The sequence below is a fragment of the Monodon monoceros genome, unplaced genomic scaffold, assembly GCF_005190385.1.
Source record: "Monodon monoceros isolate NGI ecotype Baffin Bay Population unplaced genomic scaffold, NGI_Narwhal_1 Super_Scaffold_21, whole genome shotgun sequence".
NCBI classification, from domain to species: Eukaryota; Metazoa; Chordata; class Mammalia; order Artiodactyla; family Monodontidae; genus Monodon; species Monodon monoceros.
Window position 1 is genome coordinate 75,338,501 of NW_021703778.1, and position 264,439 is coordinate 75,602,939.

A 264,439-nucleotide genomic window follows, 5' to 3' on the forward strand; every position below is an offset into this window, starting at 1 on the left:
CACACACACACACACACACACACACACACACACACACACACACACACACCAAACTATACAGCAGAGGTCACCTGCTCTACAGCTGCCCGGAATTGCCAGGATGCTATGTTCCCTCTGGCTAGCGGCCTAACCTCTCTGAGCTTCACTCAGCTGACAAGACTATTGGGGAAAATTGTGGAGGGGACCAGCAATTGGAGAACTTCTCCACCTGGGCTTATAAGAAACAAAAGAGGCTCAAACACAGCTCTCCCCACTTAGGAGAATGAAGCCAAAATGGAATATTGCTGTGGAGTAGCAGGTGAGCACAAGCTCAGGGGAAATTAGGTAGGAGAGCTCACCTGCTCCTGCGGGAAGGGCGTGCTCCTGTGAAGGAGGAAACGGGGTGCATTTGGGGCAAAACTCCCTACGGCCAAGCAGCACTGGTGCCGCACAGAGCTAATGAGGACACCAGGGGAGGGCTGTCCCATAGAAGGTGGCTAAATATTAACTCTGGGAGGGTCTCTACGTGGCCCTCTTGTTAGACTGTGGGTCTCCTGGGAGTGCCTGGGCTCTGGGGACATGAGGTGGACAGGACTCCACCTTCCCTCCAGGAAAACACAGGCTGACAAGGACATTAAGCAAGGGGCATGTTCCCTGGGGTCCCTCCAGCCCCAGAGTTTTATGGTCCTCTTTGCTAACAACCTGCGAGAAAGAAAAGGGAACGACTCCCTGGGGAGGGGCCCATCATGCATGGCTTGGATGTATTTCACTCCCAGGCTCTGGGCAGCACTGAAGGGCTATGATGAATGCAGTGCAGTCAGAGAACCGCAGACTGTTAGCGCAGAAGGGGCCCTACGGGTGCCAGCTCATTGGCTCCTAAAGTGACAGAAGCAGAAACACCCGGGTGCTCCCCAAACTTATACCCACCCGGGGCCTCACCCACGGAGACCCAGGCATCCATAATTGCATAAAGCTCCCAGGTGACTCTACAGCCACCAATTTCGGATTTGGGGTCGTGCTAAAACCCAATCTCTGGTCCCATTTTCAGATGAGGAAAGCAAGGCCAGGGTGGTGAGGGCTCAGCTCAGCCCACAGAGCTGGATGGGGCAGAACCAAGTCTTCAACTGGCCTCTTACTCACAGCCAGCTCCCTCAGCTCTGTCAGCAGAAGCTTCAGCGCAACATGGCAGGAGGATGACTCCCCAGAGCCTCTGGGACAGGATGGACAGCTTGCCACATTTCCTAACCCTGCCAATTCCAAAGGTGATGGTCCTGCTGGTCTTCCCCTTGGACTCTTCCAACCATAGTTGTCCAGTGTGACCTGTGGTCTCCACAGATCCTCACATCTGAACTCTTCCAAGGCCAGGTTGGAGCTTCCAGGAGGGGACAGTGGCCCCCTACAAGAGGTGGCTGGGAGGAGGGAGTGGGTGCAGGCCTTTGCCCAGGCAACAAAGAAAAGAAAGCCTGATCTCCACTCCCACAGGGGTTAATGGGTTACAGCATAAGTATACAACATGCTAGGGACCCCCCCGCCCTGAGCCCCAAGACAGGGGCTGGCAGAAACCCTGCAGAAAGAGGCCAGTAGGTAAGGAATCCCCCACCCACTCTGGGAGCACAGGGGCCCCGTAAATCCAAGATCACGGCTGGATGGGTCTCGGCAGAGTCTCAGGAATGAGGGAGGGAGATTCTCATCAGCTCTACTTGTCAGCGGTGCTGTCCCTGCCCTGCTGGCTCAATGTGTACTAATGGGGTCAGGATTACGGGTTCAATACCTATTTGGCCAACTAGCTTTGCTCCCTTCTCAGCCTCAGACTGAGCCCTGACGCTGGACACTGAGAGAGGAAAGGACTTTGCTGAGGTCACACTGCAGAACAGGATGAGGGTCAGGAGGGTAAACTCAGCGTGGGAGGGGTGGACAGTTACAAGCTGGGAACGCTGGGATGAGAGGCCCAGGGCTCCAGGCTGGGCCAGCCCCGATGTTGCATGAGGACAGGCCACAGCTGCAGAGTCTCCCCCGCTGGACCAAGTTTCTCCTAAAAGTTGCCAGTGGCATTGATGAGACCTGAGGGTGAGGGTCTTTTCCTGTCCCTGGGGAAGGGGATAAGTGCCCCGTATCATATCTGACAATTTGTAGGTGGGAGAAGCCCACGGCTGGGTTTGGCATCAAGTGGTCAGGGACTCGGGTTAATCATTGACAGGGGCTGCTCCAGCCTGCGATGGGGAACCACAGGGTAATTACTTCTGGGCTCCAGGCCACACACTCAGTGACATTACTGCAGTGGTAACACCTGCCTTCTGGGCCTAGGATGGCAGAAGAAGGAAGTCTTCTCAGAGGTTGTACAGCTGGGGCCAGGGCTTGGGAGAGCTCCCCTGGGCTTCAAGGACCCAGGGTGAGAGGCCAGAGAGAGATGCATACAAACACATGCAAACACACACACACACACACACACACACACACACACACACACGTACTCAGGCAGCATCACGGGGTCAGCGTCCTCAAGGGCAAAGCTTAAGGAGTGCAGGTCCAAAACGGCAGGTTCTGAGCAATCTGAGTAATCCCCAGTGTCTGCCAACACCCACCCAAGCCAGGCGGCTCAAGCTCCCAGACACTCGCCTCCAAGAAAGTGTGCAGAATGGTTCTCTCCTTCAGATCTAGCTCAGCTCTGCTTCCTCCAGAAGCCTTCCCTGACCATCAGTCCAAACTGGTCTACCTCCTGTCTGCCCTCCCCCTAATCAGACTGGGGGACCCTAAGAGGAGCTGAAGTCCTACTCTCCTCTTTGCCAGGTGGGGAGTGACCCCCATCATAATGGGTGAAAACAGTCTTGGAATGCAGTGTCTGGCCTCCCAGAGGGCACGACCTCCCTTAGCTTGCCCCTCCCCAAGCCCAGAAGATACTGTATTAGCCAGCCCCATATTATGTATTAATTTCTGAAATCCTCGTTCGTGCAGACATTAACACATCCACCCACACGGGTAAATGCTTAGACAGACACAAAGTCATCAGCAGCCAATCAGGCCCCCACAGCTGCGGTGAGCAGACTGGAGGCCCCACTGCTTGCTCTGCAATTTGTGGGAGCCCAGAGCTGGGGGAGCAATGGGGAGTAGAGAGTCCCTCTACCAAGCCAGCACACCTCTCTGCCCAGCCCAGAGTGCCGCTCTGCAGGAGCCAGGAGCTGGCCGCCTGGCTGGAAAGACAGACACAGCCCCAAACAATAAGAGACCAGAGCAGGGCAGGAGTGGTCACGTGTGAGATTTGGTGGCTCTGGCGTTGGTAGCGGTGGCACTGCTGTGTATTTACAATTTGTACTTTACCTCCCCAAGAAGACCAAAGGCAGCTGGCTGGGATGCTAAGAGGTGTAGGAGCTCAGGGAGCTTAAAGGAAGGGAGGGCTTCCTGGGTGGGGGGCATAGGATGGAGTGGGCAACATGCCCACCCTGCCTCCAGCCCTGGTGCCTCAGGGAGGCACTGGGCTTGGCTCAAAGCTTTTGTTCAAGGGCTCCAGTTCCTGACCTCAGACCAAGGCCTTACCTTGGTCCCAGGCTGAACCCTGATCCTGAGCATAGACTGAGTCTCGGCCCTGGACACACACTGAGCCCTAAATCAGAGACTGACTCCACTTCCTTACTTCTCTGATAGATGTAATGAACAGACCACATGACCACCTACTTCTCTGGTGGAGAGAACACAGATACCACTGACTATTTGTTCCCTTCCCCTTTAAACCCCAAACACTCCTATCGAGGAACAGGTGTGTCAGTGGCATCTGGATGTGGCTCCAAAATCCCAAAGCTCTCCATGCAGCCAGGACACGCCGCGGTGTCGGGGGAGCAGGTGGACAAGTATCCTGATCCGGATCCCCAGGAGCAGCAGCCCCAGAGTTGGGGGTTAGGACAGGCATGTCTCAGCCTCCAGATGCTGCATTTTCAGGTATGGAAAGATTCCCTTCTCATTGATGAGCTTAAATTAAGACGGGACCCTGAAAATACCTAACACTTCAAAATTCAGGCATGGGGCTGGGGAGACAAGAAAAAGCTCCAGGGATGAGACCATTCAGGAGAAGCCTTCTCTGTCATCTAGACACCTAGATGTCTGGACCCCTCTGGCTGGGGGTGGAGTAGACTGTGGAGCCTTGAGACCTTTGAGCCATATGTTACATGACCCTCTTGGGTTCTGGTTTCATCTCTGACTTGGACTTACTCTCCGCCCTTAGGCCAGTCACCTTCCCTCTCTGGTGCTCTGCTTCCCATGTATAAAATAAAGGCTTTAGGCCAGGAGCTTTGCCAAGCCCTGTCCAGATCTGGTATTCTGAGACCTGTTAAATTTCCCGTGCCCGCTGACCCCCTCCACACAGATGATATGTGTCCAGAATTATCTGCAATGCTTTCATTCTCAGGAGAATGTTTTCTTGAACTACTTTGGTAATTTAGCTTTTAAAAGCTAACACACACACACGCGCACACACGCGCGCACACGCACACACACACAAGAAAGAAAGAAAAGAAAGAAGAGAAAGGACAAGTATGAGTTTTGAGTCCTAGAGAACAGGTTCAAATTCCAGTTCTGGTGCTTCATAGCTGTGGGATTTCGGGCAAATCTTTTTGTTTGTTTTTTTCCATCAGAGCCTCAGTTTCCTTATCTGTAAACTGGGGATAATAGAACCTATTTTTCGAGCCACTATGAAGCATAAACAAAACATAAGAAAAGAAGCTCCTAGAACAGTCTGGCACATGGTAAGGGTTCATAAATGGTGGTTATTGATCTGTGAGTCCACCTGGCTTTAGTCTCTATTGCTTTGAGCCACTGTTCGGTTTCATCACTTAGAAGCCTAAGGGGTCAGGCAGCTAAATGTGCAGGTGTGGCATGGCCAGAGACCACAGGGACAGGTGGGGACTGTGGGCAACTGGAGAGCAAGAGCCAGTTTAAAGCCTCTAGTGTGCTCCAGCTCCCTGCTGCGGGTGGCACTGTGGGGCCAGAGTTTCCAATTTTTCAAGAGAAGCTAGAAAGCCAAATTTCTGTCTTACACCTTTCCGTTTTAAACATTGCCTCAGACTTGTCATGACACACTATGCTGGCCAAACAGAACGCATCTGGGCACTGTATTTGGTCCACAGGATGCTGCTTAGCAACCTCTGGTGTAAGTACTGCTGTCCCATCTTGAGCGCCCTCAGTGACGGGGAGATCACCACCTCTCTGTGCCGCCTCCCACCCCTCCTCTGGGCAGGTGCTGATGATAGAGTGTCTCTGAGTGGCCTCCTAGGCTCTGGGATCGCAGATTTCCAGGGCCCTGGCAATGCTTTCTCAGTAAAGCCTGGCTGGCAGAGAACATCCTCTCTGAAGCCAAGGCAGTGCCCCTGCCCTCCCCACAGCCCGCTCTGGCTGGGAAATGTGGATTCTTCAACATCCCCTGGGCCCAAGCAGGACCGCCTGGCTGGCCTCTGTAGCCCTTCTATTAATGAGCAACTGGAAACAGCAGCTTTTTGAGAGCCCTTGAGCCAAGAGGTGTGTGTGTGCTGGAGCTGGCTGCCTCCTCAGTTACATGACAAGTCCCCCCGGGGACTGGGGCTGGACCTTCTGCTCTGGGTGAACTGCCCCGCGGTGGCCAGTGTTGTGGCAGGCACAAGGGCCACTCAGGCTGCTTTGACACTTGTCAGCCCTGTCATCTGTATGTAGACTGGTGCCTTCCAGGCTGGGCAGGGGCAGAGAGAAGTGACAGGCAAGCCCAGCCCACAGGGGGGCTGCTAGGCATAGTCTGGGCTGGGGGAGGGGGCATTAAGATTCAGACACCTCCCCCTCCCCACCACAACCTCAAAGTGCTAAGGTGGCTGCTCCCACTGGATGCCTCTGTCCTCCTCCCAGCCAGCCACTGTCAGAGCCCCCTCACACCAGCTCGCCTGCCCGGCCCCTCTGGACTCTCTCACTGACAACATCTGTTCCTTCCCAGAAATCTCAGCGCAGCACAGCAGTCACTGCACTCCCTGCCACTTCTCCAGCCGGCCGCCCCTCTGGCCCTTTGAATGGAGAGAAGCTGCGAAAGCAGTGGGACAGGATGGATTGAGGGCCCTCTGGCCCCCTGGCCTCTTCCTGCTCACCCCACCACAACAGCCAGCATCCAGGACCGGCAGGGACCAAGCAGCATAGCGGGAAGGGAGGAAGGCCGAGTCCCCCAAGTTTGCGCCGACCTCTGTGGCTGAGAGCCGCTCACCCCAGGTCACAGGACTCACTCTGTCGAGTTTTTGCTAGAGGCCGAGAGGAGAAGGCAGAGTCTCTGGCCTCCAGGAATTCAGTCAGGGAGCCCAGGCTAAGCGTGGAACACATGGTCTGAACCTCAGTACTCCAAGCATGGTTCTGGGCTGGGCACCAGCAGCATCACCTGGGCGCTTATAGGAATGCAGAATCTCAGACCCCACCCCAGACCTAATGAGTCAGAATCTGTATTTTAACAGATCCCCAGGGGAGCTGGATGACATGATACTGTGAGAAACACTGCATTGTAACAAACACAGAGCTCCATCCTAATGCCATGCAATGGGCAGGGATGGAGAGATGGACTATGGTGGCTGCAGTGGCCTGAGAGGGCATCCCAGAAGACCCGGGGGCCCTAAAGCATGGGAGAGGAGGATACATGGAAGGCAGACAGCCCAGCACTGTGTAAGACAGGCCACTTGACAGCCCAAAGCCTCATGGCTTACAGCAGCTAGGGGAACAAATGGAGCAGGGCTGGGCAGGGGAGAGGCCCCGCAGCCTCATCATGCAGTGTCCAGACCAGGAACTGAAGCCTTGCAACGGGGAGAACGTGGAGCCCAGGCCTTTCCACCCAGGCAATATAAGGGTCCTGGCCCTCTGGCCCCATCGGGTTTCTGTGCACCTGGCATCCCAGGAACACCTCGACCCCAAGCCGGATGCCGGCCTCCGCAGCACATCCTTCACCTGCTCCAGTCTTAGCAGGTTGAGCACATCCTCATCACTGGAGAATCCCGCTGCCCACTGTGCCAGCTGACAGCACCGCCCAGGCAGCTCACCTTGGAATTCCTCTCTGCACCAAGGCGCCCTTCCCCCTCCACTAGCACCACAGGGGCTTGCAGCACCTTTTTGGCCTGGCTTTTCACACTGATAGCAGAAACGCATTCCTGGGCAACGCCCCCAGGAAGGCCCCAGAACCCCCCAGACCCAGAGCCGGCTGCTGCCTTCTTCCTCCTCACCACCTACCTGAACAGCCCCTCCCATGGTTGAAAGGGAAAGAGATGGGCGTGGCACTGAGGAAACAGAAAAGTGACTAGTCCCCCAGCAGAGCACCTTTCCTTCTCCAAGCATCTAACTCTGCCCCCGTTTTCATTTCCATCCTGCAGGCAATGGGAAGCCCAAGCCTCAGACTACAGGGCCCCAGGGAAGGCTCTGGGAGGCTAGCACCTGCCCCTCCCAGGCCAGGACTCTCTTCTGGGATAGCCCAGAGTGGGGTTCACAACCTAGATGGCTTTCAACTTAGCAGTTCCACAGATGCCAGAAGTTGAGTGTCATATTAAGTGTGTCTGGATACGTGTATCTTTCTGGATAGAGACTCTATAGTTTCCAGCAGGTTCTCAGTTAGTTTTCTGACGCAGATTCAGAACCACTGGCCTGAGCCAAGGTCGGAAGCGCATCTGGTCTGCTCAGAACTAAGGGAAGGGAGCAGTGAGGGCAGGGCAGTGTGGCTCACGACTGCATCACTGGTCTCTGACAGTGCACCTCACCTCCACCAGGTGACCACAGTTGGACAACTTGTGTCTGACATGGCCATAGGCAACAGGATTCCCATTTTTCTAGATGGGAAAACTGAGGCTCAGAGAAGGCTCATAACCCAAGCGGGGCCCCATAGCAGACAAAGCTGGGAAGTGATGGGAGGTGGGCAATGGCAGTGCCTGGGGCCATGGGCCAGCACAGGAAGTTAGTTTTAGGCCAACCCTGGGACCTACCAAGCCACTGGCCCAGTTTCCATGATTTCGGAGCCCAGCTGTTTCTGTCCCCAAGTAAAGGACCCTCTAGGGCCCTCTGTTTCCTTCCCTTTCTCACAGCTTCAGAAGGCTCAGGCTAGGAAAGGGAAGGGGGAGAGGGATAAGCAGGGTCAAGCTTCTGCCTGCTTCCACTCTCAAGGCCAAGCTAGAGTCTGGGGCACAGGAGTAGCCCCTGAGATGACATCCCACAGAGGGACTTCCCTGCCAGCCCCCATGTCCACCCCACAGCCCCAAGATACCTGCTCAGACACCTAGATGTCACATACCCAGGACAAACCCCTGAGCCTGATGCTTGAAAGCCTGACCAGCTTCTGGGAACAAAACCTGATACATCTTCACTGGGGGTCCCCACTCCTTCTCTCTCCTCTTGGAAAATCAAGATCATACAGTTACTATTTTTTATTTGTTCCAGGTTCCCATCACCAAGCTCGGCTTCTAGGACATGCCTCAGGTGGAATGAAGGACCCACCCAGGACCAAAGAGCCCAACCAGCCTTGGGCAGGAGCCTGGGGACCAATATCCTGAGGGGCTGCACGTTCTGGCCTCTTCCCTTACCAAACCCTAAATACAGGTTCAAAAGGCAAATGTGGAGTGGATGGGGAGGGGAGGCCAGACATGCTCGTGAGCCTGGAGGAGCCATGGGGGTAGCCAGGGCATGGCGTGTGTGCATCAAGGGGGTGGTGAGGAGAAACAGAGGCAGCCAAGAAAAGTCTATTACATACGTGGCCCAAGTTACATGGGTCCCTCAGAGTGTAGCCCAGTCCAGCACTTGGGAAAGGCACCCAACCTTCCCCTCCCCAAGAACAGGAGGTGCCAGAAGCAACCCATGACAGCAAGCCCTGAACTCCAAACAGCAAACTCAATCATTTTGTTTGCTGGCGATTCTTTTTTTTTTTCTTTTGCGGTACGCGGGCCTCTCACTGTTGTGGCCTCTCCCGTTGCAGAGCGCAGGCTCCGGACGCGCAGGCTCAGCGGCCACGGCTCACGGGCCCAGCCGCTCCGCGGCATGTGGGATCCTCCCGGATCGGGGCACGAACCCGTGTCCCCTGCATCGGCAGGCGGACTCTCAACCACTGCGCCACCAGGGAAGCCCACTGGCGATTCTTTATTAAACCAGTTCTGTTGGATCAATGCTTCCTGCCCATGAAAATGATGAATAAATCCTCAACTAGCCTGAGCAATGCTTGCAGAAGCTTTCGCGAAGCCCGAGCTGGACGGTGGGGATTGGCTCCACGTAGAGGCCAAAGGCTAGTGGCTGAAACTTGAGGGACTGAGCCTTAGGGTGCTGGGTTGGCTGGGGGGAGGGGGAGGCGGGGAGGTGAGGCTGGGTTGAGTTGGTGGGTTTTCTAAGCTTAGGAGACTTGGCCGAGTCCTTGCCTCTTTGACCTTGTGAAGATGAGACCAGCTGTTTTGGCCTAGAGGCATGACCACAACCCCTCCACACCACACACAGACAGTCTTTCTTGGATTTCTTCTCTTACACCTCACCCGGCATCAGGCTGCACACAGAAGGTGTATGCTTCCAGCTACCAGTTCCTGTTGCTTGTTGCACAAACCCAGATTCAAAGCCCAGCCTGACCCTTTTTCTGTTGCCCGTTTATCTATCCTGCTGCAGCCACACCTCCCTATCCCTATCACCCTCCCCTCTGCCATGTCCCGGGTGGCCTGCAGTTAGCAGGAGGTTCTGCAGCAAGGGGACTACAGATACACAGGCCAAGATAGGCAGAGTAAGATCAGGAAGGCGGGAGAGGTTCCCATAGATGCAATCAGCCGGGCCCCAGACCTTCACCATCCAGGGTAAGGGGCAACAGGGAGGGCAAGGGCCAGTTCCCAGAAGGTGCTTGATCAATGCCTGTTGTCCACGGAAGCTAGGCATGCCTGGGATTGGCCTCTTGCAGGCTCCCACCCCAGGCAATGAGGTTGGTGGTGAGAACCCTGAACAGAGGCTTTCAGACAACAAAGCCAGAGGGGAGCTGAGTGAAGGAAGGGAGGTTGATATTGACATGGCCTACCTGCCATCACAACCAGGGAGTTCAGAGAGAGGAGGAGCCCAGGGCACCCCCAGGGGGTGCAGGAGACAACAGCACCTGCCCACTCCTCCCTAGCTCAGGCTGGGATCCTCAGGTCCTAGTACTGACCAGAGGGGAGGTCACACTTTCGGAACTTGGCAACAGGAACCAGCCACAGTTCCTCATGAGAGGGTCTCACATCGGCTCACACAACTTTAGGACTGTGGCTGTCTGTTTAGTCTGTCCTCTGGCCCCCCCTATGCCCTCTGGGAATGGGAACCCTGGATATTAGGGTTAGGCAGAGCAATCTGTCAAAAAAGGAAAAGGTAGGGGCCCTCTGTTCACCACCTATTTTAAGCCCTTGAGTGTTGCCTGACTGGTCATTCCCAGCACCAGAAATCTCTCTCATTGGATGGAAAACGGCTATGCTCTCATTACAAACCTAGCTTCCCTGAAGTTTGCAAAGAGGGCTCTGGGTTGGCAAAATGCTCATTTATATTGGCAGGTAAGCAGGGTAGGCAGGGAAGAGAGCTAAATAGGGGGCAGGGCCCAGAGGGAGAGAGAGGATCAATCAAACCCAGCTCAAAAGCGTAAACGTTTTTCAGACCCTCACTTCGATCCTGTGTATCAGGAAAGCCCAGAGAGGCACTGAGGGACCCCAAGATCTTGATTAGGGTAGAGGCATCCCTGATCCCAACTTCAGAGGCAATCACCAATATCTCTTTTTGCACAAATACGCCCACAGGCCCGAGTAGTATCTGCTCTTCAGTGGCATCTGACTCAGGTGATGAGGAGGGGGTGGGGTCCCTCTCCCTGACTGGTAGTCACACCATTTGTTTGGGGACCCACCACTGACCCATGAAAGACCTAGCAGCTGCTGGAGCTTGGGCTGCTGGGGTGAGGATGGGGCACAGGACGGGCTTAGGGTCACAGGGCGACTGCTCATCAGTCAGGACACCAGGCATCTTCACTGACCACTCCAAGCAAGGTCATGCTCTCCTGCTAGTCTAGATGCCAGCTGACCGGGGTGCCTGCTCCTGGCCCACCACTTGGCCTGAGGGGCTGTGCCCAGGGTTAAGGTGGGTGCAGAAGGCTTTTATCCTGGACTTCAATCCTCCAGGAGCTCAGCTCTCCCTCCCCAGCTGCAGCTTCCCAGGACACCAGAAGGCAGATATTAACGCCTGGGGTCGGCGCCCAAGGAGCTGACCCAGCTGCCGAAAGGTCTGTTTCTCTTCAGCGCCCTGCTCTGCAGGCTTAAAGACCTGGAGCAGCCTTTAGAATGTCCACCCTGACTCTGCAGCCCAGAAGAGGGAGGTGGAATGTGGGGCTTAAGGTGGTAAAGCCTCATCTTGGCTGCGGGCAGGGCTAGGCCAGGCTCAGAACACCTTTTCAGCTTGCCTCTAATGCGGCCCAGCCCCGGACAGGACGAGGTTGGGAGGCCTGAACACAGAGGAAAGTTCTCAGAGCGGTACAAGAAGAAGTCTGGGGGTGTCTCAGAGCCGAGAGGCGCCCCAAGCTCCCAGCGCGAGGAAGGAAAGTTAACTCCAGCTGAGAGGCAGGGACGAGAGAGAGGAAGCATGCCTGCAACCGCTCAGGCAACCCACAGGATCATCGCCAGGCCCCCTTACCTGAAGTCGCTGTAGGGGTGGATAATCCAAAACCCGGCCGACTTAACCCTCTCCTGCTCGCGCTCCACCGCCTTCTGGCTGCCGAACATCCTCAGGGAGAATTTGTTGACCCCGGGCTGGAGCATGGCCCCGAACTGGCGCTGCATGAAACCGGCCTGGCCCAGGCGCACCTCGGCCTCAGGGAGGATCTGGTCGCCGGCGGCCGCACCTCCCTCCACTTTGATCGCGGTGTCCACCGAGGGCTGCTCGCAGGAGGCGGGGACCGGCTGCGGCGGCTGCTGGGGCGGCGGCGGCGAGGCTGCGGGCTGTGCCGAGGCGCCAGAGCGCTCGGTCTCGGCCGCCAGGCCCGGGGGCGTCCTGTCCTCACCGGGGGACGCGTCGCCCTCGGCGATGAGTCGCCGCTCCTCCGCGGAGTCATGCAGGTGCCCGTGACTGCTGCCGCCCCCCCGCTCCGGCGCCGCCGCCGCCCCGGCTGCCCAGCGATGCCAGGCTCCCGCGGAAGCGCCTGCAGTCGCCGTTAGTGCTAGACTTGCCCGCGCCGCGGGTCGACCCCTCGCTGTCTGCCGCCCCGAGGGCCGCACCCCGGGGCTCCGTGCCGCCCGCGGCCGCCGAGGGCGAGGGCGAAGGCAGCGGCCGCAGCCGGATGCTCCTGCGGCTGGGGTCCTGGCGGCCCCCAGCCCCCTCTTCCTCGGCGTCCTCTTCTTCGTCCATGATCCACGCCTTGGCCCCCACCTGCTGCGGAAGGCTGTAGAGTCTCTTGCGCATGGACGGCGGCAGCTTGTCCATGGCTCCAGGGGCCGGGGGCAGGGGCGCGGGTGCGGCGCCGCGGACCCGCTGCAGGTCCGCCCGCCGGTCAGTCAGCCCGCGGGGACGTGTCCTTCGCCGCCGGCGCCGAGCCGCCTCAGGCGCCCATGCTGGGCAGGTTGCGTGCGGCTGGGAGGCTCCCAGTCCGGCTCCGGGTCCCGGGGCTCGCCGCGCTGCGCCTCCTCCCGGGCCGGGCTGGGCGCGGGGACCCCGCTCTCTCTCGCTCCCTCCCTCCCTCCCGCGGTCAGGGGCGCGGCGCGCGGCCCGGCTCCAGGCGCCCCGCCCCCGCGGGGAACAATGGGCGCGGGTTGAAGCAGCACTGCGGCCGCGGCGCTCGGAAAACCGCTCCGGAGCGCAGAGCGCACGACCAGCACTCCTCTGGGGCGTATGTCCCGCGGGCAGGCGGGCTGTCCGTCTGTCCCGCCGCCCGGGCTTTGTGGCCAGTCACTCGCGAGCTCGCCTTGCTTCCTCTGGCCGAGCCCGGCCGGCCCGTCCCGGGGCTCCCGCTGCAGCCGAGCGGAGCCCAGCGGCCCGCCGGGCTTACATCAGCGGCCGCCTCCCCCGGAGCGCCCTCCGGCAGCGCCCGGCTCCCGCGCCCCGGAATATTCATGAAGCCGCCGCAGCTCGCGGGTTGCCATAGGAGCGGCTCCCGCAGCCGGGCCGGCCTACCTGGGCTTCTTAAAGGGGCAGTGGCGCGCGGGCCGGGGACCGGGGGCCGGGAGTGGGAGGGGGGAAGGCGGGCCCGGCGGGGGGCGCAGGGTGGACCCTCGCCGGAACTTAGGGGTTGAGGCGAGAGGAGTCCTTAATCCTCAACCCTCGAGTGTCTTTCCTTGGCCAAAGGCTGGGAGTGCATCCCAAGCCTAGGGTTCCGACAGGGGTGTGGGGCGGGATTTCCCGATATCTCCTTCTCCGAGCTCGGGGCCCGCCTCTCCCCGGCGGTTATGCTTTTCAGCTGGGTCTCCGACCCTCCTCCGGGGAGGCGGGTCGTCTGCATGCGGAGCCCCGGGCCTTCCCGCAACGCGCCTGGAGAGGGGGGTTTCCGGGAAAGGCACTGCGTCGGGGCTGCTCCTGGGGTTTTCCTGTGACACAGGAGGGGGCAAATCCCCCGCTGGTCTTTCCCCTGCGGAGCCTCGCAGCGACCCGGCCAGGAGGGCTTGGGGAACTCCGGGAGGCACAGGGCACGCGGGTGAGACCCAAGCCGTTCGAGGTAAGACTTCGAGGAAATGAGCCTGCAGCAGCCACGGATGCGGGGTCCGATCCCGCACGCACCTCTCCCGGGGTGGTTCCGATGCGGGTTTCGGAGACTAGCCGGCTGCAGCAGGAGCCAGCAGGCGGGCTCTTCCGGGCGACCTGGCACTCTGGGGCTAGCTGTGGACCTCCTTCTCCCTGGGTTCTCATTCCAAATTGTGACACCCAACGCTAGGGGAGTTCCTGCTCCACCCAGGCCCCCTACCCCCAAGCAGCTGCACAGCTCCCACTCCCTTTGAGTCCGCTCCTCACCCCCACCCCCCAGGCCAAACAGCGATTCCGGCTGTGGTCCTCTCTGTGTGCAGTCTCGGGTTTATGGACAAATCCCACCAGCACTGCCCCTCTCCAGCGCTCTAGGACAGCCTGACCGCCCAACCCCCATCCACACAGGCTGGGCTGCCAGACCCCCTCTCCCAGGCCTGGGGGCTGCCAAGATGAAGCAGGGGTTACTCAGATCCCGTCAGGGCCAACATGCCAGATTAGCTCAGAAGTGGGGATGGGTCATTAGAGGAGAGGGGTTGACTGGGGAAGGTTGGAGTCTGGGTTAATGTTGAGGTGGATTTTCAGCAAAGTCTGACTGGAGGGAGGCAAAAAGGTCCCCTAGCCCTGCCATGTCTCTGAGGAATAGCATGAAGTTTTTATTCAAAGAATTTTTTATTCTCAGCCCACTTGTGACCATCTCTCCCACCCCATTCAGAGCAGAAATTTTGGAAGCAAGACTGGGGGTTGGGGGCAGCCTGGCAGGAGCTTTTCTGCTCTCTACCCACTGGACCACAGGACCTCCCATGCGGAGAGGGAATGACTAGGGTGATGACATCACTGCTTGCTGGCCTTTCTACTTTTGAGCAGCTCTGAGCTGACAGTTCTCTGCACAGATGCTGGGAGGCCTAATCCCTGAATGTCCTTGGGTTTCCTTGAGAAAGAGTGTTCTTAACCAGCGGTGAGCCCTGCCTGCCCTGGTGTGCCAGCCACAGGAGGAAGACCTCCATTTAACTCACTTCTTTGGGCTTCTGTGTCAGCCAGAGCTAGGCTGCCCTACCCCAGCGTCAGGAAGTCAACTCAGGCAAGCTTCCCAATGACCCATGGTAGGGACATCTCCTCCTCTAGAAACCTCTTCCTGGCCACCCAAATCTTGGCCATGTCCCCCCTTTGTGGTCCCATGGCCCAGGATCTCCCATCAACCTGAGCACTGATTGCACAGTGCAGTCTGTGTCCCCTTCAGGACTGAGCTCCCTGAGGGGAGGATAGGTCTGATTCATCTCAGGGACCTCCACACCAACTCAGGGGGGACAGAGAGAAAATCCATAAATGTCAACTCAACACATGAATGAGGGACCCCGGGAGTTAGTTAATGCCACTGAAGGGGCTCCTTGAAGTAGAAGGTGGATACAACCAGGGTTCGGCTTCCTGGGACACTGGTACCACAGGCTGGCCAGGGGTCAGGGTCCCTTAATTCCGCCCCCTCTAGCACCTCCTTCCTCTCAATTTAATTAACACCAGCCATGCAGGACGCTCTAGGACCACCCTTGGGTGAAGAAATGACCGTTTGATAAAGCTGGCACATGGGAACCCCTCGTGAGGCCTGGTCTCTCCTGTCTCCTCTCGGTGAAAACCATAATGGAGGATAGCTGTGGCATGCTAGCAATCTGGGGGAAAGAGGAGGAGGAGACCCAGATCTTGCCCTTGATGTGATCCAAGTTGTGGGGAATCTACACTCATGTTCAGGAAAGAGGAGAAAACTCAAGAGGAGAAAACTCAAGACAGAAAAGAAGTGTGTACTAAATCATGCCTCAACCAGTGAGATTTGAGGAGGGGGAACTCACTGAGGCTTGTGGATAGCTAGGGAGGACTTCCTGGAGGAGGGGTCAGATTTGATGAGAGACATGTATCCAGCACTTTACAGTTCACACTTCATTTGTTAAACCACGTGAAATTTTCGTGGACCAAATATGGTCAAAATTTTCCAGTTTCACATAGCTCAACCTAACATTCTTTTTTTTATTTTTTTTATTTTATTTTTTTGCGGTACGCGGGCCTCTCACTGTCGTGTCCTGTCCCGTTGCGGAGCACAGGCTCCGGACACGCAGGCTCAGCGGCCATGGCTCACGGGCCCAGCCGCTCCGCGGCATGTGGGATCTTCCCGGACCAGGGCACGAACCCGTGTCCCCTGCATCGGCAGGCGGACTCTCAACCACTGCGCCACCAGGGAAGCCCACATTCTTTTTTTTTAATATAAATTTATTTTTTTATTTATTTTTGGCTGCGTTGGGTCTTGGTTGCTGCACATGGGCTTTCTCTAGTTGTGGCAAGCGGGGGCTGCTCTTTGTTGAGGTGTGCGGGCTTCTCATTGCGGTGGCTTCTCTTGTTGCGGAGCACGGGCTCTAGGTGCGTGGGCTTCAGTAGTTGTGGCTCACGGGCTCTAGAGCACGAGCTCAGTAGTTGTGGCACACAGGCTTAGTTGCTCCGCGGCATGTGGGATATTCCCAGACCAGGGCTCGAACCTGTGTCACCTGCATTGGCAGGAGGATTCTTAACCACTGCACCACCAGGGAAGTCCCTAAACCTAACATTCTTACTCCCGTTTGCAAGCAGGAGAACTAAAGCACAGAGAGGTTAAGTGACTTGCTAAATGTCCCACAGCAAGAAAATGGTGGAGCTGGAGCTCCATCCAAGAGCTCCACAGGTCAGGCTCTTCTCTGACTCACACAGATGAAGTGGGAACAGGCCCACGTACCAGAGGGAGAGGCAGTTCTGAGTCTGGCATGGCTAAAGCAGAGAGGAAGTAAAGAACGGAGCGCCCCCATTCCATGCTCTCCCCATTGTTCCACTCAGGTCTCACACCCTCTCCTTTCCAGCACTGCCTAGAAAGCCTGAGGTCTGCTGTGGTTGGTCTTGTAACACAATACACAGGACCTGGGGGCCCTAGCAAGGGAAAGGCCCTCCCTTTAGACTGAGATAGGGAGAAGATCTGTGGCTATCAGCTGCAATGGGGAACTGAGTACCTCTGGGAGACAGATGTGCTTCCTGCTGGGCTGCAGGGGGCCTGGTTATTCCTGGAATGCAAACCCAGAAAAGAGCTGGGTCTAAGAGAGAAGGGGCTGGGAAAGATGGGCTTTCCCATTCAGGGACGCTGAATGTCAGTGAGATTCAGACGACCTGCTGGGGGTGGGGTGGGGATGTAGCTGATTATTATATATCATCCTCAGATCTTACTTGGTGGCAACCTGGATGGGCAGATGGGGGTGGGAAATTCTGGAAGTTTATTTGCTCATGGTCTGAGGGCATTTTTCTTGCTTAAAGAGGCAGCTCTGGGATAGGGCAGTGGCTCCCACACAGTGTAATGCCAAGGTTTTGGCCAGTTCTGCTTGAAATTTAACCAAAAAAGAGAGAACAATGTAGAATATTTTAGGGTAAGATTGCCAACTGTCCTTTCTTAGAAGGCTGTCTTTATTCTACCATTATATCCTTGTCGCATTTTCTGTGTTAAAATGTCCTTTTATGAAATCATACTGCTGGGAGAGGGTATTTTTTATGTCCTTGGCTAAATAAAAAGTTGACATAGGGTCCTGTGTTTGTTCCCAAAAGTCATTTTTGAAATGTTATTGGTCTGTGTATTCCAAAAGTCTGGGATCCCCTGCTACAACTGATAGAGCATGAAACTGGAAAACAAAAGTTCTAGAATGAAATATGTCTGTCATTTACTGCCTGTGTATGCCTCAATCTTCCTCGTGTGTAAGATGGGTTTAATGATATGTATCTCCTAAGTTATCGTAAAGACTACATGAGAAAACGAATGTGGTGAGCATGGCTTCTCACGTGTGGTTGGTTCTCCATAAACCCTGAACAACGGAATATTGAATGAAACCACTGTTAGCCAACAGAGGGGGAGACACTTGGCCTTTGGAATCTGATTTGAGGTCATGTTCATCTTAATTGTTGTTGGGATGGAAGGGTTGTCTTGCTATACAGGGTTGCTTTTTTTGAATTCTCCATCCTCTATATGCCCTGGCCAGGTGTCCAGAAGACAGACTTTCTTCTCTCTGGGATGGGCATTTGCCTAAGTGGGATCAGAGGGAACTGACTCAGAGGTCACACCCTTGACCCTGTGCTCGAGACCCCCACCAGACACAGGTGCAACTTCATCTTTCTGTTTAGCATAGATATATCATCCTCCCAGTGCACCTTCTGCTCTGCTCTGAGGCAGGTCTGCTCTGTGGGCTGGATCAGGGATATATCAACTTCCTGCTGGGAGTCCTGACCTGGGGACTAGGCCCCCGAGAATTCACTACATTCCCTCGGGTTTCCTGTCTTGAGGCTTCCTGATGAAGAAACTGGAAGGGGGAAGGGGCACACAGGGAGCTGGCCCAGTTGGATGTAGATGTATGAAAAGAACAAGTCAACCACCCAGTCTCGGCCTCCGTCCCTGAGCACAGCCACACATGGATGGAGGCCGAGAAGGCAGAACATGGGCAGTTCCCAGTCTGGTCGAAGCAGCAAAAGGCTATCTCAGAGGTTTGTAGTCAAAGGTCAGAGTAAGTGGTTCAGAAGCTCAGAGCAATTGTCCTCCTGAGTATGTATGGTCAAGGTGGGCTTCCTGGAGGAGGTGGAAAGTGGACTGGGTTTTCTAGTAGGGTTTTCTACTGGTGTGTGTGTGTGTGTGTGTGTGTGTGTGTGTGTGTGTGTGTGTGTGTGTGTTACAGGGGAAACCGTGAGTGGAACAGCCTGGTAGGGGTGAGGCCTGCTGCATTCTCTCAGTGGGGTAAGTGAGGCATCGCCAGAGGGCAGGGCTAGGGTAAAGGTCCACCTTAAGGGACCACTAAGCTGTTGCCCTAAGCCGGCCCTAGGAGAAAGTCTGCTGTCCTCATAGAAGGAGGGTATTGGGTCCTTCTGATCCCCTCCTTCCCAACATCCTCCCCTCCAGACTCTGGCTGCAAAAGTGCCCTGGGAGCCCACATGCCCACCCTTCCCCAGTGACATTAGGGCACTAGTGAAAGAAAGCTCCCCAGGTTCAATTTCCCTTTGGGCTTACTGTCTGCTTTCTTCTCAGCTCTGCCTGGTTTCTTTCGGATCTGCGAGTGTGAACTATTATATTGTTCTATTCTCCACCCCCTGCCTCTGTGCAGGACCCCACCTGGGAGTGCCCGGAGCCCAACAGAGCCCAAAGGGCTTTCATCTCCAGGCCAGCCCTGGCTCCACTGCCCTTGATCTCTCCAGTCTCCCCATCCTGCACTCCCAGCTGTTCCCCCAGCGCTCTGCCAGGACCCTGGCCGGGACACCATGCCCCTCTCCTCCCAGGGAGGCAGAAGAAAGATGTGCTGACAGCTCAGCCAGTCCTGGACTGTGTCTCTGTGTCCTGCTGGGGCTCCAGGACATCTGGGCCACCTGGACTCGGAGCCAGGTTGGAGAGTGAGGCACTTGGGGTAGGAGGAGGCCCCCGAGGTGCTGGCTGAGCTGAGCTGCCAAGAAGTAAGGACCAGACTCTCCTCTGCCGCATGTCTGGAATTCAGCATCTATCAGGGCTGAAGTGAGTTTAGACAGGGGCCCCGGGGGGTGGTTTCAACAGCCTGGGCTGGAGGTGTTAGGGAGGGAAGGAAGAGACAGGATGGCCTGGGAGAGGGGGAAGAGGGAAGCGGCTTGGCAAATGGGGCAAGATGGAGGGTGGAAGGAGGGGGAGTGAGGAGACCTGGGAAGATGGGGCTCACTCGGGAACCCTGAGGTGGCCCAGGGAGTGGGCTCACAGCCCCCCATGAGCACTGGGCTCCTCCCCTCCCGCCAAGCCCTGCCCATGCTGTCCTCCCTGACACGCCCTCCGTCCTCTTCCCCACCCCTCTACATTTTCTCCTTCCGCCAGTTTCACATCACTCCTTTTATTTATTCAATCATTCACCCGTTTATTTATCTAGCTCACTTGTGGAGTACCTTCTATATGATGCTATAAGGTCCAGCCCCTAAGTTCCAGGCACCTCAGGCTGTGGCTGGAATAACACAGGTACAGAAACTCCCATCTGGAAGGCAGAGGTGAGGGTCCTGTGATGTGGACAAGTGGCTGGAGAGCAGAGGATGGAGGGGGAAGGGCATAGAGGAGGGGAGCAGGGGAGACGGTCATGTTTGAATTGGTCTCTGAAGAAGGCACATGTGGTTTGGAAGAGTGGAGGCAGAGGGGTGGGAGCGCCAGGCACTGGGGACCCCGTGCACTGGATGGTCTGGGAGACCACAGCCCTGGTGGTCCAGAGCAGTGAGCACAAGGACCCTTGGTGGCTTCGTTCTGGAGGCAAAGGGAAGTGACTGGAACCAACTCAAGACAAGCCAGGACTTTGGGCATGACCATCGGGTTGTGCCCTGGGAGCCCAGCCCTATTCTCAGCTCGGCAGTGAGGGAGTGAGAAAAGAATAAGACGCAGCCCTTGCTCTTGCAGGCTCACAGTGGGGTCACACGAAACCATTTAGTCATCCTCCCAGAGTCAGAAACCTGAACCCCTGACCCCGGGGGGCAGGGAGTGAGCCACAGCCAGGGCCTGGCGGCTGCTGGGGAGATCTGCTCTCCAGCTCCCTGCATAGCACATCTTTTGTATGAGCCCCATGGCCCAGCCTCCCTCCACAAGCCCTGCACATCAGGATAACCTGCTATTACATGAGGCTTCGGCTGGACGCCTTCCAGGGAGACACGGTACCGCTGTGTAATGGAGGCTGAGCCCCACAGGCCACCTTGCAGGGTCCAGACCAGAGTCAAGAGTCAGGGAGAGGCTGTGACAGACTGACAGGGGCTGGGACAGAGACTCTGACAGAGACTGTGGCAGAGAATGTGACGGAGCTGTGATAGGGGCTGTGACAGAGACTGTGACAGAGACTGACAGGGGCTGTGATAGGGGCTGGGACAGAGACTGTGACAGAGACTGTGGCAGAGAATGTCACGGGGCTGTGATAGGGGCTGTGACAGAGTCTGTGACAGAGACTGTGGCAGAGAATGTGACGGGGCTGTGATAGGGGCTGTGACAGAGACTGTGACAGAGACTGACAGGGCTGTGATAGGGGCTGGGACAGAGACTCTGACAGAGACTGTGGCAGAGAATGTGATGGGGCTGTGATAGGGGCTGTGACAGGGGCTGTGACAAAGTCTGTGACAGAGACTGTGGCAGAGAATGTGATGGGACTGTGATGGGGGCTGTGGGAGAGACTGTGGCAGAGAACGTGATGGGGCTGTGATGGGGCTATGACAGGGGCTGTGACAGAGATTGTGACAGGAACTGTGGCAGAGAATGTGATGGGGCTATGACCGGGGCTGTGACAGAGACTGTGACAGAGACTGTGGCAGAGAATGTGACGGGACTGTGATAGGGACTGTGACAGAGACTGTGACAGAGACTGTGGCAGAGAATGTGACGGGACTGTGATAGGGACTGTGACAGAGACTCTGACAGAGACTGTGATGGAGACTGTGGCAGAGAATGTGATGGGGCTGTGACAGAGACTGTGCCAGAGACTGTGGCAGAGAATCTGACGGGGCCGTGACAGGGCTGTTACAGACACTGTGACAGAGACTGTGGCAGAGAATGTGACAGGGCTGTGATAGGGGCTGTGACAGAGACTCTGACAGAGACTGTGATGGAGACTGTGGCAGAGAATGTGATGGGGCTGTGATAGGGGCTGTGACAGAGACTGTGGCAGAGAATGTGACGGGGCTGTGATAGGGGCTGTGACAGAGAATGTGACAGAGAATGTGACGCACCTGTGATAGGGGCTGTGACAGAGACTGTGACAGAGACTGTGGCAGAGAATGTGACGAGGCTATGATAGGGGCTGTGACAGAGACTGTGGCAGAGAATGTGACGGGGCTGTGATAGGTGCTGTGACAGAGACTCTGACAGGAACTGTGACAGAGACTGTGGCAGAGAATGTGACGGGGCTATGATAGGGGCTGTGACAGAGACTCTGACAGAGACTGTGACAGGGACTGTGGCAGAGACTGTGATGGGGCTGTGACAGAGACTGTGGCAGAGAATGTGATGGGGCTGTGATGGGGCTATGACAGGGGCTGTGACAGAGAATGTGACAGGAACTGTGGCAGAGAATGTGATGGGGCTATGACAGGGGCTGTGACAGAGACTGTGACACAGACTGTGGCAGAGAATGTGATGGGGCTATGACGGGCTGTGACAGAGACTGTGACAGAGAATCTGGCAGTGAATGTGACGGGGCTGTGATAGGGGCTGTTACAGACACTGTGACAGAGACTGTGGCAGAGAGTCTGATGGGGCTGTGACAGGGGCTGTTACAGACACTGTGACAGGGACTGTGGCAGGGAATGTGATGGGGCTGTGATAGGGGCTGTGACAGAGACTGTGACAGAGAATGTGACACGGCTGTGACAGAGACTGGGACAGAGACTGTGACAGAGACTGTGGCAGAGTATGTGACGGGGCTGTGACAGAGACTCTGACAGAGACAGCGACAGGGACTGTGGCAGAGAATGTGACGGGTCTGTGACAGAGACTGTGACAGAGACTGTGACAGGGCTGTGATAGGGGCTGTGACCGAGACTGTGACAGAGAATGTGACGGGGCTATGACAGGGGCTGTGACAGAGACTGTGGCAGAGAATGTGACGGGGCTATGACAGGGGCTGTGACAGAGACTGTGACAGAAACTGTGGCAGAGAATGTGACGGGGCTGTGATGGGGCTATGACAGGGGCTGTGACAGAGATTGTGACAGAAACTGTGGCAGAGAATGTGATGGGGCTATGACCGGGGCTGTGACAGAGACTGTGGCAGAGACTGTGGCAGAGAATGTGACGGGGCTGTGATACGGGCTGTGACAGAGACTGTGACAGGACTGTGGCAGAGAATGTGACGGGGTTGCGATAAGGGCTGTGACAGGGGCTGTGACAAAGACTATGACAGAGACTGTGGCAGAGACTGTGACAGAGACTTGTGCAGTGAATGTGACGGGACTGTGACAGGGGCTGTGAAAGAGACTGTGACGGGGGCTGTGACACTCACTGTGACAGGTGTTGTGACAGGGACTGGGTAGGGACTGAGAAGGAAATGTGACTAAGTCTGGTACCACAACCAGAGTTGGGACAACAGTTCCTGGAGCCCAGGCCCACACTCCCACGGCCAACAGCGCAGTTGGCAGTGATAGCAGCAACACTGCAAACACATAGGCCCAGCCAGTCCCAGCGTTTGTGGAAACGCCAACAGGCTGAAGCTGCCACAGGAAGAAAACAAGAGAGGTGAGTGAGGCCGGTTCCCCCCCGAGCTCTGCTGTGCACTCCTGCCCGTCTGTCCAGGGGCAAGTTTCTAGGCCTCAGTTTCCTCGATAATGCCTGCCCTGGGGAGAGATCAGATCTCAGAGTGAGATAGGGGCTAACATGGACTGACCGAGGGGCCCTGTGAGGCTCCAAGTTATTGCAAGGGGTCCCTGAATCTCCGCAGTCTCCCCAAGCACAGCCTGCTGACTAAGAAATGCGCCCTCCATGTATATGAGCAACCGTTTACCTCATGTGTGGGTGCTAGTGTGATGAGTAAAAACACACATTTGTTTTAAAGCATAATTGAATTCATAGTCATGATAACTAACATTTAAGGAGAGCTAGCTCTGTGCCAGACACCATGCCAAGTACTTAGTATGGATTAGCTCATGTAATCCTTGCTAGAGGCCTGTCAGGTAAGTGGTATTATCCCCATTTTACAGATGATTAAATTGAGGCTAAAGGGGTTGACTAACTTGTCCAGACTCCCACGGTTAGAGGAAGAGCCAGGGTTTGCAGGCAGTTGTGTCCTGACCCAGACCCTCATCCACCACTAGCAATGTTCTCAATCACAACTGTTCCCATGTCAGATGTGTTTTGAAGTTTCAAAGTCAAGTGGGTTTTTTTTAGTGAAAAAGAGGTCCCTGTACTCCAATTGGCTGGGACTTACTGGGAAGAATTCCTTCAGTCCATGGGCATTCGGGGAACTCATCTCCTCTCTGCACGCCACCTCCCAAGGCACTAGGAATTGGGGATGAGCAGGACACCATTTTCTGCCGAAGGAGAGCACAGAAGAGCTATAACGATTCCAAGGGCTATGGTTGTCATTGCAGCGTTCAGTCAGGCTCTCACTGACCAACGTGGGTCGTAAACAGTTCTGGCCAAGGAGTCATTGTCGTCTCTTGCTGTGCTAACTCTGTAGGCTATTCTGATGGCCCCTTGTCTCACACCCTTCTTGAGTCATGCTCAGAAAGGAAACTCTCTGCCAGGCCCCTTGAGAGGACGGGCCCCTCAGCCTCTTCACAGAGACCCCCTCCTCTGCTGTCCTTGAGGGATGGCTCCTCATTCTCCCAGACCACCCCTGCCCCGTGGTCAGGAAGTGACATGGTTACTCCCGACGGCTTCTCTCAGACCACTGGGACCTCTACCACCCATAAAACTCCTCCACCCACCTGCTCCTCTGAGGCTCCCACACCCGTCACCCTCATGGCTGTCACCCAGGGATCATTGCCACCTGGCTTCCTCCCCACCGAAGTCCTGGAGAGGACTGCGCTTGAACCTTGGCCCTGACTCTGGGTTTTCAGAGCCCTTCTTCTCAATTTCAGCTACCCACTCCATGGCCAACACCTAGCGCTACTCCACCTTCTACAATCTGAAATTCAGGCTCCCCAGTCCGACCTCAGCCTCGTCTCCTTCCACCCTCTCTGGGTCTCCCCTTTACACCTGCTCTTTGAGGGTAGAGCAAGCTCTGTCCACCAGCCTCCTGCCTCAGCCCCTTCCTTCCCCAGCTTAGACTCCAAGATCCATCACCTCAACCTTCACCTCCAGTGTCCTCTGCTCCCTTGTTCCAGCCCCACGATCCTTTTTGTTTATCAACCTGGAAATTCCAGCCCTGGATCAATGCAACCACCAACCCTCTCTGAGGTTCATGGGCTATAGTAGCCCTGCTGAGGCAATCAGGGAAAAATCACAGAGCCACCCAGATTTGCTCTTCCTCAAGTTCATCATCTAGTGTGCCTCAGCACTGCCTGCCCGGCAACCCCATTGTATTTTCCTATCTGCCTTGTCTTCATCCTGTCCATCAGTTACCACTTCTCCCCAGTGTCCAACCTCTTCCTGCAGGATCCTTCCCATCCACATTTCAACCTGATCAAATCTCTTCTCTCCAAAAAAGGTCCTCCTTGAACCCCACTGTCCCTTTCTGTCCTTCCCATCACATCTAATCTTCTTAAAAGGGTGGGCTTCACATGCTTTCCTTTCTCAACTGCCACTCATTCTTTAGCACACGGAAACCAGGCTTTGCTACCCATTGTGTCTTCAGCAAGACCAAATCCACCTTGCATTCCTGTCCCTACGTGGCCCCTGAGCGTCATGTGATGCTACTGACCACCTCCCCTCCCCTCATTCTCCTCCCTTGACTTCAGGAATACATACTCTTCTGATTTTCTTTCTATATCCCTGGCCAGTCCTCAGTTTCCCTTATGTGAGGAGGAAGGTTTCCTCTGCTGGCTCTTCACCTGTTGGCATTATTCCTGACACTGTTGCGAGCCCTTTCTTTTCTCATGTGATCTCTCTCCGTGGACACTCTCACCAAGGCCCTTGGCTTCACTTCCCATCCTTGCCTTCAGCCCAGACCGCTCCCCTGGACTCCAGACCTGTTTGATCAACGGCCTCTTGGATGTCTTACAAGCACCTCCCCCTCCACATGCTCTCCTCCAAAGACCCCCTGTTCTTCCCACTCAGTGAATGATGCCAACATCCCTCTGGTGGCTAAAGCCAGAAACCTGGGCATCATTCCTGACATCTTCCACCCCCTCACCTCCCACATCCAATTAATTCAAAAGTCTTGCTATTTCTCCTTCATAAATATCTCTCAAATATGTCTACTTCTTACCATGCCCACTGACACAACTCTAAATTATTTCTTGCCTAGGCTATGACAGCAGCATCCTAACTGACCTACCTGCCTCGAGCCTTGTGTAGCTAGAATCCATTATCCGTGATGTTACCAGAGTGGTTTTCCAAAATGTAAAACTGGCCATGTCTGCTGAAGACTCTTCAATGACTTCCACTGGACTTAGAATAGAACCCAAACTCTCTAACCTGGCAAGTAAGCTGCTTTTCAGCCTGGCTGACAGTAATTCCCCAGCCTTCCCTCCCATCAGTACCCTCCTTACCCTGGCACTCTACACCCCTGTACTTTCATAGGCTTTCTGCTTATGGTGATGGGGACACTCTTGTGCTGGTGATTATGGAGATGTCAGTTGTTGACAATTATGGTGATGACTTTAAAACACTGCCCACCACATTTCAAAGGCAGTCCTTGGAGGCAGACCCCATCCCACAGTGCTCCCTTACTCCTGTCTCCTGTTTGTTTATGTGTGCCCATCTCAGAACCATCTCCCTTAGGGTTGTTTTAGGACTCTCTGGTCAGGCCCAGGCTATCATCCTATGTTGATTCTTGGATATCAGCCTGAACCTACATCCAATGTCCATCTTTTTCTAGCCTTGAGTTGGGCCCAGCATGTTGGTGAAGGAGCAACAATGGCAAGGAAGGTAGAGGAACAAGGGGATAAACGTAAAGATGCTGCTACCATCAGCACTTGGTGGGGAGACCGACAAGGTCAGCCACGGGACTGTAGAAAAGGGGCTCCAGTCAGTTGGTGCCCCAAGCCCTCTCTTTGCTGTGACTCTGTCTGTGATCAGCCGGTGGGGTGCTTTGTCCTTCTCAGAGGCTTCACTCTGTAGCACTGACCTGCCACCCACTGTCCATGTACGTGCAGGACTGACCCCCATCATCGGGCACTTACTTGGTTTGCCAGGCTGGGGATCTGATACTGCTTGTATGGACAACACCCCCCAATATTAGCATTTATTTGCGTCTATAAATATGCATGGAGGCTATTTTCCTAAAATGGGGAAGGTGGTTGGGGGCTAGGAAGAAAAGAGATGAGCAGTCTGGAGGATGATGAAAAGGCACCTGCCCCTGTGGCGATCTGAGTGATAGTACCCAAAGATAATCACGTCCTAATCCCTGGAACCCCTGAATGTTACCTATGTGACAAAAGACACTTGGCAGATGTGATTGTTTTGGATTGTCTGCGTAGGCCCTCAAGGCAATCATTAGTGTCCTTATAAGAGGGAGGCAGAGGGGGATCTGACACACAACAAAAAGACAGCGTGACCCCTGAAGCATGATGCTACGTTGCTGGCTTTGAAGATGGAGAAAGGGGCCAAGGGCCAAGAAACACAGTGCAACACGAGAAGGTGGAAAAGGCAGGGATTCTCCCCTAGAGCCTCTGGAGGGAGTGCAGCCTGCCAGCATCTTGATTTCAGCCCAGTGAAACTGATTTCAGACTTCTGGCCACCAGAGCTGTGAGAGAATAAAAGTGTAATTGTTTTAAGCCAGCAGGTTTGTGGTCATTTGTTACAGCAGCAATAGGAAACTCATGCTGTCCTTTTTCCTCTTCCCTCTCTGTCCCTGTCCCCCCTTCCCCACCCCACTTCCTCTTGAGTTGGATTAATCCCCTTGGTGTTAGCAGGGAGGCCGGATAGAGGGTGGTAGAGGAGGCATCCTCCTCACCTCTACCTGGGGCTCAGTGCCCTCTGGTTCCAGGGAATGGTGGCTTTGGGAACATTAGAAGGGAGGTGCCTACTCAGAGCAGTAGTCACACGCAGGTCATGGTTGGAATGGCTTTGCTGGCAGCCGGCACTGAATTAGGACAGGAGAGGAAGAATTCCGGAGAAGCCATATGGGGATTGTGGCTGACGGGGTGATACCTCAGCATATGTGGGCTCCCTTTTTGGAGCTCCCAGAAATACTTGTGGCAGAGGAGGAGGAGGGCAGAGGTCCTGTAGGTGCTGGAAGAGAAACAGCAGGAACTTTGGGTGATGGATGTTAATGGAACTTTATTTATAGTCCCAGACTGGGAGGGTTTGATAACATTTGTGCTCTGTCGCTCTTCCAGCTGACTACACCCTCCCTGCCTTTATACAAGGTGGCTGATTAAGCAGATAATGACTTACAAACCCTTTTCATCCCCTTTCCCCCTTTCCATTTAGTTTTCATCTTCTCTTTTTTTTTCTTAATTTATTTATTTATTATTTTTGGCTGCATTGGGTCTTCATTGCTGTGTGCGGGCTTTCTCTAGCTGCGGTGAGCGGGCTTCTCATTGTGGTGGCCTCTCCCGCTGCGGAGCACGGGCACCAGGTGCACGGGCTTCAGTAGTTGTGGCGCACAGGCTTAGCCGCCCCACGGCATGTGGGATCTTCCCGGACCAGGGCTTGAACCTGTGTCCCCTGCATTGGCAGGCGGACTCCCAACCACTGCACCACCTGGGAAGCCCAGTTTTCATCTTTTCTTTATAGAGTTGAAGGAGCACTTTCTATATTGGGGAGAATATTCCCTTTTCTATCATTTATTGCTACAAATATTTATTCCCCCTCACCTCATTTATTATTTAACTTCTGTTATGGAGTGTTTGCCATGCAGAAATTTTTCAGTTTTGTATATTGAAGCATATCAGACTTTGCTTTTATGATCTCTGACCTAGATAACATACTTAAAGAGCTCTTCCCCACCTCAAGAAATATTCACTCACATTTTCTTGTCCATAAATACATTTTCATATACATATATAAACCATCTTTCCTCATTAATTAGCAATGTCTCATTTCTCATTTACTACATTTCTATATACATTTCTGAATTCTATATCTGTTCCATGATTTCCTTTCCTTTTGCCATTCCAGTATCACTCCTTGCCCCACCCCCCTCAAATTACTGCAATGTACTATCTTTTTTTTTTTTTTCTGTTATATTTTTTAAAAACAGATAAAGGAGTCTCTCTCCTCTACTGCTCATCCCTTTTAGAATTCTCTTAGCTATTTCTTTTACCAGATTAACTATAAAATTATTTGATCATGTTACAAATCATGCTGGTACTTTGATTAGGATTGTGCTGAATTTATAAATTAATTTAGGGGAATATATATCTTTATATCAGGGCAAGAGGAAGGTTTGTCTCTATTTAAATCTTAGTTTGTGTCTGAGGAGAATCTTGCCACGGTTTCAGCCCTCATTTTTGTTTCTCTTTGTTCATTTCTGTCAAGTTGGGAGAGGCTCGTTTTGTAAACCTGCATTTATGCCACCGTGATTCTCAGAAGTCTTTAGATTTGCGCTGAATTGAGGGCTAAGGCAGGGATGGTGAGCTAAAGCTGTGGGTGTGACTGAAATTCGGAAGGAGAGTAAATGCTAAATGAGAGGAACAGAAGCTTGCAAAGCTCCAGCATTTATGGGGAAGGTGAACGCAGTGGATATGGATGAGGGCAAGCACAACAGAAAGGAGGAGTGAGAAACCAGTGGAGAGGTGTCAAGTAAGCCAGAGGAGGAGGAAAGTTCAAGAATGGCATGGTCAATAGAGGCCAGTAGTGCTGGTAGTTTATGGAGAATGGCTGTGATGGAGCCGTGGGCTGTGTTGGTTGTAGCTGGTTACTGGTAAGGTGACCATATCACTTAGTTTTTAAACTGCGACACTTGGAGAAGACTCTGGGACAACAGGGATAAACCAGGATTATTCCTGGTAAACTGGGATACATGGTGACCCTGATTAGTGTTGACCCCTGAGAAAGTGATCCCAGTGGATGATGGCTGAGGTGCCCAGGTTGTGTGGGTTTGAAGAGTCAAGACAGTAACAGTAGATTCTCACTTCTTCTCTTTAGAAGTTTGGGTAAAAACCTATATGGGAAAAGAATCTGAAAAAGAATGAATATATGTATACCTATAACTGAATCACTTTGCTGTACACCTGAGACTAACACAACATTGTAAATCAACGATACTCCAATAAAATAAAAGAAAATAATTTGGCCAGAAAAGTAAGGAGAGCGTTGGGTCATAGCTGCAGGGAAATTAAGGTTGGAGAAGGGTTTATTTGCTTGTCGGTTTTGCAGTCTTGGGGAATTTGTCTGTTTGGGGAGGAAAAGAACTTAGTAAAGAGGGAGAGATTGAAGATGTATGATACAGACAGGATAAATCATAAAGAGAGGACGTATAGGAGGGGAAGGAAGCAGTATCAACAGCCTATGCAAGACATGAGTTTAGTTTGGAAGAGAAGGAAGGATAGTTCTGTTATGAGAGGCAAATAAACGAATGCATGACAAACCGGCAAAAAGTTGAGGTGCAGAGAGGAAACTTGAGGAAACTCATTTAACTTCTCAAGCATGGTTGCTGAGAAGGAGGTGGGCAAATCCATATAGGGCAAAAAGCCTCCAAAAGGAAAGGATTGGAAACACTTCACCCCTTCCCTTGGGGATCAACATGGTCAGACCCTCTCTGATATATAAGGATGGTTCTGAATGAGGTCCACTGGTGGCAGGAACTGACAGATTGTCCAAGCTCAGTGCCAGGAGCTAAGTTGGCAGGTTTCTGGCTGGTGTGTATATGGGGCTGGAAGCTCCTTCCATCCTAGGCACTTTGGAACATTGGGAGTCTTCCTCCGTTGGAGAATTACCTTAGAAATCTGAACCAGTGAGAACATCACTGCGTTGGTGGACAAAGACACTGAGACTATACAGGACCAGATTCTACAGGGACATGTTGTGGGTAGCAAGAGAAGACACAGCTAATTAGAGGCTCCAGCGCTCTTGTCACCTGGCCTTGGATAAACTGCCCTTTTGAGGAAGTCCTTGATGTGCTTGAGCAATTCAGTGTGGAGGACGAACTCAAGAGAGAGATACCGTATTTCTTGTTACTTCAGATGGTCTTAAGTGGTTAATTAAAAATACTTATGATGGGGAAAGGACTCTGCACTTCCACTGCAGGGGGCACAGGTTCAATGCCTGGTCGGGGAACTAAGATCCTGCAAGCCCCATGGTGCAGCTAAAAGAAAAAAAATACTTATGAAATATTTATCTAATTTATACCCCAACTTGATAAAGCAGGTTCATGTAATAGAATGGTATACAGCCATTCAAAATGATATTGGAAAATAAAATTAATTTGATGAAATGAAAAAGTATTTGGGATGCATTAATTGAAAAACTAGTATAAACCCAACAATCTGATTTTTGAAAAGAGTATGTAATATGTCTATATAAGGACAGATATAGTATTGTAGGAACATCTACCAGTTAACAGTGGCTGTTTCTGGGTGGTACAATGTGGAATCAAGGGTGATTTTTCTTTTTACTTACCTTTATTTTCTAAATTTTCTATGATGTGTTTGTATTGCTTTTTTTTTTTTTTTTTGGTAAGTTGAATAACACTTGTTTTGTAAAAGGATTGCCAAGCAGCCATAGGACCCCAACCTGAGCCTGAGGGAGGAATCTGTTGAGGGGCTAGTGGATGCGGTTGGGTGTACTCTCTCCAGCTGCCCTCAGCAGCTTCTCTTTCCAAAGGGGAAACAACCTGGCCACATTTAACAATGTACCTAGCCCAGTGCTGCTAGGTGTCGCCCATGGGACACGTTGGGAGGAGCTGCCCTACATTCCCCATCTGGGACTCCACAGACAACCTGCCACCCTTGAGCCATCATCTTCAATCCGGATGACATAAATGAAAGTTTCCCCTCCTCTTCACCCTGCAGACAAACTATTCTGAGCCCATTTGTACCTAAGACCAAAGGGAGAGAGGAGGTTTTAGGAAGGCTGAAATATCCAAGGGATTCTTGGAAGGAATAGACTGCTGTTTGCTGTGGCTGTGACTCTGGTTACGTGAATGCTGTGTTTGCCACATTGTACGAAGCTATGGTTGTACCAACAGACTGTGGACAGAAGAGCGAGGACACTGTCAGATAGTTTCCATGGCTATGTGGGGGAAGGACACACTGCCAGACCAGAACCCAGCACTCAGAGGGAAGACCCTTTTAGTTCTAGCCAGAGTCCTTGGTGAGTCCTATTTAGCATTCAGCCTTGAGTTGGATGGTGAACACGCTCATCCTGCCTTAGGTTGTTGGTCCATCCTCCATGCATCAGTGAGTTTGACTCAGGAAAATCCTTTGGGCAGTTCCTGGGCTCAGAGGCTTTGCTCTGGATCAGCCCCATTGGAGAGGAACCTAATGATGCTTCCTACCTACATCTGGCTGGTATGTGTAGTTGATGGATATGAGTGGTTCTCCATTGGGCCATGTGGAAAGGTCTGGAGGTTACCTGGCCCTCTGCTCTTTCCAGACTTCTGAACTTTTAATCCCTGAATCAGATGTCACCACCTGCCCCATGGGAAGCCTGTGAGGCAGCCAGACCTCTGCTCAGTGCCACAGGGCCATCTCTCCCAAGAAGAGCACCTTTGCTCAACAACAGAAGGAGTGAAATGGGCAGGTGATGAGGGAGGGCCCTCCCCTGACTCACCTCCATGCCCATGTGAAATTCTATGCCATCTTTGGTACCTACTAGCTCTCTCTGAGCTTCCCACAGAGACAGTGAAGGAAATACACAATTCATCCCTGACTCATGACAGGCATTCCATAAATATTTGTTGAATGAAATGAGAGTGGGAGTGAATTAATCAATTACCTAATTTTGTGGGCACAGAGGCCTTACATGGACGGTTGAGGAGATGGACTCTTTTTAGAATGGAAGGTAGATAAAAATACCTATGGTTCTTGGCCATGAGTAAAAAGAAAGGCTAACATGCCAAGGTTTATGACTGTGATTCAAAACTTTCATGTATTAATCATCTCTATGTATTAATCATGATACTTTACAAAATCTTTCTTCGGCACAAGAACCGTAGACTTTCAAGTCCAATCAAGTCCAAGCCTCAGATAAGAAAACTGAGGTCCAGAAAGAGAAGGGAGTGTCCAAAGCCACCAGGCTGATGGAGTGAAAGCGTGATTCAGGTCTCTTGGCTCCCGCCCTGCAGGGCTCTTCCCACCCTCCATGCCTGTGTGATTGGGGTCTTCTGCTCTGGGCAGGGAGGGGAAAGGCAGCTTCTCTTATAAATAAATATTGGTTGGGCATGTACTAGATGCTGCATACCTACTATGTGTCAAGCAAGTTGCTAGATGCTGGTGAGATGATGGTAATTAGATAGTGCCATGACAAGAGAAGAGACGGGCAATTATGATGAGGAAGGTGCACCTGGCTAGGGAAGCACAGATTTGGGGTGATGGGTTGGGTGGGGGGAGCTTGGGGGGGAGCAGACACCCTGTTAGACAGAGTCTCTTTAGGGGCATACCCCCAGCATTCCTGTGCTTCTCTGTCTCCTGCTTTTCTGAGAATGCCTGGCTCCAGGGGCCCAGACATCCGGATAAGAGTCACAGCTCAGAGTCTAAGGGGACAGATAAGCAGGGCAGTCTGCTCAGATAGAGGGGGCTCAGGCAGGGGTGTCAGGCTCCAGAGGGAGGCCCTGGGAAGGAAAGGATCCATTGTCCTGTTTGAGGGGATGTGGTGTGGGAGGTGTGGACCCCACAGCAGAGGCCTGAGCTCCAGGACGCTCTCAGCAGGCCCTCCCACCCCCAGGCAGTCAAACTGGGTTCTGCTCTTCAACCTCAAATCTGTCTTGTTTTTTTTTTGTTTGTTTGTTTTTTTGCGGTACGCGGGCCTCTCACTGTTGTGGCCTCTGCCGTTGCGGAGCACAGGCTCCGGGCGCGCAGGCTCAGCGGCCATGGCTCACAGGCCTAGCCGCTCCGCGGCATGTGGGATCTTCCCGGACTGCGGCACGAACCCGTGTCCCCTGCATCGGCAGGTGGACTCCCAACCACTGCGCCACCAGGGAAGCCCGAATCCGTCTTCTTTTGAAGCCAAAGCTTCTCTAGGAGGTCCTAGATGTCTCCTCATCTCCCTTCTCTCCTTTTTCACCTCCATCCTCTCATTGCTGCCTCTCCATCTCACTAACAACTCACCCCTCCTGCCCCATCAGCTCACCCTGAGCCGTTCCTTCCACACTTCATCGGGATACCTCCTGAAACTCAGTCTCTTCTGGGAAACGAAAGTTTGGAGGCATAGGCAGAGATGGAGAAGGAGGAACATCCATGGTCCTCCTCCTCCCCTTCCTAGCCCTAGCAGGAGGGCTAACCAAGACAGGGGCCTCTGTGTCAGTCAGGGGCCCCACAGGACAGAGAAGACGCATTCACACTAGGTCATGGAGGACAGGTTAATAAAGAGTATTTATAGGGGACTTCCCTGGTGGTCCAGTGGTAAAGAATCCGCCTTCCAATGCAGGGGAAGTGGGTTCTATCCTAGTCAGGAAACTAGGTTCCCACATGCCACGGGGCAGCTAAGCCCACACACCACAACTACTGAGCTCGCACGCCTCAACTAGAGAGCCCGCGTGCCCTGGAGCCTGTGTGCCACAACTAGAGAAGAGAAAAAACCCTCACTCCACAACTAGAGAGGAGCCTGTGTGCTGCAAGGAAAGATCCTACATGCCTCGACGAAGATCCCACATGCCACAACTAAGACCCGATGCAGCTAAAAAATAATAAATAAAAGAATAAAATAAAAATTTAGAAAGAGTATTTATAAAGGGAAACCAACAGGGACAGTGCAGTAGCCCACTGAGAAACAGCAGGAAATGGCTTCCACCATGGGCCTGAAGGGACAAATGGAAGGAACAGTTACTGGAACCTGGAGTGAGGACCTCTCCAAAGAGGGCCACCTGACAGAAGCTGTGGCCTCTCATAGAGGGACAGAGCCCACCCACAGTGGCCTGGCAGGGAGGGTGCCATGGAACAAATACCCCAACCTGCCCTCTGGTCTTCTATGGTGTCTTCCAATGACCAAATCCAACCAGAGGCCAGAGGGCAAGGAAATCCACTGATGCAGTCCAAAAGGTCAGCTTCTCAGGCACTCCATAGTAGGGTGGAAAAGTGCAGAGAGTGGGTCTGGAGGGGCACACTGAAGCTATCCAGTTCATCTGACTATGTGCGGGGCACCGTGCTAAACTGTCATGTGGGTCATCTCATTTAATGCCCATGACAACCCTATGAGGCATGCATTATTATTATCCCCATTTTAGAGAGAAGGAATCTGAAGATCAAAGAAGTTAGGGAGCTAACCCTGATCCTCAGCTAGTAAATGGTAGAGTACAGATTTGAACCAAGGCAGCCTGACTCCTGGATTATGGTTCTGTCTATGTCTTTGTTCAGAATCTGTTTGTCTAAACCAGTGCTGTCTGATAGAATTTTCTGCAGTGATGGGAATATTCTATATCCATACTATCCAGTACAGTAGCCACTAGCCATACATGGCTATTGAGCATGTGAGATGTGGCCTGTGTGACTGAGTGAGAACCTGAGTTTTAAATTTCATTTAACTTTAATTCATTTTAATTTAAATGACCACATGTGGCTACCCTGTTGGACCACACAGGTCTAGACCTTACTCTGTGGATCTTTGGCTGTTGGATTCTGGAGGGAAGAAATGCTGCCCATGTCACTCTGCTTCTCGCAAAACTTTGGGGAGAATGGATCGATTGTCAAAGTCATGGCACTGTAGGTTGGGGTAGACATGGACTGAGAAAACATGCGGGGGTGTTCAGCTGCCCTCCCCCAGCTCAGGCTGAAGAAGCTCATCAGATACATCCCTCCACCTTCCCCTGGGCAGGAACAGTCTTGGAGGTAGGAGAACTGTGGGTCAGTAAGATACTGGGGGGCAGGGTCCTAAGGGAAATGGGACAAAGACATGTGGTCACCTTCCCTAGTTAGACTTGCTGGCTAAAATAATCACCTGTGGTAGGTCCGCTACTCTGAGATTTTATTGCTACTGCCACTTGGCCTGGGGCAGGCCCCTGAGCACTTTGCATGCTTCTTGATCAGGAGTTCTTAACTGGGCTACTGGGGTTCCATTGCTCCAGGGGAGTCTCCAAAGCCCCTGAAATTGTGTGCAAAACATCACATACTTGCACATGTATCTTTGTTCCCTGCATCTGTGATACATAAAAAGGTGCAGAGCCCCTCATCCAGGTCTTTGGAGGAAGAATTGCCTCCTGCTGGCCTGCCCCCTTTCTTGAGGCCCTCCCCCACCTCCTCTGGGTTTCTTCCACTCCCGTGGTTCTGCCAGCAGCCTGTCCCCAGAGCCAGCTGGGGCCATGTGCCTCTCTGCTCACCTGGACACAGCACTGTGCCTCTATCGACTGTCCTATTTAGGAGCTGCTGAACTGACTGCAGAAACCGGGTCCGCATCTGCCCCCTCCAGAGGTGGCCAGGCTTTGAGGTGGGGTGTGGGCAATAGTCCTCTGAATCTCTGGGCTTGCAGGAAGAAGCATGAGTCCTAAAGTCAAGAAAGACTTGCTCTTCACCCTGGATCTGTGCTGCCTTGACAAGTTGATGAACCTCCCTGAATCTCTGTTTCCTCATCTATAAAATGGGGGGAAGAATGCCTCCCTATAGGGGTGTTGTGAGGATTAGCTGAGGTAATGGTTATAAAGTACCAGGCACTCGATAAATGTTAGCTCTTATCTGGCACAACTGGATCCAGAAATTTTCTCTACAGTGTCCCTGGCAGGAGGTTGTCCTGCTCTGCCTGGAGAGCTGCCATGTCCTGAGGCAGCCCAGCCCCCATTTGCACAGTTCTGACTGTGAGAAAATCCTTACATCAGTCAGGAACACTTTGAGTTGAAGTGACAGAAATTCAACTCAAATGGCTCACCAAAAAAGGGAATTATCGGCCCAAGAAATTGGGAAGGGCAGGAATGGAGGTGACCTCAAGGGCTCTAGAGATCCAAACAATGTTATCAGGACTTTCCTTCTCTCCCTCTGTAGCTCTTGGCTCTGTTTTTCCATGTGACTGGGGAAAGGGCAATCAACAACCCTCAGCATATATCATCACATCTTAGTGAACCAGAAGAGAGCTTCTTTCTCCCAGTGACCACATATAAATTCCCAGGGGAGGATTAAGACAGGGCAGCCTTGGGTCACATGCCCATCCTGAGCCAATCACTGGGGGCAGGGCCATGGACAATCATGATTGGCCAGGCTTTGTCACATGACCAGAGGATGGGAGACAGTGTACTTTGAAGGTAGCCATGTTGGAACCATGCGGAGTGTGGGAGGGTAGGATCTGCAAAGGGAGGAATGCTGTTTCTAGAAGCCTGTGGAAAACCAGTGGATGTTCACTACTCTTCTTCCTTACATTGGGCCTGATTCTTTGTCCCTCTGACAGCCCTGAGTCCAGTGCCAGCCTTAGCTCTGTCCTCCTGGCCTGCACAAGACAAGGCTGTTCACTCTGCTGAGCCAGCCCCTCACAGATATGTAGGGACATTATGGCCTCCCCAATCTTCTTTTCTGCAAGCAAAGTTGTTCTAGCTCCTCCATCTCTCTGAGTACAATGGATTTCCAACCCTCCTCCTCCTCCTGGGCAGAAGGCAGCAATCTGGTAGAGGTCGGATGGGGGCCAGACTTGAGAAGTAGCTTTTGGAATGCTGATGAAAATAACAGGGACTTTAGTATCCCGTTGTGCCGGTCACTAACTTGATGTCTCCCTTAGCCACACAAGGGGAGTTGACTGGGGAGGAAGGACAAGGAAGGGGGAGAATGTGGGTGAGCAGAGGGAGAAGGGTGAAGAGGAGGAAGGAGAGGAGAGGGAAGAGTGGGAGGAGGAAGGGAAGCAGAGGAAGTAGAAGGAAAGGAGATGAGGAGGAGAATGGGGAGGAAGCTTCGGCTCTCTGGAAGCTCTCAGGCTGGGAAACACAATCAACTGCTTTAAAAGGCACCCAGGGGCTTCCCTGGTGGCGCAGTGGTTGAGAGTCCGCCTGCCGATGCGGGGGACACGGGTTCATGCCCCAGTCCTGGAAGATTCCACATGCCGCGGAGCGGCTGGGCCCGTGAGCCATGGCCACTGAGCCTTCGCGTCCGGAGCCTGTGCTCCGCAACGGCAGAGGCCACAACAGTGAGAGGCCCGCGTACAGCAAAAAAAAAAAAAAAAAAAAAAAGGCACCCATCTTATATGGCACAGGCTGTAAGTGCAGAAGGAGCTCAAGTCTGGGTAGCTATCCCCCTGGCTAGTCAGGGGAGGCTTCCTGGAAGAGGGGGCCTTGAAGGAAGCAAGATTGCAAAGCTGAGCCTGGCCCTGGGAGCTTGCTGCAGGAAGTGCAGAACCATCTCTGATTGCCCAACTGGGGAGAAGGGGGCAGGGGAAGGGGCTTCTGCTCTCATTCCCCCCTTCCCTGCCACTTGTTGTTCTCCCATTCCCAAATGGGCCGCTCTGCAGAGGTCACCCCTAGGCTAATGAGAAATCTTCCTGAAGTTTAAAACCAATTAAGCAACAAACGGCTTCTGATTAGTTATTTCTCTTGATGTGAATTTTAATGAACAGTCTCCTCTCCCCTCCCTACCTCCCAAGCACCGTGGGGCTTAACCAGCTTTTGGTGTGCCTTGAAGAGACCTCAGGGGTGTATGGGAAGGCTAGAGAGGAAGGGGAGAGGAGCTAGGATGGGGCCCAAACAGCTTTTCACAGCACAGCATGCTCCACCAGTCAGCCTGCATTTCCCCTAATATTTCAGAGTTCCACTGTGTCCTCAGGCAGGGGCTGCACTTGGAGGGGAAGGGGTGAGGGGTGGGAGCACAGAAAAACAGTGGAACAGAGAGATGGTGAAACACAGCCTCGAACCTCTGCCAGCGCACTCTAGTCAAAGAGACTGAGCATAACGCGTAAAAAGTTAGCCCATGACAAAAGCTAGAAATGCTCGGTGAAAGATGTGTGACTAGGTCGGGAATGCCAAGTTGCGGGACCGCAGAGAGGTGGGGACAGGGCTGCAGGAGAGGGCAGAATTGTGCAGTGGGCAGAACTCTGTTCTCTGGGGATGTGCTGAGCAGCTCTGAACAAGGGAGCCTCCCATTTTTGGCTACTTATCCTTCCAGAAATGGAGAGATGCTGGCTATTGCTTGGCCTTCCTCTGGGGACTCTTGTGACCTTCCCATGAGAAAACACAACAGAAAGTTTAGTGTAAAAAGGAGACTGGGGTAGGGTAGTGAGTATGCAGGAGATGGCAAGGCACTTCTTTACTGCCCTGAACCCTCAACAGGAGAACCACTAGGACAACAGCGGTTGGACCCTATTCACACCACCCCTATTTCACAGGCAGCAAACTGAGGCCAAAATATTCAGCTCTGTCTCCAGTATGGACAGGAGGGCCAGCTGCAGAGTCTCAGGGTCCACCTCTCTCCACCCTAAGATGGGCATCCTCTAGGACCTTCCCCTAAGACCTAAAGCCCCTGGGGGTAGCTGAGACCCAGAGGGGTACTCAGGAGCCTTGCTGAGCCTTGCTGTTCAGCCCTACACTCCTGACCACTCCTTCTAGCTGAGCAGAAAAGCTCTTTCTTAAAAGGCAATAAAGTCCATGGTGTCTGCTGGAGGAAGGAAAGGGGTAAGCACCTCTTGGGAACTGCTGATAAAAGAAATAAAGATGGATTTTTCTGCAGATTCCTCTTCCTTGTCTCTCTTCTCTTCTCCCTACTCAGAGTACCTCTTTCCCCTCTTCCTCTCCTCTCTGCCTTTCTCCCTCCCATCCTTTCTTTGCTTCCCAACCATGTTGGCTCTGAGGGACTTCTGGCTGAGGAGTTCCTGAGGGATCTGTCCAGGCCCTGGACTCCCAGGGAAAGCCCAGAGCACTTCACAGTGATTCCCTGAAATTCAGCCCTGCTGCCCAGGTCAGAGGAAAAGCATCATTTCTGGCTCAGGCATCTGAGTGATGACAAATTTAAAGAGGCCACCTCTAAGCCCAGCCCCTTTGGCTTCCATTTTGGGTACCAGGAGCCAGCCTGGCCCAGAAGATTGGCTTCTGACCAGGGCTCTGCAGCCCAGAACTAGGGCCAGCTGTTCCAGGCCTGAGATTCTCCTGCACTTGGCCCTATCTCACCATCAAGCACCTGGGCCCCTCTGGTTGGCTTCATTGCCCCAGCTTTCTGGGACATGCTGGCTGTGTCTTCCTCAAGCAGTGGTGATGGATGAGGGGATAGATTGATCAGGTCTTTTGGTGGCAAGGGACAGAACCCAGTTCATACTAACTTGTGGACAAAAAGGGACTTTGCTGGTATATGTGATGGTGCCAGATTGTCCCTTATGAGAAGCTGGCTGGGGTCAGCTTTGCCAATGGGATATTGGCAAACACATCCCAACCAAAAGAAGTGTTGAACAGTCAATCTAGGGGGAGCAGGAATACCACTGGGCCTCAGGAACATTTGAACTCAAGTCTCGAATGCGGCTAGGAATCTGTCTTCCACATTACACCTCTATCCCTGTCTCTGCCTCGATCTGACTACAGGTCAGCTTCCCACACCTCCTGAGCTTCACCCCTAACAACTGTAGCTCCTGGAGAGAGATGGGCTCTTTATCTCAGTACCAGTTCAAAAAATCCCAGCAAAGATGTCTGATTGGCTCAGCTTGGGTACTCCTGTCCCTGGTGCTCTCACCTATGGCCAGTGGACCAAATAACGAAATGGCAGCTCCCATGGGAACCCTACAGTGGACAGGGGGAAGGAGCAATTTACTAGGAGAAGGGGGGCCCTCCCCAGAAACTGAGAGGAGGGATGGAGAGTAGGTATCTACTTCACCTGCTCTCTCACCAGGAGGACTATGGGATATATTTGCAGGTCCTATTACAGAAGCTGTGTGAATGTTACTCTCACCAGCTCTGGTTTGCTAGGGCCACAGACAAGCTGGATGTATTTCCTTCCCTCCTTCGCACCTCCTAACTTGTCATCCTGACCCATGGGCTGCTCCTAACTGTCACCCCACACCTACCATCTTACCCTGGCCTCCTCTCATCTCGGTCAGCTTTACTTAGCAGCTGCAATAAAGTCCAAAGACAGAAGCCTGGGATTTGAAGCTTGAATTAAGGGTCACCATTTACAACCTATTGGATATTTTTTTTTTTTGGCTGTGCCGTGCGGCTTGTGGAATCCTTGCTCCCCAACCAGGGATCAAATCCAGGCCCCCTGCAGTGGAAGCACAGAGTCCTAACCACTGGACTGCCAGGGAATTCCCTATCTATTTGATCTTAAACAGTTTCTATGAGGTCCTGACTCCTCACCTGTAAAATGAAGATGATAATAGTACCTAATCAACGGGGTTATGGTGCAGGTTATAAGAGGTAGGAGATGTAAGCTCTGGGCACCCAGTAAGCACTCAATAAGTGGTAGCCTGAAAAAAAGCCATGCCAAGGTGTAGAGTGTTCTCAGCTCCTTTTTCAAACAGCAAGACCACTGTATCTGAGCAGGAGCTATTTGTGGCAGGTGGAAAAATTGGTGGGGATTGTCTTCCAGTCCCAGGCTCCCAAATGCAGGCTGAGGGAGGGAACCTCAATGCCCCTCCCCAGCTAAGTCCACACATGTCCCTTCAGGCCAAATCTGGGGAGCTCTCTGTTTGCTGGGAGAATGCCAAAGACAAGGTGAAAGCCCTCAGGCCTGCCGTTGGCCTCAGCGAAAGGACTAATTCCCTAGAGTCTGTCCTGAGAGCAGAGTGGATTAGGGGAGAAGGACCCTGCATGGGACCCTGGCCACATCTGTCCAGAGCAAGCTCCAGTTTCCAAATGTTTCAGGCCACGGGGAAAACCCTAAACGCAGGGTCGCATGGGGCCACGGTCTGCATCTGTGTTCAAATCAGCCTTGTGTATAAGCACAGAGTGCCCCTTCTGAGGAGCTGGCCATGACCAGTTATGGGATATTGGCAAAACACATCCCAGTGCCTTGTTTGGGCCAGCATCCCTGAGCTCCCAGCTGGTAGGCATAGTAGTGATGGGTCGGGGGTGAGGTGCAACAAGGAAGATCAAAGACATGGGCACACACATGCATCCACACACTGCCAGCCCTGTGTGCAGAGGGAAACAGATGGCCAGGACCAGAAGCTCTACCTGAAGCCTCCCAGATGCCTTAATAATAGTAATTGAGCTGCATTTACAGAGCACTTAGCATGTGCCAGGCTCTGGGCTAACCTCTTTGCCTTCACGATTTCAGTGAATACTTTCCATGACCTCCAGATCTGGGCGTTAGTATCCCTGTTTTACAGATGAGGGAATCGAAGCTCAAGGGTTAAGGAACTTGCCCAAGGTCATACAGAATGTGACAGAGCCAGCATTCAATCCCAGATATGTCTGATTTCAAATCCCTGTTATCCTGCTGCCCACCTGGTACTTCAACAGACATAGTTTTCTGAAGGAGAGATCCAAAGGGGACGAAGGATTCTCCAGTCAAATGCACTGGTTCTTAGAGGGGAGCCTGGAGAGGACCAGCCTCAAAATCCCCCGGGGAAGTTGATGAAAATGCAAGTTCTTGGGTCCCATCACCTCCCTCCATGCATCCCTTCCTCCAGGTATTGATTCAATGGGGTTGGGGGCCTGGGAATATGCGTATTAGGAAGCTGCCTAACTCCCATGAAAATAACTTCCTTTCCCATTGTAAAATAATAATACTGCTCATTGTAAGATCTCTGAATCCATGTGGGGCTCAGGACTCTGCATTTTTAATACATTCTCCAGAAGAGACCTATATTCACTGAAGTTTGAAAACACTTGCTCAGGGGTTTGAACACGTGGCCTTCCTTAGGTCAGTCCCAGGGATCTACACAAAGGACCCTGGGGACTCCACAGTCTGACATTTGGGAGAAGGGTGCTCCTTAGGCTCCGGTAGGCTCTGTGGACCCAGCATTAGAGGGAGGGAGGAGAGGGCAGTGTGCTCTACTCAGAGAGGGAAGCTCTACTGGGCTTTTCTGTCCATGGGGGGGGGGATGCAGCAACAGCTTCTGCAAGAGCCCATCCTCCCTCTGCTTCCCTGTCCAGGACCCTCTCCCTGGGAAGCCTGGGGCCACTCCTTGGATCCCTACTGCTGAGCTCCTCCCACCCCATTCTGCTAGACTTACAAAGCATCTCTTCCAAGAATGTCCTCCCCTGGGTAATTGGACCCTCAGGCCATTGGCATTTAAAGAAATGTTCTTGACCTTTTCAGCAGTTCCATAAAATCACAAAATAGAACTCTAAATATTACTGCAGACTCCTACTTGCCCAGACCCTGGCAAAGACTCATTTTCCAGGCCAACTCAAAAATGAGAGAAAACAGCAAAATTGCTAGGACAAAAGGGACTCTTCTCAAAATCTCCCTTTTGGTTATCATCCCATTATGGACTGCTATTATCTGCATCAGAACTCTGTCCTCCACTACCACCGGCACCACCAACACATCCTCCCCACTATCACCACCCCTGACCACCCTTACTCTGTTCCCATCATCCCCTTAATTACATCATTCCATAAAATACGGAAGATTTATGCTCTTGAATCTCCACAGTGTGATAGGTCTGCTTGTGTTTTAGATATTTGATCCAGGACCTCTCCCCACGTCTCTTCTTCCTCCATTGGTATGGAATCAGATGAAACAATGGATAGGGAAGGACCAACTACCGGCTCTGGAGGGAGACACGAGATAGGACAGAACCTCAGGAGGAGAAAATGAATGTGTTAAAGACATTTTGAAAAAAATCAAGAAAATTTGAAAATAGATTAGATATTGGATCAGGAACATCCCTTACATTTACACAGCTTGGGTTAAGAGCAGAAATTTAAATTATTTTTCTCATGTTTCAAAAAAACGTTTTGTCATCTAAAAAGGAGTCAGCAGACTCCAGTCTGCAGGTCAAATTCAGCTCTTGGCCTGTTTTTGTATGGCTGTTGAGCTAAAAATGGTTTTTACATTTTTAAATAACAGCTCTGTTGAGATATTCACATACCATAAAGTTCACCTTCTTAGAGTGTACAATTCAGTGGTTTTCATTATATTAACAGAATTATACAACCATTACCACTATTTAATTCCAGACCATTTCATCATCCCCAGAAGAAATCTGTACCCTTTAGCAGTCACTTCCCATCGCCCATCCCCACAATCCCTGACAACCAGTAATCTACTTTCTGTCTCTATGAATTTACTTATTCTTGACATTTCATATAAATGGAATTGCACAATATGTGAGCTGTTCTACCTGAATTCTCTTACTTAGCATAATGTTTTTAAGGTTAATCCATGCTGTAGCATGTGTCATATATGTAGTGTGTATGAATAATATTCTATTGTATGGCTATAGATGTGGTGTTTTCTGATATCACTCCTGATACCAGATGTGTGGAGTTTTTCTGTGACACCAAGTACGTGTCATTTTCCCACACCAACCACAAACAATTCTCAGATACTAACTGCATGTCAACAGTTCAGTTCAATTCTGACACTGACTATCTGAGTTAGCACAGACCTCAGAATTTAAGGACTCAGTCCCAGAAGACTGCCCCCATTTCAGATGCCAGCCACAAACAGAGCGCCCAGGGTACTAACACTTCTCCCTGTCTGACTACAAATTCAGGAGCTGATACCGCTCAGTTTCAGTAATTCACCAGAACAACTCATGGAAGTCAGGAAAATGCTTTACTTATAACGACTGGCTTATTATAAAGGATACAAATGAACAGCCAATTGGAAAAGATGCATAGGGCAAGGTATAGGGGATCTGGAGTGAGGCATGGTGCTTTCATGCCCTCTCTAGGGGGCGCCATCTTCCCAGTATGTCAATGTATTCACCAACCCAGAAGCTCTCTGAATCTCCTTGTTCAAGAGTTTTCACACCCTCCCTGGAGGTCAGGGGATGGGGCTGAAAGTTTTCACCCTCTAATCATGTGTTTGGTCTTTTGGGTGACCAGCTCCCATCCTGAAGCCATCTAGAGACCCCCACCTTGAGTCATGTCATTAGCATAAAATCAGGTGTGGTCTAAAAGGGCTCTAAAGAACAACAGAAGACATTCCTATCACTCAGGATATTCCAAGAGTTTTAGGAGCTCTGTGCCAGGAAAGGGGGACAAAGACCAAATGTATTTTTTATCATACCATGGCATACCATGGTTCATCAGTAGATGAACATTTGGATTGTTTCCACTTTCTGGCTATCATGATACTGTTGTGAATATTCATGCACAAGTTTTTGTGTGAACATATGTTTTTAATTTTCTTAGGCCTACATCAAGGAGTAGAATTGCTGGGTCATGTTTCACTTTTTGAGGAACTACCAAATTGTTTTCCAAAGAGGTTGTACATTTTATATTCCCACCAGCAATGTGTGATGATTCCAATTTCTCCACATCCTTGTCGACACTTATTATTGTCTGTATGTATTATTTTAGCTATCTTAGTGGCTATGAAGTGGTATCTCATTGTGGTTGGCTTTTACATTTTTAAAGGGTTGTAAAAGCAAACAAACAAACAAACAAAAACAAAGAATATGGGACAGAGACTGTATGCTATATGTATCCTATTTAGTATCTGGATCTTTACAGAAAATGTCTGCAACCCTTGGTCTGAAATATTCTAAATTATCTACTGAACTAAAAGGAAAAAATACAAGTCATATATCAGGAGTTTAAATTCAAATTATTTAGCTAAAGCTGAAATTTTATTTTAAATTTTTTATTATATCAAGTATTTTTATTAAAAATATTCAGAATTTTATACAGCAGAAATTAAACACAACATTGTAAATCAACTATACTTCAATAAAATTAAAAAATATATATTCATGGGAATTCCCTGGTTGTCCAGTGGTTAGGACTTGGTGCTCTCAATGCCGGGGCCCAGCTTCGATCCCTGGTGGGGGAATTAAGATCCCGCAAGCCTTGTGGCACAGCAAAAAAATAATAATAATAATAACAATTTTAGCATGCATTGTCTTTCTACTTGCCAGAGTTAAGAATCAGCATTATACTTCAGGGATATCATATCTAGATCTAACATACAAATTTAAGAGTAACATGAATTCTTTAATTTTGCAAAATATTCCTCGGTCACCATATACAACTATTGCAAATACTGTAATTCATGAGTGACTCCAGAACCATGAACTAGAATATGAAGAGAAGCAAGAAAATGGTCTCTTGGCACTACTAGGAAGGATACTTCATTACACAAAATCTACTGCATTCATGCTCTCTAAGAGGAAGGATTTGACAAGTTAATTTGTCTTTTCTCTACTTAAGTGCTTCTGCTGCTAAAATCCTGCAGGCAGTGGACACATCTCCACCATTAAGAGCAGCATAGTTCAGACGCCTACTGAGTGTTTGAATGCAGACCTTTAACCTAGAGGCCCTGGGGCAAGAAGGGTGGATAAGCCATTCTCTGGGGCCTGAATTGGCTAGTTACAAGAGTGGATGTTAGGGCTCTGGGCCACTTGTGCCAGACCTCAGTGCTGTATCCAGAGTGGTAGAGGTGCCCTTGTGATCCTTAATAAATTTATGTTCTGTGTGTTTGAAATATGTGGGAACCTCTAAAGAACAGGGACTTGTTCAGATCTGAAAGTAATACTATATTAGAAGATTGAGGTATTATTATTAATTTGGTTAGGTGTGGTAAGGGTATTATGATAATTTTAAAAAGTCATCTGCTAACACAAGTATTTATGGATGAAATGATGTCTAGGATTTGCTTTATAACACTGCAGCAAAAAACAAAATCATGGAGATAGATGAAATAAGATTGGCAAAGTATTAATAGTTGTTGAAGCTGGGTGATGATATGAGGGTTCATTTCACCAGTCACTCTACTTTTTATATGTTTGAAATCTTTCCTAATACAAAGTTAAAAATAATAAAATGAAATGAAAAAGGATAGGAAGAGGGGGGCGAGGCAGAGACATGCCTGCCTCCTGGGAGGGTGGCCACATGCTTCTCCCGGAGAGTGCAGGAGGAAGGCAGCAAGAACACCCATGAAGGGCCCCAGACGCAAGTAACTTTCCTAACCAGCTCCATAAAATTTGGATAATAGCACTTGAACCTGAAATAAAGGACTGATTAATCCTTTCCAGGATTCCAACTGTGCATGCAACACATGGTATGGCTACTTTGATGTGGACTGTTCCAACCCTGCCTTCCACAAAGACGGTTCTATTTAAGGTCAGGTTACACCAGGAAGACTGGGGATTAGACGATCAAGCGTGACTGGGATGACAGATGACAGAAGAGTTACTGAGAATTTATGGCTTGACCTGCATGGTAGCTCTTTTCCATATAATTTTAAAAATTAGGAGATAAGTTCAGGAACCAAAAAAGTATATAAAATAGTTGAACAAACATCCATGTACCTACCACTCAGCTTGGCAAATATTAACATTTTGCCATCTTTGTTTCAGACCTTTTTAATAAACTGAAATAAAATATTATGGATACAGCTGAAGCCTTCATGAATGGTCTGCAATTCCCTTTCTCCTCAGAGGTAACCACTAGCTTCAATTTGGTGTTCATCATTCCTATGAACGTTTTAATATCTAAACTACAGAGGTACGTTATCTGTAAATGGTAATTAGTACTGGATTGCATATTTTTATTTTATTTCATTTATTTATTTTTTAACATCTTTGTTGGAGCATAATTGTGTTGTGTCAGTTTCTGCTGTATAACAAAGTGAATCAGCTGTATGTGTATATCCCCATATCCCCTCCCTCTTGCGCCTCCTTCCCACCCTCCCTATCCCACCTCTCTAGGTGGTCACAAAGCACTGAGCTGATCTCCCTGTGGATTGCATATTTTTTAACTTTATATAAATGGTATCACACCTAAGTATCCTTTGGCAATTTGCTTTCTTTCGCTCACTTTTGCAGGATTTATCTATGTTGATCCTGATTATATCACATTTATTCATTTATTCTTCTGTTGATGGACATTTATGTCGATTCCAACATTTCTCTAACACAAACTATGCTAAAATGAAAATTTTTTATGTTTTCTCATGCACATGTATATAGCTGGATTTCTATATAGCTGGTAATAAAATAATTGTTGATTTCTAGGGTGTACACATCTTATATTTAGTAGCTCCTCTCCAAAGCAGTTGTATAAGAGTCTGTGTTGCATCAGACTTCTTTTTTTAATACATCTTTATTAGAGTATAATTGCTTTACAATATTGTGTTAGTTTCTGCTGTATACATCAGACTTCTTAATTTTTACCCATCTGTTGAGTATGAACTGATACGCCATATTGTTTTAATTTTGCATTTCACTGACTATTTGTGAGGCCGTGCATCTTTTCCCTTGTATTGGCCACTGAAGCTTCCTTTTCACCTTTGCATTGTTGGTCCTTTTCTCATTGATTTGTAGAAGTTCTTTGTATATTCTATATACTGACCCTTTGTTGGTTTTATGTATTGCATAGCTCTTCCCCCAGTCAAAAACTTGATTTCTCAGTAGTTATCTTTTTTGTGCAAAAGTTTTTATTCTTAATGTAGTTAAATTTATCTGATTTTTATTATTGTTGATGCCTTTCTTCCCTAACTTAAGACATCCTTTTCTACTCCAAGGTCACATAGATATTCTTTTATATTTTCCTCTGAAAGTTCTACGGTTTTGCCTTTCACAATTAGATCATTTAATCCATCTGGAATTTATTTTTGTGTATGGTATGAACTACAGTTCTAATTTTTTACATGAGTATAACCAATGTTTTCAGCACCACTTACTTCTGATTCAAAATTCTACTCTATCATATAATACATGAAACATCCATACAGGCGCAGACATGTTGGTGGGCTCTCTATTATGTAGGGTTTTCAATTTGTCAATGTTTATTCCAATAACACACTCTCTTAGCTACCATAGCTTTAGACTAAATCTTGATATCTGGTCAGGGGAGTCTCTCCTTCAAATCTTTCTTGGCTGTTTTTTATCCTTCACTATTCCAGGTAAATGTTAGGATCAAATTGTTTTGTTTCACTAAAAACCTTATTGAGATTTTGCCTGAAAATATATTGATTATAGATCTTTATTTGGAGATAACTGCCATCTTTACAATTTTGGGTTTACTCAAATATAAATATTATATATATATATATAAACATATATATAAAACATATAACATAACATACACACATACACACACACACACACACACACACAAACACACACACACTTAGGTCTGTTTTAAAATCTTTCAATAGTGTTTTGTGATTTTCTCCATTAAATGCCCTGAATGTTTTGGTTAGGTTTATTCTTAATTATTAGTTTTGTTTTTGTTTTGCTGTTTTACTTGTATTTTTAAATTATATTTTATAAGTATTAATGCTACTGTATATGACTGAAATTGATATTTGAGCATTTTCATCTTCTATTCTTAGTTCTAATAATTTTACTGTGGATTGTCTTGGATTTTTCTATGCAAATAATTTTCTAACGCAAATTTCTCGGTAAATAATGTTGGTTTTGCTTCTTTATTTTTAATACATTTTGACAGCTCTGTCCTAATTGCTTTATGCTTTATTAGAGGTATGTTTTTTTCTTTCCAAGATCTTTTTTTTTCTTCTGCACTGGCTAGGAACTCACAGTACCTTATTGAAAAGAAATCATATTGGTGGCCATTCTTGTCTTATTCCTAACTCTCAAAGGAATGCTTCTAACACATTTGCTGTAACTTTTTGATTAGTATCCTTTATCAGGTCGAGGATGCTCCCTCCTAGTCTTATTGCACTAAGAGGTTTTTTGTTTTTAATCGTGAATGGGTATTGAATCAACTGCTTTCTCTGCATCTCTTAAGAAAGTCATATGAATTTTCTCCTTTAATGTGTTGATGGTTCTGAGTTTCAGCATGGGCTTGTATGCAGGCTAGATTCATCTAGAGAGGATGCAGAAGGATGGTGACCACCACTATTAAAACAGGGTGCATTTCCTCTTTATCCAGCTGCAGTTAGAATTCATGATGATATAGATCAGGCCCCACTGAGGCAGTGTCCTCAGGATTTACAGCTGCCTGTCTGACAAGCTATTTTTCCTCTCACTCAGAAAATGGGAGAGTTTCTCTGAGGAACGCTCACACAAGCAGAAGACCCACATCCAGGGGTCCTTCTGCAAGTGAAGGCCCCACTGTGTCATGGGTGGCATGTACCTTCGAGACGGTCAAACTGATTTGGAGGAAGGCTGGAATGGCACAAGACTGGTGGTCAGTAGGTAGATGGCTATAATGGGTGAGTCAATACTCCATCAAGAATAGCAGTGCAGGGACTTCCCTGGTGGCTCAGTGGTTAAGAATCCGTCTGCCAATGCAGGGGACACGGGTTTGAGCCCTGGCCCGGGAAGATCCCACATGCCACGGAGCAGCTAAGCCCGTGCGCCACAACTACTGAGCCTGCGCTCTAGAGCCCAAGAGCCACAACTACTGAAGCCCGCGTGCTCTGCAACAAGAGAGGCCACCGCAATGAGAAGCCTGCGCACCGCAACGAAGGGTAGCCCCCACTCGCCACAACTAGAGAAAGCCCGCGCGGCAACGAAGACCTAACACAGCCAAAAATAAATAAAAATAACTAATAATAATAAAAAAAAGAATAGCAGTGCAGGAGACGGGGGACAGGAAAAGATGCAGGAAGAACCATGTTAACCACATGGGGCTGAGGAGCGGGCTCCAGATAACCCTTGGGATCCAAGTACGGCCCAATAGTGAGGGAAAAGGAACCAAAGCACTGGGGTAGACATGGTGAGCAGTTCTTTATATGTTAAAGGGTTGAGGTGCTTCAGAGACTGATTTATTCTGGCCTGTGAAAATAAAGAAATGGGAAAATTCCCGCATCTGAGGACTTTCATTTATATCATGACTGACTCTCATTTCCATCTATCAAAAGGGCAGATATTCTTGTTTCTTTTGTTCATCTAGACCACAGCCTACTATACGAAAGGCATTCCACCTTTCCCATATTTGTTAAATGAATGTTTGTTGACAATTGAATGAAACCCATACACAAAGCAGTCAGCACAGGGCCTGGCACACAGTGTTGCAGAAGCCATAATGGCAACTCTGGGTGCTGGTTGGAGAGATGCTAGGTGAGTAGAGGCCCTCACAGAATTTCCAGAGAAGTCTCAGACAGGCAGTGTCTCCCTGACCAAGCCCAGGATGAGAGAGCATAGTAAAAGGGCAGCTCCAGCCTCTCTCCCCTCCCCTGGCTTCCCCTTGCAAACCCTCTAAAGGGCAGTGGAGCCAGACAAAAGAAAAGTGACAGGAGCATGTCAATTCACAGAGGCTGCTCTCCTCGGTATGGCTTCCCCCAGCTCATGCTTATTTGTTTCTGTTTCACTAAGAGAATGAGACACATATGAGCATGTGGTCTGCTTTACTCCTTTCCCAGGAACTGTCAGCTGGCCTGTCAGAAGTTATTCTTGCAAAACCATCAGTGATTAGAAAATACCATGGTTGGTCCCCTTTCCTTGGTGCCTCCAACAGAACTGCAGGAAAAGCACAGATCGCAGCTTTCCCTCCCTCCCCTCCTATTACCCCTCTCCTCTCCTCTCCTCGCCATGTCCCTGCTGGGGAAGATTGGCCTCTCAACTTCCATTCTACCTTCTAGTTAGATTGATGAAAAAGATAAAAGCTACGTTTCTTAGACTCCTTTGCAGATAAGCTCCTGGATTCAAAGTAGCTGTCGCCAATAAATGCTCTCAAATTATACTTGGAAATAAGAAGTGAGGGGGAGGCCATCTTACTGCTGCCAGTGGTAAGCAAGGTTGATAGGGTTTAAAGGCTATGGCAGCAGCTAGACTCAGGCTTCCACTGTCCAGTGCCCAGCTCTGTGGTCCAGTGGTGTCTGTAGAATTGGCAGCAGTAGTGCATTCCTGATAGCTTCAGTGGTGTGTTCATTTATTCAGCAGCCTGGTGGCAGAACCTGACTTCCACACCACAAATCTCTTCCCAAAACATACCTAATTCCTTGTGTTAAATCTCCTTCTGCACAAAATACTTAGAATGATTTATGTTTGTTGCACTGAACTGCTTGATGCATCCACCCTCTGCTAGATCCCCTAAGTACAGGCAGACCTCAGAGATTCTGTGGGTTTGGTTCCAGACCACTGCAATAAAGTAAATATCGCAATAAAGTGAGTCACACGAATTTTTGGTTCCCCAGTGCACATAAAAGTTATGTTGACACTATACTGTAGTCTACTAAGTGTGCAATAGCATTGTGTTTAAAAAAACAATGTGCATACCTTAATGAAACATACTTTATTGCTAAAAATGCTAACCATCACTTGAGCCTTCAGCAAGTAGCAATCTTTTTGCAAAATAACATCAAAGATCACTGATCACATCACAAATATAATAATAATGAAAAAGTTTGAAATATTGCGAGGATTACAAAAATGTGACACAGAAGACATGAAATGAGCAAATGCTCTTGGAAAAATGGTCCCAATAGACTTACTTGATGCAGGGTTGCCACAAACCTTCAATTTGTAAAAAACGCAATAAAGCAAAGCCCAAAACAGGTATATCTGTATGTAACATTTTGCCCAAGAGAGAGTTCATTTCAGTTCAGTTCAGTTCAGTCTGTATTTACGTCCACTGTGTGCCCAGTGCCTTTTCTTGGGCCTTGTCTTTGGGAAGTTTCTAGTCTGTTAAAACAGCAACAGGCTCACACGCAGGGGTCTGTATTAATAGTTGCAGAAGGTACTGTTGGGGCTTTCTATACACTGTCTTTGTTTCTCATCACAACCCTGTAATGTAGTATATTAAGAATGCTTTTCGCCATGAGCATTAGAAAACCCTTCCACTTAGACAAGTAAGGAGTTTATTTTCTTCCTGTATGAATATGTTCAGGTTAGAAAATTCAGGACTGTATGGCTGGTCAAGGTCATTCTGAAGAACTAGTTTTCTTCTCTCTACATGTTTTACCACCATTAGTGTGTTTTTCTTCCTTGAGTAAAATAGAATGGATGCTGAACCTCTAGACGTCCCATCCATGTTCCAGGCAGAAAAAAGGGGATTGAGGGTGGTGAAAAGTAAAGGGTATAATCAACAGCCTCCTCCTTATCAGGCATTGCCTTTTATTCTAGAAGGGAAGGCCTCCCTGGGGCCTTCTGCCTGCATCTCAGCAGCTAGAGCTGTGTCAGGTCATGGCCACCTCTATCTGAAAAAGAAACTAAAATTTAAGTATTTCACTTACCAGCCTCTGTGGTAGAGTGAGGCAGGAGATAATATGGTTGAAATGAATGCTGAACCAGCTGATCTACGGTATTTGCCAGGACAGGTGTTATCCCAATTTTACAGATGAGGAAACCAAAGCTAAAAGAAGTCACATGATGAGCCTGAGTTAACTAAGGGAATGTGGACCACATACAATATGTCAATCTGTCCTGTAGAGAATTTGTGCATTGCACAGAGAGAGGTGAAGGAGTACCTTCCATCAGTGTCTATGCCAGCCTCCTTGGCTTCAGTGCTTCTTGTAGGCATCCCCAGACCATGGACAGGAAATGTAGACTTGTAGAATTCTTGAGGCCACTGAGTATCTCTTGAGAAATTGACCTTTCTGATGCTGGAGCATTACCGTGGGGACGTATACGGCCAACGTATCAAGGCCACTCGCCAGCAACTTTGTGTGGCACCAGCAAGGAGCATCAGGGCTAACAGAGAACGTTGCTCATTGTTGAGTTGGTGTAGAGGTTGGTTACAGCATGTGGGATAGCTTAAAAGAGAAATGGTGAAGAGGTAAATGGCTTGGGAAGGTAGAGGTGAAGGAAGAGTCTTTATCCCTGTTGAATTGGCTTGGGCTTGAGTGGAAAGAGAGACCTGGGGTGAATGATGGTGCCAGAGAGGAGCACTGGGGTAGTTCTGAGGTCAGCAGTTGCTGTGGATGCTCCAGCACAAGACCTCAATGAAGGTAACTATAAATTTTTGAGAGATTTAAGGAAGGCCTGAATAAATAGGGGTATATGCCATGTTCGTGGACTGGAAGCCAATATTGTAAACATATAAATTCTCCCTAAATTGATCACTAGATTCAGTGCAATCCCAGTTAAAATCACAAGATGCTTTTATACAACATGACATGATGATTCTAAAATTTATGTGGAAATGTAGAAAGTGAAGATTATCCAAGACATTCTTATGAAAGAACAAGATAAGGGAACTTGTTCTAGCAGATATCAAGACTTATTATGAAGTTATGGCAATTAAGACAGTGTGGTCTTGTGCAAAGATAGAAAATTGAGCCAATGGAGTAGAATAGAGAACTCAGGAATAGCTTGTGCATAGATAGACACTTAACATATGAGAAAAATAATATTGCAGATTATTGGGGAAAAGATATGAGAAATGAGAGGTGATCATATAAATGGGTATCCATGTGGAAAAAAATCTGACCCTATTACCACATCATCTACAAAAATAAAGTTTTTTGGATGGATTGGAACATTCTGGATAGATTGGAGTCCTAAAAATTAAAGGTAGAATAATAAAGTCTCTAAAATATAATATGGGAGAATACCTTCATGACCTTAGGGTAGGAAAAATTTTCATAATACACACAAAAGTTACCACCCATAAAAGAGAAAATTATTCAACATTGAAAACTTTTGTTTATCAAAAACACTATTAAGGGCTTCCCTGGTGGCACAGTGGTTGAGAGTCCGCCTGCCGATGCAGGGGACACGGGTTCGTGCCCCGGTGCGGGAAGATCCCACATTCCGCGGAGCGGCTGGGCCCGTGAGCCATGGCTGCTGAGCCTGTGCATCTGGAGCCTGTGCTCCACAACGGGAGAGGCCACAACAGTGAGAGGCCCACGTATCACAAAACAAAAACAAAAACAAAACAAAAACACTATTAAGAGAGTGAGTAAACAAGACACAGAGTGGAGGGAGATATTTTCCACACTGACATTATATAAAGAACACCTACAAATCAGTAAGAAAAAGACAACATAATTTTAAAAATGGTAAAAAGTACTCAAACAGACGCATTGTAAAAAAAAAAGGAGGTCAAAATGGTGAATATACTTAAGGAAAGGGATTCAATCTTATTAGTCATCAAGGAAATGCAAATTAAAACCACAGTGAGATTCTATTACACATCCATGAGATGGGTTAAATAAAATTCTAAAGTCTGGCAGCACTAGGCATTGGCTAGGGTATAGGGCAAGGGGAACTTTCTTACACTGTTAATGAGAGTGTAATGTGGTAGAACCACTTTGGAAAACTGGCATTTTCAAATAAAGTCAAAGATTTGCTAACTCTGTGACTCAGAAGTTCCCAAATAAGAACGTACATGGGCAAGAAAGTTCATAGCAGCATTGCCAGCAAAAGCATCAAACTGGAAACCCCCATGTTCATCAACAGTAGAATGGATAAACTGTGGTATATACATACAATGGAATATTATACAGCAACAAAAATGAACCCAGCTATATTCAACAACAGATGAGTCTCACAAACACAATTTTGACCAAAAGAACCCAGAAACAAAGGAATAAACACTACATGATTCCATCCATATGATGTGTAAAAACCAGCAAAACTAAACTACCTCATCTAGGCTTGCATACTTAGGTAGGGTGAGATTACTGTACATATCAGGATAGCATACACACCTCTTGGGGAGAAAGGGGGTTGTGATTAGAAAGGGACACATAGAGGTGCATCAATGGTGCTAGAAATATTCTTTCTTGACCTGTTGATTATCTGGTGTTCACTACATGAGAATGATTAAAATCTACATTCATGTTTTATGTACTTACCTGGGTATTATATTTCAGAATTGTACTCGGAAAGGACTTTAAGAGACCTTCTGATTTAGGCCCATCCCCATTTTCAGATGAGGCAACTGAGTCTGAGAGCTTTAAATGACTCATCCAAGGCTCAATCATCAGCACCAGGAATAGAATCCAGACCTCCTACTTCCAGTGTAAAGACTCTTCTCAATCTACTTTACATTTGTCTCAGCCCACGCATCGATATTTCGAATCAGAAAGGATTAGCAGCACAGCTGAGAGAAGACCATTTCTGGGTGACCTCGGTCATCACTAGGGCAGGTAAAAAAAGCCTTCTCCTTCTCCTAGGGTTCCAGCCCCATGCTGATGGTCCAGGGAGTATTAGGAACTGAGACTGGAGACTTGACCCTGATTTCTTTAAGATTGATCTCCTCTTATTTCCCTGCTCTGCTCCACATTACCTGAATGGCCCTTTTGGACCTAAAAGTCCAGGCTGGTGTGACCAGCTCTTGTGATTGTACGTTTTATTTCCTCTCAGTCAAGAAGAGAATGACCTGAGAGACATAGAGTATAAGCTCTGAGAGGGCAAGAACCATGTAAGTCTTGTCCGCTAGGCACTATATTTTCAGTGTCCAGCACAGGGGCTGGCACAAAGAAAGAGCTCAAGCAATACTGACTGGTCATTTGTTAAATGAGGGTTGGGTGGTCATTAATTGAATGGCCAGCCTAGGAGGGCTGTTGAGCGAGAAGGAGCTGGGAGTGAGATGATGGGTGGAGCTGAATAAAGGTCCCATTCCTTACCCAAGGCAGTCCATGATCAGGATATGGACTATGTAAGCCACCAATGCTTGGGGAAGGGAGAGAGCAATTGTGGGCTATCTGGTCCAAGAAATCACATTGGAACTGAGTCTTGAAGGATAAACAGAAACTGATAAATGGAAAAAGAATGGAAGATATTACAGCATGGACAATGGCAGTGATGTGGGTAAACTCCAGCCAATTTGGGGGACAACGATGGGTTTGCCCTCAGAGAATCATTCAGGTTGGAGTGTATCAATTCAGTCAGTGTGTCTCTCTGCCCTTTCTGATTTGGCATTCAGGAGAGCTTTACCCCATGGCTCATCACAGCCAGGGCTTCTGCATGGTAAGGTCATGCTTCCTCTATGGGGCCCAGCCCAGAGATCTGCACTCGGTGGCTTTGCCGAATCCCCCTTTAATCATTGGGCTCTCTGTCAGCAGTGTTCTTCCCTGTGACCATCTGGGTTCCAGATGACGGTTCTCCCAGATGTCCTGGTTTGCATTTTTTCAAGTTGAAGTACACTATTCCATCCTGGCTATCCCAAAGGCCCCAATCCTTCTTCATTTTGTCCCCCTGGCCCCCCCCATATTTTCAGCAACAGTGTAATTAATGTGCTGTCTAATTTGTTTTCCTGGAACTGTGATTATGCTCAAGGTATCTCAAAGCTTTTTATAGTAATTACTGGGAAAAGTCTTGGAGACTATGAACTGTGCATGTGGAGTGAGCTGTTATCTGGCCCTTGGACACTTAGATATTAAAAATCTCTCCAACTGTGTCTGCCTTCATTTGCATTTCCAAATTTTTAGGTTAGAGGGCCTTTCAGTTGATTGAATAATGGGTTAATGGCATCTTCGCTCTAATTAAATCGAGATTGTCTCTTTGTGAAAGGGCACACTTGATAGTCTCTATCTGGATCATTCTAACTGCATTCTTAGAGCATGCCATGGGAGCTTTAAAGAAGTGACTGTCCTGTGTGAGGGTAGAAACTCTGTGCAAGAGGGAGAGGGGCAGGTCCAGGAACGCTCAGAGGCCATCTAGTGCTGTGTATTCGGTGTTGCTATAACATAAGACTCAGGAGAGCAGGGATCTGCTCTGTTTTGTTGAGTCCCATATATCCTGTGTCTGCCACTATTCTCAGTGCTGGTCCTTGGTGCTCGAAAACTAGTTCTTGAATGAATGAGTGAATCAATGAATGAATGATTTACTGCTGTGTTGTCATACTGACAACCCAGTGGGTAATCTGGGTGGTTGCTTGGATACAGTTTAAATCCCAAATTTCAAAATATGGTTTTAGGATCTAGAGCTTGAGAAGGTTCTGGACATAGGAGAAGCTAGGTTTGAGCAGTTTCCATGTCTCTCCAAATATATGCTCCCATAATGAGCATTCTGTTGTAATTGGAGAGGCCATCTCCTCAACAAACTCTTGCCTTGCTAATAGCCATCTCTTTTCTATGCCAGTTACTCCATATGTCAAAAACTTTTATGTGAAATCCTCTCCTGATACAAATTCTGGCTAATCTAAAACATACTGCTCCCTCTAGCCGCGCATCTCTATGCTTAACTCTAATCTTTCTTTTTCCTTAACCCGAATGATCCTTGACTGCAGAGAAAGACTCTGTGTTGTGGTGGGAAAAGTATTCTGGGGATGTCCACTACAAAGACTTAGACATAAAATATAACAACCATTATATATTTTTTAATGTGTGGTCAAGCTTACAAGCAAGAAAAGTGAGTCTTTCATTAGCCATCAGGGAAATTCAAATTAAAACCACAATGAGATACCATTTCCCACCCACTAGGGTGACTATTAAAAAAACAAACACAAAATAAAAAGTGTGATGTTCATTATGGTAATTACACCCACATTGTCTCTGAAGTTATGTGCTGCCTCCTGACTTCTCTATTCCAGAATTCTATCATCTCATTGATGCTAGGGCTGCCAGATCTGCAGCAGCATCTCGTACCATCAACCCTGGCCTACAGAAGGTAGACAACACTGACCCCCTCACTAGTATATTCCTCATTGCCTTAATGAAGTGTCTTCCGGGCCTTCCCAGGGAACACAGTCAACTGGAGTGCTCTCTGGTATTACATAATAAGCCCATTCTAATACTTACCTCTTTGAGGGTTTTGACCTCCTCCTTAACACTCTGCTAAGGCACCTCCACCTTATTTCCTATAGACCATCATTGGTTCCAATCTTCAAGGAGCCATTCCAACAGCTTCTTAGTGCCAGCTCCAGGCACCCTTGCCATGATATTAAAGACAAAGTAATGGAAGTGTCTCCATAGCATTAAATCTTCCATACCAGCCTTATATTCAAATCTTTTTGTCCAGTAATCTTGAGGTCCATCCCCATATATGTTTTTTCACACATTTGCTATGTTCTGCGGCTCTTTGGGGGAATAATCTCTTTTATTCCATAGGAAGGACAATATTTTCTCCCTGAGCCATGCTGAAACCTGACCCTAGTTATCAATCTAGGGGTGGCAATGGAAGGCTGCTCTCCTAGAAGTTGGTGGGGGGCACCCCTGCTGGCCCAGAGGATTCCAGGTTCTCAAAGGCATCTACCCAAATATCCCTATCCCATGTGTCAGGGTCCTGATCTCACCTTACCAGGGCCCTGAGTTTAGCATAGATTTGTTAGGGCTATGAATTCATTTTCCTTCACAATCAAACCTTGGCCTGATTTTTTAGCACAATCTGTTCTCTAGCTGAAGGAAATGAGGGTCACTTTAAATATTGCCATGCAGGCCCAACGGCCTTTACAACGTGTCTTGATTTGATAGTAGGCTGCTTTGAGCTTGCTTTTTTTTTTTTTTTCCTTTTAGATTTCTATGGCAGTTAACCAACAACTATGCTTTGAGTTGCAAGAAATAGAAAACCCAAATCGAACTGGATTGAAAAATACAGGGGATTTATGGGCTCACATAACTGAAAAGGACAGAGGTGAGGAGAGCTTCAGGGCCGATTTGGTTCAAAGGTTCAGCGATGCTGTTCCCCTTCAGAGACTGGTTTCCTTCCCTCTTTCTGCTCTGCCTTCCAAGGCTCCAGCTTTACCCCAAGGCTGGCTCCCTTCATGGTGCCAAAGTGGCTACAGAAGTTCTAAGCTTTGCTGATACTTACCATGATGTCCCAGGGAGAGAACCTCTCTCCTGGCAGCTCTTTCAAAAGAAGAGGAAAATTTTTTCTCATATGGCCCAGACAACTGACACTTGAGTCTCCTTGGTCATATTGTGTCACATCTCCATTTGTGAATCATTATCCTGATTATCTCGGGACAAGCAAGGCCCACCCAAAGCAGATGGGCTACCGTGGGGAGGGGTAGGTATCTGAAAAAAATCTTGGGTATTGCTAGAGTCCTGGCTAGGCAGCTAACAGATAAAAGTATTTAAGTGTATTCCAAATTTTTACTTACAATGAGCTAGTATTTCTTTGGGAATTTAGAAACCATAAATGTAAAAATGCTCTTTGATATTTATAATAATAGTGTTCTAAATGCAACAAAAAGTAGCAAACTCCTTTCACTAGACTTTTTCATAGTAATGTATAGAATGAGGCCAGCATTCTGAAATCAGCCTTAATTTAATAATACAATTAGAGGTGATGTTCAAAATATTTAATGAGGGCTTCCCTTGTGGCACAGTGGTTAAGAATCTGCCTGCCAATGCAGGGGACACGGGTTTGAGCCCTGGTCCGGGAAAATCCAACATGCCGCGGAGCAACTAAGCCCATGCGCCACAACTACTGAAGCCCGTGCACCTAGAACCCATGCTCCACAACAAGAGAAGCCACTGCAATGAGAAGCCCACACACTGCAACGAAAAGTAACCCCCACTCACCACAACTAGAGAAAGCCCGCGAGCCCCAACGAAGACCCAGTGCAGCCAAAAGTAAAATAAATAAAATTTTAAAATATTTAATGAGCAGTATGGCACAATTATTAATCAATCAGGGTGGTCACCCAATCAATCAGGTGGTCAGTGGCTCTTACACTGCAGCAGTGACCTCAGTCACAATTATAGTTATTATCATTTAGCAGACACCATCACATACAGCAGTCTGGTCTACCTTCGGTCACCGGTGCTGGGCACCCCATAGCCCAGGGATCCTCACTGACACCCAGCCTATCACTGTACATGGACAGGGGGATTCCCACCACCAGACACACAGCTTCAAGGGAGGTCAGGACTGTCACTGTCAAACACCAAGGGAACCATGGACTAAAGAGAACAAAAATAAAACTCAGCAAAAGCCTTCCTGGTCATCTGTTGCGATTAGTGAAGAGAGAGAGCATCGGAGTCAAGACAAGCCAGTGTCAAAATGAGCTTGATCATTTGTAGCTGTATAATGCTGGGCAAGCTACTCCACTTTGCCAAGCTTCAATGTTCGCATCTATAAAATAAGTAATACAAGAATTGCCCTGATAATTGGTTATGAACATTTAGAGGTAATGTAAATAAAGTGTTCAGCTCAGTGCTAGACACTTTAGTTAATCACTGAGTTAATCTAACATAAGTATCTGTTATTACCATCTTGAAGACACTGGTTAAAAAACTTCAGACAACCCAGGGGCTTACAAACATCCTTGTAGAAAGATTAGCTCTCTGATTTCTGAAGTAAGGAAACTCAGCCACAGACCTCTCCATCATTTCACCCCCATTTTGGGCTTGAACCATCCATTCATCCACGCTGCCCCTGTCTCTATAAATATAATGGGCTGACAGCCACTAGTGCTGGAAACAGCTCTTCCTGAACTGGAATTTCTGACAGCTAACTTCCACAAGCTGTTCATGAGTTATTTCAAGGGACATTTTGCTGTCAATCACTTACCCCTGAAGTGGACTGCACAGCCTGCTCTGCACCCAGGATCATGAGAGGGGTGGGAGCAACATTTGCTTCTTGGAAATTAGAACACTAGTTAGTGACCCAAAAAAGGAAGTTGAGAAAAGGACTGCAATGCTAAACAAGGAAAGGAAACTAGTCTTACCAAGAACTCCATACATGTGAAGCATTATGTTACCTTGCAGAATCCTTGTAAGAATCCTGGGAGGCAGGTAATAGATTCCTATCTTACAGGTAGAGAAACTGAGGCTCAAAAATCATAATTTGCCCTATCCAGTAAAGTGAGGCGATGAGTTTCAAACCTGGGGCTCTTGGACTACAAAGTTCTTCCAGTATTTCTCAGAGGTGGTGCTGTGGGTATTTGGGGTGAGACAGTTTTTTATCGCACAACGTTTAGCAACTCTGGTCCCTGGATATTAAAGGTCAGTAGGATGTCCAGGCCATTGCAACAACTAAAATTGCCTCCACATATTTTCAAACCTCCCCTCATGGAGGGGTGGGATGCCCCAGGCTGAGAACCACGCAGATAGATAGATCTATGACAAATCTATCTGTAATAGAACAGCAATTTCAGAACAGGATCCTGACAGAGAGTAAGAGGAGGAAGGGAGCTTTGCAGATTTCCACACCTAGTGTGGAAATGCATTTGTGAATCTGAGTGTGTGTCTTCCTACCTGGAGTTAATAATGCTCCTCTACGCATAGTGTGTGCATGCAAACCAATGTGCACATGTATGAGGTGTGCCCTTGAGTATGGAGTATCAAGTCCCAGGCTCCCAGACCCCCTACTTCCTTCCTTCACCTTCCATCAGTCTCTTCTGTCCTGTTGAGTCCCCCTCCTAAATACATCTCACACCCATTCCTGCTACCCTGCTCTACATCAGACCTGTTCACCTCTCATCTGGACCACTGCCATGGCCCTGCCTATGGTTGCAGATACCAACGATTCATTCTCCACACCGATGCCAGCTTGATCTTTCTAAAAGGCAGATCAAAAGACCACCTCACTCTCTAGCTCAAAATTCCTCTGTAACCGCCATTGCCTTCACAGTTTTAGAAGCAGACCCTATATCTAAAGGAAATCTTCAAACAGAAGTGCAATATGTAAAGCAGCTAAACGCAGGACGGCTCTGTTGAATTGTATAGACTCCTTAGCAAGGCATACAAGGTCTTTCATGATCTGTCCCCTGCCTACCTCTCCAGCAACATCTCTTAATGCTACAGAATGGGTGTGGCTTGGTGGCTAAGCCACCAAGGACTCTAGAACCAAACTGCCTGCCTTCAAATTCTTTGCTATCTGTGTACTTACTATCTGTGCAAACTTGGGGATTATTGTTTTACATCTCTATTGCTGGGTTTCCTTACTGGTAAAATGGGCTAATAGCACTTCATGGAGTTTTTTTAAGAATTAGGTTAGTTTATATTGTGAAGCACTTAAAACCGTCCTGGCATATAGTAAACACTCAGTAAATGTTAACTCTTATGACCTTTCTTAAATCTTACCTGGAGTTGCCCTAAACTACAGGTTCCCTGAAATGTTTTGCTACCCACTCCATTACTTTGCACACTGTATATGTGTGTGAGTAGTTGTGCAGGACTTGGCTGCAAGACCTGGAGGTATGAGACTACTTGAGAAAGGAAGGGACTTTATTGTAAGCACACATGTGGACAGGATCTAGCATCAAGAAGCTATCCAGTACTCAAGGGGACTCCAGGCACCAGAGGCTCTAACCAGGTCCCCTCTTCTCTCCGAGCACAGGCTTCATCATCCTTCTACTCTGACTGGACAGCCCACTCTGCATTCTCTAAATTCTTAAGGGGTTCAGTCTGATTGGCTAAATTCAGTTTCCAGTGCCTCTTAATTGGTTAAAGCACTTTGTGCCCAGTTACTTCACAAGACACTGTCTTCCTGTCAGGAGGCCACCTCTCATCCAATCAGTGGCCTCTGTACTTCAGAGGATGCTTTGCTTTTCTTTGAGTTATGTGCTGTGGATGAGGCAGTACAGCTGGAAGGGAGGTTATGATCAGTTTTCTCACATAAAATCTTGCGACCTCCACTGGAATGACCTCCTTCCTACCTCTCTGCCTGGCAAACTTTCTATTTACCTATCAAGTTTGAACTCATGGACCACATGCTTCCCTGATTTCTCTTCCCTGATTCTCCCAAACAGAATTGGGCGCTGTCTTTACACGTGCTGGACCTGGGTACAGCTCTTCACTGGAGGATCTATCTTATCAATGTGTGTATTCCTGACTGCCTATCTATTTTTAAAAATACAATTCATATATAACATTGTATTAGTTTTAGGTGTACAACATGACCATCTTTTCACAAGAATTTCTCTTGTGTCTCTAGCACCTGGCACACAATAGGTGCTTAACTGTAAACTTTATTAGTGAATGAAAGAAATCTAGATATTTATTCAAAAGAAGGTAAATTCCAGCCCATGTTTGTTCTCTTTGCTGACACTGTATCTTTTCTTCAGAACTAAGACAAGTTCAAATCAGAGAGGAAAAAAATAGAAAATTGGGAGAAATAGATGTTGTTGCTGTGACATTTTCAAACCCTCCCTCACTACCTGGAGGCAAAATTGCCTCTCATATCTGCTTTCTCTGCTCCCTCAAATTGGAACGTCTTCCAAAGGCTCCTCATGTCCTTCCCTTGTCGACCTAGTGCACAGCTGTTCACCTCTGAATAATCTCTCATGTGTTAGCTTCTCTAGGAACATGTCTTTGACCTCCTCCCCTTCCGGACCTAGATACATCATTCCTCTGTGCTCTGTGCTAAGTTTGTGTGGTGCCCTGTAGTTGCTTTTGTTACATTTATCACATAGGATGGAGATTTATTTCCTTACGTATTTGTCTTTTTGCCTAGAAAGGAGCTCACTGAGGTCAAGGAGGGGGATTTATTCATCTCTATAGCTCACATGCGCCCAGGATAGTCCCTGGAATGAAGTAGGTGCTCAATACATGTGTGTTAAAAAAAACAAACAAGGGCTTCCCTGGTGGCGCAGTGGTTGAGAGTCCGCTTGCCGATGCAGGGGACATGGGTTCGTGCCCCGGTCCGGGAGGATCCCACATGCCACAGAGCGGCTGGGCCCGTGAGCCATGGCCGCTGAGCCTGCGCGTCTGGAGCCTGTGCTCCACAATGGGAGAGGCCACAACAGTGAGAGGCCCGCATACCGCAAAAACAAACAAACAAAACATGTGGGATGAATGAATGAATGAATATAGGGTGTGTAGCTATTCCAAAATAGCAGAACATTCCCAAACCCTTTAGCTTAGTCCCTGAAAAGTGATCTTCTTGCTGCAGACCTCCTTTTTTCATTGTGTTTGGTTCAGAGTGAAACTACTTATTTTCTCTTCTCATAGTTTTCACAATCTCCCTGAACATATTTCAGCTGACTAGAGGGTGTAAGGGGCTGGAAAAATATTCACTAATGTTCCACTGAGACCCACTGTAAACATTTTCAAAGTAGTTTTTGTATGATTGCTTTGCCTAAACAAGGTCTCAGCACTCACATTTGGACGATATGTGAAATTCCTCTACTATCCCTAGTTTCTTCATGCTTCCCCCCTCCTTTGCTACCTTTCTGCCATTTCTAGGTCTGACAAACGTGCGTTGTGCAAAATGCCAAGATGTTTCTGCAAGAAGCATTATTTAAGGCAAAAAAAAAAAAAAAAGCTTCTTCTTGATGCTTATTAGCTCAAAAACACTGATTCCTCACACCATGCATGAAAATTAATTTCAGATGTATTAAAGACCTAAATGTGAAACCAAACTGTAAAACTGTGAGAAGGGAAAATAAGTAAATATCATTATGAGCTTCCAAGAAAAGAAGGATTTCTTAAATAAAACATAAAAATTACAAACAATAAAGGAAAAAATAGATTTGAGTCCATTAAAAATAAAAAACTAATTATCATAGGGAAAGTTAGAACATAAGTAAAACACTGGGAGAAAATATTCACAACATATCTAGCAGATAAAGGATGGGTATCTAGAATATATGAAGAACTGCTATAAATTAATAACAAAAAGACAAACTCAATAGAAAATTGAGTTTCAAAAGGATATGAATGAGGAATTCATATAAGAAGAAAACAAAATGGACAGTGAGCATATGAAGAGATGCTTAATTTCACTAGTGATCAAGGAAATGGATATCAAAACAATAATGACTGTTATTTGCAAGAATTAAAATCAGACCACACCAGTATTGAAGAAGATGTGGGAAAATGTGAATTTTCAACAGCATGGACAACAATGTAAATTAGTACAACCACATGAGAAAGAAACTTGGCAATTGCTAATAAAATTGGGAAAATGCATACATGTGACTGAGCAATTCTATTTTTAGGTTTACACCCTAGAGAATAAATTATACATGGTTACTTGGAAACACATAAAAGAATAAAGCTGGATTTTTTTTTGTAATCATGATAAATTTGGGAACATTTAATGTCATAGTGTAGATTCATCCCCAAAACAGAGACCAAGATAAAGTGTTGCATGTTTATTTTGGGAGGTGATTCCTGGAAATAGAGGTGGGGGAACTGGGAAGAATGAAAGAGGGAAGGAGAGAAAGCCAGTCCAAGAATAGGTATCTAACTGGTTACCATTGTAAGCAACTCTAGTGGGGCTCCATTCCACTATAGATTTCTTTGGGAACCACAGAGAAAGCACCATGAAAATGTATTCTCCAGGGATAGAAGATGAGCACATTTATCCATGGTCTTCCAGCTTCCATTTGTCCAGGATTGTCCATATGTCTCTTACTTTTCCAGGTTGTACACTTGTCAGAATGGCTGAGTAGGATCTACTGGAACTCCCAGATTGTTCTTATCTTTTCTTTCGCATGCTCTACCTCTTTGTCTTTTTGTCCTACTTTCTGAGAGAGTTCCTCAACTTTATTTTCCAACTCCTCTACTTTCTTTTATATCTGTTCAACATATCTTTTATTTTCTGAAAGCACTCTTTTCTCTAATTGCTTCTTTTTTCATAGCAACCTCTTCTTGTTTTACAGATGCAATAGATTTTCATGTCTCTCTGAAGATTTGAATTATTATTTTTCGTTTCTTCTCTATGTTATCTCTTTTCTCTGTGGTCATTTATCCTTTCTTGTAGTCTCTTTTTTATGGTGGATATTTTTCTCAAATATCTGATAATATTGTGGGTTTTTATTTAAGAGTGAGGCACTAAAAAACTGATTGCAGCTATAAAACGGGTTGGGCTGTAGAATTGGTGAACTTTGCTTTATGTTATCAGATAGGAAGTTCACTTTTACTCTGAATAGCCCCCAAATGACAGATAAATAGGAGTTATTTAATCTCTCCATGAAAGAACCTTCTGCTTGAGGAGACACCCTGTGGCTAGATACTTTACATTCAAGTAGTGAGAAGGTGTTCCATTCATAGACATTCCGTTAATCCATCTGTTTTCTGCCCCACATTTTACTCTGCCTTCTGGGGATACATGCCATCTCTGCCGGGCATGTTGGCTTTCTTCTAGGCTATATCATCCTTCTAAGTTTCTCCAGGCTGCAGTTTCCTTTGATCTACTCTATCAGTTACCCTTCCTCATGTAATTTTTTTCTCTTCAGAAACTTGTTGAAATGTGAACAAAGTTCATAAAGTTCTCCTCTACTTTACTTTGAGATCATAGTCTTTTTCTCCCAGGTGAGTTGATATCTACATTTATTAATATGAAAATACATTTGGTCTTTTATATTTCTGTTTTCAATACTTCTTTTTTGATATTTTGCTATACTGATATTTCACTTTATAATCTGTGATTACTTTTCTATGTGTGTACCTGTGTGTGTGGTGTTTTCATCTGATAATTTGAACATTTTATAGTCTAATGATCTTCTAGTTGATAATCTTATAATTCTAACTTTATATAATGTAATTAATTTTATCATATAGCTAAACTTGAAAAGTATGATTTGAAAATTTATGTTTTTAATAAGAGTATAATCTATTACATTTTTGTGAGTGTCTATATGTTTGAATTTTCAGTACCAGCTTACACATGATTTCTCTTTACCATTTTTCTTTATTTTTCCTTTTTGTTGATAGGTTTTTCTTTACCCCAACACTCTTGTTTTAGTCTACTCCTTTGGAACAAAGATTACACTTCTATTTTTTTAGTAGTTTCTCTAATTTGTTGAACATATACACACTAAACTAACTTTTCTAACAAAATTGATGTTATTAAATATTTTAATCCTACTTTCAGACATTGCCATAATTTAACTAGTTTTTGAACATCTCATCCTCCATCTTGTTGCACTTCTTTAGAATTTCCATTTTACATTTTTACACAAAAAGTATTTTTTACCAGTCAATTTCTCTGTGTTTTAAACAAATTTCTGTGTTATCATTAAATAAATCCTTTAATAATTATTTTAATGAGTGTCTGGAAGTATAAACTTTCTTAGTTTTTATTACATTGAAAATGTATTTATTGCTTAAATTGAACACTGAATTCACAAATATTGAACAATTGCTCCTAGGGGAAATGCAAGGCTAGGTTCCTGAGAGCCTCTGGTCACCACATTTCATCAACTGATCAATACATAACCTTGTTTTATGTGTGTTTCTGTTTAATGATACCTTATTTAATATATATTGTTGATTCATTAATATAGAACTCAAAGCCAACAGCACTATAACTCATGTCTGAAGGAGGCTTATCTAACACACATATTTTCTCCATGAGGCATGTCACAGCTTGAGCTTAGGAACACCAGCCAGCACTTCAGCATTATGCTTGGGAGCCATTTTAAACAGTGAAATCACCAATAAAAATGTGAAAAACATGGCAGTAGGTAGACTACAAAAAGGACCCTAGTTTATGGTATGACAGCTGAAACAAGAAGGCTGAGTGTTGCCTTGTTCCACCTTAGGTGGGACCACAAGTGTCTGATGACTCAGAATTTTCCCTTCAATGCATATGTCTATGAAGGACCACAAAGGTGCAGCACGTATTGATTGGGGCGGGGGGGGAGGGGTTACAAATAAATTTTAGTGAGTAGGCAAATTTGCAAACATGGAATCTGCAAATAAAGAGGATTGACTATATATGTAACACAATGACTTTTCACAAAATGAAGGCATCCATGTAACAAGCACCCAAGTTAAATAAAATATTTCTAGCATCCCTTTGGGCCCTCTTCCAAGGGTAACTACTGTCCTGACTTCTAACATCGTAGATTAGTTTGTCTGGATTTTTTTTTCACATTATGTCAATGTAAGCATTTGTTATGTATTCTTGTGTCCAGCTTCTTTTTTCAATATTATATTATCTGTATTGTTATATATGATATATAATATATTCCATGAATTATATTCACCCATGTTGTTGTAGGTCATAATAGTACTGATCATTTTAAAACATTTTTGTTAGTCTATTTTATACAATTCATTTTCTCAGAAGTGAGTTTGTATTGCTATTGTTGCTTTTGTTGTCTTTCCTAGAATTATATTTCCTCATGTGTTTTAGACTTTCGATTTTTTAAAGTCATTTTAAGTGGAAAGTTCTCTGCTTCTTCATCTTTCCTTTACTTTCTTTTCTTATTTTTTAATTAAAACAATTTTTTTTGGAGTATAGTTGATTTCCAATGTTGTGTTACTTTCTGCTGCACAGCAAAGTGAATCAGTTATACATATACATATATCCGCTTTTTCCTTTACTTTCTAGTAGTGGAAGGGATGTGTTGCTGCCTTCCTCTAACCTCCCAGGCCCCAGTTCAGAACCAAGTCTTATAGGGGTGTTTCAGCGCCCCTCTTCTGCTGCAACGTTGGGGCTATCCCGTCACAGAGGCTGCAGGAGACTTGGCTCAGTTCCTGCTTGTGAGGTTGTGTCTGTTCAGCTGCCTCCTTAGGTTCCTATTAACCTGGAAACAATGATACCAAGCATCAGGGTGGCAGCCTTGTTAGGCCCCCTTCAAAGGAGGGGCACTGACTCCCACTCCTGGCTTCGTGCAGGGAACCTGACTCTATTCTGTGCCTTGTGTGGAGCTGTTTGGCTCCTGTTTCTCTGTTGGAATGAGTCTCCTGGACTGTCTGGGTCCAGACTTGGAGCCCAGCATGACCCTGGCTTCATCCTTACTCACTGTGGCAAATTTCTGGCCCCAGAGATGCTTGCCTTGTCTTTGATCCCAGTTATCTCTTTTTGGTTGTCTCTTCTTATATCTGACCTGTCATTGCTATGTGTCTGGAGATGGAAGAAGCTGTGGAGTAGTAACTTAACTATATACTATGGTGCCTGGAAGTCTGTATTGCTTTGTTTTACAAGGATAGAAAAGTCATTTTAAAAAATTTATTTATTTATTTATTTATTTTTGGCTGCATTGGGTCTTCTTTGCTGTGCGCAGGCTTTCTCTAGTTGCAGCGAGCAGGGGCTACTCTTTGTTGCGGTGCACGGGCTTCTCATTGTGGTGGCTTCTCTTGTTGCGGAGCACAGGCTCTAGGTGCACAGGCTCAGTAGTTGTGGCTCATGGGCTCTAGAGCAGAGGCTCAGTAGTTGTGGTGCACGGGTTTGTTGCTACGTGGCATGCGGGATCTTCCTGGATCAGGGCTCGAACCCGTGTCCCCTGCATTGGCAGGCAGATTCTTATCCACTGCACCACCAGGGAAGTCCCATGCAAAACCATTTTTATTCAGATAAATAAAGCACTGTTCAAGAGTCCCCACCCAGGTGGAACCAAACCAAATGTCCATCAAATGATGAATGGTAAACAAAATGTGGTATATCTATATAATGGAGTATTAGTCAACCATTAAAAAGAATGAAGTACCGATGATACATGCTATTTACATGGATGAATCTTGTAAACATTATGCTAAGCAAAAGAAGCCAAACATGAAAGGCTGTCTATTGTATGATTCCATTTATATGAAATATCCAGAACAGGAAAATCCATAGAGATGGAAAACAGACTAATGGCTTCCAGAAACTGGGGGAGGAGAAAATGGGGAATGATTGCTCCTGGGTATGCTGTTGCCATTTGGAGTGATAAAAATGTTCCAGAACTAGATAGTGCTGATGGTTTCACACCATTGTAAATGTCCTAAATGCCACTGATTGTACACTAAAATGGTTAAAATCATGAATTTTATGTTATGTGAATTTTACCACAAGACAAAAAAGAGTCTCCACCCTTCTGCACACCTTCCCTACTGCTCCGTTTTGAATGTATCACTTCTACTTTGCACCAACAAAATACCTGGTCTGTACCTTTAGTGAGCATCTTCCACATTACACTGCAAATTAGTTGTTTTTGTGTCTGTCCCTCTACCAGACTATAAGCATTTTCAAGAGAAGAGCTGTGTCCTATTCAGATTTGTTTCTCTGTTACCTTGCTTAGTGTCTGGCACAGAGTAAGCCCAACAAATGCTAGCTGAATAAAGGACTGAACAGATTAGCTGAACTCACATGACCAGTAAAAAAAAAAAAATCACTCTTTCTCCCGGTCTCTCAATTTATTGTTAGAATGATCCCCTGGGGAAAGGATTTTCATTTGGAAACATATTGTGATGCACTCAGGGCTGCAGTCTTCGGCATGAGAAAACAGTACAAGCAGCCCTGACCATTCCTTGGGGTCCCCCTAAAATTTTGACCTCCCAGCTTCTGCCAGTCCTAACCTACCATCTGCTGGAGGTGCAGTTGCAATGGCTGCAGGCTCAAATATTCAAAATATTCTCGACAACTAAGCTAAAAACTGCTTCTGCTGAGTCACCCTCCGGCACAAAGCGTTTTCTTTACAATGCTCTCATCTGTCCTCTGAGGCGTAAATTGTAAATATTGCAGCCTCACTCTCCAGAGGTGGGTTAAATGACTTCTCCTGGGTCAGGCAACAAATGATGGAATAAGTGATGCGTCAAATTGGAAGAGACTTCAAGGGGGTCTTCCTGTCTATGCTCTGATATTTGACTATATATTTGTAGGCTTCAGGGTTGTAAATTTCCTGAATATACAGCTCTGAGATTAAGATTTTGAGATACAAAAATTTCTTCCTCAGCTTTAGCTTCAGTTCTTTATGATATGAAGATGTTTCTTCTTGTTCCAACTTGTGTGGAGATAAAGATAGGAAAGGATTATTAACCACCTCCCCGTGTCAGCCCTTTATACCCTCAAAATGATTTTTAAGTTATCCATTTCACTCTTCCATTTTAAAATTTGCTATCTTTTTGTTAAAAATAATTGAGGACCTACCATGTGCCAGGAACTCTGGATTCCAACATAAGTACAATATAAGCCTTCCCCTGAAGGTATGAGTGCATGGTCTTTGGCGTTTGCTTAAAGCTCCTATTTCTGACTCTAATCCACCTTGGTAAAATGTGCCCCCAAATCTACCAGAAGGCAAACATTTTACTAGCTGATTAGTATTCTCTGTGTGTTTAACAAGTGGAAAAAGTCTGTATTAATCTCTCTTCATGTTGTGCCAGTGATCAGCAGCCTGTGGACAGGTTGGAATTGTCTGTGCTCAGTCACGTGGAAATCCCTTCAATTACCTGAAATGGAGCAGTTAGTTTTTGCCTGCGAAAGAAACAGAGCAGAAACTTGAAAATAATTGCTTTCTAGAAGTGAGTGTAGAGTTCCATGGAAACATCCCTTTCTTACACAGCATCCCCAGGTCTGACATCATGGAGACACCTCACCTGGCTTGACTTATGCAAACAGGGCTTTTCTGGGAAACCCCACAGCCGCCAGCAATGCCCTGCAGCTTCCAATCACTGTGTGGTCCCCAGAGCTGTTGCTGAGGGACATGGCAGGCGAAGTAAGGGTGCATATTTCTCTATCATCTAGGAGACCCAAGGAGACTGAAGCGATCATTTCCTTTGCTGATTCAGCATCCTAGGGAGAGGGGTTGGATGGGGTCCCTGGCCTGCTTTGAAAGAGACGTGTGAGGATTCCAAAACCAGCCCTGCAGCCTGCCTCCAACGATTATGCTGACTACTCATGAAACCAGCATCTCTGTCATTTGTGCCACCTGCAAAATAGAGTTACACAGTAAAAGGATTTGGGATCAAAAAATGTTCAGTGAAATAAATGACTGTTTTTTTATACTTTGGGGCTAGGTTTTAAAAAGCTGGTAACAGTCTCCTAAGAGGGGGATGGAGTAGCTCATAGTCACCTGTTATTCATTAGTCCTGATCACAAATGCTGTTGTTCTACTGCTGCTGGTCAGCAAGGCATTGGAGGGTCTGCTTTGGATGTGAGAGTGACTTTTCCCTCCTCTTACTGCCTTTTGTGCCATCTTCTTGCATGTGACTATATTATAGCTAAATGTATGAAGGCAGGGAACTGTCTGCCTTGTTTGTCCCTGTCTTAGTTTGGGTTCCCCCAGAAGCAGACCCTGAGACAAAAATTCAAGTGCACGTAATTTATTTGAGAAGAGATCTCAGGCAACGCTGGTAGGGGAAGGAGACAGGGAAGAGAAGTTAGCCAAAAAAGAATCATCACCAAGCAAGTTACATCATGGGTAACTAGAGCCTGATCCCACGGGTGAACTCTGGGGAATGGGGTATTACACAAATCTCAGAGTTGTCCACTTGAGAAGTGAGGAAATTGGGGAATATATATGCCAGTTTCCATCAGCCATTGGTTGAGGGCTGTTCCTGTGTAATATTAATTTTATATCCATATAAGAAAATGAACCTTAATTTTTACTTCACTTTATACAAACAATTTAACGCAAGGAGGATCATATGTAAAAGACAGAACTATAAAGTTTCTAGAAGAAAGCATACGAGAATATGTGTACAACCTTAGAGTATGCAGGGATTTCTTAGGTAGGACAAAAAAAGCACTTAAAAAACCCCTGAAAAATTAATAAATTGGACTTCATTCAGAATTAAATACTTCTGCTCTTTGGAAAACATTAAGGAAATGAAAAGGCAATAGAATGGGAGGAATATTTTCAATACATATATCTGACAAAAAACTTGTATTTAGAATATGTAAAGAACTCCTACAAATCAGTAATGGCAAAAGTTTTGAATAGATGCTTCATGAAATAAAATACACAAATGGCCAGTAAGCCATTTGAGATGGGGCTCAACATTATTCATTATCAGAGAAATGCAAATTAAAACCACAATGAGATACCACTATATATCCACTAGAGTTGCTAAAACTGAAAGGACTGGACAATGCAAATGTCAGCAAGGACAACTGGAACTCTCATATTTTGCTGGTGGGAATACAAAATGGTACAACCACTATGGAGAACTCTCTGGCAGTTTTTATAGGGTTAAACATATCTAGCTCTAGAAACTAGCAATTTCACTCAATAGTTATTGAAGATAAATGACAGCACATCTCTACAAATAAGACTGGTACAGAAAAATGTTCCTAACAGCTTAAAAAGCCAAACAAACAGAAAACAACTCAAATGCCCATCAACAGGTGAGGAACAAATCGTGATATAACCACACAATAGAATGCTTATTCATCACTAAAAAGGAATGAACTACTGGTACATACAACAACATGGATGAAGCTAAAAGACAAAATAACACTGAACAAAAGAAGCAGATATAAAAGAGCATATTCTGTATGGTTTTATATATATATTAAATCCAGAAACAGGAAAGTTAATCTACAGTGATTAAAATCAGACAAATGGTTAACCTTGGGAGTTGGAGACTGACTGGAAGGAGGCAATCCTAAGGGAACTTGGGGCTTTTGGAAATGTTCTGTATCTTGTTTGGATGGTGGTTACATGAATGTATATAGGTGTCAAAACTTGCCTAATCGAACATATAAGATCTGTGCTTTCTATTGTATAAAATTACACCTTAATATTACAGATTTCTCTTTAACAAAGAAAACACAATGGCCATTAAAAACATGGAGTAATTTGCTCAATGTTCTGTCTACCTCCCCGTCTCGCCCCAAGACACTAGATCATATGCTTCAGGAGGGCAGTAGCCACACCTGTTTTGTCATCTACTATATCCCCGGCACCTAGTACAGTGTCTGGGACCTCTTGAAAGCTCAAGTCACATTTGTTAATATCATAGGTTTTTAAGAGCCTCTGTGCACTGAGCTGTGGCTTTAATCTCCCTTTGCAGACATGATCTGTTCTTGGCAGACGTTGGTGGCCCCAGAAGCTTGAGCACTGTCTAGGAAGGGAGCTTGCAGGTGGGAGCCCAGCAGGACCCTGGGTGTCCTTGGGCACTGACAGGGTCCCAACTGTGAGCACCATCTGCTCCTGTGAAGGGTTCTGACAGCATCCGCAGCCCTGGATCTGGAAGGTGAGCGCCTCTGAGACCGAACGTCAGGCTCCCATTCCCATCCTCCTGCCTATAGGGAGCCCACGGAAAGTCACTTTAACCCTGCAAATAGAAAGTACCCACAGTGTACCGCTTTGTAATTTACCAAGAAATTTCCCACATATGATCTTATTTTATCCTCCCTAGGACCCTGTAAGGTGGGTATTTGCTAACCCTGTTTCACAGAGAAGTTAAGTGACATCCCAAGGTCACACAGCTGGCAAGTGCTGGAATTGGGATTCAAACCAAGTTTCTAACCATTTACTACTATATTAAATACAGTACTACTGTGTCATTTAAGGACCTTCAGAAGCCATTTCTAACATCTGACCCCTTCAAGCTCTACTGGACTAATGGAAAGATCACTAAAATATATCCCTTGTCTTGAATGCAATTTATTCTACATGTCCCTCAAAGATTAGTCTGCCTGGACCACCATTATGATAGTGTCACTCCCCTATGCCAATTTTCCATGCTCCTCACCATCTACCAAGTAAAACTCACTCTCCTTAGCTGCTGTTCAGTGCTCTTCTGCCTAACCCACCTTTGTAGCCTCATCTTCCTTAAAATCCCTTGCATTCTGGCTGGTTATGTCACTATCCTCATCTCTGCAACTTTGCTCCTCAACTTGCCCTCCATTTGGAATACCAATTTCTTCCATCTTCCCTTGGGATGCTTTTTCTCACCTTTCAAGTTAGGACTGAAATGTCACTGCCATTCCTGTTTGCGGACTTTTACCCTATCTGAATCCTTAGAGCACCTTTCACTTGGCATTAACTGTCAGGTAACATAGGTACCTCTCTTTGTCTTTTTTATTAGATCCTGAGGTCCTAGAAGGATAGATGCTGCCTTACCCATTTCCATAACCCCTGTGGTGACTAACATAGTTATATACTGTAGATATTTAATGGTGCTTTGTTGAGTGAATAAATTACCACTTCTCCAACCATTGTCTATACATTTAGTACCCTTTGAAATGCATGGTTTTAAAAATTGTTTACATTTTAACTCTATTAGTTTGGTTAACATAGCTTCCATCTTCCATACACAATGCTTCTGATTTGACACAAACTGGACAGATACCCAAATTCTTTGCAAGTGGGGTGGACACATGGAGAGATTGCAGAGTCCACAGTTCTACTCTGGCTGTGTAACCTTATACGAGTTGCTTCTACTATCAGGACATTATTTTGCCTCCATCTATTCAACGGGGGTAAAAATCTCTGTTTTGCTTCTTTAATTTACCACAAGGTTATTGAGAGGAGAAATGAAATAACAGGTGTAGAAGTGCTTTGTTGATTATAAATCACTCAGGCCTGTCACTGAGTTGCACCTGCTTTTGATTGAGGTACACCTTTCACTGTCGGCAACATCCCACCCATTCTCTACCTTCTTTAAAAGAGAACTTGCCCGTCTGGGGGGAATATGTCTAGTGGGCTGCAGGATGATGAGGAAATAACCCTACTTCCTGAATGGTGGGTGGAACTGGGGCTGTGCTGCGGTGGGGTTCAGGTGAGCAGCGCCACTGTCATCTGAAAGTCTTCTGTGAGGAAGGAAAACACACTTGTCCAGACAGCCTCGAAGAGCCGGGCTAGCCCCAGCACGTAGAAGTTACAGGGAGTCGGCCAGTTTTCCCAAAGGTCTCAGAGCAGCCGGACAATGACCTGGGCTGCCTGAGGGAAGGGGAGGGCCCGAACGAAGCAAAGGCAAGACCAACTACCATTTATAAGCGTCACAGTCCCACTTCAGGATGGAAGTCACCATCATCACTTTGTCCAGCACGACGAGAAGACGCCCAAGGCCCACAGCTACGACTTTAACCCCAAGAGCACCGCCCCCAACCTCTACTCCCCTCCAACTCTCCCACCCCGCTCCTCCTCACCCCGCTCCCCGTTCGAGTCTCCGGGGCCTGTCCATTGGCTTCCACTCTTGGGGAGGGTGGGCCTTGGGTCATCTCGCTTCCTGATTGGTTAGTTGAGCCGATTGGCAGGCACCAGCGAGCTGCGGCTGCGCTAGCCAGGGGGCCGAACATGGCGGAGGCGGGAAAAGAGCACGCGGGTTTCGGGCTCCCGGGAGGAGGTGCGGCACAGTGGCCTCTGCAGCGGTATGCCCGCTTCATGCCCTCGGGCACTGGAGAGCCACCTGGGCCTGGCCAGGAAGCTGGCACAGCCTCTTCCCCAACATGGAAGGTGAGGCCTGAGGGCGGGAAGGGCCGGGAGGCTCTCACCCACCGTGGGGAGGGAGGGGAGGCGGTGGCCTGGTACCTGAGTGCCATGCCCAGAGCCACGGCGACTGAAGGAGAGGACTGATAGGGGCGGTTAGCCGACAGCTAACGTAGGAAATACGTATAATGATTGGAACCCAGTGCATTCTCAAAATAATTATGCAAGGGAGTGGTAAACATTCATATATTCGACAGATATTTACTGAGCGTCAGTTATGTGTTAGATTTTATTCATTGTGCTCGGGGATGTATATCAGTGAGCAAGGTATAAATGATCCCTACCCTCGTTTGTTTTTAGTCTAGTGGAGGACATAGTATTTATGCGGATACTGTATAATTATGTAAACTAGTTTCACATCCCTTATGTGGAAGGGAGGGTTGAATAGTCTTTAATCAAGTTGTCTTTCTTCAGGCAGCCAAGCGTCACACAGAAGAAGGACTAAATTTGAATCCTAGCTTTGCCACTGAATTTCTGTGACCTTTGGTTAAGCTACTTATTCTCTCTGTACCTTATTTACCTTATCTTAAAATAGGGATAATAATAGTATCTACTTGGTAAGATTGTTATGAGCACTGATTAAGTTAATATATATAAATCACCTGAAACAGTGCCTCATATAAAGTTATGTAAGGGTTTACTGATATCATCCTTTTTTTTTTTTTTTTTTCTGTCCTGGTGATATGTTTTAATGCCATAGGTTGCTGGTCATTCAGTTCCTTTTGGTCTGGCTTGACTATTGGATGTGGACCCTGGGGTTTTGGATTGTGCATGTGTGTATATGTTGGTGTGGTTTGGGCAGCAGCGGGTAGGAGAAAAGTAAAAGAAAGAGAACAATTATTCCAGGCAGAGGATGCAACGTGTGCAGAGGCCCTGCACCCGGAAAACCTCAGCATGTGTAATGTGCAGACAGAAAGAGTAAGGCTGGTACTTAGAGAACAAGGAGACTGATAACATGGAATGAGGTTGTCTGGAGAGGTAGGCAGATGCCTTGTGAACAGTGTCCTAAAACCAATAGGAAGACACTGAAGGATTTTAAGTTGGAGCATTTTCATCTTTGAAAGTTCACTCTGGTTGAAGTGTGGAGACAGAATTGGAGAGGAATATGAGTGGAGTCAGGAAGATCCCATAGAATGCTTTTGCAGTGTGGCAGGCACGAGATGGTAATGACTTAGACGGGAGGGCAGGGGTGGGAGGATGGCAGTAGAGATGGGGAGACCGGGCATGTTAAAGCTATATTTTGGAGGCCAAAATGACAGGACTTGGAGATTGATTGGGTATAAGTGGTGAGAGTAAACAACTTTTGGGTTTCTGGCAGGATCAACTGGGTTGGGAAACATTGGAAGAGGAACAGTGAAGGAAAGATCCAAGACTTCAGTTTCAGATGTATTGGGTTTCAATGTGTTTATGCAGCATCCAAGTGGGGATATTGAATGGGTAGTTGGATATGCTGGTCTAGACTCAGAAGAAACATCTGGGCTGGAGATGTAAATGTGTCATCAACACGAAGGTGACATTTATAGTCATGAGATGATACGAGATTCCAGGACCAAGCCCCAAGGTAGGTCAGGAGGGGACCGACTTCCTAAAGAAGATTGGCAAGGGACAGAGAGTTGGGAGGCACCCAGGAGAAAGCAGGTCCATCAAAGCTACAAAAAGTTACTTCAAGAGGGAGAGAACAATTAACTTTGTTGAATAATGCCGCAGAGTGAAGGATAATGATGACTAAGGGGTATCCATTGGATTTAGCAACATGAAGTTCCTTAATGGTCTTTACCAAGAGAAGTTTCAGTGGAGTGAAGGGGGTGGAAGCTAGATAGGGGTGGGCTGAAGAGTGACTAGTAGGTGAGGAAGTGTGGCCAATGTGCGTGGACACGTCTTCTGAGAGACTTGGCTGTGAATGTGAGTAGAGATGGGGCATAATGAATTGTTCACCAAATCTAGACTATTAGAGCTAAGACCATTAAAAAAGGCATTAAATACTTAGTTGTACTCTTGTGGAACATGGTAACCTGAGAAATTGTATAGGCTGCAGATGCAAAATGGGGTGAATAAAGAGTTAAATCGAAGAATGACTAATCTATAATAGGATCTTGTAAAACAAACTGGGAACGTTTGAGGACATAATTAATTTTTGAAACTGCCCAACAGGTTCCTTGATACCTTCCCTTTCACCTCAGGCATCTTTGTTAGATGCATGGCCTCAGATGCAACTGGGTAACTATTAGATTCCTATATTGCAACCTAGAGGCCAGGGACATTGACCATCCTAAGGAACTGTTATTACTTTTTTCCCCTTTTCTTTGCAAAGCTCTTCATAATTGCTTATAAGGAGCGGCACTTCTCAACAGTTTTCTGATGTTTGGCATAAAGCCACAGCTACAGTGACAAGGGATGAGGTTTGGCTTTTGCAGTGCTTTTGAAAACTGAACATTTGTACCTTCCTTTGAATCTGTGCCGAACCATCCTACCTGCTGTGATCAGTTTCAGCCCAGGTCTGTCATTTGGGGAGGGAAAAACGGAAGAGAAAACAAGATTTGTTCTATTTTATGAGTTCTGTGACTATTGTGCAATAGTAGTGATAAAAGATGAGCCATCTAAAGAGCTTCACTAAGTCCCATGTGAATTTCTCATTTCAAAAATATGTGGTACCTGCAGTAAAAAAATATGTGTTAGGTAAAGCATAAAAATATATTATTGTGGAGAATAGAGTCATTCTGGGCTTTTTTTTCTCTAGGGGACTTTTAAGTTCAACCTTGAAATCTATTTTGAGTTTTTTCATTTTTTCCTGAAATTGTGGGGAGAATCTGATTTCCTGGTACTGTTCTATATAGTTGTTTAATTACAGAGAAGACTTTCATCACAGTGGCTACATGCTAAGGCAAAAATGTTGACTTAAGAGAAAAAATGAATAGTACAACAAGTCTAGTACTTCTAAGACTTGAAGTCCTAGTTGAGAGGTAAGGTCAAGTCTAAGACATCTTATATATAGACTAGGGAATGTATATATTGATTTATTTGTCTGAGTTGAATTATTATGAAAAGTTACTATCTGTAGATAAGTTAACCACAATTTGGAAGCAAATACATTTTTTGTAATACTGTAAGAAAAAAAAAGTGTGAAAAAAAATCAACAGTTTAGAACTGTGCTACTCAGATGTCAATGTGCGTGGAGATCGCTTGGGGATATTTTTGAAAAATGCAAATTCTGACTTAGTAGGTCTGGTATGGGCAGTGAAACTCTGTAGTTCTAACCAGCTTCCAGGTGATGCTGCTGCTGTTGGTCCAAGGACCAAACTTTGCGAGGCAAGAGTGTAGAAGATCTTGAATGAAATGGGCAGCCCTATAGTAAAATTAATAAAATGAATTTGTGGAGTCATGAGGTAAGGCAATCAGATTCATAATGAATATACAAACATTTTATTAATAGGGTTAATATTTAAACCGTCTGTCATTTAAGTGGAATGAGCAAATGAAATACATCTTGAACTTGATTTTAATTCCTTATATCTGTTAGCCCAGCCTTTCTGAAAGGATTATCATAATAACAGATTGGTCCATTTTATGTATTTTATGGCTGAATGTAATTTAGTTTACTAATTTGAGAATAATTTTGAAAGGTGATGTTAATTGCAGGTTGCTTTTATTTTATTTATTTTAAAAACGTCTTTATTGGAGTATAATAGCTTTACAGTAGTGTGTTAGTTTCTGCTGTATAACAAAGTGAATCAGCCATATATACATATATCCCCATATCTCCTCCCTCTTGCGTCTCCCTCCCACCCTCCCTATCCCACCCCTCTAGGTGGACACAGAGCACCGAGCTGATCTCCCTGTGCTATGCGGCTGCTTCCCACTAGCTATCTATTTTATGTTTGGTAGTGTATATATGTCCATGCCACTCTCTCACTTTGTCCCAGCTTACCCTTCCCCATCCCCATCCCTGTGTTGTCAAGTCCATTCTCAACATCTGCGTCTTTATTCCGGTCCTGCCCCTGGGTTCTTCAGAACTTTTTTTTTATTTTTTATTTTCCATATATATGTGTTAGCATATGGTATTTGTTTTTCTCTTTCTGACTTATTTCACTCTGTATGACAGACTCTAGGTCCATCTACCTCACTACAAATAACTCAGTTTTGTTTCTTTTTATGGCTGAGTAATATTCCACTGTATATATGTACCACATCTTCTTTATCCATTCATCTGTCAGTGGACACTTAGATTGCTTCCATGTCCTGGCTATTGTAAATAGAGCTGCAATGAACATTGTGGTACATGACTCTTTTTGAATTATGGTTTTCTCAGGGTATATGCCCAGTAGTGGGGTTGCTGGGTCGTATGGTAGTTCTATTTTTAGTTTTTTAAGGAACCTCCGTACTGTTCTCCATAGTGGCTGTATCAGTTTACATTCCCACCAACAGTGCAAGAGGGTTCCCTTTTCTTCACACCCTCTCCAGCATTTATTGTTTGTAGATTTTTTGATGATGGCCATTCTGACTGGTGTGAGGTGAAATTGTAGTTTTGATTTGCATTTCTCTAATGATTAGTGATGTTGAGCATCCTTTCATGTGTTTGTTGGCAGTCTGTATATTTTCTTTGGAGAAATGTTTATTTAGGTCTTCGGCCCATTTTTGGATTGGGTTGTTTGTTTTTTTGATATTGAGCTGCATGAGATGCTTGTATATTTTGGAGATTAATCCTTTGTCAGTTGCTTAATTTGCAAATATTTTCTCCCATTCTGAGGGTTGTCTTTTCGTCTTGTTTATGGCTTCCTTTGCTGTGCAAAAGCTTTTAAGTTTCATTAGGTCCCACTTGTTTATTTTTGTTTTTATTTCCATTTCTCTAGGAGGTGGGTCAAAAAGGATCTTGCTGTGATTTATGCCATAGAGTGTTCTGCCTATGTTTTCCTCTAAGAGTTTGATAGTGTCTGGCCTTACATTTAGGTCTTTAATCCATTTTGAGTTTATTTTTGTGTATGGTGTTAGCAGGTGTTCTAATTTCATTCTTTTACATGTACCTGTCCAGTTTTCCCAGCACGACTTATTGAAGAGGCTGTCTTTTCTCCATTCTTGCCTGCTTTATCAAAGATAAGGTGAACGTTTTTTGTGCATGGGTTTATCTCTGGGCTTTCTATCCTGTTCCATTGATCTATATTTCTGTTTTTGTGCCAGTACCATATTGTCTTGATTACTGTAGCTTTGTATTATAGTCTGAAGTCAGGGAGCCTGATTCCTCCAGCTCTGTTTTTCTTCCTCAGGATTGCTTTGGCTATTCGGGATCTTTTGTGTTTCTAAACAAATTGTGAAATTTTTTGTTCTAGTTCTGTGAAAAATACCATTGGTGGTTTAATAGGGATTGCATTGAATCTGTAGATTGCTTTGGGTAGTATAGTCATTTTCACAGTGTTGATTCTTCCAATCCAAGAACATGGTATATCTCTCTATCTGTTTGTATCATCTTTAGTTTCTTTCATCAGTGTCTTATAGTTTTCTGCATACAGGTCTTCTGTCTCCTTAGGTAGGTTTATTCCTAGGTATTTTATTCTTTTTGTTGCAGTGGTAAATGGGAGTGTTTCCTTAATTTCTCTTTCAGATTTTTCATCATTAGGAAAAATGATATTTAAGAATGCAGGAGATTTCTGTCCATTGATTTTGTATCCTGCTACTTTACCAAATTCATTGATTAGCTCTAGTAGCTTTCTGGTAGCATCTTTAGGATTCTCTATGTATAGTATCATGTCATCTGCAAACAGTGACAGCTTTACTTCTTCTTTTCCGATTTGGATTCCTTTTATTTCTTTTTATTCTCTGATTGCTGTGGCTAAAACTTCCAAAACTATGTTGAATAATAGTGGCGAGAGTGGACGACCTTGTCTTCTTCCTGACCTTGGAGGAAATGGTTTCAGTTTTTCACCATTGAGAACGATATTGGCTGTGAGTTTGTCATATATGGCCTTTATTATGTTGAGGTAAGTTCCCTCTATGCCTACTTTCTGGAGAGTTTTTATCATAAAAGGGTGTTGAATTTTGTCGAAAGCTTTTGCTGCATCTATTAAGATGATCATGGCTTTTCTCCTTCAATTTGTTAATATGGTTTATCACATTGATTGATTTGCATATGTTGAAGAATCCTTGCATTCCCGGGATAAACCCCCACTGGGTTTTATCCCAGGATAATTGATCATGGAGTATGATCCTTGATCATGGTGTATGATCCTTTTAATGTGTTGTTGGATCCTGTTTGCTAGTATTTTGTTGAGGATTTTTGCATCTATGTTCATCAGTGATATTGGCTTGTAGTTTTCTTTTCTTGTGACATCTTTGTCTGGTTTTGGTATCAGGGTGATGGTGGCCTCCTAGAATGAGTTTGGGAGTATTCCTCCCTCCACTATATTTTGGAAGAGTTTGAGAAGGATAGGTGTTAGCTCTTCTGTAAATGTTTGATAGAATTTGCCCGTGAAGGCATCTGGTCCTGGGCTTTTGTTTGTTGGAAGATTTTTAATCACAGTCTTAATTTCAGTGCTTGTGATTGGTCTGTTTATATTTTCTGTTTCTTCCTGGTTCAGTCTCAGAAGGTTGTGCTTTTCTAAGAATTTGTCCATTTCTTCCAGGTTGTCCATTTTATTGGCATATAGTTGCTTGTAGTAATCTCTCATGATCCTTTGTGTTTCTGCAGTGTCAGTTGTTACTTCTCCTTTTTCACTTCTAATTCTGCTGATTTGAGTCTTCTCCCTTTTTTTCTTGATGAGTCTGGCTAATGGTTTATCAATTTTGTTTCTCTTCTGAAAGAACCAGCTTTTAGTTTTATTGATCTTTGCTGTTGTTTTCCTTCATTTCTTTTTCACTTATTTCTGATCTGATCTTTATGATTTCTTTCCTTCTGCTAACTTTGGGGTCTTTTTGTTCTTCTTTCTCTAATTGCTTTAGGTGTAAGGTTAGGTTGTTTATTTGAGATGTTTGTTTCTTGAGGTAGGATTGTATTGCTATCAACTTCCCTCTTAGAACTGCTTTTGCTGCACTGCATAGGTTCTGTGTTGTGTTTTCATTGTCATTTGTTTCCAAGTATTTTTTGATTTTCTCTTTGAGTTCTTCAGTGATCTCTTGGTTATTTAGTAGTGTATTGTTTAGCCTCCGTGTGTTTGTATTTTTTACAGACTTTTTCATGTAATTGATATCTAGTCTCACAGCATTGTGGTCAGAAAAGATACTTGATACGATTTCAGTTTTCTTAAATTTACCAAGGCTTGATTTGTGACCCAAGATATGATCTATCCTGGAGAATGTTCCATGAGCACTGAGAAGAAAGTATAATTTGCTGTTTTGGGATGGAATGTCCTATAAATATCAATTAAGTCCATCTTGTTTAATGTATCATTTAAAGCTTGTGTTTCCTTATTTATTTTCATTTTGGATGATCTGTCCATTGGTGAAAGTGGGGTGTTAAAGTCTCCTACTATTATTGTGTTACTGTCAGCTCCCCCTTTTATGGCATTTGCCTTATGTATTGAGGTGCTCCTTTGTTGGGTACATAAATATTTACAATTGTAATATCTTTTTCTTGGATTGATCCCTTGATCATTATGTAGTGTCCTCCTTTGTCTCTTGTAGTAGTGTTTAATTTAAAGTCTATTTTGTCTGACATGAGAATTGCTACTCCAGCTTTCTTTTGATTTCCATTTGCATGGAATATCTTTTTCCATCCTCTCCCTTTCAGTCTGTATGTGTCCCTAGGTCTGAAGTGGGTCTCTTGTAGACAGCATATATACGGGTCTTATTTTTGTATCCATTCAGCCAGTCTGTGTCTTTTGGTTGGAGCATTTAATCCATTTACATTTAAGGTAGTTATTGATATGTATGTTCCTATTACCATTTTCTTAATTGTTTTGGGTTTGTTATTGTAAGTCTTTTCCTTGTCTTGTGTTTCCTGCCTAGAGAAGTTCCTTTAGCATTTGTTGTAGAGCTGGTTTGGTGGTGCTGAATTCTCTTAGCTTTTGCTTGTCTGTAAAGGTTTTAATTTCTCCGTTGAATCTGAATGAGATCCTTGCTGGGTAGAATAATATTGGCTTGCAAAGTTTCTGCTGAAAGATCAGCTGTTAACCTTATGGGAATTCCCTTGTATGTTAATTGTTGCTTTTCCCTTGTTGCTTTTAATATTTTTTCTTTGTATTTAATTTTTGATAGTTTGATTAATTTGTGTCTTGATGTGTTTCTCCTTGGATTTATCCTGTATGGGACTCTGTGCGCTTCCTGGACGTGATTGACTATTTCCTTACCCATTTTAGGGAAGTTTTCAACTATAATCTCTTCAAATATTTTCTGAGTCCCTTTTTTTTCTCTTCTTCTGGGACCCCTATAATTGGAATGTTGGTGTGTTTAATGTTGTCCCAGAGGTCTCTGAGATTGTCCTCAATTCTTTTCATTCTTTTTTCTTTATTCTGCTCTATGGTAGTTATTTCCACTATTTTATCTTTCAGGTCACTTATCCGTTCTTCTGCCTCAGTTATTCTGCTACTGATTCCTTCTAGAGAATTTTTAATTTCATTTATTGTGTTGTTCATCATAGTTTGTTTGCTCTTTGGTTCTTCTAGGTCCTTGTTAAACGTTTCTTGTATTTTCTCCATTCTATTTCCAAGATTTTGGATCATCTTTACTATCATTACTCTGAATTCTTTTTCAGGTAGACTGCCTATTTACTCTTCATTTTTTTGGTCTGGTGGGTTTTTACGTTGCTCCTTCATCTGCTGTGTGTTTCTGTGTCTTCTCATTTTGCTTAACTTACTATGTTTGGGGTCTCCTTTTTGCAGGCGGAAGGTTTGTAGTTCCCGTTGTTTTTGTTGTCTGCTCCCAGTGTGTAAGGTTGGTTCAGTGGGTTGTGTAGGCTTCCTGGTGGAGGGGACTGGCGCCTGTGTTCTGGTGGATGAGTCTGGATCTTGCCTTTCTGGTGGAAAGGACCATGTCCGGTGGTGTGTTTTGGGGTGTCTGTGAACTTATTATGATTTTAGGCAGCCTCTCTGCTAATGGGTAGGTTTGTGTTCCTGTCTTGCTAGTTTTTTGACATAGGTTGTCCAGCACTGTAGCTTGCTGGTCATTGAGTGGAGCTGGGTCTTAGCATTGAGATGGAGATCTCTCGGAGAGCTTTCGCCGTTTGATATTACGTGGGGCTGGGAGGTCTCTGGTGGACCAATGTCCTGAACTCGGTTCTCCCACCTGAGAGGCTGAGGCCTGACACCTGGGCAGAGCACCAAGACCCTGACAGCCACATGGCTCAGAAGAAAAGGGAGAAAAAGAAAGAGAGAGAGAGAGAGAGAATAAAATAAAGTTATTAAAATAGAAAAAAATCATTAAAAATAGAAAAGTGATAAAAAGAAAGAGAAAGAAGAGAGCAACCAAACCAAAAAACAAATCCACGAATGATAAAAGTGCTAAAAACTATACTAAAACAAAAACAAAAGCAAAAAACGGACAGTAAGAACCCTAGGACAAATGGCAAAAGCAAAGCTATACAGACAAAATCACACAAAGAAGCATACACATACACACTCACAAAAAGAGAAAAAAGAAAAATATATATATATGTAAAAACAATTAAAAAAGGAAGAGAGAAACCAAATCAATAACAAATCTACCAATGATAATAAGCTCTAGATACTAAACTAACATAAAACCAGAAACAAGTTAGATGCAGAAAGCAAACCCCAAGTCTACAGTTGCTCCCAAAGTCCACCACCTCAATTTTGGGATGATTCGTTGTCTATTCAGGTATTCCACAGATGCAGGGTACATCAAGTTGATTGTGGAGAATTAATGCGCTGCTCCTGAGGCTGCTGGGAGAAATTTCCCTTTCTCTTCTTGTTCACAGAGCTCCTGGGGTTTAGCTTTGGATTTAGCCCCACCTCTGCATGTAGATCGCCTGACGGCATCTTTTGGGAAGTGTGAGGTCTTCTGCCAGTGTTCAGTAGGTGTTCTGTAGGAGTTGTTCCACATGTAGATGTATTTTTGATGTATTTGTGGGGAGGAAGGTGATCTCCCCGTCTTACTCCTCCGCCATCTTGAAGGCACCCCCGCAGATTGCTTTTCAATTAAAGTTTTACCACGTTTTCCAGATTCCATGGATTTCTCAGACATGCCCTAATTGGTTGAACCTGACAACTTCTTATTTTTTTCCTTTCAAAGGGAAAAGAATCCTTTAATTTTTATAGAAGGAACTTAAAATAATTGCCCTACTTAGAAATTAAGAAATACAAAATGAAGTTTGTACTTGAACTGTTAAATGCAGATTCAACAGAAGATATACTTTGGGTCCTCTTAACAGTGTCCTTTTTTTCTTTATATTCCTTGTGCCTACATATTACCTAGCATATGATAGGTGCTCAGTAAATGTCTGAGTGTGTGGTAACTTTTCTGAACTTTTCTTATGATAGTGTGCTAATTATGATGTGATAGCTACTATTTATTGTTTACTTCAGGATATTTCTTATAGCAGCCTTATGAAGTAAATATTATTATCCCCTTTTATAGATAAGGGAACTAAAACTCAGAGAGGTTCAGTGGCTTGCCCAGGAACACAGATAAGTTAAGAGAGAATTCAGACCCTGTTTTTCATGCCTCTAAAGCTTGTTCCTTTAACCACTATGCTGTTTGTCTTAGAAGTGTTAATATTTCATTTGGGGAATAGCAGTTCAGTTATGTAGATGAGGACTTTTGAGATTAACACACAGGGTGAAAATGATAAAAATGATTGTAGGGTTTTTTTTAAGGAAAATTTAAGATTCAGTAAAAGCCCAAGAAAATTATTTTTGAAAATAGTGAAGTAGTAGTTCTTCTTTGCATACCTGGTAATTTTTGATTGGATGCCTGATAAGAATTTTACCCTGTTGGGTGCAGGATATTTTTGGATTCCTATAAATATTCTTGAGCTTTTTGCTGGGATAAGTTATTTGGAAACAGTTTAATCCTTTCAGGTCTTGCTTGAGCTTTGTCAGGTGAGAGCAGAGCAGCATTTGATCTAGGGATCATTTTTTCCCACTCCTGAGGCAAAATTCTTCAGCATACGTACTCTACCCAGTGTCCTTAAATTATGAGGTTTCTCACTCTGGCTGATAAGAACAGACCTTATTCCCTGCCCCGTGTAAGCGCTCAGGATTGTTCCTTTAAGTCCTTTCAGGTGGTTTTTTGCCCAGCCTCTGGTCATTTGCTCACACATGTGTGTATGCTGAAGATTTGAGGAGGGATCTCTCTTGGTACAGCTCTCTCTTCTCCAGTATTCTGGCTTGCAAACTCTAGCCACTCTGACCTACCTGGACTTGGCATCTCTCTCCCCTCTACTCAGGGACCGCTCACCAGGTTCTGTGCTCCTTCTTCTTATACTTTGGCCTGGAAACTTTCCCCAAGAAGTAACTAGGGCAACAGTAAGGCTCATCTCCTTTGTTTCTTGTTATTTCTCAGGAATCATGTCCTTTATTACTTGATATCCAGTGTCTTGAAAATGTTGTTTCCTCTAATTTGTCCAATTTTTAGCTGTTTCAGGCAGGAAGGCAAGTTTGGTCCCTGTTACATTATGTTGGCCAGAAGTGGAAGTCCATAGTGGGTCATTTAATCCTGTCCCATTTTGTCATTTTCCAATTCAGTTCATCAATTCAACAAAAATTATTAAATTATCTATTTGGTACTTGGCATTTAGTTAGGCACTGGAGAAGCTATGGAACTGTTCTTGTGTTTCATCACAATCTTAAAATATTGGGGCACTTGAGCACAGGATTACAAAAATATGTAGGGTCTGATCACTAGAGTGGTGTTTCTCAAAGTGTAGTAGGCAGACTACTTTCCACAGTCCCTTGGGGGTGCTTGTTGAAGCTGCAGATTCATGGTTCTTGTGCTAGACCTAATGAATCAGAATCTCTGAGGGTAACTGTCTAGGTGATTCTTATGTACTGCAATCTGTCTTCATGCCCCAATTCTGAAGGAAAGGTGGGGAGAGGGAACAATTGACAAAGTAATACTGATACTATTTAATAATTTATGAAGTATTTTCATAAACCTCTTCACACTAATTCTCACATTTAATAGCTCTATTTAGATCTAATTACCATTTTATATACAAGAAGCTTCTGCCTGGCTAGGTTAAACAGCTTGCCAAAGGTTTACATAGGAGTGGAAGAACTGATTCTAAAAGTCTTGTCTTCCTCAGGCCATTCTGCTGTACACTGCTGCTACTGACAGTGGTATCTTCTCTTATGAAGATGTACAGGTGTCAAGAGTTACTATTCTTTCATGCAGCTTGCTTTTTTAAAGAGTTAACAGGTTATGTTGCTTTGTTGATTAGGATTAAGATTGGCTCTGAGTAATAGAAAATGCAAAATAACAGTGGATTAAATAAGATGCAAGTTTATTATTCACATAACAGTACAGGGCTGGTATGACACTCCACAGTGTCAGGAAATGAGGATCCTTCTATTTTGTTCCTCTGCCATGCATGGCCGTGGTCTCATAGTCCAAGATAGAATTGATATTCTAGACAGCCTGGTGGAGGAAAGGATGAAGAAGTAGACAAAAGATTCACACCTGCTGTCCCCTAAGGAAGTTTCTGGTAAGTTGCCACATGACACCTCCTCCTGTAGTCAGAACTTAGAGCTGTGGTCATCTTAACTGTGTGGACAGCTGGCATATGTAGGCTGAATTCCACGAGATCATGTGTCCAGCTAAAAATCAGGGGTTCTATTACCATATAAGAAAGAAAATGTTTATTGGAGAACAGGAGAACAAGTCTCTTCTGAATCTGGAGACTGCTAAGAAATGAAGGCTTATTCCTGGGGGCCCTGGTTGGAATTCAAAAGGCATTTCTAATAGCAACAAACAAAAAAACTTATTTAGTACATAATTACTATATGTCAGTACCTAGAATGGTGATTGGCAGATATCCCCCAAATATTTATTGAATGAATGAATCAAGGTCAGGTATTCTGGTTAAGTATCTGATTTTGCATTATGTCATTTAATCTTTCTGATGACCCCATAACATAGTTGTTACTATTTTTATTTTTAAGTATACTTCTAAGTTGCAAAACAAGGATTTGATCCTAAATCCATCTGATTCCAGATAATGTCTTTTTTAAAGTAGTAGTCGTTGGTGTTGTTCACCAGATATACTAAGATTGCATATCCCTGGCCTCTTTGAAGTTGTGTGTCATGTGACTGGTTTTGGCCAGTGAAATGTGAGCAGAAATGACCTATGTCATGGACAGGAGCTTTAGGAGCCAGTGTATGATTCATTGTCATCTTTCTCTTTGCTACAGTGTTGCAGGTATCTGCCGCTCTGTCAGCTTAGGTCCTATTGTGAGAAAGATGGGCAGTGTGAGGTAAGTGGGAAGACAGGTAGAAGGAGGATGCATAGGTAGTGTGAGTGAGAAATAAAACCTTTGCTTTGGGGGGTTGTTAATTTCTACAGCATAGTCTAGCCTACACCTGACTGATAATAGAAATAATTTTTATAATTGTTGTTATGTTTAATTGAATTATATGTCACATATAGTGACATATTGTAGATTGCTTAGGCTTTTGAGGAAGAACCTTCTAACAGATGTTCTAACATTTTTTTTCCTATGACAAAATTTTTTTTCCAAAGCACCAGATTATAAATACATATTTCCAACTCTTTTCTCCTTCAGTAAACAAAAGGTTCATTTTATTGTGTAACAGACATAGTTTTCATAGAGGCTATGCCTTGTTTGCATAACATGATTTAAGGTAGAATTTCTCTAGACAAATAATAGTGAAGTTTTTGTTTTCAGTTTAGTTGTTGAAGGAGTCTAAGAACTTATAGTTTAAAATGAGGCCTGAGAAAATTAAAATTCATTCATGTTTAAGATTGTTCCCTGCCTACCGTGTGCTGGACACCATTCAGGGCTCTGTTTAGAGATGATTAAGGCCTCACCATTGGAAGATCTAGCCAGTTAAACTCAAGTACCTGCTCATTTGGAATCTAGGGTGCTTTTCACCTAAAAAATGACAACGTGGCATCCAAGAAATAAATTAGAGTGTTTCTTGAACTCAGATTTAGAAATACAGTTTGGATATTGGAACTGTTATGGGTGTAAGTGAACCTTGTTTGTGAATAAATAGAAGAGAGTGACTGTGAAGGTAGCAAGGCAGGTGGCAGGTATAAGAGTTGCAGTGACCTAGGGTAGGTGTGCCAATGGGAGGTACCACTTTCTGGTATACTTGGTGATTTTCATAGGATTTATTAGTTTGGGAGATTTTTAAACATATTGGAGAAATGTCTTAGGACTGTGTTTTATAGAAAGAACAATAACCAGAGGGGCCTTGATTGGTAATCAGGGCATAAAGAACTTATTCCTTTGTTGTATGGGAGGTATTTTGAGTAAATATATTTTGCTTATGGCTACTAATCAAGGTGATCAAGTTAACTCCAATAGCTAGGTTTAAAAGGATTAGATAATTTCACGATTATTAATCTTATTTGGATATATGTGTTAAAAGAAGAGGAATCACATCTCATGCTCTGATGCATGAGATGATATTTTTAGATTCTAAAGAAAGAACAGATTCCCCAGGTATATATAATTACTTTTTTTTTTTCGCTTTGGGTGTTATGCTCTTATAATTGTGTTTATTATTATTGTTACTGTTAACACTTTGTATTTCTGTGAAACATCAAAAGCAAAATACTGAATTTTACAGTTTGGTAGTGGGTATGTAGCAGGGCCACTTATATTAGCATGATATGTCCTACAAGTTCGTTGAAATAATTTATGAAGCTCTTTAGCTACCAGGAGTAAGTGAGGAGGCAGCTAATAGCCTACTTGACAATTTTGCACATTTTTCATATTTTATGTTGAATAAGTCAGCAATTTGGGCCAATATATAGAGCGCTGACACTTTCTGAGGTGTCTTAAAAGCAGGAAAAAACTCAAGTACATAATTTGTCATATCTGACAAGTAACACTATTTTAGCCTTTCATGTAGGTATAAGTTACTTTAAGGTAAGTACATTTGAAATACTTTTCTATATTTTCATATATTTCTTTTAACCTTTTTCCTAATTAATTTTAGATTAGTCCTATAGTACATACAGTCTTGCACAAATACATGAATATAAAATAGTAGGCTCTCTGACCATTTAACCAGTGTATAAGCTGTGCCTGAAAAGCTGTGCCTGTATAAGCTTGTGATAGACAGGCTCTGTATCTCAGTTTGTGCTACTGTGTTGATGGCAAAATACTACAATAGCCAGAGCTCAGGTTGATGTAAATCTTTCCCCAGTTTTATTGAGGTATAATTGATATTTGACATTGTATAAGTTTAAAACGTACAACATAATGATTTGATAAATGTATATATTGCAAAATGCCACAATAAGTTTAGTTAACCATCCGTCACCTCACATAGTTACAAATTTTTTCCCCTTGTGATAACTTTTAAAATCTACTGTCAGCAACTTTCAAATATACAATACAATATTGTTAGCTGTAGTCATGATGTTGTACATTACATCTCCAGAACTTATTTATCATTATAACTGGAAGTTTGTACCACCTCCACCCATTTTGCCCACCCCCGCCTCTGTTTTCCACCAATCTGTCCTGTTGCTATGAATTTGTTTTTTCTTTAATTCCACATATGAGTGAGGTCATCCAGTATTTGTTTTTCTCTGACTTATTTCACTTAGTATAATGCCCTCAGGGTTCATTCATGTTGTCACAAATGGCAAGATTTCCTTGTTTTTTTTTTTAATGGCCCAATAATATTCCATTGTGTGTTTGTGTGTGTGTGTGTGTGTGTATACATACCATATTTTCTTTATCCATTCATCTGTTGATGGACACTTAGATTATTTCCCTGTCTTGGCTATTGTAAATAATGCTGCAGTGAACATGAGGGTACAGGTATCTCTTTGAAATAGTGATTTTATTTCCTTATGATGTATACCCAGAAGTGGAATTGCTGGGCCATATGGTAGTTCTACTTTTAACTCTTTTTTAGGAAACTCAATACGGTTTTCCGTAGTGGCTGTACCAGTTTACATTCCACCAGCAGTGCACAAGGGTTCCCTTTTCTTTACATCCTTACCAGCACTTGTTACCTCTTGTCTTTTTGATAATAGCCATGCTGACAAATGTGAGACAATATCTCATTGTGGTTTAGATTTGTATTTCTCTGATGATTAGTGATGTTGAGCACCATTTCATGTACCTGTTGGCCATTTGAACATGTTCTTTAGAAATATGTCTTTTTGGGCTTCCCTGATGGCGCGGTGGTTGGGAGTCCACCTGCTGATGCGGGGGACGAGGGTTCGTGCCCCGGTCCGGGAGGATCCCACGTGCCGTGGAGCGGCTGGGCCCGTGAGCCATGGCCGATGAGCCTGCGTGTCCGGAGCCTGTGCTCCGCAGCGGGAGAGGCCACAGCAGTGAGAGGCCCACGTACCGCAAAAAAAAAAAAAAAAAAAAAAAGAAGAAATATGTCTTTTTAGGTCCTTTGCCCATTTTTAAATTGGATTATTTGGTTTTTGCTGTTGATTTGTATGAGTTCCTTATATTTTTTGAATATTAACCCCATATAAGATAGGTGGTTTGCAAATATTTTTATCCATTCCATAGCTTTTCATTTTGTTGAACATTTCCTTTGATGTGCAGAAGCTTGTTGGTTTGATGTAGTCTGCTTGTTTATTTTTGCTTTTGTTGCTTGTGCTTTAGGTGTTATATACAAAAAAAAATCATTGCTGAGACCATTGTCAGGGAGCTTTTTCCCTTTGTTTTCTTCTAGAAGTTTTATGGTATCAGGTCTTACATTTAAGTCTTTAATTCATTTTGAGTTAAATTTGTGAGTGATGTAAGATAGGGATCTAGTTTCATTCTTTTGCATGTGAATATCCAATTTTCCCAGTACCATTTATTGAAGAGACTGTCTCTTCTCCATTGAATATTCTTGGCTCCCTTGTCAAATATTAGTTGATTTGTATATACATGGGTTTATTTCTGGGTTCTCTATTCTGTTCCATTGGTTTATGTGTCTATTCTTTTGCCAGTACCATAATACTGTTTTGATGACTTAAATCTTAAGCAACATTTAGGTTAGCAACTAGAAAGAAGATATGAACGTGGTATATGTTCTGACACCTTAAAATAATCTTTTTCTTTGAAGACTTTGTCGTTAAAAATAACTTTTTTGAGTTTTTTATATTGTGCTAATGTGAACATTCCAGTAAAATGCTAAATTATCACCCATTAAATATATTTCCCAAGAGCCAGAAATAAGTAATTTTTTTCTCAGCTTCTTGGATTATATTAGGCATTATGATGTTTGGAATTTCTCAGAAGAGTTAGGATATTTCATGTAGCATCCTTTGTAGTAAGCTGAATGCTTTTTTTACCCTTCTACTTAGTCAACAGAAAAGCCTTATGTAAAACTTTTTGATTGTGCTTGAATTTCTATATAATAAAGGTAGACGGAACATACGGTAAACCCACATATACATATCAGCAGCTTCAACAATTACCAACTCATGGCCAGTCTGGTTTCGTTGCTACCCTGTCCATGTCCATCATGTTATTTATGTATTTTTTTTTTTGCGGTACGCGGGCCTCTCACTGTTGTGGCCTTTCCCGTCGCGGAGCACAAGCTCTGGACGCGCAGGCTCAGCGGCCATGGCTCACAGGCTCAGCCGCTCCGCGGCATGTGGGATCTTCCTGGACCGTGGCATGAACCCGTGTCCCCTGCATCGGCAGGCGGACTCTCAACCACTGCGCCACCAGGGAAGCCCCTGTCATGTTATTTTGAAGCAAATCACAGCCATCATACCATTTCATCAGCTATTTCAGTTGGTATCTCTAAAAGATAAGAACTTAAAAAAACAATCGTAATATCATTTTCACCCTAAAAATATAATGGTTCCTTAATATCATTAAATAGTCAGTGCTCAAATTTCTAATAGTCTCATGAGTTTCATAATTCTTTTAAACAGGACCATACGTGGATGATTGATTAGTATTTCTTTTATTCTTTAAGGTTTCTTCTATGTGATCCACCTCTCTTCCTTCCTTGCAGTTTATTCGCTGAAGAAACCGGGTTCTGAAGAATTTCTTACAGTATGATTTTGCTGACGGCATCTCTGTGGTGCAGTTAACGTGATCCTTTGTCCTCTGTATTTCTTGTGAATTGATAACTGAATCTAGAGCCTTGATCAAGTTCAGGTTGAGTTTTTTGTTTTTGTTTTTGGGGTTTTTTGGCCAGACTGCTTAGTAGGTGGTTTAGTCTTCTTCCCATTGGAAGTGTGTAATGCCTACTTATCTCTCCGGGGAGTTGCCGCTATTGAAGCACAATGCCTAGAGCCGTTAATTAATTAGGAGTTGCAAAAATGTTGATATTCTAATTTTATCATTTTTCTTAATTTATTATCTGGAATATAAAATATTTTATATTCTTTACAAAAGTAAAGAAATATTTCCTCATATCCACTAGGGTTTACCTGGAGGTCAGTTTGTATAGGAGAGGTAAGATAAATGCTTGATTCTTTGCCTTCATTTACTAAAAAAAAAAATATGAGTTCTCCAGAATCTTCTTGTGTTGGAGAGTGACTTTTTTTAAAGACTTTTAAGATCTTTATTCTTTATTCTTTAAATTTAGAAATTTTATCAGGGTGTCTCTAGTTGTTGATTCCCCCCTCCCCCCATCAAAGCCTGGAACTCGAACCTTTCCATCTTCTGTCTCATATCTCTGCAGTTGTGGAATAGTTGTTCTGCTATCTGTTTAATCATTGCCTTTGCTCTGTTTCTCCCCTTCCACTTTAGCTCCTGTTAACATTTGTTCTCCTGGGGCTGAGTCTTTGCTCCACATTATCTTGTACACATGATTTCTACTTTGTAGTTATGCTCTGTGTTTCTGAATATTTCTCCTACGTGATCTTTCAGACCATTAATTTGGTCTCCAGTTCTTCAGTTAAGCTATTGAATTTTTATATGTTTTTAGCTCCAAGTCTCCTTAAGTGTTCTTAATAATAATTATTATTGGGACTTCCTTGGTGGTCCAGTGGTAAAGAATCTGCCTTCCAACACAGGGGACGCAGGTTCCATCCCTGGTTGGGGAACTAAGATCCCACATGCTGCGAGGCAACTAAGCCCACGTGCCACAACTGCTTAGCTCACGTGCCTCAACGAGAGAGCCCGCGTGCCACAAACTACAGAGCCCACATGTCCTGGAGCCTGTGCGCCACAACTAGAGAGAGAAAACTCGCATGCCACAACTGGAGAGAAGCTGACGCGCCGCAACTGGAGAGAAACACCTACAGACCACACCATAACGAGAAAGATCCCACGTGCCTCAACAGAGATCCCGCGTGCCGCAACTAGAGAGAAACACCTACAGACCACACCATAACGAGAAAGATCCCACGTGCCTCAACAGAGATCCCATGTGCCGCAACTAGAGAGAAACACCTACAGACCATACCATAACGAGAAAGATCCCACGTGCCTCAACAGAGATCCCGTGTGCTGCAACTAAGACCCGACGCAGCCAAAAAAAATAAGGAAAATAAATAAATATTTAAAAAGAACTAAAATAATAACAATTATTATTATTTTTTTTTGGCTCAAGCTGATGTTGATCTCCTCTGGCAGTTTTGTTCTGCTAGGAGCCACCTGTTCTGGGTTTCCTGTTTGTTCTTTATTGCTTTAGCCTATTTGGTATGTTGTCGTTTTCCTTTATCTAACTTATGCCTCTTCTTACTTTTGGGGCTCAAGTCCAACATACCTTAAGTGTTAAGTGTTGGGAGGTGCATGAGTCTCAGCCTTCTAGGTCTTCTGTAGAAGAGTAGAAAGGACTCAGCTAAGTAAGTTTCCCAGCTCCACTATGACTCCTTAGAGGCTGGGAGACCAGTAGGAATTTCAGAATACACAGGCTGGTCTTCTTGGGGCGGGGGGGATGACCAATTTCTACGGGTTAGGCTCTCTCCCAAGAACTGGGGCATTCCTGCCTTTGCCCTAGGGCTACTTGCTTAGGCTAGGGCCTCCATTCTCATCCAGGGGGAAAACTCAGCTCTTTTCATCTGGATCCTGAGACTCAACCCACCCTTCTGGCCCACTTGGATGCTGATTTTAATAACTGCTCAAGGAAAGGTAATTGGTATTTGGATTGGATTTAGGAAGGGAAGACTGCAGGGATGCAATCAAATTACATTTTTTCTTGAACCTCTTGGAAGTCTTAAATTAGACATTTTCAAACTGAGCATACCATAAAGATCTTTTAGATGAAATATCGCAACAAATATATGAAAAATAGTAACTGTGGAATTCCCAGATACCTGGTATCCTTCCCATGAGATACCTAGTAACCTTCCCATGCCATCAAGTCTTTGCTCAAGCCTCACCTCAGTGACGCCCATGCTGACCACCCTATTATATTTTAACATTCATGCCCTGTCTTTACACTCCCATTCCCCTTACCCTGCTTTGTTTTTTCCCTAGCTCCTAGCACTTTCTTATATACTAGATAATTTACTTATTATGTTCAGTGATGTGCCTAGAACATATGAAACCCAAAATGGATAATTTTTAACACTTTCCTCCCCTAAATGATGAAATTATTTTCATAAATTTTCATAAATGAAATTATTATGCAGTGAAATTTATTGAGATTCATTATTATAAGTATGGCAGTAAGATAAATAAGAAAAAGGAAATGCACGCTATAGTATAAGGCAGGAAAAAAAGCACAAATGTTTAGCCAGTTTTTTATATCTAGGTAAATGTCTGAACTTTGCTTCTTTGGTTAGAGGCTGATATTTTATGTAATTGATTTCTCTTTAATAAGTGATTTAAAAAAATAATACTGAAAATCTCCAAATATACAATCTAGGCAACTAATGATAAAATAGCTGATATGTTTTATTCTCTTTTTTGCTATTTAGTTTGGAAACATTTAACAGTTTAAAAGAATAATATTTTAATATTAAAGGTATTATTCAAATTTAGTAACATATTTTGAGTGTGAACTAAAATTTGCGTTTGCCAAACAAAAATGTTCCATCCCGTTGCTTGCACTTTCGTTGTTTTAAAATTTTAAGCACAAATATAAATGCCGAAAAGAAGGTCCCATAAAATGACAGCATTGTAATAACTCACATTCTGTTTCTTGGTATTTACAGTCCCTGTGCTATCATTGTTTATTTTGAATCTATGGTTTAAATGCAGAAGAGTGTCATACCACAGGGTTCAAGTGAAGTGCATCCTAAGAAAGGGTTTGAGACAACAACTTTGCATTAGGCAAGCTTGAAGTATGTCAAAGCCTTATGAGCTTCTCTTGAAACAGATGTATGTGGTTAAGTCTGCGTGTATGTGGGCCAGCTTTATAACTGGGAGTTTTCCAAATGAATGTCTATGTAGAAAACAACGTTTATTAAAGAATAAATAAAAATCTGATAATTTGAAACTTACATGTGTACTATTTAAACTCAGCAGTAACTGTAGCAATTGTTTAGAACTTAGATCAACAAAAGATTTTTTTCAGGGAGGGGTATTTCATCAGTGACATTGATTAGAGTTGCCAGCTCATGGTAGTAATAAAAAGCAGCTGCTTCTTAGTCAGTTTGACTATTGTTTATAAATTCTCAACAAGCATTCCCTTATTGCCTGTACCAGGGTTGACTGCTCCCACCATTTCACCCTTAGTGTGCCACTAATTATATTTATCGTTTACTGTTTTCTGTACCCTTGCCCTGCATCCCATCCCACATTAGCTCCATGAGAGCAGCTAATGTTTTGTTCAGTGATGTGTCCCATCTAAGAAAATGCTTGGCATCTGTTAGGTGCTCAGTAAATATTTGTGGAATGAGCAAATGAATCAATGAAGCTCATGGTTAGGGACATTCCCTTCTATGTTTTTTTTTTCTTTCCCTAACATTTAGAAGAGAGATCAGTACATAGTGAGTACTTTGTTAATGTTAAATGACTTAAATGCTCGGTATACAGTCTCTTTTCATGAATTTCCACATGAATTTTAGAATCAGCTTGTTAATTTCTACAAAAGAATTTAGAATTTTTGACTATTACTGCTGTAACAAATTGCCACAAACTTAGTGGTTTACAAAAACCCAAACTTAGTTTGTTTACGCTTTGCACACAGTTCTGGAGGTCAGAAGTCTAAAATAGGTCTTATGAGGCTAAAATGAAGGTGTCAGCAGGGCTGCTCCTGTCAGCAGGAGGCTTTAGGGGAGAATCCGTTTCTTGCCTGTTCCAGCTTCTAGAGGCTGCCTGAATTCCTTGCCTTGTACCACCCTTCCATCTTCAAAGCCAGCAGTCACATTTCCTTCTCTGACTGACTCTTCTGCCTCCTTCTTTCCCCTGTAGGGACCCTTCGGATTCCATTGGAACCATCTAGATAATCCAGCTCTCCTAGTCTCAAGATCCTTAATTTAATCACATCTGCAAAGTCCCCTTTGCCATGTAAGATAAGATATTCATACGTTCCAGGGATAAGGACAGGAACCTTTGGGTGGGGATTATTATTCTGCCTACCTCAGCATCTTAACAATATTAAATCTTCTATCCATGAACAAAGTATAACTCCATATATTTACTATGTATTAAATTTCTGTCAGTTTTCAGTGTGCAGATCTTTTACTTCTTTTGTCATATTTATCTCTAAATATTTCATATTTTTCATGCTATTATAAATTTTGATGTTTCTAAAATTCCAAATTCCAGTTGTTCTTTACTAGTTTGTATAAATTTAGTTTTCATTTATTGATCTTGTATCCTGCAATCTTTCTAAAATTCATTTATTAGTTCTAGGGAAATAAATTGGATTTTCTATATAAATGATCGTGTTGTCTGTGAATTAAGACAGTTTTTCTTCTACCTTTCCAGTCTGGAAAGGAAAGGCTTTTTACTTCTTTTTCTTGCCTAATTATAGTGTTTAGAACCTCCAGTACAGTGTGGAATAGAAGTGGTGATATTCTTGTCTTGATCCTTATCTTAGAAAGCTTTCAGTCTTTCACTATTAAATATGATGTTAACTATAGTTTTTTCATAGATGCCCTTCATCAGCTTGAAGTTCCTTCAATTCCTGGTTTGCTAATTTTTTTTTTTCACTCAGGAATGGATGTTGAATTTTGTCAAATGTCTTCTGTATATTCTTTCATCTAGTGAGGTGATCCTGTGATTTTTCTCTTTTAGTTTGTTGACATGGTGAATTACATTCAGTTCAAAATACTTCCTGATTTGTGTCTTAATTTCTTATTTACCCATGGGTTATTTAGAAGTACATGATTTAGTTTCAAAATGTTTGGAGACTTTTTCAGAGAGATTTCTCTTATTGATTTCTAATTTAATTTGTGCTCAGAGAACATACTTTAAAATTTACTGACACTTGTCTTATGGCCCAGAATTTGGTCTCTCTCAGTAAGTGCTCTGTGTACACTTGAGAAGGATATATTTCACTGATATTGAGTGGACTGTTGTATAAATGTCAGTCAGGTCATGTTGGTTGATAGTGTTGTTCACGTCTACTGTATGCTTGCTGATTTTCTATGTTTATCAATTATTGAGGGAGGGGTGTTGAAATCTGACTATAATTGTGGATTTGTCTATTTTTCCTTCCAGTGCTATCAATTATTGCTTCATGTATTTTTTATGGTTTTTACAAATATTTTGTTTATTTTAATGAAGCTGGTACTGACGATATCCATTTAAAACCTATATCCCAGGCCAAAAAGTACAAATAAAGTCAAAAGGAGCAGTGTTCTGTTGTATACACTTCTGCATGTATAACTTTAACTGCTAAGGAAAATTAGAACTTTTCTGGGATCTTCTGACAAGGTTTGTCCTTCATCTTAAAATGCTTTCTCTTCAGTGAAGCCATCTTTGGAGCTAGTCATTTATTCTCACCACCCTTGTCATCTTGACTCCAATCTGATATTCCTCTTCTTTTGGTCCAGACCCTCAGATTTTAAAAGTAGCTTCAAGTTAAGGAAAGGTCATTTTTCCACAGTTCAGTTCTCTGAAAAACTTCCATCTCCCACTGAAAGTCATAGTCCCAAGAGTGAAGCAGTCACATGCTAAAACTTCAAGGCCAGCTGGAAAGTCATTATGATTACTTGCATTAGTTGATCTTATCACAAGCCTGAAAGTGGACAGTCCTGGAAGGTGGCCTCTCTGTGCACATATGTAATTTTTAAAAAGGAGGCGGCAATATGAAGGGGGCTGAGGTTTGATCACCAAAACTCAGCACGGTGAAACAAACAATAATGAATAATAGACACTAGAATGCAAATTACCAGATGTTTTAAAGAGATGCCAGTTTTCAATTCTGTTTTGAACATCATGTTACAAAAGAACTATTTTTAAAAATAAAGGATTAGGGAAAATAAAAAAAAATAAAAAGAATATCTAAACTGTTGAATGACTCCTTGTTTGTTCCTGATAAACTTCAATCACATCTTTTCCCTCTATTCCCAGTTCTTTTTTTTTTAATTTTTTTTTTATTTTTTAACATCTTTATTGGGGTATAATTGCTTTACAATGGTGTGTTAGTTTCTGCCCCATAACCAGTTCTTTTGGAGTATGATTATCAGTAATTCTCTGAGAATTTCAAAGAGAAACCTGAGTGAATTCATGGGAACTTCGTGTCTTTGACAGTATGATTCTTTGAGTTTCTTGAGATGTGTTGTCGTTTTCACTTTGAAGTAAATCTCATTGCTCTCCTGTCCTGTGACTTTGAGTTTAATATATTCTCCTTCCTTCTTATCCCCCAGATCCTCAGTTGAAGGTTTTGCCTCCTGGTCAGACATGGTGACGGTGGCTTCCCCCGGGGTCTCTGCACAGCAGCGGCCTTGGGTAGGCAGAACCTTGCCTGCTTCATGTATTTTTCAGCTCTTATTGGGGGCGTGAATGTTTGGGATAATTACGTCTCTTGATTAACGCCTTGTCATTATGAAATGACCTTCTTTATACCTTTTGGTAGTCTTGCCTAAAATTAATAGCTATTCCAGCTTTCTTTGACTAGTATTAGCATGGTATATATTTTTCTCACCCTTTTATTTTCACCTCTTCATATTTTTATATTTATATATAGTTGTGCCTTGTCTTCTCATCCTGTTGTCAGATTGCCTTTCATTGGGATGTTTAAGCCATTTACATTTTTAAAAAATAAAATTAAAAAATTTATTTAAATAAAATAAATTTTTTAATAAAATAAATAAATTTATTTTTAAAAATCTCTTTAGAGGGCGAAAAAAAGAGTGGGAAGTGTGTAAAGAATAAATAAGGAAGGAGAAAAGGATTCTTAGTAATTTTTCATGTATTCTCACTGAAAAATAATGAAGAGAAAATGGGTAGCTGAGAAGCAAAATTAACCCTGATTAAGGTCATTTACATTTAATGTGATCATTGAAAGGGTTAGGTGTATGTCTGTAATCTTCCTATTTGTCTTGTGTTTGTCCCACCTGTTCTTCCCTTTATATTCTTATTCTTGCTTCCTTTGGATTCATTGAGTGTTGTTTTTAATCCCTTACATCAATCTTCTTTTAAAGAAGATACATAGACAGATAAACAAGTAAATATAAAGAAACAAAATTGGAAAAGGGAACAGGAACTATCTGGTTTGGTAATGGGGCAGGGAGCTGGTGGCAGTTTTCACTAGGATGGTCAGGAAAGGTGACATTTAAGCATATGACATTTAAGCAAAGACCTGAAAAAGATCAAGGAGTGAGTCACGTAGATCTAGGAGAAGACAATTCCAGATAGAGAAGCCCTGAGTTTTATAATCATGAATGTGCCTTGTAGGTTCAAAGAGCAGCAGAGGCCAGTGCGGCTGGAGCAGAGTGGCCAAAAGGGGCGATGAGAGCAGAGAGGCAATGGATTGTGGAACACCTTGCATGAGTCTCTGAATGAGATGGAAAGCTGCTCTAGGGCTTTGAACTGGAAATGACATGACGTGACTTAGGTTTTAAAAGGATCACTCTGGTTACTGTATTGAGAATAAAATTTGTTGGAAAAGGGGAGCAAGAACAGAAGCTAGAAAGCCGTTTAGGAGGTTATTATAATAATCCCACTAGAGATGATGCCAACTCAGACCAGACCTGGGAGAAGTGGTTAGATCCTGCATATTTTGAAGGATTTGCTGATGGGTATGTGTATGCAAAAGGTAGAGGATTCAAGAATGATTCCACAGTTTGGCCTAATGAAATGGAAAGATAGAATTATATTCTGAGATGGGAAAACTGTGGGAGTCAAAAGCCTACAACAGCCTGGTCCATGGTAGGTGCTTTGTGTTGTGAAAGACAATCTTGGGCATGAAGTCTTGCAATCCCCTCTCTCGGCTGTAAGAATGGACCTTGGGCCTGGAACACTTACTTAGCAAGAAATAGAGTCCTCACAGCCAGTGCTCCTGTGTTCTGCTTAAGCATCATATGGCACCTGGCCAGCCCCACTGTTGTATCTGTCCCCTGGGGGGAGAAGGAGGAGCCATTGTGCTGTAGCCATGAGGGCTGAGTGCAGGCCGGCTGCCCTGCATGGCTGCCTAGGTTCCCCCTGCTGGCCATGGGGGAACCAACCTCCAGTACTGATACTGATCTTGCTCTGTTTCTTCTGTGTGAGTCAAGTGCTGTTCCCTCCACTGCTTGACTGTGTTGTTTTCCATGGTGACTCCAGTACCAAGATGTAGTGAGCAGAAGTGTTTGGACTTCCTACACCTGGTGACAGGCCACAGATGCCACTTGCTCGACACTTTGTAAATATTCAATGAATGAATGAATGGGAAGGTTTGGACTTCAAGTTAGGGGCTGTTAATTTTGAGATGACTATTAGACCTTTAAGTAGAGATGTTGAGTGGTCAATTAGATGTAAAAGTTTGGGGACTTCCCTGGTGGTCCATTGGCTAAGACTCTGCACTTCCAACTGCTCGAGGAGCTAAGATCCCACATGCCGTGCGCACAGTGCGGCCAAAAAAAAAATGAGATGTAAAAGTTTGGAGGGCAGGGGAGAAAAAACAATAAAATTATTTGGAAAGAATTGGCATCTCCATAATGAGTGTTTCTACCCAACAAGAGACATAAATAAGAATGTTCATAACAGCATTATTTGCAGTAGATTTAAACTGGAAAACAAGATTCATCGACAAAAGAATGAAAAAATAAATTGTGGTATAATCATAGAATGGTATTCTACAGTAATGATAACGAATGAACTGAGGTATGTGCAACAACATTGATGAAGCCAGACATAAAAGAATTCTGTATGATTCCGTTCATATAAATAAAACTAAACTATGGTGTTAGAAGTCAGGATGGATATTAGAGGGAGGAGGGAGTGGATAGTGATTGGGAGATAGCACTAGGGTACCTTCTGGAAGGCTTCTGTTTTTTTATCTGAGTGGTGATTGTGTGTTTACTTTGTCATCACTCATTGAACTGTTCATTTGTTGGACACTTTTGGAGATATATGTTATATTTCTAAAAAAATATCGTTAAACTGTTATGTTAGAATATTGCCTCCCAAAGAATTTGCTTAACAGACTCCAGTTTCTATAGTTATGCTTCATTCCTAGCTATTCTTGAGGTTTTAAGTGGTCATGAAACATACACGGTAATCTATTTAAACTATAATGGGAAGAGTGTTGTACAAATAACTGAATTCCTAATATTGGGAAAGAGGATGAATAACAACTACTGAAAGAAATAATGCAGGGTTTATCATACCCACCTTGACATCTAAAATGTTATTCGATTTTTAAGTTTGGAATTTAAAGTGAATTAGAGAAAACTCAGTAGGAAATCTTGAGTTTAAATATAGCAGTGAAGCTTCAAACCCCGCATATGGAACTATAAGATAGAACATTATTTCTCAATAGAATGCAGTAACCTTATAACGGTATACTTGAGTTAGGTATGTGTCAATTATTTTGAGCTTTGAGCATTAAGGTAAATCTACAATTTCATCCTATTTGTACAAGGATGTTTACAGTGTTTATCAATGATATTAAAGACACCTATACAGTGTAGTCACTTAAGACCCAAATCCCACTCTTAAGTATCTATGAGTCATGACCTCCATGACATTTTGCTTTAATTGCCTCAACTCCCCACCACAACCGTAGACCAAATCTAACAAGGTAGAATACAATGGGGGTAAGTGCAAGGTCTTATGTTTAGGTTCAGATGCAGAAAGTAAAAGTATGATTTACCAACATAGGTGATGAAATTTCAGGGAACTTTATTGATGTAAGATCACTCTTCAATGGGACTACCCCCTCAAAAGATAAATGTAATTGTAGGCTTCATTACTGCAAGTAATGGAGATAATTAGATCACACCAAGAATATTATGGTCAGTTTGGGGCACCCTATTTTTAAGAGTGACATTACAAATTAAAGCTCATCCAAAGGAAACACCAAGTTTTGAGGGGTTGTGGAAAATGGATTATGTGGCAAAGAAACTGACTCTGTAGTCTGACAACAACCTGTAAAGCATTATCCCCATTTTACAGAAAGGAAACTGAGGCTCACAGATAATTCATGATTTATTAAAATGTAATTCAAAAGTGGTTGGCTCAGGCCCCATGTCTCTTGATTCTTCATTTACTATTGTTGTTTCAAAATATTGGTTTTAGTTATATTTTATAAAAGCCTGACTGTTAACCCTTATATGAGGAAAACTTGAAACTATAGGGGAATGATTACGGATTAAATGAGGGAAAGGGAACATTCAGAGTGGGAAGATCAGTGTGAGAAAATAGTTTGGTTATAAGTTTATTAGTATTACAGAAATGTCTTATACACATTTCTCTCTTTTTCAAGGTTTTTGACTCCAGTGAAGAATCTGGGCATCTTGTTCTCACCATAGTTATATCGGGTCATTTCTTCATTTCCCAAGGACAGACACTGTTGGTAGGTTTTATGTATATAGTTTAATATGTAGATATATTTATCTTTGTAGCTTTACATTAATTTTGTATCATCAAGGTTCTTCAGTCTCATTGAAATTCATCAGGTTCAACAAATTAAGCATTTATTGAATGTTCTATAACAGTGGGAAATAAAAAAACATAATGAATATTTCCTGCCCTAAAGGGGTTTAGGGTTTTGTTGGGAGTCAAAGTGGATTAAAGGATTGAGATTAATCGGTGTTATAAAGGATTCTTCATTGGGGAGATTGGGTTGAAGACAGGTTAGATTTATAGAGAGATAGGTGTGGGTTTTCCGGATAGAATAAAGAGCATGTGCAGAGGGATAGATTTGAGAAAATAGCTAAAAGAAAATTTGAAGCATGCTATTATCAATTGATAGAGTCCTCTATAAAACTCTAATTTTATTTTATTTTTTATTAAAGTATAGTTGATTTACAAGGTTGTGTTAGTTTCTGGTATACAGCAGAGTGATTCAGTTGCACATATATATACATATTCTTTTTCATATTCTTTTCCATTTTAGGTTATTATAAGATATTGAATATAATTCCCTGTGCTGTACAGTAAATCCTTATTGTTTATTTTATATACAGTAGTTTGTATCTGCTAATCCCAAACTCCTTATTTATCCCCTCACATTTCCTCTTTGGTAACCATGAGTTTGTTTTCTATGTCTGTGAGTGTGTTTCTGTTTTGTAAATACGTTCATTTGTATCATATTTTAGATTCCACGTATAAGTGATCATATGATATTTGTCTGATTTACTTCACTTAGTATGAAAATCTCTAGGTTCATCCATGTTGCTGCAAATGGCAAAATTTCATTCTTTTTTATGGCTGAGCAGTATTTTGTGTGTGTGTGTGTGTGTGTGTGTGTGTGTGTGTGTGTGTGTATACATCTTCTTTATCCATTCAGCTGTCGATGGACATTTAGGTTGTTTCCATGTCTTGGCTGTTGTGAGTAGTGCTGCTATGAACATAGGGGTACATGCATCTTTTTCAATTAGAGTTTTGTCCAGGTGTATGCCCAGGAGTGGGATTGCTGGATCATATGGTAGTTCTATTTTTAGTTTTCTGAGGAACCTCCATACTGTTTTCCATAGTGGCTGCACCAACTTACATTCCCACCAGCAGTGTAGGAGGGTTCCCTTTTGTCCACAGCCTCTCCAGCATTTTTCATTTGTAGACTTTTTAATGATGGCCATTCTGACCGGTGTGAGGTACCGCACTGTAGTTTTGATTTGCATTTCTCTAATAATTAGTGATGTTGAGCATCTTTTCATGTGTCTACTGGCCATCTGTATGTCTTCTTTGGAGAAATGTCTATCAAGGTGTTCTGCCCATTTTTCAACTGGGTTTGTTTTTTTTGTTGTTGAGTTATATTAGCTGTTTGTATATTTTGGAGATTAAGCCGTTGTCAGTCACGTCATTTGCAAGTATTTTCTCCCATTCCATAGATTGTCTTTTTGGGTTTTTTTTTTTATCGTTTCCTTTGCTGTGCAAAAGCTTATAAGTTTGATTAGGTCCCATTTGTTTATTTTTGTTTTTATTTCTATTGCCTTGGGAGACTGACCTAAGAAAATATTGCTACAATTTATGTCAGAGAATGTTTTGCCTATGCTCTCTTCTAGGAGTTTTATGGTATCATGTCTTATGTTTAAGTCGTTAAGCGGCCTTTGTTTTAAAGTCTGTTTTGTCTGATATGTGAGTATTGCTAACCTTGCTTTCTTGTCATTTCCATTTGCATGAAATATCTTTCTCCATCTCCTCACTTTCAATCTATGTGTTTCCTTCACCCTAAAGTGGGTCTCTTGTAGGCAGCACATTGTAGGCTCTTGTTTTATTATCCAACCTGCCACTCTATGTCTTTTGATTGGAACACTTAGTCCATTGACATTTAAGATAATTATTGGTAGATATGCATTTATTAACATTTTAAACCTTGTTTTCCAAAAGCTCTAATTTTATAAAAATGCATACATTCTTTATTCTGAATATACATAAACACACACATATTGTAGGAAACTTTTAGAATGAAGAAATATATAAAGGAGAAATGAGAATCTCCTTGCTTGAAAGTTCATTTTTTTAATTGAAGTGTAGTTGATTTACAGTATTGTGTTAATTTCAGGTGTATGGCAAAGTGATTCAGTTATATATATATAAATAAATATATAATAAATATATATATACACACACACATATTTTCAGATTATTTTCCATTATAGGTTATTACAAGATATTGAGTATAATTCCCTGTGCTATACAGTAAATCCTTATTGCTTATCTGTTTTAAATATGGTAGTGTGTTTATGTTAATCTCATACTCCTAATTTATCCTCCCCTCCCCCTTCACCTTTGGTAACCATAAGTTTGTTTCCTATGTCCGTTAGTCTGTTTCTGTTTTGTGAATAAATTCACTTGTATTATTTTTTTAGATTCCACATATAAGTGATATCATATAATATTTGTTTTTCTCTGTCTTATTTCACTTAGTATGATATTCTCTAGGTCTATTCATGTTGCTGCAAGTGGCAAAATTCATTCTTTTTATGGCCGAGTAATATTCCATTGTACATACCACCTCTTCTTTATCCATTCATCTGTCGATGGACATTTAGATTGCTTCCATGTCTTGGTTACTGTGAATAGTGCTGCTATGAACATTGGGGTGCAGGTATCTTTTCAAATTAGAATTTTTGTCTTTTCTGGATATATGCCCAGGAGTGGGATTGCTGGATAATAATGGTAACTCTATTTTTAGTTTTTTAAGGAAGCTCCACACTGTTTTCCGCAGTGGCTGCACCAGTTTATATTCTCACCAACAGTGTAGGAGGGTTCCCTTTTCTGCACATCTTCTATAGCATTTATATCTGTAGATTGAAAATTTATGTTTGAATTGGTATTTAGAAACAAAATGAATAAAGAAACAAGACAATTATTAGCTTCCAATCAGAGAAATTGTACAAGAAAGGAAATGTAAGAGAAGGTTATTACATCATTTACATTGACATAATGAATTTGTACAAATATTTACTGAATATCTACGTAGGCATAATTTATTCACTTAACAAATACTGTATGCTTGGCATTGTACTAGGTGCTAGGGATATAGCAGTGAACAGTAAAGACAAAAATCCCTGTCATCATGGAGTGTCGTCATTCTAGTGGGGAGAAACAGTAATAAACAAATAGGTCAAATATATTTAAAAGACATGAATTTTTGGTGAATCCCTTACACATTCTGTTATAATATGGCAGCATCCCACAGTTGTGTGTTGTGATGATTCATCTTTCCACTCTAGTGGAAGATAGCCTTATCTTTGAATGTGAGATGACCTGCAAAGTCATCTTTGCATTCCTTGTGACTTTTAAAATTTAGCACTACTTGTACAGTTGTGCTTTATCTGCCACTGTTAGGGCTTGTATCAGCTGCCAAGAGGTAAGATTTGTTGTTCAACTTCGAATGTAGAATCCCAGATGGTGGACTGACGGATGCCTAGCACATAGTTAATTCTGCTTGTCAGTATCATGGGTCTTTGCTGAATGGTGACATTAATGCAGTTTGGCTTCCTCAGACATAGGGGCCCACCCTGTTCCTTATCTCTGCTCCATTCTTTTGCACCAATGGTAGATGTTGTTACAAACTTGGTATCATACATGGAATGATTTTTTGCACTGCAGTAACAAAACCAAGTTTATTAAATTCCAAGACATCACTATTGAGAAATATTGTAGCTCTACAATTTGGTGCATGTTGCATATACATATATAACTTGAGTAATATTTTTAAAAATCTTCTTTAAATTCTTTTTATTTTTTATTATACCAAATGTTTATATAATTTCAATGTGAAAAAAGCTTACATACATTTGTTAAGGTCTCATTGTAATCTGTGAGATGGATCACAAAGAAAGAGGTGAATGTTATAAGCCATACTCCCCCAAAAATTCACTCCATGCATTTTGATTCCCACAGTGTACTTTTTGTGTAAATTTGTATCTTCAAGATGGTTTCTCAGATGTAATCATAAGCCCGTCTATCAAGGGAGTTTACATCAGCAGATTGGGCAAGCACATCACAAGGAAGTTATTTCCAAATCTAAAGCCCAGGATGGGCTGGGTCAGGCCCTAGGCACCTGCTTTCCGTTACCATCATCACAGACTTCCTGGGTATCTCACAATATTCAATGTGAAAATAAAAAACACCCTAAGTCTTAAAACAAAATATAGGCTCTTAGAAGTATGCTTTGGGCTTCCCTGGTGGCGCAGTGGTTGGGAGTCCGCCTGCCGATGCAGGGGACGCGGGTTCGTGCCCCGGTCCGGGAGGATCCCACGTGCCGCGGAGCGGCTGGGCCCATGAGCCATGGCCACTGGGCCTGCGCGTCCAGAGCCTGTGCTCCGCAACGGGAGAGGCCGCAGTGGTGAGAGGCCCGCGTACCGCAAAAACAAAAAAAGCAACAACAAAAAAAGAAGTATGCTTTTAGCTTTTTTTAAAAATAAGACATTTTGGGGGTGTGGGGGGGGAATTTGAGACATAAGTAAGTTAACACTTACTTTGGCAAGATAGCAATGAAAACCTGAAAAGCATAAGCTATGTGTCCAAATGCAAAAGTCATCAAAGAACCATAGTTTATCGGGGAAAAAGCCACACTGAACAAAAGATACAGTATGTCTAAATATTTTGAAATTGTAATTTGAATCAAGAGTAAATGCTGAAAAATTATGCTCAGTGTTTGCTAGAGATTAAGTGTACCTTTTCCTGCTTCCCCCAAATAAAATCGTAGAGCTTACTATTTAATCACTCCCCAGAGTTTCAGTTTTCTCTCAGTATAAAGCAAGAGCTACATACACATAATAAAATGCTTATATGTTAATGTAATAATTCCCCTGGCTCATCCAACGTGCAAGTGCACATAACTTCAAAGACTACAATTTGGGGCAAGTATAGAAGAAATGAAAAAAACACAATTCACATTTCAAAACCTGTTCTTAAAATTTTATTTATAGGACACTCCGGTCATTTTAACTTCTCAGTAAGGTAAAGGTATTGCACTGTCATTTGATTATCAGTCCACCTTGGCATGGGAAGAATGTACATTACCACATGCCAATCTGAGGAACTAGAAATAAGACTTGAAAGTACTACATTTCTTAATGACTGCGTAAGGTATTTATAAGTAAGTTTATGTTCACATTCTGCTGAGACCTCTTTATAGTCTCAGCACCTGCCAATATCTAACAGGCTCCAGTAATCCTATCAGGTTAAATAATGATGCAGCATTTTTTAAAGGAGCCAATTATTTCAGCCTACTTAAGTCATTCAGAGCCAAAAATCTGAAGAACGAGCAAAATGAAATCTTTACTTTTATAACTATATAAATGTGATCCAAATGTGTCCACCACTAATCTTTCAAAAAGAGACATGCTGTAAATAAGCACACCGCATCTGCTCACTGATATGTGTATGGATTCCCTAGATGTCTCTTTGGGTTTAAATACAGACCACTCACAGCAATACATTTTTAGTAGAAAGCGTAGCATGATGTTAAGCCACTTTAGCTTTTGCACGTACATGTTGCACTTCTGGCTGATGATGCAGAAAGATTCTCAGCATTAAACTGTTAAGCTGGGCTGCACCCACCCCTTTAAATGGCATCAATATCAATGTCATCGTCCTTGTTGTCAGACTTTACAGCTTCAACTTTCAGTACACTGGCAGTCTTTGAATACATCACCTCGATATTCTCATCTTCATCTTCACCAGCACAAGATTCTTCCTCTGCTTCCTTCAACCATTTTATAAAAGGTTCCGCTTTGACACGAATCTCTTTGGCAAGTTCTTTTGAGACATATTTCTTAGAGGCCTTTTCTGACCAGCTAATGATGACTTTTTCCTCCAAAAGGTCTACATAATACATCTCCTTCAAGATATGTGGAATCTTGGAGATGAGCTGAGCTTGGTGCATTGCTACCACACACTCCAAACAATGAAGAAGGTACCGTTGAGCTTTTTTGTTGTTGTGACAAAATCGTAAGAAATGGTGCCTGTATTTCTTAATTTGTTCTCTAATCTTCTTATTAAAAAGAACTAAAAGAAAAGAGCTTCAGTCAAAATAAGAGGGCCCATGGCTTTTACATTCAGTCTTTCTGCTTCAGCTACAATTTGTCAGATGGGTCAATACTACCGTCTTCTTTCTTTTTCTTAACAAAATCAAACAGGATATTGACACGCTCTTCAACAGTCCTTTCCAAATCATCACTGAGGGTTAAAACTTTTGCGTGGTCACTGATTTCATCCATTCTTCCCCTTTGAGCTTCCTCTGTTGTATCCTCCCCCCAGTCATCATCTTCCTCTTCTTCCACAGCATGTGGAGGAGGACAGATTTCATTGGGTGGTGGTGGAGGTGGTGTCTCACTGCTGGACACGGAGCCATTTTCCTTGTCTTTGCCCTTTCTAGTTTTCTTTTCCTTTTCTTTCTTTCCTGAACCATTGTCACTATTCTCAGGTGGCATTTTGAGAATGAACATGCAGAGTTTATGATGTGTGTCAAGCATGCCTTGATAGCCCCAGGCTTTACAAGAATTACCTATTGTTTGCTTCTTTGGATTGACATGCACATCCATTTCGGGATTCTCACACTCAGGACAGAGAACAAATTTTTTAATGAATCCATCCAACGTGCCTTGCAGCTTATTCGCCTCATGAGATCCACTGGCAATGTAACGGTCATTCTTAACATCAAACTGGGTCTGTGCTCTCAGTTCACAACCTAAATGTTTGGTGGGATACGTTGGACGCTGATTAAGCGCTTTGGCTATGTCAACCATGTTGACTATAACTGTCTTGATTCCATTTCCTTTGCCCTCAACTTTGGCAATCAGACGAGGCATCTTCTAGCGATAGAACTGGTCTGACATGCTGCGGTTGACGTTGACAGACATTTTGGCTCTAGTGGCTTTATCAATAAGATGAAGAGATCTTTGATTGCAGCTTTTTGGTATCCCCTGTCTGGAGAAGAAGGGATGACATAAACGACTGCAAGAGTTCTCGGTCTCTGACATGAAAAATTTTCCACCACTGAGGCTGTAAGCTTCTTGCTTGTATGCTGTGTTTCCCCAATACGGTACCAATGGCTGTGCAACAGATCATTTTCATCAAATAAAGACATAAACCCAACGTTGCTCTCCCGGGACTGGGATGAAGTGAGACACGCGCAAACCCGAGTCCGAGGAGCGCAACGGAGGCAGCACAGCGAGCAGCGGCCGGGCCAGGCGCCACCAAGCAGTGAGGACAGGCTGTCCCTGCGACGTCTGGGGTCCACACCCTTCACTGCCCGGGGACTGGTGACCTCTGGAATGTTCTCGCTGTCTGGAATATGGTTGTTTTCTTACTCCAGTTTCCCTAGAAAGGAAAACCTGAAAGCAAGCTTGCATGCTGATGCTTTATTAGGAAGAAGAATAACCCCAGGGCAGTAAGAGTGAGGGCAGGAGAAAAGAATGTAAAGAAGGAAGCTGTACTAGGTTGAATAGGGTCCCCCAAAACTCATGTCCATCTAGAACCTCCAAATGTGACATCATTTGGAAATGGGATCTTAATTAGGTAAGATGAGGTCACACTGGACCACTTAGGGTGGTCCTTACATCCAATGGCTGGTATTCTTATAAGAAGAGAGATAAGGAGATACACAGACACGCATGGGAGAAGGCATGTGAAGAGGGAGGCAGAAATCAGTGTGATGTGTCTACAAGCCATGGAAAGTCAAGTATTGCCAGCAACCACCAGAAGTTTGAAGAGACAAAGAGGGACTCTTTCCTAGAAACAGCAGGGGGAGCCTGGCCTTACGGACACTTTGATTTCAGACTTCTGACCTCCAGAACTGTGAGAGCATAAAGTTCTGTTGCTTTAGGCCACCCTGTTTGTGGTCCATAATTATGGCAGCCCTTTCACACCCATAGGACTGAACTGATGATGGATCAGGGCCAACCACAGTCACCTGGGAGAGGAGTGCTCGAAATCACTGCTGAGCAGGGCACGTCTTGGTCCAGCACTGTATGCTCAGAGCAGTGGTCCTCGGTCCTGGGTGCACCAGAGTCACCTGGAGAGTCTGCAGAAAATGCATGAGTTCTGGTCTCACCCCCAGGGATTCAAATTCAATATGTCTGGGGCAGGTCCTGGTCCTCAGACAGGTCCCTCCATGCTTGCAAGGTGGCTACTACAGCTCCAAGTGGTGAGAGGTGTTCTGTACAGTTCTTGGGGTCTCGGAACACTCTGGGCCATGTCCAGACGCAGGAAGCAAGAAGTCCCTTCTCGGCACAGTTTTTTACGAGCAAGGGATCCATTCCCAGAAGCCCCCACAGAGCCTCTGCTTTCTGTCTAGAACTGCATCACGGGGCCCCTTCTTGCCCACCACTGGCGGTGGACTTGAACAAAGCTCTCTTTACTCTTTGGGCCAGAGAGGGACCCACACCGCCCCTTAGAGCAGATGCTCCCACTTGGCTCTGCCAGCAAGGAGGGAGCAGAAGGGATGGGTACTGGATAGGCCACTGGTGGGTTGGCCCCTGGCCTCTGTGCTGCAATGTGGGAGAGCGTGCGACTGTCTAAACTCTTTTTTAAAAGATACCTTTATTGAGGTATAATTTACACAAAATAAAATTCACTAATTTTATGTGTTAGGTTTGATGGGCTTTGATAAATGTGTATAGTTGTATAACTGCCACACAGTCATGGTATGGAACATTTCAATTAACCCCAAAAGTTTCCTTGTGCTCTTTTGCAGTCCATCTTCTCTGTTCACCCTTGGCACCTAGCAAAACCACTGATCTGCTTTTTGCCACCATAGTTTTGCCTTTTCTAGAATTTCACATAAATAAAATCATACAAGATGTAGCCCGTTTGTGTCTTGCTTCTTCCACTTAGCATAATACTTTTGAGATTCATCCATATTGTTCATTTCTTTTCATTACTGAATAATATTCTGTTGTGTGGATAAACCTCATTTGCTTATACATTCAATTTTTTGATAGACATTGGGTTGTTTCCATTTTTTGGCTGTTATGAATGATGCTGGTATAAACATTTGTATACAGGCTTTTGTATGAACATATAGTTTCATTTTTCTCTGGTAAATTCCCAAGAGAGGAACTGTTACTGGGTCATATAGTACATCTATGTTTAATTTTATAAGAAACTGCAAAACTGTTTTCCAAAGTTGTATTCCTACAAGCAGTGTGTGAAGGTCCATTTGTTCCATGTACTCACCAACACTTGGCATTGTCAGTCTTTTTAAGTTTAACTATTCTTGTGCATATGTAGTGGTATCTCATGGTGGTTTTAATTCGAATTTTCTTAATGGCTAATGATATTGACCATCTTTTTGTGTGTTTATTTGCCATTTGTGTATCTTATTGAAGTGTCTGTTTATATCTTATAACCCTGTTTAATTGAGTTGTCTGTCTTTTTATATTTGAATTATGAGTTCTTTTTTTTTTGCATTAAAAAAATTTCATTTTATATTGGAGCATAGTTGATTAACAGTGTTGTGTTAGTTTCAGGTGTACAGCAAAGTGATTCAGTTATACATATACATGTATCTGTTCTTTTTCAAATTCTTTTCCCATTTAGTTTATTACAGAATATTGAGCAGCATTCCCTGTGCTATGTAGTAGGTCCCTGTTGGTTATCTATTCTAGATATAGCAGTGTGTACATGTCGATTCCAAATCCCAATCTGTCTCTTCCCCCTCCACCCTTCCCCCCTGGTAACCATAAGTTCATTCCCCAAGTCTGTTTCTGCTTCGTAAACAAGTTCACCTGTATCATTTTTTTTAGATTCCACATACAAGCGGTATCACATGATATTTGTCTTTCTCTGACTTACTTCACTTTAGTGTGATAATCTCCAGGTCCATCCATGTTGCTGCAAATGGCATTATTTCATTCCTTTTAATGGCTAATATTCCACTGTATATATGTATCACATCCTCTTCATCCATTCCTCTGTCAGTGGACGTTTAGGTTGCTTCCATGTCTTGGCTATTGTAAACAATGCTGCAGTGAACATTGAGGTGCATGTATCCTTTCAAACCATGTTTTTCTCCAGATATATGTCCAGGAGTGGGATTGCTGGATCATATGGTAGCTCTATTTTTAGTTTCCCAGGGAACCACCATACTGTTCTCCATAGTGGCTGTACCAGTTTACATTCCCACCGACAGTGTAGGAGGGTTCCCTTTTCTCCACACCCTCTCCAGCATTTATTGTTTGTAAATTTTTTGATGATGGCCATTCTGACTGGTGTGAGGTGATGCCTCATTGTTGTTTTGATTTGCATTTCTAAGAGTTCTTATTCTGATTACAGCTCTTTTATCAGAAATGGGTTCTGCAAATATTCCACTCAGTCTGTGGCTTACCTTTTCATTTTTTAGCACTGTCTTTTGAAGAGCCAAAGCCTAAAATTTTAATGAATTCCGTTTTTTTCTCTTTGTATGCTATTTAAGAAATTTTCATCTACTCTATGATTGTAATGATATTTTTCTGTGTTTTCTCCTGGAAATTGTATAATTTTAGCTCTTACATTTAGCCCTGTGGTTCATTATGAATTTTTAGTAGTATTTAATAACGTTAATGTTTATTATTATTTGGTATAGAATCCCTTCTTGTCTTCTACTAAGGCAGTGTGGTATTGAAAAGATTACTATGTTATGGACATAATCATGGACCTTAGAGAATCTACTTCTGGAACCACTGAATTAATTTTTCATATATAGTGAGGGTTAAGGGTCTGGGTTAATTTTTTTGCACATACATAACAATTTTTCCAGCATCATTTATTGAAAAGACTAACTTTTTGTCATTGAATTACTTTGGCACCTTTGTTAAAAGTCAGTTTGCTGGGCTTCCCTGGTGGGGCAGTGGTTGAGAGTCCGCCTGCCGACACAGGGGACACGGGTTCGTGCCCTGGTCCGGGAGGATCCCACATGCCGCGGAGCGGCTGCGCCCATGAGCCATGGCCACTGGGCCTGCACGTCCGGAGCCTGTGCTCCGCAACGGGAGAGGCCACAGCGGTGAGAGGCCTGCGTACTGCAAAAAAAAAAAAAACAAAAACAGTTTGCTGTGTATGTGTGTGTCTGTTTCTAGACTCACTTTTCTGTTCTGTTGACCTAAATGTCTATTCTTAATCCAGTAACTTACTGTCTTGATTACTTTAGCTTTGCTGTAACTTTTGAAATTGGTAGTGTAATTCCTCCATATTCTTTTTCTAAGTTGTTCTGTCATTTGCATTTTAGAGTCAGCTTTCCTGCAAAAACAAAAAAGAAAAAAAAACCTGCTGGGGTTTTGATTGGGATTCCTTTGAATCTATAAATCATCTTGGGGAGAATTGACATCTTATTAGAGTCTACTGACACATGAACATGTTATAACTCTCCATTTATTTATATCTTTTATTTATTCCATGTATTTATAAACTTTCAGCAGTATTTTGTAGTTCTCACAATAGGTCTTATACGTATTTAGCTAAACTTATCCACAAATACTTTATAGTTATTGTAAATAGAATTTTAGAAATCTCGATACCTAATAATTTATTGCTAAGGTATAGAAATACAATTGACTTCTTTTTCATGTTGACCTCGTGTCCTGTGATCTTGCTGAACTCATTTATTAGTTCTACAGCTTTTTTTAGATGTTTTGTAGTTTTTTCTACGCAGGTGATCTTTCGTCTGTGAATAGACAGTTTCACATTCCTCCTTTCATTCAGTCTGTATACTCTGTCCAGCTCCCTGCTCTTTTTTCCCCAGATTGCACCAGCTAATACATCCTTTAGTGAGAGTCAACATCCTTGCCTTGTTCCTGATCTTGGGGGAAAAGCATTCAGTCTTTTTACCAATAAGTATAGTGTTAGCTGTAGGGTTTTTGTCAATACCCTTTATGAGATTGAGGAAGTTACCTTCTATTCTAGTTTGCTGAGAGTTTTCAGTCATGAATAGGAGTTGAATTTTGTTGAATGCTGTTCCTGCATCTACTGAGATGGTTTTCCCTTTTTTTAGTACTGTTCATGTAATAAACTTTAAAAATATTTAGTTCTTATGAATCAATGTTTATTATACAAATATTTGGCTTTTTAAATTATGTGTATGTGTAAGTGTGATAAAAATACATATTTAAAAAACATTTTGCCCCCTGAATCAAGGAACAGTTCTGTCAGTTTATGCAATGTATTCACAGTATTTTCTGGGTTTCACAAGAACCAACACATAGAAGAGGAAACATATTTAGATTATAGCACATTTCAATTGCAATTTTCTGTTGGTATTACATTTACACACCCTCTCCCTTCATACTAATCTGGGTTGTGATATATTTTTAGAATTTTTCCCATAAAAGGGAGGGACAGGATAGCCATGGAAAGTTTTAGCTACTTCTGTTTTAGTATGAGAATATAATTATTGGCATGGATTAAAGTGTGCTGTATTTGTACTATCAAATTTTGTAGAAGCTGCACAACCAAAAAAAACAAAAGTACAGCGTCATTTCTTTCGGAGAAACTGATTGCTAGGGCCCAGTAACAGCTCCCTCTGTGATGTTTTTGTTGAAATCCGAACAAGCTTTGGACTCTCTGCTTGGACCCGGGCAGCTATTTAAACTTGATTTCCCTTAAACTTCATAATTCTCTGCCACCTCCTGTGAGGTCCATGGGAACTCAATGCTTCAGATTAAACTGGAGCTTGGTGTACAGTAGTACCATAGGTTTCCATTTTGCTTGTTAAATTAGCACCTGCATGGAGGTGAGGACATTAGTGTCGAAAGGCTCCATGCAAAACCACCACTAGGTCATTCTGTTGTTATTTCTTTCAAAGGGTTGGTATAGCCAAAGGGCCTGGAGACCTTGACTCCATCTTCAGTCTACCTTGGCCCAAGTTCATCTGGCTTCCCCTTTCCAGTCTTGGCATTTTGAACAGATTCTCTCTTACCTATGGTAGGCTTTTAATATTTGTTTTTAATTGTGGTAAAACACACATAACATAAAACTTAACATCTTCACCATTTTTAAGTGCACATTTCAGTGGTATTCAGTACATTTACATTGTTGTGCAGCCATCACCACTGTCCGTCTCCAGAATTCATTTCATCTTGAAAAACTGAAACTCTATACTCATTAAACAACAACTCCTTATTCCCCCTCTCCCAGCTCAGCCCCTGGCAACAATCAGTCTACTTTCTGTATCTATGACTGTGACTACTCTATTTACCTTGTGTAAGTAGAATCATACAGTATTTGTCTTTTTGTGTCTGGCTTATTTCACTGACCACAGTGTCTTCAAGATTCATCCGGTTACAGCCTGTGTCAGAGTTTCCTTCCTTTTTAAGGCTGAATAATATTCCATTGCATGTATATACCATGTTTTATTTGTTCTTCTGTCAGTGGACGCTAGGGTTGTTTCTACCTTTTGCCTATTGTGAATAATGCTGCTATGAACATGGGTATATAAACATCCCTTTGAGACCCTGCTTTCAGTTCTTTTGGGTATATACCCAGAAGGGTTTTTGGAATATATGGTAATTCTATTTTTAATTTTTTGAGGAACTACTATGCTTTTTTTCCACAGTGGCTGTCCCATTTTACACTCCCATCAACAGTGCACAAAGATTCCAGTATCTCCACATCCTCACTAATGGTTGTTATTTTCTTGTTTTTTAAATTGAGGTGTAATTGACATATAACATTATTAGTTTCAGGTATACAATGGTTCAATATTTGTGTACATTGCAAAATGATCACCACAATAAACTAGTTAACATCCATCACCTTACATAGTTACAAATTTTTTTTCTTGTGATGAGAACTTTTAAGATCTGTTCTCTTAGCATCTTTCAAATATGCAGTATAGTGCAGGTCTTCCTTAATATGGGATTATGTCTCGATAAACCCATCATAAATTGAAAATACTAAGTCAAAATTCATTTAATACACCTAACCTACTGAATATTATAGCTTAGCCTAGCCTACCTGAAATGTGCTCAGAACATTTACATTAGCCTACAGCTGGGCAAAATCATCTAACACAAAGTGTATTTTATAAAGTGTTGAATATCTCATGTAATTTATTGAATAGTGCACTGAAAATGAAAAACAGAATAGTTTTAAGTGTATTGGTTGTTAATCCTCATGATCCACTCAGTAGCTGGGGGAGCTGCAGCTCACTGCCACTGCCAGGCATGACCAGAGAGTACTTTACAGCATATTGATAGCCCAGGGGAAAAGATCAAAATTCAAAGTATACTTCTACTGAATTTTATCGCTTTTGTACCATCAGAAAGATGAAAAATTGTAAAGTTGAACCATCATAAGTTGGCAACTGTATGTATTATTAACTATGGTCACCATGGTGTACATTACATCCCCATGACTTATTTATTTTATAACTGGAAATTTGTGTCTTTTGACCCCTTTCACCATTTCTCCCAGCCCCCACCCCTACCCTGTCAACTGCTAATCTGGTCTCTATATCTATAAGCTTGTTCTTTTGTTTTTGTTTTTAGATTCCACATGTAAGTAAGATCATACAGTATTTGTCTTTCTCTGTCTAACTTATTTCACGTAGCATGATGCCCTCAAGGTCTGTCCACGTTTGCAAATGACAAGACTTTTTTTTTATGGGCTGAATAATAGTCTATTGCGTATGTATACCACATCTTCTTTATCTGTTCATCCATTGATGGACACCTAGGTTGTTTCCATACCTTGGCTATTGTAAATAATGCTGCAGTGAACATGGGGTGCAAGTGTCTTTTCAAGATAGTGTTTTAATTTTTCAAATAAGTACCCTGTAGAATTTCTGGAGCATATGGTAGTTCTATTTTGAATTTTTTGAGGAACCTCCATGGTGTTTTCCATAGTGGCTGCATCAATTTACATTTCCACCAACAGTGCACAAAGGTTCCCTTTTCTTCACATAGTCGCCAACACATGTTATTTCTTATCTTTTTGATAATAGACATTCTAACATGTGTGAGTTGATGTCTCATTGTGGTTTTGATTTGCATTTCTCTAATGATTAGTGATGTTGAGCATCTTTCCATGTACTGTTGGCCATCTGTATGTCCTCTTGGGAAAAATTTCTATTCAGATCTCTGCTCATTTCTTAATTGGATTGTTTGGGGTTTTTTGCTATTGAATTGCAGGAGTTCTTTATATATTTAGATATTAACCATTATCAGATATATGATTTGCAAATATTTTCTCCCATTCAGTAGGTTGCCTTTTCATTTTGTTGATGGTTTCCTTTGCTGTGAAGAAGCTTTTTAGTTTGTTGATATAGCCCCACTTGTTTATTTTTGCTTTTGTTGCTTTTGCTTTTGGTGTCAGATTCAAAAAATCATCACCAAGATCTGTGTCAAGGAGCTAACTATCTATGTTTTCTTCTTGGAGTTTTATGGTATCAGGTCTTATATTCAAGTCTTTAATCCATTGTAAGTTAATTTTTGTTTGTGGTGTAAGATAGTGGTCCAGTTTCATTCTTTTGCATGTGTCTGTCCAGTTTTCCCAGCACCATTTATTGAAGAGACTGTCCTTCCTGCATTGTATATTCTTGGCTCTTTTGTGGTAAATTAAATGACCATGTATGCCTGGGTTTATTTCTGAGCTTTCTGTTCTGTTCCATTGATCTATGTATCTTTTTTTTATGCCAATACCATACTGTTTAATTACTATAGCTTTGTAATATAGTTTGAAATCAGGGTGCATGGTATCTCTAGCTTTGACCTTTCTCAAGCTTGCTTTGGCTATTCACGGTATTTTGTAGTTCCATTTAAATTTGGGGATTGTTTGTTCTGCTTCAGTGAAAAATGCCATTGGAATTTTGATAGGGATTGCATTGAATCTGTAGATTGCTTTGGGTACTGTGGACATCTTAACACTGTTAATTCTTCTAGTCCATGAGCATGGACTATCTTTCCATTTATTTGTGATTTTTTAAAATTCATTAATGTCTTACAGTTTTCAATGTACATGTCTTTCACCTCTTTGGTTAAATTTATTCCTGGGTGTTTTATTCTTTTTGATGCAATTGTAAATGGGATTGTTTTGTAATTTCTCTTTCTGGTAGTTCGTTATTAGTATATAGAAATGCAACAGATTTTTGTATGCTGATTTTTGTATCCTCCAACTGTATTGAATTCATTTATTAGTCCTAACAGTTTTTTGGTGGAGTCTTGAGGGTTTTCTGTATAATATCATGTCATCTGGAAACAGAGATAATTTTACTTCTTCCTTTCCAATATGGATGCCTTTTTCTTTTTGTTGCCTAGTTGATCTGGCTAGGACTTCCAGTACAGTAAGTCCCCTACATGCAGACCTTCAAGTTGTGAACTTTCAAAGATGCAAACGTGCGTTCCATCAGTGTCAGGTGTGAGTGAAATTGCAGCTTGCCCTCCATCTCCTATTGCTGACGATCCTTCAGCTCTACCATTTCCCACCTCCTCTCCCTCCTCCAGTCAGTAACGCTTCTTGCCTGTCCACTCAATGCCACTGTACTACTGTACTTTTCAAGGTACTGCACTATAAGATTAAAAATGTTGTATTTTTTCTTTGTTTCTTATGTATTATTTGTGTAAAAAGCATTATAAACCTATTACAGTACAGTACTATATAGCTGATTGTGTGTAGGCTAACTTTGTTGGACTTAACAAACAAATTGGACTTATGAATGCACTCTTGGAACAGAACTCATTCGTATGTAGGGGACTGTACTATTCAACTGTACCACGTTGAATAAAAGTGGCTATAGAGTGGGCGCCCTTGTGTTGTTCCTAATCTTAGAGGAAAAGTTTTCAGCTTTTCACCATTGAGTATGATGTTAGCTGTGGGCTTGTCATATATGCCCTTTATTATGTTGAAGCATATTCCCTCTATACCCACTTCGTTGAGAGTGTTTTTTGTTGTTGTTGTTTTTTGCGGTACGCGGGCCTCTCACTGTTGTGGCCTCTCCTGTTGCAGAGCACAGGCTCCGGATGTGCAGGCTCAGCGGCCATGGCTCACGGGCCCAGCTGCTCCACGGCACGTGGGATCTTCCCGGACCGGGGCATGAACCCGTGTCCCCTGCATCGGCAGGCGGACTCTGAACCACTGCGCCACCAGGGAAGCCCTGCTGAGAGTTTTTATCATAAATGGATATTGAATTTGTCAAATGCTTTCTCTGCATCTATTGAGATGATCTTATGATTTTTGTCCTTCATTTTGTTAATGTGATGTATCACATTGATTTGCAGATGGTGAACCATCCTTGCATTCCTGGAATAAGTCTCACTTGATCATGACGTATGATCCTTTTAATGTATTATTGAATTCAGCTTGCTAATATTTTGTTGAGGATTTTTGCATCTCTGTTCATCAGGGATATTGGCCTGTGATTTTCTTTTCTTGTGGCATCCTTGTCTGGTTTTGGTATCAAGGTAATGCTGGCATCATAAAATGAGTTTGGAAACATTCCCTCTTCTATTTTTGGAACCTCTTCTTCTATTTTTTGGAGGAGTTTGAGAAGGATTGGTATTAATTCTTTGAATGTTTGCTAGAATTCACCAGTGAAGCCATCTGAGCCTGCACTTTGTTTTCTGGGAGGTTTTTAATTACTGATTTGATCTCCTCACTAGTAGCTGATTTGTTCAGATTTTCAATTTTTTCACGACTCAGTTTTGGTAGGTTGTCTAGGAATTTAACTGTCTCTTCTAGGTTGTCCAATTTGTTGGCATATAATTGTTCATTATATTATTCAAGTGTAGTTCTTATAGTCCTTTATATTTCTGTGGTGTCAGTTGTCTCTTCCTTCACTCATATTCTTCGAGTACTCTTGTTTTCTTGTTTGAGTGTTGAGTCTAGCTAAAGGTTTGTCGATTTTGTTTATCTTTTCAAAGAACCAGCGCTTGGTTTCATTGATTTATTTCTATTGTCTTCTTAGTCTCTGTTTTCTCGTTGGTTTTTTTTTTTTTATAGTAGCCATCATAATGGGTGTGAGGTCATATCTCATTGCATTTCCATAATGGTTAGTGATGTTGAACATCTTTTCATGTGCTAGTTGGCAATTGTTTATCTTCTTGGGAGAAATACCTATTCAGGTCTTCGTGTATTTTCTGATTGGGTTTTTGGGTTTTTGTTGTTGAACGAACTGTAGGATTGAGTGTGTGTGTGTGTTCTCTTAAAACTATAACACATGTCCAAACATACAACACAAACACACACACACATTCCAGCTAGTGAATGCGTTTTGTTTCGTTTTTGCTAGGTTTTACATGATTTTCATCTTCTTTTAGCTTGCGCTGAGTGTAGGATGAGCATTGTGAGCCTTTTTTAGTCTGGGGACATGGAGGCGTAGCTTTTCTGGGCCACAGGGTTTTGTACCTTGCTGTGCCCTCATGCAGTCACCCTTAAGTATAAGATTGCTCTCGCCACCTGCTTCTTTGCTGCCTGCCCAGTCCTGCTTGGTTTCTCCCCTCCAGGTGCTGGAGCTCCTGATCATAGTGAACTTATCCTTCAGTGAGCTGCCATTTCCTTTCACTCAAACCCCTTTTTAAAAATGTGGAATTCATAACTCCTTTTGGAATATTTCTCTAAATTTAAAAACATATTCTGTTTACAATTATAAATCTGTAAAGATCTACCTTTTATCAGTATCTCCCTTCTTGACTCACAAGTAGTTGCAGAATCCAGTCTTAAGCCAAGATTCTTAAAGATTAACCAAATGGGGGAAATTATTTCCTAAGACTTTAGCCTCTATTTCCAGGTACTCCTTTTTATCTCAGTTGGTTCTGATCCAGCACAAGTGTCTTCACCTAAATAAAATTATGTCTGAAACACAGAAGTTAAATGGCCTTGAGACAATTTTAATTCTATTTTCTTGAGAAATATGGGTCATCCTGGAAATGGGGTTTATAGTTTTTGGTTTGTTTTACTTTTCACACTCAGCCCAAATATTCTTCCAAAAGAAACAGTATGTTTACCAGTGACAATGTTATATTCCTATTTAAATGAGCTCTGGAATCTTCCAACACTAATTTTAACCCAGTTAGTTTAAAAATATTTGTCCAAATCATAGTCTCAATTTCAGAATTTTCTGAGAGGAAAGATTTAGCACAAACTTTTAAAATCGAGTTATTCTATTCACACAGTTAAATTCTCTAGATTAGAACCAGTCTTTGGTCACTTTTGCAGGAAAGATCAAGGAAGACAAAGCTCTTCATAACTTTATTATTACCCCCTTCCCACATTTAAAACCACTGGCATCAATTAATATCACTTTTTTGTGTTTTGTTATCCTCCTACAGAGAGAGTTGGGTTAGCAAGAGTTAAAGCGTTTTACTGCTCTATTTTTATGCTTTCCCACATCTAAATAAACTTCAGCTCTTACGGACTCCTGGCCTGAAAAGTTGCTGCCTACCCATCTGAGAGGCATGTGAGGGGGTCCTCTATTCGTATCTCCTCTATCTCCCCTGGCTTTTCAGCCCTTTGGGAACCTGTGATCATCCTCCCCACCTTAGTGAGATGTCAGTGAGTTATGCCTTAGACTATCTTGTCTTTCCCCTTTTGAATTATCCCTTGGGCTCAACTTTTCAGAGGTAAAGAGAACAACAGTTTGTGAACTCTACTCTACGACTACTCCAAGGGAAAAACTCACATAACTGCTCTCGTCTCTCTCGTCTCCATCCATAACTTCCTCAGGCAGCGTTCCCTCACTTGCCTTCCCAACACTCCTTCCAGACTCTTTAACGAGGCTGGTGGTGTGTCTGTGCCAGTCTCACTTCTGATGCCAACTGATGTATTTCAGGTGGGTGGAAGGAGAAAGCACATTCATACACAGTGGAGTTAGATTAATTTCCTTGCTTAATTGGCAAAGGCAATAGAATCTTATTAGAAGTGAGGTGACCACTCCTGGCAGCAATAGATACAGTGAATCTCAGCAGAGCTTTCCCTGACTGTGTTGTCTGATGACACCGTTTTTGCCAGGCTCTGGAAAAACTCACTTTTTCCTAAGCCATAGCCCATTTATACTTGGGATTTATGTTACCTTTCCAGAAAAATGTATCCGTTAGCTTCTGACTAAGGGAATGTTTACAAGCATTGGATTCACATCTAAATCTTTTTCTAAAGTTGAAAGCTGTCAGTCCTCAGGTGTTTCTGTAAGTTTTTCAGCATTCTGGAAATCCACAGTGTCCTTCACATTTTCTATTGAGCTACTGGGCTTTTGTTGTTGGTATTATTGGCATTATCTCTCTAGAGTAAGAATATTACATCTTTAAACATATGTTGAAATATTTTTTCTTGATTTGTTGTTGGCTTTTTTGAAAATGAGTTTTATTGGAGTATAACTTACACACATTAAATGTACTCAATTGAGTTTACTTGTGAGTTTTGATAAATGTATACAAATGTATAAACTACCATCACAATCATGATATGAAACATTTCTCTTATCGCCAAAAGTTTCTTCATGCCCACTCACCCCCATCCCCAGGCAACTGCTTTGTCTTTTTACTCTGCTTTCTATCACTGCAGATTAGTTTTGCCTTTGCTAACAATTGATATAAATGGAATTATGTAGTACATACTCTTTTCTGTCTGGCTTCTTTTACACAGCATAATGGTTCTGAGACTTGTCCGTGTTGTTGTGTGTATCACGTTCTCTTTTATTGCTGATTAGAATGTCATTTTATGGGTGGTATCACATTTGTTTATCCATTCACCTGTTGATGGATATTTGGGTTATTTCTAGTTTGGGGCAATTATGAATAAAGCTGCAATGAACATTTACATACAAGTCTTTGTGTGGACATATGTTTTAATTTCCCTTGGGAAAAACCTGGGAATGGAATTGCTGGGTTGCATGGTAAGTGAATATTTGACTTTATAAGAAACTGCTGTACTCTTTTTCAAAGTGGTTGTATGATTTTGCTTTCCCACCAGCTCTGATAGTCCATGTTGTTTTGCATTCTCGTATTGTCAGTTTTTTATAACTTTAGATATTCTAGTGTCTGGGTAATGGTATGTCATTGTAGTTTAATTCTCATTTCCTAGATAACTAATGAAGCACATCTTTCATATGCTTATTGGCCAGGTTGAGAAACAACATTTTATTGAGGTATAGTTGACATTGTAACATTATATCAGTTTCAGGTATACAACATAATGTTTTGATATTTGTATATATTGTGAAATAATCACCACAATAAGTCTAGTTAACATCACTCACTATACATAGTTATAAAATATTTTTTCTTGTGATGAGAACTTTTAAGATCTACTCTCTTAGCGACTTTCACATGTGCAATACAGTATTATTAACTACAGTCATCATGCTGTATATTACATCGCCATGACTTACTTATTTTATAACCGGAAATTTGTACCTAAGAAACAGAACATTTTGAGTACACCAGAAACCTCTCTCATATTCCCTTCCAGTCACTACTATAGACCACCACTCTCCCAAAGGCTAACCACCATTATGACTTCTAACAGTTCAGATTAGTTTTGCCTGTTTCTGGACTTTGTGTAAAATGAATAATACAGGACTCTCCTCTGTCTGGCTTTTTTCACTCATTATTATATATATGTATGAGACTCGTCCTTGTTGTGTGCAGTTATAGATTGTCTATTCTCATTTTGGAATATATCACAATTTGCTTATCCATTGTATTGTTGATGGGTGTTTGGGTAATTTCCAATCTTTAGCTATTAGATATAGTACTGCTGTGGACATCCTGGTATATACATCTTTTGGTGAACACTTGTATGTATTTTTCCAGGGGTGGAATGGGTGAGTTTGAAGCAAAATGGATGAGTTGTAGAAAAACACTTCTCAAACTTTAATGTGCATGTGAATTACCTGGACTCTTAGGAAAATGCTGAATGTGATTCAGCAGGTTTTGGGTGTGGCCTGAGATTTTGCATTTCTAACAAACTCCTAGGTGATGTGTTGCTGCTAATCCTTGGACATACTCTGAGGGACAGGTCAGAGAGTATGCCTACATTAAGCTTTGGTAGATACTGCCAAAGAGTTTTCCAAAGCGATTATGCCCAGTTTACACTCCCACTAACAATATATGAGAGCACTCCACATTCTTTACAAAACTTGGTATTTTCTTTTTATTTTGGCAGTTTGGGTAGGTGTGTAGGGATATCTCATTTTGGATTTAATTTATATTTTTCTTATTACTAATGAAATTGTATACTTTTTCTTATGTTTATTGGCCATCTGGATATCCTCTTTTGTGAAGTGTCTGTTGAAATCCTCCCATTTTTCTATTAGGTTATCATCGATATAGTTTTTACTTCTGTTATTACATTTTTTTATTCTGTTATGTTTTTTATTCTGCTATCACATTTTTTTTTTTTTTTTTTTTGCGGTACGCGGGCCTCTCACTGTTGTGGCCTCTCCCGCTGCAGAGCACAGGCTCCGGACGCGCAGGCTCAGCGGCCATGGCTCACGGGCCCAGCCGCTCCGCGGCATGTGGGATCTTCCCGGACCGGGGCACGAACCCGTGTCCCCTGCATTGGCAGGCGGACTCTCAACCACTGCGCCACCAGGGAAGCCCTCAGCTATCACATTTTTATTCTTCTTATTTATTTCTTATTTCTTCCAACTCCCACTTATTTCTGTCTTACTCTTAGCCAAACCTCAGTGTGTTACCTGATACTGGATCTTTCATCTCTTGTTTCAAAAAACCTGTTTTTAAAATTTTTATTAAATTTCACACAGGTAGTTTTAATTAAAAATTTACTTCTGTTTCTAGGTTTTTTTCAAAATGATATGCCCTTTTTAATCTTGAGTGTTGTATTTCCCTCTTTCATTTTTTTGGCAGAATGATTTCATAGACGTGATGGTGTCTTTTCTTCTCCTCCTCCTCCTCTCCCCCCCTCCCCATCTTCTTTCTCCTTTTAAGCCCTCCTTCTCCTCTTCTTCCTTTGCTCCCTCCTTCTCCTCCTCTTTCTCCTCCTTTTTTCCATTTTATTCATCCTTATGCTTGGAGGAGTCTCATCAAGAGACCTGTGGGTAGAGTCATCTATAATAACCTCATTGTCCTTGGATACTCGTAGATTTTCCTTTCAAATATTGTGTAGCAGACCTGGCTAATAGAAATCTACATTTCTGTTCATCCACCCAAAAGCCTGAGAGGAGTGGGTTAGGAGCCCATCCTAGCAGGGGAGTCATGTCTCTAATTTCTCCTATGAGGAATGGGTATTTTGGTAGCCACAGGCCAGTTGTATGCTATAGTTACTCATCCACCTTCCTGCTCTATCTGCCCACTGTTTACAGGAGAAATTCTTAGATTTCCTAGATCATCATTTGGTATACTGCAGTATATGTCCGGGGCAGTTGTTTCCAGTGCTCTTGGTTGGTAGTGGTAAAACAGATTCCAGATGGAGGGTTTCTTATTTTTTTCCTATGGCCCACCTATTCCCTAGCTCTTGTCCTCCTTATTAATGGTGTTTTTGCCAGTATCTCCTCTGCTTTCTCTCTGAGTCACAGCACTTCTTTCTCAGGAAGATAAGTCACTAGTTGACTCTTGACATCTTTCTTCCATCCAGATCTATCTAACATGTCTTGCAGAAATTCTTCAACAGTTTTGTCATGTGAATGGCATCCATTCCTAGCTTCTATATTGATGTAGTTCTCTCCTATTTTAGACTTGCCTTGGCATTTTAATTGTGATGGGATGAAGGTGTGAGTTACATGCCTATATTCAAGAGGTTCTCATCCCCGAAAGTATAAAACCTTTTAGATTATTTTCCTAATGTTTTTTCCACTAAAACACTTTTAGTATTCTACCAGAATGTACCTTTTCTCCCCATTGGGTAACAAACAGTTAATGTTTTGAAATTTTCTGTGAGATTTGGTTGTTCATGGTATCTCAGATGAGGTTATGTCTTAGTAGTTGGGTGATCTGCTGTCAGTGGGCTAGAATATCCAAATACAAATCAGGAACATTTATGTAGATGAAAGTAATTCACTTATTATAGTGGATCAGACAAATGGGGCACTCTAATTGGGTGATCTTTGACCTAAGCCTGAGCTACTTTGTTATACTAAGTGTTTTGTGGAAAGTGAGTATATATCTCTAGCTTCACTGATATGGTAATGGTTCTGATAGGGAATTTAAGGCCTTATCTAGCCTGCTTTGCTTTTAAAACTATAATTATATTTTTGTTCTGTTGCACATCGTAGTGGCCTTTCTATGTATTCCTTATCCTTTCTTCAGGAACTAATTATTGACAATAATTTTAAAAAGCTTCTATTTTATATTTAGTATGAAAATCTTAAGCATATGAAGCCACTAATATTGACCATTTCATTTCTTCTGTTTCTCATCTTTTCTCTTTTCTCTAAAGTGAGTCGTAATTTGGGAATAAAGCTTTTGAAAGAATATTAGCTACTCACAAAGAGAGTTATTTTGGCACTTAAAACCCAAGTGCCTTTTTCCCCCCCTCCTTTTTTCATTTCCTAACATCCCAGAGTCAAAAAACATATTTCCCAGATTTTGTAGATTGTGTCTTTATTTTTAAAGCTCCCATTTAGTTTACAAGATTTGTAGTTTGGAAGAAAAAGTGCCTCTTGGGGGCTAAATTCTGGTTGATTCTTATTGTGTGATGTTGAAAGTTTGCACCAATATGTAGCTCACCAGTTACCTGTGATATGTTTTACCATCAATGTCATAGCTTCAAACAAAACATTGTAAATACCACGGTCTTAAAATTTCTTTTATGGTACTAAAAGAAAGTCTTCAAACAAAAGTTTTCTTCTCATGATTTTTGAATGCAACAAAATAATTCTTGGTTTAATTTATGTCCCTATTACCCTCTTGTCAAATTACATGGCATGAATTTAGTCATAGTTCTCAGCCAGGCTTCTAGATTCCCTTCTCTTGTTAAGAGGTCATAGAATTTAGTCTTTCCGAAAACACATCTTTGGTAAAAGATTTTTTCCCACAGTGTTCAAGTCTACACTAGTTTCAGTTGAATCAGCTTTACTTAGATTCCTTTAAAATAGCAAATCTTTCATTATTATTGGAGACCAGTTGTCATTTTTTATTTTATTTTATTTTTTTTGCGGTACGCGGGCCTCCCACTGCTGCGGCCTCTCCCGCTGCAGAGCACAGGCTCCGGACGCGCAGGCCCAGCGGCCATAGCCCACGGGTCCAGCTGCTCCGCGGCACGTGGGATCCTCCTGGACCGGGGCACGAACCCGCATTCCCTGCATCGGCAGGCGGACTCTCAACCACTGCGCCACCAGGGAAGCCCCAGTTGTCATTTTTTAGATCACTAATATTAACAAAGAGGAAATGAGCAGATTTTACTTTGACTGTTACTACTTAAACTCTTCTTTTTAAACCTTTAAAGTAATTTAATACTTGTAAATGTTTAATACTTTGGTGGAGCTTATTGAGGAGACAAAATTCATATCCTTGAAACAAAGAAAATGCAGTTCCAAACGATGAGGTTTAGATTATAAGCACCAGCACCATAATCTTAAAAAAAAAATCTTTTTATTTGGAAATAATTTCAGACTTACAAAAAAGTTGCAAAAATAGTACAAGGAATTCCCATATACCCTTCACCCAGCTTCCCCAAATGTTAACATAGGACAATGATCAAAAGCAGGAAGTTGACCTTGACACAATACTGTTAATCGACAGACCTCATTCTTATTTCACCAGTTGTCCCACTGTCCTTTTGTTAGCCCATGATCTAACCCCGGATTCCCAAATTACACTTAGTTGTCATGTCTCCTTGAGCTCCTCCAGTCTGGGATAGTTCTTCAGTCTTCGTCATTTATGGCTTCTACTGGCCAGTTATTTTGTAGAATGTCTCTGAAGGACAGAGATTTGACCTTTCTCAGTTCATCATCCTGGGGAGTACATGATGTTGATATGTCTCATTACTGGTGATGATAACCTTGACTACTTGGTTAAGGTAGTATCTACCAGCTTTCTCCATTGTAATGTAATTGTAACATTATTGGTTTTCCCTTTGTAATTAATAAGTATCTTGAGGGGAGATATTCTAAGGTATGCACGTTTCCTGTTTCTCATACTTTTGCCTACTCATTTTAGCATCTGTTGATGATTCTTGCCTGCAACAGTTATTGCTCTGATGTTTGTCAAATGGTAATTTTCTATTTCTATGATTCTTTCTACATTTATTAATTGGAATTCTGTTATTTAAAAAGGGTTTTCCCTTATTTATTTATTCATTTATTTGATTATATCAGTATGGACTCATGTATATTCACTTTATGCTATAGATTGCCATTCATTACTATTTATTTTGCCACTAACACCATTTTATGAGTTAGAATATCAGGGTTTTAAAATTTCCTCGTGTACCATGAAATTCAACTTCAGGCAAAATATCTAACTATTCTTACCCTCAGTGCAGTCAGTTGTAAAATGGAAATAATACCTGCTCTTTTGTACATAAAATAGATTTCCAAACTATAAAATGTGATACAAGTGGTAACAGTGTCAATTATTTTTTGTCAAATGCTGATGAGTATTTATTTATTTATTTTAAATAAATTTATTTATTTATTTTTGGCTGCATTGGGTCTTCATTGCTGCGTGCGGGCTTTCTTTAGTTGTGGTGAGCGGGGGCTACTCTTCGTTGTGGTGCGCGGGGCTTCTCATTGCAGTGGCTTCTCTTGCTGCGGAGCACAGGTTCTAGGTGCACGGGCTTCAGTAATTGTGGCATGTGGTCTCAGTAGTTGTGGCTCGAGGGCTCTGGAGCGCTGGCTCAGTAGTTGTGGCGCACGGGCTTAGTTGCTCCGCAGCATGTGGGATCTTCCTAGACCAGGGATCAGACCCGTGTCCCCTGCATTGGCAGGTGGATTCTTAACCACTGCACCACCAGGGAAGCCCCTGATGGGTGTTTGGAGATCCAAGTTTGTTTTCAGGGACAGACTTGAGAGTTAATTCTTTTAGAATGTTGACTTATTTCTACAGGGAGGGCCAAGAATGGAAATGGCCAGAAGAAAGCCAAAAATAAATCATAGAAATACAGAGCAGCATGTATTCTCACATTCTACTGTACATTAAATACCTTCTGAATTCCCTAGAATATTATGCAATAGTAAATATATTTCTTTGACTGTTAGTTTTGAAAACTCCCTTGTTTCATATAACAAAAATATATTACCAAATTAAACATGGCTTATAAAAACAACATTAACTTAATTTTTTCCTGTACCTCAAACTGTTGTTTGGTTTGGAAATGTTATCTCTGGTGTACGTTATTAATGGATGTGTGAAGCACACAGAGCCATAAGGTGTTGTGAATGTTATTACTCGGCTTTTTTTATTTTCCAATTTGCCTTGTGAGTCTTTTTAGGTACTAATGACAATACTGTGTGCAGAAGTCCTTGATGTGACTTTCTTTTATTTAGTTTCTGAGTCAGTATATATGTCCAATGCTCAGGATCATTTATTCCGCCATCCTGTTTGCTCTAGGATTGGAGGATCTATTGAGGAGGATCTAATGAGTGCTAAATTTGTGATTTAAGATTTTATTTTTGTCTTTGGGGATGAAGGTTTTATTTCTTCCTGTCACAACAATCAGGCAAAAAATAGTAGACTAAGCTGCTAAATAAGTAGGTCAGCTTGCCTGAGCATGGTGAGGTGGCAAATTCAAATGAGATTTCCTGACTTCAGCAGTTATTAGTGCTGGGAACAGGGAGTAGAAATAGCAATATTTGAACTGCAGATGGTCAAGGAAGAATAAATGTTTCCACTTTGTTCAAGATTTGTAACTGAGGAAACAGAAGATTTCACACCATGGAGTGTTTTTTCTATTTCATGTTAATAAATATTGCCAAATGAAGGCATGAAACCAGAATGAAATGAAGAGATTACAGTAAATGATTATATTAATGGGTGTAGGCTATTTCAGTTGGCATCGTCTGTGTTCTGGTGCAATAAAAGACTAGACTTGCCACATTGTTGTATGTATATGTTTATAAGAGCTAAAAAGAGTACAGAAGGTATCAAAGATTGCTGTTTTGTGCCAATTATTTGGGGGATGGATGTTTTGTAAAATCCACAAAGACCTCAAAATCAACAATAAATGCTATGAACTTCAAACTGTGGTTTAGCTTAGCTTTAGGTTTTAGTTTGGAATTTCATCTTTTTTTATTGGTCTTTGGCTATTGACTTGTTTGCACAGTGGCGCTCAGCTGAACTCTCCCTATTGTCACTGCTATTCTAATCTGGTCTACCAAGTACCTAAAACTCTGCTGTTGACAGTGAGGACGTCGGGCTCTCTCATGCAATACCTGCAAGGTGTTAGCACTTCTAAGTCAATTTACTCTGATTCCTTTTATTTAGTGGAACTGAAACCCCTTATGAGGGGGAAGTACTGTGGAAAAATATTTTTAATTGCTGCAAGGCCAAGTGGAGAATTTTTAAATAGAAAAATTAAATGTTCACCAGAATTCAGTTTGACCATTACTATGGAATGCAGCCCTTTATGCTAAATCATTCAGCTTGATGAAGAATCACAGGCTAATTTTTAATAAATTATATTTAAAAACAAAATATCTTTAACACTCATGTTCCCTTCATCTTAATTACCATCACCTCAATTTAGGCCCTCATTATTTCTCTTTTTTTAATTAAAATTTTATTTTGAAATAATTATAGATTTTAGGCCCTCTTTATCTCCTTGCCAGGGTTACTTAAGTAACCACCCACCGATCACTTCTCTTATTTTCTTATTTTCTTCTCTTATCTGTACTGGTATCTGAGTGATCATTCTAAAACACAAATCTGATCAGATCATTCTCTTGCTTAGGGTTGCTTCAGTGGCTACCAGTTGCCTTAGGATAAAGCCAAACTTTCTTAGGTAGAATGCAAGGACTTTAATGATCTGGCCCCTGCCTGGCTTTTCTGTCTTTAACTCCTACACTTCCTCAATGACTTGTGATTCCATGAAAACTGTAGTTTTCCTTCTCACCTTTGCTTTTAAAATTTCTCTGCCCGGCATGCTCTTGTCTCATTGTCATATCGATTAGCTCCTATTCGTGCTTCAAGACACAACTTAAACTTTTTATTATAGATATTGTCAAACATACACAAAAGTAGAGAGGATAATATAATGAACCCCTGTGCATCCATCACCCAACTGCAGATTATCAACAGCAAATCTTTCAGCTTTTTTTTTTTTCCAACTCAGTCTTTATTGTAGTCTTACATGACCTCCCTAGGCAAAGTGAGCCACTCCTGTCCTGTGTTCCCCTTGGCACCATGACCATCCTTCTCTTAGAATGCTTGTAAGTTGATGTAATTACTCATTTACCTGTCTCCCTCTCTAGATCTTAAGTCCCTTAGGATAGGTGCCAAGCCCTCTTTACCTGGTGTTCTCTGTACCTAAAGTAGATACTAAAACGTATTAGGTGTTTAATAAATATGAAAAATAATCAACCAACTTCATATCTTCCTCATCCCCACTTACCATCACCCCAACCTCCCCTGCTTCCCAGAAATACATACATAAAAATACTTTCCCACCAAAGAAGCCAGATACAAAAGAGTACTTAAATTCAAGAGGAGGCAAAACTAATCTATGGTGACAGAAATCAGAGTAGTATTTACCTTTGGCAGTGGGTAAGGTGGGGACATTTATTGACTAAGAGAGATCATGTTCGAGGGAGACTTCTAGATCCTGGATGTGTTGGATGATGGTGTGTGTGTGTGTGTGTGTGTGTGTGTGTGTGTGTGTGTGTGTAAAATGTATCAAACTGTAAACTTGTGTGCTTTGCTATATGTAAGTTTCACATGAATTTTTTAAAAAAATCCTGCTCTCCAATTATTTCTTTTCTTTTTGTACCACCATTTTCTTGATTACTCAAATTGGAAAACTGGGAGTTGCTCTGGATTCCTCCTACCCTCTCCTCTGAGTAAGTAACATTTGAATCCTTCCCTTTCTATTCATCCCCAGCACCTAGAGTGTCCCTAGAATGCAGACCAGCCTGTGGATGGGCCCACTTTGTGTTAGGTGTCCCCTGGTCTTATGGGTTGAGGGACAGAGTCATTGGACTTAACTACCATTTAACAGTAGTTGTAGTTCGGGAAGACGATGATTTACTAACCACTCTGGATTATGTGCGAATTTAAGGCATGTCTGTGAAGCCATTTTCAGTACCTAGATAGGAGGTACTGAAAGGAGGTATGATATTTGAAGTGGAAAAAAAAAAAGCCTCCAAAGCTACTTATGCTTATTGCAGCACATCTTCAATTCAAGGGTGTAATATTCAGTGTAGTTGAGTAAATGTTAATTGAAGTTTTTAAAATAGTTTTTATTACATGTAGTGTGGAAGTATATAGTAGAGTTTAAGGCAAGATACATTTTACACAAGTATTCCTTGTCATTTTTCCTCCATTGGAGGAAGGGTAGTAAGAGTAAAAATCTATAGGAAGGTCCAGGATAAATGGTGAGAGTTTATCCTGTGGGTCTTTGCCAGTCTTATTATTGAGGAAGGACAGAATTGATTCACTTTTAAACAAGCTGATTTCATGTTTTATTTTTCAGAATAAATGTTTCATTAGGTAGAGAGTAGATACAAAGATGCAGTATAACCATTGGAGCAGTAAATACTTAAATATATACAGTTCAGGAATAGAGTTTATTTTCTTCTGAAATGAGTTTTGTTAAGATCATATTCTGTAAATAAGCTCAGGACTTAAGAGAGTTCTGTTGTGAAAAGTACAACACTAAGAGTGATCTTAGTAAGGAGAGAAAGCAGTTTTGGTTTATACAGAATGCAACACTTTGTATACTTTGTGGTCTCCATGTCATCATTAAATAACAAATATTATGGAAAAAATGAAAATAAAATATCAAGCTGAAGACTAAATTTCCATAGTAACATTTTATCACACTAATTAAGGTTAGATTCTATTTAAGGAAGTTTTAGTACTGAAAATCTGCTAGTACATAAAAAAATTGAAAAATTTGTGTTGATTTTATGACATTCTGGCGCATTTTGTAGATTACCATTACCTCCCCCAAAAAACCATTTGCAAACTATTATTTGAAAAAGGATGATCTCTTCAAGGCATGTATTGGTAGTGAAGTTAAATAATCTTGTTTTTGCCATTTATAAGGAATTATAAAGGAAGATTTAAGGGTTATTTAAAGATACCTTATTATGAAAATGTTTCAAATAGAAAAACGTAGGGAAAAAAATAAAATACCTTGCACCCAGCTTTAACCAGTCTTTAATGTTTTTCTACGTTTGTGTCAATTCTTACTGAAATCAATTGCATTGATTAGAGAAATGCAAATTTAAACTCCAGTGAGATACCACTATATGTCTATTAGAATGGCCAAGATTAAACAAACAAAAGCTGCAATACAAACTGTTTGCAAGGATGCAGCATAGATGGAGTTCTCACACTTTGCTGTTGGGAATGCAAAATCATACAGGCACTAGGCAAAGAATTTGGCAGTCTCTTGTAAAGTTAAATATATGCTTACCATATGACCTAGCAATAAAGACCCTTAGATATTTACTCAAGTGGAATAAAAACCTACTTTCACATGAAAACTGGTTCACAAATGCTTATAGCAGCTTTATTTATCACCCCAAACTGGAAAGAACCCAAAGCCTTTCAATCAGTGAATGTATAAACAAAACGGTGGTACATCCAGGCGGTGCTCTCAGCAATACAAATATATGACTGCTGGTTCACACAGCAACATGGATGAATCTTAAATGCATTTTGCAAGTAAAAGAAGCCGACTTGAGAGGGCCTACTGTATCATTCCCTCTACCTGATGTTCTGCTGTGTTTGTTTGTCAAGCTCATAGAACTGTACATTACAAAAATGTAGATTTTACTGTATGTGAACTATACTTCAATAAATGTGACTTTAAAATTTCCCCCATCTCTTAAGGATATAACAAAAATATTTACAGAAAAAAGTGCTGTGATGCCTGGGATTCACTTCAGAATTATTTGGCAGTTGAACTACAGATGAAATAAGATTGGCTATGAATGAATGGCTGTTGGATTGGGGGATGAGTCCACAGTGTTCGTTTTACTGTTCTCTCTACTTTCATATGTGCTTGAAACGCCCTATAATAAAAGTTTTTTAATGTTGCTAATCTGATGGGTGTGGAATGGTATCTCATGTTTTAAATTTTTATTTTTCTGATTATAATGAGCTTTCTCATTTTTGCATATTGGCAACTCAGGTTTCCTCATCTCTGAGTTGCTTTTTTTGTCCCATGCCCATTTTCCCATTAGCTTGTTTGTCTTTTACCTATCAGTGTTAGACCTTTATGTATTCTGGATACTAGTCCTTTGCCATGGACTAGTATGTGGGTTGCAAATCTCTTCTCCCAGTGTGTGGTTGGCATATTCTAATTAGTTTATGGTGGCTTTAGCTGTATGTAAGTTTCTAGTTTTTATGTAGATGGATTTATCGATGTGTTTATTTGTGTTTTGTGCTATTATCTTGTTTCAGAAATGCTCCCACAGAAATATTTTCATATTCATTTGTTTTTCACATTTCTGTCTCTGATCCTTCTGGAATTTATCTTCGTGTATAGTGTGATGTAGGAACCCAGTGTTTTTTTCCATATGGATGACCAATTGTCCTAACACTACCCTTTTCTTACAGTTCATCCCTGGGCTGCCTGCTGATGCTGGTTCCCTTCCTGGGCTACGGTGCTGTCTGGCAGGAAGAATCCTAGCCTTACCTTCCAGCTCACAACTAGCAGTTGTTTCCCCTTCCCTTGAGTTTCTTTAGATAACTTAGGATTTACGATCTTTAGCTTTGCTTCCCCTCCAAGTTTGGAAATTGGTCGTTTAAAATTCTTCCTCAGAAGTGTACTTTTGGAGGAGGGCAGAGAGAAGAGCAGACTACTGCTGATTTTACATGTTGGGCTGCCCTGGAATGAGCTGTTTACATCGTTTTTTTGTTATTTATTAAAGCATTAATTGCACACATATGCTGCATAAAAATCTTATGAGTTTTGTTTTAATGGATTTTGTTAGAGAATATAAACCTTTTATTGTATTCTATTTTAATTTGGATTAAGAAACCCTGGACCTTGAGTTGTCTAAATTTCTACAACAAAATTTCATCCTTTTCTGTAGCCAAACTAAATTATATTACGTTCCTTGTTCATGTCATATTCCTCTACTCCTCTGTACATTTGTATTTCCTATCCTCACTTTCTGGAATGACTTTTTCCCCCTTCTCTGCTTCATGTTATTTTCCTCACTGGTATGTGAGTTCTCACAGTCATTTTCATCTTTTAATCCCATTTACTTTGCACTGTTCTTACAATGTGGTAGAAGCCCCTGTAAATGTTTGTGAATGACCCTGCCTTCACTGTGGTATTCTTCATGTATCAGACTTTTAAATTTCTCTGTAATTTTATTTGGCATTTGGTCAATCTAAGTTTACCAATTAAATATGTATGTTTTGTTATTAGTCAGGTCCTACCATGTGTACTCAACCTATTTGTCTCAAATTTGCTAAATCCACCAAGATTCTTAGGAAAATAGTTTTTGTTCCTATTGCTGTATATGTAAATTTTCTGACCACCTCTTTGGTGCAGGCTAGTTGGGATCCTTTTATTATTATTATTTTTTAACCAATGCCCTTTGCCCTAAATAGAGCCTTTTCTTATCCAGTGTTCAGCTCTGGGTCTCCTTAACCTGGTTACAGTTCATAGAAAATTCTGATTATAGCTTGCTTATTGTAGCTCTTTAGTGTTGTACTCTTAATTTGAAAAGGCTTTCTTTTTATTTTTATTCCTGCTGATGGAGCATTTGAGGAGGGCATGCCTGAGAAATGTGGTTTGTGCAGAGAACATCCTTTCCAAACTGACAAAGAATTAACGTCGCACTGCATTTTTTTCCTTTTTATAAATAAATGCTTTCGGATTGATTTAGTCATTTTATGCAGAAAACTTACAGTAGGCCCCATAAATTAAAGTTAAGGAAAGCTTTGTTATTTCTTAGAAGCTGAAAGCTTTCCTTTTTGCATTTGGGCTTTTGTCACACACATTTTTTAATAATGGAAGAGAGAGAACTGAGAAATAGGACTCTGAATTGTGACCCTTCTCTTTTTTTAAAAGCTTTGCCATGTTGTCTTGATTCTGCTTTTAATGTCACATAGTATTGTCTAAGCTGTACTGAAATAGCAAGAGGTGGCATTATACCTAGCTCAGCTGGTTCACCGCACCGTTATAATTACTACTACTTGTGAAATCTAAAACTTAAAAATTTAAAAAGATGCCTGTGGTGCTGATATAACATGGCTGAAGTGCCACTAGGAATGAATGCAGTGGAAGTGCTGTATTTAATACTTCAGGAACTAGATCAGAAATTAATGTCAACTGTGAACAGTGTGGATATACTTGGCTTGATAAGGATTATAGTTTAATTCAGCCATACTTATTTCTTGATGAAAACTAAATTCAGTCATTTGTAGAATCATTGTTGTTACAACTGTAAATCTTTGGGGGGGATAAATGTAAATGAATGAAGGGGTTTTATAAATCCTGTCTTACTTATATGCCTGAGAAACCAATGACCACGTCAAACTTAGGTACCCCTTAGGAGATCAAGAGCAAACAGGGTCTGAGCGAAGGTACTTATATAAATTTGTGTACTAACTTCATAAGTTAGAAACTTAGAAAGGATTTTTAAATTACCAAGGAAAAGATCAAGAGATACTGACTATATAAAAGTGGAAAACTTTGGTATGTCCAATAAAATCCATAACCAAACTAGATAAATTTTAAAGTGGAGTAGAAGTCCTTTCTAAATCAGATATAAAAACCCAGAAACCCAGAATTGATAATGTTTGCCACATTAAAAAATCAAAGTTTTCTGCATGGAGAAAATACCATAAAGTTTTTTTTTAAAAAAGGAGAAAAAAAATGACAAACCAAAAAAATTTCAAGTCAAGACAAAGTGTTCGTTTCTTGGATTATATAAAGAATGTCTACAATTCAATTAGTAAATTATAACTCAACTTAAAATGGGCAAAAGATATAAAAAGATTATCCACAGAAATGGAAACTATGTGTATAATTTAGATAAAATATATCATGTATGCATATCTGCTTGTTTATATAGAGGCTTTACAAGACCTTGGTTTCAGTGGTTGCTCAGGGAGGGTAACTGGGTGGCTAAAAGACAGAAGAGGACTTACTCTTTTTTTTTTTTTTTTTTTAATTTACCACTTAAAAATTTTTGTTTTAAATGAGTGTCAGCATAGACAAGCACAACCCAATAGAAATATCTGTGATGATGGAAATCCTTACTGTCCAATATGGTAGCAGTAGTCACATGTGCCTGTGCCTGTTGAGCTTTTGGAACGTGGTTAGTTTAACTGAGGAGCTGAATTTTTAATCTCCTTAGATTTATTTATTTATTTAAATTGAAGTATAGTTGCTCTACAATATTATGTAAGTTAAAGGTGTACAATATAGTGATTCACAGTTTTTTAAAGGTTATACTGCATTTATAGTTATTATAAAATACTGGCTGTGTTCTCTGTGCTGTACAGTATATACTTGTAGCTTATTTTATACCTAATAGTTTGTACCTCCCACTTCCCAACCTCTGTATAGCCCCCTCCCCCCTCCCCACTGGTAACCACTAGTTTGTTCTCTATATCTGTGAGTCTGCTTGTTTTTTGTTATATTCACTAGTTGGTTGTATTTTTTAGATTCCACGTGTAAGTGATATACAGTATTTGTCTTTCTCTGTCTGACTTTATTTCACTTAGCATAATACCCTCCAAGTCCATCCTTGTTGCTGCACATGGCAAAATTTCACTCTCTTTTATGGCTGAGTAGTATTCCATTGTATGTATATGTGTGTGTATATATATATATATATATATATATATACACACACACACCACATCCTCTTTATCCACTCATCTTTTGATGTACACTTAGGTTGCTTCCATATCTTGGCAATTGTAAATAATGCTGCTATGAACATCGGGGTGCATGTTTCTTTTTGAATTAGTGTTTTTGTTTTTTTCGGATATACACCCAGGAGTAGAATTACTGGGTCATATGGTAGTTCTATTTTTAGTGTTTTGAGGAACCTCCATACTGTTTTCTACAGTGGCTGCACCAATTTACATTCCCACCAAGTGTACAAGTTTTCCCTTTTCTTCACATCTCGCCAGCATTTGTTATTTGTGTTCTTTTTGATCATAGCCATCCTGACAGGTGTGAGGTGATCGCTCATAGTGGTTTTGATTTGCGTTTCCCTGATGATTAGTGGTGTTGAGCCTCTTTTCATGTGCCTGTTGGCCATCTGCATTTCAAAGAGGATCTACTCTTTACTTTGAAATAGTGTTTAATTTTTAGAGTATCTATTTAATAGATACTCTAAAAATATGCATATGTGTATTTTTTATTTTCCATTACATATTAAATAGATACTCTAAAAATATGCGTATGTGTATTTTTTATGTTTAAAGTAGAGATATGGAAAGGTTTCCCAGAGAGGTAAGATTGCTTCAAGGCTGAGTCCTGAGGAAAAGTAAATTAAGGTAGATCAACAAAACTTTGTCTTGCGAGATCTTCTTTGCCGTGTGCGGGATCTTTTTTAGTTGCGGCATGCAGGATCTTTTAGTTGCGGCATGCAGACTCCTCTGGTTGCAGCATGTGGGCTTCTAGTTGCAGCACACAGGATCTAGTTCCCTGACCAGGCTTCAAACCCGGGCCCCTTGCATTGGGAGCACGGAGCCTCAACCACTGGAGCACCAGGGAAGTCCCAGGGCCAGTTGTGTTTTTTAGGTAAAAATGATCTTCTCACAGTAGTGTAGAGAAGAGGTGGGGTGGGCAAGAAGATACTTTAGGAGGTTAGTTAGTAAATCAAGAAAATGGTGGCTTGTACTAGGATAAAAAGAAATGGATTGATTGAAGATATATTTAAAGCTAAAATCAGTAATTAGTGGCAGATTAGAAATGAGAGTAGGAGAGACCAGTGTGAAGGGAAACTTCCAGGTTTCTGGCTAATGCAGCTCAACTGAAGTTAGCATCCTTCATTGTGGTTAGGGGACTCCAGAGAAGAGCCAGCCTGGCAGCTGCGTGTGTGTGATGACCACGGCTCTAGTTCTGAACAGTTGGAATTTGAGGTGTCTTTGAGACACTCAAGCAGAGATGTCAGTTCCACATGTCCTCTTTACTGTTTAACAGCCTCTGGTTCTTTGAAGGTCAGAGGGAGGTCTGCACTAGAGATATGATTTGGGAATCATAGGCATTTAAATAGTAATTGAGACTGCGGATGTGGTGAGGATAGCCTGGGGAGGGGATAAAAAAAATGAACAATGGAAAGAGGAGGTTGAGGAGAATAAGATAGCAAAGGAGGTGGCAGAGAAGGAGCTGTCAGGGGTAGGAAGAAAGCTAGGAAGAGTGTGGGGTCATAGAAGCCAAGGCAATCGTGTTTCAAAAAGGAAAAAGGGATCAGCTATGGTGAATACTGCTGAGACATTAAGAGTAAAATTTTTTAAATTAATTAGTATGTTGTTAAATGAGAATATGTAGAGTTTTGAAAATGGTATGGCAGTTGGACAGGGAAATCTGGATAGATAATTGAACTCTTAAAAAGTAAATTATGTTTGCTTTAATCCATGTATTAATTAAATTCTTTGGGTTGCAAATAACAGAAACCCAGTTCAGTTTCATTTAAACAAAATCACTTATTGCCTCATAGAACTGTAATGTCCAAGGATGGGAGTGGCCCCTGGGACCACTGAACCCAGGGGCTCAAACAGTATCATTAGCTATGTGTCTCTGTATCTCTGTCTTTATCTCTCAGCTTCGCCTTCCTCTAAGGAAGGATCTCGCCTCGTGGTCCCTGGCAACTTCAGGCTTTTTTTATCCTTAGAATCCTAACGGAAAGAGTGTTCCTCCTTCCCAGTTTTAGCAACAATCTCAGGACTTACTTGGATTTTTAAAATTTATATCACATGCTTATCCATAAACTAATCACCTTGGTTAGAAGCAATTAGCTATGCTGACAGGCAAGGCCTGAGTCACCTCCTCTCCCCTGGATCTGGGCCAGGTAAGAAAGTAGTTTTGTCTGAATCACATGGGCTGTGAATAAGGGAGAGGTGATTTCCCAAAGGAAAATCAAGATGTGTTCCCAGAAGAAGGAGGAATGTGTGCTGGGCAGGTATAAAACAAGAGACATCTATTTCAACTGTAAAATAAGCCTTTGGCTCAATATATTTGAGTACCCGCTTCTGCAGTGTACTTTGTAGGCAATCTTTTGGCCTAAAGGATGACTGGATCTCTCTGTTACTGTAACTTATAGAAAGAGCCCCTGGGTCTGATTCTTATGGCTAGAGAAAGGTAATTATTCTTGCTGCATGTACTGCTACTGGTTTGGGAAGCTGAATAATAACTAATCTTCAACAAGTACTTGAAAAGATGCTCAACATCACCAGTCATTAGAGAAATGCAAATTAAAACCACAGGAGATACCACCTCACATCAGTTAGGTTGACTATTATAAAACAACAAAAACAGAAAATACCAAATGTTTATGAGGATTTGGAGAAATTGGAACCCTTGTGCACTGTTAGTGGAGTTGGAAAATAGTGTAAATGCTATGGAAACTCTTATGAACTCTTATGTGTCTGGCTTTTCTCACTTAGTATGTTTTTGAGATTCACCCATGTTACAGTAACTCATCTCTTATTGCAGAGTTGTATTCCAGCTTATGAATATTCCACAAGTTATTTATCCAGTTACATGCGCCTGGACATTTGAGTTGTTTCTAGTTTGAGGCTTTTCTGATTAAAGCTATTATGAACATTAGTGTACAAGTTTTTTTTTTTTAAGTGTACTAATTTTTGGGTAGACATGTATTTTCATTTTCCCTGAGCAAATTCCTAAGAGTGAAATTGCTGGATAGTATGGTAGGTATATTTTTAACTTGATAAGAAACTGCCGAGACTTTCCTGGTGGCGCGGTGGTTAAGAATCCACCTGCCAACACGGGGGACATGGGTTCGGGCCCTGGTCCGGGAAGATCCCACATGCCACGAAGCAACTAAGCCCATGTGCCACAACTACTGAGCCTGTGCTCTAGAGCCCACGAGCCACAACAACTGAAGCCTGCGTGCCTAGAGCCCGTGCTCTGCAACAAGAGAAGCCACCACAACGAGAAGCCCACAAGCCGCAATGGAGTAGCCCCTGCTCGCCACAACTAGAGAAAGCTGCACGCAGCAACAAAGAGCCAACGCAGCCAAAAATAAATAAATTTATAAAGAAAGAAACTGCCAAACTGCTTTCCAAAGTAGTTGTACCATTTTAAACTGACCAGCAATGCATGAGTATTCCAGTTGCTTCATATCCTAGGCAGCACTTGGTATTGATAGTCTTAATTTTAGCCAATCTATTGGGTTTGTAAATGGTATCTCATTGTGATTTTAATTTACATTTCTCTGAGAATGAATGTTGAGTATCTTTTCATGTGTTTATTAGCCATTAATATATCCTCCTTTGTGAAATATCTCTTTTGCCTATTGAGTTGTCTGTCAGAGGTTTTTAAAAAATACATATTCTGAACATAAGACCTTTGTCTGATGTATGTACTGTGAACATTTTCTCCCAAACTGTGGCTTACTTTTTCATCTTCTTAACATCATCTTTGGAAGAGCTTAAAGATTTAAAATTTTCAGAAGTTCTCTTTATGAAATGTTTTCTTTATGGTTCATACTTTTTGTGTCCTGTATAAGAAATCTTTGCATACCCCAAGGTTGCCAAGATTCTCTGATTTTAGAAGTTTTATAGTTGTAGCTAGTGTGTTTAGGTCTATGATTTATTTTCAGTTAATTTTTGTATATGGTGTGAGGTAAGGGTCAAGGGTTTTTTTTTCCCCCACATGAATAATTCAGTTGTCCCAGCACCATTTGTTGAATACACTATACTTTCTTCACTGAATTATTGTAGCACTTTTATTGAAATCAATTGCCTATGTATGTGAGGGTCTGTTTCTATTATGTGACATGGATCTATATGCCTATTCTTATGCCAAAACCATACTATCTTGATTACCCTAATTTTATAATGCTCTTGAAACTGGTGGTATAAGTGTTCCAGTTCTGCCATTTTCAAGCTTATTTTGGTTATTCTAGGTCCTTTGCATTTCCGTATGAATTTTAGAGTCAGATCTGCAAATTTCTACGAGATTTTAATTGGGATGTCCTTAAATCTGTATGTCAACTTGGAGAGAATTAAATCTTAACAGTATCATAATCCAGTCCATGAATATGTATATCCCTCCCTTTGTTTAGGGCTCACTTCATTTGTTACCCTTTTATCAAGTATCACAGTCGTGCACACCTGCTTTCCATTGTCTGACAACAGTTGTTTCCAGTAGTTTGTCCAGGTTTCTAGTTGTTGGTGACAGAAGTATAATTTTTGACCCTCTTATTCCTTCTTGGCCAGAAATGGCATCATAACTTTTGAACTCCTCAAATCTCCCCATAAAAATAGATGAAATAGGAATGCAAAGCCAAAGACCCATGGATAACATCTACAACAAAACTAGAAGACTAGGCATGTCTGTGACCCTCCGAATACCAGTGGGTGAGGCTAAATCACTGACAGCTGAAGACCTGTGTGATCTCATACCTGCACAGGAGGAAACAGGGAGGCAGCTGAGATGCCGATACCTTGAGATTACTAAAGGCATGTCAGAACTCACGAGTCCACTTGAAAAGGTTCTCACCAGCCAGAGAGAGACAATTTCAGGATCAGTGACTGCAGTGGATCGAAACAGCAAATATATTTAAATTTATGAGTTTCAAATGATAGTTCAGAAAAAGAAAACTCCTCATTGCCATCATTGGAGTGTACTACGGAACCACCTCATTATTTTGAAAGCTGGCAAATCAAAGAAGCAAGCATTTATCCTGCCTTTCCTATTTTTACCTAGGGTAACAAAGTACGATAGTTGATGAAGCAGTGTTTCTCTGTAGATGTATTTCAGCTCGTAAATGAAGAATGAATGAAAAAACTAACACAGGCAGTGATGATCAGTGGCTGCTAACTTCGCGAAAAAAGGACAAGAAGACACACCACCACATAGGAAGTAGGTACAAAATCTGGGGGGAAAAAATCAAACCTGAACTGACCAAGCTCCTTGATCTGATTACCAGTCTATAGGAATTACAAGAGAAAGAGGTACCTAGTAAAAAAAACAGTAAGGTTACAATAACAAAATTTAGCGAGGATAACTCTACAGTAGGGGTCGGCAGAGTATGGCCCATGGAACAGATCTGACCCGTTGCCTGTTTTTTTTGTGGCTTGTGAGCTAAGAATAGTTTCTACATTTTTAAATGGTTGGAAAAAAACTAAAAGAGTAATATTGTGCAAGATGTGAAAATTATATGAAAATTCAAATTCCAGTGTCCACAAATAAAGTTTTGTTGGAACACAGTCATGCTCATTTGCTTATGGCTGCTCTTGTGCTACAGGGGCGGAGTTGAGTGGTTGTAACAGAGACTATAGAGTCTGCAAAGGCTAAAATATTTACTCACTGGCCCTTTACAGTAAAAAAACAAAACAAAACAAAAACCTGCCAGTCCTTCATCTAGAGGACTAATGACCCAGTTTCTTCAACAGAAAAAAAAAAGGGGGGGGTGGGGAAGAGATGAAATGAAGAACCAGTAGTTTAAAAGAGACTTACGAGACATATTACTTGTCGTAATATGTGGATCTTATTTGGCTCCCTATTCAAAAAAATGAAGCAACATAAAATAAAATCAGAAATGTGAACAGGCAAAGATATTTGATGATACTAAAGAATTGTGAAATAAGATTGGCTATATTATGAAAATTGTGACTGGAAGATGGATGCATGGTAGTTCATCATACTGTTTTACAGTTTTCTCTACCGTCATGTATGTTTGAAAATCTACATCGAAGAGTTAAAAATAAAAAATTATTTCAAAATAAAAGTTTCTTAAAAATCAAGTTCAGGGGTCATTTCCTCTGGGCCTTATAATCTAATGTCTCTTTCTGTGCTTCTGCAGAAACATGGAACTTGCCACATTGATTGTTACTGCTAAATGGTTTATTTGTTTGATTCCCCCAGACCATCAGTCCCTGAGTGTGGGGAACGTGTGTTATTTGACTTTGAGTCATAGAATCTGGCACATAACCTGGTATATATTAGATCCTCAATAAATATTTTTGGAACAGATTGTGACTTTTCACAGCATATTGTGATTTCTAGATGTTAAACATTCTAAAACATAGTAATCTTTATTTTCTTGCTCAGTTCTTGCTTTCATGGAGTTTGCAATAAAGTGGGAACTAGAAAAGGAGGGATAGAAAGACAGACGTGTACATAGATATTACAGTGCACAGGACCTCCCGACTGCTGAATTCAGTGCAGGCTTTTAGCCTTTATTTTTTACTCCATCCTGGGCATCACCTGACACTGTTGACCATTCTCTACTAGAAAGTCTCAGTCCTCTAAGCTTCCATACTCCTCTATCCTAGACATGATTTCTTGGTATTGGCTTCTATTCTTTTTGTCTGATAGTAAATTTGGTATTTCCTAGAGTAGTCCACTCTCTCTTTCTTCCTATCCTATACTATCAATTCCAAACCATTTTCCCACCCCAGTACCTCCAGGGCATGTGACAGACTCATCAGGTAACAGTGGCTTCTTAGGCAGTGATTTTTGGCCAGGTTGGGGAACAGAATCCCAGGCACTAGGGAGAGAAGCTCCTTCGGTGAGTGTGATTCATTCTCCCTTCCCCTTGGGCAGATTGCATGTCTTTTTTAACGCCTAGCGCAGTGGCCGGCCATAGTAGGAGCTTAGTGATGGTGAGTGTTTCAATAGCAGCAAGTACAGTGTGCTGTGGGAGCACAGAGCAGGCCACTTAACTGTCTGAGAAAGTTAGAAAAGGCAGCACAGAAGAGTCATCAGTTGAGCCAAACTGAATTCACCAGAAGGACAAGCCTTAAAGGAGATTCTAAGAGGTGGATTTTCAAAGATAAGGAGCTCAATTATTAAAATGTAGGAATATATGAAAGACAAGTGGTTAGGTACACAGAATTCTTTACTCAATCCCCAAGTATTAGGATTAAAAAGTTCTTTCTGAATCTTGAATAAGATGAGTGTAAGTAGGGAATTCCCTGGTGGTCCAGTGGTTAGGACTCTGTGCTTTCACTGCTGAGGGCGTGGGTTTGATTCCTGGTCAGGGAGCTAAGATCCCTCAAGCCACATGGTGCAGCCAAAAAAAAAAAAAAGTAAGGTGTTCTGCATCATTGGACAGGTAATAAATTTGTGGATCTCATTGTTCCCAAGAAATGATATTGGCATGAAGTATTTTGTTAATTTTCATAAAGTTCCATTCACTCAAAACTTACTGAAACATGTTCAAGTGTCAAAGACTATAATAGGTGTTGTATGTTTAATGGTAAGCAAAACAAACATAGCCTCTGCCTGTTATATGGGGTTATAGTCTAGTGAAAAAATAGACATTAAGTAAATAATCACTACAGACACACACACAAACTGTGATAAATGCTATGAAAGAAAAAAGTACAGGGCTATGGGAAAGTGTAATAGTGTGTCCCAGTTGAGATTAGGGTGAAATGAACAGTGTTTAGAGGTTAATTAGGTAAAAAGTCAGAGGGGAAAGGCAGAGGGAAGAGATGTATGAAGTTCTAAAGAAAGATGATTTGGACAAATTGAAGAGGAGGAGCCATTAAGTGGCTCACCTCAGAGGCGTTGCTGGGGAGGAAGGCTGTACCCATTCCCGGCATAGCCACTGCAGAGTCCTGAACTGAGGGGCTGCTGGAGCTGACCTAGTAGCCTTTGCTGGATATTGTGACAGTTGCTGAGGATTCAGGGGGTAATAAGACACATTCTAGAACCTGCCTTGCCCTGCCTAGGGATTCTTATTCTTATCAGGGACAAAGAAATGTAACTAGTTACAATACAGCATGATAAGTACACTAAGATCCTGAGAGGGCATAGAATTCTGAGAGGTCAACCAGCTTTGCCTTGTGGGGAATGGTTGAGATACAGCAGGGTTTTCAAAGATCAGTGAAAAAGGAAGGCCATTTTAGGAACAAGCTATACAACGAAATCAAGGTGTGAGGAGCCGCCAGATGCAGCAGTGACAGTGTAAGTGGAGAGGATGGTGAGATGGAAAAGGCTGGGGATTGGATCTCTAGGACCTGGGGATTGATTGGTATTGAGGGAGAAGTGAGGAAAGGAGTCCACCAGGATACCAGGTTGATCACTTGGGGTGACTGGTGAATGATGCCGTTCACGGGGGTGGCAATGTGTGGGAATGGCAATGTGTGTGGGGAAGAACTGTCCCAATCTGGGCGAGTTTACATGGAGGGATCTGTGAGCTAGCCAAATGGAGATGTCTCATAAGACACAAAGTGGACTAGAGGTAGGAAGAGGTGAGGCCAGGCCAGGGCCAAGAACTGCTCATTTCTTTTCTAATAAACTTTTTATTCTAGAATAGCTTTGGATTTACAGAAAAGTTGTAAAGATGGTACAGAGTTCCCATAGACTTATCATTTATTTAGGTCCTGCTTTCACCTCTTCCTTGAGTTTATGCCATATTGGAATGGGAATCCTTGTTTGCCTAAATATTCCCACATGCATGCATATGGGGTTTAATGTGGTTCAAAAATCAAAACAATATAAAAAGATATATGGTAAAAAAATTTTACTTCAACCCCTGCCCCATCTGCACTGTTCATTCCCACTCCCTACAGATAACTGTTTTTATTAGTCTCTTGTGTACTAATCCTTCCAGTTTTTAAAATGTAAATACAAGCAAGTAATAAGAATATACATTGTATGTTCTCTCCCTTTCTTATACAAAGGTACCACATCATGGACATTGTTCTGCAGCTTGCTTTTCTGCTGAACAGTATATCTTACAGATCAATACATATAGACCTGCACTGTCCGGGAAGGGAGCTACAGGCCGTATGTGGCTACTGAGCACTTGAAATATGGTTGATGCAACTGAAAAACAGAATTAAAAAAAATTTTTTTAAACATCTTTATTGGAGTATAATTGCTTTACAATGGTGTGTTAGTTTCTGCTTTATAACAAAGTGAATCAGCTATAAATATACATATATCCCCATATCCCCTCCCTCTTGCATCTCCCTCCCTCCAACCCTCCCTATCCCACCCCTCTAGGTGGTCACAGAGCACCAAGCTGATCTCCCTGTGCTATGTGGCTGCTTCCCACTAGCTATCTATTTTACATTTGGTAGTGTATATATGTCCATGCCACTCTCTCACTTCGTCCCAGCTTACCCTTCCCCCTCCCCGTGTCCTCAAGTCCATTCTCAATGTCTGCATCTTTATTCCTGTCCTGCCCCTAGGTTTTTTTTTTTTAGATTCCATATATATGTGTTAGCATACGGTATTTGTTTTTCTCTTTCTGATTTACTTCACTCTGTATGACAGACTCTAGGTCCATCCACCTCACTACAAATAACTCAGTTTTGTTTCTTTTTATGGCTGAGTAATATTCCACTCAGCCATATATAAGCCAATATTCCACATATATGTGCCACCTCTTCTTTATCCATTCATCTGTCAGTGGACACTTAGGTTGCTTCCATGTCCTGGCTATTGTAAATAGAGCTGCAGTGAACATTGTGGTACATGACTCTTTTTGAATTATGGTTTTCTTAGGGTATATGCCCAGTAGTGGGATTGCTGGGTCGTATGGTAGTTCTATTTTTAGTTTTTTAAGGAACCTCCGTACTGTTCTCCATAGTGGCTGTATCAATTTACATTCCCACCAACAGTGCAGGAGGGTTCCCTTTTCTCCACACCCTCTCCAGCATTTATTGTTTGTAGATTTTTTGATGATGGCCATTCTGACTGGTGTGAGGTGATACCTCATTGTCGTTTTGATTTGCATTTCTCTGTTGATTAGTGATGTTGAGCATCCTTTCATGTGTTTGTTGGCAATCTGTATATCTTCTTTGGAGAAATGTCTATTTAGGTCTTCTGCCTGTTTTTGGATTGGGTTGTTGTTTTGATATTGAGCTGCATGAGCTGCTTGTAAATTTTGGAGATTAATACTTTGTCAGTTGCTTCGTTTGCAAATATTTTCTCCCATTCTGAGGGTTGTCTTTTCGTCTTGTTTATGGTTTCCTTTGCTGTGCAAAAGCTTTGAAGTTTCGTTAGGTCCCATTTGTTTTTATTTCCATTTCTCTACGAGGTGGGTCAAAAAGGATCTTGCTGTGATTTATGTCATAGAGTGTTCTGCCTATGTTTTCCTCTAAGAGTTTGATAGTGTCTGGTCTTACATTTAGGTCTTTAATCCATTTTGAGTTTATTTTTGTGTATGGTGTTAGGGAGTGTTCTAATTTCATTCTTTTACATGTAGCTGTCCAGGTTTCCCAGCACCACTTATTGAAGAGGCTGTCTTTTCTCCATTGTATATTCTTGCCTCCTTTGTCAAAAATAAGGTGACCATAGGTGCATGGGTTTATCTCTGGGCTTTCTATCCTGTTCCATTGATCTATATTTCTATTTTTGAGCCAGTACCATACTGTCTTGATTACTGTAGCTTTGTAGTATAGTCTGAAGTCTGGGAGCCAAAAACAGAATTTTAAATTTTATTTAATTTACATTTAGGTTTATAAATGGAAGCACTGTAAAATATTTTCCCATTAAACTCAACTCTGTTGTTTTGGTAGGATTGCATTTCACTTTAACCATTTAAAATACAGCATCTAAATTGAAATGTGGTATAGTGTGAATGGTGCACTGAATTTCAAAGACTTAGTACAAAAAAAACTATCTTAATAATGTTTTACAATGTTTGCATGTTGAAATAATAATGTTTTTGATATATTAAATAGTAAAATTTTACCAATTTCTTTTTGCTTTTAAAATGTGGCTACTATTAAAATCACACATGTGGCTCAAACTGTAATTTCTACTGGACATCACTGATACAGAGCTGTTATTTTTTTTTACAGTTGTATAGTATTCCATTGCATAGAGTATCATACTTTATTTAACCAGTCCCCTGTCGATGTATACTTGTTTCCAATCTTTTACCATTAAAAATACAGAAATGCTTAACCTTGTCCATGCATCACTTCATATGTGTGCAGGTTGATCTGTGAAGTGAATCTCCCATATTGAGGTTGCTGGGTTAAAGAGTAAAAGCATTCATAATTTTGATACCACTATATTGTCCTCCATACGAGTTGTACCAGTTTGCACTCCTACTAGCAATGTGTGTATGTGCACTAGTTTCCCCACATACTGCCATTTTTTTTTTTTTTTTTTTTTTTTCGGTACGCGGGCCTCTCACTGTTGTGGCCTCTCCCGCTGCGGAGCACAGGCTCCGGACACGCAGGCTCAGCGGCCATGGCTCACGGGCCCAGCCGCTCCGCGGCATGTGGGATCTTCCCAGACCGGGGCACAAACCCGTGTCCCCTGCATCGGCAGGCGGACTCTCAACCACTGCGCCACCAGGGAAGCCCCATACTGCCATTTTAAACCACAGAATCTACATGTTGGGGATGTAATAAGGAACATGTTTCTTTTTGCTAATTCTGAGAGTTTTAAGAAGAAATCACAAATGGTTTGCCTAATTTATTTTTTCATTAAACCTCCTATTGATGATAAAACTTTTAGAATCACCATTTTAGAATGGACTCTTTTTTTCCTTTTGTTACTGAAAAATGTGAAAGAATTAACCCAGTTTTCCTGGACTACAAATTTCTTTGGAAGTTGTAGCTTTTGTCATATTCAGATCTAGGAAGAGAGACTTTGTGAGAGTTCAAAAAACTTTTTGTTTTTTAAAGAGATGTAGACTTCTCACATCCCTCCAGCAGCCTCCGCTGGCTGTGGTGGACTAACAGTACAAGGCAGATGCAGTTGCATGGTTTTGCATACTGTCCGTTTATCAGTTCCCTGAATGAGTTCTACTGAATTGTAAACACATTCTAACTTAATGGGCTGCGTAACTGAGGAAATCTACTGACAGCGTAACTGAGCTTATAAGTAGCCATAATCATTAGACAGTCCACTCCATTTACTTTATTAGTAAACTACAGAAAAAGTTTATCTTTACACCTTTAGGATCCAGCAGTTGTCCCTCTTTTGAGACTTGTGTGCCCTCTACTGCCCTCTTTGCCTTTTTGTTTTTTCAGATTGAAATGAAGAACCAAGCATTCAGCATCCAAAACCAAATTGCTTCAAGTTTTCCATTCATAGGAATCTGAAAATAAGATTCTCATGAAATCTCACTATATAGTTGGGGATATGGCAGATAACTTAATAAATGAGTATAATGGAAACTCTTGGCTTCCAGAGATTATAAACTCACATTTTGGCAAATTCTAGAGGCATAGAAATGTATCTTATAGCAAATATGACTATGGGCATTTACTATCTTTAATAGTTTATTGATTTTCAATATGAAAAGGTTAAGAAAAGGAATAAAAGCTGAGACTATTAATGTTGATAGTGATGTAGGAAGAACACTAAGGACACTGGGACTCACTGGAAGGGTCATCTTTGGTAATTGTTAATATTGAGTCATTTCTGTTGTGCTTAAGTTACAGAATAAATAAATAGACAACTTTCTAATAGGAAGAAGCTGCACCACAGCTATTCTTCGTGTCCCTTTTTGCTTCTGTTGCTAATTTTGTTTAATTATTTTGTTTCAGGAAGGGTTTTCACTCGTTGGTAGCAAGAACTGGTTGAAGATTGTAAGACGCATGGATTGTCTGTTGTTTGGAACAACGATAAAGGCAAGATGCTTTGTGGCCAACTGTTTTTTGGTGGTTTTTTTTGTTTTTGCAGTACGCGGGCCTCTCACTGTTGTGGCCTCTCCCCTTGCGGAGCACAGGCTCCGGACGCGCAGGCTCAGCGGCCATGGCTCACGGGCCCAGCTGCTCCACGGCACGTGGGATCTTCCCGGACCGGGGCACGAACCTGTGTCCCCTGCATCGGCAGGCGGACTCCCAGCCACTGCGCCACCAGGGAAGCCCATGGCCAACTGTTTATAAGCAACTGATCATACCCTTCTTATCTGCTAAGTGTGTATGGGAGTGGGTGCAGGAGCTTCTCTTTGCAGGTGAAATGGTACTGGGAAGAACACATTTAAGAAAAGTTTGCATTATGAGCAAAACATGAAACAAGGAGTGTTAAGAGGCAGAAGCATTGTTAGTAAGAGGATGTTGCTGAAGAGCCAGGGCTTTGATTGATCTTTCAGTACCTGTCTGACAGAGCTGTGCAACCATTTTCCATCCCCCAGCACAAAATGGGAGGAGGTGGACTTACATCATTGTTTGCCTTGCTATTTAGATGTTTAAAAGGTGTGTATTTTCAAATACTTCACTAAATATGTCTTTTCATTTTTTCTCTTTAATACTAAATAATAAAATTCCCTTTTATTTGCTTCCTAGCTGTATTAAACGTAAAGAATGATCCTCATCAAAGCAACATGAAGACTAATCACCTGGATTCTTTTCTTTCAGAAATAACTATAAAAACCAGTCTGTTAACATTCACTGACTAGATAATATTGAAATTTAGGTAAAAGATCATAATTTTTAATGGGCTCATAGACTGAGAGTTGAAAGAGGTCTTCAAGAGCATCTAATAGGAGGGTCTTTATCAGTCCCTCCAAAGGATGCTCAGAGAATTCAGAAGGTCCATGAACTCCATGGATTTTCACTGACTTTTTAAAAAAATTATTAATTAATTTATTTTTGACTGCATTGGGTCTTCGCTGCTGCACGTGGAGGCCACTCTTGGTTATGGCACACGGACTTCTCATCGCAGTGGCTTCTCTTGTTGCGGAGCACGGGCTCTAGACCCACAGCTTCAGTAGATACGGCACGCCGCGGGCTCTGTAGCTGTGGTGCATGGGCTTAGTTGCTCCGCAGCATGTGGGATCTTCCCGGACCAGGGCTCAAACCTGTGTCCCCTGCATTGGCAGGCGGATTCCCAGCCACTGCGCCACCAGGGAAGTCCCTTCACGGACTTTTAACTGAAATATATCATTTCCTTCAATTATGAATGTTGACATCAGACCACATTTGCACCAGTAGAAATCACATATCTTCATATCACGTTTCAGTTGTTTAAGATATCTTAAATGTCATTTATGCTCATCACTACCCCAGTATTATGGTGGTTGTTAGTCCTGCTGCTAGATCTTTTTATTGAGTACATTAATAAGGAAGCATGTGTATTATTAGTTTACAAATTAGTGTTTTAATATTGTAATGAATTATTTCAGTGTATTTGGTTTCTTTTGTACTCTTATATATTTTATGTGATTAAAAACATTGTTCTGAGAAGGGTCCTCTGGCTTCACCAGACTGCCGAAGGGGTCTGGAGCACATACTCAAAACATTCAGGAGCCCCTGTTTTCATTTTACATGTGAGGAAACTGAATTCAACATAAGCCAGTAGCTGTCAGAAAACTGGGCCACCTATTGGTCTTCTGACTTCCAGCCCAGGACTGTGTCATGCTGCATGAATGTAGGTGTCTTACAAAGTTACACCATGCCATATGTCTGATATTTGAGTTGTAATTTTTTCCTGATTATGTTAAATTTTTAAATTAAAGAGAAAAATAAAAAATAATTTGATCACTCAAAAATAATAATTAACATTTTGAAGTTTTTACTAGGCATATATATTGTATCCATTAGGATAGTGTTCAGATGCATGTGACAGAAAATCCACATATAATGGCCCCCCAAAATAGGGGGTTATTTTTTTGACTATATATGAAATCCAGAAGCAGGCAGTAGCTAGCAATTGGCTCAGCAACTCCACCCTGCTGAGGTCAACACCTTTGCAATTCCCTTGGCCTCTCCCTCACATTTTCAAAATGGCTACTACAGCTCTGTTATATTTCCATTCATAGGAGACCAGCTTCATCTGTTCCTTTTGTAAGGAAAGCATAAACTTTCCTGTAAGGCTCTCCACCTCCCACAACCCCTGACAGATGCCTGCTTCTGTCTCATGGACCAGAACAGTGTACTGTGGCCATCCCAATCTGCCAAGATTAGCAAATGAGTGTTTGGCTTTTCCAGCCTCTGGTGTGGATTGGCTCATGGCAAATGAACAGTGTCTGCCATATAGATAATTTATAAATTTGGGATTGTGGTACACAGAGTGCTTTGTATTCTTCTTTTCTCATGTAACATTATATCTGGAACATTATACCAAGTCATTTCTTAAGTCTTTGAAAACATGATTTTCCATGACTACCTAGTATTTTTACTGTTTGGATGCACCATGAATCAGTTAAGTAATTCCTGATTTTTCACTACTGTAAAAATGTTTTGATTTTCGTAAGGATTTATTTACAGGGTTGTTGAGATAGAAGTACTAAAAGTATGAATGTTTATTTTGTAAATGTGCCTTCCAGATAGGTTGTCCCTGTTTCTGCAGCACTAATGATATGTAAAAATGCTCATTTATCCACATCCTCTCCAACTGGATGATATAATTTAAATTTAAAAATAAGTTTCCAATTTGATAAGCAAAAATGAGCATCTTCGTTTAATTTGCATTTCTTTGGTAACTAATGGGAATGAATATTTTTTGTGTGTTTCTTAGCCATGTGTATTTCTTCTGTGAATCACCTGTCTACTGCTTTTGCCTAATTTTCATCTTCAAAATCTTTACTCTATATATAGAGATTACATATAAAATGCATGTATAGATGTTATATAGAAAAAAATGTATTTTGTGTAGTTATATAATTTTATATGTGATATTTGTATATATATCATATACAGATTTTTAAATATTTAAGTTTAGGATCCTTTTGTTATTGTGAATGGTATTCTTTATCCCAAACATATTTCTAGCTGCTATTACGAGATTTTTTCTGAATTATTTTAAATTTAACTTCCTAACTAAACTTTTATTAGCTCTGATAATTTAATTTTTAGGAAAGTAATTTTATAATCTGCAAACAATGGTAATTTACTTCCCATAGTTTGTACTTACTACTTTTCTCACCTTACTGAATTATCTAGACCTTCCAGAACACTGTAATTAGACAATTATACAGCCATCCTTGACATCTTACTGACTTGAATGGGAACCAGTATTTAGACATTAAGAATATTTCTGTCTGTTGATTGGATATTCTTTACCATGTTAGGGAGATAGTCTTTCAGATATAGTTTATTTACTAATACTTTTATCAGGATTACAAATTAAATTTTAACACCTATCAAGATCATGATTTGTTTCATTTTTTTTAATCCTTTGATCTATCGATATATTAATACTGAGCCAACAGATTCTTCTTTTTGCCTTACCTGGCAAAGGGTACACAACTTTAGTGCTTCTTGCCTTGGATAACTTTTAGTTAACCAAGTATTACATAACAAATATTCTTGTTTAAATTGACAAATAGAAGTATTTTGAAATAAAACTTTCATTCCTTTGACAGAAATTTAAAACTTAAATTCAGGGGGCAATAAAGATTATATTTCTTTTCTCTCTGGCCAAAATAAGTAGATTGTATAAGATCTGCCTACTTGTAAGGTGGGCTTCCTTTTTTGCAGTAATTGTAATCAAAATGGTCTTGGCTGATTGGCTAACATATCTGAAGAGACTTTGGTTCAAAGGAGTAACCCTAAACCACTGTCCTCACCTCCAGTAACTCACTGAAGAATTTTTTTCATGGTTTTGTCTAGCTTCAGCCTTGAGTATCACCTCTTTGTTTCAAAGCAAAGGATCAAAGAAAATGTTTGTCCCTTCTCTGGTGAAGTCCATATACCCCCAATCCCAATTTCTACATAGAGGAATTCACTTCTAGTGGTGGGGAAAACTGCTCCAGTGGGCTCCTAGTGGTGATGGGAAATTTCTTATACATCTGGGTGATGAATCTAAAACCAGCAGGAAAACATGCCTATGTTTGTGAGGATTTTCATGTCTCCTTGGCTGTCTTCCTACATGGTGGTAACTGGGCCCTGCGTCTTCCTGCGTGCTATACCCTGTAACATTAGCTGTCTGCATGGAGATGCCATTCACACTTGTGAGTCAGCATTTAATTGGCCCAGTGCTTCCCAGATTTCTTGTATGTACGTGAAGATAAATGTACAGAGACAGGCACTTACCCTTGACTTGTTTCCTCAAGGAGTTTTCTATTAGTTGTAAGAACTTGAAATTAAGTGTTTTGAAGCAGAGTGGGAACAACTTAAAATATAGTAATTTGGGGAATTCGCTGGTGGTTCAGGGGTTGGGACTCCATGCTTTCACTGCCAAGGGCCCGGGTTTAATCCCTGGTAGGGGAACTGAGATCCCACAAGTCGTGTGGCGTGGCCAATGTGTGTGTGTGTGTATAATTTTGAGCTAATCTCCATAGATGACAGACACTGGAGACTGTTTATTTGGGACAGTTCATGGCTGTTAGTATATACTTGAAAAACTTTCATTTCACAACAAGGAGCTCTTTCTGACTTTTAATTATGGTATAAAAATAAATCTCATCAAGATTTTCAACCTAGGAGTCCTTTTTGTTAACCATGTGGCAGGTTTTCTATTGTGACACTAAGGATGTGGGATGAAGATATCTCATTTTCAGATTTTTCCTGATGTACCTTGGCTTTATCTTGGGTCCACATGTATTGAAGTGGTATTTCTGGTTTCTGATGATAAGCTCAAATTCTGTCCGAGAATTTTACAGAAGCAAACATGGAGCAAAACATCAGGCTATCAGACATAAAACCTTCCCTGTCATTTCTTGGAACTACATTTCAAAGAAACCCTTAACTGTCTGAACTCATTCTTAATGTACACTCACATATATATGTATATAGATACCTCTAGACAAGTGGTCTGAGATTTCTGCTCTTATATACTTAATAATTGTGTTTCTACATAGAGCTTTCATCTAGCTATGAGGCATAATTTTTTATGTGATTATTTCTGAAAAGGTTAGATAATTACAGAATCATCATGGAAATAGCTAATATAAAGGTATTTCATATAGATGTACCCAGGTACAGTCTAAACTAGGGTGAGCTGGAAACAACTAATTAATTGTAAACAAGAAAGCTCAGTTTCACAGAAGACTAATAGAATTACCAAAAACTGAATGTAGAGTTCTCTTATCAGTTCTTTCCCCTTCCTTAAGGAAAGTTAGCTTTCAGAGACTCTTGATAATTTGGGGATTATTCATCCAAGAGAAAAATGGCTGAGGAAATGAATAGGCAATACACAAAAGAAAAAATACGAATGACTAATACACATAAGAAAAATATTCATATTTTTTCATTGTTGGAGGGGGCAGTGATAATGGATTACTTTTATACTCAGGAGAAAAAAATTAAATGTATTAAAAAATGAAGAGAACCCAACAGAGGCAGTAAAGGGGGAGTGTTGTCTATTCTTCTAGACATGATACCTTACCACTACTTAGCCATGCCAAGTTTTCTATATCCTAAAGATGTGGCTTTGCTTGATGGCTTTATCTAAAAATTTAAATAGGGTAAACTGTGAACAGGAAAATCAAGGATTTTCACTTATAGGAACTTTCAGGATTTTGTTAACTGTGGTTAGAAACATTTTCCAGTTAGCAGTGTGACTTGTGTATTTAATAAATGAAAAATGCTGTTACTATGTTAGCATCTGAATTTCTTCACAGAAGAAATTGAACAAAGGTACACAATACATACCACCCATTTGGGGTGGCTTTTGTGTAAGCTGAGTCCTCTAAAACTAGGCAGGATATCAGACTATAAAAAGGAAACTACTTCTATTAAAATAATGGGTTTATTGTTGTTATTGTTACAATTTAGTTCTATTTTTAAACTTACAATTAAATAAATTTGATGTAGTTGCCACTTCTAAAAATTTTAATTGCATCTCTCCCATATTTGTGGACTTGCCAGGGGATGTAACTCATACAGCAAATTAAAGGCAACATGTGATTCATTTGTCTGTGTGATTTGTACGTTAAGTCTGGCCTCTTTAAGGATAAAGGGCACTACAGATTATTAATATGAGATACATTAGCTCTCAGCATTTGCCTGCCCCTTATCCCGTTTTGTTTTTCAAGTTCTCTGGCTTGTTTAATGTGTATCTACCTGGTTAGCTCTTTTATATACTCAGGTTTGGAAAACTTTGTTGAGCCAGGACTATTAGCTTCACTGATTTTCCACCTGAGGAATTAGATGGTATGAAACCTTTGTTCCAAAGTAAGACAAAACATTGATCTTTTACTGCAGTCAGTATAGTGACCTTCCTGGTCTTTATGATATGGGCTTTTCCATTTTTGCTGATGTCTGCCAGCTCCTTGAGGGAAATGAGTTTAGTATGAGGAACAGCTCCCAAAAGGGAGAAGAAAACTAACGGCTTTTCTATACCCACATCAACAATCTAGGGCAACTACTCCCTTATTCATACCTCTTCCCCTTCAAACAAAGGGAAGACCTCACGGTGAATAACAGTAAAGTGATAGGACACGAGGGTCACTGAGGATATCTTCTGATTTGTCACACAGAACAAGAGTCGTATGTTCCGGGTGCAGTTTAGTGGAGGCTCAAAGGAGCAGGCGCTGGAACACTGCTGCAGCTGCGTGCAGAACCTGGCCCAGTACCTCACTGTCCAGGTGCCTGACGGAATCAGCCAGGAGCTCAGGCCGAGTCCTAGCCCACTGTGGACAGGTGAAAGCCAACGGAAGGGCTGTGCGCAGAGCATCCCACCACAGCATGATGTAAGTAGGCGAGGGTGTGGCTGTACGAGAAACCTGACAAGTTAATGCTCTATGGGGGCCGAAATCACAGTGGAATTTGCTGAGTCCGCCAGGTTTGTAAGTTAAGGATATCTAATGTTGAGTGACTTATTTTTATTGATGTATAATTAACTTATAGTATTAGTTTCAGGTGTACAGTATAGTGATGATAGTTTTATACATTACAAAATGATCACAGTAAGTCTAGTTACCATCTGTCACCATACAAAGTTATTAAAATATTATTGACTATATTCCCTATGCTGACATTAGGTCCGTGACTCATAACTGGAAGTTTGTGCCTCTTAATCCCTTTCACTTAGTTTGCCCATCGCCCCCCACTCTGCAACCACATTTGTTCTCTGTATTGATGAGTCTGTTTGTTTCATTTGTTCGTTTGCTTTGTTTTTTAGATTCCACATATTTTAGTGTGTATATATACCTCATTTGTGTATATATTCCGTTGTGTGTGTGTGTGTGTGTATACATATACACACACAGACCTCATCTTACCCAGTCTAATTTATTGATGTACACACAGGTTGCTTCTGTATCTTGGCTACTGTAAATAATGCTGCACTGAACACAGGGGTGCATATATCTTTTATTAGTGTTTTTGTTTGCTTCGGATAAATACGCAGAGTGGAATTACTAGATCATATGGTAGTTCAATTTTTAATTTTTTGAGGAACTACCATACTGTTTTGCATAGTAGCTACCAATTTACATTCCCACCACCTGTGCATGAGTTCCTTTTTCTCCACATCCTCACTGACACTTATTATTTCTTGTCTTTTTGATGACAGCCATTCTGACAGTTGTGAGGTAATATCTTGTGGTTCGATTGCATTTCCCTGATGATGAGTGACGTTGAGCATCTTTCCATGCACCTCAGGCAAGGGCAACAAAAGCAAAAATAAATAAATGGGACTGCATCCAACTAAAAAAAAGCTTTGCACAGGGAAGGAAATCCTCACCAGAACAAAAGGGCAACCTATTGAATGGGAGAAGGTATTTGCAAATGATACATCCAATAAAGGGTTAATATCCAAAATTACAAGAACTCATACAACTCAGTATCAAAAAAGACCCAAACAATCTCATTAAAAAATGGGCAGAGGACCTGAATAGACGTTTTTTTCCAAAGAAGACACAGTGATTTTTTTTTTTTTTTTTTTTAAATTTAAGGTTGAGTCTCACTGTAGCTACCTGTAATACTAGGAATTAGATTAGCTGGGAGCCCCAGGTGTATTATGGGTGTCACTATAGAACAGTGGTTCTCAAAGCATGATCCACGGACCCTTCCCTGAGACCTTTTCCAGGGTCCACAAAGTCCACAGTATTTCTGTAATAATATTAAGATGTTATCTGCCCTTTTGCTATATGGATATTTGTGTTAATGGGACAAAAGCATTGTGAGCTTTTGTGAGCTGTCACCTTAGCACAGATCAAGGCAGTGGCATCCAACTGTACGCAGTCAGGCTTTTCACTGGTCACTGAAGTAAGAACCAACTAACAAAACCATCTGTATTCTGACGCACGATGGCTTTCTCCTGGAAAGCACCTGTATGAATGCACTGGGTGCTGAACCAGTGCATTTCTTCATGGAACACTGTATTACTTGAACAACGGACAGACTCTGGTTATTCAGATTTGGGTGTTTGGTGACATTTTCTCGAATGAAGTGAGCCTGTCATTTTAAGAAAACAACTGATAAGCTGTTCGAGTGAAAATTAGAATCCTGGAAAACTTGTATCTGCCACTTGAGCTTCACACAGCTTCCTAACCCAGAAGACCTTCCTGATGGTACTACTAATGAACGTGATTTTTAAAATAAGTAAGTGCAAAATGTTTCAACATTTGGGAGATCTGTATAGTCCAGCGAACCAGTATTTTTCAAGTGACGAATATATGATGCTACAAAATCATGCATGGATGAAGGACCCAAAGTGCAAAATAGGGACTTCCCTGGTGGTGCAGTGGTTAAGAATACACCTGCCGATGCAGGGGACGTGGGTTCGATCCCAGGAAGATGCCACCTGCCACGGAGCAGCTAAGCCCGTGCACCACAACTACTGAGCCGCGCACCGCAACTACTGACCCCACGTGCTGTAACTACTGAGCCTGAGCCCGCACGCTCTAGGGCCTATGTGCTGCAACTACTGAGCGTGCATGCTGCGACTGCTGAAGCCCACGCACCTAGAGCCTGTGCTCCACATCAAGAGAAGCCACCACAATGTGAAGCCCACGTGCTGCAATGAAGAGTAGCCCCTGCTCGCTGCAACCAGAGAAAGCCTGCACGTAGCAACAAAGACACAACGCAGCCAAAAAGAAATTAAAAAAAAGTAAAAAGATCACAAATTTTTCAAAGTGCAAAACAGACTAATGGATTCTGTTTATTTACTTTTGTACCCCTTAATCTCTCTCACCTATTTCACTCGTTCTCCTTCCCCATCTCCTCAAAAAATACCTAGAGACAAATGACAATGAAAACACGACAATCCAAAACCTATGGGATGCAGCAAAACCAGTTCTAAGAGGGAAGTTTATAGCTATACAAGCCTACCTCAAGAAACAAGAAAAATCTCAAATAAATAATCTAACCTTACACCTAAAGGAACTAGAGAAAGAAGAACAAACAAAACCCAAAGTTAGCAGAAGGAAAGAAATCATAAAGATCAGAGCAGAAATAAATGAAATAAAAACAAAGAAAACAATAGCAAAGATCAATAAAACTAAAAGCTGGTTCTTTGAGAAGATAAACAAAATTGATAAACCACTAGCCAGACTCATCAAGAAAAAGAGGGAGAGGACTCAAATCAATAAAATTAGAAATGAAAAAGGAGAAGTTACAACAGACACCGCAGAAATACAAAGCATCATAAGAGACTACTACAAGCAACTCTGTGCCAACAAAATGGACAACCTGGAAGAAATGGACAAATTCTTAGAAAGGTATAACATTCCAAGACTGAACCAGGAAGAAACAAAATATGAACAGACCAATCACAAGTAATGAAATTGAAACTGTGATTAAAAATCTTCCAACAAACAAAAGTCCAGGACCAGATGGCTTCACAGGTGAATTCTATCATTTAGAAAAGAGCTAACACCCATCCTTCTCAAACTCTTCCAAAAAATTGCGGAGGAAGGAACACTCCCAAACTCATTCTATGAGGCCACCATCACCCTGATACCAAAACCAGATGATACCAAAACCAGACAAAGATACTACAAAAAAAGAAAATTACAGACCAATATCACTGATGAATAGAGATGCAAAAATCCTCAACAAAATACTAGCAAACAGAATCCAACAACACATTAAAAGGATCATACACCATGATCAAGTGGGATTTATCCCAGGGATACAAGGGTTCTTCAGTATAGGCAAATCAATCAATGTGATAAACCATATTAACAAATTGAAGAATAAAAACCATATGATCATCTCAATAGATGCAGAAAAAGCTTTTGACAAAATTCAACACCCATTTATGATAAAAACTCTCCAGAAAGTGGGCATACAGGGAAGGTACCTCAACATAATGAAGCCCATATACAACAAACCCACAGCAAACATTCTCAATGGTGAAAAATTGAAAGCATTTCCTCTAAGATCAGGAATGAGACAGGGATGTCCACTCTCACCGCTATTATTCAACATAGTTTTGGAAGTCCTAGCCACGGCAATCAGAGAAGAAAAATAAGTAAAAGGAATACAAATTGGAAAAGAAGAAGTAAAACTGTCACTGTTTGCAGATGACATGATACTATACATAGAGAATCCTAAAAATGCCACCAGAAAACTAATAGAGCTAATCAATGAATTTGGTAAAGTTGCAGGATACAAAATTAATGCACAGAAATCTCTTGCATTCCTATACACTAATGAGGAAAAATCTGAAAGAGAAATTATGGGAACACTCCCATTTACCTTTGCAACAAAAAGAATAAAATACCTAGGAATAAACCTACCTAGGGAGACAAAAGACCTGTATGCAGAAAACCATAAGACACTGATGAAAGAAATTAAAGATGATACCAACAGATGCAGAGATATACCATGTTCTTGGATTGGAAGAGTCGATATTGTGAAAATGACTATACTACCCAAATCTACAGATTCAATGCAATCCCTATCAGATTACCAATGGCATGTTTTACGGAACTAGAACAAATCATCTTAAAATTTGTATGGAGACACAAAAGACCCCGAATAGCCAAAGCAGTCTTGAAGGAAAAAAACAGAGCTGGAGGAATCAGACTCCCTGACTTCAGACTGTACTACAAAGCTACAGTAATCAAGACAATATGGTACTGGCACAAAAACAGAAACACAGATCACTGGAACAAGATAGAAAGCCCAGAGGTAAACCCACGCACCTATGGTCAACTAATCTATGACAAAGGAGGCAAAGATATACAATGGAGAAAAGACAGTCTCTTCAATAAGTGGTGCTGGGAAAACTGGACAGCTACAGGTAAAAGAATGAAATTAGAACACCTCCCTAACACCATACACAAAAATAAACTCAAAATGGATTAGAGACCTAAATGTAAGACTGGACACTATAAAACTCTTAGAGGAAAACATAGGAAGAACATTCTTTGACGTAAGTCACAGCAAGATCTTTTTTGATCCACCTCGTAGAGAAATGGAAATAAAAACAAAAATAAACAAGTGGGACCTAATGAAACTTCAAAGCTTTTGCACAGGAAAGGAAACCATAAACAAGACGAAAAGGCAGCCCTCAGAATGGGAGAAAATATTTGCAAATGAATCAACGGACAAAGGATTAATCTCCAATATACATAAACAGCTCATGAAGCTCAATAGTAAAAAAACAACCCAATCCAAAAATGGGCAGAAGACCTAAATAGACATTTCTCCAAAGAAGGTATACACATGGCCAAGAAGCACATGAAAAGCTGCTCAACTATTAGAGAAATGCAAATCAAAACTACGATGAGGTATCACCTCACACCAGTTAGAATGAGCATCATCAGAGAATCTACAAACAACAAATGCTGGAGAGGGTGTGGAGAAAAGGGAACTCTCTTGCACTGTTGGTGGGAATGTAAATTGATACAGCCACTATGGAGAACCGTATGGAGGTTCCTTAAAAAACTAAAAATCGAGCTACCATATGATCCTCCAATTATATCTGGAGAAAAACATAGTCCTAAAGGATACATGCACCCCAGTGTTCACTGTAGCACTGTTTACAATAGCCAAGACATGGAAGCAACCTAAATGTCCATCTACAGGGGAATGAATAAAGAAGATGTGGTACATATATACAATGAACTATTACTCAGCCATTAAAAAGAATGAAATAATGCCATTTTGCAGCAACATGGACCTAGAAATTGTCATACTGAGTGAAGTCAGAGGAGGACAAATATATGATATCGCTTCTCCAATATAAAATAAAAAGTTTGAAAAAACATTAATGACTTCAAAGTTAATGCTGTTTTTTATTATCTTAAAATCAATAGTGGATACTCAGGTGATCAATGTACCATTATGCCTTCATGTATTTTATATTATTTTGTACTTATTCATGTTTGAATAAAAATAAAACGATAAAAAAAAACCCCACAATGAGATATCCTCACACCTGTCAGAATGGCTATTATCAAAAAGACAAGATGTGGAGTAAAGAGAACCACTGGTGCACTCTTGGTGGGAATGTAAATTGGTACAACTGCTATGAAAAACAGTACAGAGATTGCTTAGACCAAAGGATTTTAGTATAACAGAGTATAAAAAATTCCTTGCTGGGATTTCAGATTCTACCTTGAAAATAACCTTTAAGAAACTACCACTTGTTGAGTTTTGGTGTCATATCAAGGAATATCCACAATTAACTGAAAAACCCATTTTTAAAAAAAAACTTTCCATCTATATATCTGTGTGAAGCCAGATTTTCTTCATATACTTCAACCAGAACAACGTGTGTCAGCAGATTGAGTGCAGAAGTGGATAGGAGGAGAGTCCAGCTAGATATTAAAGAGATTTGCAAAAGTCATTATATTTTTGTGTTAGGAAATATAGTTTTCATTAAAATGTTTTTAATATAACATATAATGGTTTTATAAGATTTAAATGAATTTTTAAAATTTTTGTTTTAATTTCTAACAGATAAATATCACATGTAACTCAAAACAAAAGCTGTTTGTAAGAGTGTAAAGGAGTCTTGTGATAAAAGTTTGGGAATCTTTATTACAGAATTTCTCCTCGAGGTACATATTCTAGCATTTCTTTGGCATAGTCCCACATGCTGCTAGCATAAGTTACCTCTGCTCCTGGGATGAAATTCTAGTTTCAAGCTGGGTTTTCTTATTTTCTATTTTGAGTAATGATTTCCCAAACCTGGCTTTCCATCACTTCATCCTGGAAGTTCCCCTTAAACTCATTGGGCCAAGACATTTCACCTTTACACCAACTTTCTTTTCATAGTTTATCTGGGGTGAACACAGATTTACATTATTTATCATAAAGTGTTTTTAAACAAGTACTGTATGATTTCTTCTTGACTATGTTTAATTTGCCATATCAAAATTTTTTTTTTTTTTTTTTTTTTGCGGTACGCGGGCCTCTCACTGTTGTGGCCTCTCCCCTTGCGGAGCACAGGCTCCGGACGCGCAGGCTCAGCGGCCATGGCTCACGGGCCCAGCTGCTCCGCGGCATGTGGGATCTTCCCGGACCGGGGCACGAACCCGTGTCCCCTGCATCGGCAGGCAGACTCTCAACAACTGCGCCACCAGGGAAGCCCTGCCATATTAAATTTTGATGATGTTTTAGAATTCTTCTCCTTCATTTGTTTCTGCGTGACTTTTGTTGTGAACATGTCTTAACACTAAAAATGTTTTTTTTTGAACAAACCCTGGCTCTAGTTTAGAACATTTCTGCCTCAGCTGCTGCTGTACTCTTTAAGAATCCCCTCTCTACACATGGGATGGAATGGCTTATTATAAGGTACTTTCTTGCTTATGACAAAACCTTCATGTCTTGTCTTGATTCCGTATTCAAGTCTTCCTCTGATCTGTAGTTTGGTGTTCTGAGTAGATGAGATGGCACAGTGTTGTGCAAAGACCACAGGCTTTGGAATCAAAATGGATCTAGGTTTGAATCCTAGCCCTCTTAGTAGCTACGTGATCTCATGCAAGTCACTCATCTGTAAAATGGTGAGACTGAAATCGTCTGTAAGCAGCTAGAACAACATCTGGCAAATACCTAAATAACATGATCCATTATCACTATTACTGCCAGTGCTGTTACCGTTTCAGATCTGCCTTCCCTTGCAAATGAACAAATGAGCATCCTAGTCAGTTATTACTGAGGGTAAGAACTCATGAGTCAATAGGGCCATGATAAGGCACAGTGTCTGATGCTGCAGAGCAGGAGACAAGATAAAGCTACTGGGTTAATTCACCAGCATGCAGGCATTGTGAAGCACTACCTAGAACATTCTAGTCTTCCTAATGCCAAAAACTCCTAAGGCTTGCCCTTAGCTGCTGCTGTGCACATTTGCTATCATGCTCCCTTTTTCAGAATCCAATTCAAGAGGTGCAAGCTCTGGCCTATATATTTTCTTTTGTCTAAAACAGTTATTTTCTTTGCAAATAGAGATAATTCCATGTCTTTCTATTTCAAGTTCTTGAGTCACTTCCTGGCTCTTATTTTTTTACTTTTCCTCAGTCTTGTAATTTTACTAATTGTGGCCTAACCAGGTATTTCTCAACCTGAGGGCTTCTAAGGCAACCCAGCGTACTCAGAGAGGGGGGCAGTTCCTAGGTGAACTCTTTCCTCTGTTAGCACAGGAAGTCCAGCAGAAAGCGGCCAGGGGCTCATTCCTGTGTGCACGGAACCTTCCATCTCTCTGCACTTGGGCAGAGGACTGTCCAATCCTTAGGGCCACCCCAGTAGCCTCAGCTGCTTCCATCGCACTTGGCTATAGGTCAGTGTGGATGGCATATGAATTTTGGTTGATGTCTTTCCCAGTTGTTTGAAGAACACAGTGTGAACTGAACTGATGTGTCTCCTAGGAAAACATCAAATATCAGAGCTGGAAGAAACACTAGAGTCTGACTTTTCCAGATAAGGAAACTAAATAGAGAAATGGGGCTTGCCTAAGGATTCTAGACTCATTAAAGTCCCTTACCTTTTTGCTCATTTTTATTTTAGTATTCTTGACTAGTTTTCTTTTCTCTTTGTTCTTTCCTTCCTCTCTGTCCTGCCACCCCATTTTTGATGCTTCCAGATATGCATTTCTGCTAATACGCACTAACTAGCCACAGTCAGCTTCCATGTAGAACATTTACTTCTGGCAGTCAGAACATGCTGCTGATAGAGGCACCTTCCAGGGAGGGTCTTGGATTCTCCGAGTGATACCACTGGCTCACAACTGTCTGGAGATTAGCACTACAAGCACCACATATATCCAAAACATAACGAGGCCTGCAGACATGTGGCTAGGAAGGAGGAGTGATGGGGCTCTTGGAAAAGTTTGTGCTTTTAGGTGGAAGCAGCCCTCCGAGCCTCTTATGCCTCCAGGCCTCCTTCTTCACTCTGTTTGCCTAGAAAACATCCCGTGTGTTCTGCTAGAGAACAAACCCTCCTATAGCAGGTTCCTTTGAAGCAGCTTGGACTCTAAAGCATGCCCACCCTTCATGCTTAGCGCACACACCCCTCCTGTACTCCCCTCCACTCTAAGCCTTAAGTCTTATATTTACCTCCTTTCCAGCACTTCCTGACTTGCTAAGTTCTTACTGGGCTGTAGGTTCTTGAGGGCTGGACCTCTACCTTGTTCTTTGTGGCTCCCTTCCCTTTATCACCCCAGTGTCTAGTACACAGTAGGCACAAAACATTGTTGAATGAAGATATCTAGGTATTTTACTAACAGAAGAACTCATTCCCTCAGAATGTCTAAAATGAGATTTTTTTTAACTTTTATTAAAAATGTAAGATTATCTTGCAACTATAAGGTTTTTTCCCTTTTTCGCAGTGAACATGTATTACTTGAGTAATAATTTTTAGAAGGTGACAAATCATGATTATCAGAAGCTGGGCAATGTCCACTGCCCTCCAGTACCAGCACATGGTCCTGGGCTGGGCCTCTGAAGACAGAAGTACACCACGGTGTCAGACAAGAAAAAGCACTGCCAGCCTATGAGACATAAGGAACAGACATAAGGAACATAAGGGCAGGCGCCTCAGATTTAAACTCTGTCTGTACCTCTACTGTGGTAAATCAAGTAACAGCCAAGCTTAAACCAGGACAGACTACACCAACAATGATCTTACCACTTTTACTGATATTTTCTTTCTTTTAACATGAAAGCAGTCACACCAGAACCTGGAGCAGCAACAGTGGGTACCAGCTGGCACAGGCACTCCAAGAGGAAGGACCTCAGTGGCCTGGTTAGCTCAGGTAGGGCCTATTTCCATGTTCAGTTTTCATGTCAGGAAAAACAGTGATCCTGAAGAATTTGTATCCCTCTGTTCAATCCATTGTTCTAGAACAGTAACTTAAAGTGTTGCTATAGAAGATGGTAAAGACAGAGACAGGCCATCTCCACCTACCCTTGTAAGATTAAACACGATGACACATACTGAAGAACTATTCTCCTGAGGAAATAAAAGATGAAGAGTGGTCTATAGTGTTAGCCTTTAAATGTGTGAGATAAAGAACTGATTCACCACCTATCCCAGAAAGAGGAATACAGGTAAGAATTTCAATTTAATTTTGGAAACGAAATTTGGAAACTCTTCTAAGGTAAATATCAACATGAATTCGGAGTCATATCAAGATAGTTTCTGCAGGGGCAGATATTCAATGTGAGGATCTCAGCTAAGGATGTGTGGAGACCCGGGAGGATTCAACTCTTGTTACCACAGAACTGCTTTCGGACATGCCCTCTCCCCTTGCAGTCTGCTGTTACCACAGACTCCTGCAGAACTATTCATTCAGGCTCAGGGTTCCTGAGGCCTGGCCTGCTGGAGCTCCTGAAGGTGGTCTCCTCCTCACTGCATTCCCTGCTGTGCTTGACAGCAGGCTCTCAGCCTATGCTTTCCACAGAGTTCTGCATGGAATTCAATATTCAAGGATGAATTTCCTCTTTATCTATTAAACTGTGCTAACAGTGGTATAAGAAAGAAAATACAGGTGTTTTCTCCATCTGGCTCACCACTCACTCAAAATAAATGGACAATCACAGGGCAGACGTTATAGTGCCCAGTAGCCTCATACCTGCACTGGGGTTACAGTGGCTGAGCCACAGAAAAAATTCATGAGCAAGGCAGTGTGTGATGTCCTTATTCAGGAAGTATCAGTTGCTATAAAAGGTGTACCTCAGCCCAGTTTATTTACATCATATAGAAGAACCATGTATAAAGAAGAAAAAGCACCAGGTTGGGAGCTCAGATATGTTACTTGTTTGCTCTAACCTTCTAGACAAGTTGTTCTTTGAATATAAGTTTGGTAAAACTCTTTGAAAGCAACTCAGCAAACAATATAGATAAAATTTAACTTTATATCTTATTACCTATAATACCATTTCATCTACACAAATATACATACAAGGATGTTTTTCAGTGTTTTTTATAGTAAAACTGGAAACGTAATTATTCACTAATAGGATACTGAGTGGTTAAAGAGTGCTATAACCATAGGCGGGATAAAAATGTAGTCATTAAAAGTGATGTCTATATCTGTTGACAAGGAAAGATATTCATAGTACATTGTTTTTTAAAAGGCTACAAAATAGCATGCATGATTTTTGTAGTAAAAACACACAACGTAAGTTTGGAAGGAGATACACTAACATGTTAACAGTGGCTCTCACTGGAGAACAGGGCTCCATTTTACTTTCATTTTCTTCTTTCTACCTTTTAGATACAGTCTGGTTTGAATTTAGAAAAGTCAATTTCTATTATAGATAGTTCCTAGAGAAATGTCAGTTGTATGCATATATACCAAACCATGCCATGGAAAGGGTAGAAAACCACCTAAGTAGAATTAACATGAGGAGAGAATAAGAAGGCGGAGTCAAAGGCCCAGACGTAATTGAACCACATACAGAGCTGGAGCCATCTTCGTCATGTGGGACTGTGGATCCAATGTCGCCTTATCTTCCAAATAGCCAAGCTCAGTCACTTTTATTTGAACTCTCCTAATTTTTAAATATTGGCAGCTTAGTCAAATGGTGTTAAAATACAAGTTACCAAAGAAGGCATACAAATGGCAAATAGCATGTGAAAAACACACATTATATGACGTTCTGGAAAAGGCAAAACTATAAGGTATGGAAAACAGATCATGGTTGCCAAGGGTTGAGGGTCTGACAAGAGCAGGTAGCATGAGGGACTTCCTGGGGGTGGTGGAAATGTTCTGTCTTGATTGTGGTGATGGATACATGCCTCTACTTGTCAAGCTTCATGGATAGGACCAGAAAAAGCGAGATAATTGTGTCCTTGGGATGGTCAGTTTGTGACCTCTCTGTATTACATTCAGAACCCAGTTTCCATATGATGAACTGCTCACACCCATTCTTCCACCTATAAGGTGGGAAGGATGAACTAAGTTAGTGGCGTCCATTCATCAGTAGGCTTTATCAGTCCACAAACTTATCAGCACCATACTCTTCATTGAAGCAGGATCTTAACTTTGCAAATCGTTTCATTAATATACTTGAAATACCTAAGGATACAAGTTTATCTCACTTTGTATATTTAGAAACATTATGTAAAGGAACTCTGCAAAGCTAATTAACACTAATTTTTGGTGTCTATTTCCCAAAGCTTTCCTTAAGTCAAAGTTTTTGTGTTCTATTATTCAGGCTGTTGCTTTCTCCTGTAATCTCTAATAAACTACTCTTCTGGAATCCCCACAGTCTCTCCTGGCATCAGAGGAGCTGCCCGTGGTCTATGAACAATCTGCATGGAACACGGAAGAGTTAGGCCCCTTTCTACGCTTGTGCCTCATGGATCAGAATTTCCCAGCATTTGTGGAAGAGGTGGAAAAGGAACTAAAAAAGCTGACAGAGCTGAGCAACTAACATTCTATATACATACAGAACTGAGGAACTTCAGTGCAATGGAAAAAATGCTTCCTCCTAAGACTAGAGAAGATACTAGAATAAAGAGTATTATTCCAACACCTTTTATCAGTTTTATTTTTAAAAACAGGTGAATCCACTTTTTTATACATCATTGCACTTCAACAATTACACAAAACACAAGTACATGCATCTACCATTACGCACCGTGTGAGAACCCTGCCGGGTGTGAAAATCTACACTCAATCAATGAAAAAATACAGTGTCAACCTCAAAGTATAACTAGTTGCATAGAATACCATGCTGTAACATTTCAAGGTCATTGAAAACAAAAGGTAAATTATAAAAGTTTGCCTTAATTGAATGTACAATTAGGTTCAACACATCAGTGCAAAAGGATTTAAGAATTTACATGATTTAACAAAAGAAAAAATAATCACTTAAAAAGCAATCATACATATATACTGCAGTTCATTACATCCATTCAGTGGACTGCTCCAGCTTCTTATCAAAGTCATAGGTTAAGCCCTTAAAATTATAGATTTCAGTTTATATTACTCATCTTTATGTACCAGAACTGAACAGTTTCCTCATCTGACAACATACAGTAAGGAATGAGTATCAGCAGCTTAAAAATGAAACAAGCATTTATTTTATTTTGGATTTCTCCCACCCCAAAAATATAAATATATATATATATTTATATACTGTATATATCTGTAGGTTTTGCTGTACTTTACAAAAATGTGTCACTAGATGGCAGCAGTGCATTTTAGAGCTTTGCCAATTTAACAGCTGCATTAAGTAAAAAACGGTGCATGCATGATCTGATCCTCAGAGGACCTTTTTACTTCTATTTAAATATTCTACCAAAGGGGGGAAAAAAAAAAGCAACATTCACAGCACATCAAGCCCAAAATAGTTTACACCTTCTACACTGAAGCATTGTTTAAAATGTACCTGGCTAGGTCACCCTTACAGGAGAGGCTAAATAAGGCATGCTTTAGACAGTCATCATGGTGCTGCTCACTTGAAAGGGAAAGAACCAAAGAGGTACAAGCAGAAAATTTAGCAGGTCATGTTGCCACCAGTTTCAGGAACCTAAGGATCTGTGAAGGAAGAGTATTTAGAAATTAAAGGAGAATATGCACTTAAAAGAGAATATGCACTGTTACTTAAGACTACACCAAGTGCCTATAAAACAAAGCTTTGGTTCAAACAGCATGCTCAGGGATGCGGTGAGGAATTCAGATCTCCACGTGCCTAACCGGAAGGTACTCCAGCCCAGCTGTCCCTGGCCACCATTCTTGCCTTGCCCTCAGAAGCAAAGTGGGACCAACTGGCCTCAGAATACCTAAGAAGGCGACAATTTCACTTTTACCTCTTTTTAAAGATGTAAGTAAAGTGGTAAAGTGATGTTTTGAAATAAGTGAAAGCTCAGCTGAAAATCTTCCTTTCCAGCTGCTACACTGGACAACTTGCTCCACCAGTATTGGCTGCTCTTGAAATCAACTAAAAGATCTTGCAACATAACACCAACTACTGAAGAATTTTTAATAAGGTCAACAGAGGCACATTCATTTGAATATAATTTTTTAAAATTTCTAAAGAAGGCCATACTTACGTTACAAGTAGTACTTAATTTGTGTTTCTCTGGCGCAAGTTTTTATCTTTGTGATTGTTGGTAGAGTTGGTTTTCCTTTGGAGGAAAAATTGCATTTACAAGAGTTAATAAACTCAAGGTCAGTAGCAACTTTTGAAAGTATAACACACGGAAATACAGGGAGTCTTCCACTTACTGCCATCCCTGGTATAGTAAGTTTTGCACAATATTAATACACAATTAATATTCCTGTGTAAAGTGCCTACATACCTTAAATTAATAGATCCTTTTGACTCCCAAGGCAGACAATATACTGGTAACTTTCCCTTTGACTTGTAAACTATAATTACTATAAAGGTGAAATAGTAGTTTTTTCTCTACTCAACACCACTGTCTCTTCTCAAATGATAAAAGATACTCAATTATATACAGGCAGTGCTGTGCCCTCTGGCACTTAATAATTTGGGCACTGTTTGCCTGCCTCTGACTTAGTCCCCAACTCTAGGAGATTCTGCTAATCTTGGATTGATTCAAAATTTGCAATTTTGTCTCTTGGATACACGCAATTTAATGGAGCCAGGCAGTTTATCCATGCTATAGTCGAGCTTGAAATTAACAAAACCTGAAGTCTCAGATATACTGGTGATTTACCCCACATTATCAATTTAAACATATGGGGTGTGCAAAATTTTAAACATTTTTTTTGCATGGTATTCCACTTTGTATTGCTACTAAAAAAACTGTACGGCCTGTCCTGGGAATCAAATGGCAATCAGTCAACTCTCAGTCAACTCCATGTCTGGCTAAGAAGTCTACACTGCAACACTGTTGCCACTCACTGTCTTCCCCTACAATCTTAGCTAGCCCTTTGATTAAACGGCAAATACATAATAACCCAACCAGAAACTACTGAATCAATGTCGAATAAACTACTTACATTGGCCCAGCTGGTTCATCGTCTACACAGGTGTTCAGTTTTTAATAATCCATTGAGAGACAGAAGAAGAAGGGAGAAAATTGTGAGACTCTGCATAAGGATTAACAGAACAGCAAACGGCAAGTGGCAAACATGGCTATTCATAGCATTTATTCAAGGCCATTCCATCTGGAGGTGCAAAACACTCATGGAGTTATTATTTCTAGATTCAGGTTTTTAATGGCAGGTATGTTGTTTCAATGATTTTAGTTAACACTTTGAATGCTTGTCATGAAAAACTGCAACTGTAGCGGACAGATAGGCTGCAATATCATTATACTCATCTTGTCCCCAAGTTCCAGTGGTTCACTCTTAAGTAGATGAGAAGACAAACCAACATTTCAGTTGTAAAATCCTGCTGTTTGTTTTCTTGTGGTGAATGCATGTATAGTTTTGGCTCAATCCTGCAATGCAGATGGATGTGTATCTATATGTTTACACACATCCTCACTTCCCCAAAGGACACTGTTCTTGCTGTTTTGTTATCTTTAGGAGAGTCTTTAGTCTGGAGAATGAGATAGAGGAAGCCACAATGGTTCAACCTAATACTGGGTCAGACAGGCTAGGCTATGCCAGCAACAAGTGTAGGTAGACCAGAGGATGTTCTGTGACAGACCAGGGAAAGCTGAATGGTGCTGACATCCCTCTAGAAAAGACTTCAGATAAAAAAACTGGCTCACTCTTGTGCCCTGGCCAAAACCAGAACCCAAACCCAGATGAGCCATGAGTTATCTTTTTTCTTTTTAATCGAAAAGCTTACATTATCTGAGTTTAGGTGCCCTCTTAAATTGGTATTTTCTGATTCTGATTTGTAAGTTTTTCCTTCCTGTTTCAACTAAGGGCAACTTGGTCCCCTTTAACCAGGGATATGTGTGTGTGTGTGTGTGTGTGTGTCTGTACACACACAGATTTTTTTTTAAGGCCCACAAAGGTGGGGAAAAGCAAGTTAAGTGTTCTTAGTTTCTTTTTATTTTACAAACGTCAGGTAGACTAAATGATTTAGAACTGAAGGCTTCTAGAAAAACTCTCAGCAGGATTCCACAAGGGGGCTTGGTGCACATGAAGCAGTTATGGAGATTACAGTCTCAGTGTAGGCATCTGCAGGAGCACACGTCAGGAGTAATGTCTGTCAGAGGGAGACATTGCTCCACCTGTTCCTTTGAGGCAACGGAGAGGCAAAGCCACCGCCAGCACACACAGTGACTGGAGCAAAAAAAGATTTCAAACAAAAGAAAAAAAACAAAACAAAACAGAAACAAAACTAACCACAAACCAGTGACTTAGCCAGAACAATAGGCTAGCAACACACCAGTGTCCACAGGATTCTACTACTAACAACAGTACACTATCGAACAGTACAGAGAACAAACTTAAGACTCAGACACCCAAGACATCTGTGTGCTGTGTATACAGTGGAGATATACAAAGACGTACCAGGTACTGAGACCCACGAGCCCAGCCTAGATCCTCCCTCACCACAACACCCTAACGCTCTCAGCATCCTGGCCAAGCCAGCTCAGCTACATGCTAGGAACTAAGCACTTCTGGGACTTACAGGAAAGGACACAGGAGCAAACTTAGAATATTTTTAGTGCTCTGGCTGTGCACCCGAAAACACAGAATTCTAAAGCAAGGTAGCTGATTCAAGAATATCACCAATCTACTCCCAATTTTAAGAGAAAAAAAGGGGAGAGGGAATCGCGATAGCCAAGCTAATCTTTTCAAAGCGTGACACTTCAGCACTAACCCAAGCACTTCACACCATGAGCTTTTCTTTCTTCAGTAATTGGGATATATGTACGCCCTGGTGTCTAATAACGTCATTTTCCAGCCCAACAAGGCGATAACGTGCAAAGGGCTGCATGAGGGGTTTTAGCAACAGTGGCTCTGGTGTAGCTGCCATGCCTGAAAGTGGGAGCAGTTGCTGTTCACACTTGTGCCTACGTCTCACGAGCCCCTTCATCTCTCTCCCCAAATCCACTTCCACATTTATAAGGAACAAAGAAAAGAGCCTCAAGGCTCCCACTTTCCTGGACTGAATCGCTATCTGCAGCACCACTCTCCCATTACAGGTCAAACAAAAACAACAACTTGACCTCTAACAAGGAAATCAGGAGAGAGGGAAAGAACAGAACTACAGATAAAAGGTAAGAAAATGAAAGTAAATGAGGATTAAACAGCAAACTGAAATCCAAATTAGTTGTGAAAGTGAATGAAGTAAACTTGAAGAAAAGTGTTAACATTATGAACTGTGCATCGTATAGACTGAAGCGGAGATTAAACAAACTCCAAAAGCATGCATATCGCTCACTTACCACCATGTTTTAAGGGTTTGATGCAATTGAGGGGGGAAAAAAAAGAAGTCATAGTAACCGACAAATATCAACATACCCCCAAACCCTCAGGGCAAAAGACAGCCGCTTAAACAATGACTGTTCTCTCCAGCTGGGTATTACTCACAGCCACTGACTAGATGAGAGGAAGAGGGCTGGGGGAGAGTGGAAACAAGATGCTTCTGGAATCCATCTTATGAGTGAAGTTCCTGGTGGACCTGTTGCACACACTGATTCATTCAGCTGAATGTTGTCTTCCCAACCCAGTGCACTTAGAGCCCTCATTCCCCTACATCGCCTCAGAATCTGGAAGGGTGCTCTGCAATGCCTAGTAAATAACAGATTACCTGATACAATACCACCTCCAAAAAGATGGCTTTAATGTCAAAGTAAGTTGACTGGTCAAAGCTCCTTTTTCACTGCCTTCATCTCACTGAGGATGAGGATTTATGGTTTCTAAACCCACTTAAATTTTGCCTGATCTCAGCAGAGCAGCATTAAACCCAAAAGAGAGTAACAATTATTTTCAATTTCCTTCCTTATTCAGTCCTATTGTATTTTCTTCATAAGGTAGCTTGTTACTGACCCAGATGACCCCTGGTTAAGGGACAACACGTGTGTTTCACATATCATTTTTAAAAGTCACATTCCTTTTCCAACATTCCTGTCCTCTTGTAAAGCTTCATATGCTACCAATGTTTTGACCATTTAACTGATTTTGGAACATTAGACTAGCTCTTAATTCTAAAGTGTTAAAAAGAGTTTGGATACATCACAGCCACTAAAAATGGTTCCCACAAAACCTCAAGTATCTTTTATACCAGTAACTTAAAGGAAGAGTGCCTATACTTGCTTATAAAATTATCTCCCTAATGTGATAATGGAAAACTCTTTTTGATGCCAGCACTTCTCTTAAATCAGCTCCTACTGTTTTCAATCGAGGTCAGTAAAATGTGCAGCAGAACTGAAGGCCCCAGCAACTAAGCAGGTTCACTCCCGAGAGGCACACTAATCACTCTCTGGGTTCAGTCAGCAGGGAACCAACACACAAGGTGAGCTCCAAACATATGTCCAGCTGTAAGGTGGATGGAAGGCTAGAGGGATGCTAGTTGTATCTAGTCTTTTTAGAGAATTATCATTTAACATTTCCAGAGAACGTAGTCAGGAGGTAAGTAAACTGAAAAAACAAAGTCCTTACTTGGCTCCACAATTCACCTGTTACTAAAAACATTGAAGGTTAAAGGTGATATGCAGATAATCTACCTACAAGACAACCCACTGGGGCACCAATCCTCAAAGACACCATAACAGTGACTGAAAGGGATTTAGATGTAAGTTTCACTTACAAAATGTCCTGAGTATACTCCAGTAGACAAAAAGTCATGGGCCTTTTTTTACCCCCGGAAGCAGCTAAACCTTAACCCTAAGTATTTTCTATGTGAGAAATCTAAAGCAATATTTGCTCTTCTAGTGAAACATACTCAGGCTAAACTATATAAGTTTAAATTTGTGTTTTTATACTTTTGTATTGTTCCCTTAGTGCTTTTCTAGTACAGCACCGAGTTACCAAAAACTCACAGACTGCCCAAATATGAATACTGAGTTTTATATGAACTTTTTTCATATAAAAAAAGGTCCAGTGAGTCAGAAATAAATCACTGCTATATCTTGATAATAGTGTATTCATTTGGCAGAGAAGCAGCATGTCAGGCTTATTTTTTTAGAAAATCAATTTTCACAATGGTATAAATAAGTCAACACAGAATTACGAACGGTTGTCTGACAAGTAAAAATTCATCACCTCTAAAACTCCAAATCTGTATCAGGTATAAGGTACCTCCTCATTCATTCCAAAAAGGAGTGTATGCATATATCTATATGTAAATTTGAAGAAGGGCATACGGGAGGAAAGCACATGAAGTGAGTTTGCTCTTGTGAATTGCACAGGAGTTGAGGGGAAACTGGCTAAAGAAGAAAAAGACACTGCATAAGGAAAACTCACAGAGGAACAATCAAATTTTCAAAAAAATTACTTCCAGGAGAGAAGAAAAAAGGGGAGGGCAGGACTAGGGAGGAGTCTGAGAAAAAGAGGCAGAAAGACAAAGAAGAAAACTATGGGATGGAAATGCTCGAGCAAGGGCATGTGATAGAGAATGGAGCCTGGACGGTGCTGACTGTCAGGAGGGGAACAAAGAGAAGGCAAACATTGCAATAATTCCAGCATCCCAGATTTTTTGCCCCAATTCAATAATAACAACAAAGTAAAAGCTGCTTGCATTACAGTATTCTTCTAAGACACTAGAGCAAGAAGGTTTTACTTTGCACTTACCCTGCAGTCATCTCTTTTACATAGGATTCATTCACTGCCTATAATTTATCTTAAAAGAGTATTTTCCCTCCAGGAAGCTGTTCAGATTTGCTGGCCACAGGTGTCTTGTATAACAAACTCGTCCCCATTTGTGTTCAACAGCCATGGCGCTCTTAAAAAAAAAAAAAAAGCTGCTTTCCCTGGGCAGGTGCCTGCACTTGTCAGATAGAACCAATACTAACCATTCCTCAAATCTAACCTGATGGTCTCTTCCACATATGCTGGGATAGCAACCTGGTAAGTGAAACGGCTTCCTGCAAAGACAACAGGAACCTCTGACAGGGACAGGCTAAGCCAATGCGTCACTCTGCCAAGAGAGGGGCAGCCAGCCTTGTCTTAAAGTAAAAAGTCAGGTTTTGAAGCCCATTTTTACCTTTTCCTACTGACTTTTTGCATCTCAATTTTTCCAAAGGGAAAGCTGAGAAAGGCGATATTTAGCAAAGCAAAAGCATTCAGCCCTTTTCAGGAGTGAGGCATGACTGCTCCTAATAAGCCAACGCTGAAAACACACTGACAGGCAACTCTCCCCCTCTACTCTCAGATCTAGACATAGGTACTCTGCCTTGGAAGTCCTAATTTGCAACAAGAAAGAGAAATTTAGAGAGAAAAGCATTATGCATATATGAAAATCCTAAGAAAGCACTTTTGCTTCACAGAATAGCAGTTCTGTGGACCCAGGAGAAAGAAAGTAAAAATCCCAGGACACTCTTATGTTGCAGGGCACAAGCCCACGTATTTACAAAGGCCCATCTGCTTCCAGCTGACGTCCATCCCATTCCTCCATCTAGTTCACTGGTGAATGTACATTTGGATGGAAGTCCACCAGGTCTCCCCACATACGTCGCTAGTGTCACCAAATAACCTTTTCACCAGCCTCACTACAATACTCGCTCTACCTAGTGCAGGCAGAGAGACTTAGGAGCTGCTGAGAAGAAAGGAAAAGAAGGGGAGGTGGCTGCTGCTCTCAAACATGTCCTTCCAGAGACTCTGGAGCCACTGGCATGCCTTCAGGGCTGCGCTCTTCCTGAGGGAGCACCAGACCTCCCTTAGCATTCTCCGCTGACACACATGGCTGGCACTGGGTCCTGGCCAGCCACAGGGACACAGACAGCTCTCTGGGGCAGGGTACAGCACCACAGTGCACAAGCACAGGCCCAGAACAGTCAGACTAGAGTTGGCATCCTCCCCATCACCCAAGGCACTGAGTTTAGGTGCATACCCTTCCAGTCCAATCAGTGACAGGCAAGTGGTGGTGATAGTTGGCTGGCCAATTAATTTGTTTTCGCTGATGCTATTATAGGGTAAGAGGATGGGGCTGGGGAGCTAGTGAGGAATCTGAAGTACTATTGGTGCAAGTCTCCATCAGTAGTCCCCCCCCATTATAATCACAGGGTTAGAAATAGAACATCCATAACAAAAAAACATAACTTCCAGGACCTTTTCTGACTCTAAGCATGTCTAACCATCTAAGATTCTTATTCTTTCCAATACCTAACAATTGGCTTTGGTTCTGCTGCTATTATCCACTCCCTTCTGGGACGCTGGGCCAGCTTGAGGGTGCCACTTCAGGCAGGGACTCCAGGTGTTACTGCTTAGCTATCTGTCTTAAACTGGGGGTGGTAATGCATCAGATGCTCTCCACCATTCTTGTCTGTGAGACAGACAAAAAAGCCAAATGGCAGGGGCCTGCTTCACCACAAACCTTGAAAACCTTCTGAAGGGACCAACCAAGGAAACCAAAAAGTGGCTTGTTCCAATGGCTTTTCCCAATAACAGTCTGACTGGACTAGGGCAGTTACCTACAGGGGCTATACCAGGCAACCATGTGACAACCAATTAGATACCTTAAATCTGCCTGAAAGGCCAGGTGGCCTGCGATCTTGGGGTGGCTTCTAGGCTTGACTTGGATTCTCCTCAAGCTCAATCTGCCTGATGATCTGTATTGAAGGAGGACAGAGCTGAACAAAGAGACTGACAACTGCCCATTCCCCACAAGGGGCCTGAAGGGCAGATGGGACTGGGGTTGGAGAACACCCACATGGAGGAACAGAGCTAATAATTATAGCTCAAGGTGGCTAATCTTAGGGGTAGGGGGTGAGGAACCAGTATAAGAATTTTTCCTTCTCTCCTTTTGGGACTGAATCCCAACATTCTTATAGTCCTCTTTGGGTGCTTGGAAACCACCCCACGGCTTGGAAACCAGCCCCAACAGCACAGCTATTTTGTAGGGATGTTCTTACCGTCAGGAACTTCATCTGGCCTCTTCCTCTTTTCATACACAACAATGATCACCACAAGGATGATGATTTCCGCCAGAATTCCCAGGAAGGGCCAGAGTGGGGCCAGGTGGCTCCGTACCCTGAGGATGGTGACAACGGAGGCAGAGCCAATGGAGTTGGTAGCATTACATTCATACTCGCCAGGATCTTCTGTGATCTGCAGGTTTGTGATGCTCAGCTCAGTGTAATTCTCCCTGTTGATGATGATGAAGCGGCCAGAGGTATTGACAATCTCCTGCTCAGAAGCAGATAAAGTGATAACACACAAAGATCAGAGTAGGTGAATTAGTGCCCAATACAGGGCAACACTAACATCCTTAGCAAGACACTGGACAGGATCAGGGAGCAGTGTCTAGTACCATCTTTGTCCAAAGGACTTTGAGTACTTGATCACTGACTGCCCTTCAATCTCAACAACCAGTCAACAATCTTCTAGCAGAGCCAAGGTAAAAGTCTTCCCTGCTGTTGGTCCTCTGGACTTCTCCAACTTGTATGAAGTGAAGGGAGGTCCTACCCTGTAGACCCAGAAAAGACCAACTCAATTTAGAAGATGCTGCTCCAAACACCAGGTAAGAAACCATAACCAGGCAGAGGATGGAGAAGGGGTGTGAGCTCCATGGTCAGGCATGTATCTGGTAACATCAGGCCTATCTGATGCCTTCAGAGTCAGCATATCTACTTCACGCTTGGTGAATTCTGCAAAGTCTCCCTAAACTTCCTCTAGAAACAATGTTAAGAACTTGCTCCTAGTCAGAGTGGGGGAAATTCGTAACTTCCACTTCCTTTCAGAATTACAGGGTTAAAGGAAAGTTTATTCAATCAGTCAACAGATATTTACATTAGCATGTTACATGTTTTATATCCTACCTAAGGGGAAGGTGAGCTAGAAATGGAAAAGCATGACACAAAAATGAACATGGAGATTGACCTCAAGAGGGAACCAGACCCCCAAAGGGATGGTTAAAGGAACATGTAAGAAGCCCCAACAGAGGGTACGTATAGAGCCACATTGCACTGAGGGAGTGGACACTGCTGGAAAGAGTCAGGGAAAGTTGGAGAAAAGCTAACATTTGAACTAGGCTGTGGGGGAGGAGAGCTGCTCAAGCAAGACAGGAGTGCTCCAGGCACGTGTGGGAAGGCAGAGGTGAGAGTATGACCAGGTGTTTGGGTGGAGCTGGGACAGGTTTGCAGCACTGATCTCATGGGCTACTAGCAGGGGAAAAATCTGACTCGTGTCAGTTCTTATGCAGCAACTAAAGGATAATCAGAAATAGTAGAGAGGAAAGGCAAAGATAATCCCCAGAATGATGTCTAGCTATAGCATAAATCATGTCTGTGTTTGAGTGTGGGTATGACTGGAATGGGAAACTCACAGCCTTCAAAATTAGTTATTCTGTGAAGCTTCAACCCTAGGACTTGAAAAGCTGCCAACTTCTCTCACTCCTGCTCTACTCACTCACTAATTCCATGTTTTTCACTTATGACCTGAGGTGATTAGTGAGTGTGACCTTTGGTCCACAAGCCTTCAAAGGGTATTTTAAAAATACCGTTATATGCAAGAAACTTCCGTGGTTTTGCCACTAATTTACCTTGGTTAATATGTATAACCTTCCCAAAGAAGCTGGATTAAATGATCTCTAGGGTCCCTTCTGATTCTGAAGACTGGCAGTCAAAGAGGATGCCTGAAAAGTAGACTGCTAGGCATACAAAGCCTGGGGAAGAATGTATGACAGCCCCTCTGATAGAATAGGAGACCGGCCAAGCATTAATCAGAGAGAAAGTGAGAGTCGAAAGTTTTGACTCTCCCATACCATCAAGAATCGTCCCACAGATTGGAAAAGATGTTTTCTTTGACCTTTTCTGGAGCAGATACTGTCAGATTTCCAATGTCTAAGGCTGCCCATGGGCCTCCTTAGATTGTCTCAATCCCTAATCAGTATTTCATGTGTTCCAGGAATATACTATTAATTGCTCTCACTGCCTTGCCTTCCCAAAAAAACAAGAAAAGTACGTTAAGACCACTTTATGAGCAATATTTTCTTTAGGATAAATGTACTAGAATAACAGTAAAATTTTAAGATTGGGGTTAGCTCTTCTTGGTGTCTTATCTTGAAGGTAAACAGCCAAATCCTTTACCAGACAGACAGCTTTAACAAATCACATATAGGGGTTCCATGCTGGTCAGAGACTGCCAATGACCTCCAGATTCATGATGTAACCACCAAGACTCTAGAAAGGGTGACCCAAGCCACGGCAGCCAGTATGGCAGGTTGCAGAAACTAGTCCAGATGTCTAGAACTCCCCAGGAGAAACTCCAGCAACCACAGAGACCCATGTATACAGAACCAGGGCTGCCTCGTACTCACCATGGGCATACCGTTCTCCTTCTTGCGCCAGATCCACTCTGGGTAGGGGTAGCCAACTGACTTGCAGTACATCATGGCATCCTGCCCTTCATTCTTGTTCTCACTCCGTTTATGGCCAGTGATGTCAGGAGCAGCTGTGAGAAAGAGTGTTGAATACAGTTACCATGGGAGCCTAAGCTGAACAGGATACAAAAGGCCCCAACTATTGGTTCAGAGCCCTGCTTCTCCTTAGACCCACTCTCATATTCAGCTTTGATAACATGCATTTCAGGTCAGAACAGAGCAATGGAACCAATTCCTTGCCCTAACCTCCCACCCACCAAAGCAGACACCAGGATTACTATATGTGAAGTTCTACTAATAATACAGGTGGTTCTCCAACCTACTGGAAGAGAGCACAGGTGCAACTGCATAAATTAAGCCATCCTTTAAAGAAAATGCAAACAGAAGCTATTACCTTCTCTGCCAGTCATGGTTTTTTCTTAATACACCTACGTTAGCAATAATTATGTATTGTATCAAATGCCATATATTCCCTTAAGGAAATGAGAGATCCCTGAGATCAAACACCTAAAATCAAGTCCTACTGCAAGGTATATAAAAACAATGAATGCTTGGAGAAGCTACATGATGAGTATCAATGGCCAAGCCTCTCCCAGAAAAGAGGAAATGAAGCAAACTGGTCTTCACAAGGGAAGAAAGAAATGAACAGGAAATTCAACCAGCGTCCCAAGAGATTTTATTAACAGCTTAAGAATCTGATTTATATACCTGATTTGCAGTTATCTCAATGAACCCAATCCTAGGGGAATTTCTAGACATGTCAGAAGCTGCTGATTTTCTCTGCTTTTAGGGATAACTTAGAAAGAAATAAACAGCACCTGTGGTTTAAATATTAGATAAGTTTCAAGGATCCAATTAGCCTGAGATAGGGGCTAATTCTTTGAATTTGGCCTTCTTTGATCTTAACTGTATTTTCCACCTTACCGCATCAGTTATACTAATCCAAAAGCAATAAAACTCAAAGTAGGCCAGACGTCACTTTGCTGGCGAAGAGGGGAAGGAGAATCAATAGGCCTGGTCCAAATTCCAGTTTTGCTGGTTATTTAATTATTCTGTGATTGAACTCTATACCCCATTATCAAATGGAGTTATTTCTAGCCGCTGCCTATATCCAGTGTCTTGCATAGATAGATCTCAAAATATTCATTTTGAGACTGTAAAAACCTGTACAATTGTATTATATCATGGGCTGACCCCATGTTTCCCTTCGGACTGGCTTGGCTTTTCTTGGCTTAAAAATAATCCAACATCCTGCTACTCCCAGACTGTGCTTCCCAGACCACCTCCTGAGGCACCTGGATAGGAAAAGAATGAGCAAGGCCCCAAGCCATCTCCACAGCCTGCCAAACTAAGGCCTGCAGTACTACTCAGCATGAGGTGTTTTCTACATATAAAGGAAATATCTGTTTTTCCAGGCACAGTTCCTCACTACAGAAGGGAATGAATCAGGCTGGCTCAAATTCCCATCACACCAAATTTCTCCCACAGCCAGTCACTGTTCAACCTGGTCACCTTCCTCAAAGCTTCCTTCAATCAGTACATATTAAGGCCCATCTTAAGCACTCCAAGGAAGGAACACACTCCACAGCCATACTTAAACACCATCATGGGGGAGTAGGGAGATACAACAAGCAGAAGAGCTACATTTTGCCTCTAGTTGTGTTTCATTCATTGGACAAACATCTGTTGAGCACTCGTTACATGCCAAATACATGACAGTGGTAGGGAAGGCCATTCTGATGAGGTGAATTTTAGCACAGTCATGAAGAAAGTAAGGGCGTAGGCTACATATATCTGCGGGAAGAACACTCCAGGTAGAGGGAAAGGCAAAAGCTCTGAGGCAGAAGCGTGCTTGTTATGTACAAGGACAGCGTGGAGGAATTTGCCTGAAACACAGGGGGACGATGGTAGGAGACCAAATCAGATTGGATAGGACTTTGTAGGACAATGAAATTACTTTGGCATTTACTCTAAGTCAGCTGGGAAGCCACTGGTGAATACTAAGTGCAGGTGTGAAATTATCTGTATGCTTTAACAGGCTCCCTCTGGCTACCATGTGGACAAAAATTGTAGAGACGATAGTGGAAGCAATCCAGGCAAGGGGGAGAGGGTGGTATGGATGAAGGCAGTAGCAGTAGAAGTGAGGAGATTCTGGATATATTTTATAGGTTAATATATTTGTTAACGGACTGAATGTGGAAAGTGAGAGAAAAAGAAGTCAAAGATGATCCCAAGGTTTCTCGCCTGAGTAACTGCAAGAATGGAGTTGACAGTTACTGAGATGAGGAAGACTGAGAAGAATTAGCATTTTTTTTGGTTTGCTTGTTTTTATTTTGTTTTGTTTAGGGATGGAGCAATCATGGTAGTAAAAAACCAGGAGTTCAAAGTTTAGGACATGTTAAGACTTATTTAACATCCAAGTGAAGTTGTTAAGTAGGCAGCTGAATATCAAGTCTGGAGCTCAGGGAAATGGTAGAGACGTAACTTTCAGAAATCAGCTTACAAGTGATGTATTTTTCCACTTTCATTCTCCTTTGCCCCACAGAGAATACTCACTCTATTTACTCTGGCCCAGTTATGTGACTAATTCCAATGTATTGTGAATTCACTAACATCAGCTTTTGCCTTGGAGACTCATCCCTAAGATTACACATAAGAACCACCTAGAAGGCTAAAAGCTGAGTTGGTTTATGGCTCCACAGTCTCTAAAAAGCTACTATTCTTGAAGGCCAAGACCTGGGGAGACAGGTGGGGATGGCCTTCACTCCTGCCTTGGTGCTCAGGAGAACACCAAGTCCTCCTTTCATTCATCTACTTCCAGATTCTATAGAGGCTTCTATTTACAGATAGGAAGGCGCCTTAAAGGCTACTGTGTGCAGAGACTACACAGGAACTTAGTGTGCATCCCCACTCCGCAATTTATTGGCTATGTTTACATAGTGAAGCCTGTTAAGAGTTTTCAATGGTTATTACATCTACTGCTGCTTTCTCCTCAACTCAGCAAAGAATACTGAGTGGAGCTTGGGAATGATATCCTCAAAAGAATAATGCCCTGATTATTCACCCTTGAACTGGTGGAAGTATCACTAGTGTACCAGGAAGACAGAAGATTAACCCAAGTCACATCACTCTAACCGGATAAGGAATGATTATAACAACTATCACTTTAGCCTCTGGGTCAATGAAGTTTTTTCACTTCTCTCTGTCCTTTATGGTTGCTGCTCAATCAGAAAGCCTGTTCCTGCCCCACCAGCTGAGCAAGACAGCAGACCCACAGCAAGAAAGGTAACTAGGCTCTCAGAGCACATGTCAGCAGTGGTCAGAGAGGGGGGCCCCTTAGGGCTCAGAGTCCACCTCTTAAATAGTACACAAATTCTTTGATATTCTTCCCTTTAAGAGGTAGAGCCTAATTTCCCTCCTCTTGAGTGTGGGCTGGACTTAGTGACTTGATTCTAAAGAATAAAATATAGCATACATTTTATATATTTATAAAATATGTATTTTATATATTTTTCCTATATAGAACATGAATCAATATATAGAAAAAATATATCTATATGTAAAAATAAAGGTGTGCAAATAGTTCACAAAATACAAAATGGCTTCCCTTGCCCTCCTTCCCTCTCGCTCTCTTCTCTCGCTCTCACTCTCTCTCTCGGAACACACGCTCTGGGAGGGGGAAGCTGCCATGCTAGGAAGACACTCAAACAGCCTATGAAGAGGCCCACGTAGTGAGGAATTAAGGCCTTCCGCCACAGCCTGAGGCAGCCATCTAGCCCCAGCCAACTGGAGAGACCCTGAGCCAGAACCACCCCACTGATCTGCTCCCCAATCCCTGACCCACAGACACTATGAGGTAATAAGTATTTGCTGTTTTAAGGCAATTTATTGTGCAGCAACAGGTAACAAATATAACCACCCAATGAGGCAGACATTACCCAATTTTTATAAGTAAGAAAACTCAAGTTTGGTAAAGTTATTTAACATCTAAAATTATGCCACTAGTAAATTCTGGTATAGCCAGAATCCAAATTCAGGGCTATCTGACTCCAGAGGCCATGTTTTTTGAACTTTACCATATAGAAGGGGAAATAACCAAACTAGAACAGAGTCCATAAACAATAAAAATATACAGTATGCATTACTGGTAACTGCACAGCAAACTGCCCAAATGTTATCTTTGCTTGTAGATGTACTAGAACGCTCTAGACCTAAGGTGGGACTGATTTATCTGTCAGAGTTCAGCTACTTCATATACTATAAAGAGTTTTAGACTTAAGTTAGAGAAATTTGGCTCTACTGAGACTCTATTACTCACTGAATAACCTAAGGTGGGTCATTTAAAATCCTTTGGGTTTCAATATTTACTTTTGTAAAATGGGAATAAAATACCCACACTTCATAGAGGTCTTACGAGGATTAATTTACGTCTCTGTATCAATCTAGCACAAGATTGGAGCCCAGGGTCAAAAATAAACATTTAAATTGCATTATTAGTTAGTTAGGAAAGGCTAAGACAGGCATTATGAGTTCTAAGAAATCAAAAAGATGCTGATTATTATGTGTTTTCTCCCTATTTGCTAATATAAACCGGACTTTTGTTTGTGGCTCTAATAAGGTTTACTCAGGTCAGATACTGACAAATTATACTGATTAATGGCCTATTTATATTGATTATGGTGCCTCACCTTATGTGGGCTTGCCACTTAATAAGGACCTACTTAACTAAGTCCTGTTGGTCTGCAGGTAGGTCTGAGGAGTCAGACAGAGCAAATACTGCTTAATTCCCTTTACCTTCTCAGGGAGGCACAGACTGGGTAGCAAAGAAGTAACAGAGATCCTTAGAAGAGATCACACACCCACCTGGGAATTAACTCATGATCTGGCCTTGTTAGCTACATACTCTAATCCCATGAGTTAATGGATGGACCCTTCCAGTATCCTAATAAATGGCAACACCGGGGTTCCAAAACAGTCTTAGTTACCCACCAACACCTGACCCAATGTCATTATCTAGGCCTTTGGCTGAGGACAAAGGCACGTTCCTCAGTACCCTCTGCTGCCTAACCTGCAGGCATTTAGAGAGAAGCATCCAGCTTCTCTGCCTGGCTGGCGGCTGTAGAAAGTGCCAGCTTAGGCAACGGAGGCATGTTCAGCTGAAGATGATGTTAAATAAAGTTAACACAAGGTATGGGGCCTCTTACCTGGACTGCTTATTTAGTGCTCACTTTTCAAAGCAAATTCATAATCTTGCAACTCATTTTCAAAGAAACTCCATCCTTAAAGATATTGCACAACGTCTTATCATACACACACTGATAATGTAGAGATGGTCTCTTTGCTTCCTTCATGCAACCTATCAAATCCCAGAGACACCTCATATTTTCTATAGGCAAAAATAGAGGCTTGGCTGAAGGCAGAGGGAGAGTTAAGATTTACTGCTAGCCAAGGGCCAAGCCCAAAAAAACAATATGAGACTGGCTGAGATGGAAGCAAGAAAGATGTTGGGGGACTTCCCTGGTGGTGCAGTGGTTAAGACTCTGTGCTCCCAATGCAGGGGGCCTGGGTTCCATCCCTGGTCGGGGAACTAGATTCCATATGCATGCTGGCTGTAACAAAGAGTTCTCTTGCCACAACTAAGGAGCCCGCGTGCCACAACCAAATAAATAAATATTTTTTAGAAAAAGGAAGATGTTGGCTTTTTGGCTCAATAATTATACAGAATAGATTCATCAGTGGTTGTAAAGACTAGAGCAGTCTGGGACTTGTGCTGCCTTCTGCGGAAGAGGCTTTTCCCTCTCCTGCAGGTGAAACCACTGAGTAGGAGGCACTGAAGTCTCCACTAAGAATGATTCTAACCTTGGCTGTACACTATAATCATCTGGAGTGCTTTTAATAAGCCTGATGCCTAGGCCACATTTCATATACCTTAAATCAAGTTTGAGAACCACTGCTCTAACACTTTTCCTAGCATCAGTGTTTGAGATCAGGGGACTACAGGGAGTGTCTCATAAGACAGGGAGATGAACGCGTGGAGGTGTGGGGGGCACTGAGGTGACAGTCTCAAAGTTAAGAACCTGACAGTCACTATTACTAGGAAAAGAAGCTTAGAAATCGTTTCCTTCACTAACCCAACTTCTCATCTGTGTCCACATAAGGGAACCACAGACCTTCAGAGCCTTACAAAACCTTCAAGATCATCTATCTCATTTTACTTCATCATACACTTGGGGAATCTAAGGCCCAACGAAGGAAAGTGACTGGTCAGGGCCACGGCAAGTTTATAATGGCAGGGCCAGGATTAGAACCCATTTCTTCTGTCAGTCCAAGACCTTTACATTGTTATATGCTGAACACAGCGGTGTGGCTTAGTGCTTAGGAACATGGGCTCTGGTACTAGGGTGCTTGGGTGAGAACTCTGGCCCCACTGGTTGACTATGTCACACTGAGCAAATCATTCAATTCCCTTGGAGCCTCAATTTTCTCACCTGGAAAGTGGAGATAATAATGGCATTTACCTCAGAGTTGTGAAGACTACAGGAGAGGAAAGGGACAAGTAATGTGCCTGGCACATAGTAATAAGCACACAGTAACGTTAGCTGTTCTTATTCTTACTAAGGTAGGTCAGGGTAGCACCCTGAAGAGAGGAAAAGAAGGAACAGGTATGGTTATTTGGGCTATGGTTCATGTTCAAAATGTTCAAGCAGCTTCAAGATATTACTGTTATGCTTTCAGAGACTTTTCAAGTCAGGGCAATTCTGAGACAGAACCAGCTTTGACAGCAGCTCGAATTTAAACTATGTCACAACCTCTAAGCATCTTCACCTGTCAAACTAGCTGCCCGTCAAACGAATAAATGAGCACAAAAACACTCTGCATGCTGAAAGTGCTGTACAAACGTGAGAGGTGTATTATTACTCCTAATAATGATATCTGTCACCATCACTATACAGTCTGCCTCGGCCAGTCTGAACTTTGATATATCAGTTGTAAGGCCATGCAACAGAGTAGGAAACAGGAATGCAGGGCAAGGTCACTTCTAGAAATCCTAACATTTAGTCATAATATTCAAATAGCAAGAAAGCTAATAAGTAGGGAGAAGAAAAACAAGATCAATCTTGGCTCTCATAGCCACCAAAAGACTGAAATTCAATTGAAATGCCCAATGAGCAGGGAGACATAATGATGGCCCTAATAAAACACCAGACCCAAACCTTCCTGGGGCTGGGATGTACCTTTCACAAGCGGCAATGGCATGTCTGTCTCAGAGGACTTGCTGACCACCAAAATCCTTTTCTAAAAACAGCAATAAAACTCAAACTCCTTGTTTACTGGAGTAACCAAAATGGTTGAAGGGTGAGGATAGGGTCTGGGAGTCATGAGAGGTATTTTCTCTTTTCAACTTTGTCAATTACATAGAAAACTTTAACTTGTTTTTGTGAGCACATTTCTTAATTCTAGAAAAGGAAGAGGAAGAGGGAGGGACTAAGGGCTAGAAAAGTTGAATAATTACAGGGATAGAAAATTCAACACCTATTCTTTCACAAATGCTGTATGGTAAGGTGTGGAGTCTCCAGAAGACACAACCTCTGAGGAGTCAAAAAGGAAAGAGAAGCCTCCCCAGAGTTATCTAAGCAGATCCCTGGAGAGGCTGGTTATAGGACCGAGGTCCCACAAGGTCTAATCATTGCTGTTTCCTCTCCCCCTGGCCAGCCCTGCTCCATCTTCCTCCCCCAGCATCTGCTCAGGTCACCTGCCAAATACCTAAGAAATGTAATCCTCAACAGTAATAGTATCTTCCTGTTTATACTGTGCCTCATTCTTGTCCTTTAAAAAAAGAGAAAGAAAAAACAAACCAACCTTACTTCAGGTGCAAGGCCTTCCCTACCACATGTATATACGATCACCCTCAAAATTCCTTTCTTGATGGGGATCTACAGGCTAAGGTGGAAAAGCACTGCCACCTCAGGTCTGTTCCCAGATATGTGTCCCTCCCTCTGATTCCTTCAGCCTTCTTTTCTTTTGTACATAACAAGTAACTCAACATTTAGTCATTTGACATATAATGCCCAGTCTCCGGCTAGTCTAAGTCCTTCACTCCCCACAGTGCTGAGCCCAAACAACACCCCAGGGAAGTTTTCAACTGCAGGGAAAGCCAGATGGGGAAGAAAAGGGCTGAGTGTAGAATAAGTGCTAAAGAAATATGTATGTATGGTCTGAATTATGTTGCCTTGAAATGTCGATTTAGTTAAAACCACAAATGGAGACTCTCAGAGACTCCTTCTGGCAGAGGTCACTTATGTTCCTGAATCCCCTGAATTTCTCTGTTCTTGAGTACAACCACCTCTTGCCTCTCTATTACTCAGCAGAGTTTTTAAATCATTATAGCTATAAAAAGATAACTGTCTCTTACCCCACCCTTGAGGAACTGAGGAAACAAGAGTTTACATGAAAATGCTGTGGGAACAACACATATACCGCTGTAAATTCAAGGCAGTTTTCTACCCCAACCATAATCGGGAGCTAGCTTAGAATGTGATCCTGGGCCTATGGCAAACCCTCCTAAACTTACACAAGAAAAGCCAAGTGTTCAGTCTTTACCAGACCAAACTATCTCTAACCTAAAAGACATTAAGTTTTCAGCTGTTCTCTATCCAGGTGTCAGGGGAGAGAAGGAAGAAAGACTAGAATTCCATATGAATTTTCTTGACAGACTAACGTATCTGCCCAAGCTAGTCACAGAATATGTTTTAGGATTATATAAAACAGAATTCTCTTAAGGTCTACTTCACCACCTGCCCAATCCACCTCACAGGGTTATTGTACAGTACAAACGCAACAGAGCACAGTACATGCTTCACTATGGTGAGATACTGTGCCTGTTGTATCTTCCTCGGAAGACACTCCTGACTGCAGCCTGCAGACCACTTCTTATCTGCTAAAGAGAATGTGAGGAAAGATGCCTTTGGGGCCATCGGAACCTCACCTTCTTGAGCAGACAAACCAATGGAAAAATAACTCTCTTTCTACTCCTGAAAGTGCTGCTTAGAAATCATTAACGCTTGATCAATATGATTAGAGTTAGTCAAGACTTCGAATTATATGTAATTATCCTTTAGGCTTGGAGACCTCGATTAACTAGACACTAGACACTCTCCCTCCCTCACCCATCCCATTCCCTCTGCACTTGAACTTTGTGCCAAAAGCTTAGCCTGGAATGTTGCAGGGCCTCAGATATCATATGAAGGAGTGAAACGTCTCCCCACGTAGCTCAGCTCATCCAGGGCCCTTGGCTGGCTTAAGAGAAAACGCTTTATCACACTTTCATCCTCATGTTGAATAAATATGGCACTCTTCAAAAACAGTGATAAACCCAGATCTCTACAAGAAAAGCCATGGAGTTAATCAAATCCTAGGTTCTCTGGCCTGTGTGGACTGTAACCATGCCACTGTGACTCCACCTCTTCAGGCATTTAGAATCAAATCTGGCCACTAGAGGAGGCACTGGCTGTCCTTATGTCAACAAGGACACAAGTTAGGGCAAGTGTCACCAAGACACTACTTTCCTTTAGTAACAACATAAAATAGAAACTTTGACTGTGTCTAAGATTTTCTTGAGTCTGAATTTTTAGTCTTCCAAATATTTTAAGGAAAATCTGAATACCTGCTATATATGCCATTCCCATTTCCTAAATTTATCCTTCCAGCTTCTAGGGATCACCCTATAGATTTAGAGAACAAGTTTGTCCTTCCTAAGTAAAATGAAAAGGACTAAAAAAGATCCTCATCTCTTCAGTCTGACCTCAAACAGTAGCCCTGCCTCCCCATGGTCATTTTATAAAATGGAAAAACATAGGGATGGGAGTCAAGACCTGGGTTCTATGCTAGCTCTGCCACAAATTCACTGTGTGACAGAGAGCTAGTGGTTTCACTTTTCTGGGTCTCAGCTGCTTCTTTGAAATAACACAGGAAAGCTGGGTTAAATGTTAGTTAGCTCTCTTACAGTTCTATTGGCCTTTCTTGCAACCTTCAGCTACAATCTCATCTTTAAGATGCCAGGCACCCAGAGTTTTTATTACAATTCTAATGAATTACCTTACAAAGAGTTTATATTCACCCTGCACACTGTACTTTGCCAAATCCTGGCCCATTGGAGATACCTACATAATAATACTTCAAAGGCTCTATTCTAAGAGCTTTACCTAAGGATGAACCATTATGAAGCTACCAAAATTGAAACATTTTTTGAACTACAAAAACAGAAATTTCATATGGTTCAACCTACTACATTAACTTATTTAATTCCTCTAACCTACCCATGTGCCACGTGTTAGGTTTTACAAATGAGGCAACAGAAGCATAGAGAAGTTAATAACTCGCCACGGTCACACAGTGAATGATGGGATTTGGATTTAAACCCGGGCAGTTGAGCTCCTGACCCTTCAGTCCTATCCATAATATTATATTGCCTCCCATTATGAAAACAAGAAAAGCTCAAAGACTGGAAGCCCAGCCCAAGTCAGTGTCTCAGAAGCAGAGTGAGAGGCTCACACCGCAGCCTCTGTTGGGTTGTACCTTTTACTTCAATGGTGGCATTTGCTTTAGGAGCACTGAGAAAGTGATATACACAGTGGTATTCGCCTGAATCCTCAGCTCTCGGTTTATTGATCCTGCAGAGATGAGAAGAAAAATCAAGTAAGGAAGCTGGGAACAGTCAAAATACACAACAAAAGGAGAATCAAAGGGGCAACCAGGGACCCTGCTCTCCAAGTCGTGCCCTGACATGCAACTCACCTCCTCCTAACTGAAAGCAAAAACCTCCCTCTGTGTATTAATAATTTACTTCTTACTGGGTGTCAGGAATACAGGTCCCTAACATTAAGATGCTCCAGTCTATTGGCAGAAATAAACTACAAAGCAAGTAATCAAAAGAGAGGGCTGTACAAACTACTATAATCTACACTTAGATACAGAAGATGGAGCCATCACCAAAAAGTTCTTGCTCACCTGGTGGTTCCAGTCAAATAAATAAGAGCAGAAAAAAAGCAAATCTTTTTCTGCGCTTCCCTGAAGACTTTTAGTAGTAGTGTTCTTCCTACCCTGCATTTTAGTAGCATGCCTTTCAATAAGTCTACTAACAGGACATAGGAATAATGGGGGAAAAAATCTGCCATCAGAGCATCAGCCACAGAGATGCAGCTCAATTCCTAAGACTTTTAGGTGCAGCTAGAACTCAAGGGCCCTGCATGATCTGGCCCCTCCCTAGTGTCATCTCAGCCACTTTCTAGCCCTACAGGTCTCTTTTCAGTTTTTCAATGTGCTGAACTTGTTCCTACCTCAAAACCCTGACACAAGATGCTCCTTTATATAGAATGCTCGTCCCATCACTCTTAGCCTCTTAAGTCCTTTTCCATCGGTCTTGGCTTACATGTCACTTCCACCCCCCAATCTAAGTGACATCCCTCTCCCTGACATTCTCTCTCATACTACACTGTAATTCTTCACGACCCTTATCACAATGTGTAATTATTTATTTATGTGACTGCTTGATGAATGTCTGTTTTTCCCTACAGACCAAGTTCTATGTAGATAGGCACTGTTTATTTGGTACACAATTCTATACCCAGCACATACCCTGGTGCCTGGAATACAGTAGAAAAATGAATAAACACATGAATGAACACAAACTTAGACCAAGTTAAGCAGAGTGAAAGGACTGTAAGAAGTATGTATGAAGAGAACAGTACTTCCTCTGAATCCTATAGGGTGATCCTATACAAGCTTTCTTGGCCCTGAAGGTCAGCTTCATATCAGCTCAGTTCATGCTGGCCTAGACACATCCCCCGAAACGTGCAGAAAGGCTGGTGTGTAATTACAGAAAACAGAGAAACATCAGTTTCCAGATGAGAAAATAAACATTATTTCGCTCCTACTCTTTTTTTTTTTTTGCGGTACGCGGGCCTCTCACTGTTGTGGCCTCTCCCGTTGCGGAGCACAGGCTCCAGACGCGCAGGCTCAGTGACCATGGCTCACGGGCCCAGCCGCTCCGCTCCACGTGGGATCTTCCCGGACCGGCACACGAACCCGTGTCCCCTGCATCAGCAGGCGGATTCTCAACCACTGCGCCACCAGGAAAGCCCCCGCTCCTACTCTTTTGCTCAATGGTTAAAATATGATACTTGCAATGGTCAAATCTCCACTGCACTAATGTCTGAGAAAAACGCCTGACCTCAAACACTGGCCAAATGCACTTACTCATCTTACTGTTCATCCCAAAAAAGACTTGAGGAGAGTATGGATGAGGAGAGACATAGCCCACCCACAGGACTGTCTCAGCATACCCACGGCAGCATAAGATTCTAAGAGGAGCCGTCAACAGTCTTCTCAATTTGAACCAAATGCCTATTCTTATATCAATATGCTCCCAATAAGGAAACAGACACCAGTTAGCTGCTCTTAGCCATGTTCCAGAGTCAGGAGGAGGAGGAGGAGCAGCAGCAATATCTTTAGGGCTTAGACTTGACTACAGTAAGTTCCTTGAGAGATGACTCCCAAACTTGAGGCCATGCCTATGGGCTCAAAATCTCCCTACAACATTTCCTTTGACTAGCTGTTGGGAAGTAACTAAAGCAAATCAAATATGTCCCCTACAGGCTAAGCAGAAGCAGGGTCTGACACTGGCTCCATGGCCGACTTATTAGGTGGCCCAAGGGACTTATCAGTTGTTACTCTATAAAATGTGAGTTGTTACTCTACAGATTCCCTGAAAAACTCTGACAATGCAGAACACCCCCCGGAGAGCTTCAAATAGGCTGAGGAAAAATACACTGCCATGTCTAAAATAGATAGCTAGTGGGAACCTGTGGTATAGCACAGGGAGCTCAGCTCAGTGCTCTGTGATGACCTAGATGGGTAGGAACTGGGGGGTGGGAGGAGGAGGTCCAAGATGGGAGGGGATATATGTATACATATAACTGGCTCACTTCATTGTACAGCAGAAACTAACACAACAATGTAAAGCAATTATACTCCAATTAAAAAAAAAAGAAGAGTTCTATAAAGTTAGGTTCAAACTTTACATAAAGTTACAGTTCAAAGCTTTGGGGGGTAACACAGTACAAGACCCAAGAGAAACATGATTGGACGTGTGGTACCTTGAAAGAGGTATTATAAAAAAACAAACTTGTAAAACTAATAGACAGACCAAGAATAGATGCCTTTTATTCCACTCAGCATCTCTAATTGATTAACCTTTTCCAAACTATGAGGATATAGCTGAGGCTATATTTCCAATTTTATATCAAAAGAAACTACAGTGGAGAGAGATTAACTACCTTGCCACGAAATGGTATAATACAGCAGAAGAACAAACAAACAAACAATAAAAAACGAAAAAAAACCAATGACCTAGATTCTAGAAAGTCAGAAGACCTGGAACCTAGCCTTGGTTCTGCAACTTATTAGGTACAGTATGTGGCCTTGAAAGCAGTCAAGCATTATTACTTTGAGTCTCAGTTTTCTTATCCGAAAAAAAGGAGGATTCACAAATTAATGTGCGTCAATTAAATAAGGGGTATGAAATGATTTCAATTCTGCAAAATACTGCAGAATGTCCTTGCTACTACTAGGTACACAGGTTTTCCTGGTCTCACTCCAGTGCACTCTTTCTTTGCACTGCATCATCCTGCCAAATAGGATTAGCTGATCCTTTTCAACTAGGAACAAACTATTCTGAAAGGTGAGGTACCAGGTGTTCTAGATATTCCAAAAAAGTACCAAATCTTCAGGTGCTGGGTAACTTCTGCCAGCAAATATCCCCCTTTCATCAAAGGTTATTTCCAGGCTACCATCCTTTTCCAGATCAGTAATGAGCTCTGTATCCACTGGTCCTGATCAGGTTATGGTCATAATAAACACTCCTAAAAGGTAATTCACTAGGAAATCTACTCAGTGGAAATATCACTTAGGGTGATATTGCTCTAAGAGTCCTAGATCAGATTTCAATCTGATTCCTCAAACCACTGGATTTAGTCAAGAGACCTGCATTCTAATTGTGGCTTTTTTATTGACTAGCATTGTTACCCTAAGCAAATCACTCCCGATGCCCTCAGTTGCTCTATCATCATAGTGAAGGGATCTTTTACGGCTCTCAAACCTGGCCACTCATTAGAAATCCTTTCTAGATTCCTGGGCCTCACCCCAGATATACTGGATGAGAGTCTCCAGGGGAGGACCATGTCTCTCCCACATAGCATAATTACAGATTATGAATGTCAAGTAAACTCAACCATGTTCCCTCCCATCTTCCCAGGAGTTGCTAGCCCCTCTCACCTGTATTCCATGTTGCTGGCATTCTTACGAGTGGCAGTCAGTTCTACCCCATTCTTTGTCCAGTAGCTGTATGTAAGGGTGTGAGAGTTGGAGGTGAGGTTACACTGCAGGGTGACAGAGGGCGCAGGGCTTTCTCGAATAATGACTTCTTCACTGGTGACAATCCTTGGCTCTGTAATAAGAGTGCACAATGATAGGGAGCCACAGTTCCATGCTCTGCAGCCCTGGCCTGAGAGTTGGATGGGGTAGGTTGGGGAGACTAGAAGAGGGAGGGCAGACAGGACCACATGAGGAATTTCACTTTGCCACTTTGGAGGAAGTCAAGAAAGGAAAAACAATGATTATAAGCAAATGACCACTAGCGCAGACAACAGCCTGAAGACCAGTTGGCCTAGACGTGAAAAGAATGGGAGTATTATGGATGCTTGCACTGGCAACAGTACACTTTTGAATACCACCATTTTATGAGATAAGAACCACCAACCAATTCGGCTTCAATTAGAAAATCAGGCTCCACTTTGCAGCTCTGAAGACAAAGGCAATTATCATTTAGATAACTAATAAACTTCCTGCCTTGAAACAGTAATAGTTATAATTAGGCATATATGGCTTTTCCCACATTTAAATCTGATAAATCTATGGCAAAACAGCCTGGCCATTAATTATGCAGAAAAAGACAATGTAGATCCTAAAAGCAAATTTCCTATTGAAAGTCTATTGCATTTTCCAAATTTTGCCGAGAGAAAACTGTTAAGGAACCATAAGTTCTTCTCTCCAGCCCATATTTTACTCCAAAGACAAAATTTTTTCAGAATTGCACTTTAAAACACTTTCCATTCTAAGATAATCATAACTAGAATGTGGTATATGTTGGTATGATGGGCTCCTAGAATTTTAGAGCTGAAAGGCCCTTAAGAGTTCAATGAATCCCACTCTTTAAGAGCTAGAAAGGTACAATGACTTGTGCAAGGCCATAATTATCATTAGTGACAAAGCTGGGCCTAGAAAACACATCTGACCGAATTCTTTATCCCTCCTCCTCCAACCCAAAAACACCCCCATACACCTTCCACCCTAGGGCAAGTTATATACTTCATCTTCTGGTTCTACCTGGGCTTAGATAACCTGGGATCACTCATTTGGTATCTACAAAAATAACCTATTTGAGTCAAATATTATAACACATTGAGCAGAAATTTTTTAAGGCACACTATATCAATACCGTTACTGGAAGGTTCATAAAGCACTTTGAATTCCATCACTATATTAAAGTCTTGAAGTTTGTTTATTGTCTTTTGTCGTTATTTATCTTTAATCATTTCCCATGGTTAGTTCTTTTTCTACTTTTGGTCAAACATTTTCAGGTAAAGTCTAAACTAGCCATCTTTTCCAATCCACAATCAGAGGTATTTGCTCTTTTACTTTTTTTTCCAATTCTTTCTCAGAAATCCTTGACTAACTTCCCATTTCCCTGCACCTGGCTACTTCCTGTCTACAACTCTGTAGCAGCTCCCTGACATTTTATAAAGTATAGTGCTGACTCTTAACTCTTGAAGACAAAACTCTCTCCCTTCACTGGAACTAAGCTTTGTTCATTGTGCAGGAAGCAGGAGAGGACGGAGACGTCATGGGACACTTGAAAAATGTAATGCCCAAGCACCTCCTAATCAATGTAACATTGTAGAGCTCATATCGTCAAAGAAACTTGTGATAAATAAAGCAAATCCTCAAGTTTGCTCAAGTAAATTGGTTCTAGTTATTTTCCAACTCTGGCAAAAGGATAGTGGTTATCTTTCATTCAGCATTGGTCCTTATCCGTAACATCAAACAGGGTCTCTATATACAGATAATGGAGGCATAGCAGCCACTAAGACAGAAGCAGATGCATGTAAACATTAGCGCAGTGGTGTCCCACGGTTTCCAAAACACACTGGACAGAAGCCAAATCCCTGGGCCTTAAGTCGAGCAGAACAGCTGCAAACCCTGCAATGGAAGGCGCACACACACCATCGGCAGAAAGCACCACAATTTCAGGAAAATCAAAACCAAGCAAAAACAAAAGCGATAAAAAGAGAGAACCAGTACTCCACAGAAATTAAAAAAATATAAAGGCAACATTAAAACCCAAACACACTTTTAGGTTTTCACTGAATTTTTATTATTCAATTTTATTTTCTGTCCCATGTGGGACTCGCCTTCTGGTTCTTCCTCTCAGACTGCACTGAGAAAGGGTAAACTCTGAGGCCAAGAGCTTCCAGATGCTTAAATTACAAGGAGGCCAAAGCAAATGCTACTCTTACCTGTGGTGATACAAATGACCACTGCAGCTCAGTGAGATTAAGAAGGTGATGAAAGCAACCTGGTAGACTTTCTGCCAAGAATTCTCAGAAGGCAAAGGAAAGCACTTTTTCCCTTAAGATCCAGGAGAGAGTCAGCTGGGAGCAAGTCAATAATTTTAATAGGTTTAAATATGATTCTGCACCATAGGAGGGTTGTGGGGTGGGGTAACCTTACTCCTGTAATTGCTGTATACGGAAACCAGTGCTAGACCAAGCTCCTTGGCCTCGGTGCCACATCTGCATTCTGCACCAGGATGAAGGTGGGGGGGGGGTTATTTCTGATCGAACACTGGTGGTCGAGCATTGCCCATGACAGTCCAAGAGAGATGAACATTTAGGAGAAGCTCAAAAATTCTTACCTGCCACTTACTCCTATTTAGAAGCACTGGTTAGGAGACCCTTACTTACCCTAGCCATCATTCATATGTAGAACATGCTATGGACAGAGAGAGAACCTAAAAACTGGGCACGCTTCTCTTCCTGCCTTACATTACTGCCAGGAGGTCATTTTTTTTTTTTTGCGGTACGCGGGCCTCTCACTGTTGTGGCCTCTCCCGTTGCGGAGCACAGGCTCCGGACGCACAGGCTCAGCGGCCACGGCTCACAGGCCTAGCCGCTCCACGGCATGTGGGATCTTCCCGGACCGGGGCACGAACCCGTGTCCCCTGCAGCGGCAGGCAGACTCTCAACCACTGCGCCACCAGGGAAGCCCAGGAGGTCATTCTTAGATAGAAAATTTCAACTTCCCCTTGGAGACAAATGTCCTTGAGGGTGCTGAAATCATAAAAAAATCCAATTAGAGTGGAGTTCAGGGTGTTGAAAAAAAAAAAAGAAGCCTGGCTCTCTAAAACAGTTAACTAGCGTCAACTGATTGACGGGGAGGTCTGGGGAGAGTCTGAACTAGCCAGGGTTTGTTTCAACCACATGCAGACACCCCAAAGTTAGGAAGCTTATTTCTAAGTAAACTGGGAGACTGCTGTATACTCTCGAGATTGAGAGGTAGGTACCCCAAAGCCGCATCCTCTTCTAGCCCCAAGGCATGACCTTTTAACTATGAGTCTACCTGAGTCAGGCTCCTGTAAGTACAAGTACCAAATGCCCAGCCCAGTCCATGCCTACAAACTTCTGCAGAGCTTTGTGGCCGTTTGGGTAATTCTGCTTTTACAAGGAAAGGAGCAAGGGGGCAGGAGAAGGAGGCGTGCAAGGGAAAAAATCGTTAAATAAAAGAAAAATCACTGGGTTAATGTTCCCCATTTTCACATAGACAAGGTTTTCTTTTTCCCTTTCCAGAAGCAGGTTCTCTAATTCAACAGTGCCAACTGCAGCAGCCTCTAACTCTACTCTAAGTCCTCTTCATAGGCATCTTCTGAGTTGCTATAAAGAACAGACAAGTAACTTGCTATTTTCCATAGAAATATATAGATTCAAGGCCCATGTCAGATTACCTCCTGTGTTATTAGCAATATCCTCATAAATGTAATTTACTATTTTTATTTACTCTCTATAAATCTATCAGTTCTTTAAGCCTGAACTGGCTCTAGGGACTCCTACTGAGTCCTTGACAAGAAGGTGAAAAATCCAGAACATCTTTCCATTAAATGGAGAATGCTTCCTCAACTATAATAAGGACAGATATGGGCTAAAACTCTTTCTGGCCAGAAGCACTGGCTCTGTGGTGGCTTCTCCCTCCCTCTCCTTCCCACCATACAAGCAGCAAGACACTATCCAGAAAGAGGTGGCCACAAAAGCTCCTGTGTCTGATGTCTTACTTGTACCTGCTACTACAGATGAAGGGAAGGATTCTGAGCCAACTGCTCAGCTCACTGTTACCACACAGAGGAACAGGGTTGGAATTTAGTTTCCTTTTTTAAGACACAAGAAAGGCCAGTGTGAATGGCTTCCAAACTATTTCCGGGGTTGCCAGCCTCTGGAATGATAGTGTGGCAGTGACTGCTGTGCCAACAGTCAGTCATCAGAGTCAAACTATCTGTCAACAGATCCAACTCTGACTTTGAAACAGCATGATGGGGTTTTAAAAAATACTTTGCAGCTTAGAGTCACCTGGCTCCTAACAGCAAGACATAAGGAGGAAATCTCAGGCTGCTGCTTTTAAGAGAATAGGAGACTAGCTGGGCAGGACCAGTGAGGAGTAATACTGCTGCAGTGGAGGGCTGTTATCAGAGAAGCATATGCCACTGTTTTAGAAAAGAAAAAGAGCTAGAACTATGGAAATATCCAAGCTTACATGCCACCCAACAACCAAAACACATCACCACACCACACTCATGGCAACATTCCCATCACAGAACAGGATGACACTAAGTCACAGTGAGGGAAGAGGCTGGGCAGACACAAACTTAAAACCATAGAGGTGAAGGCAGCTACTCAGAGAGCTTCAAACAGATGAACAGAAGAAATAAAAAGTAGTTAGACTGGGGAGAGAAATAAAAATAGAAAGGCACCAAAGAATAAATCAGCAAAAGGATAGCAGAAAACCTACTACAAAATTAAAGTAGAGGGAAAGAAACAATTCAACACTATCCTGGTTTGACTGCCTGGTTTTGTGAGTTTTAAGTGTTTTTTTTTTCTTGTTGTTAGCCTCCCCATTTCTCCCTCCCCACCTCTTCCCAATGCAGATGATTTTGGACAATCACGGATTTCCCCAAGTTCTTTGTTCCTGAGGAGAAAGACACAGAGAAGGGTTGGGGGATAAGGGAGGTAAAGAGGACAGCAAAGAAGAAAAAAAAAAGTTGCCACAAATATTTTCATACACTACAACCAGAAGGATCGTGGGTTTGAAAAAACGAAGACAAGGGGTGGGGTGAGTGATCATACTGGGGAAGAGGGAAAGGAAGCAGAAGGGAAGGGTCATCGGGCCACCTCTAGTGACTACAGTACTACTACTGTAGGGTGCTGGACTCACTCTGAAGGACGCTTATGGTGGCCTGGGCTCGAATCCATGTTATGGAAGGGTTTTGCCTCAAGTCATTCCTCTTGGGGTCGTTGCTGGCCCTGCACTCGTAAGTCCCAGAGTCCTCCAAGGTGAGCCGGGTTATTCTCAGCACACTCACGCCGTTTGACCCGTAGGCGGTGTTTACGGTGACACGGCGCTTCCGAGCACCGTCCCACAGCTGTCTGAAAGACTCTGCCCGGTTGACTTCTGCGTACCACCACTGGATCTCTGGCGTGGGGCTCCCGACCACGTCACAGTACAGCTCAAAGGCGTCCCCAGTGAGCTTAGTTTCTGACATGGGCGACTTGACAAACCCAGCTAGAGGGAGGGGGAGCAGGAATGCAGTGACAGGCCAATCAGAAAAAAAAAAAGAATCAACAGGTGTTAATAGTAATTTAAAGGAAAGAAAAGAAAAGAAAAGAAAAAAGCAAATGAGCTGCAAAGAACAAAAAGGATTCATTTTTAAACTATAAAGAGACAGTAAACAGCATTTCATACAAGCTTTTAGAAGAAGAACCACCCTGGGAAGCTTATGAAGCAAAGGCAGGCTAATTACAAGCTGGGGCAGCCCAGGTGCTGGCCAGGCAGAAGCAAGCCCACTGGAAAGCGTTTTAGCAATGGGCCCAGCCAGTAGGAATGAGAAAGCCTCAGGTCTCGGGGAAATCTCTTTCCTTAGAGCACAAACCATTACCTTTCCAAACTCAGGCAAGTGATGAAAGATAACCGGAAGTGGCAACAGGTTATATGCAAGTCAGGATCTCTCTCTTTTGGATGGGTGAACACTTCGTTAGAGATGCAATGTCTTTTATGGGTCACAACAAGAAGTGTTAACTGACCTACTGACACCTTCTTTTGGGAGTCAGAGTCCAAATTTCAACTGAAAGGCTAGCAAATTTCTCTCATGCAGGATCCTATCCTGAATTCAGGTTAGACTTTCCCCACATCCTCTTCTTCCCTGGGCCCATGGCAAACAACCCAATTGTCTGTGAAGCAGCCTCTACCTGAATGCAGACCCTCAGGCACAGGAGAGCAAGACAATCTGTACTTCAGAGTAAGAAGTACTATGGGGGTCAGCTCAGGAGTAGAACCAACAGTAACAGTAACTCAACTCATTGCCAGTGTCTGGAGGGACTATGCCCTCCATAATCCCATAAATTTATACAACTAGAAAAATCTTCTGAAAAGTCAGTCTTAAAAATAACCATGGGATAAAAACAAAAATAAAAACAAAACAAAAAAATAACCATGGCATTTGACAGGCTCTCTTCACATAATTTAGCTGCCTGGCTTCTAGAGGCCAGATCAAAAAGAATGAGAACTGTACAATGATGAATTAAACTAAACTCTATGGTGAAGGCTAGGCTTCAACAACATTGCCAGGCACTGCCCAGGAACTAAAAGTTGATGCCTACTTCCAACGGCCCATAATTTGCTTGAGGTTACACTTCCATAAGACAAGGTGGCAATGGCAAAAAGAGAGTGAAAAAAAAATCCAGACTTACTGGAAGAACTTGGAATGGGGTCCATATCACAGTGCAAGCATACTCTCTCTCACCCATTTACTCCACCACCAAGGGTTCATTCAGCATTTTTACCAATTCAGGCTAAGGTAATTCAGTATCTAAAGTACAGGTGAGAAGCTAAAAGAGGGTACTCTGAGTCACTCTTGGGACCAAGCCAGATCCTCTGCAATGAGCAGAGTGGGGCCAGTATCTACCAACATCAGGTTGAGAATATTTCACAGGAGAGGTATGAATTCAATGGAAGTTTTCCTACAGACCAAAAGCCAAGGATATAATGGGGCTGGCTGAAAATGCAGGTTGCTAAGTGGAAATTTTTCTGTTTATATCCATAGAAGTATTTGCCTTTGGAGATAAACTCTACACCAGGGACCTCAGAACCCTAAGGGAGGCACTACACTTACTCAAGTAGAGGTCAAGAACTCCAAATTCATACTAGTCTTTCAATTCATAAAAGATTCAGAGTCTGGGAAGGACAGGAAGCAGTAATTAACAGCCTTAGATTAACTGTTCTGCCTTCAAATGCTACTCTAAGCTACCTTTTGAGATGCAATGTCAGTTCCTTGAAAGGAACTAGCTATGAGAGGCCCCAAGAAGCCAAAAAGATATCATTCTCAGATGCAGGGGAAGTTTTAGAATTCCAGCAGGGAGACACCAAGCCCCTGCAAGAAAAGCTGAGCTCACTTCCAGATAAAGGGGTACCCAAGAAGCTATGTTTTAGTCTTACAAACTGCCACCTGCCCACCTGTCAAAGTCAATGCCAACTAATATACAGAGAGAAGGAAGCTGGTTTTGTTCATTTTACTACTGGTTCAATCACTAAAGAAAACTGGTTATCAGTAAATCCCTAGAGAGCAGTAAAAAGTATTACTCTGTTTTAATCATATTCTTGATCATTAAGTGGAAATCACAAATGCTTATTCTCACATTCTCTGTGAACTGGGGGAGTTTATGTCCTCTCGAATGCTGTGATTATGTGCTTGATTATGCTCTAGAAATATGCTGCTAGTGGATCTGTTCTGTATTTTTTCTCCCTTCTTCTGAATTGCACTTCAAAACAAGCTTAGATTTAAGCCTGTTCATCCAATCTACTAACCACGCTAACATAAAAGGAATGCCTGCAAGTATGTCCAGAAACACCAAGAACCCATCCGATCCCAATATAATCACAAATCCCAACACACCACAATTCAAAGGTAGCCGAGAAACAGTCTGAACACAATTCCCCACTGCAGAGAACCAAGAAAGTCACTCAAACTGACATTGCAACCCCTGGACAAGACACTCCTAAGGAAGAAGGAACGCTGATCTGATTTAGTTCAGTTTTCTACTTGCATACAGGACAAGAGGACCAAGTTGAAAATGTCCTTTGAATTAGTAAATTATATGATATATATTTACGCAAACTTACCTAAAAACAAAAGTAAAAATCCCTTAAACACTAACAGACATCTGTGCTCTCTTTGACAGCTATTACTAGTATTACTTATCATTAGACATGTATATCAACAGGTAACATTTTCTAAGTATGTGTTATGTGTTAGACAATGTGCTAAGCACTTTTACATGATCTCATTTAATCCTCACAACATGACATAGGTGCCATTATAATCCCCTTAAAGATGTGGAAACTAAGGCCCAAAAAAGTTGTGTACTTTTCCCCCAGTTATAAGCTAATAGTGAAAGAGTCTGGACTGGAATCCAGGTGTGTCCAAAGCCAAAGCATGGTCTCCTAACACTTTCCACAACTGCTGTCAATGCACCTCACTGGGCCAGGAAAGTTTTTTGTAGTTAAAGTTACAGATATTTTTGTCACCACTTAAATGTAATTAAATAATTAATAATTTCTGGCTATGAAAAGTCAGGACCCCTCCATTTGAATGTGCAGCACACTACAATCACTAACTCCTTAAAATTATAATTCTATTAAAGAATGGAGATAGAACTGCACAGAATCAAAGAGGTCCTAAAGCAATTCTGTTTGTGTATGTGTGTGCATGTGCGTGTGCGTTGGGGAAGGGGGAGAGAAGAGTGAGAAAACAAAAGATGGTTCAGAAGCAAGACTTCCCCATAGTGCTGATGATTCCACTACTCTTCTCTTGAAAAGCCTGGCTTCATAGGAAAGAGTTTAAAAAAGACATTACAGACAATTCTCTGGTGGTGTGGTCAGTGGCCAAATTAATAAAGGGCAGCACCTAAAATTTTTATAAAACTTAACAGTTTAACATACATTCAATCTGTTGTTAAAAAGAACTAAGATCCTTCTTGTGGTAAGTTTAGTAAGCCTATCTAGAAACAGCCTATCAATAACACTTTCTTAAAATTAAATACACTTCCAGACAATGGAATATTATTCAGTGCTAAAAAGAAATGGGCTATCAAGCCAGGGAAAGACATGGAGGAACCTTAAACGCACAAAGCAAATCTAAAAAAGGCTACATACTATATGATTCCAACTATATGACATTCTGGGAAAGGCAAAACTATGGAAACGGCAAAAAGATCACTGGTTGCCAGGGTAAGGGGGAGGTGGGATGAATAGGTGGACCTCAAAGAATGTTTAGGGCAGTGAAACTATTCTCTAGTAATAATGGTGGATATATGGCATTATACATCTGTCAAAACCTGTAGAAGGTACACCACCAAGAATGAGCTCTAACGTAAACTACGGACTTTGGGTGATAATGATGTGTCAACGTAGGTTCATCAATTGTAACTAATGTACCACTCTGGTAGGGATGGTGTTAGTGGAGGAGGCTGTAAGTGTGCGTGTGGGCAGGGGATATGTGGGAACTCTACTTTCTGCTCAATTTTGCTGTAAACCTGAAAGCACTCTAAAAAATAAAGTCTATTTAAAAAATTAAATATACTAACTGAAAATACTTATAACTATGTACTCAGATTTATTTGCCCTGGGATTGAGTGTATCTGACTGCAGATATTTTTTTTTTTTTTTTTTTGCAGTACGTGGGCCTCTCACTGTTGTGGCCTCTCCCGTTGCTGAGCACAGGCTCTGGACGTGCAGGCTCAGAGGCCATGGCTCACGGGCCCAGCCACTCCGTGGCATGTGGGATCTTCCCAGACTGGGGCACGAACCCGTGTCCCCTGCATCGGCAGGCGGACTCTCAACCACTGTGCCACCAGCGAAGCCCTAAAATTTTTAATGATACATAAGTGCACAACTACCTTTGAGCAATGAGAATTCAGTTTTGCCCAGAGAAGCTAAGTAACATCCACCTATGTTGTGTTTCTGATGCAAGCACAGAAAACACAGGGCTCTTTTCTAGCCTATAAATCATCTTAAACCTTGAGATCACCCTGATCTCCACTAGGCTATCTTTATTAATGCCCTCCTAACTCCACTGAACAGAAATCTCCCAGCTTAAGGAAAAGAATCTTACCCAGTACAGGAGGAAGTTTCATATGTGTTCATCACATTAAGTACTCGAGGGCAGATATTACATTTATGGGTAAAGTAATCACATAATTTATCATCAAAACGAGAACACTTTTAAGAAGGAAAGGGATGTTATGAATAATTTTGTTGCAATAGGCACAAACAGAATTATGATCACCCTACTTCGGGAAACCTGGAGGTTGTGTTGTGTAAGATCAAGCAATTAGAGTGGAGTTATCCCAGAGTAAAACTCTAGGTCAATTAACTTCCAGTTCTAAACACAGTATATTTGTGATTTACAAACTTTTCCCAAGAACGTTGAGCAATAATTAGAAAAGAACCCCTTTGATTGTTAGATAGCTATGCCTCAAATTTAAATGTATCTAGTCCTACAAAAGCACCTCCAAATTCCTTAGTTTTTTTTTTTTCCTCTATCAAAACTGATAAATCCTCAACCCCATTCTCCAACCATTATTTGGTAGCTATGCCACCCTTGGTTCAGATAATTTTCCCATTAACCAGAATCTCTTGCCTTACTGTAAAGTATGCAGTATATAATCAAACCCTACTGCCTTGATTTCAAAAGACAGTACAAGAAGATCAATGAACCCTAGTATTTGAAAAAGGTAGCTCTCTACTTACTAGTCTGAAAGTATTATCATATCTAGCAAAATTATAAACCCTGCTACAGAATAGGCCAAGATTGACTCTCTAGAATGTGTTATCAGGTACTCTCTGATAGTGTTTCAAAAATGAATGCCAAACTGCATGGTAATAAAATGGCTAGACATATCAATTTAAATTGTGACTTTAAAAAAAGCATAAGAATGTGCAGAGGGTCTTCCCTGGTGGAGCAGTGTTTAAGAATCCTCCTGCCAATGCAGGGGACACGGGTTCGAGCCCTGGTCCGGGAAGATGCAACATGACACAGAGCAACTAAGCCTGTGTGCCACAACTACTGAGCCTGCACTCTAGAGCCCACGAGCCACAACTACTGAGCACGCAAGCCTAGAGCCCATGCTCCACAAGAGAAGCCCGTGCACCACAACGAAGGCCCAACGCAGCAATAAATAAATAAATTTTTTAAATGAAATATTGTATAGAAATCGTTCCATTTAATAACATGGGTTATATGTAACACTCTATATAATATTTATATTAAAATGTGAAGCCTCAGTTCCCTTGTGTGTATAATTAGAAGATTGGAACAAATGATTTCTAAGGTCCTTTCAGCTCTAATATTCTGTAAATCTACATATTATAAATGCTCAATTAATTGAAATACAGTATTCTATAAATCCATGAAGATGCATGAGGCAATAATGTGTTTGTGAGAAAGAGTATATTTTAACAAATTATAAATCATCTAGAAACCAGGATATGTCTCTAATTTTGTATCCCCACAATTCCTTGCTATACATATTATACTCAATAATATTTGTTAAAAGAATGCTGAGAAACACAATTCTCATTAACCAAGGATTAAGCTTAAATCCCTTTCATTAAATTTCATCCTATTAACAACTTAAAATGTACTAGTAATTATGAGTACTTTAATGAACAGTATAATAAATAAAACCATCTTTCTTTGACTAGAGGAGTTTTTCATATCAGAGCCATCTTTCTGAATATCAAGAGAATCATAAATTCTAGGAGACCAGACTATGGCATATTTGAATTTACCAGAGATTTCGTAGAAGTTACTTTTTATTAAAAAAAAAAAATCAAATCCCTAATGTCAGTTTGTTTTCTTGCTATGCATCCATTAATACTAATAGGCAAAGAAATAAAAATTGAGTGTAAAACAGATTTCTAATTTGAAATTTTACTTTACAGTTAGAATGCAACTTTCCCATTCTTTTTCAAATTAGGTAATGATGCTACCCATCATCAATTCTAAAAAAGAGGGAAGTTCAGATTCCCTGTAAACCTCCTAGAATCAAAAACATACAGCCTAGAAATCTCTTTCTTTGAAAAGATAACCTTTAAGAAAAACATCTGTGGGGAAGGGGCAGGGAGTAGGACATTTTCTAACTGTTATTATTATTTTTTAAAGAACATTCCAAAAAGATTACTGAACGCATAACTGAACGTCTCTGAAACCAAATTATTATAACAGCAGCTAAGCTTTATTGATCATTCATATATGTCAGGCATAGTGCAAAGTATATTATATAATTCACTACCCCTTACGTTTGTACTGTCACTCTACAGATGTACAGAGGCAGGATGTACACCCTGGCTATTATAATTCCAGAGCTCAAATACTACCTCACTAATAACAATGTTTTGTTTACTATGGACAATTAGAACTAAATAATATCTTACATACATTATTTAACTCAAAAACATTTTATCTTAGAATGACTGTCACACAGCATGTTCTATTATACTTCTTTCTCATCACCGTTACCAGTTCAGGCTTTTATCACTACACCACCATCCCCAATTATCTAACTTACCTCTATGGAACTTCTATGTGGGCCTGTGAGTTTAAAAAGTATTTGACATTACTAACTGTGACTTACTGTTTTAAGCTGGCATTCCTTACTAGTAAACTGGAACTTAATAGTAGATCTCCAGTTCTTACTGGCAGATCTTCAAGGTGGTTGCTACCCCCCTAAGATTTTCTTCCCACCAAGCGATGAAACGTAATAGTGCTTTCAATCCTTTTCCAAGCAGGGTCTCAACAGCACACCTCTGTTTTCTCCTATCGAGTGCATATTCCTGGATTTCAAAACTCAGGACACATGACAGGTAGCTCTTTCTCACAAAGAAGCTGACAAACGTTGCAATAAAAATTAGTTTACCAAGTCCATTTTGCATAGGATATTATCTTTGTGCTATTTGATAGATTCTGCCTTTAAAGGGATCATCTTTCTTTTGGTCTTATTTTCTCAACCGTGGACACATGTATTAGTATAAATACTTTAATCATCTACCTTGCAAAGTATACACAAGACCTTTTTCAAGCAGATTATCAAGACTGCCCAAGTGGACTGTGAACCAAAAACATCCTTGTGCAAAAACTTCAGAAGTAGGTCTACAAAGGGGTCATCCATTTCATTAATTTTAAAACCCTGCTCCTTAGGCCCTAAGGATTCTTTGGAACAATCAGAGGATTCCCTCTCCCCCAAACAGCTCTACATTTATCTAATTAACAAATTAAGATTTGACTTATTTTTTAAATAAAAAGAAAAAACTTTCTACTGCTATAGGTTGAAAGTTCCTACATCTAATTCTTGCCCCAATCTAACACTTAGATATACCACAGTCCAAAGAGGCTGTAATGTAGTTTCGAACCCTCACCAGAATTCAAATTTCCTGATTCCTGTTCACTAATGTTCCATCTACTAAAATCTGTTCCTTCCTCAATTCCTCAGGAAATCCCAATATTCAGTCAACAATCTAAATCTATTCTCTTCTTTCATAATTCCTTCTCATTTGTACTCTTATCTTGTTTCGGGTCTTCATTATCTCATAATTCCACAATTAGGTAGTACCTCCACCTCCACAATGAGGTGGAGGATCAGGTTATATTACTTACCTACTGCCCCAAACACCAGCAAAAATTATTGCTGCTTCTCTTGAAAAGGGATAGCAAAATTGTATACAGAATGCTTCTATTAAAAATTAGTGGAGTGGTCCCAGGAATTATTTACATGGCTAAATAGTAAATGTATAAACATTTAAGATTTCCACCAAAAAAATACGACTGAGGATAAAAATACAGCAATATATTGTTCTTTTTCCATTTAATGAAGCTTTTCCCTGTTTGGAATGAGAAAGGTCCTCTCAGTGTGCCAATTTCTATATCAAGAATTCAGTCATCAACATAATTTCCTTCAGTGACAGTAACAACAGATGTATCCTAGAGGCTCCATACACTTATATAAATGAAAATATCTGTCACTCCAATTACTATACTCAAAAAATGAAGGCTATAAATATCACAATGAATTATAACATAATTAATACTACTAGAGCATTACAGCCTGTTAATGACATATCTACAAAGAACAAGCTTTGAAAAGATACACAACTACTGACAGTGCTTATTCCTGAGGAGTGGGAATCGAGGGGTAAAAGGGGGAACTCTAATATTTTACTTAAAACACCTAAGTATAATCTGAAATTATCATGTTAAGCAAGTTCTTTCCTAATTTTTTAAAATCCAATAACTTTCCTTCTTTTTCAAAATTTTAAATTAAATAATTCCATGTCAAAATGTTGTTTAAACACTATCCAAGGTAGGAAGAGTCATCCCCTCTGCCTGCTAATATTGCCTCCTGTAGTTAGCTATACTTATTCTTTTAAAGTTCAACCTGATGAAAACTTCATTAAACTCTAGGCAGAGATAGCTGACAAGCTTATATATCTGGTTACCTCAGGCTCACCTGGTACTACTGGGCCTGTCAAGTTTTTCCAATGGTGTATTTTGAGAGTTTAAGACTCGATACAATTCTTGAGCTTTTTCAGTGACAAACGGGATAGTGTTGCAGAATGGTAAGGTGACACTCTTAAGACACTACTAAAAACACATTCCACTCAAATTCTTTCCCATTCTGACTTTAAATAGCTGGTAAAATATACGTACCTGATACTGAAATACAAATGCCAACAAGCTCGTACTTCTGGCTATTTCTGAGCAGTTTTCACTATAGCTTAATGCCATTCCTAGAGTTAAGAACTACTACTCTGTATACTCTAATGGGGTTTTTTTTCTTTAATGCTTATCAAAGTTTGCCCTTTCATCCTACAGCTGTAAAATCTGATTACCCCTAACACTATCCCCACCCCATAAGTGAATTTTAATGTCTACCTGCCACGGAGTAGCAAATTATATGCTCCATGGGCATACATTTCAGAATGTTTCATGTGCACTCCACAGTAAGAGGTAGCCTTGCAGGGTTACCTCTAAAGCACTAAAATTTACCAGCCCACACCAAGTACCTCACAGTTCACAATCAATATTCATTACTAGCTGCCTGCCTGGAATTCTTTCTGCATTGATGTCCCCAGTTCCTTCAGGAATTAACTTCCTTTGTAACTAGGCCTCGAAGGCTAGCTAAGCCGTTTCTGAGAAATATGGACATTATGACCCTGTGGGGATTAAAAGATTTAAAAAGCATGTTAGAAAAATCTCCATATAAAGAAAACCATTAAACAGCTACTAGGAAAAGCGAAAATACCCAGAAGTCACAATATGCAAACACACAAGCTCAAAAATATCAGTCAATTAAGCTAAATTTTGTCTATTAGAAGTATAATAGAATTTGCTACCTCTCTGCCCCTCAAAAGGATTCAAATAAAACAGGACAAAGAATTTAAAAGTGCCAAATGTTTATCTAGAAACAACTGAAGATACCAGAAAGGACAGGACCAAGTAGATACGGGTAAGAAGACACTAAAGTTGAGATAGGAGAAACTGGGGGTGGGGGTTAGACCTTACAAAAATAATATATACATCATCACTAAAACATAGGGCTCAAAATCATATTGTGGAGGAAAACAAAGATGAACAACAGAATCTGAGGACAGAAGCAAAAAAATAAAGCACAGGTATTGCTTTAACCATTTAGATCAATTGTGTTAATTACTAAAGAAAAATGAAAGTTAAAAAAACAGTTTCTGCTGCTAAAGTATGAAAACAAGATGTACAACAAGATGTATATGCCTCTAAAACATTTTACACGAACCAAGAAAATGTAAAGCTTTCAAAACATTCACTGGGCAATTGAAAGAAAATCATACACCAGAGTTTCCTAGTAAAAATCATGTTGCTAAATTTCTAACTCAAGTAACAACTATAAAAATATGTCACTTCCATAGCATAATCTAATTTTGAAGGTGCAATGAAGTACTGCAGTACTAGCAAAATTACCTGCTCCAACGTTACTTCAAAAATAAATAAATATGCTAAATAAAGATCATTGCTCTGCTAAGATTGAAAGCTAACCTCAAAGACTAAGGAGGCTATTCTACTGAAATAGTTTGGAATCTGTAAGTTTAGTGTTACAAGCGTCAGGCTCCAAATAGCTTAAAATGATCAGGCTCCAAATACCTTAAGTGGTAGGTAGGTTGTGTGTTAACCTAAAAATTTCATTTTAATTACTTCCTTGTTTCTGTTAAAATTAAGAAGCAACTAATATCCCCCATATTAGAGATTTCAAATTTCATAACCATTTCACTATAAAGCATAGCTAGCTTTCAAACAGATTAAAAAGTAAACCAAGATAACTGAAAGGATATTAGTGGAGAGAAAATCTTATCAAACATGCATCTTGTGTCAGCTATCATGCTAGTTCATTTATGCATGCAATCTCATTCTAACCTGTGAAGGTGTGTATTATTCCAAATAAACAGATGAGGAAACAGAGTAAGAGGCTTGGCAAAAATCAAGACTCCAATCCAATCTCTTAGGCTTCAAAATCCATATCATAATTCTTTGGTGAAGAGGACACAAAATGCGGGCCCACTGACAGTTTTATTTGACCAGCACAGTATTTTTAAAAGCCCAGCTTCCAGTGTTTTCAGTCAAAGCATGCATTATATTCTCCACTTTAGCAAAAGGTACTTGCCTAGCTCCTATGGTAAACGAGTTTGCAATCCCTGCTTTAATGCATGTCAACAAAAAGAATAAAAACAAGTGAACAGCAGCTCTCCTTGCCTGTCCGTTCCTAGAAGAGGTGTGGCTTTGACCAGGGGTTGTCCCGGGAACTAGGTGCTGTAATCCTTTATCAGAGGATACTTACAAGCGCAGACACAAAATGGAGATATTCTCAACAGGGGCTGCTCTGACTTTTATGGAGCATTCTGAAAATTTGTGGGTATACTTTTGGTTAACACAATGATTGGGATAGCATTACCAGCCTTTAGTGGGCTGGGACCAGGGATCTTCAATATCCCACAAAGTAGGAAAAGTCTTGCACAACAAAGAATTGTCCCTCTTCCTACACAACTTTCAAATGACATTCAAGATGAAAACCTGTTCTGAGCCTAGAACATAGCTCTGTTTTAAATACACCACAAAGTACTCTTGCATGGTTTTAATCATCATTCAACTTTCCAGGAATGCAGTTACTGTGTAAAGTGAGGAGAGATTGTACTTTTGCTTCATTTGGAACTTTACCAAGAGTTATTCACCTTTTCAGAAAATCACATTATCAACAGCAATGCCACCTGTGATATCTGAGTCACTAGTACAGCATAAGTCTGCACTTGTAACTGTCACATTACTGGTTTTTCTACATATGGACAAAAACAGCAGACTACTTCATTGTCTTCCTGTGTAGTCATGCCTGAGCATTTAGACTGAACTACTGAATAAACATTTTACCAAGTTATTTTCTCCTTTATATTACATTCAAGGGATTTTATATATATATATTTTTTTTTTTTTTTTTCTTAATAGTGTGCATGTAGGTTAAAACACCTATGAATTTCACTTCAGGACAGCAAAGGCGAGTTACAAAAATGTGTTAATAAAGAGAGGATACAAGAAAGATACCTGACATTGCTTTCTGTTACATACCTGGGGGAGGGAGAGAAGGAGGATGAAGGGTAACACGGTGTCCCTGTAACTAGGTTTAACTTGAGAACAGTACTGGGAGGTACGTAACAAAGATTACAAAAAAGTCAATATTGACCTTCCCTCGTAGAGGGAGATAATTCAGTGAAAAGGCTAGTCTGGTAACAACCATCTAAAATGCACGTTATATGATATAGTCATAAAACCAACCCTGAAATAATCTGGCCCTTCTCACTAGAACTTTATTTTCCCCTTCACTTTCCTATGAACTACCAGAGTTGTAGTTAACCCATTAAACACTTTTTAAGTACCAGGCCCTATAATTCAAAGCTATACATACATGCCACTTTACAGTAAAGCAGTTTATAAAGCACTTTCCATACATTATCATCTAATCTCATAAAAACCCAACAGATTAAGTATTATACTAATTTAAAAAATAGAAACCACAGGAACTGAAATAGAAACAGAATTCAAGGCTACTGCCAAATCCAGCGCTCTTTCCATGCAACTACATTGCCCCACAAAACGACCTTTTGAACATAGTTTTTATTTACATTTTACATTTACAAGGGTGACAGACTGTATCAATTTACTTATCCAGTACTATTGTCTTCAACTCAGTTTAGGCATCAAAGTTAAACTATACTAATTTTCTAGTTTCATAAAAACCATGAGTTATTTTTAATACTTCTTAAAACTGCCTTAAATATATTTCAAATAAATATGTTTAAGTATAGTTATGATTATGCTTTATGTTACTTAATATCATTCACCCTGGGGCCTATCACACTGTTCAATTCTTATTATTCTTATAGCCACCTCACCCCAGTCCACACCAAAAGAAAAGAAGGTAGATCTCTTATACTGAATGACTGACACAGTGACATACCTCTGATCAAAGACCTTACAATAAATCTCATGAAACCATGATTTTTTCTTAGTACTGAAATTTAACAATAAAGAAATTACATCCCTCATTCACTTTCCCTGACTCTCTAAATCGGGCGGTTATAATTAAGCAAGTTAAAATTATTCTGAACCCACTAGGAAGAAAAGGGTGTGGTCAGTCACATCTTCATTCATTCCTTTTCTTCTTTCAAGACAAAAATGCAAATATGTTCCAAGCCCCTAAGCAAAAACTGAAAAAGGACAATCCTTGAACCAATAGCCCCAGAAACATCTCTATCATATACCCTCAGACAATAGTGCCCTAAATTTTAAAATATTTTAGGTAAGGAGAGAAAAGGGGAATTGCTAAAAAAACAAAACAAAACAAAACAAACAGCCTGAGGCCCTCTCCTCACACCCTTCTTGAAAATAGCTTTAATTTTTAGAGAATAAATGAAAAACTAACTCTGTCAAATGTAAGGTAGCAGAATTGAAGGAAAAAAACCATATAGAAATGTGATGTAACCAGAATAAAATAATACTACCCTAAACTACACTTACTCATACAAAATTTGCAATGTAACATGATTTTGCTCATATTAAATCTACTTTTTAAAGGTTTCTAATACACAAAAACTAACCAAATTACAAGACTCTTGGTTAAGTTCTAAGTGGAAGGTCAAAACAGCAAAAAAGACATTCTTCTAGGATCACCAGATGCACGAAATAAAAATTCTTCATTGTTTATCTGAAATTCAAATATATATGGGTGTCCTGCATTTTACCTAGCAACCCTACAGTCTTCGAGCTAATTAAAGTGAGCTCCCATCTCTACCAAAGTACTGCAGCACCAGCTCCACTCATAAAACAGGCTGGGGCTTCTGTCACAGCAGTATTTTGACTGAGAAGCCTTAAGAGTTAGTCTGGAAGTGCTCATTTCCTGATGATAAGCCTTTCTTAATAGCTAAAATGTACCACACAAAAGAAAAGTCTAATTTCTTAAAGCCAAAGGTTAAACTTTTACTAGGTTCCATCCAGTCTAGTGAATGAACTCTTACAAAGCTTATGCTTCTGTGTGTGAAACAGAGATTGGAAAAATTTCAGTGTAGATTTTTGATAACTAAACAAAAAAGCTGTTTAAGAAGGTTACAGTAAACAGAATCCTGTTTAAAGTATTATAGGCAGGTCTTAAAAGCTACTTTAAATGGATTCCAAAGTTAATCTACCATTTTTCTTGAATTCATAATCATAGAAATTTAGAGTTAGAAACAAACCAATTTCTGACCCTTAAAAACTTCTGGAAAGGGAATTCCCTGGCAGTCCAGTGGTTAGGACTCTGCGCTTTCACTGCTGAAGGCCTGGGTTCAATCCCTAGTCAGGGAACTAAGATCCTGCAAGCTGAGTGGCATAGCCAAAAAAAAAAAAAAAAACTTCTGGAAAGCCCATCACATTTCCTATTCATTCCCATAAAGGTTTTTTTCTCCTCTTGAACTCCTAAATGAGTAACAGATATAACAGAAAGAGATATTCTCTTGTTTTATGAAGTCCCTGTCAACCAGCTCTTTGCCCTACTTATAATGGCTCTAACTATGAGTGACTGCAAATAACTCTATTCTTCTGCTAGTTTCATTTAAATCACCTTTTTCATACTAAACCTATGCTTTTCTTCCCAGTGGTCTAGGCCACTGCTCTTTGATACAGCCCATCCATCTTTGGAGACTGCCTAATTCCCTTACTTCATTTACACTGCTACCTTGAAGGTATTAATAGATAATCACATCCCCCTAGAGCTCCCTTTTCCTAATTTTAGCTCCTTCAGGCTTTTCTCCTAAGTCTCATGCTACCATCAATGTAGAACTATCTGCATCTTTTCCTAAATGTGGTTGGAAAGTGTTCGTAATTACTTGGAGTTCAATCCTAGTAAGAAAATAGAAACCATAATTTTGATACGTGATCACTATCTTCTTTGTCTAAGGGTAATTCAATGACAGTTCACTGCAAGTTATTTGAAACCTCTTTATACTTTCTCTTTTCCAGCTTCCTGGTTTGCATTAAGGCCATTTATTTCATCTTCTTGATGAATTATTTGAGATTAAGCATAAATGATATTAATTTCCATGCTGGAGCTGCTTAGCTATTTTTTCCAGGTGCTCCACAATGGTTTCCAACCTGTTAAACTTGTATAATCACAAAAAATCCTAAATTAAATTTAACGAATTCATTCAATCTATGGATTGAAAATTATTTCACAGATAGTTGCCAACACAGTACAGGACATCTTGCCTTTGTTTCCTTCAAGAAGCAATGTCTAAAAATAAGAAAATAAAGTTGCTACTCTAGGATATTAAACAGGAAAGGCAAATGACTCTTCAGTGATGGTTCTGCTTTCCATCTCTTCCCTTGGCCAGTGTTCAAGCCATTCTGTACTCACCAGAAATGTGTAAGCATTCAGCTCAGAATAAATTGTAGTGCTCCCAGTCCTGTACTCAAGCAATAACTCAAAGGTAGGGCCAGGGAATAATGACTATAAGCGCTAATTTAAAAGAAAGGGCAACTAAACATACTGGGAAACTTGTGCTTTGCTTATGATATTCAAATTATTGTAGCTTTCCCTTTTTCTGAAATTCAAATGGAGAGGGGGAATCAATATTATATAAGTAATGAGTAACATATTAATTAAACAATGCTATATTTTCTTTACTAATGATGACTAATAACAGTACATGTTGATATTACTGATAAATGCCTCGTGAAAGTCCTTATGTTTACAAAAATCATCATATTGCTTCAGATTACATAGTATATAAAAATAAAACAAAACTACTCCATACTTGAAAATGCTCTGTTTTTCAAACATGAGTTTCATAGCCTGTTAATGAATTATGAAATCAATTTAGAAGGTCACAATGGTTTCCTTCAAATACATTACAGAGTAAGGAAAGGTATTATTTCACAAAACGTTACATATTTCTGCATATACTTAGTCACAAATAAAGTCTATTTCTTTATCTGGGTCAAGACAAAAGTTTGAAAGCCTTTTGCTAAAGGGCTTTTATATTTTTAAAGTCATTACAACATAATTACATATGAACCAAATTATTTCTATTTTACTAATGTAAGTTAATCCCTAACTAACTACATTTCAGCACCTAGAAAATTTTAGTTTGCAATGTTAATTTTTCAGGTTATTTTTAAATTAATAAGCAGCAAGGATGTGGCTAATAACTGTTGACACATGATGGTTATATGGGAGTTTATTACATTATTCATTCTACTTTCTAATGTTTGAAATTCTAACAAAATGTAAAAAGGAAAAAATAGGAAATGGACCTACCAAATAAGGTAGTATAACGAATAAATTTATAAGCTGAGACTTTGACACTGTTTCTAAGGAATATCAATCTACAAACTTGCTCAGATTTAATTCAGGTAACGCTTGGGTTGCCCTGTTCAACTATAATGGACAGGTTTAAAGGTCTTTAACAAATGCATAGGGACAGGAGAAATTAATTCATAAACAGAAAGCAAAACTTCTCAAAGGATAACATAAAAATACAATTAGTTAAGTGTGCTTCACTGCCTCTTCAACAGTCAACTACTTTTCAACCAACAAAGAGAACACAAAATATCTACCTACCTGGCAGTGATTTTCATTTAATTGTTTAATTCACACTGGCAATTTTCCTAGCAAGCTTAATATGCTATCTCTATAACAGACACCATTCTGCCTTCTTTGAAACATGAACTAGAAGTGTTGTCTGAAGTAGGTTTACAGGCAGTTGGATTTCAAAACAGTGCATGGCCTCAAAGTCAATTTTCCTTAATTCCAAAAAGTTAGTTTCAAAAAATTTATTACAACAAAGTATTCTCTCTCTAGGCCTTTTAACCATTAGAAGCAGTAACTACCTAAACTGTAAGGTCCATAGCACTGTGTAATTTTAGAACTGGAAGGGAATTTACACATCATGTAGTCTAGTGGTTTACAAATACTATCATCAGGAAGAAAAATCGATGACATAATTTATATATGCAAGCACACTTTCACTTTTTTTTTTAAATGTATCTTACTGCATATGGAACATTTTGCCTTGTTAGTATTCTGTCACAAAGGACATATTGTCTTGTATTTTATATTTAATCACTTTTAGAATGTGAGTATACATTTGGATAGGATTAAAACTATGGGTGCAATTTGGAACTTTATGTTTTCTAATAATAGAGCCTTACATAATATACAGAATCCTGACACCTTCAGAGTGATCTCAAATCATCTCATTATATTTCACTGTCTAGTCAATTTGAAGCAATAGTTGGGTGTAACAATGATATAGATCAAGACAAAGCAAAGGGAAGCAAACCATATCCAAATTGACATACTTCTGGAAAAAACCATAAAGCGTACCCTAAGGTTCCAGTAAATAAGATTATTTAGAAAGAAGGTTAGTCTTTTTTTTTTAGAAGGTTAGTCTTAAAACATTCCATAATTGTTTCCAGAAATGCAAAAGAATACCATTCAGTACTTTTTAGTACAAGGAACTTAACACAATAAGTTTCCATCAAACTTTCCATCAAACTGCCACAGCTTTAACGAAGAGATAAGACTAGGTTTTTAAAATTTGAAACACAACGAAAACAAGAAACAAAACAAAAAAAACAGTAGATGTGTGAGGAACATCAAATAAATTTACCACTGACTTACTGTATGCAAATAAATGTAGATAACTAGGGGAATTCTTTAAGTATTTAGTAAACCCCCATTTCCACACAGACCAATTAAAAGTTCTCAACAATAACGAAAAAGTAACCTCAAGTTAGTTAAGTTTGATTAATAAACGTCTATTTTTGCATATACACAAAAGCAAGCAACAACAACAAAAAAATTAGGCCTACTTTCAATTTTAGACGACATAGTAAACTGGAATTGTACAAATCCTGACTCTTGAATAAACCTGAAAACCATACAATTTACTTGTGTATTCAAGTTTTTAATGTAAACATCAATACCTTTGGAATAATGTTTTTACATAGGATCAGTACAGTATTTTACTTTAAATTCAGTGAGAAGTTTACTTCTATATATATAAGCCTATAAAATGCAACAGTTTATATTCAACCAGTTTTACTGGAGAAGTTTCCTGCTTTCACAAAGCTAATCCTTACCAACTAAAATTAGGAATTCCGGGGGAAAAAAAATCCACAAGAACCTCACAATTTAAAAATGCATTATCTAAGGTGCTTAAAATTAAGCTCCATATCACCAATGGCATTTATAAAAATTCATGTAAAATGATAGTGTTTTGTTTAAAGAGGAGCACTGAAAGCAAGGCCGACTGTTCACAGGCGGCGATTTTGCATCATTACATATTTTAATTTTGATGTTCGGATATACTTTAGAGGACCCTGGTCTATTTATTCTTTCTAACAGATTCTATTTTTCCAGATGCTTGTCAAAGGAAGATTCATTCCTCATTCTTGCTTCCTGTTTTTCTCCTTGTACAATTACTATAGCCTTTCTTCTGTCTTTTCTCTTAGAACTTCATTCTCTACTTCTGATCCTGTCCAGACTGTGCTCACTGTAAACAAACTGAATAGACTGCCTCAGAAATTTTTTCACACAATTCACTTCTTCCAAAATTTCTTTGCATAATTTTATTCAAGTTTTTATTGAACATCTCCTGTGTGATATCCAAAACAGCCTCATTCATTATTTTCCTACATGCTTCATTTGTATAGATATTAACACCTTATCTCCTTCCCAAATTGTCTTGAAAAAACACATTTACATAGACGCAGCAAAATTTCAGATTTTAAATATGAAACATCTTACTCTGAAAAAGTAGCTCAAACTAAATAAATGAAAAACAATGTCCAAATTGACAGAGCACTTTTCTAATCGTATCCGGTCATCTCTGTCGGCCCAGTTATTTACTTTTATTAAAAAAATAAAAATAAAGACAATACAATTACATTTTGTCTTTTATTAATGTCTAAAGGTATACTCCACAGGAGGAGAAAATGTTTCACATTAAAACTGTATTAATGAGAAAAATCAAGGGATTCCTTCAAGACAAAACAGTCTAATTTTTCATGAGGATCTGTATAACTCACACAAAGTCAGATCTGTAATGAACTTCAATCTTAATTTATGGTGAATGTTTGGACTGTAGGGTACATTTACATATAAATACTTTTATTGCCTTTTATTGTTTTAAACCTTGGTATACTAACACGTTAAGCTCTGTTATGTCTGACAACACAAAAACCTACCTGCATCTTTTTCTAATTTGGATCCAGGAATCTTGAAAAGCAAAGACTAGAGCTTAGGAACAGATCCTGATGTTGTAACATGGCCTTACCACCCTGGTCCCCTGACCAATTTCTCATGCCTGGGTGCTTCATTACATCAGTAGTGACACTGTTGTCAGTTGCCTGAGAGTCTGGAGGCTTATGATCTCCTTAGGAAATGCTAATAAATTCCAAGGCAAACAGTTTCTTCTGGTCATTTAAAATCCTATGTGGACTAATTATGTTAAGATTTGCTGCTTGATATTTGGCATGTCATTTGTGCCACAGCTGCTATAGATAACACGTCTTCCATTGCTCATTTTAGTTCACCCAAAGGAGAGATGCACTATCAATAGCAAACGTCTAAAAACATACTCAGGGAGAGAAACTGCCAAACCACTGAAGCAAACAGCACTTGACAGAAAAGAAAAAGATTCATGAATCATCTAATGCAAATACTGGCACTGTTACAAAGCACAATGTTCACAACTATCTAGTATCACCCAAGCAAAATGGTTTCTTAAAATTTAGATCATTAATAAACTCATTTTAGATCATTCGACTCATCTTCTCCCCCTAAACAGTGTTAATTGTCTATTTTTATATTTTCAGTATGAATACATTACATTTTTACACTTCACATTCATTCATCAGTTAACATCTCCAACACTTCACTGTGTGCCAGGCACTACATTCTATTTCTCTTATTCACAACAATGAGATGCTATGAAAAGGTGCTACCTAGCCATGAAAAGATATTTAGTTCACTGAAAGAGAAAGAAAACCATGAAACCTCCCAGACAATTAAATGGAAGTATGAACTTCCTCATCAGAATCTACAATTGCAGAGGCAGCACAGCTGGTCACTTCTATAAAAAAGTTACATAAGCAAAAAGCACAAATCTGGGGCCTTCAAATGGCCTACTTAACTTTTTTCAAGATGACAGTGAGCAGCATTAACAATTAAATGCTTGATATATACATGAAGAAAAATAATTAATAATGGTATTTTTAAAGGATAATAATAGTAATAGATAACATTTACTCACTACAGTAAGCAAACATTTAGTACATATAGTATTGTTATGCTACATATAGTAATGTAGCATATGTTACATATAGTAACATATGTTACATATAGTAACAAGTGTTACATATAGTAAAACTTTACTCCCTACTGAGACTCACTATATGCCTGCCAGGCAGAAACCTAAGTGCTTTATGGTCACTGTCTCATTTAATTCTCACATCATCCCTAGGGGATGGGCATTATTATAAACCCCATTTTACAGATGATAAAACTGAGACTTGGAAGTATTAAGCATCTTACTCAAGGTCACTCAGCTACCAAGAGATGGGACTCAAACCCAGGTCTATCAGGATCCAGAGTCTGTGCTCTTGATCATCATATAATACTGTCTGGTTTATACTTATTCAATTTTAATTTCACTCTAAAGCTTTCAAAGTCTTACCAGGAAGGTTATATTTTAGGACAGGTTTCTTCCTTTAAAATGACACGTTAAAGGGGATTTTACTTGAAACTATGGTCCTACAAGTCTAACTGTTTGGATGGGAAACAAATTCTATCTAAATGAAAAACCCTGAATCTCTATGGTAATGGGTCACAGCTAGAAGAGACCTTGAGAGTCATCTAGTCCAAATTCTTCACTTTAGGAATAACGAAAAACAACTATACTCAGTCTAAACTACCACATAATCCAGAAATACTTCGGTTTGGGGACGTTTTTTAAAAAGTCATCATTTTAAATAGATAATCCAACTTTTCAAGATCATCCAGAGCATAGTATCCATTTCTGAAAAACACTATAAGAAAATACAAACTCCATGACATGAGGTCAGACGATTGTAGAGCTATTACCAATTGAAAGCTTTAATCTTACAGACTTGCTATAAAAAGCTATAAAATGGCATCCTTACCTACATGGACTCAAACTCAAAAAAATACCCATTTCTTCCTTGAATTAAATTTACATTCATTTGGGTCAACTACAAGCTCAGCTTCACTTCACCAGTCATGTCATGTGACTGAATTCAAGCTCATTTCAAGGAAAAGGCTGCACTGTGCTGTATTTAGAACACATATCACTGAGAATAGCCAGATGAGTCTTTGTAGGCCCATCCAAAAACCTTGCTTTAGTTGCTAAGAAACTACAATTTCACTGTATTATAAATTTTTGAAGAAGCTATGCCAGCACAGAGATTGAACATGTTGAGATCAAAAATCTCTCACCTATTGTGCCAAATGAAACCTTGCTTTTTACACAAATTGAATAGCTGAAATTAGTATTAGGCTTAAGTCATATTGTTAACACAGACTACAAACTGATAAGACAAATCAAACTAACTCTACTTTGCCTTCCTTAGTGGCCTCATGCTTTGGAGGAAAATAGGGAAAATACCCAATATGCTTCGTATATTCAATGCTAGAGACAGAAAAATGTTTCCTTCCTGACCCCTGCAGTGATAATTCAAGGCCATGAAGCATACGTAAGATTTTATTTATACAATTTGGTATGACAAACACTTACATTTAACTGATGCTTTTTCGATCTTTACTGATATATTTTCACTGTAATCTTCAGCATTTTAAGCCTAGATTCTCCTTAGAATGCTTAACTCCATTCGTTTTTGTTTTTTTTTTAATGAAAGCCATTTTAATTTCAGCTATTCCAACAAGAGTAATTTTAAATTGTTCTAGCATAACAAACAACAAAGAAACACCAAAGAATTAACAAAAGAATGTATAGTTCACTCTTCAGTACAGTCATGTATGAGTTCACCCTCATAAATTTTTTCCTATAAAAATATTTTTTAAACCTCTTAAAGGTTGTTTCCACAAGAGCAGAAACGGGTTCACAATACTTCTAATCTCATCTTTGAAAGATCAATTCAGCAGCTGAATTGTAACACATACCTTTAACAATCGGAATCTTTTTTGTCTAGATCCCCCCTCACCATACTTGCCCACCATTTCTCCATCTTCTCTAAACAGCTTCAGTTCAAAACCCAACTCTCTCCTTTCCACTGTATCCTGCACACATCCCAGGGACTACTTTTATGTTCCTCAGAAATAATGTCTCTTCAGTCTTGAAACTTTTCGATCTTAAAAACCCACTTCCTCCATCTCTCTCTCTCTCCAGTGACTGCTCTCAATCCCACCACTGCAGTTTCAGCTGTGTGTCCCTGCCTTCCCAAAGGCCCCAACCCATATCAAACAGCACTTGCCAAAACTCAGCTCCTCCCTTCCCTAATATATCCTCCACACTGCAAACCAACATTACACCCCCAGCTTCCTGCATTTTACTCCCTTCCCTTATTTTCTGTCTTACCCCACCCCCATCTCTATAGCCAGAAACCCTTATTTCTATAATAAATAATTCCCCCTACCTCAGTTTCAACCCTTTCTCCCCATCCTCTTCTCCTTTTTCCTCTCCTTATTTAGAAACTCCTTTTTGCTCTCCCAACCACTACCCTAGAATGCCCAACACTCCACCCTCCTTAGTAAACCCAGTTCTCTTCCCTCATCTCGTTTAGAGCCACTGCTGCTCCTCTTTCCAGATCCCCTACTGCAGTCAACCCACTATCTTGGCTTTCCACCCACCTTCTCTCCACCTCCACAGCCAAGGCTCCCTGATTCTTTACCCCCTCCTTAAGGCTCTAGTACTCTGCTCAGTATTCTTCAGTACTCCCTTCCCCCCACGTCTCTCTTATTTTTTAAGGATATCACCAGTCTTACGGGGCCCCAGTAGAACCCTGGACGACCCCAGTGACCCCAGTGTTCTCTTGGGGAGCCTGACACCACTCTCCGTCACCTTAAACACAAATGCCTGTCTTGTGCCGCCTTTAAACGCTGCGCCCCCTCCTCGCCGCCCCCGCTACGCCAGCTCCTCACGTCGGCTTCCTCGGGGTCCCCTCCCCGACTCGGAGCGACAAGCCCCACGACGTGGAGCCTCTAAGTCAACAACACCTCAGGCTCTTATCGGACGCCCCCACCTCTCGGATAGGCGCCTCCGGTTCTCACACCAGCGCCTCTTCGAACTCCCGACCGGCATCTGCTCGTCTCGGGCCCGCAGCCCCCCAGGCTCCGATTGCCGGCCCCCCTCCCCTGGCTCCACCACCTCCTCGGGCCCCGAACGGCCCTATCCGGCCGCCAGCTTCCCTCAGCCCCCGCCCGGCCCGCCCCCGGCGCCCCGCTTACCGTTCTGAGCGGCGCCTGGCCCTGGGAGGAGGGAGCCAGAGACCAGCAACAGCGAAAGGGCCAGGGCGCTGGGGAGCGACGACCCCGACATTCTCCCTGCAGAAGACCGAACAGCGAACGGGCCGAGGCCGGAGCCGGGGCCGGGGAAGGGAGGGGAGGGAGGGAGGGGGCGGGCGAGCGCTCGAGGGAGAGAGCGAGGGAGGCAGCCGTGGCTCGGCTCCGTCCTTCCCCGTCCTCCTACCGCCGCAGCGCCCAAGCCTCGCGAGACCTTCGCTCCCGGCCGTGGGCGGCTGAGGAGCAACGGCGTCAAGGCTCGCGAGAAGAGGCGGTCTCAATCGATCCTCCTGCCCCTCGGACTCCGCGTTCCCGCCCCTGCAGAGGCTGATTGGCCTAGCGCGAGATAGGTCACGTGCCAGGGACGCCTCTGGCCACGTGACGGGGAGAGGCGGAGCTCCTGGTCTCGGCCCTGGGGAAGGGAGAAGTCTGCGTTCTGCTTATTCCTCTGTGAATGCGGGGAGCGCACATAAATAAGAGGAAGCTTTGGGAATATATTTCTCCGCCCATCCTGCCTTTCAGTTGTTGGAGCTCTTGGCTGCAAAATTTAATGCAACACCGACTCTTTTAAGCCTTACTCTCATTGTTCCCTATCAAAGTCCTGCTGTTTCTTCCTTCTGGACTTTGACCTTAGACCCTCTACTGGCATCTGGCTTCAGCCTCCCATTTTAACCCCGTGTATTAACCTTCTAGGCTAAATGATGCACTCCCCGTGCCTGGTATTACCTTGTGCTTTACTGCCTCTACATCTGCTCCCTCAGCGTGGAACGTCCTCCTTTTCCTCGCCCTTCTATTCCCCCTCCCCCATTTTGGCCTTATTTTAGCTACTTAGAATCTCAGGCCTGAAGTTCAACTAGACTAATAGTTAGTCAGACAATTTAGGCACTAAATTCTACAAGGAAGTAATCTTGTATTATATGAAGAATCTTCAGAAGCATTTTTGTGCAGGGAACATTCATTGAGTACCTACTGTGTACCAGGTTTTCACATCCGATGTGAAACCTGCATGAAAAAGTGGTCCCCACTCTCACAAAGTTCACAGCCTAGTTTGTCAGAGGAGGGAGGAAGAGGACAAATGACTGCATAGCAAAACGACCCATAGGAAAGGAGCCAGCTGAGTGCTCCGGCAATGTGGTCACAACTGTTTGCATGGAAGTTTGGGAAATGCCCTTTTTCAGGGTATTTTTGGTACTACCCTGAGCGCCGTCAATCCTTGGTTGGCAAAGGATTTCTGTGGCTTAGCTCATCGCTGACTCAGAACAGACATCTTGGGGAGTGTCTGCGGAGTGAAACTGAGGGGAATCAAGTAAGCAGTCCTGGTGACCTGACTCAATTCGAAGAGAAAACTTGAAGAACCTAGAAGAAGGAGCATTCACCATGACCCTCACACTCTCAAGCCAAAGTGGACTCAAGCTTTCAACATGAACCAGATAGCTGATGGTTCCAGACTGAGCTTTCTAGCAAGCTACAGCTATGGCATGTTGTTGATTGAAATGAAACTACATCCTTCAAGACTTCAGGTGTGTGAGTGACAAAAAGGTTGGCATGTATCTTTGGACAAAGGCCATTCTGCAGACAGCTCTCGATGGAGGGCTACAGGGCTGCCTGTGGTGGGACCAAGATTTTCAGCTGATGGAAGCTTCAGTCAGATGCAGCCATCCTGCCTCATCATCAAAATCCCCATTTGGTTAGGGGTCCTTACAACAAGGAGTCCTTACAAAGTGATTGTGCTCATTTAGTGGGTAGGGAAACTGAGGCTGAGAGAGGCATAAATTACCCAGGGTCTGAATGGTTTTGGTAATCATTAATACCAAAAACTTTGGTTTGCCTCCTTCTAGGTTCATGGCAGGAGTGCCCTTCCTTGTCCTCTTGAAGTTGGGAGTGGCATGTGACTTGCTTCCACCAGGCCAGTGAAAAGTGACATGCATCATTTTCAAGCAGAAGCATTTCATTTCAGTTGCAGAAACCATAGCATACTCTTTTCCCTGCATGGTGATCAGTGATCATGATCACTGGCATGTGTCAAAATGAAGCCTGGGTCCCTCAGTAAGCCCAGGCCTACCATGTACAATTGGTAGTGTCTGTTGACTTAAGCTACTGAGATTCAGAGGTGTTTTCTCCTGCATAACTTGTGCTATTCTGGTTAGGGGAAAGATGAAATTCAACTCCATCCCACTACTACCACCACCATCTACTAGCTGTGTCTTGGACAAGTGACCTGTCTCTCTGGATCCTATTTATCTGTCAGATGATGCTAATGGTAGTACATACTCAACTCATAAGATTATCAGAGCAATAAATGAGTAAATTTATGTACAATGTTTAGATCAGTTTCTGTTTCATGTAGACACTCAAATGTTGATGATAATGATAATAAATACTGTTGCTGCTGCTGCAACTTTAACTCCAGCACTGTGCTCTTCCCACTATGTCATGCTTCTTACAAAAAGTGATTCAGGAAGAAAATTTTAAGTACAATGTTACCATCAACTCTCAAAACCTGCAGTTATGAGGAATCTTTTTACCTAGAAGAAAACGTCCTCAAATCCCATGTGCTAGTAGCTGTACTTTTAGACCCCCTTTTAGGGGAAAACCAAAACCTCCAATAACTCAGTAACTTCTTTAAAGGAACCTAGGAATTTAAATTTTTTCTCTTTTTTAAGGTTTACATGCACTTAAAAATCTCTCTACAGGTAAGTGCAGCTGTGCGGGAGGATGGCTGAGCTCCTTGTAATATCTCATAAGAGCCCTTAGGGGTCCTCAGTGGTCAGGCGGAGACACATTTTCCTGGCCTCCAGGGACTGCTTGGAGGTCTGGCTTTCCAGTATTGATAGTGCCTCCTGGTGGCAAGACCTGTAATAAAGCATTCCCAATTGAAAGGCTTTCCTGTGTGGGTTGGTTGGTTGGTTGGTTGATTTGTTTGTTTTGGTGTGGTTCATTGTCTTTGGAAGGATGCCAGTTGACTTTGAACTACCTTATGGTTTCCCTACTCCCTCGTCTGCAAAGATCTACTCCTTTGAAGTTCTTTCCATTCAGATATACCACCCTGCCCATCTTGATTGCTGTCATCTGACCCACCAACATAATTTTTTTTCCCTGCTCCTTCCAACTCTTAGCACCATCCTTGAACTCTATGGGTGAGTTCAGCATCCATGTTGATGATCTAGTCAATACCCTAGTCTCTCATCTCCAAAAAGCTACTCAACTGAGCCACCCTTTCCAAGGTTACACTCTCAACACCTTAATCACCCATAAAAGGCTCCATCTTAGGAATATGAAAATATAATACCTCACTGTCCATTTACCCTCCTATCCTTTCAGTTCCATGTGCTAGGACACCATTTGCTGTGATTCTTCAACCTCATTGAGACCTCTAATCCATTAATCCCACAAATTCTCATTGTCCATTCCTCATTTCCCTTCTGGTCCAGTTTAGAGCTCAAGATTCATCATTGTAATCGCTTCCTTACCCACCTCAATCTCCGATATACTTTCCTGGAAAAACCACAACCTGGCTAAGCACTACACTCTGAGATGAAGTTTCACGCCCTGCACCTGAGCAACTGAATGTTGCCCGAGAAAAAAATCACACAGACAGGCTGAATGACATCATTTTAAATTCATGGTCTCAAACCTCAAATCTCAAACCTCAAAACTCAACACCACCCAGCAACCCTACTCTTTCATATGAGGTAAACATGAATTTGCAATTGCGATGGTCACATGCAAGAAATGCTCATTTCTTTCACTTCTTTAAATCAAATTTAATCCATTCTGAGCACCTTTTGGCCAAGATGACAAGAAATTCAATTTTGGTCATTATGAGCCCCCCTCCCTACTTCCCAGAGTAATATGAAATTCCAAGGGTTTTATGCAGTCCAGGACATTACTGATTTTTTGGTCTGGACTTTTTTTTTTTTTTAAGTTCACTCTGGTTGCTGCTGGTGTGTGCATGGCCCAGACCCACATGATCCCTTGAAGGTGAATGGTTTGGTGCTTCCCACCACTTCCCTCACCAGCCTCACCCTACACCCCACTCGGTTTCTGCTCTTTGTGATTGCTGTGCTCCTTCTCACCTTGGAGCCTTTGCACATTCTGTTCTCTTTGCCTAGGATGCTCAACCCCCATCCTCTTTACCTGGTCTACTTCTCATCCTTCAGATGTCAGCTTCAAATCGTCCCTCCTTAATATGAAAATTAAAACCATAACGAGATACCACTTCACGAACACATTCAATTTAATAATTAAAAAAAAAGCCTGACAATACCAAATATTGGTGGGGATGTAAAGCAACTGCAACCCCCATACACTGCTGGTATGCATATAAAAATGGCAGAACTACTTTGGAGAACTATTTGACAGCTTCTCATAAAGTATATGTATCTAATCTGTGACCAGGAATTCTACTCTTGTATCCCCACTGCCCAAGAGAAATGAAAACATATTTCTGCAAAATAATTTATACAGGAGTGTTCATAGAGCTTTATTCATAATACCCAGAACAGGAAACAATCCAAATATTCAACAACAGGTGAATGGATAAACAAACTATGGTATATTCATACAATGGAGTACCACTCAGCAATAAAAAAAAATGAACTACTGATACATGCAATAAAAAAATGAATTACTGTTACATGCAATAATATGGATGAATTCAGAAGCATAATGCTGGGAGAAAGAAGTGAGACGCCCCCAAAAAAGTATGTACTATATGATTCTACTTATATAAATTTTTACAATAGGCAAAACTAATATATGTTGATAGAAATCAGATCAGTTTCAGTGTTTTCCTGGGAGACTGACTAGAAAGGGTCATGTTGGAATTTTCTAGTTATGGAAACTTTCTATGTCTTGATCTGGGTGATGGTTAACATTGGGTGTACATTTGTCATTGAAATTATACCTCAATTAAAAATGTGCAAAACAAAACCGTCCCATTGTCAAGGAAGACTTTTCTGGGGTCCATAACTCAATTAAGCCTTGCTATTGTATATACTTATTGCTCCGTTTTCCTTTTCCTGATATCACTTGTCACAGTTGGGATTTTACTTTTATTTATGTGGTTATCTGACTCACATCTGGCTCGTTTTCTAGACCTCCAGGAGGAGGAAACCATGACCGACTTGTTCACCACTGAATATCCAGTGCCTAACACAGTATTTGGCATGCAGGGGGTATATAGTGAATAGCTCCTGAGGGAATAAATGAGTCACACAGCTGGACCCAGAATCTGAGACTCCTGACTCTCAGTCCAGTGCTCGTTCCACTCTACCATCCCAAGGAGACTCTAGCAATTGCCAATGATAGATGACCAGCCCTCAGTGCTTCCTTTCTCTGTACCATTAAAAATTGTTATCAAGCCTTGTATGATGGGTTAATTTAACATATCTCCATATCCAGTCTCCCCATCTAGAATAACCTCATTATAACAACCTCTCCTCACTATAACAACCTCTTATATTTCACAGCTTTTCACAACTTACAAAGCGTTTTCACATTAGATATCCCATTATTTCACTTGATCACCAAAACTCCATTTCATAAACAAGATAATGGAGGCTCAGAAAGGAGAATGACTTATTCAAGATCCTCAATTGGCAGGTAATAAAACCAAATAGAATTTGAACCCAAGTCCTTTGGACTGCAAAGGGAAAATGCTGAGGGTGGCTGTCATCATCTTGAGGAAGACAGTCTCCTAAGATGACCCTCTTCAAACAGCATGAATCATATCTGAAGATAAAGCAACCGCCTTGGGCAGGGTCTGCTGAGGTTGGTATAAGAATGGCTCATCTCCTGGCCAGGAGTTTGGAGTGCTCATCATTTCTTCAGAAAGCGCTTTGGGTACCATCTCTACTATGACAGCCAGTGCAGGGATAGGACAGGGCAACTTAACAGACAAGTCAGGCCTGTGTTAGAGTCAGGCTTGTGGGCTTTTAGGGGCTAATATCAATATATAACCGCCTTTTAATCCCTGCTCAAGTATAGACACAACTGAGACAGACATAGGAGTCTGTATCCCCCTTTATTTTATATATATATAATATATGTGTACATATTTATATATAATTATGCATATAATATATATGTATATAAAATCTCTGGGGCTGTATAATAGTATATATATATCTCTCTCTCTCCAGGACCCATCTTCAGAGATTTCGATTTAATTGGTCTGTGGAGAGGCCCAGCATGTGTTGCAGTGTAATGCAGTCTAATGTGCTGTAATGCCCTGCTTCTCAAACTTTGATGCACATTAGGTCACCCGGGAACTTAAAAAAATCCCAACCCCTAGACTGCACCAATTAATTCAGAATCTCTGGAGGGGAGACCCAAGCATCAGTTTAGTTTTAAGACTCCTCAGGTGATTACAATATGCAGCTAAAATTAAGAACAGGTGCTCAAATGCAATCAAAAAAAATTTTTGAGTATGCAGCAGAATGATAAAGAAGACTGTTAAAACACAGATATCTGGGCCCTACTGTGTTGGGGGCGCTGTAGCTGGCTTATTAAATTAAGAAATGCAGATTATGACCTGTGACTGAGGAGGCACAAGCCACCCACACAGGGGCAGCAGGCAGCTCCCTCAGCATCCGAGCTCCCACTACCCCAGGTAGTTTTGATTGAAGGCACAGTTTCAACATACTGACGCAAAGGAAGTGAAGTTTCAAGGTTTAATACTCACAAATTCCAGAAACGGGGTGGCGGGCACGATGAGCTGGAGGAAGGGCAGTCCTCCATCTCAGGTCACAAGGGAGCAGGAGATAGAGAGCACGGCAGCAAGCACCTATTACATATAAGGTGATTGGGGTAGAGGTCGCTAACTTTTCTTGGGCTCAAATCTAAGTGGTTATTTTTTTTCTTATTAGTTATTTATTGTATACATATTAGCGTATATATGTCAGTCCCAATCTCCCAATTCATCTCACCACCACCACCTCCCCCCTGCCACTTTCCCCCCTTGGTGTCCATATGTTTGTTCTCTACATCTGTGTCTCTATTTCTGCCTTGCAAACCTGTTCATCCATACCATTTTTCTAGATTCCACATACATGCTTTAATATACGATATTTGTTTTTCTCTTTGACTTACTTCACTCTGTATGACAGTCTCTAGGTCTATCCACATCTCTACAAATGACCCAATTTCATTCCTTTTTATGGCTGAGTAATATTCCATTGTATATATGTACCACATTATTTTAAAAGGTGCCCTGGGAAAAGCAAAGTGGGAACTTGTGGCAGGCATCCTAAACTCAAGTCCTTATCTAAATGTCCAGACTCTGGGTGTGAGCACAGTTGTTATACTGTAAAATGCTTAGATGACAATTCAAAATAGCTGTTTTCTCATCACACCCACCCTCAGAGTCAGTAGCGGGGGTGGGGCGCTGACAATTTGCATTTCTAACAAACTCGCAGGTGATGATAATTGATGCTCTTGGTTTGGAGACCACACTTTGAGACCAGTCCCTCCACAAAGCAAGGCAAAGAAATATTTCCTCCATCAGTTGACACAGCGATGAGGAAGGCCTGATGTGATAACTTTCATCCCTGAGGGTCCATGGGAAAATAATTATGCCCAAATCAGCCCAATTAGCCTACATGGTGTTTAAAAGAGGGTTAATAGGGCTTCCCTGGTGGTGCAGTGGTTAAGAATCCGCCTACCAATGCAGGGGACACAGATTCATGCCCTGGTCCGGGAAGATCCCACATGCCATGGAGCAACTAAGCCCGTGCGCCACAACTACTGAGCCTGTGCTCTAGAGCCTGCGAGCCACAATTACTGAGCCCACATGCTACAACTACTGAAGCCCGTGTGCCTAGAGCCCGTGCTCCGCAACAAGAGACGGCACTGCAATGAGAAGCTCACGCACCGTAACGAAGGGTAGCCCCTGCTCGCCGCAACTAGAGAAATCCCACGTGCAGCAGCAAAGACCCAATGCAGCCAAAAATAATAAAATAAATAAATTTATTAAAAAATATAGAGCGTTAATAGGTTCTGATTTTAAAAGGGATAGAGTCTGCAACACTGTAGCTAGCATCAGAATGCCCAAGTTGCTTCTAGGTCGGTGATCTTCCCACCGTTGGGAATGAGCTGGGAAACTCATTTCTGGTGTTTCCATGTTAATGATTAATTATAGTTGTAATAGCGGTGTCTTCTTGGTATTGTCCCTTTCTCCTGAGAAATGTTCTGATCCACATGGCTCTAATCAGACCACTTTATTCTTGCGAGACCCTTTTCCCCTGTTTTGTTCAAGGGATGTCACCAGACTCCAGCCAGTCCACTCAGAAGCCCTGGGAAGTTCTTTGGATTAAACTTTAGGAAGGTCAGTCTCTCTCTCTTCAGTGATCTAAACTATGAGATATGAGACTTGAGGTGTCAGTGGCCAGAAGTCCTTCCATGTGCAAGAAACCAGTCTGCAGAGAGAGGATGAAGCTGACAAACAAGAAACAACGATGTTACCTTTCCATTGTGAGCTCTTCAAGGAGGGGCATTATTTACTGTTTTATTCCCCAATGTCTGGCATAGTATAAATGGCACAAAGAAGTGTGTCAGTAAATGTTGTAGATGGCTTTATTAAGGTATAATTAACCGACAACAAACTGCACATATTTAAACTGTACAATTCGATAACTTTTGACATATTTATACACTGGTGAAATCACCACCATTCGTCACCCCCAGAAGTTTCCATGTGCCCCTTTATAGTCCCTCCTCCCACCTCTCCCCACCTGCCCCCCAGCAACCACTGACCTCCTCTCTGTCACTGTAAGTTTGCTTCTTCTAGAGTTTTATATAAATGGAACCATATAATATGTATTATTTTTTGACAGCTACATAATTATTTCGAGATTCACCCATGTCGTTGTTGTGTGTCAATACTTCATTTTTTATTGTGAGTAGTATTTCATTGTATAGATAAATCACAATTGGTTTATCCATTCACCTGTTGATGAACTCTTGGGTTGTTACCAGGTAATGCCTATTACAAATAAAGCTGCATGAACATTCATGCAAGACTTTGTATGGACATATGCTTTCATTTCTCTCGGGTAAATGCCTAGGTGTGGAATGATTGGGTCATATGGTAGGCATGTGATTAACTTTGAAGAAACTGCCAAACTGCTTTCCAAAGTTGGTTATACCACTACGTTCCCTGTGACATTTGGAACTTCTGGTTCTTTCACACTAACACGTGGCAAGGTCAGCCTTTTACATTTCAGTCATTCTAATAGATATGTGATAAACCATGTGGTTTTAAGTTGCATTTCCCTCATGATTAATGATGATGAACATCTTTTTATGTACTTATTGACAACCCATACACCTTCTTTGGTGAAATGTCTATTAACATCTTTTACCCATTTTTTATTTTTCGCTGCATTGGGTCTTCATTGCGGCGTGCGGGCTTTCTCTAGTTGTGGCGAGCGGGGGCTACTCTTCGTTGCGGTGCGCAGGCTTCTCATTGCGGTCGCTTCTGTTGTTGAGGAGCACGGGCTCTAGGCACGTGGGCTTCAGTAGTTGTGGCACGCGAGCTCAGTAGTTGTGGCTCGTGAGCTCTAGAGCACATGCTCAGTAGTTGTGGCTCACAGGCTTAGTTGCTCTGCGGCACGTGGGATCTTCCTGGACCAGGGCTCGAACCCATGCCCCCTGCATTGGCAGGCGGATTCTTAACCACTGCGCCAACAGGGAAGCCCCTTTTGCCCATTTTTAATTGAGTTGTCTTATTACTGAGAGGTAAGAGTCCTTTACATATTTTAAATATAAATCTTTATCAGATATATGTTTTACAAGTATTTTCTTCCATTCAGTGCCCCGCTTTTCATTTTCACAATAGTGCCTTTTAAAGAGTAAAAGTTTTAATTTTGATCAAATCCATTTATCAACTTATTCTTTTAATGTTTTTTTTTGTGCCCTGTCTAAGAAATCTTTGCCTAACCCAAAGTCATAAAGATTTTCTCCTATGTTTTGTTCTGGAAGCTTTAAGATTTAGCTCTTGCATTTATGTCTATGATCCATTCAGAGTTAATTTTTGTATATAGTAGGAGGTAAGGGTCAAGATTTCTCCTTTTTTTTTTTTATGCCAGTTGTTGAAAATACTATTCTATCCCCATTGAATTACCTTGGCAATTTTGTTGTGAATCTGTTGTCCATATATGTGTTGTCTGTTTCTGGATTCTATTGTGTTCCATTGATCTATATGTCTAGCCTTCTACCAAACCACGTCTCAACTACGATAAATGTGTTCCCCAAGTCTTAAAATAAGATAGAGAAAGTCCTTTGGAAATAATAAATATATGAGTAAATATTTTTAAAAACTTTTTCTCATTTTTAACTATCTTTAAAACGTAATTGGACTTCCCTGGTGGTGCAGTGGTTAAGAATCCGTCTGCCAATGCAGGGGACACGGGTTCAAGCCCTGGTCGGGGAAGATCCCACATGCTGTAGAGCAACTAAGCCCATGTGCCACAACTACGGAGCCTGTGCTCTAGAACCCGTGAGCCACAGCTACTGAGCCCATGTGCCACAGCTACTGAAGCCTGCGCGCCTAGAGCCCGTGCTCCACAACAAAGACAAGCCACCACAATGAGAAGCCCGCGCACCACACGAAGAGTAACCCCGCTCGCTGCAACTAGAGAAAGCACACGTGCAGCAATGGAGACCCAACACAGCCATAAATAAATAAATAAATAAACCATAATTGACTGTTTAAAGCAAAAATAATAATGTATTATGGGGTTTATTACCTATGAAGAAGTGAAATGTATGACAACAATAGTATAAAGGGCATGAGTTGGGAATGAGGAGTATACTGATTTAAGGTTCTTACACTTTGTACATGAAGTGATACAATATTGTTTGGAGGAAATATGTGGTCAACTAAAGATTTCATGGAGCAACTACTAAAAGCAAAGAGGTAGAGTTAATAAACGAGAGTGAAAATAAAATGGAATTTTAAAATATACTCGATTAATTCAAAAGAAGTCATGAAAGAGGGAAAATTAACAAAAAAAATGGGTCAAGGATAAACCAAATAGTAATATGATAGATTAAAACCCAATCAAATTAACAGTTATATTAAAGGTAAATAGGTTATGCACTCCAATTAGAGGACAGAGATTATCAGATCAGATAAAACCAAATACAAGACCCAACTATATGCGGTCCATAAGAAAGCCACTTCAAATATAAAGACACAGATAGGTTTAAAGTAAAAGAATTGAAAAAGTATACAATGCAGACATGAATTAAAGGAAAACTAGAACAGCTATATTAATATCAGACAAAATAGATTTCAGAAGAATAAATATTATCAGGAAATAATGGAAACATTGCATAATGATAATGGGATCAATTCACCAAGAGCACATAATTTGAAATGGTATGTACATGAAAACAGAGCTTTATAATACATGGAACAAAATCTGATAAAACTGAAAAGTGAAAGTCCACAATTATAGTTAGAGATTTTAACACTTCTCTTTCAGTGATTGATAGAACAATAGACAGAAAAATCTGTAAGGATATAGAAGACTTGCATAACCCTATCCATCTACTGGACCTAATGGTTTTCGTAGGACACTATACCTAATAATAGCAGAATATGCATTCTTTCCAAGTACACATGGAACATTCACTAAGATAGCCTATGTTTTGGGCTATAAAACACATCTCAACAATTTTTTTTGTTTGTTTTTTGTGGTACGCGGGCCTCTCACTGCTGTGGCCTCTCCCGTTGCGGAGCACAGGCTCCGGACGCGCAGGCTCAGCCGCCATGGCTCACCGGCCTAGCCGCTCCGCGGCATGTGGGATCTTCCCGGACCAGGGCACGAACCCGTGTCCTCTGCATCGGCAGGCGGACTCTCAAACACTGCGCCACCAGGGGAGCCCTCAACAAATTTAAAAGTATAATCATACAAAGTATGTTCTCTGACCACAAAGGAATATACTACAAATCGATGAAAGAAAGATATCTGGAAAATTCTCCAAATAATTGAAAATTAAACACCATACTTCTAAAATAACACAAGAAGAAAGTATAATGGAAGTTTAAAATATTATGTTTGAGGAGTCTATTACATTTTTAAAAGGTTTAAAAATAAGAAAAATTATTTATTATATTTATACTCACATATTTACCACTTCTAGAAAGCTTCATTCTTATGTATAAATCCAAATTTCCATCTGGTATCATTTTCTTTCTGCCTAGATTTCTTTATCATTTGTTACAGTGCTGGTTTGTTGGTGATGAATTTTCTAGGCTTTTGTTTGTCTCCTTTGGAAGGTATTTTTGTCAGGTACAAAATTCCAAATTGAAAGATTTTTTTCCAATTAATGAAAGATGTCATTGCATATGTTCTAGTTTGCATAGTTTCTGATGAGAAATCTGTAATTCTTGCTATTTTCCCTCTAAACATAATGTGTCTTTTTGTTTCTGGATGCTATTAAAATTTTCTCTTTATCACTGTTTTTTCCAGCAATTCAATTATAATCTGTGTTGCTGTTTGTGGCTTTGTTTTTTATACTTGGAGATCATTGAGCTTCTTGGATCTGTAGGTTTATATTTTCATCAAATTTGGAAAATTAGCCATTATTTCTTCTAATAAGTTTCTGTCCCTCCCCTCTGTGCAGCTCAAATTATACCTATTTTAGATCACTTATAGTGTCTCATAGGATTACTAGGCTCTGTTTATTTTTTCCCCCAGTCTTTTCTTTTCTCTATATGCTTCATTTTGGTTAGCTTTTGTTGCTTTCTCTTCACATTTGCTGATCTCTTTTTTTTTCCTGCAGTGTTTAATCTGCTCTTAATCCAATCCTGGACAGATTTCATTTCAGATCATTGTGTTTTTCATCTCCAGAAGTTTCGTTTGGATCTTTTTATATTCTTCATTTGTCTCTTTATTTTTATATTTTCCTTTCCATGTTGAACATATTTATAAGATTTAGAATAGCTATTTTAAGGTCCTTGCCTGCTAATTCCATCATCTCTGTCTTTTCTGGGTTTGTTTCCACTGATCAATTTTTCTCCTGGCTTTGTGTCATGTTTTCCTGCTAATTTGCATGCCCGGTCATTTTCATTGCATGCTTTACATGGTAACTTGTTGTATGTTGCATTTTGTTGTATTTCTTTTAAGAGTGTGGGCTTTGTTTTGGCATGAAGTTAAATTATTGTGGATCAGTTTGATTATTTTGAGGCTTGCTTTTCTGTGTTGTCATAGCATAAGAGCAGCTGTTTTCTCAGGTTTATTTAAACCTTTTATTAAGGTGTTCTCCTTCTGAGTATGAAGTCTTTTATACTCATATTACAGTCTTCTCACTCTGGCTGGTGGGAACGAGAACTAGTCCCAGCTGTGTGTGAGCTCCAGGAACTATTCAGCCTACTGTTTTCCAGTGGTTCTTTCCCCACAACCTCCTGGAGTTTCATCCCAATCATGTGCAGATTAGACTCAGCCAAAGACTAGATCCTTCTGCTGATCTCTAGAGCTTTCTGTTTGCACAGCTTCCTCCTTTCAGTATAGTGCCCCACAAATTCTAGCCTCTCCAAATTCCAATCTCTGTCTCCTCAATTTAGCAATACAAATTCTGGTTGGGTTCTCCCTCCCTGCACCCAGAAAACTTCCTCAAGGCAGTAAGCTGGGGCAATTTTAGGACTCACAATATTTGTTTCCCTTCTCTCAGTCCTGTGCTGTGTGTTCAACTCACATTTCCTTCTTTACAGGATCAATGATATGACCCTGAGATGCTTGAAAGAGTCCAGGTCAAATAGATTCTCTTTTGCTTCCTATTTGGACCATGGCTTTCTTATACAGGTTCTTTCCTAGAATTTCTAATTACCTTCCTCTCTTGTTGAGAAAACAAATATGGCCATAGCACTAAGCTCTTCCAGCTTCTTATCTACCATTTTTGCTTGGAATCTATTCTACTTTTCTTGTGGAATACATTCTATCCTCTTGATCTGTTATTCTAATATGAAGTGTTTGGCTTCTAGATCTGTCACTGTGTGGTCTTAGTAAGACTCCTCTACCCTGGTGAACACTACAGGAAGTATTGTAGTGAACACTGGTAGATTCCCCAAATCACATCCCACCCAGATAATCAGTCTAGGTCAGCAATGATAATCCCATTCACTTTGCTAGTGATTGGCTCAGAAATGTGACTCAATTCTGGGTAATGAGACACAAGATAAATTAGCAAAGGGTTTCTGGTAAAGGTTTTCTTGTTCGTAAGAGGGAAGAAACACAGAAAACACAGCCCTTTTTCTTCTTTTGGACATTGTCATATGTAGATATTACACCTAAAATTGTAGGAGCCATATTGCTATCAGCTTGAGGCTGAAGCCAATGCTAAGAGATGACAGAAGACAGATATGGAAAGAACCTGGGCTCCAGATGGTGTCACAGAGTTAATGAATCAGCTAATTCTGGAACCCCTACATCTGGACTTTCCATTTCCTTATTGCTTAAGCCAGTTTCTGTTTCTTAGAGACAAAATAATATTTTATATGGAAAACACTGTTGGATGGCTGTCCAATATTTTTTCTCCTTTTAAATAAATGTCAATATTTGTTTTGTTCTCCTATTACTACCTTTTCAGAGTAGGATATTCTTACTTTATAGATGCAGTTTGCCTGATTATCTTCAGGAACACTAATTCACTTAAGATTTTTCAAGTCCTGTTTCCTGAATTAACTTTGTTTCCTCTAGGGCTGAATGTCCTATTTGTTCATCTTGGTTCTCCCATGCTGTTGGTTTTCCTAATGTCTGATGATTCTTAATTGCCCATTTATATTTTGTAATGCAAGACTATGTGGACATATAGCTTATATTCATTCTCTTAATACTTAAAGCTCCATTTCCAAGACTGACTTCTCTTCTTTATTGCAGGGTTGATGAAAGGCTCTAGGTCAGGAACAGTCAGAAAAGCTCATACAGTGGCTAAAAAAAGGAAGATTTAAAGGTGAGTCCTTTATTTTACTCATGAGTGGGCTGCATTTTAAATTTTCTTTCTTCTTTTCCTGCATTTATGTTGTGAATTTAAAGAATTGTCTTTGACCTAACCTGATTCTCTGATCCCAAGATCTGACTGAGAGGCCCCCTCAGGCAGATTTTCCAATTTGATTAGAGTCGTAATCATGGCTTTATCCTGAGGCCAAACATTGCAGCCAGCTGCTCTATATATAGAGGAGATGATGACTGGCTCAGTCCTCCAGGGCAGACCTTTAATTAGTTATCCATGGTCCACTCGTGCTCCCTGCCCTTGTTAACTCCTTGAAGCTCTTTGAGAAAAAGCAACTCTAATATATGTTTCAAATCTCTGCTATATTCGTTTAGGATGCAATTTGCTCTGCTGTGCTTTCTCCGTCAATTGCATGTCATCTTCATTCACTGATCTTTGCTTTTGTGGACCTCTGGTGCATTGGATTGAATTAATCCTCAGTTCACAGTAATCAATTATCATCAGTCTACAATGCTCCATTGTCATCGTCATCGTCATTATTGGTACTACTATTACTATTATTTATTTTGGTCTTCATGCACCATTTCAACTCCTATTCTTCTTTATAGAAAGAATGTATTTTTACTTCATGTATGTTTGTATTTTTAACTTATATAAATGGTACTAAAAGATTTGTTCTTTTTTCAGTCAACATTGTGTTTTAAATATATATCCACGATATTCTATAAATATACAATTAATACTTTAGAATGGAATCTGGTAGTCCATTATAATCCTCCACGACATTTATTTATTTATTTACTCTCTGGTATTGGATACCTAGCTTACCTCCAACTCTATACTCCCACAAACACTTCATAGGGATTCTTATTTCCCCATATATTTCAACACTTGCTGTTTTTCTACTTTCTAATTTTTGCCCACCTGAGGGACATGAAGTAGTATTTCATTGTTTTAATTTATATTTCCTGAGCATCTCTTCCTAGCTACATGTTAACCACTTGGATTTCCCCACCTGCAAATTGCCTGTTGGGATATACTAGATTATGCTACTTTAACAACCAAAAAATTTTGTTGCCTTAAAAAAAGAAATGTTTATCTTTTGTTCTTGCTGCATGTCCATAGTGGCTTGTCAGAGGGGCTCTAGTTTTTAGACACTCAGGGACCCAGGATGATGAAGCAGCCATAATCTTGGACACTGCCAGTCATTATCCCAGAGGAAAAAAGAACATGATGAATCATGCATTGGCTCTGGAGCTTCCACCCAGAAACGACACAAATCATTTCCACTCACATTTCATTGCCATAGCTAGTTACATGGCCACATTTAACTTCAAGAATATGGGAAAGTACAATCCTACTGTCCAGAAGGAGGAGAACTGAAAATATTTGGTGAACAACCATCATCTGTCCTTCTAGTCAATAAGTATTCAGTTGATTTTTTCCCTTCATAAAGAAAATACACCCCGGGATTTCCCTGGTGGTCCAGTGGTAAAGAATCCGCCTTCCAACGCAGGGGATGCGGGTTCCATCCCTGGTAGGGGAACTAAGATCCCACATGCTGCAGGGCAACTAAACACATGCGCCACAACTGTTGAGCTTGTGTGCCACAACTACAGAGCCCACGCACCCTGAAGCCTGCGTGTCACAACTAGAGAGATAAAGCCCTCAGGCCACAGCTAGAAAGAAACCCAAGCAGACCGCATGCCTTAACAAAGGTCCTGTGTGCCGCAGCTAAGTCCCAATGCAGCCAAAAAAAAAGGAAAATAAATAAATATTATTTTTATTTATTTTTTAAATTTATTATTTATTTTATTATTTATTTTATTTATTTATTAAGACAACTTCCTACCTAAGGGAGTTGTCTAAACATTGTAGGGGAAGGAAATTTTTTCCTTTTACTCTTCTAGGTTCTCTGCTGGGGCCCCTATAACAAAAGACAGATTAACAAGAGAAAAAAAACAGAAAGTTATTCACATGAATATTTCATATATACACGGAAGAAACTCAGGGAAGAGTAACTCAAGGAGGGTGCTTAGAACTCTGGTTTATATAGCATCTTCAACAAAGGACAATAAATTCATAGAAAAATGACAGGACAAAGGAAATATTATTTTAGGCTTCCATTTTCTTAGGCTTCCATGGGCAAACTGTGGGAAGGTAAATATATAGGTAGATAATGGTAGATAGAGGCTAGTTAGTAAATGTGTTATGTAGATTCGTCTGGTGTTTCCAGGCCGATAGGGTCTAAAGTTACCTCTGGTGATTAACTTTTGTCCTTTCTAGTAGAGAAGGGAAGGGGGACACCTTTGAAAATTTATGTCCTGCTTTAAGGCAAATAGGAAGAGAGCAGGGAGCTTTTCTTTTATTTGCTTCTTCTCAACTGACTTCAGCTCAATATAGTCCTTATGCCAAAGTGTCATATTTTGGGGTAACATATTTTGGTTTTCTGTATATTGCATGCAGTCATCCCCACCTTCTATCCCGAGGATGCATATATTCCTTGCTTTGACCCTGATTTCCTTCCCTGGGAGTAGCTACCTTGTGCTTTATCCTTTGCAACCCCTGGCTCTACTTTCTGGAAGATTGTTTACTCTCCATCATCCTCTTTGGCCTTATCTAATGTAGGCACTACCATATTTCCTGCCCATTGATGGTTGGGGACCCTAGAGTCCTTTAAAGGCTCAAAGGGTCACAGACTTTTAAAGTTTATACTTAAAATTTCTTTGGCAACATAATGCTCTTCAAAAACTTACTAGACTTATTTATTTGATTCCAGTCAGTTCCATATGACAGAGCTCATCCATGGTTATTTTCTAAATGAACTTCTTAGATTTGCTACATTTCTTTCTCATCCTATTCCCCCACCCCTTCCCTTTCACTTAGTTGCAGGTAAGGTATTCCGCTTTTGTGGAAAAGCTGCACATTTAGACTCTATCCCAAGATCTCTTTTGTCAAATTAAAAGGTATTACTGAATACCTCACCTTCAGCTGGACCCTCACTTTGAGACAGCGTAATCCATTCAAAAGTTTTTATCACTGGATGAAATAGCCACAAACTTGACTTGATCCTTGAAAAAAGGCTGAGATTTTAATTGGCCTTTGATCTTTCAAGTCCTTCTCATTTTTCCTTTCACTTGTTAGGGTCGAGAAGCAGTTATCACTTCCAACTGTGCAAGACCCCAGTTTTCTGGTCCCTCTCAATTTCCTTCCATTTCCGCTTGGAAAAGTGCCAGTTATTTTCTGAACTTATTTCAAATGCAGTCAACAGAAACTAATGCTCGCTACTATCTTCTTCTCCCCTAGGGTTATTGCAGGTGGCAATTTTATCCAATATTTTGCCACTACATAACATGAATTGCTGTCCTTCCAACAACTGCTCATAGTTTTCTCACCACCTGATGACCAGCTCCTAATCACTGCCACAAATTTAGATGATATTGTTTGGTAGGACCCCACTTCTCTATCAGTCAGGATAGACTAAATTATGCTAGGGTGACAGATGACCATGAAATCTTAACAGCTCAGACCTACAAAGGAGTATTTCTGGGTCACTGTGAGTCAGCAGGAGTCTCCACTTATCAGAGCCACTCAGAAACCCAGGCTAATGGAGTCACCACCATCGCTAACATTGCTTGTCACTACACCAAAGGGAAAAAAATGTGGTAAGCTGCACAGTGGCTCTGCTTCTGCAGAACCATTTAAGAACTTTAAGCTTCTGCTTAGAAGTGTCACTTCCACTGAAATTTCACCGACTAATCAAGTTATATGGCACTTCTAACTTCATGGAGACAGGAAGGTGTAATCCTACCACATATCCAGGAGGAGAATCAGAGATACTGGGGGAATGGAACTAATGACTACCAGTCTCACATACTTTGTCCATTTTTATTGTGGCTCCTGTCATTTTCTTGTTACTTGTTAGAGTTCCTTGTAGGGTCTAGAAGGTATTGCTCCCTCATCAGTTTTCAGTGTTGAAATTATCTTCTCTCTGCCACTGATCTGTTAACTTTGTCTATGGTGTCCTTCACTGAGCAGAAATTCTTTATGTTGATGTAGATCAAGTCATCAATTTTTTCCAGATGAAATTTTCTGTGTTGGGGGTCTTGTTTAAGAAATCCTTTCCCATCCCAAGGTCACAAGATGTGATCATATACTTTCTTCTGTTAACTCCATATTATACTTTTCACATTTAGATTTTATGTATATCTAGAGTTCACATTTATTTATTTATTTATTTATGGCTGCATTGGGTCTTCGTTGCGGTGTGCGGGCTTTCTCTAGTTGCGGCGAGCGGGGGCTACTCTGTGTTGCAGTGCGTGGGCTTCTCATTGTGGTGGCTTCTCTTGTTGCTAAGCACGGGCTCTAGGCGCATGGGCTTCAGTAGCTGTGGCACGCGGTCTCAGTAGTTGTGGCTCATGGGCTCTAGAGCGCAGGCTCAGTAGTTGTGGTGCACGGGCTTAGTTGCTCTGCGGCAGGTGGGATCTTCCCGGATCAGGGCTTGAACCCATGTCCCTTTCATTGGCAGGCGGATTCTCAACCACTGCGCCACCAGGGAAGTCCAAGCGTTCGCTTTTTAAAAGGTGTAGAGATCTTTTATTGTAATCCTTACAATGAGCCAATAGTCTCAATATCATCAACTCTAAAATTCATTATTTTTCCACTGATTTCTGATTCCATGTTTATCATATTTCAAGTTCATTAACATCTGTTTCTGTTCCATTGACCTATTTATTTGTTTCAACTCCAGTTCTACACTACTTTTAGCACTATGGTTTTGTAGAATGTGTTAATATATATTAGGGAGAATCTTTGCTTTTCTTCGAAGTTTTTTTAGTGATCAGTGATCTTCTATTCTTCGCTGTACATTTCAGAATCAATTTGTAAAGTTTCTAGATTACTTTTGATAGAAATTCTACTAAGAGTATCAATTAATTTGAGGGATAGTTTACATCTTTGTGATGTTAAAATTTCCCATTTTTAACATAGTATATCTTTCCATATATCCTGGTCTTCATTTATGTCTTTTATTAGGTATTTAAAGCTTTTCTAGTATATTCTTTGATAGGTTAATTTCTATATATTATATAGTTTCTATTGCTACTGTGAATGGTATCTGAGTTTATATTACATTTTCTGGTTGTTAATAAATGATGTAGAGGAAGGCTCTTGATTTTTAAATTTTGTTAATATTGCAACTGGGCTTACTAATCTAAAAAATTATCTGATATTCTCTTGAGTTTTCTCTTCATATGATCACATTTATCATTTGAAAATAATCACATTTTCTTCTCTTCTTCTCCAAACCTGAAATCTCTTTCCTCACTTTTTAATTTGTATTATTATAATGCTAAGGTTGAATAGTGGTGGGGATATTATTTATCCTTGGCTTGTTCATAATTTTAATACCTTCATTAAGCACGATGGCTTTCGAGGTGTAAGTTATATTCAGCGAAAATCATAGATCTTCAATGAACTATTTAATCAGTTTTGGTGGACACAGACATTTGCTTCACCTCAGAATCCCCCCCCTTGTGCTCCTTTACAACCTCTCCCCTCTCCAGAAGCAGCCACTATTCTACTTTTTATAATTATGTTAATTTCGCCTATTCTAGAATTTCGTGTGAATGGAATTATAGCAGAATGTACTTTTATATGCCTGGTTTCTTTCCATCAGGATAGTAGTTTAGAGGCTCATCTATGCTGTCACTTGTACCGGTAGTGTGTTCCTTTTTACTGCTTGGTAGTATTTCATTGTATGACTATACCACATTTTGTTTATTCTCCTTTTGATGGGCATCTGGGTTATTTCCAGTTTGGGACTATTATGAATAAAACTGCTATGAACCTTCTTACACAAGGCTTTTTGTGGACGTATGTTTTTATTTCTCTAGGAGTGGAATTGTTGAGTCATGGTGTAGTTGCATATATAACTTTTTAAGAAACCACCAGTTTTCCAATGTGATTGTTTCATTTTATTTTTATTTATTTATTTATTTATTTATTTATTTATTTATTTATTTGGCGGTACGCGGGCCTCTCACTGTTGTGGCCTCTCCCGCTGCGGAGCACAGGCTCCGGACACGCAGGCCCAGCGGCCATGGCTCACGGGACCAGCCGCTCCGCGGCCTGTGGGATCCTCCCAGACCGGGGCACGAACCCGTGTCCCATGCATCGGCAGGCGGACTCTCAACCACTGGGCCACCAGGGAAACCCTGATTGTTTCATTTTATACCTCCACCAGCAACATGTGAGAGATCCAGTTGCTCCACATCTTATACAACATTTAGTATTGTAAATTGTTGTAAATCTATTTCATTTTACTCGCTATGTCAGGTAGGTATTGTCCTTATTGTAATGGTGCCTTATTGTAATGGTTTTAATTAGCATTTCCATGATGACTAACCTTTTGAGCCCTTTTTTTTCATCTATGTATTGACCATTTGTATATTTTCTTTTGTGAAATGTTTGAGTTTTTTGCCAATTTAAAATTTATTGTGGTTGTTTTTATTTTTATCATTGTGTTGCAAGAGTTTTTTATATACTGTGGATACAAGCCCTTCATCAGATAGATGTGTTGTGAATATTACTCTCAATCTGGCTTGCCTATTTTTTTTTTTTTTTTTTTTTTTTTTGTGGTACGCGGGCCCACTGTTGTGGCCTCTCCCGTTGCGGAGCACAGGCTCCAGAAGCGCAGGCTCAGCGGCCATGGCTCACAGGCCCAGCCGCTCCGTGGCATGTGGGATCTTCCCGGACCGGGGCACGAACCCGTGTCCCCTGCATCGGCAGGTGGACTCTCAGCCACTATGCCACCAGGGAAGCCCTGCCTATTTTCTTGATGGTGCTTTCTGATGAATAGAAATTTTTAATTTTGATGAAATCCAACTAATTAGTCTTTTTTTTTTATGGTTTATACTTTCTGAATCCTCCCTGAGAAATCTTTGCCTACTCAGAGGTCACAAAAATATTCTCCTAGTACTTCAAATAGCTTTATTATTTTAGCTCTTATGTTTCAGCCTGTGATCCTTCTCAAATTGGTTTTTGTGTATAGTGTGAGGTAGGGGTTGAGGTCCTTTATTTCTCATATGGATATTCAATTTTTCCAGCACCATTAATTGAGGATATTTTCCTTTCTCCATTGAATTTCTTTGACATTTTAATCAAAAAATCATTTGACTGTATATATGTGGGTCTATATCTGGACTCCCTATTTGATTTGTTGGTTTATTTGACTATCCTTCCTCCAATAGTACATTATCTTGGCTGCAGTTTTGGTTTGGATTTTTTTGATCTGAAAAATGTCATTATTTTGCTTTCATATCTTGAAGAGATAGAATTATGATAGAATTATTTTTGCTTGAGATAGAATTATGTTTGCAGTCTTTTTTTTCTTTCAGCACCTTAAAATGTCATTCAATTTCCACAGCTTCCAAAATTTTGATGCAAAATTATCAAATCTTATTGTTGCTCCTTTGAAAGTACATATGTGTCCTTATTCTCAGGCTGCTTTTTGCTTCTTAGCTTTGGTGTTCAGCTATTTGATTATTAAGTGTTTAGGCGTTATTTTCTTTGTATCTATCCAATTTGTATCTATGCTTTCACCAAGCATCTTGAATCTGTACATTGATATCTTTGATCAGTTTTGGAAAGTTCTTAATCTTTCTCTCTTCCAACTTTGCTTCTATCTCATTCTCTCTCTCCTCTCTGCTTGGACTCCAATTGCACATAAGCCTTTGATCATGTCTCACATGTCTTTTGTGCTCTCTTCTTTCCATTCTTTTTTCTCTGTGGGCTTCAGCTTGGATAATTTATTCTTTTATTTAAAAAAAAATTATTTAGGGCTTCCCTGGTGGCGCAGTGGTTGAGAGTCCGCCCGCTGATGCAGGGGACACATGTTTGTGCCCTGGTCCGGGAAGATCCCACATGCCGCGGAGCGGCTGGGCCCATGAGCCATGGCCGCTGAGCCTGTGCATCCGGAGCCTGTGCTCCACAACGGGAGAGGCCACAACAGTGAGAGGCCCGCGTACTGCAAAAGGAAAAAAAAAAATTATTTATTTGGTTGGGCCAGGTCTTAGTTGCAGCATATGGGATCTTCACTGTGGCATGCAGGATCTTTAGTTGTGGCATGTGGGCTCTAGTTCCCTGACCAGGGATCAAACCTGGGCCCCCTGCATTGGGAGCACGGAGTCTTAACCACTGGACCACCAGGGAAGTCCCAGTTTGGATAATTTATATTGACCTTTGGGTTTACCAATTCTGTCTGTTGTTTTTAAATCCATCCAGTGAATTTGTAATTTCAGATATTGTACTTTGCAGTTCCAGAAAATCCATTTGATATTTTTATAGATTACAATTATGTGCTCAAGTATTCTTTTTAACAATTTTGTCATATTTTCCATTTTCCTCTTTAACATACTTGTAATAGGTATTTAAAATGCCTTGTCTGGGGCTTCCCTGGTGGCGCAGTGGTTGAGAGTCTGCCTGCCTATGCAGGGGACACGGGTTCGTGCCCCGGTCTGGGAAGATCCTACATGCCGCGGAGCGGCTGGGCCCATGAGCCATGGACGCTGAGCCTGCGCGTCCAGAGCCTGTGCTCTGCAACGGGAGGGGCCACAACAGTGAGAGGCCCGCGTACCCGCAAAAAACGAAACAAAACAAAACAAACAAACAAACAAAATGCTTTGTCTGAGGCAATAGAAATAAAAGCAAAAATAAACAAATGGCGCTTAATCAAACTTACAAGCTTTTGCACAGCAAAGGAAACCATAAAAAAAACAAAAACAAAAAGACAACCTATGGAATGGGAGATGATTAGAAATGCAATGTGATTAGAAAATGATCTAGATTGAGGTTGGGTTGTAGTTCTTTTTGACTCAGTCTCCCTCTGGTTTGGTTGAGAGCTAGTCAAGTGTCTACTTCCTTAACCATAAGGCACCATGGGAAATTCATTTATGCCTTTCAGATGTTTGAACTTAGCTCTTTAGCCTCCCAACCAATACAGCTTCAAAATTTGGCAAATATCATGAGAGGGAGGGGACCAGCTATGTGTTTAACACGAACCTCCCTCCCTCTAGCAGGACTTTGTCTCCTAAGTACTGTGAGTCTGTGGGAAATTTCACTTTGTCATTCTGCCCTATTACACACACCTCCCCGCAGCCTCCTGTGCCACTCAAGCACATAGCAAATGTTCTGTGAAAGAAGACTGCCTATGCTTGAGGGTTCTTTTCAATCAGAGGCCCCGTATCTTTAACTATGGAAAATAATTGGACATTGTATTTTAAAATACTTTATCTTCTGTTTCTTTTTCTTTTTCTGAGACTCCAGTTAAATTCATGTCATCCACTCCACTTTTGTCATCCATACCTCTTAACTTTTCTTTATCTTTTCCATCTCTATATCCTTCCTGATATTTTTTATGTTGGTTTTTGTCCTCTGCCTAATCTTCCAACTCTCTCATCTGTTCTTGGACTGAATACATTCTGCTATTTACCCCCATCTACCGAGTTACTTGTTTCAATGATTATATTTGTCATTCCCAACATTTCTAGTTTTTTTTTATAATTGCTTTTGTTGCTTTATATTTACGATGTCCTCCCTTATGTCTTGAAGGGAGACATGTATTGTCCTTAATGTAAATTCTTCTTCTGCCCAGTCTGTTCACTTCACTTCTGCTATAGTCATTCTTTTGTTGGTTATTTTTGGCTCTGAGCTCATGTTCCCTTGGAAGTGTCAGCTCTCTTGGCCAATAATGTGTACTTTGGGAGGAGGAGCGAGATTAAAGACCGGGTTCCAGCTTTGGCTCTTCCTGGTGAAGTTATGAGGGGAGTGCCTCAGGGTGTAGAGCCTCTGAGCATCTGTTCCCTGTTTGTCAATGACCACAGAGAAGCCAGAGAACCCTGCCTTCCAGGGAACATCTCTGAGCTTTGTCCTAGTCGCTCCTCTTTTCTAAGAGCTGCCTCGCTCTGTGTAGTCATTTATCCCAATCAAGGTGTGGAAGGAGAGACTGCTCAGTGGCTGGCTGGCTGCCTGCCTTTGTTTGTTGAATCTATTTCTCATCCTAGCTGGCTCCATAACTGCCTTGAGGTTACCTTGCCATTTCCAGCTGGTGCTATGTTGATGTTTTCTGCCCACAGACGTGAAAGGGCAGGCTACCATATATCTGGAGAATTGTGGAGGAGAGAAAATCCACAACTAGAAAGCCTTCCCCCAGATTCTCATCCATCCATGATATCTGACTTTCTCCACCTCTGATCTGCAGTATTCTCCCAGACTGGGATCCGTCTGGCTTCTGTTTCTCCAGAGTTAAGTTCTGGGATACATCACCTGTCTCTCACTAATACAGTGTCTTCGGGGTTGAGTTTGGGGGAGGGAATCTTCAGTCTACTTAATTCAGCATCAAGATGGGACTCTGAAACCTCCATCTGCTTTTCATTATCTAGAAATTTCCCAGGATTTCTGGCCTGCCAATGGCTCTTCATCTTATTCCCTATTTCTGTTATGTATTGGTTATTTAAAAAATTGATTATATATCTGTTCTGTCATTTCAAATGCAAGACCGTGTTCTGAAAGCCTTCCTCCTCTTCTTTTGAAGGATCTCCTACTTGGTAAGAAGCTGGGGTCTCATCTTCCTTCTCCCTAGCTTTTCTGTCTGTAACACGGGAGCAAACGGACTAGATGGTGTTTGAGGGCCTTCCTCCTCTCATGTGCTATGACTCCAAGGATTGGGCGCAGCTGTTGTTTGGCTCATTTTCTTCTTTACATTCCACATTAGTTCAAAAATGTGGGTGGAGGTGCCACATTCTCCCTGACCTCATTCTGGTCATGAGTAGTCAGAGAACAAAATGGAGAGCCGAGAAATGAATACAGTTTCCTGTTAGAAGAAAAGCATAAACCATCTACAAAAGCAATTCCAAAAATGAGCAGCTGAGCTAGGTGAACAGAGGACTATCCTGAGAAATGTAAACCTGGTGGCAGGGGCTAGGGTATATGGAGTGGGGAATAATTTAAGGATTTCTTATCATTCCCAAAGCAAAAGCAGACTTCCAAATTACTTTTATCTTGTTCTCTGGTCTTTCAAAGGCCCTGTCACCCCCAGGAGCTGCTAATGACTAATGTGAGATCATAACCTCCTAGGAGATAAGGGTGTCTCTGTGTGGCCTATGATGCCAGAAAACAGGGTGGTAACCTGAATGACCTCCAAATATCTCACCTATCAAATACTCTGTGGTGTCTCTTTGTAGGGGCAGAGACCATGAATACTTCTGGGAAGAGCTAAAATCCACTCTCACTCTGAGAAGTCTTGGGGGAGTTGGAAAGAGCACCAGGATGCTCACTGTCTCTTAAATCTAACCTTGGACTTGTATTTGATTATTCAGCCCGTGGTCCCTGCCCATAAAGACCTGAGTCTGACAGCTCTAGAAGTGAGAGGGATAGGGTGGTGGTATGGCCTTTGAGGTCCAAGAATGAGGCATAGGCACTGTGCCATCCAAAGCACTCCTTGCCGTCCATGATTTTAGGCATCATAAGGCCATAGACTATTGATCAAGGACCTCAGCTCAAGCCTCACATACATATGGGAAACTCAGGCTAAGAGAGGTCAGAGACTTGCTTGATGTCACATAGTGAGTCAGCAGCTGACTTAGAACCCAAGGCCTCTTATTCCCATGCAGGAGTCTAGTGCCTGTACCCAGGTTCCTCAGGTAAGTTCCTGAAACTTCTCAGACCCCACTGAGTTTGAGGGATACCCTGGGTCAGGCATAGAGCAAGGGCTAATTAAACATGTATTACTACTAATAGTACGGTGGATGCTGTGGTGTGCTCCTGGGATCCCACTTCATGACTGAAGAACTTGTTCCCCCAGCTTCTAGCAGTACTGCAGGAAGATGTCTCTCAGCTGTAAGTCTTCTTTGGAAACTACTTCTGCCAAAGAAAGTAACCTGGATCAGGCCATTCCCCCTTCCCAGGAGACCCACATCCAATGGTGGAACAGTGCTTGGGTACAAAAGGCCAGCCCTGACTCCAACACAGGACAATGCTAAAGAGGTCATCCCAGCTTCAGAGTGCCCCGTGGGGTTGGCTCAGGCCATTCCTGCAACTGTATTGTGGCCCGAAGTCTCACTCTGTCCATTTCTTTTCTTCCTAAGGCGTTGAGCCCAAGAGCATCCCTAATAAACTTCCTGCGTCCTAATCTCCATCTTCGAGTCTGCTTCCCAGTAACCTGTCCTGCCACACTTGGGTTGAATTACAGTCATGAGGAAGCTAGACCTTAGGAAGGAGCTGGGGTCAGGTGGCTTCAGTCATGGAGCGGAAGCCCTGAAAAGAGATGGCTCAGGAGGTAGGGCACAGACTCTGAACCTGGAGACCCAGATTCCTGCCTCCACAGAGCAGCTATCTGCCCTACTGTGATCTTGCCTGCAACCCCCCAAACAGATGGGGGGAAGAGGACATGCGATTATTGCTGTTCCAAACTGTGATCTTTCATGACTATTTAAAAACCATGCTGTGTCTCCCAGAGGATCAATCTCTCTCATTCTCATTGCCGCTAACCCAAATCTTTACTCTTTTCTCAGGCTCCATCTACTTACTTTTCTTGCTCTTAGCAGATGATCCTGCCTTCTACTTCACAGGAAAAAAAAATGAAGCCTGTGGTGGGGCCTCCATTGATTTCCCATCTCTCACCCTTATTACCCCATCATCAGCTCCTTCCCTCCAGTCCAAGGAAGGAGTGGGTCTCCTAGGCTCCGAATCCTGTGCCTTTCCACCTTCTCAGAGATCGCTATGTGCCAAGTATCATACCTCTTCTCCCTCATGGGACTTCTTCTCTCTTGGTACCTTCCCACAGGCACATAAACATGCTCAGGTCTCTCATGTCTTGAAAAAACTGCAATTTTTTCTCATCCATGTGTTCTTCAACTACTGGTCTTTCCATTCACCCATCCATTCACTCAACAAACTTTAATTGAACACCTACTATGTGTCAGGCACTATTCTGGGTGCAGGAATACAGCAGCAAACAAAAGAAAATCCTGATTCTCATGGAAATTATATTCTATGGGGGGAGATAGAAAATAAATGTGTAAATGCGTATAGAAAATAAATGTGTAAATGAGTAATATTATAATATTGTCAGAAGGTAAATAAATGCTAAGTGGAAAAAATCAAGCAGAGTAAAGGAATTAAAGAATGACTGGGGATGGGGGATTGGTGGATATCATTTTATATAGGGTGGTCAAGGAAGGCCTCCCTGGTAAGGTAACATTTGAACAGAGACCTGGAGGAAGTAAGGGAATGAGTTATATGGACACCTGGGGGAAGAATGTCCCAGTCAGGGGGAATAGTAAATGCAAAGGTTCTGAGGCAAACATACCTTGTGTGTTCAAGGAACAGCAAGGAAAGGTTGATGAAGTAAAGGAAGCAACAGAGAACATGGTAGGAGATGAGATCAGAAGGATAGCAGGGAGCCAGGTCATGTAGGACTTTGTAGGTCAACATAAAGACCCAGCTTTTACCCTGGAGAATTCTAAGCAGAGGAATGACTTAATTTGCCTGTGCTTAAAAGGATTACTCTAGCTTCTGTACTGAAAATAAACTACAGAGAGAAAGACAGAAGCCAAGAGACCAATTAGGAGTCTATTGCAATACAGGCAAGTGATGGAGATGGGTGGTAGCAGTGGAGATGGAGAGAGTTCATGTGGTCTGAAGGTAGATCCAGTAGGATTGGTGATATGGGGTGTGCAAGAAAGAGAAAAATTAAGGATGATTGCAAGATTTTTAGCCCGAGCTACTGGAAGAGTTGCTGTCACCTGAGGTGCAGACGGCTGCAGGAGAAATGGTTTGTTTTTGTTTTGTTTTCTTTTGTTTCATTGGCAGTGGGGAGCGGGGGGGGGGGGGGAATGGAAATCATGATTCTTATTGGAGACAAATGGAGATGTCAAGTAGGCAGTTGGAAATATAGAATTCAAAACACAATCCAAGCTGGAGATTTTCTTTGGAGAGTTATTGGCACATAGATAGTATTTAAAGTGATGAGATGACCAAGGGAGTGGCTGTAGACCCAGAAGAACAGATTGATGATCAGGAGACAGGCAGAATGACTGGAGTGATGATGCCCTTGAGTAGGAGAGAGAGCACAAGAGGAGGGCCAGCCTCAACACCCACCTTTCACCCAGAGCACTGGCGGGGGGGCAGGCAGAGTATGTGGGCCCAGGTGCTCTGTCTCCCCTCCCAACTCTGCTCTTCTCAAGGGTTTTCCCCCTTCTGCCTCCATCACCTGACCCCTTTCCTCCTCTCAGACCCATGAGGCACACAACTGGGGTAATCAGATCAAGGTCTTCCTAACCTGTGCATTGTCTTAGAGAAGTGCTAGACCTGGGCAGGACCCTAATGCTGTTCACTTGTCAAAATTAGTCCCTTCCCGCAAGGTTAGCTAGAAGCCCACCTCCCCTGGGAACCCTTCCCTGGCCTCCACAGCCCCAGTCCACTCTGCTTTCCCCTCTTCTCTCCTCCCACTTCCTCCTCCAGCTCCAAGCATTGAGGAGCATCCTTGTGGCCCTCGGGTGAGGTGGGGATGGAAGCCCTATTCAGCTGCCTTTCCACTTATCACCAGGAGGGGGCTCAGGGCAGCAAGTGCTTATGTCAACCATGGAAGGAAGGAACTTGGGGGAAAACAAGCATGGAATTTGGAGGCAAATTTACTCCCTTCCTGGCTTTGCAGACCACTTGTCCATGGTGGTAGTTTGCTTCATTGGTCCTGCCCGCTACAGGGCCGAGGGGGAAATCCTGGTGCTCTCAGTGAGAAATGGCCGGCTGCAGGAGAGCGTGGGGTGGATTCTTTTGGAGGAAAAGGAGGCAGAGACCCTGAACAGCTGACCCACTTCCCCACCACCACATGGCCAGTCCTTGGCAGGGCTGGGAGGTGAGCCCGGGTGTCCTGGCTTCCAGCCTACTGTACTGTCTATACCGCAGACCCGCCAGCCAAGGTTAAGGCGTTCCCTCCAGAGGGCAAGTTTTCTTTCAGTTACAACATGTGGGAAGCATGGGTGAGGAACCTGGAGGAGAATGAGCCTGGGTTCCTGCCCCAAGGGAGCTCTCAAAATGCCTATGGAGATAAGGCGTGAGACAAGCAGAGAGCACGGTTGACAGCACATGTCCGATCGGATCAGGGTTGAAGTAGGCACCTGCACCCTGAGGGGGACTTAGGGAAGGAAGTAACCGATTTGTCCAGTTTGAGAGAACCACTTCTGATAGACTCCCTTTCCCTGAGGGGAGGGGATGCAGCTGTGTGAATATCTACCGAGGGTGGAGGGTGTGGAGTGATGGAGAGGAACCACATTTTGACAGCAATGCTGACCCCATCAGAATGGTGAAGGGCTGATGGGGAAATTTCTAGGGTGAAGGGAGAAACTTGGTGGCTGGGGTCATTCCTCAGAGGTGGCCACACATCTCTCTGAGTGGACAGTCATTGCTACTGCTAAGGTTCCCTCTCAGAAACCCGAGGCCCATCACCATTTGTCTGTGGAGGTGCTGGGTTTCCTCGGAAAGTCTGGCTGTAGAGATTTCTTTAGAAGTTGTGTTTGTGATGATCTCATCATGGGAAATGAGGAAAGGAGGAGAGGTGCCGAATATGTTATTGTGCTGAAAGTCCTGTTTTAAGAAAACAAATGCAAGATTGTATTCATTAGCAAATGCCAGCCACAAACGTGGGAAAAGCAGTTAAGCCAATGAGGCATAATACCCCACATCTGATGCGGGAACCTTGGGTGAAGTGGGCCAGTAGGAAGAAAGCCTGGTTTCCAGCTGGTGGGAAGAAGCAGGGAGGGAGGTGCCCTGTAAGAGGACTGAGCCTTTGGTCACTGACTGGAGATGCTGCCGCTCACACAACTTGTCTCGGGTCATCTTCCCCAGCAGCAGGGATCCAAGTGGAGACCTGGCAGTGGCCAAGACATGGTCCGAGAGAGCTCACTTCCATCACACACTGTATTTCTTCCAAAGAGAGGGACAGTGGCCTGAGAGAAGACAGGGAGGGAAAGGGGGCCAGGACTGGCAATCGGTGGTCCTGTCCCAGAAATTAGAGATTGACATAAAGAACTGGCAGGTTAAGAATGACCCATAAGGGAGGACTGAATAAATTGTTCTCAGCCCTGGGGCAGTGAAGCCTTCCCTTGTGTCCCTACCAGGATTGAGGCTATGGTAAGATGTCCTGAAGACGCCCAGGCACACTTTTTCAAGCCCAACTAAAACCAAATGACCATACTGAGAACATGTGACTGAAAACAGCAATATTAGTACTTAAGATTTAGCACCTGGATTGAGATTGGGATTTCTGGATTTCAAGAGGTTTATCCACTGTCTTCCTTACAAGGATCTCCACTGCCGACTTCAGATGCTGGACCCCTTGTTCTCCGTGCCTTATTCTTCTAGCTGGAACTCTTTGTCATCCTGTTATGTGCTCTCTTCTCTGAGTCTGTCATAGGCCAAACCTAAGAGCAGGACTAGGGTGAGGGTGCCGTAAATGAGACATCTATGATGCAAACTTGAAGGAGGTGCTCGCTCTCAGGGCCCTGCAAGTGCTAATAACTCAACTACTTTCACGTGATTAGAAGTCATTAGAAAAAACCCAACTCCCATTGTGATGACAGATTTCCCTTGGCATTATGGTACAGTTTTTATGTTCTTGTTTTGTTCTTTAATTCTGGCCTAACCCTCCTATCGGGAGGACGACCCTGGCCCTCCAGCAGCGGTATACAGGCTCTGAGATGGATTCCTAGGACTGGGAGCATTGTAAACCTGGGTTATGGAGAAGGGGGAAGCAAGGGGGAGGGGGCGGAATGGCTCCAATTGGGACAGATAATGAAGAAGGGATGGTGGGTCAGATAGAGATAGCTAGTTATACAAGCCTGGTTAGGGGTTAGGGGGTGTTTTGTTATTTTGGAGAGAGAGAGAGAGAGAGAGAGAGAGAGTGTGTGTGTGTGTGTGTGTGTGTGTGTGTGTGTGTGTGTGTGTGTGTGTGTTGGGGGTGAAGTGTTCCCAGATGATCCTCCCAGGAGGATTATTATTTTAATAATAATTTAATAATAAATGTTATTATTTTATTTTGCCAGCCAGAAGCTTCCAGCTGGAAGTATTTGGATCTAGACACCTGAAGTCTACTCCAACACTCAAGTGCCAGAAATAAGAAACTTTCTAGCAGGAACCTGCAGTAGTCACTCTACACCATATTCAACTCTACACTGGATCCATTCATTCAGGGAAATGGAGTTGACATAGACAGTCTGGGCTGGCTGGCTGGATCCAGATCGGCAGCCCTGGGAGCCCTAAATGAGTGAGCGGGGCAGGTTGGGGGATGTGGCCTTTGCCAAGACATTAAGGACTTGAGGCCTGAAAATGCAGACAACTCAGGAGGTGATTTGCAGCAACCAGCCTGAGTGGAGGTAGGCCAATGCCAAGATATTGGTGTCACAGGGATCCTCGGAAAAAACGGTCAAATTGGGCCTTAAACCCCCAGTGCTACCAAGAATTGATTTTTCTTTCTTACAGACATGAAATATTTTGAGTATTGGCCTTAGGTGAGGCATGTCAATGTCTCTAAGCTGCTCTCTGAAAGATGGACTGCTTAGCTGCTCTATAGAGTCAAAAACAACTGTATAGCCCCCACTTTAAAGCTAGGTTAAGGAATCCAGTTGCTGGATTTAAGAGTATTCAAACAGGTGAGGGAGACACTTGTCCTTTTGTATGTCAAAGGAGGCCAAAGGAAATTGTCTTTGAATTTCACCATGAACTCAGAATTTCTGTCCTGGGGAGAGTAATAAGAGGGCCAGGACACCCCTTCCCTTTGCCAGAATGGTGGTCTGATGTTCCTTATAGGTAGCCTGGGGAGGACAAGACCATGAAGGGTCACCATTCCTCCCTCATCAATCCTGAGTGAGCAATGGCAATTCGAGGGCCAGGCCAAGGGCTGGAAGCAATCCGGGGCCAGGGTGGCAGCTCCGCAATGCCTTCAGGAGCCAGGCTCCATCTGACTTTCTCCCCTGCCACCCTTACTTAGCTTTTGTCCTAATGGTTGCAAGATGGCTGCTTTACCGTCTGGTTTTGTGTCTGCACTTCAGGCACAAAGAGAAAAGAGAGTGAAAGGCAAAAGTCAAGGCTCATGCCAGATAAGCCTGCTCTTTTCTATTTTTTTAATTGTGGAAAAATAAACACAACATAAAATTTATCTTTGCCACTTTTAAGTGTATAGTTCAGTAGTAAGTGCATTCACATTGTTGTGCAATCAATCTCCAGTCTCTTTTCAGCAAAACTGAAACTCTGTACCCATTAAACAATAACTCCCCATTCTCCCTCTCCCAGTCCCTAGCAACCACCATTCTACTTTCTGTCTCCATGAATTTGACTACATTAGTACCTCATATAAGTGGAATCATACAATATTTGTCTTTCTGTGGTTGGCTTTTTTCACTTAGGTTCATCCATGTTCTATCATGTGTCAGAATTTCCTTCCTTTTTAAGGCTGAATAATATTCCATTTTATTGATGGACACTTGCATTGCTTCCACCTTTTGGCTATTGTGAATAATGCTGCTATGAATATGGATGTACAAATATCTCTGAGACACTCATTTCAATTCTTTTGGATACACCCAGAAGTAGAATTGTTGGATCCTATGGTAGTTCTATCTCTAGATTTTTGAGGAACCACCATGATGTTTTCGATAGTGTCAACAATCTCCTTTAACAAAGGGCTTTCCCTGAAGCCCCAACCAGTGAATTTCACTTCCATCTCATTGGCCACATTAGATCATGTGACTGCCTCTAGCTACAAAGGGAGTCTGAGGAAGACTGTATTTTCAACTAGGCATAGAGCAAACATTCCCTGACCTGAGGAGATTCCTGTGTGCTGGGATGGTCTAGCTGTTTGTGTCCAGGGCCAAATGTCTGAGTCACAGCTGAGCCTGTCCTACAGACACTCTGCCTATCCCCTGCCCACAGTGTTTGCCCTTTCTGGGGGGTATCAGCACCCTATTAAGCCACTGCTTCCAGGAATGACAGCCAGTACTCATTTCCTTCCCTCCTGACTTGATCTCTCTAGCAATTATGATAAAAGTCTTCCCCCAGCCTCTGCCATAAACTATATACTATACAGTTTATGCTATAAACTACCCTGTGCTGTTCCTTCACTGTCCATCACGGCTGAATTGTGCCTTCCCTGCCAGACTGTAAGTCCTCTGGGACAGGACCTGTGTCACCACCTTGGGGCACAAAGCACAGGACTGACTCCTTGTGGAGGAAAGGAAAGCAAATTCCTCTAGATTAGTTCTAAGTTCTGCTGTGGGGCTCCTGGATCTCTCAGCTCAGGGGCACCTCTCCCTGGGATGCTTCTCCCCCAGGTCTTGAGGCCTATTCGGGGCTACTCATACTGAGAACTGTGAGGCCAGGCCCAGACTGGACAGGGCTGGACAGAGCAGAGAGAAGCAGGGTGGATTGGAGGGGAGGCTGATGACCTTCAAGAACTCTGGACCAGATGGCCTGGCCTTGATCCCTCCACTCTCTGCCCCATCCCTAGGAGCAGTCACACAGACACAGCCATTATCAAACTTACATTCAGAAACACATGTGCACTTAGATTCAGAGAGTTACTCACAGGTGTTCACAAATACAGACACCCATGCCTCACTGCCACACACAAACACTATAATTAAGTTTGAATTCAGCACTTACATGCAAGAGGGCAAATCTTGGTTCCTCCACTTGATGGTTGGATATCCTTAAGTAAGTTACCTATCTCCTTGTGTCTTAATTTCCTTATTTGTGAAAATGAGGATAATAATAGCATTACCTCATTGCATTGCTGGAAAGATGAAATGAGATAAAATGGTAAAGAGCTTAAAACAGTGGCTGACACACAGAGGTGAGCATGTATTCATGCATATTTCCTAAGCCCTCTCTCATATTGCTGCTGACACTTGGTGGTGGGTCTGGCCATAAGACAAATTGGAGTCCCTTTATCTCTCTGAGCCTCAGTTTTCTCACCTGTAAAATGGGGATAATATTATCTACATGGTCCAGCTGTTGTGAGGATTTAAAGAGGCCCCACATGGAAAGCTCTTAGTCTCTACCCTGGCCCACAGAGGACTGCTACACTTTAGCTGTTGCTGTCTGTAACTAATGGAGAACAGGTCAGAGAATAGGTGCAGGGGCTGGATGTGCCAAGGCAGAGGCCTGACCCCCATCTCTCCCCAGGCTGGGGGTTCAAGCCTGACCCCCCCATCTCCTCCCAGGCTGAAACTGGTTCCTATAAAGACAGAGCCCCAGGTCATGGGGAGGGGGTTGGGGCGGTGTCAGAGCTGCTCCCCCTTTGGGGGCCTGGGGTAGCCACTAGCCTGGCATGGGGCTGGGGGCAGGGCTGGCCGGGTGGCCGGGGGCGGAAGGAAAAGGGGAAAACCAGCTAGGTGGAAATTACCCTGCGGTTGGCTCAGGCGCCCACGACACACTGTATTTATAGAGAGCTCCCAGCAGCTCTCAATGCCTCACAGTCGAATTAACTCTTTCCAGGCCACGGTACCAGCCTGGGGGCGGAGAACACTGGACTGGGGGTCAGACAGCCAGATCTGAGCTCCGGCTCTGCTGCCAGCGGCCTGGAGGGGGAGCTGGGGTGGTCAGTGACCATTCACCTGTCCCCCTAGCAGAAAATAAACTTCGGATCTTGGGAGGGTGGGACAGGGTGGGAGATGGGCAGAGATCAGACCAGCGCCCCTTTACTAGGGCCCCCGCGTGGGTCTGGACCCGGGTCAGGGGCGAGTCTCGGCCGGGTGCCCTGCCCAGCGGGCGGGCTCAGGCCTCTGCCCCAAACCTTCGCCGCGGGGCCAATCCCGCCTCCGGGGCGCACCCGGGCCGCCTTTCCGGGCCTGCAGCTTCCTCCAGCCCGCCCCGCCCCTCGGACTCCCGGGGCCGCCCCCGGACCCCTTTCGCGCCCGGCCTCGCGGCGGCGGCGGCGGCGGCGGCGGCGGCGGCGGCGGC

The 264,439-nt window shown here is 41.9% G+C and overlaps 3 protein-coding genes and 2 pseudogenes across 7 annotated transcripts in view; 1 reads left to right on the forward strand and 4 right to left on the reverse strand.

The window, feature by feature from the left end:
* Nucleotides 1-12,393, reverse strand: part of HCN4 (hyperpolarization activated cyclic nucleotide gated potassium channel 4) — a 41,521-nt gene extending 29,128 nt beyond the window's left edge. The window contains 2 exon segments of the mRNA XM_029238759.1: nt 11,608-12,053; nt 12,055-12,393. Coding sequence (XP_029094592.1) covers nt 11,608-12,053; nt 12,055-12,393 — 785 coding nt within the window.
* A 63,605-nt stretch (nt 12,394-75,998) lies between these two features.
* Nucleotides 75,999-173,423, forward strand: REC114 (REC114 meiotic recombination protein). 2 transcript variants are annotated; one of them, XM_029237249.1, is made up of 6 exons: nt 75,999-76,160; nt 104,997-105,086; nt 153,847-153,930; nt 160,665-160,877; nt 170,249-170,335; nt 172,797-173,423. In XM_029237249.1, exons 1-6 carry the CDS (start codon nt 76,002-76,004, stop codon nt 172,959-172,961), a joined length of 798 nt encoding a protein of 265 aa, XP_029093082.1. In that variant the 5' UTR covers nt 75,999-76,001; the 3' UTR covers nt 172,962-173,423. The 2 variants fall into 2 exon arrangements, with proteins under 2 accessions (XP_029093082.1, XP_029093081.1); XM_029237248.1 differs by lacking the exon at nt 153,847-153,930 and having other exon boundaries at nt 76,002-76,160.
* Nucleotides 100,592-100,992, reverse strand: LOC114903989 (annotated as a pseudogene).
* LOC114903985 lies at nt 110,692-112,050 on the reverse strand (annotated as a pseudogene).
* On the reverse strand, nt 171,463-228,693 carry NPTN (neuroplastin). 4 transcript variants are annotated; one of them, XM_029237245.1, is made up of 8 exons: nt 228,416-228,644; nt 199,281-199,452; nt 195,525-195,619; nt 184,887-185,020; nt 182,482-182,755; nt 175,502-175,523; nt 174,586-174,660; nt 171,463-172,461 (listed from the first exon to the last, which is right to left on the reverse strand). In XM_029237245.1, the coding sequence occupies exons 1-7, from the start codon at nt 228,504-228,506 to the stop codon at nt 174,600-174,602; spliced, it is 849 nt and encodes a 282-aa protein (XP_029093078.1). In that variant the 5' UTR covers nt 228,507-228,644; the 3' UTR covers nt 171,463-172,461; nt 174,586-174,599. The 4 variants fall into 4 exon arrangements, with proteins under 4 accessions (XP_029093078.1, XP_029093080.1, XP_029093077.1 ...); XM_029237244.1 differs by lacking the exon at nt 171,463-172,461 and adding an exon at nt 173,061-174,070 and having other exon boundaries at nt 228,416-228,693; XM_029237247.1 differs by lacking the exon at nt 175,502-175,523.
* Between the last annotated feature and the right edge of the window lie 35,746 nt (nt 228,694-264,439).

What these genes read in the sequence shown, in the direction of transcription:
- NPTN (XM_029237245.1), bottom strand. Translation starts at nt 228,506, where the DNA reads ATGTCGGGGTCGTCGCTCCCCAGCGCCCTGGCCCTTTCGCTGTTGCTG. An exon ending in GCCAGGCGCCGCTCAGAACG is followed by an intron (nt 199,453 to 228,415) that starts GTAAGCGGGGCG and finishes CTCTTATTACAG; the next exon opens with AGCCAAGGATTGTCACCAGT. An exon ending in TGCCACCATTGAAGTAAAAG is followed by an intron (nt 185,021 to 195,524) that starts GTACAACCCAAC and finishes TCTTTCTCACAG; the next exon opens with CTGCTCCTGACATCACTGGC.
- REC114 (XM_029237249.1), top strand. Translation starts at nt 76,002, where the DNA reads ATGGCGGAGGCGGGAAAAGAGCACGCGGGTTTCGGGCTCCCGGGAGGA. An exon ending in CCTCTTCCCCAACATGGAAG is followed by an intron (nt 76,161 to 104,996) that starts GTGAGGCCTGAG and finishes CTCTTTTTCAAG; the next exon opens with GTTTTTGACTCCAGTGAAGA. An exon ending in CCCAAGGACAGACACTGTTG is followed by an intron (nt 105,087 to 153,846) that starts GTAGGTTTTATG and finishes ATTTTGTTTCAG; the next exon opens with GAAGGGTTTTCACTCGTTGG.